We start from the raw sequence: 222,485 nt of genomic DNA, 5'->3' as shown, positions 1-222,485 counted from the left end.
TTGGTGGCCAATCTGCTTAGGACAATCTTACGAAGGCAACTGATTGTACAGGATTCCTTTGTGTGTTGGTTAGTACCCTGAAAACATATTACATTTTAGCTCCACTTGCTTCATTACTGGGTTACCCCTTAGGTAAAATTAACGTTTGGGAGTTTGTTTACACTTGCTTCTAACGTGCCCAAAAAGGAAACAAATTACACTCTCCAAATATTTATTCACAACAGAAATCAAAATACAAAGTGGTCACTCACAAACAAAACACACAGTGATAATCAGAAATACACCACATACCAAAAACAGGAAAAAAACACACAACAAATCAAGAACTGGTTGACGAAGGTCCATGCCCACATGATTTCAAAAATATGGCGTTGCAATATGGGTGTCATAATATATTCCAGAAGTTTCCACATAAAGGTTTTTGAAGGGTAGCAGGAAGTAGTCATCGTGGGAGTGGCAAAGATTATGCAAACAAACAGAAGATGGTGCAAGAATTAATATCAAAAAAGATGAACAGCAAAAAACCGTAAAACATTGGGTATACACACTGTTGTTTGGTCAATAATTACCTAAAATATCGGGCCACCACATCATCGCGTATGGCCCCCCCACATACTGACCTCCGACCAACCTCGGGGGGGCCATCCTCAGGTAAGGCATCCTCTGGCTGCATTGGAACACCACTCCTTATGGCGATGTTGTGAAAGATCCCACACAGGACCACAATTTTCGAAACCATATCCGGCAAATACATGAGCTCACCACCAGAGCGGTGGAGGCATCTGAATCGGCCTTTTAAAAGGCCGATACAGCACTCCACCACTTGCCTGGTGGCTGTAAGTGCGGTATTAAACTCACTTTGTGGGCCTGGTGTGGGAGCCAAATAAGGAGTGAGCAGCCAGGGCATGCAAGGGTATCCACTGGCTCCTGTGAAAAAGAATAGACAACATCAGGATCACTGTGTATCAAGCTTAACATTGTTATGTACTAAAGGTCTCCACTTACCCAGAAGCCATGCATCACCAGCTTGTAGGTTGTTTAATTTGTGCCATATCCCTGATTGCCGGATGACGAAGGAGTCATGTGCACTTCCTGGTAATTTTGCATTCAGGGACAGGATCTGGAGGGAGGCATCACATACCACCATTACATTCAGGGAGTGATAGTGTTTATGGTTGCGAAATATTGCCTCCAGCCGTGCTGGAGGCTGAAGTGGTATGTGAGTACCATCCACAACCCCTATGATGTGTGGGAAGCCAGCTATTTGGTAAAAATTGGCCTTGGCCACACTAAGGGCACCCATATCCAAAGGCATTTTAATAAAATGATGGAGGTGCTTGAAAAGTGCCTCCATCACTGCCCTCAGGATCCTTGAAAAGGAGGATTGTGAGATGCCCGCCACTATTCCCACCGTTGTTTGAAACGATCCTGAGGCACAGAAATGTAACACCGCCATAAATTGCGTAAGTGGTGGTATTGCTGTTGGACTGCCAATTTGCCGCTCAAGATCACTCTCTATTAATGAGAGAGTGTCTATGATGATTTTGGGAGGCAGACGGTAGCGTCTTAAAACCTCATCATCGGGCATTCCAAAAAGGGTGACACGTGTTCGAAATATCTGGGGCCTTGCACGCCTACGATGCCTACGCCTGGGACGAGATTGAGGTTGGTCGGCTTCCGGGAGCATGGCCAGAACAATCCGCCCAAGATCAACCTGAAATGGCAAGATTTGAATGTAAGGCTTTGGACCCACCCCAAAAGAAAATTAAGAACAACTTAGCTTGATGATACCATCCATTGCTGCTTACATGCCGGGGTATTGTCATGATACGTCCAAACTGTAAATAATCCCAATATTAATTTGTAAAAGTTTAGTCTGTGCATTTATGTTTCTAAATTTCGTGCTAGACAAAACATAAAATAGGCGAAACACACATTTGGGCAAAGAGCAAAACGACATTGCACACAGTACATCAAAATGGGTTGAAATGTAAGGCAAAAATGCTAAAGGGCAACCACAAACAATTTGACAGGATTAATAAGCATTTAAAAATGCGCTAATTAGTTCGCCAATACAAGTTAAAAAACAAACAGAGAAAAAGGCGCTAATTAGTTCGCAAATACAAGTTAATAAACAAACAGAGAAAAATGCGCTAATTAGTTCGCAAATACAAGTTAATAAACAAACAGAGAAAAATGCGCTAATTAGTTTGCAAATACAAGTTAATAAACCAACAGAGAAAAATGCGCTAATTAGTTTGCAAATACAAGTTAATAAACAAACAGAGAAAAATGCGCTAATTAGTTCGCAAATACAAGTTAAAAAATGGACTTACCAAGAGCAAATATATAAGATTCCCAATCAAAAGGTCTTTGGGTCCGAAAGAAAAAAAAACCTAAAAGAGATGAAATTATGGATCAAAAAATTAAAAACAAGATGAAACACAATGAGACACCAATTGAACCAAAGTTAGACTTCACAAAACTTACCAAATCAAGAAACGAGGGAAAAAAAAAATTAACAAAAAAAGCGAACGGAAAATAATAACCAAATCTAGCAAACAAAATAAACTCCAAACGCCAACTCCTTAATCCGCAAACAAGAAACTCCAACCAAGGTAACCTCCAACAATCCAAAAACACCACCTCGACTCGAGACACACCAAGCCATAAATAGTGTTTCGTTTCCCGCACAAATTAAGGAGGGATCCTAGGAACGCACAATCAATGATGCGGCCGCAAAATAAGGACGCATGTATAAATACGTCACGAAAACACATTTAAATTCTGGTGTATTTCTTATTTGGACCTCAGACATGGCTACAGACCAGGGAAACAATGGCCAAGAGTCAGGCGGTAAGTCTTTCATGCATTTTGTCTCAATGATTATTTTGAAACATAAGATTGGGCAAGTTGTGAATTTGAGAAATCTGCATATTTACACAAATAGGTGAGGAGGATGACATGGAAGAGGCTGCTGGGCCCAGTATTCCGGCCAAAGCTGCAAAAAAAAAAAGGCAGCCACATTTCACAAGAAAGGAGATGGAGGTTTTGATTCAGAAGTGTGTGGACATCCTGCCACAGGCAGACAGGAATATGAGTACAAGCCAGAAGTGGAGAATGTGGGAAGAGGTAGCCGTTGCTGTCAATAGGGTGGGTGATTATGTCCGTCTAGCCCGGGATGTCAAACGGCGGTAAGTAAACACTTGCCCCCCCTAAAAACAAACCCCATTTTAAACAAAAGGATAATGGTTTCCATTTTATCCCACAGATGGAGCGACTTCAAATATCGCCTAAAGCAAAAACTCGCGGACAGGGCTAGGCATGCAAGGGGGACAGGTGGGGGTCCCACCCCTGTGTCATTGGAGTTGACGGATTTAGAAGAGCTGGCACAGGGGTGTGTGCAGCCTGTGGAGGTGTTTGGCGTGTCCAACATGGATACGGACATGCCAGACTTTGCGGCTCCTCATGTTGTCCCAGGTAAATCTTGTGATGTCACCAACTCTGAAATGTTAGTGGGCCAATATGTAGATTCTAATGTGAGTCTTTTCTCATTTTTCCTAACAGAGACACAGGCGGATGAGTCTGCTCCAGAGGGGAGCCTTGGCCGCCAAATTTCTGCTGGCTCTGCAGGGGAGGAACCAGTACATCCGGCTGAGGACCCTGCAGAAGCCAGTCCAGGGCAATCCCCCTCGCAGGCAGTGGCCCTCCTCACAGAACTCAATTTCAAATCGGATTTCCATACGGAGATTCTGCAGAGGATGGACGCCAGTCTGCTACGGGTGGCTGAGGCCCTGGAGCAAAATGCTGCAGCCAACGTGACCATTGGTCAGGCCCTGGCGGAAAATACCAGGGCCAACATCCGCATCGCCAATGCCCTGGAGCAGGTCGTTCGCCAGCACATGGTGGAGCCGACCTCCCTTCCTGCCGGAACATCAGGATCCTCGACCTCTGGCACAACATCAGACAAGCCTCCAAATGTGCCTAGCCCTGTGCCTAGTCCAGAGGCCACAACATCTGCCTCTGGACAGGCAAGCCCGATGACATCCCGGACCCGGTCTGGCGCCCTCCCTGCCCCAGCCAAACGGGTGAAAAAACGGTGAAAGCAATGGCGACTTTTCCCACACTCCTTCTGTGCTTGGCTCATATTCCTTTCTGGTCAAAACTTCCCTCTCCTTTCTTGTGAATTATTTTTAATTTTGTGTTCTACATTTCATAAATCTTTTATGTTGGCCCAATTATTGTAACTTTGGGAATGAACCCTGCGAAAAAACTTTGCCACAAATTTTTTTTAATTTAGTTTTTTTGTTTGAGCAATAAAAAAAAAAAAAAAAAACTGACATTGTATTCTCACATTATTGTCAAAATGGATTACATTTAATCCTGGGCCAAAAGGCACAAACTGGCAAAAACCACATTTTACATGCCCAAAAAAAAAAGGGCTCTTTAAGGAACGTTTCAAATTTAACATAACGATGCAAATTCAACAGGCCAAAAGAAAAAGGTAAAAACCAAAAAAACATGATGACATTATTGTTACAATAGGCCCTAACCAACAAATTGAGCCCAAAAGAAATTACCACAAATGTACGTAAATTGATTGTGTAATCATCACATTAGCAGCTATGATTTCCACCTGCGTACGCTTTTGTGCAAACACAAAAAACTACTTTCAAAACACATACCAAGCCGGTTTTCAATCCACCACTAATTGCTGTTCAGACCACCCGCGATTAATCGCAGCAACATCGAGGAGTGCCGGGATGGAGGAGAAGGCCATCGCCAATGTGGTCGAGAAATCCAGACCCTAAGCTGTGCGAGCATTTTGAAGGGAAAGAGGATCATCCAGTGACGTATGAGTCGGTCCGTACACATTTTACGCTCGCATCTGCTAATGTATGTACGCCCCAAAAACGCCTCGCCACGCCTGCGTTTTTCCATCTCCACCCCCGTCAACACCCAAAAATGCCCTGTTCTGTCAATCACATTTGACATGTCACTTCCTGTACGCTATTTGACGAACGAGACCAAAAAAACTTGCAATCTGCCGTACGCACATGCGCAGTGTTACACCGACGCAGGCGCGGTTAATCAACATCGGAACGCAACGAGCGTACTGCTGTTTGCGTACGGCTGTGAATGAGGGCCTATATTTGTAAAAAACTAAAGCCTAATTCTGCCAAAAGAGAGACTAACACAACGGCTAAACATAAGAGTCACCTTCTGGATGTGAATTGTCTCATTTGCATGGGGAAAACCCAACCCTCAGATGAGATGGATCTCAGCCAGTGGACAATATTGAAATCACCATTAAAAAATCACAATGGAAGACTACAGTGTGGAGAATCTTTCTTCACAGTCGGGAGAGGCCTCAGAGAACATGAAAAAAGATGCTCTAGGTGCTGAACTTCAAGGGATTTCTCCATCATGTTCTGCAGTGTGGAAAGGTTTCATTCACATGTTTTCTATAAAGCAGTTCAAAGTTACAGCCTTCAAAGTGTCTGGTAATTCCTGGCAAAGGTGGGTGTTATAGCCAAAGATTATTACAAGCAAAGGATTCATCTGTCTGGAATCTGTGGGAATTCATGGATTGTATTTGGCCTGAATGCACTAAGACATCCAGTGATTCTGTCACTGTGTTCCTTCTGTAGCCGACTTTATTCCTACCTGAATCACAAACTGAAGTAAGCACAGACGGAGGTATTTGTTATTCCGCTGCCTGCATGCCAACCGATACCTCCCAGACTACACCCACTGGGGGGACCAGGTCTTGATAATGACCATCCCCATCTGTTGCTAGGCCTTCTTCTTCCAAACCATACATCCTGGACTTCCTATCCAAAAAGGATAAGCAGGGTACAGAAAGAGGAGCTAGATGTCCCCAATGACATTTTTTTTCTTCTATCATAGATAATGTGGAGAGATAAGAGCTTCAGATGTTGGACTTGGAACAGGGATTCCCACCTATTTGGCTTCCATCCAGAGAACAGAGCTTTGTTCCTCAGGAACTGTCTATGCCTGAACTGATAGGTAGGTAGTCTCTGTCTGTTGGTAAACACCCTTCAGGAGATGGCAACCCAGAATAACAACAACTATAATAAATTAATAATGTGTCCACTGATAATATAACCAGCCTGATCCCTTAACAGCAATATACCCCATATGGCCAACTCAGTCATAACATGACACCCAGTTTGCAGCCTCCTCTTCCTTATAACACTAATCCAGTCTCCATGGTTGATCAATCAGCCATGTGTGGTCTACCCAATTTTTGGCCTTCTACATTCTATTCTCATTCACATACACATTCAAGAGAAGTGGACAGTGGGAACATTGGCAATTTGAAGGCCACTAACTAACTCTGTTTTTTTAATTGTCCCTGTACAGGTTGGGAAATTCAGTTACAGAACAGAAGGTTTGCAAAGGATTATTTAAGTCAATTGTCTATTTATTTTTGGAAAGCACGCTTCCTGGTCCCCTTCCGGGATGAAAAAAATCAACTCCCAGCAAGCAGGCATGGCACAGACAAAACGTAATACTTAAACCTTAGGTCTGAAATGTTGCATTTGCTTCTCAGTTCCGCTTGTTCACAATATATCTGATATGGTTAAGTGGACAGTGGGAACAATGGCAGTTTGAAGGCCACTAGCTATGTTTTTTTTTGTCCCTGTACAGGTTGGGAAATGCCAGTTTATAGAAGATTTGCAAAGCATTATTTAAGTAATTTGTTTATTTTTGGAAATCACGCTTCCTGGTCCCCTTGTGAGGTGGTCAAATTGACTGGAAACGAGTGGAAATAAATGCTATTGAAGTTATTTATACTGTAGGAACAAAAAATGCCAATTTTATGTGATTTTAGCTGTGTTTTTTATTTTTTAAGAAAAAATCCAGATCCAAAAGCAAAACACGAAAACAAAACACGGAGGTGAGGTTTTGGAAAAACCAGTCCAGATCCAAAACCAGGGGAGATCCAGATCCAAACCAAAACATGAGGGTCGGCACACATCTTTAGCTGCTAGTACATATATACTGAGCTGCTTGCTACCTGTTCCCCCCCTTACTGTGAACACTAGGGGTAACACAGTGCACCAGTACATGCTACAGTTGTGACCTGAGATCAGTGTGTTCGCATACAGTGTATATAGGCCTGCCACCTATTCTTGCTCTCCTGTGCTAAATCTTTGTTTATGTCCTGATAATATGGGGAAGTCAGGGCAGGCGGCTGCTGCTAAGCTGGAAAAATATGCCCGATCCCCACAGCCGCCCCCTGGATTTGCTGCCCAAGGCCCCTCTTCACCCCCTGCTTCTACATCTTCTAGCTCTGGGCAGATTTCTACACCTGAAGTTACCCTGAAGCAGATTCTAGAAGCGGTCACCTCCGACGAAAAGCGTTTGTCTGATAACATGGAGAACTGGTTCTTTTGTTATTACGCCAAGATCTTCAAAGAGTTCTTGAACGGGTTGGGGAAGCTGAGACACTCATCTCCACACTGGAGGACTCTCACTCTCCTTTAAAAGAACAGGTCACCACCTTGGCGACTCAGATGACTGCCATGCACAGTAACATTTTGGATATGGAAGGCCGTCTGAGGCGGAACAACGTGCGCTTTATTGGTCTTCCCGAAAAAGAAGAAGGTTCTGCCCCAGAGGATTTTCTGGTGAAATTGCTGGTTGATACATTTGGCCGTGAATCTTTTACTCCTCAACTTGCTGTGGAAAGAGCACATGCCTCCCTCCGGTTGCTCCACTACGTACTTTCATCGCAAAGTTTCTACATTACCAAGATCAGGACACAGTGCTTCGTCTGGCTCGCACTAAGGGTCCACTAGAGCGTAATGGAGTCCGTATCTCTGTCTTCCCTGATTTTGCGATGGAGGTCTAGAAAGACAGGGCCCAGTTTCTTCCTATAAAACGATGTCTTCATGAATTGAAATTGCCATATGCTATGTTGTTCACATCCAAACTCCGTGTGGCAGTTAATGGTGAAACCAAGTTTTTTGCGACCTCAAGAGAAGCATCGGCATAGTTAGATCGATACACACCAGGAAGAAGGCAACTCGCTGAGTACTGATCCTCTGACTCTCCTTTGTTGTTAAATCTTTTATTGAAATTTTGTAATAATTACATACAAAGATTGGACATTTTGTAATAATTACATATAGAAATTGAAATTAAATAGCATAGGTGGATTACATAGAAAATGTACAAATATAGCAGATCAACCAACTCTCTTCATAACAATAGAGATACTTAAAGCAATAGTATACAGTGGGATTTAGTAGTAATTTGGAGACTCATGAAAATCGGTGCTCAAAGACCAGCTCTGAGTTATTTCCATTTGTGTAGTAATAGAGGAGATCCATTGCTCAAAACCGATAGTCTCCACCGAGTTACATTTTTATAATTATACAATAATTACAAAGACAAATAAAGGGGGAAACACCATACATACAAAATAGGATAACACAAGAGGAAGGTTGGGAGGAGCATAGGGGAAATACAAAAAAATATATATTATTTGAACCCTATGACATCTTCATCACGAATGCAGCCAGGATCCTGATTCTCTGCATCCATCTGCCACATCCTTAAATCACTACAGATACAACAATAGTGTGTGTATTTTTAGCTCATAGATTTAGTTATAAAATTGCACCCTTAAATATCTAAATCAGTTGCTTCATTAAATACCAGTTCGTATTCTCAAACACCTGTAATATTTGGATCTGGGATTGCGGCTGTAGGTGGTCAATGTATGGCCCCAATCTCTTATAAAATTGCATTACTCCCTTCTCGACATCTGGAAATGATGCTCTCCTGTCAAAATATAAATTTTTAAGTAATAAATGGTGAACCGCAGAAAGAAAGGGCAGGGTTTTACTGGTCCATTGTGTTAAAATGACTTTTTTGGCCATGGTTAAGATAATAGAAATTAATGGGATAATGGATCTGCGGTTCGGGACCAATTCCCAATTAGTGTAATTAAGGCATAAGATCGCTAGAGGATCTGGACGTAAATGTAAAGAGAAGATTTTATTGATAAAGACCATTATCTTATTCCAGAATCTGCAAATCTTCCCACACTCCCAAAAATTATGGTAAAAACAGGCTGAGACATGGTGACATTTAAGGCATTGACCTGTCTCATTAGGGACCATATATATCCTCTGATGTTGTGAGATATATGCTCTATTCAGGACTTTATGATGTATTTCCTGGAGCATTGCTATATGTAGGTGTTTCATTGTAGAATCAAAATCTAAGAGAAACTCGCCATGTTCCGGAAAAGATGGTATGTCCCTAGACCAACTAGTATGTAGAGAATTCCAAACCTCATGAGTATCATTCTTGTGAAACACATCATTTAGCAATCTGGTATGGTAATGACAAGATTTTATCAGTGACAAAAGTGAAACCAGTGGGTCAGATCTATCTGAGGTTAAATAGGCTTTAGGTAAGCTAGAAATATAATGTCGTAATTGGAGATACATATAAAAACATTTATTAGAGACATCAAAGGTATTTCTAATATCTGTAAATGATAGTATGTTACCCCCAGGGTCAAAAACGTAATTGATTATTAGAATTCCCTTCTTCTTCCACTCCGCGAAGCCCTTATCAGTCATAGCAGGGGGGAATAGAGGGTTGCTGCATATAGAGATAAATGGGGTGTAATGCCAATCCCTTTTCAGCTTGTGGTTAATTGCTATCCAGGCTAAATAAGTGTCATTAAATAAGGGGTTTAGTAAAATTTGTTGGGGAATTAATCTGGGGGTGTGGAGAAGAGCACTCAAGGAATATGGTTTAAATAATTATTTTTCCACACTAAGGGAAGTATACACAGAGCGATTTAACAACCAATCTGAGATGTATCTAAAGGAGACCGATAAAGAGAAATTTTTTAGGTCAGGGACATTCAGTCCTCCTTCCCTACGAGGCAAACGGAGCCTAGCCAAAGTAATTCTTGGTTTTCCACGGTTCCAAATAAATTTAGTAAATATCTTTTGAAGCGCATATAGATCTGTTTTGGTAAGGGAGATCAGCAACATCTGCATGGGGTATGAAATTTTAGGGAATATAACACTTCAAAACGGCAATACGACCCAGTAGAGACAAAGGTAAACATAACCAGTCTGTCAATAATTTTTATATAGATCTGAGTAATGGGGAGAAATTTACTGAGTATAGCTTTCCAGGATCAAAGGGAATATATATCCCCAAATACTTCAAGGTTGGGCAAGCTAAGCGAAGATTTGAAAAGATGGGGATTGAAAGAAAATCATCTGGTGCACCAGAAAGAGGTAAGTATTCCGACTTGGTCACATTCACCCTATAACACGCAAAGGATCCGAATAGGTCCATGAGACGCATTACTTCCGGCATCGAGGAAGCCGGGTCGACATAAATAAAAGCATGTCATCAGCAAATAATGCCACGTTAAGTTCAACTGCAACAACCCGGATTCCTCGAAATACCGTGGAATCATGCGCTATGGCAAGCGGCTACAAAGCGAGGGCAAATAGGAGGGGTGACAGGGGACATCCCTGTCTCGTACCCTTATGTATAGGGAAGGGTTCACAAGCATAGCCGTTACAAGCAATTTGTGAGGATGAATAGCATATAATGAGAATAGAAGCTTAATAAAGTCTGATTGGAACCCAAATTTATGTAATGTAAAAAAACAAATGATCCCAGGACACCAGGTCAAAGGCCTTTTCGGCATCAAATGATAAGATGGTATGTAAATCCGTGGTTTTTAATGACTGTACCCAGTTGGACGCTGCCAACACTCTAGGTATATTGGCCGTCGTGTGACGGCCCCACACAAACCCAGTTTGTTCCTCATGGACCAGCCTGGGAAGTAGTACTTTCATTCGCTCTGCTTTTAATAATATCTTGTAGTAATTATTAAGAAGGGATATGGGTCTATATGAGCTAGAGCATTCCAAGTCTTTACCTGGTTTAGGCAGGACTTTAAGGATTGCTGAGTTAAAGTAAGATGGTAGAGATTTAGTAGTCAAAATACGATTGTATACAGATGTTAATGTATCTATAATTTTGGGGGAGAGAAATTTATAAAATTCCCCACTAAACCCATCAGGGCCTGGGGCTTTACCCGAAGTCATACCCTGTATAGTTTTTTGTACCTCTGATGCATGTATCGTGACGGTCAGGGAAGCAGCCAAGTCGGAAGGTAACTGAGGAGGAGATTGTGGACCAGAATGAGTCTCTGTTTGTTTCGTCAGGGGGAGACGCAGCATATAATTTAGCATAAAAAGAGCGAAATTCTTCAACTATTTGTTTGCTAGAGGAAGTATAAGGGCCAGAAGATGTGCAGAGTTTTTTAATTAAAGTTGACGGTCGTGGGCCTTTTAAAAGGTTGGATAAAAGGCGTCCAGTTCTGTTGCCGTGTTTGTAAAACTGAAACTCTTTTTGTAAAGTGTGCCGATCTCCCATATCTGTCAAAATTGCGTCATAATGCGTTTTACATTCTAAATACGGTATGTTTTTTTATGGGCAGGAGTGGGAGAAATTTTAAATCTAGAGAAAGATTCTGTAAGTGACTGTTGAGCTGACTTAAAAATGTTCAAAAATCTCTTTCTATTGTAGTTAACATATGAAATTATATCCCCCCTAATTACGGCCTTTGAGGCCTGCCAGAACAATACAGGGTCATTTTGTTCATATGAAAGATTTTCCTGCTTGTAGGTCTGCCACGAGGACTCAAGTTTATTGCGAAATTTCAATGAGGACATCAGGCTGGACGGGAATCGCCACTGACGAAATGGGCCTTTGTCTACATTAACTGCAAGATCAACCCAGATTAATGCATGATCTGACAAACCTATTGGCTCAATGCGACTATCAATTGATTTAAAAAAGATGGAGTCAGACATCAAAATATAGTCCAGACGAGATAATGAGCCATGGGCAGCCGACAAGCATGAATAATCCTTTTCAGTGGAATGTTTGGCTCTCCAAACATCAGTGAGCTTTAGTTGTTGCATAACGTACGGAATACCATATCTGGGGTTGTGTGCAGATCTGCGAGATGGATATTGACAATCCATCTCCCTTGAGGCTATCAAATTAAAGTCTCCACATAAAATAAAATTTTCATTGTATATAGGGTAAAGTTTTGACAGAATAGATCGTAAAACTAACCTATCATATCTGGTAGGGGCGTACCTGGTACAAATTACATAAGGTATATCGTATATAGAAGTGTCTAAAATTACATAACGACCCTCAGGGTCCACTGTAGTCGTAAGAACTGTGATAGGTAGAGAATGTCTGGCCATCACCACCACTCCTCTGGACTTGGAGTTGTATGGGAACGACGCCAACACCCTCCATCCCAACATATTAAGTTTAACCACCTCCGCCGCAACCAAATGTGTTTCCTGTAGGCACACCAAATCTAAATGGAACTTATTTAAATATATTAGAATCTTTTTGCGTTTGATCGGGGAGTGAAATCCCCCCACATTCCAAATTCCAAATCTTATCTGTGACATAACAATAATTTAAGATGATATTAAAAGGACATAGGTCATACCGCATATGAGCCAGGCTCAAATATTTTTTCCCAGATATATCAAGGACATGACAAATAGAAAAAATAAAACATACATGGACAAGGGGAGAAGGAGTGAATACAATGGGGAGAAGACATACCATGGGGTAAGAGATATACCGCCATTATGAAAATCAATGGTAAATGCTTGTCATGGCAAATAGGCTGTTTCATTATCAAAACAGGCGCTTCCGGTAGGCACAGGTGTTAGGCGCCAAGAAATCCTGGCCAGTAGACTCCTAAACAGACCCAACAAAATATATTCAATACATAACTTTCAGCAGACAACATCCTTAAATTTGTGGAACAAGGTGCAGTATAATAGAATATTTCAGCTATTATGCAGACATTAACGAGAAAAAAAATAAAACAGGTTATAAACAGGGTAAATGACAATATCAGTACGACATGTTTTGTTCAAACCCTCGTGGGAGAAGCAGAAAGGAGATAGTGCAGCATCTTTTTCGGATTCAAGTAACTCCCGAATATATGCCTTGTCATCTGCTGCAGTGGTGAAATCTTTATATGTATCACCATCATATAATCTCAGACGTGCCGGAAATAATAAAGCAAAGCGACGACCATGCTGAATTAAATTTTGGCAGATAGGGGAAAACTCCTTCCTAGCCTTGGTAACTTTTGTAGAAAAGTCCTGGAATATAAATAGGCGATGACCTTCCCATGTTAGATTACGGCATTTGCGGGATGCTGACCATATAATATCTTTATGGACATAGTTCAGGCATCGAAATATTACAACTCGAGGTCGCCTGTCAGGGGTGTTTATTTGTGGGCCCAGACGATGAGCTCTCTCCACAATAATATCCTGACAATTCTCTGCAACATCCAAAAGGGCTGGGAGAGTTTTGGATAAAAATTTAACAAGGTCTGTCCCTTTAATAGTCTCCGGGAGACCTACTACTCTTAAATTATTTTGACGTGACCGGTTTTCAAGGTCATCAACTTTAGAGAGTAATTGCTGATGAGATTTATGCAGTGAGGTAAGTTCAGCTTTTATAGTGTTAAGCTCATGAAAGTTAGACCCAGATACATTTTCAGTATCAGAGACCCTTTGGGATAATTGCTGCATCTGGCCTTTTAAGGCAGACATTGTCTGCTGAAAAAGATCTGCCTGTTCCTGAAGCATAGGTGTCATAGTCTCTTTAATGGCTTGGACCACGTCCCCATAGGTTATGTAAGAGTCAGAGGTACCTGTAGCAGGTTCAGAGGAGTTGTGAGCAGCATGCTGTGCAGCATTGGGTATAGGCTCTTCTTGCTGTGGAGTCACGGCCGCCATCTTGGATTCGGAGGGGCGGCAGTCAGCGCGATTCCTCTGTGACTTCCCCAGCATTGAGGAGGGGAAGTACCTTTCCATGCAGGTAAGTGAGGTCCTGAATGCCAGAGGGAGCTTCAGGGGGCAGATTTTAGGCTGTCAAACAGCCGTGTAGTGTGGTGTTTGCCGGGTCCGGAGCAGAGCCCTAGCCACGGACAGCTCACTGCATGGTGGGCGGAGCCGGAAGTCTGACTCTCCTTTGGAATACATTTGTATCTTTGAATGGTTGAGCTGGATTACAAGTCTCATTGCAATGGTGACTATCAGTGGCGTAACTTCATCCCAGGTGCCCGGAGGCAAAATAAATGTTGGTGCCCCCCCCCAGCACCTATGCCAGCCCCAGCTGCTGCCCCCTTCTATGCAATTCCTTTTATACAATGCCCCCAGTAGTGGTCCCCCTATGCAGTGCCTGCCTATGTAGTGCCCCCCAGTAATGGTCCCCCTATGCAGTACCTCCAGTAGTGGCCCCCCTATGCAGTGCCCCAGTAGTAAGGCCCCTGTAGTGCCCCCAATAGTAAGGCCCCTGTAGTGCCCCCAATAGTAAGGCTCCTGTAGTACCCCCATATGATGCCCCCAGTAGTAAGGCCCCTGTAATGCCCCTATATGATGCCCCCAGTAGTAAGGCCCCTGTAATGCCCCCATATGATGCCCCCAGTTGTAAGTCCCCTGTAGTGCCCCCTGTAGTGAGCCCCCTGTAATGCCCCCAGTAGTGAGCCCCCCCCCCGCGCGCACACACACACACACACATACAAAAAAAAACCACTTACCTTAAACCCCGCTCCAGTGCTGCTGCCATCCATCCCCGGCGCCCGCTCTTCGGAACTATGGGAGTGACGTCATGACGTCACTCCCATAATGCACTGCGGGATCCGGAAGACGGAGTGAGCTCCGTCCTCTGGCTGCTGCTGGGGAGAGGATAGGAGCCGGGCGCCCATAACACACTCAGTCTGTTCTCATAGGACTTCTAATTAGGTACATGAAAATGAGGACAATGATATGGTTCCTTCCAGGTACTTTAGTATCTCCAAAAAAAGAAAAATAAAGACTGATAGTGCAATATTGTCATAAAACATCAAGCCTTTAATCAAACATATTGCACTCACATTTGAATGTAAACAAATTAGCATATATCACCAAATGGTGAACAGTTGAGCATCCACAGGATACAAGGTGCATTCAGATGAAGTGGGAAAGATGGTATAATTCCTTCCAGGTGCTTTAATATCTCCAAGAAAAGGAATAAAAACTGATAGTGCAATATTGTCATAAAACATAAAAACATTTATTTAAACATTGCACTAATAATATATAATAATTAATATAAAAGAAAACAGCATATATCACCAAATGGTGAATATTAGGTATCCACAGAATACAAGGTGCAATCAGGATACCCCTTAGATGTAACAATAGTTCCTTTGGATCATCCACAGCGTGTCCCGGAAACATGCATAGGAGGTCCAAAAAAATGGGTATCCAGCGTTCCACCTCTGCTTGTGAAGTCATTGTCACAGCTTAACGCATTTCAAACCGTTCTGGCTCTTCATCAGAAGCTTTTTAGACTGATGCTGCCAAGATCCACTCTTTATACCCCCTGCAATTACCTCCAAACTGCCGCAAGACGCGTGCATCTGAATCTCCGTTAATTCCCGAAACCGGAAGTCCGTCGCCGGATATGACGTCATGCGTTCCACATACTGTAGTGGAACGCAAACCGGAAGTTCACCGCCGAGTGTGTTATTCTTGCGTTCCACATACCAGGAAGTAATATTCTTATAATAAAACGGAGGTGTATATAGTGTTCAGAAAACGTCCTTTCTTCCTCATTTCAGTTAAAACATATATCAGAGTCCATCGAACCGTAAAACAAAAAATATAGAAAAAATATATACGAGAGCTCATAAATATAAATAGAATAAATATCATATATGAATATTAGAACATTCTTTTAAAAGAGAGATATCACAATTACCTTATCATAAATATAATAATAGATTCTTAAAATATTTTAAAAAAGTAAAAAAGTGAAAATATTAAAAAAATAGGAGAGTATTCCTTAAACTACGTGTTTTTATTATAAAAACCATTTAATTTCGAAGTCACTATTAAGACCTTGGAGGACTAGAGTTTTCAATTTATAATACCAGCGCATTTCAGATTTTGCTAATCTTGTCTCTGTATTCTTTTCTTTCCAGAGACAAGATTAGCAAAATCTGAAATGCGCTGGATTTATAAATTGAAAACTCTAGTCCCCCAAGGTCTTAATAGTGACTTTGAAAAAAACATGTCTTTTAAGGAATACTCTCCTATTTTTTAATATTTTTACTATTTTACTTTTTTTTAAATATTTTAAGAATCTATTATTATATTAATGATAAGGTAATTGTGATATCTCTCTTTTAAAGAATGTTCTAATATTCATATATGATATTTATTCTATTTATATTTATGAGCTCTCATATATATTTTTTCTATATTTTTTGTGTTTTATGGTTCGATGGACTCTGATATATGTTTTAATTGAAATGAGGAAGAAAGGACATTTTCTGAACACTATATATACACCTCCGTTTTATTATAAGAATATTACTTCCTGGTCTGTGGAATGCAAGAAGAACATACTTAGCATTGAACTTCCTGGTTGTGGAACGCAAGAATAACACACTCGGCGGTGAACTTCCGGTTTGCGTTCCACTACAGTATGTGGAACGCATGACATCATATCCGGTGACGGACTTCCGGTTTCGGGAATTAACGGAGATTCAGATGCACGCGTCTTGCGGCAGTTTGGAGGTAATTGCAGGGGGTATAAAGAGTGAAAGAAAGTATTGTTTTATGATCTTATTTGACTCAAGCGCCACTGTGTGACACAACTTGTGTGTTTATGTATTATTGTAAAGTTTGGTGAAGGCTTTGGTGGTGTTACATGGGCAGCTTTTGATTAATTTCTTTGCGCACTTGGGATCAATTTTTATAAAGTTTGTCTTTATACCCATATTCAGGCCTCCCATGGAGCAGAGTCCTCCTCAGCTATTGTGTCTTTAGATGCAGCTAGAGCTTTTGACTCTGCGGAGTGGCCTTTTTTGTGGGAGGTCATGAAAAGTTTTGTAATAGGTCCGATGTTCATAAAATGGGTGAAATTACTGTATTATGCTCCTCAGGCCAGAATATCAATTAATGGATATATCTCTCTTTTTGCCCTGGCCAGAGGCACGATACAAGGATGCCCTTTGTCTCCAGCCTTATTCGCACTTGCTATAGAACCTCTGACATGTCTGTTATGCGCCTATCCAGGCATTAGTGGACTTTGGCTTGGGGGTAGAGAAGATTAGGTGGCTTTATATGCTGATGACCTGTTGCTTTTTTGTCTAATTATTCTACATCTATGCCGGTTGTCCTTCAGCTGATGTCCACATTTGCTATGTTTTCTGGCCTGACCACAAACTGGGAGAAATCACATATCCCTCCACTTTGAGGGTCCTGCACAGATAGCCCTTTAATAACTCTGCCACTTTGTTGGATGGATAAATTTAAGTATTTCGGAGTTTGGATTGGCAACTCCTCATCGGATTATATTGCCCTAACTGTCCAACCACAGTTGACATACCTTAAGGCTAAAGCCCGATCTTGGAGTAAATTACCACTTACATTAACTGGTAGAGTCAACCTGGTTAAGATGGTGATCCAGCCTAAGCTTCTATATATTTTCCTACAGTCCCCTATTTATCTTCCAATATCATGTTTTCACAAGGTGGAGGGTTTGGTTTCTTCTCTGGTCTGGGTGGATAAACGAGCTCGAATTAGTTACAATACCCTTACTAGAGCCAAATCTGATGGAGGTCTGGCATTGCCGCATTTTCAGTTTTACTACTATGCAGCTCAACTATCATACTTGAGGCTTTGGCTGCAAGATACCTCAGTAAATGCCCTTCACACTTTGCTGGTAGCTCAGACAACACCGAGACATACACCCTTGCAGGCACTATTGGCCAATAAGGAATATAGACTGGGCCCCCAGCTACTTTTACAAGCTGTTAAAATATGGGTGCTGGTTAATAAACTCCTGGGTTTCACAGATATTGACCCTGATACTCCCTTATGGAATGCTAAAGCATTGGCAGAACTATCATCCTTAGAGGCAGAAGCAGTATGGGGTACCAGAGGAATAACTGTGTTGAGACAGATCTATTGCGATAATATTCTAAAATCATTTACCCAATTACATAGTGAATTCAATCTTCCCCATACACTATTCTTCAGATATTTACAGTTCAGACACGCTTTAAATGCACAATTTGCAGGTGCACCTCTGATGTTACAGGATTCTGTGCTCAAGTTTTTCCTATTGTCCTTAATTGCTCGTAGAGCTCTCTCATGCCTTTACACCTTTATTATGAATGCTCACCATTCATCTAACCTTCCAAGTCTTAAACAAAAGTGGGAAGTGGAAGTAGGCCCAATGTGTGATGAATACTGGTCTCTGGGCCTAATTCAGACTCGCGAGCGAGCGCTGAGCCGTCGCTATGGGTCTCGCACCAAAGGGGGCGTGCTGTCAATGGTGAGTGACAGCACGCCCCCTTTGGTGGGCGTGCCAGGGGCGTTGCTGCCCAGACAGAGGCGTTCCCATGGGAACGCCTACCATCTGGGGCCGGCCCCACTGACATCACAAGTGATGTCAGTGGGAGTGCTTTTGGCTCTGATAGAGCCTAAAGCACTCCAGGGCTTGCGGCCACGAGACCCTACCGCAAGGGTCTCATCGCAAGCCTGATGGTTGCGATGGTCTTGACCATCGCAACCATCTTTTTGACCACTCGCATAAGCTGTGGGTGGCCAGGAGGCCGCTCCAATATTAGGAAGGACGGCCCTGATTCAGAGCGAGCACTCTGTCAGAGCGTCCGGCTCTGAATCAGGGCCCCTGGCCCTTGGTAGTCATCGAGAATCCACGGCAGCTATTAAATTCCATCAAATTCAATTATTTATACTACACAGGACTTACCTCACCCCTGTACGTCTCCTTCAATTTGGGGGGCATGCTGATGATATGTGTCCTAAATGTGGGTATTCCCAAGGGACCTTTTGGCATCCAACATACATCTCTTCACTCATCTCAAAATATCTCCCAACCCGACCTCTCCGCTCAGCACAAGATCTGCGACTCTCATCCCCATGTATTACTTTCTCCCATTCACGGTTACAGGACTTTCTTCGGGCTACACCCACTCTATGGAATGCCTTACCATGCACAATAAGACTTTACCTCTAGTCTTCAATCCTTCAAGCGTTCCCTGAAAACTCACCTCTTCAGACAAGCTTGTCAGATTCCAGAACCGACCACATAACCTTCATAGCTTCCATGTCTTATTAAATCTCCTCTCACATTCCACACATAACCTCACACATTGTCTTTCTTTCACATACTCCTGACATTTGGCCGACATTCCTGTGTGACTGGATCATGCAGCCCACCAAGAAACTCTGCAATCTGGCTGGACCAAATTGCAATATATAGCATCTATCCTTGTGTATCAATGCCTATTTCCCTTTAGATTGTAAGCTTGCGAGCAGGGCCTTCCTACCTATATATCTGTCTGTTATTAACCTGTATTGTTCTATAAATGTTTTCAATTGTAAAGCGCAACGCAATATGCTGCGCTATATAAGAAACTGTTAATAAATAAATCTCCTTTGGTCCTGTCCAAAGGTGCACAGTTTCTAGGGCCTAGTAATTGGAGTGATTGCATCATCAAATATACCCCAATCAGCTGTGACTCCGGCAGTTTGTACTCTTGGTACTTTGGCCGAATATGTTTTTGATAGGTACACTAGACAATACATTCTTAATTTATGTACCATGGCCAAAGTTTGTATAGCGAGAGCGTGGATGGCTACTACGGGTACTGAGTTTCAAATGTGGGTTGCTCTAGTTAATACCACAATATTTCATGAGCAGTATTTATATTCTACTCGTAAAGCTGAATCCAAGTTTGACCAAATTTGGCAGAGATGGTTACAATCTACATATGAAAAATACAGGGAAGAGGGGAAAGTGGAAAAGGATTCTGCACCAGAGAAAAATAAGTGAATTGAAAATATATAAATGTAACAGTGAGAAAGCCAACCATAGTATATGTAATTAGGAGTATTTATTTATTACCAGTTATTTATATAGTGCACACATATTCCGCAGCGCTGTACAGAGAATATTTGTCCATTCACATCAGTCCCTGCCCCAGTGGAGCTTACAATCTATGTACCCTATCACATGCACACACACATACGCCCTAGGGTTAATTTTGTAGGGAGCCAATTAACCTACCAGTATATTTTTGGAATGTGGGAGGAAACCGGAGCACCCGGAGGAAACCCACGCAAGCACAGGGAGAATATACAAACTCCACACAGTTAGAGCCGTGGTGGGAACCAAACCCACGACCTCAGTGCTGTGAGGCAGTAATGCTAAACATTACACCATCTGTGCTGCCCCGGTAATTCCTCCCTTCTTAATAAGATATTGTTGGCGGTGTACCCTATAGTCATAAAGTTTCAGATAGAAACAAAAAATCATGCACAGGCAGACCAAGTAGACTATGTTGTGGGGCACTACAACATAGTCTACTTGGCCTGCCTGTGCAGGATTTTTTGGTTACAATCTACATATGCTAAGTTGCCACCGGATCAGCATACTTTACCTAGACTCTAAATTGTATGTTATGTTTATTGATTGGGAGCCAGATTATGGTTGGATCTTGCTTGATGCTGCGTATATATGATTATCTATTGCATATTGGGAATGGAGGTTTCTATATTATGTGCCCTAGCATTTAAGTGCTAATGTTCTAGAGTAATATATATTGTATATTCTATGATGATTTTATGATGATTTTGATACTATTCTGCACTGAGCCTATTATTCTTTTTTTCATATGTTTATATTATATTAGGGGTGAGCGGGTTCGGATTTCTGAAATCCGAACCCCCACGAGCCCCCCCGATCCGAGGCGGGTCCGAGTCAGGCTCAAGTTTTCCCGCCTGACTCGGATCCGAAATCGAGGCAACATGTCATCATACCGCTTCCGGATCTCGCGGGTTTTGTACACTATAAAAGGTCCCTGCGTCGGCGCCATTTCTCACTCTGGCTGCGGACAGTGAAGAGGGAGGGTGGGAGTTAGGGCTGGCTGGGCTGTGTTGTGTTGTGTTGTGCTGTGCTGCTGTTGTCCATAGGGGCTGTGTCCACTCCTCCAAAGTCAATAGGGGCTGGCTGGGCTGTGTTGTGCTGCTGTTGTCCATAGGGGCTGGCTGGGCTGTGTTGTGCTGCTGTTGTCCATAGGGGCTGGCTGGGCTGTGTTGTGCAGTCAGTTGTCCATAGGTGCTGTGTCCACTCCAAAGTCTATAGGGGCTGGGCTGTGTTGTGCAGTGTCCCATAAAGGCTGTAGTCCTAAAAGGGTGCTGTAGTGTTGTCCAGGGGGTGATCTGCCCATCAGGGGTACTAACCCCAAGTGCAAAAATAACAATTATTATTATTGTTTGTGAATTGTGTGCACTGTAGCCGCACGTGCATCAACAAAGTAGCAGTGCCAAGCATGCGTCTGTGTCATAAATCTGTTAAAGGGTAGTGTAACCCCCATAGTGCACTCCAAAAAAAAAAAATATTATTTTCTGTGTTTGTGAAATGTGTGCGCAGTAGCCACACGTGCATCAACAAAGTAGCAGCGCCAAGTGTGCGTCTGTGTCATAAATCAAGGGCCGGCTGGCTTGTCTGTTAAAGGGTGGTGTAACCCCCATAGTACACTCCAACAAAAATAAATTCTTCTTTTCTGTGTTTTTTTGAATTGTGTGCACAGTAGCCACACGTGCATAAACAAAGTAACAGCGCCAAGCGTGCGTCTGTGTGTCATGAATCTGTTAAAGGGTGGTGTAACCCCCAATGTGCACTCCAAAAAAAAAAAAAAATTATTTTCTGTGTTTTTTTTAATTGTGTGTGCAGTAGCCACAGGTGCATCAACAAAGTAGCAGCACCAAGCATGCGTCTGGGTCATAAATCTGTTAAAGGGTGGTGTAACCCCCATAGTACACTCCAACAAAAATAAATTCTTCTTTTCTGTGTTTTTTTTAATTATGTGCGCAGTAGCCACACGTGCATCCACAAAGTAGCAGCGCCAAGCGTGCATCTGTGTGTCATAAATCTGTTAAAGAGTGGTGTAACCCCCAAAGTGCACTCCAAAAAAAAATAAAAAATCTTCTATTCTGTGTTTTTTTGAATTGTGTGCGCAGTAGCCACACATGCTTCAACAAAGTAGCAGCACCTAGCATGCAACTGTGTTAAAGGGTGATGTAACCCCCACAGTGCACTTCAAAAAAAATAAAAAATAAATAAAATTTCTGTGTTTGTGTGCGCCTTAGCCGCACGTATTATCAATATAACATATATGGAGGACAAAAATTTGTCCGATAAAAATAAAATAGGGAAAGGTCAAGAACCACTTCCTCCTAGTGCTGAAGCTGCTGCCACTAGTCATGAAATAGATGATAAAATGCCATCAACGTCGTCTGCCAAGGCCGATGCCCAATGTCATAGTAGAGGGCATATAAAATCCCAAATAACAAAGTTCAGGAAAATGACCTTAAAAAAATCATTAAAATCATCTGAGGAGAAACGTAAACTTGCCAAGATGCCATTTACGACACGGAGTGGCAAGGAACGGCTGAGGTCTTTCCCTATGTTCATGACTAGTGGTTCAGCTTCACATGATGATGGAAGCCCTCCTCCAGCTACAAAAATCGAACAAGTTAAGCTGGCAAAAGCACAGCAAAGAACTGTGCGTTCTAAGAAGATATCACAAATCCCCAAGGAGAGTCCAAGTGTGGTGGCGGTTGCGATGCCTGACCTTCCCAACACTGGACGGGAAGAGGTGGCTCTTTCCACCATTTGCATGCCCTCTGCAAGTGCTGGAAGGAGTACCCACAGTCCAGTTGCTGATATTTAAATTGAAGATGTCACTGTTGAAGTACAACAGGATGAGGATATTGGTGTAGCTGGCGCTGAGGAGGAAGTTGACGAGGAGGATTCTGATGGTGATGTGGTTTGTTTAAATCAGGCACCAGGGGAGACAGTTGTCCGTGGGATGAAAAAGCCCATCACGGTCATGCCTGGGCAGAATACCAAACATTCCACCTCTTTGGTATGGCAATATTTCTATCCAAATCCGGACAACAACTGTCTTGCCATATGTACCATTTGTAAAGGTGAAATAAGTAGGGATAGGGACATTAACCACCTGGGAACATCCTCCCTTACACGTCACCTGCAGCGCGTTCATAAAAAGTTACTGTCAAGTTCAGAAACTTTGACTAAGACCATAAGCAGTCCAGGGACACCTAAATCCCTTTGTCCTGTTGTATCATAGCGCCTGCAAACCACACCGTCAACTCCCTCCTCGTCAATTTCCTCCTTAGTCAGGATCGGAAGTAGTCCTGCAGGCCATGTCACTGGCATGACTGACTCTCCTATCCGGGATTCCTCCAGAGGATCCTGCATTGCTACGCCTACTGCTGCCACTGCTGCTGTTGCTGCTAGGAGTCGTTCATCATCCCAGAGAGGAAGTAGGAACACCACTACTTTTACTAAACAATTGACCCTCAAACAGTCCTTAGTGAGGAGGATGAAGTACGACAGCAATCATCCTGAAGCAAAGCGGATAACTGAGGCCTTGACTGCTATGTTGGTGTTAGACGTGTGTCCGGTATCCGCCATTAGTGCAGTGGGATTTATACAATTGATGGAGGTAGTGTGTCCCCGGTACCAAATCCCACCTAGATTCCACTTCATTAGGCAGGTGATACCGAGAATGTACAGAGACGTCAGAAAAAGTGTCCTCAGTGTCCTAAAAAATGCGGTTGTACCCAATGTCCACTTAACCACGGACATGTGGACAAGTGGAACAGGGCAGACTAAGGACTATATGACTGTGACAGCCCTCTGGGTAGATGTATGGCCTTATGCAGCAACAACAGCAGTGTCACCAGTAGCAGCATCTCAGAAATGCCAACTCGTTCCAAGGCAGGCTACGCGGTGTATCACCGGTTTCAGTAAGAGGCACACCGCCGACAACCTCTTAGATAAACTGGGGAAAATCATCGCCCAGTGGCTTACCCCACTTAGACTCTCCTGGGGATTTGTGATATCTGACAACACCACCAATATTGTGCGGGCATTACATCTGGGCAAATTCCAGCATGTCCCATGTTTTGCTCACACAATAAACTTGGTGGTGCAGAATTTTCTGAAACACAACAAGGACGTGCAGGAGACGTTTTGGGTGGCCCAAAAAATGTCTGCCCACTTTCGCCATTCAGCGACTGCGTGCTGAACACTGGAGCATGAGCAAACACACTTGAACCTGCCCCGCCATCACCTGAAGCAAGAGGTTGTGACGCGGTGGAACTCAACCCTCTATATGCTTCAGAGGATGGGGGAGCAGCAAAAGGCCATTCAAGCCTATACATCCACCTATGACATAGGCAAAGGAGGGGGTATGCACCTGACTCAAGTGCAGTGGAGAATTATTTCTGTGTTGTGCAAGGTTCTCCAGCCCTTCGAACTTGCCACACGTAAAGTCAGTTCAGACACTGCCAGCTTGAGTCAGGTCATTCCCCTCATCAGGCTTTTGCAGAAGCAGCTGGAGAAAGTGAAGGAGGAGCTAAGAGGGAGCGATTCCGCTCGGCATGTGGGACTTGTGGATGAAGCCCATCATTCGCTTTGCCAGGATTCGAGGGTGGTCAGTCTGTTGAAATCAGACCACTACATTTTGGCCACCGTGCTCGATCCTAGGTTTAAAGCCTATGTGGTGTCTCTCTTTCCGGCCGACACAAGCCTGCAGAGGTGCAAAGACCTGCTGGTGAAAACACTGTCAGCTGACGCGTAACGTGACACGTCAACAGCTCCTTCTTCATTTTCTCCAGCAACTGGGGCTGCCAGGAAACAACTTAGGTATCCTAAGCAACCCGTTGGCAGTGATGCAGGGCAGGCAGGGCCAAGTTTGGACATCTCGTCTGGACTGAAGGACCTGGCAACAATTTCTGACAAGTCTACTGTCACTGCATATGATACTGTCACCATTGACAGAATGGTGGAGGATTACATCGGTGACAGCATCCAAGTAGGCATGTCAGACAGTCCGTACCTGTACTGGCAGGAAAAAGAGGCAATTTGGAGGCCCCTGTACAAACTACCTAAGTTGCCTCCCCTCCAGTATGTACTCCGAATGAGTGTTTAGTGCAGCCGGGAACCTTGTCAGCGAAAGGTGTAGGAGGTTGCTTCCACAAAATGTGGAGAAGATGATGTTCATCAAAATGAATTATCAATTCTTCCAGGGAGACCAGCCTCCAGAACGTACAGAGTGACCTGTGGTGGTGGATTCCAGCGGGGACGAATTAATACTCTGTGAGGATGAGGATGTACACAACACTGAAGAGGGTGAGGAATCGGTGGATGAGGAGGATGAGGACGACATCTTGCCTCCGTAGAGCCAGTTTGTGCAGGGACAGATTAATTGGCAACTTGTTTTGTGTGGGCCCAAACGAACCAATCATTTCAGCCACAGTCGTGCGGCAGACTCTGGCGCTGAAATGATTGGTTTGTAAAAGTGTGCATGTCCTGTTTATACAACATAAGGGTGGGTCGAAGGGCCCAAGGACAATTCCATCTTGCACCTCTTTTTTTCTTTGCATTATGTACTGTTTGGGGCCTAGTTTTTCAAACTGCTTTCCTGTCTGCCACTGCAGTGTCACTCCTAGATGGACCACGTGTTTGTGCCGCCCATTTGTGTCGCTTAGCATAGTTATCCAGCTACCTCGGTGCAACCTTTTGGACTAAAAACAATATTGTGAAGTGTGAGGTGTTCAGAATAGACTGGAATTGAGTGGCAACTAATGCTATTGAGGTTAATAATAGCATAGGAGCAGAAAACCCACAAATTCTGTGATTTTAGCTGTTTTTATGATTTTTTTCAAAAAAATACAGATCCAAAACACAAAAAAACCCAGAACCCAAAACACGGAAGGGTGGTTTTGGCAAAACCAATCCAGATCCAAAACACAAAGAAAGATCCAGATCCAAAACCAAAACACAAAACACGAAAAGTGGCCGGTGCACACCCCTAATTTATATAATATCTTTATATATGCTGTAGGTTTTTTTTTCTCTTTATGCTCTGCAGATTGCGAATGTGATATTTATAAATTCGTGATGGATATGTTTTACGCTTTTGATGTGTGATAATTATTGTTTTTTTGTTTGTTTAATTGGAAAATATTTTCAATAATGAATACTCAATTTAAAAGAATTTATAAGTCTCCGAGTGCCGCCTTCATTCATGCAAGTATATATATATATATATATATATATATATATATATATTGTGACACAGTTAGGTTAGGGGGTCCCTCTCCTGGGTAGAGGACTCCTTCCTTAGACACACACACAGCAGCAGGGAAGCAGCACACCAGTCTGGATGCAAGTACAAGCTGGTCGGCGCCAGTCTTTATTGTACAATGACAGAAATATAAAGAAAACATAAATATAAATCCTAGCCCTGTCGGAGCACTAACTTCACGGGTAGTTCCCTCACTACCAGAACCTGGCAGGGCCTAATGCCCTCGCCAGCAACAAAAGCACAGCACAACACTTACAGTTCGGTTTTCAAGTGTCTCTGAGCAAACTCCCTGTCTGCTCTCCCAGGTGAGACCATCAGCCCTAAACACACTAGGCTTATATTGGCCACTCTCAGGTGGAAAACTAACAAGCCTGTTACCAGGCTGCGAGAACCAAAACCTGGAGTGGCCGTGGGTGGAGCCCTCCCTCTCCTCTCACCCACAACCCCCAGGTCCCAAACCGGCTTTTCAAAAAGCCGAAACTCAAGCCTGCTGCACTGCAGACTTTCTCCTGGGGGTTTAAAACACAAAAGACAGGAATCTGGGACAAATGTACCTGCCACAGACCACTTTACCAGTGATCCTATCACATATCCCCCCCCTTTGTTTCGACCTGTGGGGCGGAACAACTGAAGCCCCCAAACAATGAACGCGTGACAACGCGTCAGCATTGGCCAACTGGCTTCCTGGCCTGTGTTCCACTGAAAATGTAAAAGTTTGTAACGCCAAGAACTATCTTGTAATTCTCGCATTACTGTCCTTATTTTCAGACATCCACTTCAGAGGGGCATGGTCAGTGATCAATTTGAACTTTCTTCTGACCAAATAGTACCTGAGAGCCTCTAACGCCCACTTTATGGCCAATGCCTCCTTCTCCACTGTGGCATAGTTTCTCTCATGTACATTCAACTTTCTGCTAAGATAGAAAATAGGGTGTTCCTCACCCTCCTTGTTCTGGGACAGGACCGCTCCTATACCTACTTCTGATGCATCGGTTTGTACTATGAATTCCCTTTCAAAATTAGGAGTCATCAGGACTGGTTTCAACTCCTGAAAAGCTTTCTCTGCCTCAGGACTCCATTCTACCATGACTTTTTGTTTGCCTTTGGTCAGGTCAGTCAGTGGGACTGCCATGGTGGCAAAGTTGGGTATAAACCTCCTGTAGTACCCCGTAATTCCCAAGAAGGCTCTCACCTGCTTCTTATTCAAAGGCTGTGGCCAGTTTTGTATGGCATCAACTTTATTGAGCTGAGGCTTTATCAGGCCTCTGCCAATGGTGTATCCCAGATATTTTACTTCCTCCATGCCTAGACAACACTTTTTTGGGTTGGCTGTCAAACCTGCCTTATAGATGGAGTCCAACACTGCTTGTACCCTGGGTAAGTGAGACTGCCAATCAGGACTATGAACGACCACGTCATCCAGATAAGCAGCCGCATACTGTCTATGGGGCCTTAGAATCCTGTCCATCATTCTTTGGAAGGTAGCAGGTGCCCCATGTAGCCCGAAGGGCAACATCTTGTACTGAAACAAGCCCTCTGGCGCTGAAAAAGCTGTCTTTTGTATGGGCTCTCGGTTAACGGTACTTGCCAATACCCTTTGGTTAGGTCAAGAGTGGTTAAATACCTTGCCGTCCCTAGTCTCTCAATCAGTTCATCCACTCTTGGCATCGGGTAGGCATCGAATTTTGAAACACTGTTCAACTTTCGGAAGTCATTGCAGAAACGCACACTCCCGTAGGGTTTTGGAATCAACACAATGGGACTTGACCATTCACTATGTGATTCTTCAATAACCCCTAACTCTAGCATATTTTTAATTTCTTTCGACACCGATTCTCTTTGTGCTTCTGGTAACCTATAGGGCTTTAGATTAACTTTAACCCCTGGGTCAGTGATGATGTCATGTTTAATGACCAAGGTTTTCCCAGGTACGTCAGAGAACAGCACCCTATTTCTAATCAGAAACTCCTTGACCTCTTGTTGTTGAATTGCCGACAGGGTTTTTGCCACTGTCACTTCGGGAACTAAGGGCCCTGGACTTACTGGAGGGTCTCGGACGGCCGACAGTACCGTTCTATCTTTCCAGGGCTTTAACAGATTTATATGGTATATCTGTTCCGGCTTTCTTTTCCCCGGCTGGTAAACTTTGTAATTGACCTGCCCCACTCTTTCTAAGATTTCAAAGGGACCTTGCCATTTAGCCAAAAGTTTATTTTCCACAGTGGGAACCAATACTAACACTCTGTCCCCAGGAGCAAAGCTGCGTAACCGAGCATTGCGGTTGTATACCCTCTGCTGTGCCTGTTGAGCCTGTTCCAGGTGCTCTCTCACTATCGGCACTACCGCAGCAATTCTCTCCTGCATTTGAGAAACATACTCAATCACCGTTTTGTAAGGACTAGACTGCCCCTCCCATGTCTCTTTAGCAATGTCTAGTAACCCCCTTGGGTGTCTCCCATACAACAAGTCGAAGGGTGAAAACCCGGTGGAGGACTGGGGAACTTCTCTTATGGCCAACAATAAATACGGCAATAAGTAGTCCCAATCCCTACCATCCTTGTCAACCACTTTCCTAAGCATGTGTTTTAACGTCTTGTTAAACCTCTCGACCAGCCCATCGGTTTGGGGGCGATAAACCGAAGTTCTTAACTGTTCGATTTTGAACAGGCAGCATAACTCTTTCATGACTTTGGACATAAACGGTGTACCCTGGTCAGTTAGTATCTCCTTAGGTATACCCAGCCTGCTAAAGACATGAACTAGCTCTTTGGCAATGGTCTTGGTTGACGTATTGCGCAACGGGATCGCTTCCGGGTACCTGGTAGCGTAATCCATTATGACCAGAATATACTGGTGTCCCCTGGCAGACTTCATTAAGGGTCAAACCAAATCCATCGCTATTCTTTCAAACGGCACCTCTATGATAGGCAATGGAACTAGTGGACCCTTAAAATGTGGCCTGGGAGCATGATACTGACACTCAGGGCAGGATGCGCAAAAGTCAGATACCTCTTTATGAAGCCCGGGCCAGAAAAACCTCTGCATTATTCGCTCAGTGGTTTTCTCTACCCCTAGATGGCCTGCCGTTATATGACCATGGGCCAGATCCAACACTGTTCTTCTGTAGGCTTTGGGAACTATTAGTTGTTCCACAACATCTTCCCCCTTCTTAGTCACCTGATATAACAAATCCTGACACATTGCCATGTGGGGATAGGACAAAGGACTATCAGGGTCTACGGGTTTACCATCAACTACTTTTACATTCTCCCTGGCTTTTACCAAAGTAGGGTCATTCAACTGCTCCACGGCAAAGACCTCTCTTCTGACCTCTAAATCAGGCAGACGATCACCTGGCCCAACAACACTTCCCACCTCAATGGGAGGCACATCAGTTGGCGGGCCACCGTCACGTTACGCATTCTCTAGTTCGCCAACCATAGTAGAAAAAGGGAATAACTCTGACTCAGAAGAAACTCCCTCCTCCACTACATCGACAACCTTCTCAAATGGATCGGGGTTGTTCACCTCTGGAACAAAACGGCTTTCCCACAACTTACAGAAGTGAGCAAAGTCTCTCCCCAATATTGCATCGTACACCAGACCAGCCACCAAACCCACAGAAACTATAGCAGAGCCACATGGTGTCTCGATGTTCACCTCGGCCGTAACATAATATCGAGTATCCCCATGTATGCAGGTCACACCAACAGTTTTCCCTGTATGCCTCAAGGGGTTCACCAGCTCAGCTTTTATAAGTGTCACCAAGCTACCAGAGTCTAACAGTGCCTCTACTCGGTTGCCATCTACAGTGAGTACACACATGTGCTTATCAGTCTCAGCCTGCCGGTCAGCCGTACAGGCTATCTGTGCAAAGAAAAAACCCCTGCGGTAGACATGAGCAGTATCACATTGCGTAGGTTCAGTTGTAAGTGCACAATTAGCAGAAATATGGCCGAAGCCACCACATCGGAAACACTGAGTCATATTAATGTCTAGTCGTTTACGGGGCAAGAACCTTCCAGGCCTGTCTCCAGGTTCTACACCCTCAGTCTTAGGTACATTCCACCGCCCAGCACCCTTCTCCCCTGGAACAATCTTACCAGTGTCTCTGGGAGTTCGCCGGTGCGCCATCGGGGCTCGGTGGGGCATACTCATCAGCTCCTCAGCCGCCACGTACCTCTCCACCAGCTCGACCAACTGGTCCGCGGACTTAGGGTCTGCATGGCTCACCCACTTGCGCAGAGTCACAGGTAATGATCGCAGGTACCGGTCCATCACGACCCTTTCCACGATCTGTGGTCCCATCAGCGTCTCGGGCTGTAGCCATTTTGAGGACAGATGGACGAGGTCATGCATCTGTGAACGTGGAGGCTTGTCCTTATGGAACTCCCAGCGGTGGACCCGTTGGGCACGAACAAAGGTGGTGACTCCCAAGCGAGTTAGGATCTCCTGTTTTAGTTTTTTATAGTCCTTGGCATCAGCCAGGCATAAGTCGAAATAGGCCTTTTGTGGCTCCCCAGACAAAAAAGGTGCCACCAGACTTGCCCACTGCTCCTTGGGCCAACTCTCCCTTTCGGCCGTTCTTTCAAATGCGGTGAGATAGGCCTCCACATCATCGCCCGAAGTCATCTTTTGGAGGAAGTGACTGGCTCGTACGGAGTGAGTGGTGGTGGGAGGACCCGTATTAACATCTCTGGGCCGGGCGACCAGGTGCTGTACCACCTCTTTTATGGCCTGACTGTTTTCTGCTAAGGCCTGGCTGTTTTCCGCTAAGGCCTGGCGGGTTTCCTCAATGGCGACCTGTTGTTGCCTCTGGGCTGTCTCCAAGGCCAACAGTTGCACCCTGGTGGATTCCTGCTGAGCCCAGGTAGATTCCTGCTGAAGTTTGTTCGTCTCCTGCTGAGCTCTGGTAGATTCCTGCTGAGCTGCTGTAGCTTGGAGCAAGGCCTTAATAATGTCCTCCATTTTGTCCTGGGGTGTAGGTTGGAAGCTGAACCTTGCCTCTCTGAGAATTGCCTGACGCCTCCTTTATGGGACTCCAAGGACACAGCGTTATTTCCACACTCACAAATTGGGTGTCTGTCCCTTTAATTTTTAAACGGAAAGTTTTCCTCTTGCTGCAACTTCAGTGTGTGTGGGTGCCCGCATTCTCCACCATATTGTGACACAGTTAGGTTAGGGGGTCCCTCTCCTGGGTAGAGGACTCCTTCCTTACACACACACACAGCAGCAGGGAAGCAGCACACCAGTCTGGATGCAAGTACAAGCTGGTCGGCGCCAGTCTTTATTGTACAATGACAGAAATATAAAGAAAACATAAATATAAATCCTAGCCCTGTCGGGGCACTAACTTCACGGGTAGTTCCCTCACTACCAGAACCTGGCAGGGCCTAATGCCCTCACCAGCAACAAAAGCACAGCACAACACTTACAGTTCGGTTTTCAAGTGTCTCTGAGCAAACTCCCTGTCTGCTCTCCCAGGTGAGACCATCAGCCCTAAACACACTAGGCTTATATTGGCCACTCTCAGGTGGAAAACTAACAAGCCTGTTACAACGCTGCGAGAACCAAAACCTGGAGTGGCCGTGGGTGGAGCCCTCCCTCTCCTCTCACCCACAACCCCCAGGTCCCAAACCGGCTTTTCAAAAAGCCGAAACTCAAGCCTGCTGCACTGCAGACTTTCTCCTGGGGGTTTAAAACACAAAAGACAGGAATCTGGGACAACTGTACCTGCCACAGACCACTTTACTAGTGATCCTATCACAATATATATAGTGATCTAGTAACACTGTAATAGCTGTGCATATATTACAGTAGGGGGTCAATTTACTAAGATGGGAGTTCTATTTAAGAAGTGATGTTGCCCTTAGCAACCAATCAGATTCTACTTCTAATTTATCTAGCACCTTCTAGAAGATAAAACCTGGAATCTGATTGGTTGCTATGGGCAATATCACTTCTTAAATAGAACTCCCATGTTAGTAAATTTACCCCTTGGTGTCACTGGAGCAAGATACCCACATCATATTATGGGCCTGATTCAGAGCCGCTCGTAAGCGGCCGCTCGTTCGTTCCGAGCGATGTTAGCCCAACTGCGCATGCATACGGATCGTTATACGCATGCGCTAACCAGTCAGTGCGGCCGAAATTCATGTGCTCGCAAAATAGTGAATGCCTGCTATTTTGAGTGACAGAAAGAGGCGTATGTGGGTGGTAACAGGGGAAGGTGCTTGAAAACGGGGAGTGGAAATCAGAACGCAGGCGTGCTTAAAGGTCAAAACGGGCGTTTTATGGGTGTGCATATTTAAAACAGCAGCGTCATTGACGACGTCACTGGGTTATTTTATAGTCAGAACTGCTCGCAAAATTGTGGTAGCAAACACCAACCCCAAGAATAGCGAGCGGTTCATACCCTTGTCGATGTACTCGATTAATCTAATAAATAGCGGACATGACGTAGGATGCGAGCGGCCAGGGGGCGTATTTCTCCAAAAAACGAACGCAAGTTTTGTTCGCTCGTTCAGACCTAGAGGCGTGAACAGACCGCAAACAGCGAACGGTTCATTTGAATAGCCACCCCTAGTTTTAGAACGAACGACCGCAAATAGCGAGTGGCTCTGAATGAGGGCCTATATACATGAGTCATAATATATATATTATAAGACGCATGTATATAATATGATGTGTGTATCTTGCTCCAGCAACATCTACTGTAATAAATGCACAGGATTGTTTGAGAAAGGGGGGCCCCAAACGTGGATCTTGCTTATGACCCCATGAGGTCTAAATCCAGCTCTGCCTGGAGGTATGTATGGCCGCCGGTCTCAATACCAACAGTGTAATCCCGGCAAGGGATTTAACATAGGTGTCAAAATACCGGCGCCTATGTTAATCCCCCCCACCACCATCCAGATCGTCGCTGATGGGATAAGTATAACACTTAGCCCGGAGATGGGGGGGGTTAGGTTTAGGGACCCTCAGGGGTACTTAGGGTTAGGCACCCACCAGGGAAAGGTTAGGTTTAGGGTGCGGGGAGGGGGGTTAGCTTTAGGCACCCCTGGGGGGAGGTTAGGGTTAGGCACTAGGGGGGAGGTTAGGGTTAGGCACCCCTAAGGAAGGGTTATGGGGGGGAGAGGGTTAGGGATAGAGATACCTCCTCCATCAACCATCTGCTGTCGGGATTTAAATCGGTGGCTGAACAGCCGCCAGCATTACAATCCCATTCCTCTCCTGGATGTGCTGGGAAAGGGAGATGATGTTTGTGGGCTGCCCGATGCTTGATAAGTGAGGGGATGTGACGGAGGAGGAATTGGCAAAGGGGGATACGCTGGTCTGAGGTGGGATGGGGAGATTGCCAGAGGACATTGGGGTGGGTTGCACAATAGTATATGACCCTACATTACTATCATAGGCGAAACTAGAGATCTGGTAATGGGTGGTCCCAGTTTTTTCACCATGTCAGATATTGGAAAAAAAACACCAGTGGCGTCCTTCCCCATAGTGTCACCCAGTGCAGGGAGGTATGTTGTGCGCGCGGCGTAGCCAAAAAGGGGGTGCGGCCTCTTGAACAGGGGGCATGGTCACTTGAGAAGGGGGAATGGCCTTGCAGCCCAAACCCCAGTGTTCTGGTATGTGGAAGTACGGGTGAGCACTGTTCAGTGCCGGCTCCCTCACACTGTCAGGAGCCGAGTGCTGCATTTAATGCTACAGTGCAGCATTGAGCTCCTGTCACCCCTAGGTGGGTTTTTGGGACCCCAGTCAGTTTGAAAGTTTTTTCTCACGTATATGGTGGTTACTCTGTTATGGGGAACCTCTGAGGAATTTGAACCTCACTGGGCAGTGTCTTCAGCTGGTATTCACTATTCATGTAGGAGATCACATTGTCTGGAAGATGCCTGTTTACGTAGAAATATAACCCATGTCCTCATCATAACCAAATATATACTGTAGTAACAGAAGCTTTTGTGCAGGAAAAATGTGAATTTCCCTGAGCAAACTTCTGTGTCTCTCCAGGCTCCCCTGTTACCCCAGACCCCCAATGTCTCCATCCCCAGGACCCTCTGTGGTTCTCCAGGCTCTCTGTGTCTTTATCTCCAGGCCCCCTTGTCTCTCTCCATCCCCAGGACCCACTGCATCTCTCCATCCTCAGGCCCACCTGTGGCTCTCAGCCTTATTCCACCAGCCCCAGTGTGCGTCTCTCTGCCCCATTCCCCCGACCCCAGTGTGGTGCTTCTTTCTGCCCCAGAGTATCTTTCATCCCCATTCCCCCGGCCCCAATGTGCTTCTTTCTGCCCCAGTGTATCTCTCATCCCCATTCCCCCGGCCCAAGTGTGTATCTCTCAGTCCCATTCCCCCTGCCCCAGTGTGCATCTCTCAGCCCCATTCCCCTGGCCCCAGTGTGCATCTCTCAGCCCCATTCCCCCGACCCCAGTTAGTGAATAGACCCCTGTGACCGGACGCCTTTCGCCTAGGCCGTCCCTGGTCACGGGTTAGCGCTTTTGGACTCCCACTCACCGTCAGTGACTGCCTGTCACTGACTCCGCCCACTGCGCCGTGGGCGTGTAACGATGCTGCCACCACCAAACTCTACCATCGGCGTTTGGAACCGCTTATTAGGTACACTCAGGCTCCTGCCTTGGAACCTGGAACCGCTTCTGCTGCGTATGCGTTTGATTAACTGCAGACACACCTCCTGTTTGGTGTCGGCTGTTCCCACCTGATCCCTCGCAATGGACCAGGTCTGCACGGTAGCTGGCAGAGTGCTTGAACTTGGAGACACGGAGCTCTTACCCAGAACAGCAGGAGAACGGAATAGCGTTTTGCGCAATTCTGTTAGTCGCAGGATTGAGGCACAATTGAAGTCAGGCAAGGTGTATATTACTCAAAGTCTTAAAAAAGACCCTCCCTTCAGATTGAAGGGGAATATCAGCATACAAGATGTTACAGGAATCATACAGCAGGTCTCCTCCACATAGGAGTTACAGGGTTGTACACATACAGGGCTCACAGTCCCTCTTTTTATGTCATTCTTACACACAACATCACAGGGGGGCAAATCCACCCTGTGCTCCTTCTAGCCAATCATTCTAGCTCAGAAAACATAAATTAACAACATATTACATTTCAAAGGAGTCTCTCAATATCCTCCTTCCTAATCCACCACACAAACTGATTTATCATACATTATACTGTCTCCTAAAATGTTGCTATAACATGGCACAGGAAATGGTAAATGACATTCATCCTTATCAGTTTGGCATTTCCAACCTTAACACATTCAGCTTTTAGAAGTGGCATCCAAAAGGATCTCCTTAAAAACAAATTGTCTTTTCAAAAAGAAGTTCTGTATGTGAAGTGTTTGGCTATATGACACCATTCACACCTTCACACAGTAACCTTCCAGCCAGAGGTCACTTGGAATGCACTTCAAAGAAAGCTACACAATGGCTCTGGCCACTATCATAGGTCAGGATGATTAACATATCACTTCCTATGTCAGGAGGTGAGAAGGTCTCATAACCATTTCACTTATAGCTACAGCCTTCTAACACAACTTATACATTCCTTATAAGTGCATTTTCTCTACAAAATATACATGTAAACCATATAGTGCATAGCCTATTAAATATACGTTGCTTCATGCACTAATGCATTGCAGCAATACATATATACTTTAATACAGTTTATTATAAACCATGTGCAGTGTGCTTTTACACTGTCCTTTTAAAAATGACTGCACAGCACGGGGGTTAACCCTTTCAGTGCTGTGGCAGCCATTAACCCCGTGTGGCCTGCCTCCGGCCACAACCCCCATAGTCTGTTACATTCTTAAAGTTCACACTTACCTGCTACTATCACAGGGGTCACAAAAGTGAAATTCTGCTAACTAAAAGAAGCCGTTCGAATCCAGACAACTATAAGAAAAGAAACAATGATGTGACAGATTGAAGAAACGAGGATATAGTAATAGAATTATTAAACATGCAAAGACACTAATATATATTCTTGTGATGCCTTACTTGTACCAAAATGTAAACACAATACAGAAGACCTAGATAGATTTATTGGAAATTTTAATAAGAACTGTAGGGAGACTGACAACATCCTGCAAAAACACTGGACTGTTCTTCAGGCAGACACGCATCTAGAATCCATTTTACCGTCAAACTCCAAAATATCTCATAATATTAAAGATTATTTGGTTCCTAGTCACTTACCATCAATTAAGACTCCTAGATATAAAAATAATGGTTCAAATGGCTGCGGCCGCTGTAAGGCATGACTATTTATGGTCCCAATGCAATGGTACTATGACAAATTTGGTCCAAGTGGACTATTACGAACATCACATTAATTGCACTACAGTAGATGTTGTGTACCACCTTAAATGGGCAGCACAGATGGTGTAATGGTTAGCATCACTGCCTCACAGCACTCAGGTCATGGGTTTAATCCCCTCTACGCCCTAACGGTTTGTGTTTGCGTTGGTTTCTTTCCTGTGCTCCGGTTTCCTCTCACACTCCAAAAATATACTGGTAGATTAATTGGCTCCCAACACAAATTAACCCTAGTGTGTATGTGTGTGCATGTGGTAGGGATATAGGGCCTGATTCAGACCCGCTTGCGAGCGCCTAGCACTCGAAGGCAGGTCGATTGTCGGGCAGTGCGCATGCACGGCATGCGCACTGTGCATGCGCGAGCCCCAGAGCGAGTGAGAACTTCACTCACTCGGGGCTCGCAGAAAAACGGGGACGCTGTCGATGTTGATCGACAGCTCGACCCGTTTTGTCGGCGGGTTGGGGGGGTGGCTGCACAAATGGAGGCGGTCCTGAAGGCATGGGCATTTAGTGAACTTCCTGCTCTATTAGATCAGGAAGTTCACTGGGGCTTGCAATGGACAAAACCTTACCACAAGGGTCTCGTCGCAAGCACGATGGTCGCGATAATCGACCCACAGCTTAGCGAGCAGCCTGGAGGCCGGTTAAAAAAAACCCAGCCCATCCTCATTCAGAGTATGCGCTCACAATTAGTGAGCGCCTCTGAATCAGGCCCATAGATTGTAAGCTCAACTGGGGCAGGGACGAATGTTAGTGGCCAAATATTCTCTGTAAGGCGCTGCGGAATATGTGAGCTATATAAATAACTGGTAATAAATTAATAATAAAATAAATAATATATAAAATAAATGCCCATGTGTGAAAAGTGTATGCGGGCAAGACCATGAGACCGTTAAAAATCTGAATACTGGAACATGTTGGCAGTAATATAAATGCCAAACACAAGAACTTTTTTATTGGATAGTCTCCAACCCAAAGGATTAATTTAGGGAAATAGCTGTTCCTCATTATTAGAAATTCACATGGGTTTTTAGTTTAAGTTCTCTAATAATCTGTTGATGTGACATATCTGTATAAACAATATGTTATTTTTTATAAACCCCACTTTAAAATGTAATGATCTTTCATATTATAATATATCATATAATCTAATCCTGATATGTGGTATTACACTATACAGGTTGAGTCTCCCATATCCAAATATTCCGAAATACGGAATATTTTTGACATGACTCAGATAATGAAACCTTTGATTTTTGATGGTTCAATGTACGCAAACTTTGTCTAAGGCACACAGTTATTAAAAATATTGTATAAATTTACCTTCAGGCTGTGTGTATAAGGTGTATATGACACATAAATGAATTTCATTTCTGTACACAAACTTTGTTTGAGCCACAAATCTATTGAAAATAATGTATAATGTTACCTGCAGGCTGTGTGGATAAGGTGTATATAACACATAAATGCATTCTGTGTGTATATTTGGCTCCTATTCCCAAGATACTTCATTATGGTATGCAATTATTCCAAATTACGGAATATTCCGTTATCCAAAATACCCCTGGTCCCAAGCATTTTGGATATGGGAAACTCAACCTGTAGTAATAGTTTGGAATTGTACTATTCACTATATGGATGGATTTTTTGCACTTTATACACACATTATTTTTCACATTATTCCTTTTATCACTACATTTAGTTCATATACAGGTTGAGTCTCCCATATCCAAATATTCCAAGACATGGATTTTTTTGGCATGACCGAGATAATGAAACCTTTGATTTTGATGGTTCAATGTACACAAACTTTGTCTAAGGCACAAATTCTTAAAAATAATGTACAGTATAAAATGACCTACAGGCTGTGTGTATAAGGTGTACTGAGGTCGTGGGTTCGATTCCCACCACGGCCCTAACCTCTGTGGAGTTTGTATATTCTCCCTGTGCTTGCGTGGGTTTCCTCCAGGTACTCCGGTTTCCTCCCACACTCCAAAAATATACTGCTAGGTTAATTGGCTCCCAACAAAAATTAACCCTAATGTGTATGTGTGTGCGGATGTGATAGGAAATATAGATTGTAAGCTCCACTGGGGCAGGGACGGATGTGAATGGCCAACTATTCTCTGTAAAGCGCTGCGGAATATGTGTGCGCTATATAAATAACTGGTAATAAATAAAATACATTTCTGTACACAAACTTTGTTTGAGCCACAAAATTATTGAATATATTGTATAAAATAACCTGCAGGCTGAGTGTATAAGGTATATATAACACATAAATGCATTCTGTGTGTATATTTGGGTTCCATTCCCAAGATATTTCATTATTAAATGCAAATATTCCAAAATATGGAATATTCCGTTATCCAAAATACCCCTGGTCACAAGCATTTTGGATATGGGAGACTCAACCTGTATTTGCAGTCTCCGGATGGCTTCTAATATCGTTGTAATTATGTTTCATTTATTATTTGCACATTCTATTTTTCCCTTATTATCTTGGCACATTTTTGGATCAAATTGTGAATTTCATACTATTGCATATTTTGCAATCACTTTATAATATCAAATTATTAGTTTTCACACTGTTTGGTTGTCATATCACCTTTTTGTATTTTATTTTTTATGTTGTCAATTGGGCATATATGACACAGTTTGTCCATCATTGTTATAACATCATTAAATACTTATCCATTAATATTTTATTTTGCCTTATTTTTAATGTTTTTGACTACAGATTAGTAGTCTAGATTTAACACAAAATTATTTAATTTAGTAGGGATGAATTTAGATATATAAACATTATATGCACATGAATGTTAAAGTGATATTAGGCCATTATGATATGCACCCATATTGAAGAAATATATTTTGTGTCTCTGATAAAGCTGTATAGGTATATGGGATACATTTAATTAATATGCATGACTATGTTAATGAAATATTTTTTGGATCCGTTACTATAACATATAATAAGTATACGTCCACACTGGTATCTGCAGTACGACAGTGTTATCATAATAAATGTATTCTGTATGTTTGATAGCTTTCAATTGCACATGGGATATAATTAATATGTATCAATATTCACCCATATTAGCTACTAAAGAATGTGCTGATTATTTTAATATATTTTGGTTACATTTACAAGGAGATCTCTTTCCCGGTTACCTCATGCAAATATTGCTGCAAACATAAGATGTCCTTAGTACCTGGATCCAGCTTACTGTGCATGTGATAGAGATAGATATGGTATGTTAAGTTGTACCAACCAAGTGACTAGTGTGTGTATCACTAATATGGAGACAACATCCGGCAACCAACGTCCACACTGCACCTTAAATAGAGGGTCCCTGTATTATTGTCTCAACTTCATCACAAGGTTCAATAACTGAAGTAGAATGTACGTATATTCCTCGATTGTCCAGGTGCAGGAATGCGAACATACTGTAGCTCCCTGGAAACCATTCCTTATGCTGAGACGAAACTCAACTATCTGCATTATCTAAATACCTAGACAATAGTTGAGTATTACTTGGGTTGTTTGTTACTTGTAATACAGTGTGTTGATTTGCATTGCACTTTCATCTGAAAGCACCCACAGTATACATTTACTGATTTACATCTGGCAATATGAGGGTGATGATTGGCCACTTTAATACATTCCCACAGTGACACATTGATGAGAGCAGCACAGATGAAGGAACACTCTGTGGCTGTCTGATATGGAGAGATAACCAATATTATGTGGGGGAGTTGACTATTCTGATATTAGCTAGCCCTTCTGTGTAACCCGTTTGTCTACCCCTCCCCTTTAAAATGTAAGCTCTCACGAGCAGGGCCCTCTTCCCTCACGTGCTTCACCTTCCCTTACTTATACTATCATTTACTGCCCCCCCAACGGCACCTAACACTTGGTTGCTGACACCCTGCTGCTTATTTAAGTGTTATGCAGCAATGTTAATAAACCATGTATTTGTCCTGTGTTGTTTGTACTGTTAATAAGTGCTTTCTTGTGTGCTCATTTGTTTATGTACGAGGGTTGTTCAAAAAGTAATGCCTAAATGCTCATAACTCAAAAATAATATGCAATATTTATTTGAAACTTTGTCAGTTTGTAGTTTAATATGTCTACTAGCTATATATGTATTTTTGTTTAGGTAGTGTTATATCATAATTAAACCTTGGTACAATCCTGCCTATACCTTCTAAACCTCTATACGATCCTGCCTATACCTTCTAGATCCTGCCTATACCTTCTAGAATTAACGCTATTTGCGTACGCAGTCATACAGTAAATAAATGCCTTCAGACTTTGAAATGTGTTTCCAACGCACAAAGGTTATTATTCAACATAAAAACAGTAGGTTACACACTGTGATCTAAAGACAATTTAGCGCAAAGAAATCATACAGACCCAAGGTACAGTTATTACATACGCACGCGCTCTTGGACCAGTTACCGGCATCAACAAGAAACCTCCGTCATCAGCATCAGCAAGAAGACTCCAGATTGCGGTCTTAACGCACATATATACCCTTACAGGGATAAGCAATACAATAGGCAAGTTTGGCATGATCCCATTGGTTCTCCATCACGGTGCTTCTGTTACAGGACATTTAACAGGTCGATTCACATGGACACAGGTCAGCCTCCGACAGCCTTTTGTCTCCTTTTTCCTGCTGCATGCAAATCTAAGCTGATAACATTACAAAGTACATTTTAGTGTTTAAACTCTCTACAGTCCATAAGTTGAGAACGCATGTTGCGATATTCTTACCGATGACACCGGAAAGCTGTTGCGACAGAGTAGATCAGTACAACACCAAACACGGTTTGCTTATCATGTACTAAACCTTAGATATCAAATAGTCTTTATTTCACAACATTAGTAATAAATGAATAAACCTTGAATATTACACTTTGAAGCTATGGAACCTTTTATGTGAGTGTGCAGTGTGTATTAGGGGTTTGGGAAAAGACGCTAGTTAGATTTATGTAGTGAGGGCTTTTAACTTAGGGAAGATGCGTACGCATGAAGCTAATAAACAGCGTCCGTACGTGGGGTATTATGCATTCGCTAATGTGCGTATTTTTAAAGAGTGTATGGGGTATGGTGAAATCTGCGATCGCATGATGCTAATAATAGCATCGCCGTATGTACTTAAGTGTGAGTTTCTCTAAAATGGCACTGGACGGCCATTCGCAAAATGGCGTCGTGCAGATCTAATTTTTAAGATGGTGTCTTGTGGCCATTCGCAAGATGGCGTCATTCCAATCCAATCCAATTTTTAAACTGATTCTGTCTCAGCCAATTATCCAGCTTCGACAGTAGTCCAAGAAATACCATGGAATCCAAGATGAAACAAAGAGCTGTCATTGAATTTCTGGAAAAACAAGGCTGCAGTGCTACAGAAATCCACAGAAGTCTGAAAAAAAGTGTATGGTGAACGTACAATTGACTATAGCAATGTCAGAAGGTGGATGAAGCGTTTTCAATCGGGAGAATCGTCCGTGTGCGACAAAGCTCGTGGTGGCAGACCATCAACTGCAGTGACAGCAGAGAACCAACAGAAGTCGATGCCATGATTCAGAAAGACCGTCGTGTGACCATGAGATGTCAGTGATGAACTTGAATGTAGCCATGGCTCTGTAAAAACATTAATCAATGATTTGGGATATTGTAAAGTGTGTGCTAAATGGGTTCCAAAGCAATTAACCAGGAATCATAAGGCCCAGAGGGTGGAAGTGTGCAATGACCTTTTGACCAACTTTGAAGCCAACCCTGAGACGTTTTTGGAAAATGTCATTACAGGAGATGAGACCTGGGTATTCCTTTATGACCCAGACACAAAGGCCCAATCAAAGCAATGGAAACACCAAAGTTCACCTAGGCCAAAAAAGTTTAAATCACAGCGATACATAAACAAAGTCATGGCCACATTCTTCTGGGATTGCCGAGGTGTTATTCTCATCGATTACTTGGAACCAAACCAATCAATCAACAGTGATTGATACATTATTACACTTAACAAGCTGAAAGAAGCCATCCGCAAAAAAGGTCAACAATTCCACTGTCAAATATCATCTTACACCAAAACAATGCCAGACCTCACACTTCGATGCCAACATCTGCGGTCATTGCCAAAATGGGGTGGGCAATAATGCCACATCCACCATACAGTCCTGATTTGGCCCCTCCTGATTTGGCCCCTTCATCTGTTTGGCCCTCTCAAATACTGTCTCCGGGGTCAACATTTAGAAGACATAGAGGTTGTTAAAAACGCCATATGTTCCTGTGTCAAACACCAACCACTGGAATTTTTCCAAAGTGGATTCACAGCTTGGGTTGAGAGGTGGAGAAAATGTTTGAGGGCAGATGGTGAATTTTTTGAGTAGAGTAATTCTGTTACTAACAGGGGTATTCAATATAGGTGCGATAACATAGTTTTTGCGTTAATATCGCAATTATGACATCATTATCGCAGGTTTGACTTTTACACCCTATTCAATTTCAAAGACTTATCGCAGTTTTGACAAGTCTTTGATAAAAAACAGTAATAAGTTTTCACCATTGAATAGGTGTCGAAAAAAAGTGCAGAATTGGGGTTTAGGGGTACAGGTTAAAAAAAAATAGCCTGCACACCTGAGAATAACATTTTAAAAAGAACTGTGTCAATAAAAAAAAAAAATAGGGACACCCCAAAAAATTAACTTAAAAATTGGGGTGCAAAAAAAAAATGGGGAAAAATTGTTAAACAATAGGGAAATAGGTTCAGGGCTATTCTGCAAGTATGCGGCAGGTGTTTTCTAGAATAGAATTATAGCGGCAGGTGCACAAATGCAGAATTTTTTAAAATCTACTTTAGGGACATCAAAATATGCTAGTACCCATTTTCATGTACCCCAAATTTGATGGGACCACTTAAAAAAACGAAAAAAATAACCTAAGTGCTCTTCTGCAACACTTCTTCAATGTCGGGAAAAAAACACCTGCTGCGGCTATTTAAATCCCCGACTTTCAATTAAAGGCTAAAACGGGGGTACCCATAGTGGTCCCCCATGTTTTTACAACTTTAGGGGGGTCTTACAATTATTTTAAGGAAAAATTCGTAACTTTATGCAAATCCAACTTCGGAGTTTCCCGTTTTCGTTAATTTTATATTGAATACGGGGATAAGCGGGAGCGCGCACCAGACTTAATGCAGAAAAAAACTCAGATATGAAACGTTAACTTCGACAGTGAAGTTAACGTTTCATATTGAATACCCCTCTAAGACTTCAAAGTATTTACTACTATATAGTAAGCAGTGATAAGTGACAGAGTGAAAAGTGATAAGAAAGTGATAAGGTACCAGCCAATCAGCTCCCAACTGCCATCTCACAGGCTGTGTTTGAAAAATTACAGTTGGGAGCTGATTGGCTGACACCTTATCACAGACTTATCACTTTTCACTCTGTCACTTATCACTGCTTAGTACATAGACCCCATAATAACATATAAATATAACATATACAAACATATGCTTAAAAAAGGATCAATACAGTTGCAGTTTCATTGAGTCTTCCAGCGTCGAGCCGTTGGTTTTTTGCCAAATTCGAGAGTATCATCCCACCTTTGCTAGGGTATGAGGGGCTGTTGCTGTCGTGGTTGTGTGGGTGGCTACGTTTAAGGCCTGACCAAGTGGGCCGTGGCTGGTGGGCTGCTCATGTCCCTGTGTTGACTCCTCGTCTTGCCCAGTGGCGTGGTTTTGGGCTGTGTGTGCGTTGGCTGGATTTCCAGTTGAACACACATGGTTGATGGTTCCCTGGTCATGGTTTTTGATCGGTTGGGTCTTTCAACTTTGCCTTTGGCTCTGGCATGGTCTGCTCATGGTCTTCCCTAAAAATTATGTATTTGTTTTCCTGGGTTGGTAACTACGTTTACTCTTGCCTCGCTGCTGGTTTACGCTATCTTAGTCGCTGTCTGGGTTTCTTTGTTGTTTTAAATTGCCAATTTTTCAAAATTTATTAACTGGGGAGCGTCCCGCCACTCGTCACCATAACTGATGGGGCCTTCGAGGGATTTTGCCCTGTTTTGGGTCTGGATAATGGGGCCTGATTGGCTGTAGTACTCCTGGCAAGTTTTTGCAGGTTTTTACATCGGGCCAAGTTATCCCCACCCTACCCTACCCCTTTTTCCTCCCTCCCTATCTCCTTCCTTTCCCTCCCTGTGTAGAGATTTTTGGAGCATGTTTAGGGATATAGATGGTTTAGTTTGAGTTTATGGTGGCGGGCTTGGCTCCTAGTCGGTGACTGGCGTGGCGGGATAGAACTGCAGCCGGGAGGTCAGTGAGCTGATTAATAGGTCACTCCCCTTTGATAAACCTTTTGGCTGATTGTCCCTGCTGAGGCCAGCAACCTTGGGGCCGTATTCAATTAGTTTTGAATCCGCGATACCTTTTCACGTTCCGTACTTTTCACCGACTTCACGTGTTTTAGATGTGAAAAGTTATCAAGTGCACTCCCGCTATTCGCCGTATTCAATTCCAAAGCATGCGAAAACGGCACCCGGTGAATGCAAAAGACGCCGAAAGTTATGTCAGAATTGGGGAAAACAGATTGTACCCCCCTTGAGATGCACTAACATTGGGGATCAATATAGTTCAGCCCTAATAGCCCTAATATAGCGTTTTAGGGTACTTAACTTGTGGAAATTGTCTGAAAATAGCGTCTTTGTGTAAGTGGTGAAGAATAGCATTTATTGTATTGTTTGGTGAAAAGTACTCCAGTCAAATTTGGGGTACATGAAAATGGGTGCTAGCATATTAGTTTTTCTCTAAAGTGAAGTTTTAAAAAAACGGGAAAAAAAAACGCACCTTCAGCATACACCTGCAATCCTCCAAACACCTGGCCAATTGTTGCAGACCCCCCAGAAGTCTATTTCGCTACTTTTTACACTTGTCCCCCCACTTTGCACTTTTTTGCCCCCAAATTCTAAAAAAAGTACTTTTTTGGGGTGTTTTTTTTGACGCAGTTTACCTTTGGGGGACTGTCCAAATGGTGCAAAGTGGTTTCCGCACCTTTGCACCCCAAATCCGCAATTCTGCACTTTTTTCCACCGGCTATTCAGTGGCAAATCTTTTTCACATATTACATGGTAATGACTTTTTCCGCCTGGCAAATCTCGGCTTTTCGCACCTAATTGAATAGTTGGCTAACCGGGCTTTGGAAGGTATGGGGGAGTCTCATGCGACCTATGGACTTGCTGAGTGGGCACTTGGCCCTGCTAGTTTTTGTAGTCATCTGATTGGTAATCACTGATCGCTGCGGGCTGCTGATTCTTTCGGTCGCCACCATCGTAAAAGTTATTATTTAATGAAATTTAAATAAAAAGGCCGACCAGTTTAAACACCACATCTGTCTCTGTGTCTTTATTATAAGTTTAAGTTTATTGTTTAAAACGCATAAGATTAAGGCCCTGATTCAGAGCCGCTCGCTATTTGCGGTCGTTCGTTTTATAAAAAGGGGATGAACCGTTCGCACTTTGCGGTCTGTTCACGCCTCTAAGTCTAAACGAGCGAGCAAAACTTGCGGTTGTAATTTTGAAAAATACGCCCCCTGGCCGCTCGCACCATACGTCATGTCCGCTATTTATTAGATTAATCGAGTACATCGACCAGCGTATGAACTGCTCGCTATTCTTGTGGTTGTTTTTTTCAACCGCTATTTTGCGAGCAGTTCTGAGTTAAAAAAAAACAAGTGACGTGGTCAATGACGCTGCTGGATTAATTATGCACTCCCTTAAAACGCCCGTTTTGACCTTTAAGCACGCCTGCGTTCTAAAATCCACTCCCCGTTTTCAAGCACCTTCCCCTGTTACCACCCACATACGCCTCCTCCTGTCACTCAAAGTAGCAGGCATTCGCTATTTAGCGAACAAATGATTTTCGGCCGCACTGACTGGTTCGTGCATGCGTATTACGATCCGTATGCATGCACAGTTGTGCAAACATCGCTCGGAACGAACGAGCGGCCGCTTACGAGCGGCTCTGAATGAGGGCCTAAGTTCAAGTGTTAAATGCCGCTAGGGCGTTTACACGTCAACCACTCGGCATTACTTATACGCTGTATATCAGCCAGAGATCTACCTAGAAATGACGTACAGATTGCAATGCCATACATAATAAATAAGTACCAGAAACTCTCCACTTTCTCTGTTATTATCATACATCTATAATAATTGGCACCAGCATATTATACAACGAGGGGCCTGATTCAGATTTGGGAATAGAGTAAGAAAGAGCCAGTAATGGTGCATCTTGGTAACACCATGCTGCACTACAGGTGGGACAGGTGTAACGTGTACAGATTGATTTAAATTTGCAGTATAAATATAAAGCTGTCTAGCATTTGTGGGCTACTGTAAATGCAAAAGCGGCCCGCAAATAAAAGTATGTATTTGCACCCCTTGCGTTGCAGCATGGTTTGTACAGGTACAGAGTTACTTGCTCTATTTTACTCTATTCCCAAATCTAAATCAGGCCTATTGTACAGAGGATATAATATCAATCATTTTCCTGCCCCAATGAATCTTAAGGTGCGTATCCACTACGCGACCTTACTAGCGATTGCACGATTACGACATGGTAATCGTGCAATCGCTCAGTAACCGTGCACAAATCATGCAGTTTTATGTTGGAAACGACCAGCGATGCGCGATCCCGCTGGTCATTTCCGACATCAATCAACTTTAGAACATGCCGGTCAATCTGCCGATAAAGACAGATTGCCCATGTTCAAAGATGAATGGAGGGTGCCTATACAGAATGATTAATCGTAGGCACTGCAGGGATGGGGAACGATGGTATGATTATGATGTCGTAATCGTACCGTCTTCCCTGGGCTGCGTAGTGGATATGCGGCATTACAGTCTAAACAGAGTATTTGGAAGAACAAACATGGGAATACCATATAAACTCCACATAGACAGTGCTGTGGTCAGAATCAAAGGCGAAGTCCCAGGTCTATGAGACAGCAATGCCAGTAGTGTATCTATAATGGGTGGATTGGGTACGGCATCCCGACGGGCAAAATCCTGATGGTGCAAATACTAGCATAACCCTAAGCCCCTCCCACAGCCTAACTCTACCCCTCCCCTCCCGCAGCCTAACCCTAACCCTCCCCTCCCGCAGCCTAACCCTCCCCTCCTCTCCCACAGCCTAACCCTAACCCTCCTCTCCCACAGCCTAACCCTACCCTCCCCTCCCACAGCCTAACCCTACCCTCCTCTCCCACAGCCTAACCCTAACCCTCCCCTCCCACAGCCTAACCCTACCCTCCCATCCCACAGCCTAACCCTAACCCTCCTTTCCCACAGACTAACCCTAAACCCCTCCCACAGCCTAGCCCTACACTCCCCTCCCACAGCCTAACCCTACCCTCCCCTCCCACAGCCTAACCCTACCCTATACTCCCACAGCCTAACCCTAACCCTCCCATCCCACAGCCTAACCCTACCCTCCCCACCCACAGCCTAACCCTACCCTCCTGTCCCACAGCCTAACCCTACCCTCCCCTCCCACAGCCTAACACTACCCTCCCGTCCCATAGCCTAACCCTAAACCCCTCCCACAGCCTAACCCTCCCCTCCCACAGACTAACCCTACCCTCCCCTCCCACAGCCTAACCCTATCCTCCCATCCCACAGCCTAACCCTACCCTCCCTTCCGTAGCCTAACCCTACCCTCCCGTCCCACAACCTAACCCTAACCCTCCCATCCCACAGCCTAACCCTGACCCTCCCCTTCCGTAGCCTAACCCTACCCTTCTGCCCACAGCCTAACCCTCCCGTCCAACAGCCTAACTCTACCCTCCAGTCCCACAACCAAACTCTAACCCTCCCGTCCCACAGCCTAACCCTAACCCTCCCCTCCCATAACCTAACCATAACCCTCCCATCCCACAGCCTAACCCTAATACTTACTGTGACCAGACGCCTTTCGCCTAGGCCGTCAATGGTCACGGGTTAGCGCTTTCGGAATCCCAATCACCGTCAGTGACTGCCTGTCACTGGCTCCGCCCACTGCGCCGTGGGCGTGTAACGATGCTGCCACCACCAAACTCTACCATCAGCGTTTGGAACCACTTTTTACGTACAATCAGGCTCCTGCCTAGGCACCTGGAACCACTTCTGCTGCGTACACGTTTGACTAACTGCGGACACACCTCTTGTTTGGTGTCGGCTGTTCCCACCTGATCCCTCGCAATGGACCAGGTCTGCATGGTAGCTGGCAGAGGGCTTGAACATGGAGACACGGAGCTCTTACCCAGAACAGCAGGAGAACGGAATAGCGTTTTGGCACAATTCTGTTAGTCGCAGGATTGAGTTAATTGAAGTAAAGGCAAACGGTGTTTATTTGCTCAATATCTTAAAGAAGACCCTCCCTTCCGTCTGAAGGGGAATATCACACAGAAATCAAACAGCAATTCTCCACAAAGGATTTTCAAAGATGTACCACATACAGGAATCTTATCAGCAGCTCTTCTCCTCAAAGAAGTTACAGGGTTGTACACATACAGGGCTCACAGGGCCTCTTTTTATGTCATTCTTACACACAACATCACAGGGGGCAAATCCACCCTGTGTTCCTTCCAGCCAATCAGGCTATCTCAGAAAACATAAATTAACAACATATTACATTTCAAAGGAGTCACTCAATATCCTCCTTCCTAATCCACCAACACAAACTGATTTATCATACATTATATTGTCTCCTAAAATGTTGATATAACATTTCACAGGAAATGGTAAATTACATTCATCCTTATCAATCAGTTTCGCATTTCCAACCTTAACACATTCAGTGACATCCAAAAGGTTCTTAATAACAGATTGTCTTTTCAAAGGAAGTTCTGTACATGAAGGGTTTGGCTATATGACACCATTCACACCTTTACACAGAGAACTTCCAGTCACCCTATTCATCAGACCTCCTGCTAAGGGAATGACAATTAGCATCTTATTTCTGCAACAATCATGAAACAACAAACTTTTCCCCCAGAAATGCACACACAGGAGATAGTCTCAGGCCTTTTGACTTAAATGTTACAGCCTTCTAAAACAAAACAACTTATACATTCCTTATAAGTGCATTTTCTCTACAAAATATACATTTAAACCATATAGTGCATAGCCTATTAAATATACGTTGCTTCATGCACTAATGCATTGCAGAGCAGCTGCAGTGCATTACAGCAATACATATATACTTTAATACAGTTTACTATGAACCATGTGCAGTGTGCTTTTAAACTGTCCACTTTAACTGTTTCAGTGCTGGTCGCAGTGGGAGCTGGCTCTCCCTGTCCCGCAGCGGCCATGACACACTCTACCTACACTCCCCCAGTGCAGCAAGTCCAGGCCGCGGCATATAGAACATTAAAAACACACTTATCAACACTCAGCACATAGCGCAGAGTATACATTTACAATGGGCGCCTGGCGCCTTTTTGTCCTTTTAAAAATGGCTTCACAGCACGGGGGTTAACCCCTTCAGTGCTGTGGCAGCCATTAACCCCGTGTGGCCTGCCTCTGGCCACACTTACCATTTGAAGTTCTCTGCATTTTGACCGGTCTGGATCCTGTAGCCGGTATATTGCAGGATGCCGACTACTTCCCATAATGGGTGTAGGGTGCAGGGTGCACATGGGTCCCTAGATCAATGGTCTACAATGATGCAATCATGTTACCACATCCCTGATCCTGAACATGGCTGCACCTCGCCCCCAACACCTCCCACCTGGCTTCACCCTTCCCTAGGTGACAGACGGAAAGAAGGAAACTATGGATGGTGGCTATATAATGTCCCCTTATAAAAAAGTGAGAGCAGGTTTTCTACAATACAGAGCTGTGGCAGACAGTGGGCACACATTAAGTGGCTTCCAAGACAAAAAAATTGTATGTGGGAAAAAATCTTGTCAGTGTGGTTAGTAAAAAGCTGAATGTCATCAAATAGTCTTTTATGCTGACATAATGATGACTACATGTCAGGAAGTACATTAGGACACATGTTTTACACAGTACATATAAAGCTTCAGAATGTGCTGCAGGGAAATAGTCATCAGCAGCTCCAGGTAACAGCCATGAGGGGACGCACTCGCAGCTCCATCTATTATCTGCTCTGGCTGAGCGTCATCCTTTGCTCTGCGGAGGACAAATGCCCAGGTAGGTGATTGATGGGACTGCTGCAGTGGCGTAACTAGGGGAGGTCAAGCTGGGTACGTGCCCTAGGTGCTGTGTTGGACCTGGCTGCGGGAGATGCCGCTGACCGCCATCCAGGAGCAGCCAGCAGCAGCCAATAAGAGTCTGGCGGATTCTTATTGGCTGCTGCAGCCAGAGTGGGCACCTCCGCTACCTACTGCATTTGCCAGGCGCCCGCTGAGGTTTTGTTACCAGCAGGCGCCCAGCAGAGGCAGCCGAAGGCTGGAGCTCACTCCTGAGCGCTGCCTTCCGGCTCCCACATTGAGTGAAGGGACGGAGCTTCAGTTAAGTATAGTATTGTGTATTGTGTGTCTTTATGTGCAAGGGGCACTACTACTGGGGGCACTGAATAAGCGGACACTGTATGAGGGGCACTACTACTGTGGGCACTGTATAAGGGACACTACTACTGGGGACACTGTATGAGGGGCACTACTGTGGGCACTGTATAAGGGACACTACTACTGGGGACACTGTATAAGGGGCACTACTACTGGGAGCACTGTATAAGGGGCCCTACTGCTTGTGCACTGTATAAGGGGCCCTACTGCTTGTGCACTGTATAAGGGGCACTGCATAAGGGGCACTTCTACTGGGGGCACTGTATAAGTGGCACTACTACTGGGGCACTACTACTGGGGGCACTGTATAAGGGGCACTGTGTAAGGGACACTACTACTGGGGGTATTAAGGTGCATATAGAATGGAAAGGAATGTTCCCAGAGTGACGATAAACGGTTTCGTGTCATGTCACGTCCCCGTTTTTCTGTCGCCATGCCCCTAACAGCATGTGGCCAAGCCCATTTTTGGTGCATGCACACAGTTGGGGAGGGGGGCGCCATTTCATCTTGCCCTTGGCGCCAAAAATCATAGTTACGCCACTGGACTGCTGCTGTAATATCTGCAAACTGCACACATTAATGGTTTTATTATAACGTGCAATACTGTATTTCAGCAATTACTGATTTAGGGGTCTATTCATAGAGCAGTAAATGGTCCTGTTTAGCTGAAAACAGGGATTTTCAAAGCCTTTGTCAATTCATAAAGTGGGCTACTGTGGAGAATGTTATTCCTTCTCCAGCGGCACCCGCTTTGTGTATGAATCGTATCACCACACGTTTGTATGGTGAGTGCGATTCTGCGGTACAGATTAGCCCAGCTGAGGATGGCGTATTATGTACTGCGAACCGTACAGAGCAGGGTAATTGCATACTTCCCTGCTCTCTGCCCGGCACTCGGCGTTGGCTCCGCACCCTTTTGCCCAGCGCCCTTTCTCTCAGATGCCGACGCATGCACAGTGAGAATACAGACATATCGGGCACCTGATACAGTATGTTTGTATTCTCACTATGTCCAGAGATCGCGTTGGGGCCGGACACTGCAAGAAGACACCGGACAGGTATGTGCTCATGAATGGCTACTAAACATCACTATATATCGCATCAATGTGATGCGATATATAGTGATATTTATCATGAGCCACTTCATGTTCTGCATGAATAGACGCATGCACAAGTCCCCGAAGGCAAAGTGATACGTTATACTCCAGACAGGAATCGTGAAGGCAGCAAAATTTCACTGATAAATCACGGTAATAGCAGATTCTTTTTATGCCTTAATAAGTGGTGATTTTGGTAAATAGGCCCCCTAGTGTCTCTCCTTGCAGCTTTCTAGGTAAAGTAACAGATCACACTTCCTTTCATAAATGTATTATGACATTTTATAATATACAATTGATTATTAGATGGGCAGTGATATATTTGTGTGACAGCTGTCATATTATTTAACCTCAAACAACACTCCATAAATCACTGAGCTACAGGGGTAAATTTACTAAGATTCGTGTTGGTCCCGATTTTTCCAGTTTTTCAACTCGGACTGGATCAAATCAAAACACCCGTTTTTTTTTCACTTTAAAAATCGGGAATTTACCAAGGCCCCGGTTTTGACAGGATCCTCTTGATTGATGGTGTATTTGGTCGATTCTGGCCGCTTTGAAGCCCCGATTTCATTTATCTCCCGAACAAGCAGCCTGCACATATCAGTGAAATATGTGGACTGCTTTTTTTTTTTTTTGGTTTTAAGGGTAAATTTATAGTAAAAAATTGACGTGAGGTTCCCCCCCCCCCCCCCCAAAAGGCTAACCAGCCCCGGACTTGCCAGCCAGTCCTGGTTCTTACCTGCTGCCCGATGTTCACGTCCCCTTGTCAACGTAAAGTATCCATGGGTGTACCTGTACAAAAACTCCAATACTCACCTTTTATCCCACGATGTTCTCCGCAGAAATCCATTAAGGACCACGGACACACTGTAACTACATGCTTCAGCATTCAGCGAATGACAGCTCATGGGAATGAACTGTCATTAGTACCGGGCCGCGAGCCAATCAGCGGCGGCTTTACATTAGCGGCCGTTCATTGGGTGGGACTCACGTGGACCCAGCCAATGAGCGTCCGCTAATGTAAATCCGCGACAGCGGGTTAATGGCACCCTGCTGCCAGAATATATGAATCGTTAGGACGCTTCAGGTGTGCCCAACACTGCCCTTACAGCACCCCGGAGCATCCTCAGGATTGGGCATTGCTGTGTATATTAGCGGTCGTAGTCCCACCCCCTCTGTGTGACGTCATTTAGATGGGGCGAGGCCTGCACCGGGCATCGGTAACTGTAGTCACAGCGATGGGCGGGGGATCCGGCATCAGCAAGTGCATACACACTTGCAGATGCCAGCAGCAAGGGAATGACGATGAGGGCCAAGCTGCATTGCAGCATGGCCCCCCAGGGGCGTTTTACGAGAGGAGGGGGCTTGTGTGCAGACTCAGTGCAGGCCCCTTCCTCTCTCCATCTGTCCAGCGGTGCAGTAGATTCTGGCTTTGTGCCAGATTCAACTGCGCATGCGCTAGTCTCTGGGAAAATGGCGCCCACACCATTTCACCGAGGACAGCAGTACCACGCATGTGCACGTCACTGGGAAAGTGTCCGCCGACCAGGGGCGCCTTAAGAGAGGAGGGGGCCCGTGTGCACTCCCCGTGCGGGGCCCCCTCCTCTCTCTCCTTAGTAGACTCCGGGCACTAGAGTGTGCCTGGAGTCTACTGCGCATGCGCAGAACACCGGAAAATGGCCGCGGCAGCCATTTTCCGGTGTTCTGAGCAGCGCAGACACCCGACTTGGGACCACAGACAGGTAAGTCTAAAATAATATGGATGCAGTGTGTGAGGTGCGGGGCACCCCTGGACCCGGGGGCCCGTGTGCCCCGCACACACTGCACCCATTATAGATACGCCACTGCCGCCGACATTTTCCCAGGTTTGTTTCTAGATCCAAGTTGGAGAAAGTACCTCTGACATCACAACCACGTGACCACTACAGCAGGGCCGGTCCACTACCAGTATCACTATCCACGTGGGAATAGAGGGGGAATATAAAACGTGCATGAAGCGTGGCGAGCAAAGCGAGCCCGCAAGGAGACACTTTTGGCCCCCCTTCTGAACCTTGTCCCTCCCCTTTTGTCTCAGGTCATGTGGTTGTGACGTCAGAGGTCATGTGACGCACCTCGTTCTAGACCTAACCATTTTCCCAGTGATTTCTGCTGCTCTGCTGCACCGGTTTGGCACTGCAGAGCAGCACTATGGACAGGTAAGTATAAAGACTATGGGGCATACTCAATTAGCCGCAGGGTTTTCCCCGTGGCTAATTGCCGCACCGGACCAATTAAATTACCGGAGATTCGTCACGTGTGAGTCCCAGAGTCCCGGCGCGCGAGTCCTCGTAGTCGGACTTTACCTCGCTGCTCATGGAGGTAAAATCTACGTAAAAACAACCAAATCGGCCTCGCACTCGGGGAAAAAAACCCATTGATTCTGCAGTTTACACGGAATCAGTGTGTTTCCGCGTGCGAGTCCCGATTTTATGGCGCGGGAAAAAGGCTATTTCATTAAATAGCTTTTCCCCACGCCGCAGGGATTTTGGACTGCTATTGGTCGTGGGGAAAACACTGCGGCTAATTGAATATACCCCTATGGGTGCAAGGTCTGCACCCATTATAGATATGCCCCTGTGGCCCCCACTAACGATATCGCCTTTCTGACCTGTATGCAGGGTCAACGGTGGATGTCGCTGACCCCGGGGCAGCCCGCACCTCCCGGACCCCCGGAGAGACAAAAACCAGGGTTCGAGTGCGTGGCCATGCCCCCACACCCGAGGCCATGCCCCTTGACACAAGGCCACTTCCCCTTTTCCCGGCGCATGGCTATGCCGCATGCACAGCTCCGCTGCCCACATTGGGTACTTCTAAAGGTAGGGACGCCACTGCACATAGTATGTCAGTATGGACTCTAAAGGTGTCTAAGCACGGCCACGCTCCTTTTTAAATAGCTGTAGTGGAGTTCACAATTGTAGTAACACAGCAGGAGGGCTACTATCTGTAGAGGTGGCAGGTAATCAGCTGGCAGGCTCTCAACCACGCTCTACGCACGTGGGGCTGCGGGCTTGAGGGGGGAAAGTCTACTCTGCAGAAGGTAGTCAGCTTGCAGGCTGTCAGTCACATTTCCCCCACGTGAGGGGTTAAAGACTGTGCTGTAAAGGGTAATCAGCTTGTGGAGCTGCGGGCGTAATGATGAAAGCCTGCACTGCCTAGGGAGCAATTGTGGCCGTAAAAAGGTACCAGTGGTGTTCTCTTTGGCAATAGAGATGCGGCAGGCCAATGCCTGGGTATCGGGAAGTAACCTAGTCAACGCGTTTCATCTTCTAACAACTAGAGACTTTCCCATCTTAAGAAAGTATCCCGTTGCTAGGAGACGAAACACGTTGACTATGTCTCTTCCCGCTACCCAAGTATTGGTCTAGGGATTCCAACATCAAATCCAGCAATGTGATGCATCTAGCCATCGCATTGCAACCATTAGAATGTATAACCATCAGGATGGTTATACTTGCAGCCAAAAAGGAGGTGGGGTCTCCGTGAAAGGGGACGGGGCTTAGTGGCACCCCCATTCACATCACTGTGGGTGCGCACCTAGCACTTTCACCAATTCCATGCCCATTCCTGGCAAATGCATACCCCAATTATAGCAGGACATGCTCATTCTGGTTGCTTGAAATCAGGACTGTGAAGGACACTAGGTTCTTTGCTGAACCCTGAGTGCGCCTGAACAGATAGCGGGTAACAGATTGCAGCCCATGATAGTAAATATCCTCTTTTCTCATCACAGATGTGAAGCTGATTGGGGTCGGGGGATCAGAAAATATGACTATATTAAAGGGTTGTGCTGGGACCCCAGGTGCACCAGGAGATCCCGGAATGACAGGATCCACTGGATCAAAAGGTAAGAATTCTACCCGCACACAATGCCATGTCAGTGTAACTGTTCCTGGGCCACAGCAGATTGCTACACAAGGAACAGACCGGCACCTTTCTAAATGTTTATATCTCATGTTTCCAGGAGTCCGAGGAGATAAGGGCTTACCTGGAATTCCTGGGTACATCGGTCCTATGGAATTGAAAGGTAAATAGATTTCAGTATCCAGAACATATACAACATAATGCATTATATACGTTTCAGGAGTTATTGTAAAAGAAAAAATTCAGAACTTCTAACCAGTAGTGAAATGGGGAACCTTCTAGACTTCCCTAATGGTAAGGGTTGTTCTGGGAGGGACAATTCCCATATGTTTAGTAAGATTTATGGAAGTGCTTATAATATTGTTGCATGGTAATAGCCATCTCAATTGGTTTTGGGTATAAAGCCTACTACAGCAGGGCTCCTCCACCATTAATAAACCACAAAATATAGCAAGAAAAATGGCTGCACTCACACGGGCTCTAAGCATTGGCAGTAAAGTTTATTCAGGCAAGTTGATGACTTCTAAAATGAATTGTGACTCCAAGCCCGGTGCTGGGTGTCCGGGATAGTCCCGGGCTATCAGCCCAGGCCTTGGGTGCCCTGGAGAGGGGGACCCCTTTTTTTTGGGGGGGGGGTTCCCACCACCCCAGGGATCCCCAGCTTGGGCTGACTAGTGGTCAGGTGTAATGCTTTGGATGGTGGACCCGGTGAAAGGGTTGTCCTGGCTGTGGCATTACACCCCCGCTCGAAAGAGTCCAGTGCTGGTTATGGAAAATACAGGGGACAGGGCACCCCTACTCATTTTGTCCCCTGTATTTCCCAAACCAGGACCAGCTCACTGAGCCTAGTGCTGGTTGTGCTAAATACAGGGGACCCTTGCATCTTTTGTCCGCCGTATTTACACAACCAGGACTGGCTCTGAAAGAGTCAGGCTGGTTGTGATTATTAGAGGGGACCCCATATCATTTTTTTTTTTTTTTTTTTTAATTTTAAAAAGTTTTACACACAGATGCATGCACGGATCTCACTGATCTGTGCATGCATCTGTGTCAATCAGACCTGCTCATGCTATAGTTGAAAGCATGAAGCAGGTTAATTCATTTGGGGATTTTAAGTACATTTTTTAGTGGGATTTGATGTTTGATTTGTACATGGGCCATACTTGCCTACTCTCCTGGTAGTGCCGAGAGCCTCCCGATAATCGGGTACCGCTCCCGGAATGGCCACCAGCACCTCGCGAAACCCCCACACCCGCTGCAAAAGAGAGCGGTCCGGGGGTGCGATGATGCAATTCGTGCTGAATCACGTCATCGTAGCCGCGCCTCCTGCCTTATAATGCCAGTAATATTGGCATTATAAAGCAAGGGGGGGCACTATGACGCCCCCGCTCCACCTACCTGAACCGCCCCCACCCTCCCTGCTGGACGGACCTGGCAGCCCCCTCCCAGAGCCTTTGCAGAAATATGGGTAAGTATGACACGGGCATGCAAAATCGAACATCATATCACTGTTCAAGGGGCGGAGATATCACTGAAAACTTTACAGTTTGTATATATATATGTGGCCATGTGTTTCACCCACCTGATTATAAACGGGCACACATTTCTCCAGGGACAGAGCATGCGCACTGATATAAGACAGCCGTGCGTACCTAAGTTACAAATATTGGCTGTCTTGGCACATGCTCAAAGGCTACAAACACTGGCGTAACTATAGAGGGTGCAAGGGGTTTGCTTGCTATGGGGCCCAGCGGGTTCCTGAGGCCCACTGGCCCAGCAAGCAACCCCCTGCACCTTACCAAGTAGAGCGTTGATGTATTTTTAATCAGGAGCCAGTTGTGAGCCAATAGGAGCTTGCGGACCAGCAGCCAATCAGCAGTGGCTGCTGGTCCGCGTGTTCTGTTTGGCTCGTGACAGGCGCTTGAGTGAAAATGACATCGGCTTTGCTGGGAGGAGGAGTGGCTATGATGACATCCCTGGGCCACGGCAACGCCTGCTCCCAGCTTCTGTAAGTTCAGTGAGGAGAGAAATTTTGCTATGGGGCCCCCAAACCTCTGGTTACATCTGGCAAAAAGATGGCTGTGCATTCCACCAGCCTTCAGGGGGGGTGTATCTGCACTTTGTGTAAGGATGGCCATGTGTTCCACCCTTTAAAAATTCAGGCGTCTGGATAAAACAAATATCTATTCGTTCAGCAATACAGCACAATACATTGAACATGCCTTATACATCCCTGGGTTGGGAATACTTTCCTATAATCCTCCTAAGGGACCTGGTATCACTATAGTGCCAAACATTTATATAAATAACACATTATATAATATCTAAAAAAATTTACAATATATAATAAACATATATTTCAATATATAAAACTTCATAAATAGGACAGAAAGACATATTACATGAGGAACCATTTCATTTAAAATTCTAAATTTAAGCCCTTAGGACTAGTGACCTAACTAAAAATAGTGTGCATCTCAATTCCTTTTTTCTCTAGTTATTTTTGGACTAGTTGAATGCCTCAAATATAAATTAAATTATTTGAATCACAATTATGTGTGTCTTTAAAATGTACACAGTAGTGTCCCTTACTCACATTACACCGAACAGTAGTGTCCCTTACTCACATTACAGCACACAGTAGTCTCCCTTATTCACATTATACAGCACAGTAGTGTCCCTTACTCACATTACAGCACACAGTAGTGTCCCTTATTCACATTACACAGCACAGTAGTGTCCCTTACTCACATTACACCACACAGTAGTGTCCCTTATTTACATTACACTGCACAGTAGTGTGCCTTACTCACATTACACCACACAGTAGTGTCCCTTATTTACATTACACCACACAGTAGTGTCCCTTACTCACATTACACCACACAGTAGTGACCCTTATTTACATTACACTGCACAGTAGTGTCCTTTACTCACATTACACCGCACACTAGTGTCCCTTACTCACATTACACCACACAGTAGTGTCCCTTATTTACATTACACCACACAGTAGTGTCCCTTACTCACATTACACCACACATTAGTGTCCCTTATTTACATTACACCACACAGCAGAGCCCCTTACTCACATTACACTACACAGTAGTGTCCCTTATTTACATTACACTGCACAGTAGTGTGCCTTACTCACATTACACCACACAGTAGTGTCCCTTATTTACATTACACCGCACACTAGTGTCCCTTACTCACATTACACCACACAGCAGAGCCCCTTACTCACATTACACCGCACAGTAGTGTCCCTTATTTACATTACACTGCACAGTAGTGCTCCTTATTCACATTACAGTGCACAGTAGAGCCCCTTACTCACATTACACTACACAGTAGTGTCCCTTACTCATATTACACCACACAGTAGTGTACCTTACTCACATTACACTACACAGTAGTGTCCCTTACTCACATTACACTACACAGTAGTGTCCCTTACTCACATTACACTACACAGTAGTGTACCTTACTCGCATTTCACTGCACAGCAGTGTCCCTTACCGCACAGTAGTGGCCCTTATTCACATTACACTACACAGTAGTGTCCCTTATTCACATTTCACCACACAGTAGTGTCCCTTACTCACATTACACCGCACAGTAGTATCCCTTATTCACATTACACTACACAGTAGTGACCCTTATTCACATTACACTGCACAGTAGTGCCCCTTATTCATGTTACACCGCACAGTAGTGTCCCTTACTCACATTACACCACACAGTAGTGTCCCTTATTCACATTACATCACACAGTAGTGTCCCTTATTCACAATACACCGCACAGCAGTGCTCCTTATTCACATTACACCACACAGTAGTGTTCCTTATTCACATTACACCACACAGTAGAGCCCCTTTTGCATAATCAGTGCTATACAGTGGTGCCCCTTACACATTACACTGTACAGTGTGGATGGGAGGGGGAGTTAGGAGCTGTGAGAGGAGAGAGAGAAGGAAAGGGAAACCTGTGTGAGGGAGGGGGGCTGCTGATGATGGGGGTAGTTTGGACCTATCATGGGAGAGATACTCGGAAAGGGTAACCTGTGTGGGGGAGGGGGGGGTGAGAATGGGGGGTTGGAGCTGTGTGAGGGGAGATAGAGCAGCAAAAGGTACCCTGTGTGGGGTGGGGTGCCATGAATGGGGGATGTACAAGTTTGAAGCTGTGTGAGAGGAGAGAGAGCAGCAAAGGATAACCTGTGTGTATGTAGAGGGGGGGGGGGGTGCTGTGTTTGAGGGGAGGAGTTTGGAGCTGTGTGAGGGGAGAGAGACCAGGAGAGGAAGGAACTGAGAGCACCACTATTAACAAAAGTGCAGCAAGTGGAGATTGCGGTGGCAGCTGGCTCCACCCCTATGGCATCCTGCGCACTGTGCGGTGACACCGACCACACCGCCATAGTTACGGTCTTGATTATTATTATAACATTCTATAAACAAATCACAGTGGAGTTTGCAGATCACAGATCTCCATCTGGACAGTAATATATATGATGGATTTAGATGCCCTCGAAAAGTGTCTTCAGAAATTATTTTGAAACATTGGATACTATGCATATACAGTATACAGTATGTACTTAGTTATACTACAGTGTCAAATAATGTGTTCAGTGTCCAGTTGGGTGTTGCTGACAGATAAGCTTTAATGTATGGTTCACGTATTCAATTCACTAAGAAAATTAAGTACCAATTACTTTATTTAGCCGCCCACAACTGCAAGCAAATTCTGGACCAGGGACTGAGTCTTACTGGCTGGTACACAATTTACCCACCAGGGGGCGATCCTCTCCTAGTGATGTGTGACATGGAAACTGATGGAGGAGGATGGCTGGTAGGTGCTGAGTGTTTGATTGGTTCATGTTTATAGGAAGCCGTCATTCATGTTGGTGATGTAACAGCTACTGGATCATTTAAAAATAAACAGACTTTAAATGGTAACCAGCTGCGCATTGCCCCACTGAAATCACCCAGCCCCCCATTCAAATACACATTTATATTAGAGATGAGCAAATTGGCTTTGCTGGAAACCGAACACACCCGAACTTTGGGATTCTGAGATGAACCGACTCCTGACTCGGATCACTTCGGGGTCGGATCTCGGATCTAAAACACAAATCTTGCATATTTTTTGATGGTATGTAAGTCCCTCCTTCATGATTTAAGGTGTTATTGATGTTAATAATACTGTTTGATGAAAAACAGGTCCATACATTACACGGCTTTAGCTGTTTTTATCAATTTTAAAGAAAACCAAAACCAAACCAAAACATTTGAGGGTTGTTTTACCACAACCAAACCAAAACCAAAACACAGGGGTCCACGCATATCTCTAATTTATATAAGGGAAAGACTCAATTTTGATGTTCAACTGTGTCGGGATGCCGCTGGTTAGAATACAGACAGCGGCATCTCGACAGCCAAAATCCTGATACCCATAGGAAACACAAGTAAGTGTTTTCCTAACCCCTACACTCCCTCCTCGGTGCCTAAACCTAACCTCCCCCTCCCCACACCCTAATACTAACCCTCCCTCCCCGGTGCCTAACCCTACATCTCCCCCTAATGCCTAACCCTAACCCCGCTAACTAACCCTAACCTCCCCCTAACACCACATCCCCGTCCGACACTGAAAGGGTTTGTTCTAGCTTAAGTCAATATTTCAGAGTGAAAACAAAGCTGCCCAGTATTTGTTTTCTACATGCAAAAGCAGACGGTATTTTCCCTGCATGTCAAAACATAAATGTATTTGCACCCCTGCATGGCAACATGACTTGTTCCGGGAGCAAATTGCACCTTGTTTGCTCCATTTTTAAATTTTGCTCCTAACTCTGAATGTGGCCCATAGTGTTTGCTGGAGAATGTAAGGTATGCACAATTACACAATATGGAATCTCCCCTGTGAGTATTGTAGGCTCGCCCAGCAGCTAGCACTTCAGTGGGTACAGTATTGTTACAATATGATATATGGACGTTATTCCTCCTTTCCCAGGTGTTCCAGAGGCGGGTGGATGGTTCTGTGGATTTCTATAGAGACTGGAATAACTACAAGAACGGATTTGGGAATCAAGACAGCGAATTCTGGCTGGGGAACGATAAAATTCACCGTCTCACGTCTTCAGGTTTGGTCGCACTTCGTAAAAATGTGACTATAGTTCAATGCATAGAGCTGTGTGCAGATCTGTCTCTATTAGACTTCTGTATGTACAATAATAATAATAATGATGATGATGTTATTTATATAGCACTTTTGTCTTAATAGGACTCAAAGGGCTCTATTTATTAACATTATTTTTACTAAAATAAAGTGAAAAGGGGTGTTTTCACATCCTTTTCACATTATTTTAGTATCACCTACAGTTACTAAAGGGCAATTGGAGAAGAATTCATAAAATGCTACTCCAAACCCTAATTATCACTTATTTTTAGTAAGCAGATCGCATTTCCCATAATTGTAATGGGAAATGAAATCTGGCCAAAGTTACTAAAAATAAATAGTGAAAAAATACCAGGGAAAGCCCTGTGAGAATAATTATCCAGGGTCTCCCCCGGTTACCGGACTCCTGCTCCGCTCTGACGGGCAGAGCAGAGCCCGGAGCCGGCCCCAGTAATCAGCTGTGTGGTCTAAACAGACCACACTCTGATTCACTGTAAAAAAAAGTAAAAAAAAAAAACTTACCTGAGTCCAGGGACCGGTGATCGGGGCTCCGGGTGATGTCCTCCCTCCAGTCAGCTGGTCTCCCATACTGCACTGGGACCCGGTCGTCACCTGACAGGGTCCCAGTGCAGGATGGGATGTCCGCTGACCGGAGCCACAGAGGACATCACCGGAGGCCCGATCACTGCAGGTAAGTGTAATTAAGGGAGGGGGGGTCACGGGGGGAGGGGGGTCCGTGATCATGGAGCGGGGCTTAGCGACGGTCGGTCACCGCAGGCGTTGGCACTTCTCACAGTATTTTTGTGTGCGAAAATACCATGATAAGTGTGCGGAGGGGATTCGCAGGGACAGAGCTTTATCGCAATGTATATACACCATGTCCATGTCCTGCAGTGTTCTATATTGTAAGTCATTTATTTCTCGTTTCGTTCATACTGTTTCTGTTTATGTACCTGGTGGCAACCTATGTACTGCGAGCTGTCAGAGTTTCAGCCTATTCTGAGCCGTGTGTTTGAAGCGTACAAACTATTTTCAGTCACATGTTCTGTAACAAGCACGGGTGAGATGTCAGTGTAGCTATTAGTGTAGTTATTAGGGATGATGGGGCCGGGGAACACGTGATTGTATCGATGCGTACGATTCGGAATAAGGGTTGATAGTCACATAGGACTTATGACTGCTGTAGGCGTCTGTAATTGCGACCGCATTGCTTGGGACTTAGAATCAGATCTCACGTGTGAAGTCATGTGACTTTAGACTCCACTTAATCTCAGTATCCAGGGTGGTGGTAACTGGTGGTAACTGGTATGTCACTATAAGCTTGTCGAGGTGCTTGGTTGGTTGTGAGAAGAAATAGTTATATAGTGTAGATAGAGATACTGATTGGGAGATCTATGCTATAGCAATCTCAGCTGCGATACCGCACTCAACTACAGTCCGAAAATACACTAATGCTGTAGCCGCAGGGATGTGTGTTGAGAAGCCCACCTGGGCCGTATCAAAACAAAGCACCTACGTACAAATACGCAGCCGCTATCATTGATCATTTGATAATCCGGCATCAGAATAACCCTGTGGTCACGCAGAATGGCCGCCTGAACTGAGATGTCGGAACCACTCTGTGTATGGATTCGCAGGCGCAGGCTACGTTACGCCCCAGAAACAGCCAGGATATGCCTGAATTTATTGCCACCACTCCCAAACGCTCCCTCCTGATTGTCAGTCACTGTGCAAAGAAATTCTCACTGCGAGCGGCAAAGGTACTTTGGCGCATGATAGATAGCTAGCTAATCATATAAAATATATATTTTATATACAGTATATAAAATAATATAAAACAGAATGCTGGAGAAACTGCGTCCTCTGGGGTATCCTGGCCAAAATAACTGATGGACATGCCCAGCGATTATCCCCTATCAGAGTAAAGTTTCTTGAAAAAGGTAATGTCCAGAGGGAACATACAAACTCCACACAGATATAGCCGTCGTCAGGAATTGAACTCATGATGTACATGCCATAAGCCAGTAATGTTAACCATCATACCACCATGCTCGTAGGCCCATGCAAGGTTTCCTGGCACCCTAGGCAGAACTCTTAAACCCCCCCACCCTCACCCCAATGTGTGTTGTGTGTCAGTAAGTGTAATGGCTCTGTAGACAGTATAAACTATACTATATACAGTGTCATTATACTTACTGACACACATACATTTGTTTTTAATATATATAATATTATATACTGTCTATTGCAGCGCTATTATACTTACTATGAAGCCTCAAGACTGACTGAGGGCCTGATTCAGAGCCAGACGCTCTGACCAGAGCGCTCGCTCTGAATCAGGGCCCTCCTACCTGTTTTTGGAGCGGCCTCCTGGCCGCTCGCATAGCTGTGGGTGACCACCCACAGCATATGAGAGCGGCCATGATGATGGTCGCGATGGTCTTGACCATCGCGACCATCGGGCTTGGGATGGAGACCCTGTGGTAGGGTCTCCCTGCCGCAAGCCCTGGAGTGATTTTGGCTCTATCACCATTACCCACCAAAGTGGGCGTGCTGTCAATCATCATCGACAGCACGCCCCCTTTGCTGCGAGACCCGGAGCGATGGTGAGCCCGTCGCTCGCCGGGTCTCGCGCATGCGCACGACGGAGCTCCCTCCGTTGTGCGCATGCGCAGTGGGGAACATCGACCCGCTTGCGAGCGTCCTGCCGCTTGCGAGCGGGTCTGAATGACCCCCTGAGTCTCTAAGTTTTCAGGCTCTCAGGCTGGGCGGCATCCCTGCTCCTCGTCTCTGAGGAGAAGCAAAGAGAAGTATAGAGGAGGCCGGGGGTGGGCGCCACAGGGGTGATTGATACATTCACTTGTAAACAACAAATGAAAACAAGCGCACATCAGTGGTAGCAGTGGGCACAGCGGGCAAACGTTACAGCTGTGGGGAGTGAGGAGACCAGTGTGGAGCACTGCCGGTGCACACTGACTGACCGAGGTGGCTGCTGCTAGAACATTATCATATACACAGCCATGAGCCATAGCACAAGCTGGCACAATTATTGGCGGCGTGTGGTGCCCTCCAGCGGCTGGCACCCCTAGGCAGCTGCCTAAAGCTGGGAAAGTGTCTTACTGTACCCCAGCACACTAGACATCTGGATCAAAGTAAACAGAAGCCATACAGGATGTTTCCTCCCAGTGTCCCACTAGGTGTATTATAATTTATTACTGTGCTTGCAGCAACACACACCGGCCGGCTTATCCTGGTTACTGCCTCCTAGGGACCCTTATTCAGCTTTGTACCATATCACCCTCCCATTGCGCTGTGGTCATCCATTGTTGCATGTATCACCGGGTTCCACCCATGTGAAATTAACACATACAAACGATTCAACCAAAATGAAGAAGATGGATAATGGGTTTTTTTACATTTTAAAAAGCAATCAGTATAAAAAGGAAGAAAAAAAGATACAAAGCAATGACACAGTGACACCCCGGCATCTCTGCAGTGCCCGGTCCTTACAAGGTTAATGTCCAATTTAGCCACACACATTATTGAACAAACTAGACAAGCCTTGATTGGGAACTTCATGGACAACTGGGGCCCATTAGCGCAACTGAAAGATGACCAACTACACCAGTTCTTAGTGGTCATCTTTTGGTCACATTTATAGCCAAGTCCAATAATGATCAACTCGATTGTATTACCCTAGGGAAATGCTGTCACTTTGATACTGGGAAATCCCCCGGTACTGGCTGTGATGTCATCATGTGTGTGGCTTAGCATAAATTGCTTCCCAATCTCATTTCTCATTGCTGATCCCTAAATCTTCTCTGTTGTCATTATCAGGAAAGTTCCAGTTACGCATCGATCTCACTGATTTTGCAGACAACCGCACTTACGCCTTATACAGCAATTTCCGCATTGCAGGGGAGAAACAGAACTACGCAATGACTGGTATCGACTATGTGAAAGGAAATGCAGGTATTACTGTGCAATCCTCCCAATAAGGCAAGACAAAAATGAGGGAAAGTTTGCAAATTCCTGATGTACCCAAATTTCCCCTTTACCTAAACCGTCACTTTTACCTGTAAGCCCAGCACATTTTGTCCAGCAAATTGGGCACTGATGCCCGTCATACATGTATCTTCTTTGTAAACACTCCACAGTTCAAATATTTGTTTGATGTGGTCCAGTACGGCCTTGGGGCCTGATTCAGAGCTGAACGCTCTGACCAGAGCGCTCGCTCTGAATCAGGGCCCTCCTACCTGTTTAAGGAGTGTCCTCATGGACGCTCGCATAGCTGTGGGTTACCACCCACAGCTTATGCGAGCGTCCATGATGATGGTCGCGATGGTCAAGACCATCGCGACCATCGGGCTTGCGACGGAGACCCTGCGGTAGGGTCTCGCTGCCACAAGCCCTGGAGTGATTTTGGCTCTATCAGAGCCAAAATCACTCCCACTGACATCACTAGTGATGTCAGTGGGGCCGGCTTCAGACGGTAGGCGTTCCCATGGGAACGCCTCCGTCTGGCAGGCACGCCCCCAGCACGCCCACCAAAGGGGGCATGCTGTCACTCACCATCGACATCACCCCCCCTTTGGTGCGAGACCCAGAGCGATGGAGAGCCCGTCGCTCGCCGGGTCTCGCGCATGCGCACGACGGGGCTCCCTCCGTCGTGCACATGCGCAGTGGGGGAACATCGACCTGCTTGCGAGCGTACTGCCGCTCACGAGCGGGTCTGAATGACCCCCTTGGTCCTTACATTATGTGGTCCCTGGTGACACAGGGCCTGATTCAGGTTGGATCACAATGCTGCGTTAGAATGCAGCTGTCCGCAGTCAAAGTATGCAAATCCCGCAATCGCTAGCAAGACATTAGCATGCCCAATATGTTTTGCCGTGCGATCACGGTATGAAATTAGACGCCCACCAGCCTGACACAAGACGCTCACTTTCCCTTAGGGGTCTATTTAATAAGCTGTGTTAGGAGATAAAGTGAATGGTGATAAGGTACCAGCCAATCAGCTCCTAACTGCCATCTCACAGGCTGTGTTTGAAAAATAGCAGTTAGGAGCTGATTGGCTGGTACCTTATCACCGTTCACTTTATCTCCTAACACAGCTTAGTAAATAGACCCCTAAGTAACATACGTCATCTCCAGGAAATGTATGAAACAATCGGTAACATCGGCTGACATCGGACCCATACGCAGCACTTGTGGCTGACCATACCCTACCGCAAGCACTGCGAGTGCTGCTGTGTGTAATTCAGCCATGTGACGTGTATGCTGACGATGCGTCTTCATTATGATGCATTATGATTCAGTAAGATAACTACAGACACTGGTTCATGGCTCATGTTTTATGTCTCAGCCTTCTGCCGTCTCTCCTCTTTAGAATCAATGGCTGCATCGTAATTGGGGGCTGGTGATGCTTCTGCCTTCCGTAGCTGCACACACTCTCCCCATTACCTGACATATTATATGTTCCCCGTACCTCTTAGAGTGCAAGCTCATTTAGGCAAGGCCATCTTTACCTTGTGTTTCATATAATTATATGTAATTGGTTTGTGTCCCCATTCCCTCATTGTACAGTGCTGCGTAATATGACAGCATTTTACAAATATAAGATAGTAATAGTAATGGAAGCTATGGAGGTTGTACTGGGTAAGCCACTAAATAGCCAGGGTGACCCACAAGTCGCCAGATGGACAGACTAGAAATGTTGCACAGGTACTAAGCTTTTGTGCTGGGGCTGCCAACCTGAAGTAACTAAAGAGGGGTAAATAAAATAATATGTTAAGATTAGAGATGAGCGGTTCGGATTCTGTGGAATCCGAACCGCTCCGAACATTGGGGATCCGAGTCCACCCGAACCCTGTTCGGGTGTTCACCGCCTGACTCGGATCCCCGTTCGGGGCCGAACGGCGGCCGCCTGATGTCGGATTCTCACTAGAGAATCCGACATCAGGTCTCCTCGCGTGTAGGGCAGAGCGCAGTGATAGCGCTCTGCCCTACACAGACACAGACACACAGCCGCCAGCGGCAGCTGTGTGTTTGTTACAGCAGCCAATGAGAGTCACACAGACTCTCATTGGCTGCTGCACGGAGGGAGCCGGCTGGAGCTCACACATGAGCTCCGTCTTCCGGCTCCCTCCTCAGCGTGTGACAGAGCGGACGGCGCGGGAGCGGGGATACAGGTAAGTTTTATTTTTTTTATTTTTTTACTTGTCAAAGGTCCGGGGGCGCTACTGGGGGGGGGTCTGCACTACTGGGGGGGTCTGCTACTGGGGGGGGGCTATACTACTGGGGGGGCCATACTACAGAGGGGCCTGCTACTGGGGGGGCTATACTACTGGGGGGGGGTCTGCACTACTGGGGGGGGGTCTGCTACTGGGGGAGGCAATACTACTGGGGGGGCCATACTACAGAGGGGCCTGCTACTGGGGGGGGCTATACTACTGGGGGGGGGTCTGCTACTGGGGGGGCCATACTACTGGGGGGGATCTGCACTATTGGGGGGCCATACTACAGAGGGGCCTGCTACTGGGGGGGGGGCTATACTACTGGGGGGGTCTGCACTACTGGGGGGGGTCTGCTACTGGGCAGGGCTATACTACTGGGGGCCATACTACAGAGGGGCCTGCTACTGGGGGGGCTATACTACTGGGGGGGGTCTGCTACTGGGGGGGCCATACTACTGAGGGGCCTGCTACTGGGGGGGGCCATACTACTGGGGGGGCCTACTACAGGGGGGGCCATACTACAGGGGGGGCCCATACTACAGGGGGGGCTACTACTGGAGCAGCCTACTACTGGGGGGGCCTGCTACTGGGGCAGCCTACTACTGGGGGAGCCATACTACTGGGGGGGCATACTACTGGGTGGCATGCTAATGGGGGGCATACTACTGGGGGGGCCTGCTAATGGGGGACATACTACTGGGGGGGCCTGCTAATGGGGGGCATACTACTGGGGAGCATTCAACTGGGGGCACTGCATAGTGGACCGTACTACTAAGGGGACTGCATAGGGGGCACCACTGCTGGGGGACATTGTGTAAGGGACACCGCTACTGTGGGCATTGTGTAAAAGGGTCACTACTGTGGGCATTGTGTAAAAGGGGCACTACTGTGTGTCGTAACATAAATAAGAGACACTACTTTATGGTGTAATGTGAATCAGGCCCTATGTGCGGTGTAATGCTAATAAGATTGTGCACTGTGACTCCTAGGGCCGTAGCCCACTTTGTAAACAAGTACTGTGACTCTGCTGGCCGTACCCCACTGGGTGGGTGCACTACTTTTCATTTCTGCCACTGCTGTGTGGCAATGTGTCATAGATGTGCTTTATACTGTGGTGTCTGTGTCGTTGTGCCGCTGCTTTGTCGCTTAGTAACCAGTCAGCTCACTGCAACCTTTGGCCAATAATGTTGAAAACAATATTATAAGCTGTGATATGGTCTAAATTGACTGGAAATTAATGTTATTGAGGTTAATAATACTCTAGGAAGAAAAAAAAGACCAATTTATGTGATTTTAGCTTTTTTTGTCAATTTTTGCAAAAAAATCCAAATCCAAATCCAAAGCCAGTCACCGCAGTTTGGCAAATCCAAATCCAAATCCAAAGCCGGACGACGAATTAGAACCAAATCCAAATCCAAATCCGGCAAAAATGGTCCGGCGCACATCCCTAGTTAAGATGGGAACAGGCTCTGTGATATCATTGTGTGCGTTGCCTAAAAGTACATTACTTACCATGGTAAATGTTATATTAGGATTACAATAAATCATCTTGATTAGACATACTTAGTGGCATCCCTCCTACGGTGACACCCGGTGCAGGGAGGGATGCCTTGTGCACACCTAAAAGGGGGCGTGGCCTCGGGAAAAGGGCGTACTCTTGGTAAGGGGCGTGGTTTTCAGCCCGAACCCGGTCCCTGGCCATGTTTATCTATGGGGTGGTGGGGGGTGCAGAAGATGCGGGCAATGCCGGCTCCCTCACTGTGACAGGAGCCGAGTGCTGCACTTGATGCTACAGTGCAGCACCCGCCTCCTGTCATTGAGGGGGAGCCTGCACCTTGGTGTCACCCCTCAGCCAGTGACACTCGGTGTGGCCGCACCCTGCTTGTGACGCCACTGGACATACTTCCAAATTCATCTTAAATGCTTTCAAAATCTATCGGTCTGTCTATCTATCTACCTGATATATATCTACCTATGGGGTCTATTTACTAAGACTTGGATGGAAGTAAAGTGAACGGAGATAAAGTACCAGCTAATCAGCTCCTAACTGCCATGTCACAGGCTGTGTTTGAAAAATGACAGTTAGGAGCTGGTTGTCCACTTTATCTCCATCCAAGGCTTAGTAAATAGACCCCTATCTATCTATCTATCTATCTATCTATCTCATATCTATATATCTATCTCATATCTATCTAATATCTATATATATATATATATATATATATATATCTCATATCTATCTATCTATCTATCTATCTATCTCTCATATCTATCTATCTAATATATATATATATATATATATATATATATATATCATATCTATCTATCTATCTATCTATCTCTCATATCTATCTCTCATATCTATCTATCTATCTATCTATCTATCTCTCATATCTATCTATCTATCTATCTGATATCTATCTATCTATCTATCTTAAATCTATTTCTCATATCTATCTATCTATCCATCCATCTATCTATCTCATATCTATCTATCTATCTATCTTATATCTATCTATATATCTATCTATCTATCCATCTAGCTATCTATCTCATATCTATCTATCTATCTATCTCATATCTATCTATCTATCCATCTAGCTATCTATCTCATATCTATCTATCTATACCTATCTATCTATTTATCTATCATCTACATATCTAATATCTATCTATCTATCTATCTAATATCTATATTTCTATCTATCTATCTATCTATCTATCTAATATCTATATTTCTATCTATCTCTCACATCTATCTTTCTATCTATCTATCTATCTTAAATCTATCTCTCATATCTATCTATCTATCGATCTCATATCTATCTATCTATATATCTATCTTATATCTATCTCTCATATCTATCTCTCATATCTATCTATCTATCTATCTATCTATCTATCTATCTTAAATCTATTTCTCATATCTATCTATCTATCTATCTATCCATCCATCTATCTATCTGATATCTATCTATCTATCTATCTATCTTATATCTATCTCTCATATCTATCTATATATCTATCTATCTATCCATCTAGCTATCTATCTCATATCTATCTATCTATCTCATATCTATCTATCTATCCCTCTAGCTATCTATCTCATATCTATCTATCTATCTATCTATCTATCTATCTATCTATCTATCTATCCATCTAGCTATCTATCTCATATCTATCTATCTATACCTATATATCTATTTATCTATCATCTACATATCTAATATCTATCTCATATCTATCTATCTATCTATCTAATAACTATCTCATATCTATCTATCTATCTATCTAATATCTATATATCTATCTCATATGTATCTATCTATCATCTATCTATCTATATCTATCTAATATATATATCATATCTATGTATCTATTTATCTCATATCTATCTATCTATCTATCTATCTCATACCTATCTATCTGTCTATCTATCTAATATCTATATATCTTTCTATCTAATATCTATATAACTATCTAATATCTATATATCTACCTAATATCTATGAGGCATATTTACTAAAGTGCCCAAAGCACCCAATTAGATTCTAGCTATTATATTCTAGAAGGTGCTGAAAAAATGTTTAGTAGAATCTGATTGGTCGCTATGGGCAACATCTCCACTTCTAAAAACCTGCACTCTAGTAAATATACCCCTATCTATCTATCTATCTATCTATCTATCTATCTATCTATCTATCTATCTATCTATCTCATATCTATCTATCTATCTCACATCTATCTATCTATCCATCTAGCTATCTATCTCATATCTATCTATCTATACCTATCTATCTATTTATCTATCATCTACATATCTAATATCTATCTATCTATCTATCTAATATCTATATTTCTATCTATCTATCTAATATCTATATTTCTATCTATCTCTCATATCTATCTTTCTATCTATCTATCTATCTATCTTAAATCTATCTCTCATATCTATCTATCTATCGATCTTATATCTATCTATCTTATATCTATCTCTCATATCTATCTATCTATCTAGCTATCTATCTCATATCTATCTATCTATCTATCTATCTATCTATCTATCTCATATCTACAGTCAGGTTCATAAATATTGGGACATTGACAGAATTTTCATATTTTGGCCTCTATTCACCACCACAATGGCTTTGAAATGAAACAAACAAGATGTGCTTTAACTGCAGACTTTCAGATTTAATTTGAGGGTAATTACATCCAAATCAGTTGAACGGTGTAGGAAATACAACAGTTTCTATATGTGCCTCCCACTTTTTAAGGGGCCAAAAGTAATGGGACAAACTAAACAATCCTAAATCTAACTTTCACTTTTTAATACTTTGTTGCAAATCCTTTGCAGGCAATTACAGCCTGAAGTCTGGAACGCATAGACATCACCAGACGCTGGGTTTCATCCCTGGTGATGCTCTGCCAGGCCTCTACTGCAAATGTCTTCAGTTCCTGCTTGTTCTTGGGGCATTTTCCCTTCAGTTTTGTCTTCATCAAGTGAAATGCATGCTCAATCGGATTCAGGTCAGGGGATTGACTTGGCCATTGCATAACATTCCACTTTTTAGCCTTAAAAAACTCTTTGGTTGCTTTTGCAGTATGCTTCGGTTCATTGTCCATCTGCACTGTAAAGCGCCGTCCAATGAGTTCTGAAGCATTTGACTGAATATGAGCATATAATATTGCCCGAAACACTTCAGAATTAATTCTGCTGCTTTTGTCAGCAGTCACATCATCAATAAATACAAGGGGACCAGTTCCATTGGCAGCCATACATGCCCACGCCATGACACTACCACCACCATGCTTCACTGATGAGGTGGTATGTTTTGGATCATGAGCAGTTCCTTTCCTTCTCCATACTCTTCTCTTCCCATCACTCTGGTACAAGTTGATCTTTGTCTCATCTGTCCATAGGATGTTGTTCCAGAACTGTAATGGCTTTTTTAGATGGTCTTCCTGTTTTTGAGGCTCACCAATGGTTTACATCTTGTGGTGAACCCTCTATATTCCCTATTGTGAAGTCTTCTCTTGATTGTTGACTTTGACACATATACAACTACCTCCTGGAGAGTGTTCTTGATTTGGCCAACTGTTGTGAAGGGGTTTTTCTTCACCAGGGAAATAATTCTTCTGTCATCCACCACAGTTGTTTTCCGTGGTCTTCCGGGTCTTTAGGTGTTGCTGAGCTCTCCGGTGCGTTCTTTCTTTTTAAGAATGTTCCAAACAGTTGATTTGGTCACACCTAATGTTTTTGCTATCTCTCTGATGGGTTTGTTATGATTTTTCAGCCTAATGATGGCTTGCTTCACTGATAGTGACAGCTCTTTGGATCTCATATTGAGAGTCGACAGCAACTGATTCCAAATGCAAATGTCACACCTAGAATCAACTCCAGACCTTTTACCTGCTTAATTGATAATGAAATAACGAGGGAATAGCCCACACCTGTCCATGAAATAGCTTTTGAGTTGATAGTCCCATTACTTTTGGCCCCTTAAAAAGTGGGAGGCACATATAGAAACCGTTGTAATTCCTACACCGTTCACCTGATTTGGATGTAATTACCCTCAAATTAAAAATAAAAGTCTGCAGTTAAAGCACATCTTGTTTGTTTCATTTCAAAGCCATTGTGGTGGTGAATAGAGGCCAAAATATGAAAATTCTGTCAATGTCCCAATATTTATGGACCTGACTGTATCTATCTATCTATCCATCTAGCTATCTATCTCATATCTATCTATCTATCTAACTATCTATCTAATATCTATCTATGGGGCCTATTCATTAAACCTAAAAATTCTCTAGAGATAATTAGGTTTAGAACTCGCATGGAGTTCTACCTAATTATAGGTGGAATTCATCATTCCACCTCTCTATAAGTATCTATTCCGAAAAGCTGTCATTTTTGCGATGACAGCTTTTCGGGAAATAGATACTTTTCCCTGCCTACACTACCTTATCGCATCTGGAAACAGTGCTGCGCATGCGCTGTTACATCTGTAAAACCAGCGCATGCACAGCACTGCCTACAGATGCGTTAAGTTTGTGTACCCCCCCGACCCCCCTCCGCTCACCTACCCCCAGCCCCCCGACTTACCTGTCCGCGCAGCAGCCTTCGGCTCCGTCCTGCTGGTCTGTCATGTGGTTTCCCAGCAGACCACATGACAGATTAGAAAAAAAAATGTATTTTTTTTTTCTAAACTTTCTTGTGCTCTGCTGGGGAGCACACATGTCCGACCAGCCTTCGGAGCCTGAGGACGGAGCAGAGCGCCGGAGGGACTAGTTCGGGGGACCTGCACACGCGGATACAGGTAAGTCGATTCTGCTATTCGCCACCTCACAGTGGCGAATAGTAACTGCATCAAATTCCAAAAATTCATAATTTTCGGAATTTGATGAATACCACAATTATACATCTATCTATCTATCTATCTATCTATCTATCTATCTATCTATCTATCTATCTATCTATCTATCTCTCATACCTATCTATCTATCTATCTATCTATCTGTCTATCTCATATCTATCTATCTATATATCTCATATCTATCTATCTATCTATCTATCTATCTATCTCATACCTATCTAGCTATCAATCTATCTATCTCATATCTATCTATCTATCTATCTATCTCAAACCTATCTATCTATCTATCTATCTCATATCTATCTATCTATCTATCTATCTATCTGTCTCATATCTATCTATCTATCTATCTATCTATCTATCTATCTATCTATCTATCTATCTATCGCTCATATTTATCTTTCTATCTATCTCATATCTATCTATCTATCTATCTATCTATCTATCTATCTATCTATCTCTCATGTTTATCTTTCTATCTATCTCATATCTATCTATCTATCTATCTATCTATCTCATATCTATCTCATATCTATCTGTCTATCTATTGGACAGACATATGATGATATTGTACCAATACACACATTACCATTGTAAAAGAAAATAGTCATCAATAAAAGATACCAGGGGTATTTTCAAGACTATTGATGTCGTGGGGCAATTTAACTTCTGTAAATAACCCTTCCATTCCGCCTCTGTGTTAGGCATTGGCCAGAGAGATGGTGTTTGTTTTTATGTTTAGTACATGTCTGACTGGGATACGTTCGGTATCCCGGTGCTGGCATCCTGACCGCTGGGATACCGAAGGTAAGTAGTGGGGATGGGGGGAGGGTTAGGAGTTATGGTTAGGCACTAGGGGGAGGGGTAAGGGTTAGGCACTAGGGGGAGGGGTAAGGGTTAGGCACTAAGGGGGGAGGGTTAGGCTTAGAGTGCGGGGAGAGGGTGGTTAGGTTTAGGCACTAGGGGTTAAGGTTAAACTTAGGGTCAGGGAGGAGGAGTTCGGCTTAGGGTGCAGGGAGGGAGGGTTAGGCATCAGGGAGGGAGGGTTAGGGTATGGAGAGGGAGGGTTGGGGTTAGGCATCAGGGAGGGTAAGGGTTAGGGGTAGAGAGAGGGAGGGTTGGGGTTAGGCACCAAGGAGGGAGGGTAAGGGATAGGGGTAGGGAGAGGGAGGGTTGGGGTTAGGCACCAAGGAGGGAGGGTAATGGTTAGGGGTAGGGAGAGGGGACATGTTAGCATAACGACCAACAAGTGTCGGCAGGCTAACCCTGTCGTGATGCCGGCGTTGGGATTCTGACCGCCGGGATCTCCAGCCAACCCGTCTGATTTATTATTGTTTTTCTTGTGTTCATTTTTTATGTTTGCATTCGATTGTATGTTTGTGCTACTATATATTATAAAGTATTTTTAAACATTGATGTATACATGATATATATTCTTATTAAATTGATGACATTATTTCTATGCGCTCCTTGTTATTCTATAAATAACATCTATTTGTAACTTTATATGTAAGTTGTCTGTTGCCGATTGCCGGTGATTCTCTTCAGCTCCTGTTGTATCTATTTGTTTGGAATCTAATCTAGTTTTATTATTACTTTCATATTAATGGCATCATTGATGTTGTACATCCCACCACTCATCAGGTACATAACGAGGTTAATAGCGGTGGTATGTACCTAGAATTAAGATCTCCCAATTAGAGCTATCCTTTGTGATAGAGAAACTTCTGGGTTTATGATCCCGAAGTGTCACTGCTCATGCGCAGAATTATGTGGCAACGTAGCTTTGGCCGCATTTCTACCTTTATTACATCCCGCCCTAAGTGTCTTATGATGTAATGGGCTCACCCAATAAGGATGTTACATTATCTAGAGTGATGTCAGATGTTTTTGTCACAGTCATTTAGTTATTAAAATGTTGCTACGTAACTACAGTATACTGATTGTTCATTACAGCTGTTCCTCATAAAAGGCTGTATATATAATATATCTGGTCGTGTCACATCTAATGCTGGGGTGTCCAACCTTTCACCTTCCCTGGGCCACATTAGAAGATGAAAACTTGGTTTGGGCCGCACATAAAATAAAATAACAGTAACGTAGTAGTAGTCCCCCCCTTGTAGTGCCCCCAGTAGTAGTAGTCCCCCCCTTGTAGTGCCCCCATAGTAATCCACCCCCCTGGTAGTGCCCCCAGTAGTAATCCCCCCCTGGTAGTGCCACCATAAAAATCCCCCCCCTGGTAGTGCCCCCATAGTAATCCCCCCCCTGGTAGTGCCCCCATAGTAATCCCCCCCTGGTAGTGCCCCCATAGTAATCCCCCCCTTGGTAGTGCCCCCATAGTAATCCCCCCCCTTGGTAGTGCCCCCATAGTAATCCCCCCCCTTGGTAGTGCCCCCATAGTAATCCCCCCCTTGGTAGTGCCCCCATAGTAAACCCCCCCTTGGTAGTGCCCCCATAGTAACCCCCCCCTTGGTAGTTCCCCCATAGTAATCCCCCCCTTGGTAGTGCCCCCATTGTAACCCCCCCTTGGTAGTGCCCCCATAGTAATCCCCCCCTTGGTAGTGCCCCCACAGTAATCCCCCCCTTGGTAGTGCCCCCATAGTAATCCCCCCCTTGGTAGTGCCCCCATAGTAATCCCCCCCTTGGTAGTGCCCCCACAGTAACCCCCCCCTTGGTAGTGCCCCCACAGTAATCCCCCCCTTGGTAGTGCCCCCATAGTAATCCCCCCCCTTGGTAGTGCCCCCATAGTAATCCCCCCCCTAGTAGAGAGAGACTTAATAAAAAACAAAAAACAAAAACACTTACCTGAAACTCCCGCTCCTGGTCCCGACGCTTCCACCGGCTCCTCTGGCCGCTTTGCATTATGGGAGAGATGTCGTCATGACGACGTCTCTCCCATTACCCACTGCGGGAGCCGGAAGATGGCTCCCGCAGTGGGAGCAGCGGCAGCCGCTGAGAGTCTGACAGACTCTCAGCGGCTGCTGATTACAGCAAACACAAAGCTGCCGGCTCCGGCGGCTGTGTGTTTGTGCTGTGTAGCGCTGACCGGACTCCGTCCGGTCAGCGCTACACACGCGGTGCAGTCTGTGTCACAGTGACACAGACTGCACCGGCCCGCGGCCCGCATGACGCTGCGGCCCGGGGGGCACATAGCACCCTGCCCCCCGGCCCAGCCCGCCACTGGTGATTACGCTGGCGGCACAGTGAATGGAGGAGAGCTTGGGGGCGTGGTCTGGGGCGCCGGGACTACAGTGAGCAATCCCGGAACAGCGGGACATATCGTGAATGTCCCGCTGAATCCGGGACACTTGAGAGGTATGCGGGCCGCATTACGAGCCGACCTGGGCCGCATGCGGCCCGCGGGCCGCGGGTTGGACAAGCCTGATCTAATGCATTGGAGTCTAATACATTTCTAAATGTATCTCTGTCCTGACTGCTGCTGGGTATTTGATATTTGGGAATTGTGTAGGGAAGATCTTGTATCAACTTATCAAAGCTCCTGTTATTTCTATGTTACTGAGACCAAGCACAATGTCGTTGTTCCTATACTTACAGTTATGTGCAACTCGTTTCTGTGCATCATTTATAATGTACCATGGAAAATATAAATGACACTGATTAATTACATCTAATTATGTTGCTATAATGAGAGGGGCACACACAGACGCAGGCCTCTGTGTATCAGTGAGACTGACGCTGTGAAGGCCGCACCTTATTGGCCAGGGATTAGTAGTACCTTAAACTTCTACAGTACTCAACAAAGGTTTCCAGTACCTAGATTATAGGACCCCTTACTGAGCTGTAACATTACTGTATGCTGGAGACTGCAGCAGCCAATAAATATATATATAATAATTAGCAATACAAAACTTATTTATCGTTCTTTATCTGGATGTCCAGGCAGTTGATTAGGGGGGTACTTTATACTCTGTTTGAGCAGTAATATTTGGAATGTCATTATGTCTCCTGTCTGTTCCAGGTGACTCACTTTCCCTGCACAAAAATTCCCAATTTTCCACCAAAGACCGAAACAATGATGAAACCAAAAAGCTCTGTGCCGAATTGTACAAAGGAGGGTGGTGGTATAAAGGCTGTTATTGGTCTCACCTAAATGGCCTCTACCTGAGGGGCAATCACAGCAGCAATAGCCAGGGAATTATCTGGTACACCGGCCGAGGGATAAATTATTCGTACAAAGTTTCAGAAATGAAAATGCGACCACAATCCTGAGAAAATTTTATAAAACTAAACTGTAGATAAGGGGTGAAACTTGTCCTGTGACTCAGATATAAGGACCCCACGCCATGATACACGGTATAAAATGTTTATGATTGTATTTGGCATTATTAAATTACATTTATACTTATTAATTGTCAGTATATTTTTGTGATCATTGTAAGATTTAACCAATGATTTAATTAAAGCTCTTAAAACCACAGCAATGTAACTTTGTCTGTTATGTACTTTCGTGGCCCCTTATCATGTAAAGTGTAACACAATGTATTAGTAATATGTGACCTCTGCATTAATAATTTTTATGAAAGGTTATTGGTGGTGGCTCCCTGCAGTATAAGAAGGGATAATTCCATTTGTACATTAAGCTGTAAATGCCGGTACTCCTAAACCATATTTAAGTAATGATAAAGTTATGCAGTTTACAACTAAAGAGTCTGCACTCTAAAGAGCCAATGGAAAAACAGAAAAACTTATAGTAATATGTATATACCAACATTTTTGTATAAATAAATACAAATTAAATATTGCACACTTAGGGGTAAATTTACTAAGAATCGTGTTGGTCCCGATTTGCATTTTCGGGTGAAAATATCACTTTTTTTCAAATTGGGAATTTACACTTACACGTCGCAAAACGACAGATGACCCAAGTCAGCTGTAATTTCACACGGCCCGCTAGCCAATCAGCAGCCGCTTAACATGTAGCGGCCGATCATTGACTGTGACCCACGTGGAAACAGCCAATGAGTGGCCGCTATATTGTAGTTCCACAAGTGCTAAAGGGCAGGCATGCTGGCACCTGTAGTCCCACTGTAAAATACAATAGTTTACATCAATTTATCACTTTATTACCCCCATACCAACAGCCCAGGGGTGCAGGGAAGAGCCCCGGACTTCAGACCAAGCCTGAGGTTTCAGGGGGGGACCCCTTTTTGGGTTAGTTCCCACCTCCCGTGAGATCCCCAGCTTGGCCTGACCGGCTTGGGCTGATAATGATTTGGCCATGGAGCCCCAGTGAAAGGGTCTCCAGGCTGTGGCATTACAGCCCGATTGGTTTGGGTCCGGTGCTGGTTTTAAATATAGAGAGAAACCCTACGCAATTTTTTTCCCCCTATATTTAAAACCAGGACTGGCCCTGCAGCCTGGTGTTGGTTCTTAAATTACAGTGGAACTCTACTCATTTTGTTACCTGTAATTTAAGGAACCAGGACTGGCTGGCAAGTCCGGGGCTGGTTATGCTTTTGGTGGGGACCCTATGTAATTTTTTTTTTAAATTAATCCTTAACATAGTAAAATTAAAACAAGCAGCCTGCACATATTTCACTGATATGTGCAGCCTGCTTGTTCGGGAGAGAAACTCGGGCAGGCAAATTGGGGATTCAACACGGACAGGATCGAGCAAATACACCATCAATCAGCTCGATCCTGTCAAAACCGGGAGCGTGGTAAATTCCCGATTTAAACAGTGAAAAAAACTGCAGTTTTTGATCGTTCCTATCTGAGTTGAAAATCGTGACAAACTCGAATCTTAGTAAATTTACCCCTTAGAGACCATTTCCCCTATTCAACATCACCAAGAAATGCTTCAGAAAAAAAGACATTTGAAAGTAATTGTATTTTGAAGTCTGACCACAAGATGGCAGTAAACAGCTACAATCTGTCCGTTTTTTGCGATCTGTACCGGCAACCTGCACTGTAACAGTATGTACACGGACACGTACTCCCACAGCGCTGCTCAGTGACAATGATAGCGGCTCCCTTACTCCCCATCTGCTCTGTGTGTATTGAGACACCTGGCGCTGGCTATTTACTGTAGTGTGCACTTTGAGGTTCATCTCTATAGATCACTGGGTGCAGGGTGCCAGCCGGCACTGGCTGATTACTGTTGCTTTGTAACACTACAGTAACCAGCCAGCGCTGGCTGGCCCACAGCCCCCAGTGATATATAGAGATGAATTTCAAGTGCACACTAACAGTATAACAGTAACCAGCCAGCGCCAGCCCCCAGTGTACAATCCCCCATGACCACGCCACCTGTGTGGCCACGCCCCCTGCACTAGTTTTTACTGTGAAATGTTGGAGGGTATGTGACATTTCTACTCGCAGCCCCCTGAGCTGGCAGACAGAAATGATAAAAAAGTGATATATGTGATACAACTTTTACACCGGAGCTAAAACCCGGGTTATTGCAGGGTTAACCCGGGCAACTCCTTGGTGTAAAAGGGCTGAAGGTTGGATCGCCGGGTTGAGTGAGCCAGCAATCCAACCCAGGTAAATAGCAGGGTTTAACACAGGCGTAGCCCGTGAAACCCTGCTGTGTGTACGGCGCACTCCGGGTCACGATGACCTGGAGCGCGCCGCAAGCCGGCCGATTGGTCCAGCTTCAGTGGCCCTTGGAGATGACGTCAACTCCAAGCGTCCACTTTCACGCCGGAAAAGCCGGGTCTATGCAGACCCGACTTTGGTGTGAGCGGCACCGACTCGGGAATATCTCGAGTCGGCGCCGGCTAAATTCCGGGTCTGACTCGGACAGGAACCCTGTTCCAACTCCGGGTCAGACCCGGAATTTTGGTGGAAAAGGGGTATAAGAGGTTAACGCTGCTACTTACTACTATGGGGTGAATTCAAGTGTTTTGCGCGTTGGCGGCACTAGATGGCGCTCGATTGAGTAATTGAATTGTTACTCTGTTCGGGCGCACACAGCCACCGGCACTGACATTTCTGATCACAGCCCCCAAGCTGACGTGCAGAAATGACCGAAGTGATCTATTTAAACACTCAAACTGGAGTTTTCATGGGCACGACAATGTCCCGTCATTTTGACGGGCTGCTGATCAATAGATGTAACTCAAAGGGGGAGATGTATCAAACCTTCTAAAGAGGATAGGTGGGGACATTGCTTATAGCAACCAATTATGAATGCTAACCAGATGCTAATTGCTGCTATGGGCAGCCTCTCCACTTGCTGCAATAGCATTTTCTTGGCTCACGTGTAGTCCTGAATCTGTCCTGAACACATGCACAAGTATATACCAATATTTTTGCATAATTAAATACAAATTAAATATTGCACATCTAGAGACCGTATCACTTATTCAACAGTGGCGTAACTTCATCCCAGGTGCCCGGAGGCAAGATAAATGTTGGTGCCCCCCCCCAAATTAAAATGTACCACCCCCTCAGCACCTATGCCAGCCCCAGCTGCCGCCCCTCTATGCAGTTCCCCCAGTAGTGGTCCCCCTGTGCAGTGCCCTCTGTTGAGGTCCCCCTATGCAGTGCCGCCTATGTAGTGCCCCCCAGTAATGGTCCCCCTATGCAGTACCTCCAGTAGTGGTCCCCCTTTGCAGTGCCCCAGTACTAAGGGCCCCTGTAGTGCTCCCAGTAGTAAGCCCCCTGTAGTAAACCCCCAGTAGTAAACTCCCTGTAGTGCCCCCAGTAGTAAGCCCCCTGTAGAAAGCCCCCAGTAGTAAGCCCCGGTAATGCCCCCTGTAGAAAGCCCCCTGTAGAAAGCCCCCAGTAATGCCCCCTGCAGTAAGCCCCCAGTAATGCCCCCTGTATCAAGCCCCCTGTAATGACCCCTGTAGAAAGCCCCCAGTAATGTCCCCTGTAGTAAGCCCCCATAATGCCCCCCGTAGTAAGCCCCCTGTAATGCCCCCTGTAGTAAGCCCCCAGTAATGCCCCCTGTAGTGAGCCCCAAGTAATGCCCCCTGTAGTGAGCCCCCAGTAATGCCCCCTGTAGTGAGCCCCCAACAATGCCCCCTGTAGTGAGCCACCAATAATGCCGCCTGTAGTGAGCCCCTCCCACGCGAGCGCACACACATACAAAATATAAAAACAATACTTACCTGAAACCCCGCTCCAGTCCTGCTGCCTTCCGTCCCCGGTGCCCGCTCCTCGGAACTATGGGATTGACATCATGACGTCACTCCCATAGCGCATTGCGAGACCCGGAAGCGGGGCTCACACTGAGCTCCGTTCCTCCGGCTACCGCAGGGGGGAACGAAGGAGCTGGGCGCCCGCTGGTAATACACTCAGCGGGCGCCCGGCAAATAGGGGATGCGACTGCACCCCCCGTATTGACACCGCTGGAGGTGGAGCCCCGATCAGCGGCGCTCCATCTCCATGGCAGTGACCGGAACGGCCCGGGGGACAATGGAGCCAGGTGCCCCCTTAAGGGCTGGAGCCCGGCGGCAAATGACTCCATTGTCTCCGGGAGTTCTGCCACTGCTATTCAACATCATCAAGACTTTAGAACAGTGGTTCTCAAACTCGGTCCTCAGGACCCCCCACAGGTCATGTTTTCCAGGTCACCTAGCAGGTGCTCAGGCATAGTCATTACTCACTGACACATTTTAAAAGATCCACAGGTGGAGCTAATTATTTCACTTATGATTCTGTGAGGAGACCTGCAAAACATGCACTGTTTGGGGTCCTGAGGACCGAGTTTGAGAACCTGTGCTTTAGAAGAAGAAAAAAGAAAGTAATTGTAATGGCAATTGCATCTTGAAGTCTGACCACAAGATGGCAGCAAATAGCTACCAAGTTCAAAAGGTACAATAAATAGATAGACATTAAGGGCAGAATTTACTAAGCGCCTGTGTTCTAAACCCCGGCGGTTTGACAGCGGGTTCTAAACCCTGAGGGTTTGGCGGCGGTTTGACGGCGGGTTATAAACCCTAGGGGTTTAGTGGCGGCTTCTAAATGACAGCCCCATTCTATTCTATTCTAAAGTTTGCTTTGACTGCAGTTTTGCAGTGGTTTTGGCCTTAGTACATCTGCGGATAGCAAAACCGCTGCCAAACCGCTGGGGTTTAGAACCCACCGAGGTTTAGAACCCGTCGCTTAGTAAATTTTGCCCTACGGCAGTGGTTCCCAAACTTTCTCAGTTCGAGGCACCCTTAAGGACTCAGGCCCTGATTCAGAGCCGGACGCTCTGACAGAGCGCTTGCTCTGAATCAGGGCCGTCCCTCTGAATTTAAGAGCGGCCTCTTGGCCGCTCGCATAGCTGTGGGTGACCACCCACAGCTATAGCGAGTGGCCAAAATGATGGTCGCAATGGTCAAGACCATCGCGACCATCAGGCTTGCGATGAGACCCTTGCGGTAGGGTCTCGTTTCCGCAAGCCCTGGAGTGCTTTTGGCTCTATCAGGCTAAAAAGTGGAATGTTATGCAATGGCCAAGTCAATCCCCTGACCTGAATCCGATTGAGCATGCATTTCACTTGATGAAGACAAAACTGAAGGCAAAATGCCCCAAGAACAAGCAGGAACCGAAGACATTTGCAGTAGAGGCCTGGCAGAGCATCACCAGGGATGAAACCCAGCGTCTGGTGATGTCTATGCGTTCCAGACTTCAGGCTGTAATTGCCTGCAAAGGATTTGCAACAAAGTATTAAAAAGTGAAAGTTTGATTTAGGATTGTTTAGTTTGTCCCATTACTTTTGGCTCCTTAAAAAGTGGGAGGCACATATAGAAACCGTTGTAATTCCTACACCGTTCACCTGATTTGGATGTAATTACCCTCAAATTAAATCTGAATGTCTGCAAAGCACATCTTGTTTGTTTCATTTCAAAGCCATTATGGTGGTGAATAGAGGCCAAAATATGAAAATTCTGTCAATGTCCCAATATTTATGCACCTGACTGTATATATATATATATATATATATATATATATATAATATATATGTAGCAAACGTATATAATATATATAAAATACACACTACACGCATATACCGTATGAAAACAAACACATACATACACACTAACACATATACACACACATATATAGTATACACACACATAAACACATCTCCGCTAACACAAATACACACACATATACAGTATACATATACAGTATACACACATACATACACACTAACACATACACACACTAACACATATACACACATTAACACATACATACACATATACACTAACACATACACAGTATGCATACACTAACACACACTGTATATACGATAACACGCACACATATACACATACATTACATATACATATATACACAATTAAACAGTACATATAGAAACTTACTGTTTATGTAGCTGCTGCTCACATCATTAGGCTCCGCCCCCTCATGCCGTAATGCCGCGATCCGCAGGTCATTTGGGGGCGGGGTGGGCTGTTTTGGCCCCGCCCCTTTTGGCCGCTGTATTAGCAGGGGGAATTGGTCCATGGGGGGGATTCTAGCTACTCATAGCCCCCCTTGGGTGCTCTAGAGGTGGGGGCCCCGGGACGACCACCCCTATCGGCCCTGCCGTCAGACCGTCCTCCTCTCTTCTCTATTCAGAATGCAGGGCATGACGTCATCACGCCCCCCATTGTGCCCGGCATTCTGGGAGGACCAGTGCAGTGTGAGTACTGGACTGCTGGACTGGTAAGGGGGGGAGAGAGCGTGCAGCTGTGCACCTTGGTCCTGATTTGTTTTGGTGGAGGTGGGAGTGTCACCATGATTTACAGCACCGGGTGAACCAACTTTAGTGACGCCTCTGTGAGGCCCCCTCCCTATAGAACATTGTGGCACTCAGCACTGTGTGCTCTCTCCCACCGGCTCTGCTCACCAACCTAACCCTCTCCACTATAGTTCCCCATGCGACCCCCACCCAGGGGCGTAGGGAGGGCGGTTCCAGTGGAGTGCAAGCTCCAGGCACCGAAGGTGTCCGGAGGCGCTGCGTGCTGTGTACCCGACAGCTGTCTAAGCTGACAGCCTGCCGGGTGCCAGCATTGAACTGTGAACGCTGGCCTCTGAAGTGATCGGAGGTTAAGGAAGCCTCCGATCACTTCAGAGGCCAGCATTCCCAGTGATGCAGCGCGCGGGTGATGTCATCCACGCACTGAGGAGTCTGCACTGCCGCACCTGCTGGATCTATTTAGATCCAGTCAGGGTGGCAACGACAGCCTGGACGACGGCCACGATGGATCAGGTAAGTACTGGGGGGGGGGGACAGAACTACAGGATCACTACTTTAAGGGGTAAAGGGGCACAACTACTGGGGGCATTGTTTTTGGGCACCACTACAGGGGGCACTGCATATGGGCACCACTACAGGGGACTGTCCCTAATCCTTGTTTTTACTTGGGGGGGGCGCCACAGCACGCACATGCTCTGGGCGCCCTGGCTACACGCCACTCCTCTGCCCCCACCCTATAGTATAGCAATTTCTGATGGCAGCCCCTCCTCCCCATTACTTATCTTTAGTAGCGACGTTCAGCTCTGAGTTCTCAGATCAGCCAGGACCCAATTCAGCAACAAGGAACCTCTCTGCCTGTTGCTTACTACTGACAGCTCCCGCACACTCCTGCGTTCTGCAATCCCCTCGCTCTGCTCACTTCACCTCCCCGGTCCTTTTCCGCAATGGACAAAAAAAAAACAGGCAGCCTTGTTAGGACACCAATCGTGGCACCCCAGTGACAGCGCTGCCACACCACAGGGAGCCGCGGCGCTTAGATTGGGAACCGCTGCATTAAGGGGTATATTTATCCCCCTTAGTTTTGTCAAATTTAGATTTACAGTAAAATATTGTCCTTTATGGGGGGACTATAAAGCAGGCCTCCCCCACATGCCGGTACTTGGAGAACCACAAGTTCCAACATGCTGGGCATTAAGGGGCTGCTGGTACCTATATTCCCCATGTAAAGAAAATATTAAAATAAAGATAGTACTCACAGACTGTTGAAAGTAAAAATGTATTACATACACTCACTCATACACAATACTCACTTTGTCCCCAGGGGCGTCTTTAGAGAGGAGGGGGCCATGTGCATCCCCCGTCACGGGCCCCCTTTTGTCTTCCCGACTGACGCGGCTGGCCGGCCATCACAGAATTAGTAGACTCTGGGCACTAGAGTGAGCTCAAAGTCTACTGCACATGCGCAGATTGCCAAGAAAATGGCGTGGCCGCCATTTCCCCTACGATTTCCTCACAGCGCAAAATGGCGTGGCAGCCATTTTCCGGCATTTTAAGCAGCACTGGGAGACCCGATGCGGGACCTCGGAGAGGTAAGTTTGATAATATGGGTGCAGGGTGTGTGGTAACGGCCCCACTGGACAATGTGCACCGCACACCCTGCATCCATTATAGATACGCCCCTGCTTGTCCCTGGTGTTCGGTCCTCTTCTCCAGTAGAATCCCGCTGTTTGTTAAAAAAAAAAACATAATCACCTAACCCTAGGCACAGATCGGTCCTCTTCTCCAGAAACATTCTCGGGCATTCAAAATAACAAACTACATTGTCCCAATCCATAACAGACACAGAGGAGCTGTATGTGTATTATACACATTAAGCTCTTCTCCGAAGTGACAGGACCCACGAGATTTCCTGCACTTGTAGGACCGCCAGCCAATCAGCGGCCACTACTATAGTAACCAGTCGCTGATTGGCTGTGAGTGGCCTGGTTGTCAATCAACATTTAAAAAAAAAAAAATCCTGCAGTCTTTTCTATTTCAATATAAATTGTATTTTTCAAGTGTGTGTTTTGAGACCTTTTCTGTTTCTGGTGTGTGAAAAAATAGCCAGTCTATTCTAATCTAATAAAAAAAATTGTGCATAGTGTGTTTTTGAGATGCAATGTACAAAAAATATTGCAAAAACTGTAAATACAGTATTACAATCGGTGGGCTCCAGGAAAGACTTTTTTTTTTCTGAAGTTCTACTGGACAAGAGGACTTACCGGCTGGTTGATGTTTGGGAGGAGGGACCTGCTTAACAGTGGGTTTCGTCCTGATCGAAATGAATAGTTATACCACATAACCAAATGAGGGAGTACAAATGAACACACTTTATTACAAGTAAACAAACAAACAATTAACATACAACATACAAAGTATACAGTATACTCAACTTTTGTCTATATATTCATAATACATAGCGACTGTACACATCTTACAATAGTCATTCTATTGGAATGTGGCTGTCTACAGCTAACACCATATCAGGGTTGAAAGGCTCATTATCCATCTCTAATGACAGGTACAAGTTGGCCCCTCAATATATGTCTTGTCTGAACTACACGAAAACAATCTATTTTCAAACGTCAATGAGGCCCAGCACAGGTATAGGTATTACAACTTACAGTATATACCTATGTAGAAATTAATTATTTAACCCACTGGTTACAGGACCCCAATGTTTATGGAGTTGCCACTTTCCGAGAATTGCCAGCCCTGAGCTGACCAGTTTGGGGCTGGAGAATGGTTTGACAGGGAGACGCCAAACTGTGTATCTCCCCGCTGTGCCATTACTACCCCAGCTGGTTAGAGGAAAATAGGGGGACCCCACACTATCACCTCACGCCATTAATTAACCCTTTTGTTACACTATAACACATTGAAGCATGCACAGATCACACTGATCTGTGCATGCTCCTGCTAAACACGCTGCTGCTGAGGCAGTCTATTATAAATGTCTATTTTGTGCATGTGCAGTACAGGGAAAATGGCCACCGCGGCCATTTTCCTGGTGACCAGCGCATACTTTATAGACTCTGGGTGCACTCTAGTGCCCAGAGTCTATAAGTCCGGCGCTGGCCGCACACAGCTCACTGCGCTGCCGGCCGCCAGCCAGAGAGGAGGGGGCTCATGCCAGAGACTGTACACGGGCCGCCTCCTCTCTAGAAACGCCCTTGTATAGACATCCTTGTTAATATCCACTGTGTTGGTCAGCTTTCAACGTCTTTGAAACATTCAAATACGAATTCTCATATTACCAATAGTTTCTTAAACTAAGACAAATAGGGGGCGTGGCCTGGCAGCCATTTGAGAAGGACATGTGGTATCCATCATGTGGTATCAGGGCTCCTGGCCTTTCTGACTTATATCCTCTATATTCCTCCCTTGCCTGGTCCCTGAGACCCTTCCAGTGCCCTACTGTGGGCCTGATTCAGAGCCGCTCGTAAGCGGCCGCTTGTTCGTTCCGAGCGATGTTCGCACATCTGCGCATGCTTATGGGTTTTAGTACGCATGCGCGAACCAGTCAGTGCAGTCAGAAATCGTGTGCTCGCAAAATAGCGAGTGCCTGCTAATTTGAGTGACAGGATAAGGCATTTGTGGGTGGTAACAGGGGAAGGTGCTTGAAAACGGGGAGTGGAGATCCGAACGCAGGCGTGCCAAACGGTCAAAACGGGCGTTTTAAGGGTGTGCATAATTAACAAAGCAGCGTCATTGACCACGTCACTTGGTTGTCTTTTAGCCTGAACTGCTCGCATGATTGCGGTAGGAAAATGCTACCACAAGAATAGCGAACAGTTCATACGCCGTTCGATGTACTCGATTAATCTAATAAATAGCGGAGATGACGTATGGTGCGACCGGCCAGGGGGTGTTTTTTTCAAAATAGCGAGCGCATGTTTTGTTCGCTCGTTCAGACATAGAGGCGTCAACAGACCGCAATGAGCGAGCACTTCATTTAAATATCCGGCCCCTTTTTCAGAACGACCGTCCGCAAATAGCGTTCGGCTCTGAATCAGGCCCTGTGTTTCTTATCAGGCACAGAGTAGAAAGTAGTGTTCACAGAGGTTGGTAAAGCATCCTGCAGACTGTGGCCTACTGTCTTCATTGGAGCCGGGGCCTGGATTTTTGCAGAGACCCTTGCACCCTTTACTGTGATCCCTAGCTCCCCAGCTGCCTGGAGTCACTCAGGAGTGAAGACCCTGCATTTATCTTGCAGCTACTGGCACTATCCTCCCTGCTCTGGATCCTGGGTCCTGGGTCTAGAGGTGGCGCTCTCTCCAGAGACAGTGGGCGTGGCCATCTTTAATTTATTCACTGCACTTCAAGCTACGCTGCAGGAAAGTCCTAACAGTACTTGTTTTTGTCACTTGAGCGCCCTCTTGTGGATTTGTGCTGTAATTGCGGGATATATTAAAAACCTCAAAGCCCTTTGCTGACCACTCCTAGGAGCTGAAGACAGTTACCTGGTACGAGAGCAATCAGGGTCCTCCAATTCACCCCAAGATGAGGCTTGCTCTTCTGCTCTAACACTAGCCAGGTACATGGCGGCCTAAGCCATTTTTCACTGGGGAATGTGACCAGCAGTCGCCTCACTGCTGTATAAGTCTCATAATTTTAAGAAGAGTGTATTTTTTATTTTTTTTGGTCCTAACATTTAATTTTATGTGCGCTATGGGGAAGAATAAAAAGCTCACTGCCGAAAAAGGTCAACTGTCCTCCTCCTACATCAGACCTGCGACAATTCCTTAAGCCGACAGTCCCTTCACCGCTTAGTGATGACTCCTGCTCCTTGTCTTCACCAATTCACGAACCTGCGGCTGAATCTGACCCTCATGCTGCTTCCTTCCAGACCGTCCGGACCCCTAATGGAAGTGATATTTCGCAAATACTCCGACTCTTGCACTCTACGCCTACCCGTCAAGACTTTACCTCTCTAGAGCATATCATGCCACTATCCGTTCAGAACTAGCGGAAATTAAATCGGACATTTCACACCTAGTTGAGAAGGTCTCTCAATGTGAGGATTTTTGGGGACACCTCAATAGATGCTTATAACGGTCTACGTGACATGGTGGTCCGCCAGGCATCTTTGATCACTGCTATGTCCCAGCGGTTGGAGGACTTGGGCAACAGAGGCAGACGCAACAATCTTATGGTGGGTACACACTGGCAGATATATTGACCGATCATTGGCCGAGCATTGGCTGTGCTGCACAGCCAATGGACAAATATGTCTGCCGACCACCCATACACACACACACAGGCAGCCGCAGGGAGGGGACTCACTGCAGCATCAGATGACGGTCGTTCAGTGTGTATGAACGACCATCATCCGCAGATACAGTATATCTGTCAGCTGTGTACCCACCTTTAGGATTCGGGGTGTATCAGAAGATATCTCTGTGAATAGTCTGACTGACTATCTCACCAGAATCTTTAACGATATCCTGGCTAGGGATCCAGAATCTTCCATTGCCTTTGATAGGGCTCACAGGGCACTGAGGCCTCGAAGTGCAGCGAGTGACCAGCCAGGAGACATTATATGTTGCCTACACTATTTTCAACAGAAGGAGGAGATTGTACGCAAGGTCCGTAATCAAGACTCCATTGAGATAGATGGCCACCAGATCCAGATTTTCCAAGATCTGTCGTAGTCTACTCTCCAGAACGGCAAAGCCCTTAGACCTCTTACAGTGGAACTATGTAATCTCAATTCGGTCTATAGATGGGGCTTCCCTTTCAGCCTACAGGTAACGCATCAGGGGAAACAGCTCGTCCTTTGAGATCCTTCGGATTTGTCTACCTTCTGTGCTGCTTTGGGGATTACTCCGACCCAGCTCCCTGATTGGCAAGATTGCATAATGGGCCCTTGTCCACCTGCGCTTCAGATGGACGACGATAGATGGCAAGTTGTTGAACACCCGGCAAAGAGTCCCAATCGTTATAGAAGACCATCCGATAGTCGGGTGACATGAACTTCTATTGGTCTGCTGTGCCTTGTTAATCCCATGGCCCTGGGTTTAGCCGGCCTACATATTACAGGGAGTTGTTTTTTTTTTGGATAGTCATTTATTTATCGGAATTATCACACTGTTTGCCATCTGCCTTCTTTCCGATTAGAGATTGTTATATGTCCCCTTTCAACTGTCAACTGCCTGGACTCGTGCTAACCCAGTGGTTTTGTGATTATGGCTCACTTTTGTGCCATACGTTTTATATGTTTTCCCCATGTTCTCTCGGTCTATATGTTTTGACGGATTCTCTGCACTCTTTTTTATTTTCTATGCTTTGATGTTTTATTGAAGTGTTTTTTGAAGTGCTACTGTATGTCTTAGATCTACCTTAGATTTTATGATACTGTATTTTGAGAATGTGAATGTTTAGGTAGATTTCTTCACTGTTAGGTTACTGTGTTTTTATTGTTTTGGCGGCTGCTGTCGCTGACCCCCGGTGTCCCCCCACATGGCATATGCTTGTCGCTATGCCAGGTTGTGTACGTCACACCCGTGCGACTAAAGGAGCAGTTTTTCAATGTTCTCCATTATTGTTTAAAGCTGGTGCGGCTCCTTCTTTGAAAGGATGCTATTTTCCTAATATTTTTTATAGTAACAATAAGGAAGGTAAAACCCTAGGAGTAGCAATTTTATTCTCTCGTCGTCTCCCTTTCTCAGCCCTGGAGCGCTATTCCATAGTTGATGGTCGGGCATTATTAGTTAAGGGCATTCTTCATGGTCAGATTTATACTTTTGTATCTCTCTATGCGCCTAATGCCAACCAACCCTCATCCCTAAAAAAAAATGTGTTAGACAGTATTGATGCCTTGACAGAGGGGATACTCATTCTAGGGAGCGATTTAAATTGGACACTTCATCCTGATGTAGATACTTCCATTTCGTCCCGTAGTCGCCCGTCTAAACCATACCGAAGTGTTACACACACACTACATGAGCACCAGCTGATCGATACGTGGCATTTACAACACCCTACTGACCGGGACTATACATTTTTCTATATTCTAGACTGGAGTATTTTTTATTGCCCCATAGGTTTTTACATCTCTTACAACATTCCTCTATTGAACCACACTCTCTACCAGTCTTCTCTCTTCTAAACCTTGCACTTGGTGCTTGAATGAAAGCCTTCTTACGGACGCCTATTTCAAACCTCAGTTGGACCAGACTCTGACAGTTAATTTGGAACTAAATGACTCTCCTGAGGTTTCCAGCCTTACGGTTTGGGAGGCTCACAAATGTGTATTGAGAAGGAAATTGATCCAACTGGGTTCTTATCTTAAAAAAAACAATGAGAGGGTTGTAAACTGCATTTGCTCCAATAAATTAGATTGTTTGAATTGAAACACAAAGCCTCTTAGTCAGCAGCAGACCGGAAAGTTTTATCCTTGGCCTGATCTGAACTCAATAAATTATTGAACGAAGGGGTGAAAAGAGATTTTCATTTATGTAAAAACGTTATTTTCAATGGGGCAATAAACCAGGTAAATTATTGGTATGAGCCTTGCGGGCTCACAGAGCGGTATCTTTTATAGAGGTGGTCAAGGGTGAGACTGGTAGAGATCGTAGATTGACCCCCGACATTGCCTCAGCATTTCATTCTTACTATTCAAAGCTGCATGGCCTTTCGTCCTTGGGCTCTCCCTCAGAGGTTGCTACTTTTCAGGAGACTGTATCTAATTATCTCCGGAAGGGTAGTTTCCCCTCTATCTCTGACAAGGACAGGGACTGGTTGGACAGCCCATTCACGTTGGATGAATTAGAAGAAGCTCTAAAAAACACCCATACTGGTAATAGCCTGGGCCCTGATGGCTATACAGTTTTGTATTATAAAATGTTTAAGACCACTCTTTTACCCAAGATGTTATTGGCTTTTAACCCTGTATCTGATAAGATAGGGTTTTCATCCCAGTCCCTTGAAGCCCATGTTGCTGTTATCCATAAGGATGTTAAGGACCAAGCCCGGTGCTTCAGCTATAGGCCTATCTCCCTACTGAACACAGATATTAAACTATTTGCCAAGCTTATTGCAAACAGACTTAAGATTCTTCTTCCGGCATCAGTTCATTCAGACCAGGTTTTGTCCTGGGCCAGGAGACACTAGACAACACCACCAAGGTAATTAACCTGATGCATCTCGCTGTATTGGGAAAGTCCCCATCTCTTCTGTTATCCACTGACACAGAGAAGGCCCTTGACAGAATAAATTGGCTGTTCATGAGGGGTTTGTTGGTGCACATGGGGTTGGGTCCTGCCTCCTTGCATAGGATCCTGGCTTTATATTTCACACCTATGGCACTTATTAAGATAAATGGTGCCCGTTCTGACCCAGTGAGGATTTTTAATGGCACTAGACAGGGATGTCCCCTATCCCCCATTATTTTTGTATTGTGTATGGAGGCATTGGCTAGGGGTATCAGGTTAAACCCTGACATATCTGGGTTATTTGTAGATGGGCATGAATATAAGCTGGCCTTGTTTGCCGACGACCTTCTGGCTGTCCTTACCAGGGCCGTAACTAGGGTGGTGTGAACTGTCATGGCACAGGGCAGGGGGCACTGTTTTGGGTCTGTCAGTGTTCTTGTTTATTATCATTCTCACTAGTAGCTTCCTCTTCTTTTATCCCCAGCATCTCCTGGCTACCTCTATAGCTTTCCTGGCCCTTCCATGAGGCCATGGTCTTTTTTCAGGTACAGTATCTTATGTCCCTATTTAAAAAATGGGGAGGGGGGCACCAATGCTCTCTCTGGCACAGGGCACCAAAAAGTCTAATTACAGCTCTGGTCCTTACCAATCCCTCTTTTTCAGTACCTATTTAATTTTTTGAGTTCCGTGACTTTGGTGCTCTCTCTAATTGAAAAATAAACTACTCTAAATCTATAGCAGTTAACCTTACACCCCCCCCTCTAAGTTTATGTTCCGTTACAGGCTTTGTATTTTTTATTTGTTTTATTTTTATCTGTGATTAATTTTATGTTGTATGATAATTTGATTTTGTTTAATATTGTGGATGTATTTATTCTTTTTTATTGATTTAAATAAAAACCTTTATATGCAAAGAAAAAATACCTAAGATAAATACCACAAAAAGGGCGGGGGAGACAGGAGTCAATGAAGGAGTTTTATATATCTATAGCTATTTATCACTCCTCTGTAAAATAAGGTATAGAAAGAATTTGTAACAGTATCCCAATTAAGCCACAATGTCATATATAAGTCCTTCAGTAGTGGGGATGTTATTGATTTAATATAATCCTTTCACTTTGTACCTAGGCTAGAGCTATGTCACCAATTATTGATGAGATCAATCAATACTTATACTGCAGATAATTTAAATGTTGCTGCTTGCCCAAAATCTCAGAATAAAGCAGTACTTCAGGTGCTCTTCTCTCCTCAGAATTATCTCCCTAACTCCAGGTGCTCTTCTCTCCTCAGGATTATCTCCCTAACTCCAGGTGCTCTTCTCTCCTCAATATTATCTCCCTAACTCCAGGTGCTCTTCTCTCTTTAGGATTATCTCCCTAACTCCAGGTGCTATTCTCTCTTTAGGATTATCTCCCTAACTCCAGGTGCTCTTCTCTCCTCAGGATTACCTTCCTAACTCCAGGTGCTCTTCTCTCCTCAGGATTATCTTCCTAACTCCAGGTGCTCTTCTCTCCTCAGGATTACCTCCCTAACTCCAGGTGCTCTTCTCTCCTCAGGATTATCTTCCTAACTCCAGGAGCTCTTTTCTCCTCAGGATTATCTCCCTAACTCCAAGTGCTCTTCTCTCCTCAGGATTATCTTCCTAACTCCAGGAGCTCTTCTCTCCTCAGGATTATCTCCCTAATTCCAGGTGCTCTTCTCTCCTCAGGATTATGGGCCTGATTCAGAGCCGCTCGTAAGCGGCAGCTCGCTCGCTCCGAGCGATGTTCGCACATCTGCGCATGCGTATGGGTCATACCGCGCATGCGCCAACCAGTCATTGCGGTCGGAAATCGTGCACTCGCAAAACAGCGAGGGCCTGCTAATTTGAGTCACAGAATGAGGCGTTTGTGGGTGGTAACAGGGGAAGGTGCTTGAACGCGGGGAGTGGAGATCCGAACGCAGGCGTGCCAAACGGTCAAACGGGCGTTTAATGGGAGTGCATAATTAGTAAGGGAGTGTCATCGACCACATCACTTGGTTGTCTTTTAGCCTGAACTGCTCGCAGTGATAGCGGGAAGTAAATCCTACCACAAGCACTGCGAGCAGTTCAGGCGCCTTTCGATGTACTCGATTAATCTAATAAATAGCGGAGATGACGTATGATGCGAACTGCCAGGGGGCGTCTTTACAAAATAGCGAGCGCATGTTTCGTTCGCTCGCTCAGACATAGACGCGTCAACAGACCGCAAAGAGCAAGCACTCAATTTAAATAGCCGGCACCTTTTTCTGAACGACCGTTCGCAAATAGCGTCCGGCTCTGAATCAGGCCCTATGTCCCTAGTATTTTTTCTCCTATTTTGCTATATGTTTGACTAGGATTCCCTATAATAGTGTTAGTATAAGTTCTCAAGGTGACTTCTGGGGTAGAATAACTCCTATCTGTGCTGTTTACATATAAGGTAAATTATTAATGCTTTATGATAGATCCAGCTGAGTGTATTACTGGTGTAATCATACTCACTGTAGGTACAGTGCTACTGCTGTTCCCACTACCACTAGTTAGCTTCAATCACTTCTGCTATGAAACTAGCTGTCAGCTGCCTGTATAATGCAGACTCTCCTTGCCTTGATATCGGTGGCTGGGACCAGTGGCATATCTAGGGTATTTGGAGCCCAGGGCAAATTTGAAAAGGGAGCCCCCCCACCCCCCCCGATATATGCGCGCGGCAAAGGCCCGAGCAGGAAAAATGGGCGTGGTCGCTTAAAAATGGGGCGTGTCAACAAGACACACCCCTTTATCTTCACGCTGAACATTTCGATCCATATGCACCTTAACCCCAGTAGTACCCCTTATACAGTACCCCCAGTATGCAGTTGTGGTCCATCTTATGCAGGCCCATAGTAGTGCCCCTTATACAGTATCCCCAGTAGTGGTCCCCCTTATACAGCCCCCAGTTAGTTCCCCTTACTCAGTGCCCCCAGTAGTGGTCCCCCCAAATGCAGTGCCCTATGTAGTGTTCCCCCTTATGCAGTGCCCCCAGTAGCAGTCCCCACAATGCAGTGCACCCAGTAGTTTTATCCCCTTATGCAGTGCCCTTTATATAGTGCCCCCAGTAGTAGTCCCCCCCTATGCAGTGCCCTTTATATAGTGCTCCCAGCAGTAGTCCCCCCCCATGCAGGTTTCCCAGTAGTGGTCCCCCTTATGCAGGCACCCAGTTGTGATCCCCCCCTATCTAGTGCAGCCTGTAGTGGTCCCCCCAGTGCAGTGCCCCTAGCAATAAGCCCCTTATATAGTGCCCCCAGCAGTAGTACCCCCCCTCCCATGCAGTGCCCCCAGTAGTGGTCCCCCTGATGCAGGCCCCCAGTAGTGACCCCCCCCTATCCAGTGCCCCCTGTAGTGGTCCTTCCTATTATTGCCCCCAGTTGTGGTCCCCCCAGTGCAGTGCCCGTAGTAGTAGGCCCCTTTTATAATGCCCCCAGTAGTAGTTCCCCCCCCAAATAGTGGTCCCCAGTTGAGGTTCCCCCTCCCGATTAAGTGCCCCCAGTAATAGCCCCCCCAGTAGAGGTCCTGCCAATAATGGTGCCCCCAGTAGTAGCCACTCCCCCCATTGTGCCCACACCCCCAGTAGAGGTCCCCCCAGTAGTAGCCACCCCCCTCCCCCGTTGTGCCCCCAGTAGTGCAGACAGGTTTAAAAAAATATATATAAAAATATACTTACCTGAATCCACGCTGCTGCTCCGGACAGCGACACCGCTCCCGCCGCCCGCCAGTTCTCCCGGGCTAGCGCGCTCAGCATTATGGGAGAGACGTCATGATGTCATGACGTCTGTCCCATCAGCCACTGCAGGAGCCGGACGGAAGTCCGGCTTTTGCAGTGGGTGCTGCAGCAGTCAATGAGAGTCTATCTGACTCTCATTGGCTGCTGTTTAACACACGCATCGCTGCCAGCGCTGGCGGCGATGCGTGTGTTATGCACAGCCTGAGCCCGCCTCCTGGCGCTATTGGGCAAGCGCTCAGGGGGAGGGAACGGGCTCAGGTGTGCAGCACAGGACCGGCGCTGGAAGCCTAGCGCCAGTCCTGTGTAAATGTGTAGCGCTGACCGCACTCACATCGGTCAGCGCTACACTGGTGGCTAACTAGGGCGGGCCGGACCGTGGCTGGTGGTGGGCCCCCCCACGCTGCCTGTCCCACAGCGCCCAGGGCACGCGCCCTGCCCGACCCCGCCTAGTTACGCCACTGGCTGGGACTCAGGCACAGCTGTCAGCTGTCACAATATGGGTGGTCTCTCTTACTGACTGACCCCGGATCTGACGTGGCTGTGCTCTTCACCTCCGGCCACCTTCTACTGGAACAGCCGCAGGGGACTGTGGTCACCTCTGACCAAGTCGCTTCCCATCCAGCCACGGCAATGTCAATTTGACCCTGCGCAAACTCACACTCCCGGACACCGCTAGGATCTCCCTTCACACAGCGCCGGTGAGTGATGAGTGGCAGCCTCTGGTGAGGGGAACTCCAGACTGACTGTCAGCTGCTGCTGACAGCTCTTCTCTACCACTCTCTAAACGGACCCTCTTTCCCTGACAGAAACCAAATCACTCCCACTTATATTACTCCACCCCTGCTCTGCATGCTTATGTTCCAACATTAACCCCTGCAGGTCCCGCCCTTTTACAATCAAAACAGAACATTTTACAAAGATTCATCTCTTTATTTAATCTTATATGCTAAAACAACTTTCCTTAATATATTGTGATATATTATACCTCAGAGATCTGTCATAATATCCCTATACTCACTGTATAACAAACTCTAGACATATATCAATATGGCTACAACTAGAAGAAGTAGGCTATGTATATTTATTCCTGAATGTAATATATCTTGTGTTTTACAAATAAAACCCTGCATCTATAGCTAGTGGTAAAAATCAGTAATATACAAAATATTCGCCTACTATCCTGGAATGTCCAGGAGGCTATCAAATTTTGAAGACCTTTCCTAGGCTGAAAGATTTAGGCCCCCATTTACTAACGAGTTTTATCACCAAAATGAGTGATAAATTTCACTGTGTATGATAAATGGTGCTCCAGCCAATCAGCTCTGTTAGAAAAATGACAGTTGGGAGGTGATTGGCTGGAGCACCAGTTATCATACACAGTGAAATTTATCACTCATTTTGGTGATAAAACTCGTTAATAAATGAGGCCATTAGTGATAGCCCAGCTGTGAGTGGATCAGGGTCATGTTACTCTAGGCATTATAAGGCTATAACATAGGCTTTGGGGTCTGCAGACCATGGCCTCATTCTTTGTGTGGCTTTGCCTCATGCCTCTGCCACTTATAAAGCATTTGGTCAAATTTACAGTGAAAACATTTACACCGGCCTGAACTTTATTTCAACCACTCTGTAGGAGTAATTGTATCCCCTGCCGGCCAACCAGTTGATGCCAGTAGCCCTGCTCTCGTGTTTTCCTCTCAGATACATGCCATTCAGGTTAGAGTCATGGCAGGCGCCATACCACCAGGCTCCCCGGTACTCTTCAGCACAGTTTGATGTATGCGCATCATTGTCTTGATCGAAGGTGGAGAAGGCTCGGTTGTTGTGGTAGCTGAGCGAGTCACCTGAGAATCAGAGTCTTCATATTACATGTCTCTGTACTGTTCCTCATCATTCTATCCATAATACATGTCTCTATACTGTACCTCATCTCTCTATCCATATTACATGTCTATGTACTGTACCTCATACCTCATATCTCTATCCATATTACATGTCTCTGTACTGTACCTCATCTCTCTATCCATATTACGTCTCTGTACTGTACCTTATCTCTCTATCCATATTACGTCTCTGTACTGTACCTCATACCTCATCTCTCTATCCATATTACATATCTCTGTACTGTACCTCATCTCTCTATCCATATTACGTCTCTGTACTGTACCTCATCTCTCTATCCATATTACGTCTCTGTACTGTACCTCATCTCTCTATCCATATTACATGTCTCTGTACTGTACCTCATCTCCCTATCCATATTACGTCTCTGTACTGTACCTCATCTCTCTATCCATATTACATGTCTTCATCTCTCTATCCATATTACATGTCTCTGTACTGTACCTCATCTCAATCCATATTACATGTCTTCATCTCTCTATCCATATTACATGTCTATGTACTGTACCTCATACCTAATCTCTCTATCCATATTACATGTCTCTGTACTGTACCTCATCTCTCTATCCATATTACATATCTCTGTACTGTACCTCATCTCTCTATCCATATTACATGTCTCTGTACTGTACCTCATCTCTCTATCCATATTACATGTCTCTGTACTGTACTTCATCTCTCTATCCATATTACATGTCTCTGTACTGTACCTCATGCCTCATCTCTCTATCCATATTACATGTCTCTGTACTGTACCTCATCTCTCTATCCATATTACATGTCTCTGTACTTTACCTCATCTCTCTATCCACATTACATCTTTGTACTGTACCTCATCTCTCTATCCACATTACATCTTTGTACTGTACCTCATCTCTCTATCCATATTACATGTCTCTGTACTGTACCTCATCTCTCTATCCATATTACATCTATGTACTGTACCTGATACATTTTCCTATTAATGTTGTCTGTCTTACTAATACATCTTTGTCCTATGACATCGTACTAAATGGTTCCACTTCTCTTTCTCTAATACAAATCTCTATTCTGTTTCTCTTTTTTCTACCTCTACTATATCTCCCTATACTGTACGTCATCCCTCTGTCCTTACTACACAGCGTTATACTTATCGTTGTCTTACTACTTCCTTCTGTATCGTTCTTTGGGGTCTATTCAGCAATGATTTTTTTTTTTTGCAAAAAAAATACAGAAACTATGATTTCCACTTCAGGATCCATAGGAGGTCCACAGGGTGACCTTGGAGCATAGGTGATGACGCAGACGGTATGCAGTCGGGAAGCCGGTGGACGTAATCTCGACGGCCGGCTTCCCCACTGCTTTATCCCGGCGAGGGTTAAATGACATTCGTCTAAATCTAGACGCCTGTCATTTTACCGACGCCAGGAGACCGCCGTCCGGCATCCCGGTCGAAGTGATGCCGGGCGCCTAGCGCGGACAGCCGCGCGGAGGGGGGAGGGTTAGGTTTACGGCTCCGGGAGGTTAGGCTAGGGGGAGGGAGGGTTAGGGTTAGGCACCCCCGGGGGGGACTTAGGGTTAGGCAACCCCCCCGGGGGACTTTGGTTTAGGTAGCAGGGAAGGGGGGATTAGGGTTAGGCCCTGGGGGGAAGGTTAGGGTTAGGCACCCCTAAGGAGGGTTAGGGGAGGAATTAGGTTAGTGAATACTTACCTTAGGGACGATCGGGATTTTCACCCATGTCGGGCAGCTGCTGTTGGGATTCTTCATACCAATCCCCATGCAGACATCGGGCACCTTACGCAGTAAATTCTTCGCAAGATACAACGGGGCTTCCCTCTATACCCCGCCCCCAGACCAGGGGCTCCTCAGTTTCGTTAGGTACCCGGCCAGAGTCAGTCACTATACATGCAGTGGGGCTGTTTGGAAACAGCCCTGAAGTTCAGTGCAGTAGTGCGGACAGTCCAGGGGAAGTTCGCACTACCGCGTCTTCACCCCGCCGGCGCTGGGACGCCGATACTGATCTGTGCCTCTCAGCGGGTTTCTGAGATCTTGGCTAGCAGGGGCCTCGGAAGATCCCTAGACTGGGGCTGGACGCTAAGGGGACACAGGTAAGCGGCACGTGCCGCTGTGGTGTGTGCTGAATCGCAGTCTTTTCCTCCAGGGTTGGGGATTCCCTGGAGTTGACAGCAAGTGTGGCCAGGCACTGAGTCCTGCATCCACACTAAGCCGCCTGGGACAGCGGGCTGGAGTGTTGCGGCTAGGCTCCAGCATCCTGGGGGTTAAACGCTGGCCAGGGGTGGCAGCCCTCCCTGTCTAACAGCCAGCTCCTCCCCGCTGTACAGCAAGCCTTTACATTGCGTTCTAGGCTAAAACTGTGACAGCTTCCACCTTCCGGCTCCACCCCCTATGAGTTTTCATCTGGCCGCGTGCTACAGAGCAAGGCGGGCAGCGTGGAGCACGGGTCCCCCTACATACCTCTCCTCCTGCGGGTGGTCAGTATATGCAGCACTATTGTTCTACTAGACACTAAGGACCTTATTCAGAGTCGGTTGCGAGCGCTGGGCACTCGCAACCGACTCGATGTTGGTCCACTGGGCATGCGCACGATGGAGACGGCTCCATCGTGCGCATGCACGAGCCCCTGCTAACGACAGGTGATCCGTCATTAGCGGGGTCGAAGCAGACGGAGCGAGATGTCAATCAACATCACTGGGCGGGCAGGGGGCGGGCCTGCCCAAACGGAGGCGTTCCCGCCGGAATGCTTGGGGGCATCCCCACTGACATCACCAGTGATGTCAGTGGGGAGCTTCCTGCTGAAACACAGCAGGAAGCTCCCTGGGGCTTAAGGTTGACGAGACCCTCTCGTCGTAAGCCCCGATGGTCGCGACCATCTCCCTTAGCGGTCGTTAGAGCTGTGGGAAAGCAGTCAGGCCAGGTAAACAGGCTTGGAGTACCAAACATCCGGTTTCCGGACCTGATGATAGATCCTCCGTTTGAGGAGGGTCTACCAGAACTTGAACCACTGAGTGAAGTGGATCTCAAGTGGTTTACTGCGAAAACTATTATTTTAGGTCTCCCCTAGAACAGGGCAGTGCTGCGAGCTCGCCCTGTGTGCCTTCCTAAGATGGTTTTTATTTTTGCACATTATTGAAGAAATTATTGTGAGGGCCTTTAAGTTCCCCAAACCTCTCGGCAGGGGAAGCCTCATTTTGATGAGATACGTGCCCTCAGAATATATGAGGATCGTACCAGTTTTCTCTTAATTTGAAGTATTATTCTTTAAATACCTTTGCCACTCAGGATGCATCTCTCGGGCGGAGGATTCTCCTTTCTGCACAGGAGCGTCCCCCAACCCTGAGGATACTGCTTTGGGAATCCCCAAGGCCACCCTGTGGACCTCCTATGGATCCTGAAGTGGAAAAGTAGAGATATGGTAAGAACTTACACTTGTTATCTCTTTTTCCACAAGGTCCATAGGGTCCACAGGGCACATGCCCTGACGCACCTGTGCTTCACATGGGCTCTGCTCTGGTTACCGGTTTTCCGTCTCCTTCTATGTGAGAATGTGATTCTTGAGTGTTCCAAACTGTCTTCTCTTTTTTATCCTCCTCCGGCCTATGGCTTGCTACGTAACTGAGGAGCCCCCCGGCCTGGGGGCGGGGTATAGAGGGAAGCTCCATTGCATACTGGGAAGAATTTACTGTGTAAGATGCCCGGATATCTGTGTCATCACCTATCACTCAAGGTCACCCTGTGGACCCTATGGACCTCATGGAAAAAGAGATAACAAGAGTAAGTTATTACCATATCTCTACTTTTCCATATTTTTTATGTAAACCCCCTATTCAGCAATGGGATAATGGAGAAGATAACGCAATTATCTTCTCCATTAATTCCCTGCTTGCAGAGTACCGCACTGTAGGGATCAGGCCATTGATCTTTGCAGTGCTTTAATGCTTTTTGCTATTCAGCAAAGCAAAGCAAAAGTAAATCACTCGAAAAATATTTACTTTATATATAACGCCATTCTGCGATGAAGAAAATACTTAAATATCCCGAAAACTGCAGGGACAGCGGGAAATTTTCCCATAAGTCCCTGCTGCATCTTGTAAGTCCGCCCAGTCTCCGTACCTGCTTCCCGGCGACCGCTGACAGGTAAGTCCAACTAGAGCATGTCATACCTGCCTATATAGATTGACATGTGTATATATATATATATATGTTAAATATAATAGCACATAAATATACATGTATACAGACTAATATAAAGCCTGTATACACATGTCAATCAATTTGGACAGGCTTGAGATGTACTTACTGTACCCTGTCAGCGGTCACCACAAGCAGGGACGGAGAGCACATGACTGAGCATGTGCAGAAGAACAAACAGAGGGTATTGTTTTCTGAATCACCAAAAACAATGCCTTCTGTGACATCGCAGGGACAGCGTGTTACCGTAACCGCCGTCCCTGCAGAAAATATTGCTGAATAGCAACAATAAATTATCATAATTGATAAAAAATCGTGACGATGTTGCCCGATAATATTCTGGGCAACATCGTCACCTTATCTCTTTTCATACCACATTTGTCTATAATGTTCTTCATATATCTGCCTTGTACTTCTCTCTATGAGGAAGAAAGGACATGTAGAGGTGCTACACAATAGCAACCAGTCAGATTCTAGTTATCATTTATCTATTATAATAATCATTCTATTTCTATAGCACTTTTCTCCATCAGTACAGTCACTTTAGAGCATCAGGAGAAAAGCACAGGGGTTTAGTATTACAGAAAGAAGTAAACAAACCAAAAACAGTCAACATAATGAGTACGATGGACATATTGTAGGGTTGAAGGAGCCATTTGGGGTAATAACTTTCACAGTTTATATATACCACTCACGAAGGGTATCATTTTGGGCGCGCTACAGAGGTTACCCAGGGTGGAATAGGTAACACTTAAGCAGGGGCGTTTCTAGAGAGGAAAGGGCCCGTGTGCAGTCGCCGACACGGGCCCCCTCCTCTCAGCCCGGCGGCCGGCAGTGCACTGAGCTGTGCACGCCCAGCGCCGGAGTTATAGACTCTGGGCACTAGAGTGTGCCCAGAGTCTATAGTGTATGCACAGGTAACCGGGAAAATGGCCGCGGCGGCCATTTTCACTGTACTGCGCATGCGCAAACAACGGGAAAATGGCCTCCACGGCCATTTTCCAGTCGTTTTACAGCGCCGGACGCCCGCCGACATGGGACTCCGGAAAGGTAAGTATTATTATGGGTGCAGGGTGTGCAGTGCGGGGCCCCCCTGAACCCAAGGGCCCGTGTTCCCCGCACACCCTGCACCCATTATAGATACGCCCCTGCGCTTAAGAGAGAAAACACAAAATGGGGAAGTTACAGTGTACTAAATCTAAGAGCGGAGACCATACATAGCCAGCAGATCCAAGTATTTTTCATCCCATGGGTGAAGCAGCCATCTTGGACACACTACAGAGGTTACAGTGTGTGAGATACCATACTAGGAACAAATGCGGGTCACTGAAACATGTGTGGTGTGTACATTATATACAGATAACTAGAATCTGGTTGGTTGCTAAGGGCCACACCTCTACTTGTCCTCTTTAGAAGGTTTAATAAATCTCCTAGATATGTTATTTTTCTCTCATCATACTGCATCTGTTTATATAGAATGGGTACGTTATGCTGGCGCTCGGGGTCCCGCTGGTTAAAATCCCGATGCCGACATCCCGACAGGTAGGTATCCTAACCCTCCCCCTCTCCCTACACTAACCCTCCCTTCCCGGTGCATGAACCTAACCTCCCCCCTAGTGCCTAAACCTAACCACCCCTCCCCGCACCCTAAACCTAACCCTCCTCCCCGCACCCTAAACCTAACCCTCCTCCCTTAGTGCCTAACCATAACCCCTAACCCTCCCCCCAACCCCTCTATTTACCTTTAGGATGCTGGCACCTGGATTCTGACAGGTGTCAGGATTCCGGCGCCGAGATTCTAAGTGCCGGCATCGGGATACTGAACGTATCCCATCTATACACCCATTTGCAGTTACTGTGCATATCTCTATATTCTTCTTCATCTCTCTTTCTACTGGATTTATCTATGCTGTTATTTAGGTCTTTTCCTTTCTTAGGTCTTTATGTAATGTCCTTCATTACTCTGCCTATACTTCATATCTTTGCACATCTATACTAGTTTTCCATCTCTCTACATCTCTCAATAAGTTTTCCCCCCTCTCTATCCCTACTTTATCACTTTACACCCCTCTTTATTCACCTATTTTGTTCATTTATAACCACACGATGATCCCAGCTACACTGTGTTATCTATGCTTTGACCTTTGACGTCAAGCACATCTCTTATTACTAATATGAGGGCTCATATGAAGCGTAACTATCAGTGCGGCGAAGCTTAAAGGTTCACAAAATCTAAACACCGGACATAAAGGTCCATTACCTGCATCTCCAGCCACAAATTTTCCCACCTTCAGTTTATATTTCTCTGACTCTGAACCAATCTGGAAGTCACTGTAGACTGCGTGCGTTTTCTGATCTTCAAAGTCTGTGAAGTCGACGCGCAGCTGGAATGTTCCTTTGCGGAGATAAATGATGGATTAAACAATCATTATTGAATGGAAGACTAGAGAGAACATTGGACTGATAGTGACCTCATAGATGGCTGCAAAGCTGTTATCACCCGACCACATTTTCCAACAGTTTCAATCAGCAGATAAACATTTCCCTTCAGATATTTATTGGGATCCCTCTTATTATGCCCACGCGCACTGTGATTTACAATGTAAGATTGCATAAGAACACAAGGGAACCATAAGACTGACAGGAAGCCTTTTGAAGGTGCTATGGAACCAAGACAAAAACAATGGCTCTCTAGGGAAGCCAAACTCTGCAAGCAAATGTGGTAAAACCTATAAAGTGTTCCAGAACATAGTTATTAGCTCAAGCACTAATAGACAAGGAAGAATGCAGGATAAACTTTGCTGTGATCAGTACATGTAAACTTCACAACATGGAGGATTAACAAGAAGATACAATAGAGTTGTGATGTGTGAAGGGCAGAGTGACCAGTGCCGTTGCACCATGGTGTCAGGTTAAAGGGGTTGCATGACTGTCCATCACTTACTGCACCCTAGTGGTTCTGGCTCCTTAAAACTGTCCCTTGGCTCTCTGCTTCAGTGAGGACAGCCTGTGGACTTATGGCAGTGCAAGAGAAAGCTGAGAAGAGAGTGGTAGCTAAGAACCAATAGGAAAGTGGTCGTACAAGAGGGGGGGGTGAGTGGGGGGGGAGATGGATAGCTGTTGTACAAATGACACTGAGAGTCCTGTTGAGTGTTGTACAAGAGTAGGACAGTAAAGGTGGTGGGTGTACCCCACTTCCCCAGGGGACTAAAGTGACCAGGTACCAGTACTGCACTGCCAAAGAGAGTACACTTTCACAATACAGAGAGACTGACATGGTGATCATTTATAATACAGCGCCATCTACAGGTACCATCTCTCCAGTATAGCTTCCTAAGTATACTTAGCCTATAGCTGTTGTTATACCCCAACATAAGGAATGTCAGAAGCTGAATGGGAAAACTGTTAATATATGCATTAGACAAATACAAACAGAACAGAAAAGGAGAGTTAATGTTGCCTTAAGCATTTATTTTTCAAATTGACTAAAATAAAATATTGACATATGTTTAAATTAAAATTATTACTGACATTTCTAAAAATATTATATATTTTTAGATTCATTTTAACAAGAAGTATTGGCCTTCAGTCATTATGCAGAAGGTAAACTTTATACATTTCGAGTGCTCCTTGATCAGTTAGAAATACTCACCTGTTCTTGTTAACATATGAAGATTGTCATTGCCGAGCCAAAACTCACTCTGCTGATTACCAAAGCCCTTCTTATAGGAATCCCAGTCGCGGTAAAAGTTTACAGAACCATCCTGACGTCTTTGAAATACCTGTATTTATAACATATGTATATATGTAATCAAAACAAACAAAAAACAGGCCATGTGCTTATTGCAAACTATCCACAACCTCGCCTTTATATGCTACCCACCCTGCACCCACAGCATGATCTCACTGGATGGCCAACACTTTCTTCTTAAATATGGTGCTAGCATCTGCACAGATAATAGCAAAGACTCTAACTAAATAATTTTTTATTGAGTGTTTTTATTAGTCAGTTCATCAAATACAAACACGACAGTTGATGGACTAATTAGTGTTGCATTAATAATGGGTGCAGGGCACATCCGAGCATCTACTGCAGCATAGAAGAACAGTATTTACTGTGGAGAAAGAGTAACATGGAGATTGAGCTACTCACTTCAAATAGCAAGCCTTAAGTCCTCCCTAAACCTACAATTAAGTCCCAGTTACAATTATCCAAATAATAACTTATTATACAAATATGTAGCATGGATTAGCCGAAACCACAGGCAAAATGTATCTGATAAGGATCACAGATGCCAATCTTATTAAATTAAGTTTAATAAGAGAATGATGTAATGCTTAAAGTATATACAAGAAAAAACAATAAGAATGACATACAAAGATTGTCTTAGGCAAATAGTTTTCTTATAAACAAAAGGAAATTTTAAGAGAACAGTCTCACTATATTATATATGTTTGCAGAGAAAAACAAGAAGATGGAGCAATCCCCAATGTCAGATTGGCTCACAAAAATTGTACAACGTTTCAGAGGTCTACATGGCATCTTATGCCTGCCTGGGCTATCAAACAGCCCCCTTCTGCTGGCTCACTGGCTTGTGCAGATGCTAATAAGGTTTTATGGCCCTTTGTCCAGAGCATGAGGTCACTCAGGTATGTAGAGGTGACACACCCCAGGCCAACCTCATGTTGGTGACAAGGGCAAGCCCAGAATGTATAAGACCCCATCATTTTACCATTATCTGTCTGTTGGATCATTTGCAGGCAGTCCTAATGGGCTATACATAAATCTGCCAGCCTCCCCCTCAAATGGCTTCCACTCAGACATATAGTTAACCCTGAATCTGGACAGTGCACATAAAGTTAATTTGCAGGTCAACAAGCTGGTAAATAAAAGAAATACACTTAATCAACATAAAGGGTTACATGTTGCCTAATATCTTGTTATCCATAACATAATTACAACAAACAAATTGTTTGTTACTATCCCTATTAGGGGTGGTGCACCAGTAAGCCCTGCACACTGGCCCACTAATGTCTTAACACATGTCTTCCTCCCCTTAAATGTGACACCTCTCCCTTTCCTAGGTCAAGTTGACCAGAACAGTTGCTATGTTTTGCCTGGCTACAATACCTCACACAGCTGCACACAGGGCTTACTGTTCCATACACACATGGTAAGTAGTGCACTTTGCCACAGCTTATAATACTGTATACCACTTCAAAACAACTTTATAAGAAACAAATGGTGTTAGCAGAGACAAAATAAGGGAAAGTGCACAGGAAACTATTACTGTGCACAGTGATAAAAATTACGATCACCATAAAACCTTATATTTGTATCACCATTGTTTACAGAATGCTATTTCTTCAGGATCTTTTCCAATTTCCTATTAGAATGAAACAACCGCTACTAAAAAAACAATTACTTTTATTTAATACAGGAACTTACAATCCAGCCTCCGCCATCTGTCTCCATGTCACACATCACCGGCAATGTACGCCCTTCTTCAGGGTGTATTGTGTACCAACCGCTCAACGAGAATCCTTGTTCCTGAACCTCTTTACAGTTTCTGGGTACTGAAAAGACACAATTCATCCAAACCCAATAATACAGTCACATGACCTCTGCTCTCTGCCTAACTCATATCATGGCTATAAATCACACAGTATTACCTCCTGCGATGTAAGGATCTCCTTTACTACCTGTGCAAAGAAAAATAGAAAAGAAAGAATAAAAAAAATAATTTAACATAGGTACGAATACAGTGGCAAACGCAGGATTTCTAGAAGGGGGGTTTCCAAATGCTTGATATTAGAGTGAGTGTGGCCAGTCCATGAAGAGGGTAGAATTAGCACTTAACCAGCTTTAATATGTGTCATACAAAGTGTATTGTGTGTTATAATTCCTGCATGTACAGGACTAGTGATCACAGTAAACCATTAGATGTGGCAGTAGGGCCATCCTGCCTAAGCCGAATGTTTTGGGCATGGGAGCAAGTCCGGGTGTCTGGTAGCAACCTAGCACTACCCTGGACATATATGTACATATTGGGCTCTATAGAACAACATCCCAACAGTGAATGTTTTCCAGATATTCTAGTTGATGCACAGGTCATTTATTACTGGCTGATACATGTTAAAAGATCCACAGGTGGTGCTAATTATTTCATTTGTGATAGTAAGAATAACATGCAGCACTTGTAAAATTATATTATATTACTATTTCTATTGTAGTCATAGTGTGGCGGGGGAGGGGGGTTTCCAGGCAGACAGAAACCCCCCCTGCGTTTGCCTATGGAATACAAGTTGTCTCAAATCCAACCAACATTATTAAAATCACAAAGAAAGTTAATTTACCAGCAATTCTGCAAATATACTGTACACACAACAACCAATTATACACTGGCTTTTATTAGTTAAGCTTGTTTTGGACTGACCAAAGCTTATGGGTGGGCAGTTGCTATAGGTACGATACATGGAGGAACCATTTGTGGTAAAACACCTTGCAGATGCAGTGGCACATGAGGAGGGAGTTTCTGAGTACCCAGAAACCCCACCTTCCCCCCTAATGTACCAAATTTTTTCAGAGCCCTGCCCCCTCACGGCATTATGCTACAATTCGCAAGCCTGCGGGGGAGGGGGTGGAGCCAATCTGGCACTGCCCCTCCAATAGATGCTCAATTGCAATAACTATGCTGTGGGTGAAGGGGACTTAAAGTGCCTGGCCCCACACTCTACAACAACCTCCTACTGCATCTTACCTCAGGCTCCCAAAGTAAGTGCAAGTGTTTAAGGTGTGGCCAGGCCCCTTTTTTAATGCGTGCTCAAAGAGGGATGCCAGGGCCGAATTACAGCCCCAGTGTGTCCCTGATAAGTACCATCTAGTTTTTGTCCATACCTTTATCTCCGGGAGGTCCTGTTTTTCCGTGGATTCCATGATCTCCTGAATGTATGAAATAAATATTAATCAGATATTATCATCATTATTGTTACTACCACAATTAATATTTATAATTTAAGTAAAATCACCCACCGCCCCCCACCACCCCCCAACCTAACAGTCCTAATGTAGGTGGGACGGTCAGTATTTGTGTGGAGTTCCCTACGATCCTACAGGTCATTGTTCTGATTCCAGAACTTTTGGACGATGTGCCCCACTTATGTGTGTGCCCCTTCAGTCTGCACATAGCAGGGACTAGTCTGTGCATGGAGCAGTAAAAGAATGATTTTCGGGAAGGGGTCTGGGGGTAAACGAGTGCCTTGGAAGGCTGGGCATGCCCATGTGGGTACAGTGTTCAGGTTAGGTAACCATTGACATTACAAGGTTTGGTAAAATATTGTTGCAGTTATTGTGGATGTCACTTTTTCTTTTCTTTTTAATTAACGCTTGCACTTTCGCAAGTCCCTTTCCCCAATTCCTTTTTTCTAATGTCTCATTCCTTCACTCACCGGCTGCCAGAGGAATAAGAGACAGAAACAGTCACAGTTTAATAATGTTGCAAAATAACAAACACGAGAGTTTAGCAGAAACTTCCATCAAAGCATTAAGGGCTCCTAAGAACAAAACCACAAATGATGGGAAATCCACTACAAGAACTCCTGGCGCCCCAATTGTATGACATACATGCAGCAAGTGAAAGTAGTTTGTGCTGAAATACTGTACACTGCACTTGGGGCCTCATTCAGACCCGCTCGCAAGCGCTATGCGCTCGCAAGTGGGTCGATGGTGGGGCACTGCGCAAGCGCGAGCCCCGGAGCGAGTGAGAAATTCACTCGCTCCCAGGTTCACTACAAACGGGCCAGCTGTCGATGTTGATCGACAGCTCGCCCCGTTTTGTAGGCGGGAAGGGGGAGTGGCTGGCCAAATGGAGGCGTTCCCGAAGGAACGCCTGCCGTTTGAGGGCGGCCCTACTGACATCACTCGTGATGTCAGTAGTGAGCTTCCTGCTCTATTAGCACAGGAAGCTCACTGGGGCTTGCGGCAGACGATCCCCTACCACAAGGGTCTCGTCCCATCACCTGGCCGCTCGCAAAAGCTGTGGGTGGTCACCGACACCTTAGCGAGCGGCCAGGAGGCCGGCTAAAGAAAAAAAAAGCCCGCCCTCATTCAGAGCGAGTACTCGCTTTTTGCGAACGGCTCTGAATGAGGTCCTTGGTGTGCTAGTAACAATACTACATTAAATACAAGTCTGCTCCCCATAAAACAACGAGGCTCAAGAATAGGTAATATACATATACTGTATTTTACTAATACATAATAGAACATGTGTTACAATATGATGATAAATTCAGTTAGTAATAGTCCTGCTCAGACTAGATACACCTGTATCAGATTCAAAATGTATAATTTGTTATTCAATACACAATGTTGTGGAAATACATGAATAATACATTTATAATAATACATGTAGCCGTAGCCCTATAAGTAATAGATAGAGGTTCTAATTTGATCGCAGATTCCCGATTATCAAGAATCTGCATGTGCGCAGGACCCGTTCGCACGCTGCTGGCCAATTTTCGAAATCTGCGCATGCTGAAAAAACGCAGTGCACGTGCACGAACCAGTTGTTGCGATCGGGAAGCAAGTTTGAGTGACAGAATGTGCCATTTGTGGGAGGTGACGGGGGAGGTCGATGGTAACTGGGGGGTGGTGGTGCGAACGTAGGCGTGCCTGGGCATCAAAACGCCGTATCTAGGGCGCATATAATTAAGACGCAGCGTCATAGTACACGTCACATGGCTGTTTAAAACACTGCAGCACTCGCAGTGCTGTAGGGTATGGTCAACTACAAGCGCTGCGTATGGGTCCAATGGTACTCGATGTTACCGATTGTTGCATACACCACCTCCTGGAGATGATGTGTGTTAGTTACTAAGGGAAAGTGGGCGTCTTAAGACTGGCTGGTGGGCGTGTAAATACACCGCGATCGCACACCAAAACATAGTGGGCGTACTATTATCTTGCCGTGCGATCGCGGGATTTGCATACTTTAGCAGCGACGGCTGTGTGCGAACGCATCTAGCGAATGGGTCTGCATCGGGCCCACAGGCCCCCATATGCCTCTGCCTGATTGACAGGCAGAGGCACTTACTGGGTGGTGCGGGAGCAGAGGCGGCCAGTGTTCTAGGAAACAGGTTTGTGTCGTCCCTGTTTTCTGGGAGTGCCAAGACCAGACTCCTGGCCTCGCATGTCGCACAGCCTGCGTAAGCTGAGGCTTATTCAGCTGACCGGCGCCATCCAACATTGTGACTATCGGTCGCAGTGCTGGGATGGCAGATGCAGCAGGGGGTGTCAGGCACCTCTTGCTTCATTTGCATTTTAGCAAGGACGGAATTGTGTGCGGCTTTGCACTTCCGTCCTCTGCTGAGTAAGGCCCAGATTTCCCATCCTTACTCTATAATTCTTTATATAAATATAAGTACTTAGTTACACCGCTTGTACCTGCTTGTTTGTGGTTACCATCCGCTTTATTCCATACCGATTCCGAATCCAGGCACTACCTTCTATGTGCACATATTGCTGCATAACTAACAAGTACAAATGAGTACAGAGGATTACTAGAGTTTACTACCTTACCTTGTCCTTGTCTGCTGGTACGGTAATGACTGCATGACACCTGCTTAGCGCCTCACTGCATTTATTACCATATTGTTGTAACACAATTTTCTTTTGCAAGTTCTAGTACGTATCCATAAAATATATCTATTTTTAACTATTTTTGAACCTCCTTGCTTCATGCGGAGCTGACTTGTTTACTGATTGTTTTATATTTAGCATTATTACTAGCACACCAAGCACAGTGCGAGCTGTTCATGTTGTGTTTCAATAAAGGGCTCCTTACTGTTAATCAGGGGGCAGACCAGGTGTGTTATGTACCCACTTGGATTCTCTCTATAGAGTCCCTGATGCATGGTCATTGGAACTAGCTCTTACTTCTTCCCATATAATTTTAGTTCCATGGCTCTGCTTCTTTTATTCTCTTTGAAAAAAATTCAGGAGCCAATAGAGAGGTAGGATGGGTTTATGGAGAGAGGGATAGCAAACTGGAGTGGAGGGAGGATGGGTTTATGGAGAGAGAGGAATAGCAAACTGGAGTGTAGGGAGGATGGGTTTATGGAGAGAGGGATAGCAAACTGGAGTGGAGGGAGGATGGGTTTATGGAGAGAGAGGAATAGCAAACTGGAGTGTAGGGAGGATGGGTTTATGGAGAGAGGGATAGCAAACTGGAGTGGAGGGAGGATGGGTTTATGGAGAGAGGGATAGCAAACTGGAGTGTAGGGAGGATGGGTTTATGGAGAGAGGGACAGCAAACTGGAGTGTAGGGAGGATGGGTTTATGGAGAGAGAGGAATAGCAAACTGGAGTGTAGGGAGGATGGATTTATGGAGAGAGGGATAGCAAACGAGTGGAGGGAGGATGGGTTTATGGAGAGAGAGGAATAGCAAACTGGAGTGTAGGGAGGATGGGTCTATGGAGAGAGAGGAATAGCAAACTGGAGTGTAGGGAGGATGGGTTTATGGAGAGAGGGATAGCAAACTGGAGTGTAGGGAGGATGGGTTTATGGAGAGAGAGGAATAGCAAACTGGAGTGGAGGGAGGATGGGTTTATGGAGAGAGGGATAGCAAACTGGAGTGTAGGGAGGATGGGTTTATGGAGAGAGGGACAGCAAACTGGAGTGTAGGGAGGATGGGTTTATGGAGAGAGGGATAGAAAGCTGGAGTGGAGGGAGGATGGGTTTATGGAGAGAGGGATAGCAAACTGGAGTGGAGGGAGGATGGGTTTATGGAGAGAGAGGAATAGCAAACTGGAGTGTAGGGAGGATGGGTTTATGGAGAGAGGGATAGCAAACTGGAGTGGAGAGAGGATGGGTTTATGGAGAGAGGGATAGAAAGCTGGAGTGGAGGGATTTTGGGTTTATGGAGAGAGGAATAGCAAACTGGAGTGTAGGGAGGATGGGTTTATGGAGAGAGGGATAGAAAGCTGGAGTGGAGGGAGGATGGGTTTATGGAGAGAGGGATAGCAAACTGGAGTGTAGGGAGGATGAGTTTATGGAGAGAGGGATAGCAAACTGGAGTGGAGGGAGGATGGGTTTATGGAGAGAGGGATAGAAAGCTGGAGTGGAGGGGGGATGGGTTTATGGAGAGAGGAATAGCAAACTGGAGTGGAGGGAGGATGGGTTTATGGAGAGAGGAATAGCAAACTGGAGTGGAGGGAGGATGGGTTTATGGAGAGAGGGATAGAAAGCTGGAGTGGACGGAGGATAGGTTTATGGAGAGAGGGATAGCAAACTGGAGTGGAGGGAGGATGGGTTTATGGAGAGAGGAATAGCAAACTGGAGTGGAGGGAGGATGTGTTTATGGAGAGAGGGATAGCAAGCTGGAGTGGAGGGAGGATGGGTTTATGGAGAGAGGGATAGAAAGCTGGAGTGGAGGGAGGATGGGTTTATGGAGAGAGGGATAGAAAGCTGGAGTGGAGGGAGGATGGTTTTATGGAGAGAGGGATAGCAAACTGGAGTGGAGGGAGGATGGGTTTATGGAGAGAGGGATAGCAAGCTGGAGTGGAGGGGGGATGGGTTTATGGAGAGAGGAATAGCAAAATGGAGTGTAGGGAGGATGGGTTTATGGAGAGAGGGATAGCAAGCTGGAGTGGAGGGAGGATGGGTTTATGGAGAGAGGGATAGCAAACTGGAGTGTAGGGAGGATGGGTTTATGGAGATAGAGGAATAGCAAACTGGAGTGTAGGGAGGATGGGTTTATGGAGAGAGGGATAGCAAGCTGGAGTGGAGCGAGGATGGGTTTATGGAAAGAGGGATAGAAAGCTGGAGTGGAGGAAGGATGGGTTTATGGAGAGAGGAATAGCAAACTGGAGTGGAGGGAGGATAGGTTTATGGAGAGAGGAATAGCAAACTGGAGTGGAGGGAGGATGGCTTTATGGAGAGAGGAATAGCAGACTGGAGTGGAAGGAGGATGGGTTTATGAAGAGAGGGATAGCAAGCTGGAGTGGAGGGAGGATGGGTTTATGGAGAGAGGGATAGAAAGCTGGAGTGGAGGGAGGGTGGGTTTATGCAGAGAGGGATAGAAAGCTGGAGTGGAGGGAGGATGGGTTTATGGAGAGAGGGATAGAAAGCTGGAGTGGAGGGAGGATGGATTTATGGAGAGAGGGATAGCAAACTGGAGTGAAGGGAGTATGGGTTTATGGAGAGAGGGATAGCAAACTGTATGGGTCCACAGATTGGGGAGCTCTGGGTCCTAGAAAATAAATAGCTACTTGTCAGTGTAAAATATACCTTTCTGCCCCTGATCTCCCTTCTCTCCTTTTGGTCCCGAGGCTCCCGGAATGCCGGGACATGGCTGGATAATTGCCAATTTATCCTTCTCGCTCAGTCCAACAAATTTCACCTCTAAAGGCAAAAAAGTTGAAGGTAAAACATTTATTGCAAACATTAAAATTTTGGTAAAATATGGCTTAAAATATAATGGAACTGATATGTTATTCATATACATAATAAATTATAAGATAAAGAGGAGACAGGACCAGACACAAGGAAGAAGAGAAGAAGAAATCAAGGACTAGAGACAAGGAAATAAATAAGAAGACATGGACATTTCTGCTCTGCCCACATACACTATGAGGTTTTTTACACTCACCTGGACAGGTGTTTGTAGCTAGGGAAAGTGTGGCCAGAGAGTAGCACACCGACAATATGACCAGCAACATGGTAGATCTATTTTACTTCTAACTAGAACTGTGCTTTATATTCTCATTGAGCCCCTGACATTCCAGACTTAAGCCAGCCCCCAGTATTCCCACCCAGGGAGAATTTTATTACATTTTTAATTGTGCTGAGTGTGTTTCTAGGCAGCCATGAGACTTATTAGTAAGAAGAATGTTAAACATTTTCAGAAACATTTGTTGAACTTACAAACAATAACACTTTCTACAATATCTTGTAGCTGTATTGTATATAGGATCATCTCTGTATTGTATATAGGCTATTAGAATCCTCTCTGTATTGTGCAGTGTATACCAGAGTTAATTTTATAATGCAGCAAGTCTAGTACAGAGGTCACAGAAGTGCTCCCAGCACTGTATACAAGTCATTGGGGGTGCTCTTTGGGGGCTGTGTTTTTTATTTGATTAGAGGTCTTTGAAATATAAAGCTTCATATATGTCATGGTCCATGTAAAACCGTATCCATGTTAGGCAAATCCCACACATATTGTATTGTACATGGATTATCCATATGCTCTTTGTATTGTATATGGGCCTCTAGAATGCCCTCTGTATTGTATATGGGTCACTACAAACCTCTATCTTTCTGTTATATATGGGTCACTAGAATGAACTCGGTATTGTATATGGGTCATTAGAATGATCTTTGTATTGTGTATGGGTCAGGCGTGCCAGGGCGTTTGAACGCTGTTGCATGGGCGTGCATAAATTATCCATTGCAATGCCAACATTACGGACGTGTATAAGGTACAGTGGGCGTCCTTATGTAGTGCTGCAGCGATATAGCGATCACAAAGGAATAGCATACTATCGCAGTTGAATTGTGTGCATAATCGCTATTGCATTCGCAGTTGTGATCCGTAATGAATCAGGTCCACTGATCCCATTCTGCAGCCAAACTTCTTATCACTGATCCCATTCTGCAGCCAAACTTCTTATCACTGATCCCATTCTGCAGCCAAACTTCTTATCACTGATCCCATTCTGCAGCCAAACTTCTTATCACTGATCCCATTCTGTAGTGACCACCATACTTTTTGTTTGCAGTTCTGTGAGGCATGAAGGGACCAGCATTGGGAGGATGTACTGGTCCTTATAGTGCCATTTGGAGGTTTCTGGGGTACCTCCTAGGTGTCAGCTCTCGGCTTATACATGTGCTGTTATCATGCAGTACATTAATTTGTAATTATATGACCCAGAGTGGGTGCTACTATTATGTAGCAACAATTATTTTGGGGTGAGCGTTTGGGCGTGGGGCACCCAGACTTGCTCTGGCTGGGCCTTTTTCAGGGCATCACCACTTAATTCACATAGATATTTTTTCATCACCTTTCTATTTGTTTGTCTATTATTTATGTAATTTTAACTATTTCTCATTATATTATCACTTATTGATTTATCTTTACACATCTATACTTTACTCTTCACTATCACCTTTTTTCCCTTATACATGTGATGCCCTGGGGATGTTCATTTGCTGGATTCTTTTGGGATTCCCTGCGCCTCAGATGTGAACCCCATAATGTTAGGGACACCGGTATAGAGGAGCCTTGACGTTGGCCCGGCGCTTATTCATATATTTGCAAATGTATGCAACTAATACCTCTGAATTTCTATTATCATGTAGGATTCAAGTATTTTTGTTGATATTGCTGCAGTGTGCTGGAGGGAATATCCCTTTATTTCTGTAGTCTACCTGGAGGGTAGGCAGAAGTGAGAATTGTGGGGGGCATGATGCCATGTATGGCATCATTGCGTCCTAGTCCCTGCTTTGCAATGCCACAATTTGCAGCATCGGGCAGCAGTAGCATGACACGATTCACAGTGAATCGAGCCATCAAGCCTCTGGACCTCTCGATTCTCTGGGGAAGTGGCTGGGATCTGAGAGGCTGGTGTGCACACTCTAGAGTGCGGGAGAACACACCAATATTAGAGTCTCCCGAACATTCCAAGAAGATATGTGAATATGTGGCCCCTGACTAAGGAAGTTACCAGGCTATAACTTTGGTAGAAAGCTGATATTAATAAAGTAATGTATGAGACAATGTAATACCCGGTTCTAAGTGGTATGACCACTCACAGGGTTTTTTCATTGGGAGTGATGAAGAGTGGAAGAACTCTGGGCCCGATTCAGCAAGGAACGCAACTCTGTGATCGCACGCACCCAGTGCGTGCTAAAGTATGCAGACGCTTGCGATCGCAATGCCATCACAGCACAAGAAGCAGACGCCCAGCAATACATACAGGCGCCCCCTTACCTTTACTCACATCCGTAAGACTGCGTAAACATCGGTAACATCTAGAACCATCGGACCCATACGCACAGTTGTGGTTGACCTAAGCTCACTCAGATATTGCTAAACTTCCTGCCTGTGTAGTTACAGACAACCTCACATTACGGGGTATTTATAACAGCACTTTTTTGTCTTTTTGGCAGTCACCCTGCGAGCCTGCGCCGCACAAAAGGGCCATGTCCGCGCTTCAAAATGGGGTCTTGCGGGCAGGGCCATTCTAGGGAGCGGCGACCATTGCAATCGCACGGGGCCCTCCGCCTCTGGCCCCTGCTGTGGAACGCTGGCCTCTGAAACGACCTGAGGCTAAAGAAGCCTCTGATCGCTTCAGAGACCAGTGTTCCCAGTAATGCAGTGCGCAGGTGACGTCATGACATCACCCGCGCCATGAGAAGCCTGCCCTGCGTTCCTGCTGGATTTAGATAGATCCAGTCAGAGCGAGGCAGCAGGAGTGTTATGATGTGTACCGTGCATACGATATTTCGGCCGCCATATCGTCCAGTGTGTACCCAGCATGACTTTAACAAGTAAAATGGCCCCCTTAGTTCTGAGCCCCATAGCAGCCACACCCCTTGCATCTATTGTAGTTCCCCCGTCCCAGTCCCATGTACATGCTTCCGGCGGCGGTCTTTTGAGGGATATATTCGGAAGAGGACCTTTTTTGTGCCATCTTTCTGAAGATATCAGCCGAAAAAACACCACTGGCAGCAGGTATAGGGGAAGCTTGCTCCCAGGGCCTTTAATGAATCGCGTAATCGCGACACCCCCTCCTGCTTTACAATGCTGAGAATCTCGGCTATGTACAGCGAGGGCGGGACTACAATGATGCAACCATGGAACCACACCCCTGAACCTCCCACATGGCTGTGCAGTCCCACCCCCTCCACATCTTCTGCCTGACTACTGCCTCCCCTAGGAGATAGCCAGCAAAACTGGAACTGTGAATTCTCTTTATTATATAATGTCCCCTTATAAAAAAAATGGGATCCAATGCTTTGGTAGACACTTGGGCACCCCTTAGCTAGTTTAAAAAAAAAAAAAAACAATAGTATGTGGAAAGAAATCTCTCCAGAGTCAGTGTAGTTGGGAAACAACAGAAATGTCATCAAAAGGTCTTTTATGCTGAAATACTGATTGCTACACGTCAGGAAGTGCGTTAGGACACTTTGCGCAGTAAATATAAAGCTTCAGAATGTACTGTAGGGAAATAGTCGTCAGCAGCTCCAGGTAACAGCCATGAGGGGACACACTCGCAGCTCCATCTGTTATCTGCTCTGGCTGAGCGTCATCCTTTGCTCTGCGGAGGACACGTGCCCAGGTAGGGGATAGCTAGGACTGCTGCTATAATATTATCTCCCAACTGCACACATTAATGGCTTAATTATAACGGTAGTGGATTTCAGCAATGGACGACTGAGGCCGTATTAAGAGTTGGACGCTAATTCCTGTCGACACTGCCTTGGATCACCATCGCGACCATCAGTTGCGATGGTTGCCGCTTTGGCCTGCCTGCGTACGCTGAGACTCACTCAGCCTGGCCAACTGAACTGTACAGCTGGGTCCAAGAAGTCTGCAGCCGACGCAGACCCTGGGCTTGGCATGTCTTCAAAACAGGGGCGTCATGCCCATTTTGGAGAACAGTTTTAGTTGCCGCCCCCCAAAAGGTCGACATGTACAAAAGGTTAACCCATAAAAGGTCTACTGAACAAAAGGTGGACATGGGAATTGTTGACACACACACAAAAAAATGGTTGACACGCAGGGTTTTTATTATTTTTTAGGGTTAGGGTTAGGCACTTACCGGAGGGTTAAGAAGGACAGTTAGGGTTATTCATTTACCCCGATGGTTAGGTTTAGGAACTAGGGACCTGATTCAGGCCCACTCGCGAGCGGCTGTCCGCTCGCAAGTGGGTCGATGGTCTGCACTGCGCATGCGCACGACAGAGGGAGCTCCGTCGTGCGCATGCGCGAGACGCAACGAGCGAAGGACTTTCCTTCGCTCGTAGTGTCTGATCAAAGGGGGCGTGCTGTCGATGTTGATTGACAGCACGACCCCTTTGGTGGGCGTGCCGGGGGAACGCCTACCGTCAGAAGCCGGCCCCACTGACAACACTAGTGATGTCAATGGGAGTGATTTTGGCTCTAATAGAGCCAAAATCACTCCTGGCCTTGCGGTTGAGAAACTCAACCGCAGGCTTCTGCTCGCAGTGGCGATGGTCGCGACCATCATCCTGCACGCTCGTATATGCTGTGGGTGGTGACCCACAGCTATACGAGCGTCCAGGTGGACGCTCCATATTTATGGAGGTGGGCCCTGATTCAGAGCGAGCGCTCTGGTCAGAGCGTCCGGCTCTGAATCAGGGCCTAGGTGAGAAAGTTAAAGTTAGGCACCAAAAGGAGGGTTAGGGTGAAGATTAGGGTTAAAAAACAAAAAAAGTGTAGACCATTTTTATGATGACCTTTTGTAAGTTGACTTACTGTACATCCATGTCGACATTTTGTGTGTCGTCCTTTTGTCCCTCTTGACCTATTGACTATCTACCATTTGGCGTCTATCTAGACATTGTCTAGATAGACGCCAAATCAAATGGTCATCGACCATTTTACTGTCGATCTAATGAACCACACCCAGTGGCAGGCAGGACCTGCTTCACCACAAGGCAGTAGCCTAGGAGGTCTATTTACTAAGCAGTGTTAGGAGACAGAGTGAAAAGTGATAAGAAAGTGATAAGGTGCCAGCCAATCCTCTCCCGACTGTCATTTTTCAAACACAGCCTGTGAGATGACATTTGGGAGCTGATTGGCTGGCACCTTATAACAGACTTTTCACTCTGTCTCCTTACACTGCTTAGTAAATAGACCCCTAGGTCACCAAAATGTAGGGGGCACATAAAACAAGGCATGAGTGACAGTGACATAACGCCACTCATTATCTCCACAATAGGCGACAAACATTCCACCCAAAGTGGCATGTGGGGCACGTACCGATGTCAGGGCATGTGGGGTGTATTGGCATGCGGATGGTGTGGAGGCATGTGTAGGCTTTTTTGAGGGTGAGTGATGGGCAGTTTATTTTTAATATCACTAAGAAAATAATATTCATTCATTATTCTCGTTGTTCCTACTTATATATTGTACATAGATTAGTAACTTTGCTACACAGTATATTAGACCCTGTTACACACAAACCAATGTTGTATCTATAATGGGTGCATTCGGGCCACTGGGTTCACGTCGGCCCACACCCTGCACCCACTTATTCAATACTTTCTATCCGGAGTCCAGCGCTGCACAAATCATTGTGAATATGGCGTGGCGGCCATTTTCCCAGCTTTTTGTGTATAGGCAGTAGGAAAATCACCAGGAAAATGGATGCCGCACCACCATTCCCCGGAGACCTGCTCATGCACAGTAGACTCTGGCAGAGCGCTAGAGTCGACTAGTGCTCAGTCTATGCTCAATGCGCTGCCGGGATGAGAGGAGCGGACCCAGGACAATGACTGCACACAAGCCCCCTTCTTTCTTAAAACGCCCCTGACAAAAGCCTACCAATTCCACACCTATTACTGGTGAGCCCATACCCCTTCTACAGCAGGCCACGCAAGCAGCCATTTTGGCTGCCAGAAAGGAGGCCACTAGGTTTCTTCCTGACCCCTGAGTGCGCTTGAAGGGAACGGGTAACAGATTGCAGCTCATGATAGTAACCTTCCTCTTATCTCACCACAGATGTGAAGCTCATTGGGGTCGGGGGATCAGAAAAGATGGCTATTTTAAGGGGTTGTCCTGGGACCCCAGGTGCACCAGGACATCCCGGAATGACAGGACCCACTGGACAAAAAGGTACTAATTCTACCCGCACACAATGCCATGTCAGTGTAACTGTTCCTGATCCACAGCAGATTGCTACACAAGGAACAGACCCGCACCTTTCTAATTGTTTATATCTCATGTATCCAGGAGACCGAGGCGATAAGGGCTCACCGGGAATTCCTGGGAAGCAAGGACCTGCAGGAGTGAAAGGTAAATAGCTTGAAATAGCCAGAAAATATACAACATAGGGCCTGTGTCTTTGGATGCAGCAGCGATGTGAAAATAGCAAAAGGGGTCTCAGGAGAAAAGACACCTCCTGACAGCCTGAGTGGTGCATCTGAAGACACTGCATCGGATCATCATCGTGACCATGGTTGCAGCATCGACCATCTGTGAAAGCCAAAGACTACTCAGAATGGCTGTCTTACCTGCGTAGCCAAGGCCAGGAAATCTGCATCTTCCTAATAAGACCCTGGTCTCAGCACTTCCAGAAAACGGAAGCAACATGCCCTCGTTTCCAGAAACCCAGGCGGCTCCTCCAATACCCCTCCCCCTAACGGCGAGTTACGGTTTTGGGGAACAGCAAGAGATCTCGCAGTAGAAGACTGGCGGGTGTGTAGTACAGATCCTGTGCATGCGGTGATTTTCCAACTTCGAAGATGTACACAAATGAGGCCCTAATGGTAATGGCGGTTCTTGGAGCGCCGATTCCTATATGTTTAGTGAGATTTATGAAAGTGCTTATAAATATTGATGTAGGATAAATCCTATAACGCAGCAAGAAAAAAGGCTGCACTCCCGTAGGTTCTGAGCAGCAGCGGGAAGGTGGTTTATTCAGGCACGTCGATTGGGACTGTGGGGGAGATGTATCAAGCATTGGGGAAAGATAAAGTGGAGACGTTGTGTCCCCAGTCCCCAGGACACACTAACAGGGCATGTTTTCCTGGTCTCCTCACAGAATCGCAAGTGAAATAATTAGAACCACCTATGGATATTTTAAAGTCTGTCATCCAGTAATGAATACATCTGTGCTCCAGCAAGGTCATATGGAAAACATGCACTGCTAGTGTGCCACGAAGACTGGATTTGAGAAGCAACGGCTCCGACGACAGGTTTAGTCTAGAGATGTCCGGGTTTTGTTTTTGGCAAAACCACCCTCAAGTGTTATGGTTGGGATTCAGTTTTAATTTTGGATTTCTTTAAAATTGATCAAAACAACTAAAATCATGTGATCTGGACCTGCTTACATGCAATCCAATACTCGAGATTCGGTTTTTATATCTGAGTTCCGAACCGCAGACCCGAGCCGGGACTCCGTTCTACTCAGAACCCCAAAGTTCCGGTGCGTTTGGTTTTCAGGAAAACTGAACCGCAGATCTCTAGTTTAGCCCATGTGTACATTACCAGCGTCTGTAATAATAATTATACTTTCTCTGCCTAGGTGATAAAGGAGACCAAGGAGTCCTCGTCCAGGGAAGTGAGTAGTATGCAAATGAGGAAAAATAATATATATAATAAATACTGATTTATGTTTTTTACTGTACTATGAGTGTCATAAATCACATTTCTTTTATTCATTTGAATTTATTCACTATGTGTGTGTTTTGACTTGAGTGTGTTGTCCTGAAATGGAAACAGGAAATTACAGGGTAATGTAATTATTTTAAATAACTATCTTCATAATTTGTGGACCATCCATATAAGAAATATGCTAAATACTTTCTTACCTTCAGATCTAGTGGCTGGTTCAGGGATTTAAAAAAAACCACATAAAGATATCCATGCTTGAGACAAGATGGTTAAATCTACTTGTATGAGGTACTAATTAAGTCACCTGTGATCAAGCATGGATATCCTTAAAACCTGGACTGTAATGGCAGAGTTTGGGAAAGTCTGATTTTAAAGAATTTCACTCACTTCCAAAAAGATGCCTGGCCTGAGTACTGGCGATCAAGCTATCCAGTGGGTTCCCCAACGTTTTGCAAGTATGTTCCGCTGCTCAGCTTTCTCCAGTGGACAATGTGCTGCCTATCTGGAAAAAAATCTGGGGTGGCAGGTGCGAGGAGAGGATGGGAGAGGAGGCGGGACTCTCCTGCAGGCTTACCTGGAGACAACTGCAGGACGAAGGGGGGCCAGTCGAATAGCAAGAACATTATGTAGTTACTGTTTTAGGTTTTACTTAAATATTGAACCCAACACTGGCTTTTCTGCTTTTAGTGGTATTATCCTCTAATACCTCTTCATGAGGAGCATGTAAAATGGCAATATAAAAAAAGTATTATTATATATTTCTTTAAACAAGTCACAGTCGGGGTTACAGGGCACAGAGTTCAATGTGTACAGTAATGCGTATGATGGATTTAGATGTAAAAAAGTTTAAAAAGTGTCTATGGAAATTATTTTAAAACATTGGCAACAATGTGCATATAGTGTACTTAGTTATACTGTAAAGTGTCAAATAATGTGTTTAGTGTCCAGTTGGGTGTAGGGGACACACGGTATGTGCTTTAATGTATAGTTCACATATTCAATTTACTTTGAATGTTAAGTATCAATAACTTTATTTAGCCGCACAGAACTGCAAGCAACTTCTGGACCAGGGACTGAGTCTAACTGGCTGGTACACAGTTTACCCACCAGGTGGTGCTCCTCTCCCAGTGATGTGTGACATGGAAACTGATGGGGGAGGATGGTTGGTAGGTACTGCGTGTCTGATTGGTTATTGGTTATAGGGTGGTCATTTCAGTTAGTGATGTATAAGCCAGAGCCGTAACTAGACTTTTTGGTGCCCTGTGCCAGAAAGAGCATTGGCGCCCCCCTCATTTTGCAAAGAGACATAATGCACCCAAAAAAGGTGAATGGCCTCATGGGGAAGGGCCAGGGAAGAATGATAATAAACAGAAATTTGACAAGCCCAAACAGCGCCCCCTGGCCTGTGGTGCCCTGTGCGATGGCACCGGCCGCACTACCCTAGCTACGGCCCTGGTAAAAGCTAATGGATCATTTAAAAAAAAAAAAAAAACAGACTTCAAATGGTATACAGTGGTGCATGGTCCCACTGAAATCACCCAGCCCCAGCATTTAAACACACATATTTAGATCAGGGTAACACAAAATGCGACCGTAGCAGAACTACAAGTCTCTACACAGTATACATCGCTGGGAGCAAATAAAATAAATAGCAATTGGCACCTTAGTGAAACCACATTGCACTGCAGGTGGAGCAGATATAAAATGAGCAGAGAGATGTATAGTTGGGAAAAGGTGGTGTCCTTGTTTAATTCAGTATTTCAGAGTAAAAACTAATTTGCCCAGTGTTTGTCCTCTACATGCAAAAGCAGCCGGTATTTTCCCTGCAGGCAATAACATAAATGCATTCGCACCCTTTGCATTACAGCATGGTCTGTTCCGGGAGCAAATTGCTCCTTGTTTGCTCCTTTTTTTAATTTTGCTCCTAACTCTGAATGTGGCCCATAGTGTTTACAGGAGACTGTAGTTATGCACAATTACACAATATGGAATCTCCCCTGTGAGTATTGTAGGCTCGCCCAGCAGCTAGCACTTCAGTGGGCACAATATTGTTACAATATGATATGTGGACGTCATTCCTCCTTTCCCAGGTGTTCCAGAGGCGGGTGGATGGTTCTGTGGATTTCTATAGGGATTGGAACAACTACAAGAGGGGATTTGGGAATCAAGGCGGCGAATTCTGGCTGGGGAACGATAACATTCACCGTCTCACGTCTTCAGGTTTGGTCGCACTTAGTTCAATGCATAGAGCTGTGGGGAAATATGGGCTTATGAATTAATACCCTTATATAATACTTGTTATGGGCCAGCTTTAGTTTTGGATGTAAGTAATCTCCAGTCCTCACAAATGTGTTTTGTTGTACTGCGCTCGTGCAATAAAATGAAGAGATGACGTGTAATTCTGAGCCTGGTTGGACTTACACTGGTGTGCCCTAAGCCAGGCGAGGGAATCAAGAGACACACAGGCTGCTTACAGTAAGGGATATACTACAAGCCACTAGGAGGTGCAGCCTATCCAGATCTTCTAGATGCTCCGTTTACGAAGCACTTGTCACACTTTGTAGGAAAAAAAATATTTGGGGTTCACTGTTTTGTGTGGCTGTTGTGAGTGATTGTGAGTGTGCATTGCTAACCTGGGTTTCCCTACCTACTGAAAATAATATTTATGTACCCTGAAGCTATGGAGCAATGATTGCAGGAGATTGTGGTGAAGGTGTACTGGAGCTGAGGAGCTATGATTGCAGGAGATTGTGGTGAAGATGTACTGGAGCTCAGGAGCAATGATTGCAGAAGATTGTGGTGAAGATGTACTGGAGCTGAGGAGCAATGATTGCAGCAGATTGTGGTGAAGGTGTACTGGAGCTATGGAACAATGATTGCAGGAGATTGTGGTGAAGGTGTACTGGAGCTATGGAGCAATGATTGCAGGAGATTGTGGTGAAGATGTACTAGAGCCGAGGCGCAATGATTGCAGGAGATTGTGGTGAAGGTGTACTGGAGCTATGGAGCAATGATTGCAGGAGATTGTGGTGAAGGTGTACTGGAGCTGAGGAGCAATGATTGCAGGAGATTGTGATGAAGGTGTACTGGAGCTATGGAGCAGTGATTGCAGGAGATTGTGGTGAAGGTGTACTGGAGCTATGGAGCACTGATTGCAGGAGATTGTGGTGAAGGTGTACTGGAGCTATGGAGCAATGATTGCAGGAGATTGTGGTGAAGGTAAACTGAAGCTGAGGAGCAATGATTGCAGGAGATTGTGGTGAAGGTGTACTGGAGCAATGATTGCAGGAGACTGTGGTGAAGGTGTACTGGAGCTGAGGAGCAATGATTGCAGGAGATTGTGGTGAAGGTGTACTGGAGCTATGGAGCAAAGATTGCAGGAGATTGTGGTGAAGGTGTACTGGAGCTATGGAGCAATGATTGCAGGAGATTGTGGTGAAGGTGTACAGGAGCTATGGAGCAATGATTGCAGGAGATTGTGGTGAAGGTGTACTGGAGCTGAGGAGCAATGATTGCAGGAGATTGTGGTGCAGTTGTACTGGAGCTGAGGAGCAATGATTGCAGGAGATTGTGGTGAAGGTGTACTGGAGCTGAGGAGCAATGATTGCAGGAGATTGTGGTGAAGGTGTACTGGAGCTATGGAGCAATGATTGCAGGAGATTGTGGTGAAGGTAAACTGGAGCTGAGGAGCAATGATTGCAGGAGATTGTGGTGAAGGTGTACTGGAGCTATGGAGCAATGATTGCAGGAGATTGTGGTGAAGGTAAACTGAAGCTGAGGAGCAATGATTGCAGGAGATTGTGGTGAAGATGTACTGGAGCAATGATTGCAGGAGACTGTGGTGAAGGTGTACTGGAGCTATGGAGCAATGATTGCAGGAGATTGTGGTGAAGGTGTACTGGAGCCGAGGAGCAATGATTGCAGGAGATTGTGGTGAAGGTGTACTAGAGCTATGGAGCAATGATTGCAGGAGATTGTGGTGAAGGTATACTGGAGCTATGGAGCAATGATTGCAGGAGATTGTGGTGAAGGTGTACTGGAGCCGAGGAGCAATGATTGCAGGAGATTGTGGTGAAGGTGTACTGGAGCTATGGAGCAATGATTGCAGGAGATTGTGGTGAAGGTGTACAAGAGCTGAGGAGCAATGATTGCAGGAGATTGTGGTGAAGGTGTACTAGAGCTATTGAGCAATGATTGCAGGAGATTGTGGTGAAGGTATACTGGAGCTATGGAGCAATGATTGCAGGAGATTGTGGTGAAGGTGTACTGGAGCCGAGGAGCAATGATTGCAGGAGATTGTGGTGAAGGTGTACTGGAGCTATGGAGCAATGATTGCTGGAGATTGTGGTGAAGGTGTACAGGAGCTGAGGAGCAATGATTGCAGGAGATTGTGGTGAAGGTGTACTGGAGCTATGGAGCGATGATTGCAGGAGATTGTGGTGAAGATGAGGTGGGTAGATCATAGATACGGAGACGTGATCATAGGATCTCATTCATAAATGTGCAGCATTGTATAGTCACAGGGAGGCGGCTATGCAGGTCCAGATTAAAGGGGGGGGTGACAGGGGTGGTTGCCTTGGGTCCCCCCCACACAGGGCCAGTGGCACCTGTTCCTGGATGGGGGATCAGCTGCCACGGCTCTGAATTCTAATGCATGCAGTGGCACAGCCAGTGCCGAATACAGCACAGAGCAGCTCCTGTCCAGAGTGAGTCCGAGTCCCCTCATCGGCTGATTACTCATCTGACCTGAGTACACCCGGTATAGATGCTCCCTCCCAAGCCCCCTCATCAGCGTCATAGACATCATGTGTCATGTGACGCTGATGAGGGGACCAGGGAGGGTGCAGCTTTACCAGGCACACTCAGGTCAGGTGAGTAATCAGCTACGGGGATGGAGCAGTACGCTCAGCGTGGTTTGGGGGAAGGGGGGGTAGGCTCCATATGGCTTGGGAGGGGGGGTATGCTACATGTGATTTGTAGGGCCCCCAAAACATAGTTGCTCTGGGGCCCCCACAAGCCTTAATCCAGCCGTGCAGCTATTCAATACCAACTCAAATGCAGCAGGAGGTGTCTGTAAGTAATATACACCTCCCTACATATTCTGCGATTCGAATGCCGCATCCATAGACACTGCCTCGGATCACATTCACTCTGGGGATCTGCAACAAAATTGCGGGATACGTTCTGTAGTTGCGCAGGCCCCAAAATATTGCAGATGTACGCAAACCAAATCTCTGAATCAGGCTCACATTCCATAAAAGGTATGATGTAAGGTTGTGCGTCTACGCTTTTTCCGTTTCCTCCCGTATCACCCTCCCACTAACGCTGTCCTCCATTGTGAACATGCCTCACAGCGTTCCATGTATATAAAATGAACACATCCAAAGATTCAACCAAAATGACAGATAATGTTTTTTAAAATATAAATGAAGAAAAAAAGATACAAAGCAGTGACATAGTGACACCCTGGCATCTCTGCAAAGCCCGGTCCTTACAGGGTTAATGTCCAATTTGGCCATGATTTGATTGATAACTTCATGGCCAACTGGGTCCCATTAGTGCAACTGAAAGATGACCACCCGCACAGGTCCTTAGTTATCATCTTCTGGACTGGTCACATTTATAGCCAAGTCCGATAACTCGATTGTATTACCATAGGACATTGCTGTCACTTTGGAGATACATGCTGTGATACTGGGAAATCCCCCGGTACTGGCTGTGATGTCATCATGTGTGTGGCTTAGTTGCTTCCAGGTCTCATTTCTCATTACTGATCCCTAACCCTTCTCTGTTGCCATTGTCAGGAACCTTCCAGTTACGCATCGATCTCACCGATTTTGCAGACAGCCGCACCTACGCCTTATACAGCAATTTCCGCATTGCAGGGGAGAGAGAGAATTACTTGATGAGTGACATCAGCTTTGTAGCAGGAAATGCAGGTATTACTGTGCAAACCTCCCAATAAGGCAAGAAGAAAATTGGGGAGGGGAGGCGGTTTGTAAATCCCTAATGTATGTACCCAAACTCCCATTACCCCTTATCTAAAGGGAACTATACATCAGGCGGCCGTTTCCCCAATCCAAACGGAACCGCCGATCCGCTGGCCGCAAATCAGATCGTCGGCCATTGATGATCGCAGATCCGTCGGGGAATCGGGGAAACTCTTCATCTTAAAAATCCCTGATTTGCTGATCACAGTCATATTTTGATCGCGATTGGCAAATCAATGAAATCCAACATGTTGGATTTCACGATGCCCCGACCCCGGTGTCTTGGAATCGGGAAATTGCGGCAATCTGTCCCCAATGTATGTGGGCCTTAAGTCAGTGGTTTTCAAACTGGGTCCTCAGGACCCCACACAGGTCACGTTTTCCAGGTCGCCCAGCAGGCGCACAGGTGTTTTCATTACTCACTGACACATTTTATAAGATCCACAGGTGGAGGCAATTATTGCACTTGCGATTCTGCGAGGAGACCTGGAAAACATGCACTGTTTAGGGTCCTGCGGACCGAGTTTGAAAACTGTGATTTAAGTCTGTAACTGTAAGCCCAGCACATTTTGTTCAGCAAATTGGGGACTGATGTCCGTCACACATGTTTCTTATTTGTGCACACGCCATAGTGGCAACATCTGTTTGGTGCAGTCTAGTATGGCCTTAAGCTGGCCACGCATCTAAAGATTATCTGTCCAACCAGTCAACTAGTTGATTGGTTGGAATGAAAATCTGGAAGGTATGAAAGCAAATACCAATCTGCAATTTGCTCCCAAACGCCAGAAAATGGACAAAAACTGTTGTTTGAACAAATAGTTTGGATCAAACATTTAAGGAACTTGTCTGACGACCATTTTCATCTGTTTTCTGGCATTTAGGAGCAAATTGCTGATCATCATTTAATCCCATACGTTACCACATTTTCATTCCAACCAATCAACTAGTTGGCTGGTTGGATGTAAGTTGGTCTAGTGTGTGGCCAGCTTTAGTCCTTATATGAAATGGTCCACAATGACACAGTACCTATGTGCTTGTGTTCGGCGCTTTTAAAGGACTTGTTCATTCATTCTAGAACCAGAAGAGGAAGGAGGTTCCGTTGGGCTACGTCGTGAACAGGGCCATAACTAGCTATGGGCGACCAACGTCCTTGTATTTGGTAGCCAGAATTGCAGACAAAGTGCCGCCCGGAGCATCCTCTGGATGCTCCAAACTGCTGACTGCAGCCAAAACAGTCCCCTAGAGCACTGCGCACACATTTGTCGAGGCCATGCCCTCTTTTCGCGTTTGCGCGAGCCTACGGCGTGCGCATCATGGACTTATGCCAGGCTCTTGTAAGTTGTCCGTTGTCGGATGCCGATGATTCTCTACAGCTCCTGTCGTATGTATTTGTTTAGAATCTAATCTAGCTTTATAATTACTTTCACTAGTAAGCATTTTAGGTATTATGATGTAAATAGGCTCAACCAATAGGGATGCTACTTTGTCTAGAGTGTTGGCAGATGTTTTGTCTCATTCATTTAATTATTCAAATGTGGATACGTAAATATAATGTTTGTTCATTACAGCTGTTCATCATAAAAGGCTATATACATAGTGTCCTGTAACATCTAATGCATTGGAGTCTAACACATTTCTAAATGTATCTCTGTCCTGACTGCTGATAAGTATTTGATATTTGGGAATTGCTTAGTGAAGATCTTGCATCAACTTGCAAAGCACCTGTTCAAGGGTATAGCAAGACGTATGGGGACCCCATAGGAAAATTCCCAGGGGGGGGCCCATGGTCCCATTCACCTTCCTGAGCCCTGTATTCTACAGCAGGGGAGCACATCTCTATATCCATACTGATGCAGGGAGGAGGGATGACAAGAGGTGCAGCCATGGCACCAACTATACATTAATATTATACATACCCATTAGAATTAGGGAGACTGTATAATATTTTTTTTATATTTTTTTTTCATTTACAATACTTATTATATGCTAATCAACATTCATTCATCCCATACTTGCCGACAATCAGCTCCAGCCTTCCGGGAGGGAGCTGATTGTCAGCTAGCAGCGGGGGGCGGGGCCGGCCATTGGGGGCAGAGCCGGGGACGGGGACGGTCAGGTTGTTTCTCATTGGGGGTGGAGCCGGGGGCGGGACTGCACCTTCGTGTCATCGTGGCTCCGCCCCCTCTTCACAATGCCGTTATTTTTGGTGTTGTGAAGCAGGGGGCGGGGCCACGATGACGCAATTCAGCGCGAATCGCGTCACTGGCCTCCCTGCTGCGGGGGTTTCTAGTTGTTTCAGGGGGGAGGTAGGGAGGGTCAGAGACTTCCGGGAGGCTTGCCTGCCTTTCCGGGGGGCCGGGAGCAGCACCCGAAAATCGGGAGGCTCGCGGCCAAATCGGGAGGGTAGGCAAGCCTGATTCATCTTGCATGTCAGCTAAGTAGGCAGATAGTGGAGATATTAGATCTTTTACAATCATAAGTCTTAGCTGTTATCTATTTTGTTTGTAAATGATCTAATATTTCCACTATCTGCCTCCTTAGCTGACATGTAGGATTAAATGAATGGTGATTAGCATATGGTAAATATTATAAATGGCAAAATATATATATGTTTTTTATTATAGTCTCCCTAATACTAGCAATTTATGATATAATGTGGTATATAGGAGGCAGCTACGATTGTTGCACATGGCCAGCAGCAGCACTCTGGTGAGAATAGGAGAGCCAAGTCTCAGGAGATGGTAGTGTAGCTCGGTGCAGGCAGGGAGGTGCCCGGACCCCACAGCAACAGCCAGACCCTCTGTAACTTACACCCCTGCACCTGTTATTTCTGTTTCTAAGAATAAGCCCAATATCATTGTTACTGTACTTACAATTATGTGCAAACCGTTTCTGCACATCAATTTTGATTTACCATGACAAATAAAAAATACACTGATTAATTACATCTAATTATGCTGCTACTGTATGTTGACAGGGGCACACACAGGCGCAGATCTCTGTGTATCAGTGAGACTGACGCTGTGAAGGCCGCACTTTATTGGCCAGGGACTAATAGTCCCTTAAACTTCTAAAGTACTCGACAAAGTTTTTAGCACCTAGATTAAGGAACCCCTTGCTGAGAGGTGTGGATTAACAGATAGATAGTAAAAAGGTCGACAGTGTCAAGATAGACACCAGATGTTAGTCAATAGGTCGGCAGGGACAAAATGTCGACACACTAAAGGTCGACATGTACAAATGGTCGGCAGGGTCAAAGGTCAACACAAAAATTGTTGACACAATATTATTTTTGTTTTCTAGCCCTAATCTTCAACCTAACCCTCCCCTTGGTGCTTAACCCTAACCATCTGAGTAGGTGTCTGACCCTAACCGTCCCTTCTAGTGCCTAACCCTAACCAACAAAAAAAATCATGTGTCAACCATTTTTGTATCGACCTTTTGTACCTGTCGACCTTCTTTTATGTTGATCCTTAGTGTGATGACTTTTTGTCCCAGTCGACCTATTGACTGTCTGACATCTGGTGTCTATCTAGACATTGTCGACCTTTTTACTGTCTATCTATAGTCCAGGAACCCCTTGCTGAGCTTCAACTTTAAGGGGCATATTCAATTTGGAGCGAAAAGTCCGGCAATGTCATTGCTGGTTTCAGGGTCGAAAAAGTATCGCGTTCGTCTCCGCGTATCCCTGTATTCAATTCCAAATCGGAGAAAACGGGGACCCGGCGAAAACGAAAACAGCGAAGAGTACTGTAATTCTTGGGGAAATCAGCCTGACGCGCCCCCAAAAGATGCTCTGACATGGGGGATCACTATGGGTACCCCCAAATAGCTCTGCTAAAGGTACGTGGGGTCTTTAAACGGTCTCAATAGCCTCTGTTTTGTGTTTTTAGGAAAGTGGTGAAGAATAGCATTTAGCAATTGTTTTTGGCAAAATTAGTAGTTCCATCAAATTTGGGGTACATGAAAAGGGGTGCAAGCATATTTTAAAATGGCTAATGTGAACTTTTAAAAAAACTTGAAAAATCCACCTGCTGCAATCACCTGCAATCCAAAAAACACCTGGGGCATACTTGGGGACCCCCCCTGAGTCTATTTCGCTAGTTTTAAATTTTGTCCCACAACTTTTTTTTTTTTTTTTTTTTGTGCCCCCAAAAAGAAAGTACTTGATTTTGGGGTGTCCTGTGGAATTTTTAAAAAATTTTAAATGGGGATAAGTGAAAACTTCGAAAATGACATCATCGGTGATAAAGTATCGTCGAAAACAGCTTTTCACAGCCTAATTGAATATGGCCCTTAGCTGGAACAAAGTAGACAAAATATATATAATTAGCAGTACAAAACGTAATTATCATTCTTTATCTGGACAGTTAAGGGTGTACTTTATACTCTGATTGAGCAGCAATATTTGGAATGTCATTATGTCTTCCTGTCTGTTCCAGGTGACTCACTTACCCTGCACAAAAATTACCAATTTTCCACCAAAGACAGAGACAACGATATAGACAAAAATAGCTGTGCCCAAACGTACAAAGGAGCGTGGTGGTATAAATACTGCCACGCGTCTAACCTGAATGGCCTCTACCTGAGGGGCAATCACAGCAGCTTTGCAGATGGAGTTAACTGGCTCACCGGTCGAGGGTATAATTACTCGTACAAAGTTTCAGAAATGAAAATTCGACCACAACCCTGAGAAAAGTTTCAAAAACTAAACTGTAGATAAGGGGTGAAATTGCCTGCGACTCGGATATAAGACCCTTACAACATAATTCAAGGTTTAACATGTTTATGATTGTATTTGGCATTATTAAAATACATTTATGCTTATTAATTATCATTTAAATTTTTGTCCTTATTGTAAGATTGAACCAGAGAATTCATTAAAACTAAAAAAAAACGCACCAATGTAACTCTTTGTCTTGGTCTGTTATGCACTTTGGTTGCCCTATATTACTTATTATGTAAAGTGTAACACAATGTATTAGTAATATTTGACCCCTTCATAAACAATTTTCATGAAAGGTTATTCATGGTGGCTCCTTGCACTATAAGAAGGGCTAATTCCACTTGTATATAAAATGCCATTACTCCTAAACCATATTCGAGTGAATACAGGATAATCCAGTTATGCAATGGGAGCACATTGGTACACTTATGGTAACAAATTATATATTTGATGTAATGTCCTGGGCCGGAATGTATTTTCCATAAGATGAGCTTTATTTGAAAGCTCCTTTTGAGTGCCTTCTAATACTATATAAAATGTATATACACAAATATACAGATATTATTTTCTGTAGCTCCACCCACAGTTCCTGAACCTATTTTTCTAGAAAAATAGCCGTTTATATATATAAATGTATATAATATAATATATGTCTAATTAAATACAAATAAAATATTGCACTCAACATCACCAATTGCATTTTGCAGTCTAACCACAAGGTGGCAGTAAACAGCAACTGTTATCAAAGGTAAATAGCTGTAAAGGTGCCCATCCACTAGTGACTAGGCGATTAAATTGAGCGATTTAACGATATCATTATCGTTCAATAATAGTTTCCAAATCGTTTAAAAAATGTCTAAAATGACCAGCGATGCGCGCTCCCGCTGGTCGATTTAGACATCTGTCATCGAGCAAACATGTTGGACAACCTGACGATAATGTCAGGATCAGCATGTTTGCAGAAGATTGATTGTGCCTACACTGAATGACTGCTCATTCAGTGCAGGCTCATCACAGACTGACATACGACTGCACGATAACAATGTCGTAATTGTGCAGTCTTTTGCCTGACTTCTGGTGTATAGACACCTTAACTCTAAAGGCTAATACACACTTGAAGATGCTGGCAACGATGAATGACTGCGGGAGGGGGGAGGCATGTACAGCCGGCTGGGAATATCGTTAACGACCCACAATGTAGGTCGTCCGGACCATACACAGTAATTGATATGAACGATATATCGTTGAACGATATCGTTCACTTTTATTGTCTAGTGTGTATGCGGCATAAGGGGAGATGTATGTACCAAATCTTCTAAAGAGGACAGGTAAAGAAGTCACTCATAGCAACCAATCAGCTTTTAGGTATCATTATACATCATGAAGCGGCGGTGCAGCCGATGCCTTGCACCGGGGCCCGCTGTGGTGCAGGGGCCCATAGCCGCCTGCATCCAACAGCACCGCTGCACCCACTGCCATTGTCCCCCGGGTCCCACAGTATTTAAGCTGATTACTGCAAAAAAAAAACGTACCTGTATCCAGGGTGATCAGTGCTCCGGTGATGTCCTCCAGAGCTCCGGTCAGCTGGTCTCCCGGCTCCTGCACTGTGACTCTGCAGTAATCAGCTTGTGGTCTGTTTATAGACCATACAGCTGATCACAGGGGCCGGCTCCCTGCTCTGCTCTGCCTGTTAGAGTAGAGCAGGAGTCGGGAAATCGGGGGAAACCATGGGAAACGCCATAACCAGGCGTTATTATCAAAGGGCTTCCCTCAGTATTTTTTCACAAATTGCTGCTTCACAATGCCAATATTTCCGGCATTGTGAAGAGGGGGCGGAGCCATGACGCAATCGTGCGGCCCAGCCCCCAGCTCCGCCCCCAATGCAGCGTCGCTTCCCGGCCACGCACCCCCGATGTGCGGAAGGAGGGAGCTGAATGTCGGCAAGTATGGGGTAAGGTTTAGTGATAGGATAATTACCTAATGGTGTCAGGAATCGGACTGTCGGGATGTCGCTGTCTGTATTGTGACTGGCAGCATCCCGTACCCAACCCGTCCTGAATACATTTACACAATCAATGCGCAGTAGATTTACAAACTCTGGGTGGAGCTTATGAGAAAAATGGCAAATCTGGCGCCGTTATGTGACTTGCCAAACATCAGGTGTGACGTTAGATTTACAGCAGAGAACGCACAGCCACAGACTTGGGTACATCCCTCTTTTGTTTCATCCTACTTGTTCAGGTGCCGATAGAAATCTTTATGTATATATTTTAATTTGACGAATATCACTAGTTATCAATAGCTGCCTGCAAACACCCAAGTATGACTGTGGCCAAACACCATGTGCGTATTTTCCTTTTGGCCAGGATGGCACCCGGCAATGCCACCCACGGCCAGCAGTGGCGGAACCCCCCCTGACGGAACAAATTGTTTTCTTAGAGACGGAGACAACTGTCTCCGTCTCTCCTCCGGCCACACACCACCCACCATGACTAAAGCTGCCCGGCCAATGCCTGTTTAGCTGTCAGCGCTTCCGCGTCATACCATCTGACGCGGAAGCACTGACAGCTGAACCGGCAGGGTCCGAGCAGCGTGCATGTGCTGCAGTAACGGAGGGAGCACGTCCTCGTGGGAGAAGGCGGATTGCGGCCGCCCAGCAGCCCGGCACCTAGTAGGAAGTCCAAGCAGCAGAGCCCACACACGTGTATGTAAGTATGCTCTGTGTGTGTGTTTGTTTGTAAGTATGCTTTGTGAATGTTGTGTGTGTATGATCAGTGTTTGTGTATGTGTATATATATATATATATATATATATACACTAGGGGTGTGCACCGGCCACTTTTCGTGTTTTGTGTTTTGGTTTTGGATCTGGATCTTTCTTCGTGTTTTGGATCTGGATTGGTTTTGCCAAAACCACCCTTCCGTGTTTTGGGTTCTGGGTTTTGTGTTTTGGATCTGTATTTTTTTGAAAAAAAGCATAAAAACAGCTAAAATCACAGAATTTGTAGGTTTTTCTGCTCCTATGCTATTATTAACCTCAATAACCTTAATTTCCACTCATTTCCAGTCTATTCTGAACACCTCACACCTCACAATAGTGTTTTTATGTCCAAAAGGTTGCACCGAGGTAGCTGGATGACTATGCTAAGCGACACGAGTGGGCGGCACAAACACGTGACCCATCTAGGAGTGACACTGCAGTGGCAGGCAGGATGGCAGTTAGAAAAACTAGGCCCCAAACTGTACATAATGCAAAGAAAAAAAGAGGTGCAAGATGGAATTGTCCTTGGGCCCTCCCACCCACCCTTATGTTGTATAAACAGGACATGCACACTTTAACAAATCAATCATTTCAGCGCCAGGGTCTGCCACACAACTGTGGCTGAAATGATTGGTTCGTTTGGGCCCCCACAAAACAAGCTGGCAATTAATGTGTCCCTGCACAAACTGGCTCTACGGAGGCAAGATGTCATCCTCATCCTCCTCATCCACCGATTCCTCACCCTCTTCAGTGTGTACATCCTCATCCTCACAAAGTATTAACTCGTCCCCACTTGAATCCACCACCACAGGTCCCTCTGTACCTTCTGGAGGCTGGTCTCCCTGGAAGAGCTGATAATTCATTTTGATGAACATCATCTTCTCCACATTCTGTGGAAGCAACCTCCTACGCCTTTCGCTGACAAGGTTCCCGGCTGCACTAAACACTCTTTCGGAGTACACACTGGAGGGGGGGCAACTCAGGTAAAATAGAGCCAGTTTGTACAGGGGCCTCCAAATTGCCTCTTTTTCCTGCCAGTACAGGTATGGACTGTCTGACATGCCTACTTGGATGCTGTCACCGATGTAATCCTCCACCATTCTGTCAATGGTGACAGTATCATATGCAGTGACAGTAGACATGTCAGAAATTGTTGCCAGGTCCTTCAGTCCGGACCAGATGTCCAAACTTGGTCCTGCCTGCCCTGCATCACCGCCAGCGGGTTGCTTAGGATACCTAAGTTTTTTCCTGGCAGCCCCAGTTGCGGGAGAAAATGAAGAAGGAGCCGTTGACGTGTCACGTTCCGCTTCAGCTGACAGTGTGTTCACCAGCAGGTCTTTGCACCTCTGCAGGCTTGTGTCGGCCGGAAAGAGAGACACCACATAGGCTTTAAACCTAGGATCGAGCACGGTGGCCAAAATGTAGTGGTCTGATTTCAACAGATTGACCACCCTGGAATCCTGGCAAAGCGAATGAAGGGCTTCATCCACAAGTCCCACATGCCGAGCGGAATCGCTCCGTCTTAGCTCCTCCTTCACTTTCTCCAGCTGCTTCTGCAAAAGCCTGATGAGGGGAATGACCTGACTCAAGCTGGCAGTGTCTGAACTGACTTCACGTGTGGCAAGTTCGAAGGGCTGAAGAACCTTGCACAACACGGAAATCATTCTCCACTGCGCTTGAGTCAGGTGCATACCCCCTCCTTTGCCTATGTCATAGGTGGATGTATAGGCTTGTATGGCCTTTTGCTGCTCCTCCATCCTCTGAAGCATATAGAGGGTTGAGTTCCACCGCGTCACAACCTCTTGCTTCAGGTGATGGCGGGGCAGGTTCAAGAGTGTTTGCTGGCGCTCCAGTCTTCGGCACGCAGTCGCTGAATGGCGAAAGTGGCCAGAAATTTTTCGGGCCACCCAAAGCGTCTCCTGCACGCCCCTGTCGCTTTTCAGAAAATTCTGCACCACCAAGTTTATTGTGTGAGCAAAACATGGGACGTGCTGGAATTTGCCCAGATGTAATGCCCGCACAATATTGGTGGCGTTGTCAGATATCACAAATCCCCAGGAGAGTCTAAGTGGGGTAAGCCACTGGGCGATGATTTCCCTCAGTTTCTCTAAGAGGTTGTCGGCGGTGTGCCTCTTACTGAAACCGGTGATACACAGCGTAGCCTGCCTTGTAACGAGCTGGCGTTTCTGAGATGCTGCTACTGGTGACGCTGCTGCTGTTGCTGCGTAAGGTGATACATCTACCCAGTGGGCTGTCACAGTCATATAGTCCTTAGTCTGCCCTGTTCCACTTGTCCACATGTCCGTGGTTAAGTGGACATTGTGTACAACGGCATTTTTCAGGACACTGAGGACACTTTTTCTGACGTTTCTGTACAGTCTCGGTATCGCCTGCCTAGTGAAGTGGAATCTAGACGGGATTTGGAACCGGGGACACACTACCTCCATCAATTGTCTAAATCCCACTGCACTAATGGCGGATACCGGACGCACGTCTAACACCAACATAGCAGTCAAGGCCTCAGTTATACGTTTTGCTTCAGGATGACTGCTGTCGTACTTCATCCTCCTCGCTAAGGACTGTTGGAGGGTCAATTGTTTAGTAAAAGTAGTGGTGTTCCTACTTCCTCTCTGGGATGATGAACGACTCCCAGCAGCAGCAGCAACAGCAGCAGCGGCAGCAGTAGGCGTAGCAATGCAGGATCCTCCGGAGGAATCCCGGATAGGAGAGTCAGTCATGCCAGTGATATGGCCTGCAGGACTACTTCCGATCCTGACTAAGGAGGAAATTGACGAGGAGGGAGTTGACGGTGTGGTTTGCAGGCGCTTGGATACAACAGGACAACGGGATTTAGGTGTCCCTGGACTGCTTACGGTCTGAGCCAAAGTTTCTGAACTTGACAGTAACTTTTTATGAACGCGCTGCAGGTGCCGTATAAGGGAGGATGTTCCTAGGTGGTTGACGTCCCTACCCCTACTTATTTCACCTTTACATATGGTACATATGGCAAGACAGTTGTTGTCCGGATTTGGATAGAAATATTGCCAGACCAAAGAGGTGGAATGTTTGGTCTTCTGCCCAGGCATGACCGTGATGGGCTTTTTCATCCCACGGACAACAACTGTCTCCCCCGGAGCCTGATTTAAACAAACCACATCACCATCAGAATCCTCCTCGCCAACTTCCTCCTCAGCGCCAGCTACACCAGTATCCTCATCCTGTTGTACTTCAACAGTGACATCTTCAATTTGCATATCAGCAAGTGGACTGTGGGTGCTCCTTTCAGCACTTGCAGGGGGCGTGCAAATGGTGGAAAGAGCCACCTCTTCCCGTCCAGTGCTGGGAAGGTCAGGCATCGCAACCACCACCACACTTGGACTCTCTTTGGGGATTTGTGATATCTTCTTAGAAAGCACAGTTCTTCGCTGTGCTTTTGCCAGCTTAACTCTTTTGATTTTTTTAGTGGGAGGAGTGCTTCCATCGTCATGTGAAGCTGAACCACTAGTCATGAACATACTAGGGATCGACCTTAGCCGTTCCTTGCCACTCCGTGTCGTAAATGGCATATTGGCAAGTTTACGTTTCTCTTCAGCTGATTTAAATGTCTTTTTCAAGGTCATTTTCCTGAACTTTGCCATTTGGGATTGTATGTGCCCTCTACTATGACATTGGGCATCGGCCTTGGCAGACGACGTTGATGGCATGTTATCGTCTATGTCATGACTAGTGGCAGCAGCTTCAGCACTAGGAGGAAGTGGTTCTTGATCTTTCTCTATTTTATTTTTATCGGAGAAAGTTTGGTCCTCCATTTATGTTATATCGATTTGATATATACGTGCGGCTAAACACAGAAAATAAATTTTTTTTTGGTTCGGACTGGAGTGTACTTTGTGGGTTACAGCACCCTTTAACGGTCAAGCCAGCCGGCCCTTTACTTATGACACAGGCGCACTCTTGGCACTACTTTGTTGATGCACGTGCGGCTACTGCGCACACAATTCACAAACACAGAAAATAATTTTTTTTTGGTTTGGACTGGAGTGTACTTTGGGGGTTACAGCACCCTTTAACGGTCAAGCCAGCCGGCCCTTTACTTATGACACAGGCGCACGCTTGGCACTACTTTGTTGATGCACGTGTGGCTACTGCGCACACAATTCACAAACACAGAAAATAATTTTTTTTTTGGTTTGGACTGGAGTGTACTTTCGGGGGTTACAGCACCCTTAACGGTCAAGCCAGCCGGCCCTTTACTTATGACACAGGCGCACGCTTGGCACTACTTTGTTGATGCACGTGCGGCTACTGCGCACACAATTCACAAACACAGAAAATAATTTTTTTTTGGTTTGGACTGGAGTGTACTTTGGGGGTTACAGCACCCTTAACGGTCAAGCCAGCCGGCCCTTTACTTATGACACAGGCGCACGCTTGGCACTACTTTGTTGATGCACGTGCGGCTACTGCGCACACAATTCACAAACACAGAAAATAATTTTTTTTTTGGTTTGGACTGGAGTGTACTTTCGGGGGTTACAGCACCCTTAACGGTCAAGCCAGCCGGCCCTTTACTTATGACACAGGCGCACGCTTGGCACTACTTTGTTGATGCACGTGTGGCTACTGCGCACACAATTCACAAACACAGAAAATAATTTTTTTTTTGGTTTGGACTGGAGTGTACTTTCGGGGGTTACAGCACCCTTAACGGTCAAGCCAGCCGGCCCTTTACTTATGACACAGGCGCACGCTTGGCACTACTTTGTTGATGCACGTGCGGCTACTGCGCACACAATTCACAAACACAGAAAATAATTTTTTTTTGGTTTGGACTGGAGTGTACTTTCGGGGGTTACAGCACCCTTAACGGTCAAGCCAGCCGGCCCTTTACTTATGACACAGGCGCACGCTTGGCACTACTTTGTTGATGCACGTGCGGCTACTGCGCACACAATTCACAAACACAGAAAATAATTTTTTTTTGGTTTGGACTGGAGTGTACTTTCGGGGGTTACAGCACCCTTAACGGTCAAGCCAGCCGGCCCTTTACTTATGACACAGGCGCACGCTTGGCACTACTTTGTTGATGCACGTGCGGCTACTGCGCACACAATTCACAAACACAGAAAATAATTTTTTTTTTGGTTTGGACTGGAGTGTACTTTCGGGGGTTACAGCACCCTTAACGGTCAAGCCAGCCGGCCCTTTACTTATGACACAGGCGCACTCTTGGCACTACTTTGTTGATGCACGTGCGGCTACTGCGCACACAATTCACAAACACAGAAAATAATTTTTTTTTGGTTTGGACTGGAGTGTACTTTCGGGGGTTACAGCACCCTTAACGGTCAAGCCAGCCGGCCCTTTACTTATGACACAGGCGCACGCTTGGCACTACTTTGTTGATGCACGTGCGGCTACTGCGCACACAATTCACAAACACAGAAAATAATTTTTTTTTTGGTTTGGACTGGAGTGTACTTGGGGGTTACAGCACCCTTTAACGGTCAAGCCAGCCGGCCCTTTACTTATGACACAGGCGCACGCTTGGCACTACTTTGTTGATGCACGTGCGACTACTGCGCACACAATTCACAAACACAGAAAATAATATTTTTTTTGGTTTGGACTGGAGTGTACTTTCGGGGGTTACAGCACCCTTAACGGTCAAGCCAGCCGGCCCTTTACTTATGACACAGGCGCACGCTTGGCACTACTTTGTTGATGCACGTGCGGCTACTGCGCACACAATTCACAAACACAGAAAATAATTTTTTTTTGGTTTGGACTGGAGTGTACTTTCGGGGGTTACAGCACCCTTAACGGTCAAGCCAGCCGGCCCTTTACTTATGACACAGGCGCACGCTTGGCACTACTTTGTTGATGCACGTGCGGCTACTGCGCACACAATTCACAAACACAGAAAATAATTTTTTTTTTGGTTTGGACTGGAGTGTACTTTCGGGGGTTACAGCACCCTTAACGGTCAAGCCAGCCGGCCCTTTACTTATGACACAGGCGCACTCTTGGCACTACTTTGTTGATGCACGTGCGGCTACTGCGCACACAATTCACAAACACAGAAAATAATTTTTTTTTGGTTAGGACTGGAGTGTACTTTCGGGGGTTACAGCACCCTTTAACGGTCAAGCCAGCCGGCCCTTTACTTATGACACAGGCGCACGCTTGGCACTACTTTGTTGATGCACGTGCGGCTACTGCGCACACAATTCACAAACACAGAAAATAATTTTTTTTTTGGTTTGGACTGGAGTGTACTTTCGGGGGTTACAGCACCCTTAACGGTCAAGCCAGCCGGCCCTTTACTTATGACACAGGCGCACGCTTGGCACTACTTTGTTGATGCACGTGCGGCTACTGCGCACACAATTCACAAACACAGAAAATAATTTTTTTTTTGGTTTGGACTGGAGTGTACTTGGGGGTTACAGCACCCTTTAACGGTCAAGCCAGCCGGCCCTTTACTTATGACACAGGCGCACGCTTGGCACTACTTTGTTGATGCACGTGCGACTACTGCGCACACAATTCACAAACACAGAAAATAATATTTTTTTTGGTTTGGACTGGAGTGTACTTTCGGGGGTTACAGCACCCTTAACGGTCAAGCCAGCCGGCCCTTTACTTATGACACAGGCGCACGCTTGGCACTACTTTGTTGATGCACGTGCGGCTACTGCGCACACAATTCACAAACACAGAAAATAATTTTTTTTTTGGTTTGGACTGGAGTGTACTTTCGGGGGTTACAGCACCCTTAACGGTCAAGCCAGCCGGCCCTTTACTTATGACACAGGCGCACGCTTGGCACTACTTTGTTGATGCACGTGCGACTACTGCGCACACAATTCACAAACACAGAAAATAATATTTTTTTTGGTTTGGACTGGAGTGTACTTTCGGGGGTTACAGCACCCTTAACGGTCAAGCCAGCCGGCCCTTTACTTATGACACAGGCGCACGCTTGGCACTACTTTGTTGATGCACGTGCGGCTACTGCGCACACAATTCACAAACACAGAAAATAATTTTTTTTTTGGTTTGGACTGGAGTGTACTTTCGGGGGTTACAGCACCCTTAACGGTCAAGCCAGCCGGCCCTTTACTTATGACACAGGCGCACGCTTGGCACTACTTTGTTGATGCACGTGCGGCTACTGCGCACACAATTCACAAACACAGAAAATAATTTTTTTTTTGGTTTGGACTGGAGTGTACTTTCGGGGGTTACAGCACCCTTAACGGTCAAGCCAGCCGGCCCTTTACTTATGACACAGGCGCACGCTTGGCACTACTTTGTTGATGCACGTGCGGCTACTGCGCACACAATTCACAAACACAGAAAATATATTATTTTTTTAGCACTTGGGGGGAGCACCCCTGATGGACAGAGCACCCCCTGGACAACACTACAGCACTCCTTTAGGACTGGGACACTGCACAGGACTTTGGAGTGGACACAGCCCCTATGGAGAACTGACTGCACAACACAGTCCAGCCAGCCCCTATGGACTTTGAAGTAGTGGACACAGCCCCTATTAACAACAGCAGCACAGCACAACACAGCCAGCCCCTATGGACTTTGAAGTAGTGGACAACAGCAGCACTACACTACACTACACTACACAGCCCTAACTCCCACCCTCCCTCTTCACTGTCCACAGCCGAGTGAGAAAATGGCGCCGACGTGTGTACCTTATATAGGATCCAAAACCCGCGAGACTCGGAAGGCGGGAAGATGACGTTTTGCCTCGATTTCAGATCCGAGTCAGGCGGGAAAAGTCGAGCCTGACTCGGATCGGACTCGGATCGGGGGGGCTCGGGGGGGTTCGGATTTCAGAAATCCGAACCCGCTCACCCCTAATATACACACACACACACACACACGTGCTTTTCCTTCTTATTAATAATACTTGCCTCTGCCACTATAAGGCGCTTGTCCTTGTCCCCCTCATATATATATATATATATATATATATACATATATATATATATATATATATATATTAGGGGTGTGCACCGGCCACTTTTCGTGTTTTGTGTTTTGGTTTTGGATCTGGATCTTTCTTCGTGTTTTGGATCTGGATTGGTTTTGCCAAAACCACCCTTCCGTGTTTTGGGTTCTGGGTTTTGTGTTTTGGATCTGTATTTTTTTGAAAAAAAGCATAAAAACAGCTAAAATCACAGAATTTGTAGGTTTTTCTGCTCCTATGCTATTATTAACCTCAATAACCTTAATTTCCACTCATTTCCAGACTATTCTGAACACCTCACACCTCACAATAGTGTTTTTATGTCCAAAAGGTTGCACCGAGGTAGCTGGATGACTATGCTAAGCGACACGAGTGGGCGGCACAAACACGTGACCCATCTAGGAGTGACACTGCAGTGGCAGACAGGATGGCAGTTAGAAAAACTAGGCCCCAAACTGTACATAATGCAAAGAAAAAAAAGAGGTGCAAGATGGAATTGTCCTTGGGCCCTCCCACCCACCCTTATGTTGTATAAACAGGACATGCACACTTTAACAAATCAATCATTTCAGCGCCAGGGTCTGCCACACAACTGTGGCTGAAATGATTGGTTCGTTTGGGCCCCCACAAAACAAGCTGGCAATTAATGTGTCCCTGCACAAACTGGCTCTACGGAGGCAAGATGTCATCCTCATCCTCCTCATCCACCGATTCCTCACCCTCTTCAGGGTGTACATCCTCATCCTCACAAAGTATTAACTCGTCCCCACTTGAATCCACCACCACAGGTCCCTCTGTACCTTCTGGAGGCTGGTCTCCCTGGAAGAGCTGATAATTCATTTTGATGAACATCATCTTCTCCACATTGTGTGGAAGCAACCTCCTACGCTTTCGCTGACAAGGTTCCCGGCTGCACTAAACACTCTTTCGGAGTACACACTGGAGGGGGGGCAACTCAGGTAAAATAGAGCCAGTTTGTACAGGGGCCTCCAAATTGCCTCTTTTTCCTGCCAGTACAGGTATGGACTGTCTGACATGCCTACTTGGATGCTGTCACCGATGTAATCCTCCACCATTCTGTCAATGGTGACAGTATCATATGCAGTGACAGTAGACATGTCAGAAATTGTTGCCAGGTCCTTCAGTCCGGACCAGATGTCCAAACTTGGTCCTGCCTGCCCTGCATCACCGCCAGCGGGTTGCTTAGGATACCTAAGTTTTTTCCTGGCAGCCCCAGTTGCGGGAGAAAATGAAGAAGCCGTTGACGTGTCACGTTCCGCTTCAGCTGACAGTGTGTTCACCAGCAGGTCTTTGCACCTCTGCAGGCTTGTGTCGGCCGGAAAGAGAGACACCACATAGGCTTTAAACCTAGGATCGAGCACGGTGGCGAAAATGTAGTGGTCTGATTTCAACAGATTGACCACCCTGGAATCCTGGCAAAGCGAATGAAGGGCTTCATCCACAAGTCCCACATGCCGAGCGGAATCGCTCCGTCTTAGCTCCTCCTTCACTTTCTCCAGCTGCTTCTGCAAAAGCCTGATGAGGGGAATGACCTGACTCAAGCTGGCAGTGTCTGAACTGACTTCACGTGTGGCAAGTTCGAAGGGCTGGAGAACCTTGCACAACACGGAAATCATTCTCCACTGCGCTTGAGTCAGGTGCATACCCCCTCCTTTGCCTATGTCATAGGTGGATGTATAGGCTTGTATGGCCTTTTGCTGCTCCTCCATCCTCTGAAGCATATAGAGGGTTGAGTTCCACCGCGTCACAACCTCTTGCTTCAGGTGATGGCGGGGCAGGTTCAAGAGTGTTTGCTGGCGCTCCAGTCTTCGGCACGCAGTCGCTGAATGGCGAAAGTGGCCAGAAATTTTTCGGGACACCCAAAGCGTCTCCTGCACGCCCCTGTCGCTTTTCAGAAAATTCTGCACCACCAAGTTTATTGTGTGAGCAAAACATGGGACGTGCTGGAATTTGCCCAGATGTAATGCCCGCACAATATTGGTGGCGTTGTCAGATATCACAAATCCCCAGGAGAGTCTAAGTGGGGTAAGCCACTGGGCGATGATTTCCCTCAGTTTCTCTAAGAGGTTGTCGGCGGTGTGCCTCTTACTGAAACCGGTGATACACAGCGTAGCCTGCCTTGTAACGAGCTGGCGTTTCTGAGATGCTGCTACTGGTGACGCTGCTACTGTTGCTGCGTAAGGTGATACATCTACCCAGTGGGCTGTCACAGTCATATAGTCCTTAGTCTGCCCTGTTCCACTTGTCCACATGTCCGTGGTTAAGTGGACATTGTGTACAACGGCATTTTTCAGGACACTGAGGACACTTTTTCTGACGTTTCTGTACAGTCTCGGTATCACCTGCCTAGTGAAGTGGAATCTAGACGGGATTTGGAACCGGGGACACACTACCTCCATCAATTGTCTAAATCCCACTGCACTAATGGCGGATACCGGACGCACGTCTAACACCAACATAGCAGTCAAGGCCTCAGTTATACGTTTTGCTTCAGGATGACTGCTGTCGTACTTCATCCTCCTCGCTAAGGACTGTTGGAGGGTCAATTGTTTAGTAAAAGTAGTGGTGTTCCTACTTCCTCTCTGGGATGATGAACGACTCCCAGCAGCAGCAACAGCAGCAGCGGCAGCAGTAGGCGTAGCAATGCAGGATCCTCCGGAGGAATCCCGGATAGGAGAGTCAGTCATGCCAGTGACATGGCCTGCAGGACTACTTCCGATCCTGACTAAGGAGGAAATTGACGAGGAGGGAGTTGACGGTGTGGTTTGCAGGCGCTTGGATACAACAGGACAACGGGATTTAGGTGTCCCTGGACTGCTTACGGTCTTAGCCAAAGTTTCTGAACTTGACAGTAACTTTTTATGAACGCGCTGCAGGTGCCGTATAAGGGAGGATGTTCCTAGGTGGTTGACGTCCCTACCCCTACTTATTTCACCTTTACATATGGTACATATGGCAAGACAGTTGTTGTCCGGATTTGGATAGAAATATTGCCAGACCAAAGAGGTGGAATGTTTGGTCTTCTGCCCAGGCATGACCGTGATGGGCTTTTTCATCCCACGGACAACAACTGTCTCCCCCGGAGCCTGATTTAAACAAACCACATCACCATCAGAATCCTCCTCGCCAACTTCCTCCTCAGCGCCAGCTACACCAGTATCCTCATCCTGTTGTACTTCAACAGTGACATCTTCAATTTGCATATCAGCAAGTGGACTGTGGGTGCTCCTTTCAGCACTTGCAGGGGGCGTGCAAATGGTGGAAAGAGCCACCTCTTCCCGTCCAGTGCTGGGAAGGTCAGGCATCGCAACCACCACCACACTTGGACTCTCCTTGGGGATTTGTGATATCTTCTTAGAAAGCACAGTTCTTCGCTGTGCTTTTGCCAGCTTAACTCTTTTGATTTTTTTAGTGGGAGGAGGGCTTCCATCGTCATGTGAAGCTGAACCACTAGTCATGAACATACTAGGGATCGACCTTAGCCGTTCCTTGCCACTCCGTGTCGTAAATGGCATATTGGCAAGTTTACGTTTCTCTTCAGCTGATTTAAATGTCTTTTTCAAGGTCATTTTCCTGAACTTTGCCATTTGGGATTGTATGTGCCCTCTACTATGACATTGGGCATTGGCCTTGGCAGACGACGTTGATGGCATGTTATCGTCTATGTCATGACTAGTGGCAGCAGCTTCAGCACTAGGAGGAAGTGGTTCTTGATCTTTCTCTATTTTATTTTTATCGGAGAAAGTTTGGTCCTCCATTTATGTTATATCAATTTGATATATACGTGCTGCTAAACACAGAAAATAATTTTTTTTTTGGTTTGGACTGGAGTGTACTTTCGGGGGTTACAGCACCCTTAACGGTCAAGCCAGCCGGCCCTTTACTTATGACACAGGCGCACGCTTGGCACTACTTTGTTGATGCACGTGCGGCTACTGCGCACACAATTCACAAACACAGAAAATAATTTTTTTTTTGGTTTGGACTGGAGTGTACTTTGGGGGTTACAGCACCCTTTAACGGTCAAGCCAGCCGGCCCTTTACTTATGACACAGGCGCACGCTTGGCACTACTTTGTTGATGCACGTGCGGCTACTGCGCACACAATTCACAAACACAGAAAATAATTTTTTTTTTGGTTTGGACTGGAGTGTACTTTGGGGGTTACAGCACCCTTTAACGTTCAAGCCAGCCGGCCCTTTACTTATGACACAGGCGCACGCTTGGCACTACTTTGTTGATGCACGTGCGGCTACTGCGCACACAATTCACAAACACAGAAAATATATTATTTTTTTAGCACTTGGGGGGAGCACCCCTGATGGACAGAGCACCCCCTGGACAACACTACAGCACCCCTTTAGGACTGGGACACTGCACAGGACTTTGGAGTGGACACAGCCCCTATGGAGAACTGACTGCACAACACAGTCCAGCCAGCCCCTATGGACTTTGAAGTAGTGGACACAGCCCCTCTTAACAACAGCAGCACAGCACAACACAGCCAGCCCCTATGGACTACACTACACAGCCCTAACTCCCACCCTCCCTCTTCACTGTCCACAGCCGAGTGAGAAAATGGCGCCGACGCGGGTACCTTATATAGGATCCAAAACCCGCGAGACTCGGAAGGCGGGATGATGACGTTTTGCCTCGATTTCAGATCCGAGTCAGGCGGGAAAAGTCGAGCCTGACTCGGATCGGACTCGGATCGGGGGGGCTCGGATTTCAGAAATCCGAACCCGCTCACCCCTAATATATATATGTATATATACACCCCACTAAATATCCTGCGTTGCTAACTGCCAATGGGGTGGGGGGGGGGCGCCAGGCCCCTATTTTGCCAGGGGCGATACGACCTCTAGATACACCCCTGCCAAACACCTTAGTAATTATAGGGTCTATTTACTAAGCAGTGTTAGGAGACAGAGTGAAAAGTGATAAGGTGCCAGCCAATCAGCGTCCAACAACGCAAACATCGGTAACATCGAAACAGATCGGGCAACCGCGCAGCTTCTGAAGTGAAGTCTGACCTGTCTCAGCTCTCCTGAGACACTGAGCTCCCTAAAGCTGAGTAGGAGATTGCAATGGCTAATTTATGCACACCCATGAAACGGCGCTTAAACGGTCCAGACATGCCTGCGTTTGCCTAGCCCCCCCCACCGTTACCTCCACCAAACACTGACTACCTGTCACTCACTTTGCGAGAAAATCCTCTGTGCGTGCCTAACCGTGTTGCAAACGCTGCACTTGCGCAGTACGGGTTTCACGCATGCGTAATGGCTGAAAATAGCTCAATCTGCGTAAATATAAGCATTGGGTAAATCTTTATGGGGTCTATTTACTAAGCAGTGTTAGGAGACAGAGTGAAAAGTGATAAGGTGCCAGCCAATCAGCTCCCAACTGTCATCTCACAGGCTGTGTTTGAATAATGACAGTTGGGAGCTGATTGGCTGGCACCTTATCACTTTTCACACTGTCTCCTAACACTGCTTAGTAGATAGACCCCTATATATTTTAATTTGACTAATGTCACTAGTTATCAACATCTGCGGACACCCAAGTATGCCTGTGGACGCTCACCTTAGCAAGAACTGTTATCCAATGAAGGATCGCAAACCATCGGAAAATAAGATCTTAGTAATCTACAGTTTGGATGATTTAGAATCCACATTCATACAGTGCACACCGAGAGCTGCCTTCCGTGGCTGCGATACCACCCCTTTGTGCTGTCTGGGGAGGGAGCCACCTGCAGTTACAATCAGCGCACTGCACCTTACTATGGTGATTATATACCCAGAACGGAAATACAGTCAATTCACGTATCTTTTGAGCTTGTAAAACAGCAAGAGTCTTTCCTCTAACATGTGTCGCTCTACAAGGGTTTTTTGTTTTTGTTTTTTTTTAAGTATTTTTGAAAAACACCCCCTGCGGAGCAAAATATGTTGGAGGAAAGACTCTTTTTCCGTTTTAAAAGCCTAAAGCAGGGGTTCCCAACTACGGTCCTCAAGGCACACTAACAGTCCAGGTTTTAAGGGATAGCTATAATTGACCACAGGTGACTTAATTAGTACCTCAGTTATTTTGATTTAACCATCTGTGCTTAAGCATGGATATCACTAAAACCAGTACTGTTTAGTGTGCCTTGAGGACCAAGGTTGGGAATCACTGGCCTAAAGGGTGCGCGAGTTGACCGGTAATCCTGTTATAGCTGCAAGCAGTATCCCACGGAGGTTGAGCTATATCGCATGAGGCAGCTTTCATTGTGTGCTATATGGCTAATTAAGCCATTTCAAATATCCCACGGTGTGAATCTTACATATATGTGTCTACATAGGACACTGATTTTTTTTTTTTTGTGAACTTATACCATAAAGAGATATATTGTTATTCAAGTCACCTATGGAACAAGAAAGATTACAGTACCTGATATATTTATTTGAGAAGTGAATAAAGCATATGCCGTGAAAATACTCCATGTCAGGTTACATTCACAGACGTCTCTTTGTGTCCACAAGCTGATCACATAGTGGAAGTGTAAACTCACCTTTTCTTGGGTTTAGAATTTAATCTAATGCACTAAGGGCTTGATTCAGAGACGGACGCTAATGCAATTTTCCAGCAGATCGAGTGATAGTTTGCCATTGCGCGTTCGCATTGCGATCACGCACTCACAGAGTAATCCATCGCCAAGTGAGTGACAGACCGCCAGCGTTTGGGAGGTGGTAATGAGTGGTCAGAAAAACGCAGATGCGCCTGTCCATTTAAACGCCGTTACGTGGGCGGCATAAATTAGCCACTGTGATTACCTACGCAGCTCTGCATGTCAGAAAAGCACCCATGACTGCGGCAGGTCAGATCTTCCACAAGGGTAAGATGGCCGCTGATGTACTTTGATGTTTACGTAGGTAAGCGTCGTCACTCGCAGGTGAGAAGGCAAAGTGGGCGTCGTAATGCTCAGGTGGTCTTTGCATATTATGTAGACAACTGCGTTGCGTACGAATAAGCACTTGCGATCGTATTAGCGTCTGTCTCTGAACCAGGCCCTAAGTCAGTGAATTTGATCCATACTGACCATTCCTCCACAACTGTATACAATTTTTATAGCTATTTTATGTAGACCTTTTATTATATTTGAATGAAATTGATTGCTTACTATGTGCTAAATGTTATTTAGAGTATTATGGAATACAATTTACTTTCTTTACTATATATTTAAGTATGCTGATATTATTTCAGACAAAACAAACTGGGTTTTGTATTGATAAGCACTGTACCATTAATATCTTATATCCCTGTTTTGATAAGAGCAAATTGGAATATGCATTTGATGGAATACGGAGTTTTAATCAAATATGCAAAACGCAGTTCTGTATCGCCAGCTGTGGATGGATTTTCTTCTCGGTGTATTTGTAGGGGTGTCTTATGTATAACACATAAGCAGCTTGCATTAATTATCATGCTGACTATATGAAGGGCAATTAAAAGTGGAAAAAAATTAAACATTTGTATATGAAGAATAAAATAAACATAAAGCCATCCTGATGGGAAGGGACTGTCCCTTTCATCCGGATTTGCAGTAAGTTGGGAGGCAGTTCCGCTGCCCCAGGTCCCTCCTATGCACGCCGTAATTAAATGGTTTTTCCTGTAGGAGGGCAGGTCAGACTGGCACTTCAGAATCTGCTAAGCACGCACCCTGGAAGGTCTGGTCACGCCCATTATGAGGTGACCACACCTCCTGCATGCTCCAGCCACGCCCCCATTCATAATTTACTCATGTTGGGAGAGAGTAATTAACACAGACAACAATTCTCTAAAAAAAAAAAAAAAGTACAGCCCAATGACATCTACTACCTATTTAAAATAAAATTAAAATGTAAAACGTGAGCCAGTGTCCATTGTGAGCGTTTACAACGCAACAATATTTAATGCTAAACTGCATCAACTCTTCACCGGCTATATTGTACAAACACAACTCAGTCTTGCTGAATTTATAAACTTTTGGTTACAAAGTAATGGAAATATAAAAATCTTCAAATGTACCGTGGAGGCAGCCATATTGTGGACGAGGCCAATATTTATAAGCCTCACTTCTCAGCGATGTCTCTGGTTCTTACTCAATGGATAGACTACAGGGATGTCTTATGAGGGGGGACGACGGCCCCATGTGCAGCGTCCTTGCGGAACCCCCCTCGTTCTGGCGTCTGGTAGACTCCATCATCATGTTCTCACATTTCTTTGCATCAGTAACTCTTTAATGACCATTTTGTTACTGAAGGGATGCAGTGGTATTGGTTCAATAGCCAGGGCACCGGTTTACATGGAGTTTGTATGTTCCAATTTCAAGGATAATAATAATAATAATGCTGTATATGTTAATTGCTGTTGGACCAGGAAACATGAACTAAATATAATTTCTATGGACCATGAAACATGAATTGAGTGTAAATACTATGGAGCAGCAGTGCCACCTAGTGACAGATAAACTTTTTACAGCTTCTGCAGCTTTAAGGTAAAAACGTATGGAAAACGGATGATAAACCTTCTGTAAAGTTTTTTGCTTTTTTATTTCTGGTCTTGCCATCAAAAGGAAAAAAATCAGTCTAATATATTACGTTATTAAAAGAGAACCAATATGTGGCCACTCAAATGAAACACGCACATAGAATAAAAAAAAAGAAAATATTGAATTTATTTTACACAGAGGAACGGACGTACAAAGACTCCAAACAGAGGAGCGTCCCTATCTGCATGGAGAAATTAAATAATCACAGCAACACGTTATCCCAGGAGTGTTCCCTCCGGCTCCAGTCATTGTGAGGAGGGGCCGAAGGCATAACACGGTCACTGCTCCTCGCAGTGTATACGATTTATCTGTATCCATAAAGGGAAGTTACTTGGCAGTAAAGAGCATTCACAGCTTTGTATACTTGTAAAGTGTAAAAGAAAAATCAGCCCTCCTGGGCTTCAGGTAATGGTGTACAGTAAGTGCGGTGGTGTTTCCCATAGCAACCAAACATCTTTATTTTCTAATCTAGGATATGCAGCTGGAGGCTCCCACAATTCCTGACAATCTCAAGCGATACTGTACTCTATGGGGGCAATTCAACTAAGTGCCATGTTAGGTCGCAAGTTCTGATTCAAGGTACGGGCGATGTCCATTGTGCATATAACCTGTATATGCGATAACCTGTTATCTTATATTTTACTGCACACCCCCAAGGGTGTAAAGTAAAATGCATGATATAGGGAAGATGTAGGGTTCCGTGGCCAGCGTTCACTCACGATACCAATGCCACATTACTCATACTTTGCATTTAATTGGATCCTACCCCCTATGGGGTAAATGTAACAGCCTGTGCGATGCAGGTATCTCTGAGTTCCCGGCGAGATTGACCGATGTTTAAAAGGGGCTACCACTTCGAAGCCAAAACCAGGTTGGTTTCGCCTTTTAAAATTATCGGGCAGTCTCGCCGGGAACTCGCCAATGCCTCCAGCGCACAGGCTCTTACATGAACCCCAATGACTTTTCAAATAGACAGATGCCAAGGTATATTCCAGCTGCGGAATAACAGGAATAAGGCACTGATTTAACAGATGAGGACAATATTACAGATGGGTACGAGCACTATAGAACCCATGACATGAAACGTCTAAGAGATTTCAAAATTGCTCAGTTGCGACTGTTGAAAAAAAGACAAATAAAGTTGTATAGCGGATCTTAAAATTAAATCCTTCTTCCCCCCCGTAAATTGAGATGAATAGAGCATTCCGAGATGCAGACGGGTAACCGGTACCATCATCCATGGGCAAAATCAGGGAGGAGTCTTCTGAAAACGTCAAATGTACAAAAACAAAACAAAACCGTTCAATAAATACAAATAGCTATTATTTATATTTTTCCGGATCTCTCCATGGAATCTGTAGTCCGTCTGTACAGTTATTTACAGGTGACAGTACACGTTGGGTCCTCAGCAGGAGTTCTGGAGGTCTGTAGGGGACTCTAACGTCTCTGCGGTGTCCTCCAATTCATCCAGGACCTCGCTGAACGACGGCCTCTTAAATGCCTCAAGCTGTGGTATAAGAAGGGAGAAGGTGTTATGAAGTGGCCCTTGCACACAGCGGGGGCCACTGTGCCCTCCAGGCTAGCTATGGAACACAATAGGAGATACTCTTAAAATTTGATGCACAGGTGACCAACCAGAGGTCTTTGTAAGTTATACCAAAATTAATGTCAGGTTCCGATCGGTTTTTATGGTTGGTTGCTATGGGTGACAGCACGTAACCAGTGCAATTATTTAAGTTTATATTTTGATTACAATCATTATCACAGAATGTTGCCCATGATATTCTCTCAGGTTACGGCAGGGGTTCCCAACCACGGTCCTCAAGGCACACTAACAGTCCAGGTTTTAAGGATAGCCATACTTAAGCACAGGCAACTTAATTAGTACCTCAGTTATTTTGATTAAACCATCTGTGCTTTAGCATGGATATCACCAAAACCAGGACTGTTAGTGTGCCTTGAGGACCGAGGTTGGGAATCACTGGGTTACGGCAAGCTCTGGAAACAACGGACTGACCTATAAGGACTATATGCCATTATAAGCAATAGACTTTGTGGGGGATACTCACCCGACAACAACTAGCTGCCAACTCCAGGACCCGTTTGGGGCAATCTCTGACCAGTGCTTGAAAAGCGACAGCATCTAGGCCGTAGTCCTAATAAAGGTAGAAGAAAGGTCAGAGCATCACATTCGGCACGTTCTTTTAGCTCACAAAAAATAAAATTAGAAATACAAAACTACTTCATGTTTTCACACGGTGAAGGCAGCCATTTTGTGGGCTGAATCAATAATTAGATCAGCATTCTCATGACAATGCACAGAAAATGGCTGCCTACTGTGTGCAGCCAATGACTAAACCTTAATCTGCAAAGTACTACAGACAACCAGGGCTGCTGAGAGATGGGTAATGGGAAGGGGGTGGGGGGGAAATCAGAGATGTGGCTACACCTTCTAAAAAAAAAAAAACCCTGAAAAATGCAATCGTTGGGCCTCTCCAGCAGATCCGGGTAATCAGTACCCGCTCCACCCCCACTCGGCTCCCCTGCAGACACATCTCTGTGTGCTGATCTTACCTGCGTTCTGGGCAGAATCTCTGGATCAGCGGGAATTCGAGCAAGAATTTCACACAGGACAATCCCAAAAGAGAAAACGTCAACCTAAAAGAAATTAGCAGCTATATTAGATCTGAACATTTCCCCCTTGATGGCGAGGACGGTGACTCTCTGGTGCTGTATATAGTGAAAATTAGGGAAACACAGGGCAGTTTGGGCCAAAATCATTTCTTATGAGAAATCAAAAATATTGGGTTTGCCAAATCGACTTGCAATGGCCAGAACGTGAACGCATCTCTACAATCTACTAACGAGATCATTGAGACCTGCGTCTTCTGTAATAACAAACCTTGCGGTCGTACGGTTCTCCGCGGAGCATTTCAGGGGCCATCCAGAAGGCAGACCCCACAAGGGACAGTTTCCTTTCGCCGTTCTTCAGAGGCAGCTCGACTTCACGGGCCAGGCCAAAATCAGTTACCACGCCCTCTCTGCCCCGCGGAGTCACCCGAATTAGACAGTTCTGTGAAATAAACATTAAACTCTCAATAAAAATATGCAAATTATTCCCATGATACTACAGGGCGAGTGCAAGCACTGAAAGCATGGACAGGGTAACTACATCTCCTCCATTGACCACATATCTTAAAGGGCCGGGAGGGCGTGCGTCAGGCATGCCAAGGGCCGGGAGGGCGAAGAACAGACGTGCCAAGGGTCAGGAGGGCGAAGGACAGTCGTGAGGGTGGAGGACAGACTTTCTAAATAGTGGAGGGCAGAGATAAGACGTGCCAAGGGCCGGGAGCGTAGAGGACAGATGTGCCATGAGGGTTTAGCTGAGCGGTGCCAAGGTCTGAGAAATATTAGATGAAATGTGCCAAAGTCTTGGTGAGTTGAGTTGAAATGTGCTCAAGGCTAGGAAGGTGGAGATGAGATGTGCCAAGGACCGGAAGGTGGAGATGAGATGTGCCAAGGACTGGAAGGGTGAAGATGAGAGGGTGGAGATGAGAGGTTGGAGATGTGATGTGTCAAGGAATGGAAGGGTGGTGAGATGTGCCAAGGACTGGAAGGGTGAAGATGAGAGGGTTTAGATGAGATGTGTCAAGGACTGGAGGGTGAAGATGAGATGTGCCAAGGACTGGAGGTTGGAGATGAGAGGGTGGTAAGGAGTGGAAGGGTGAAGACGAGAGGGTGGAAATGAGACTTGCGAAAGAACTGGGAGGGTGGAAATGAGAAGTGCCAAAGGACTGGGAGGGTGGAGATGAGAAGTGCCAAAGGACTGGGAGGGTGGAGATGAAACGTGCCAAAGGACTGGGAGGGTGGAGATGGGGCGTGCCAAAGGACTGGGAGGGTGGAGATGGGGCGTGCCAAAGGACGGGGAGGGTGGAGATGGGGCGTGCCAAAGGACGGGGAGGGTGGAGATGGGGCGTGCCAAAGGACGGGGAGGGTGGAGATGGGGTGTGCCAAAGGACTGGGAGGGTGGAGATGAGACGTGCCAAAGGACTGGGAGGGTGGAGATGAGACGTGCCAAAGGACTGGGAGGGTGGAGATGAGACGTGCCAAAGGACTGGGAGGGTGGAGATGAGACGTGCCAAAGGACTGGGAGGGTGGAGATGAGACGTGCCAAAGGACTGGGAGGGTGGAGATGGGGCGTGCCAAAGGACTGGGAGGGTGGAGATGAGACAGGCCAAGGACTGGGAGGGTGACGGCCAGGTGGGAGGGTAAGTTAGAGGTCACTAGGTAATAGATGTGACAAGGATACAGTGTGAACGGATACGGTGACTGGAAGAAGACAGAGCCCTGCAGATAGCCATTATTATACACATGAATGTATTCATCATATTAGCCTGGGATCACTGGATGAAAAGCTATATTCTGACACCATATAACAGGGACGTTTCCTATGAACAAAACGTGGTCCCTTTACACTACTTTTTATAAATTTCTAATTTCTTTCTAGGGAAGAAAATAACAAACGCTCAAGTGACCAACTCAATAAAATTCAAAACTGCGACAACTGATTTTGAGGGAGATGTATCAACCCTTCGAGAGATAAAGTACCAACCAATCAGCTTCTGTCATTTTTCAAACGCAGCCTGTAAAACGACGACAACTAGACACTGATTTGGTGTGATACATCTCCCCCTTTATACGCTGAGAGAAATTATTTATCTCCTTATAGGGGAAAAAAAAAATCCAAATAATTTACTATATTTCCAGTTACTGTGCAAATGTCTCACAATAAAATATGTATCAAAGAACATAAATCATTAATAATGTACAGCATGCAGCAAGCTCTGAGACTCCCTACCGGGACTGAACCAGGACTGATCTATATCCGCTATGGGAAGTAACAGCCGAGTCATTCCAATACAGGGACAAAAACACAGCTCAGCCCGAGCATCGCTCACAGACCTCTAATGCGGAATCCCAGTCGTTTCCAGTTCTATGCATTGTGCGGCCAAACTGTATAACGTATAATGTTACATCCGGCATTATAATTCCTTACAGGCTGTGGCCTCCGGGGTCAGCGGTAGCGGGAACATCAAAGTTACCTTAGAGTTCAGGTCTCGGTGGTAAATATTTTTGGAGTGCAGATAGACCATCCCCCTGCTGATGTCACATGACAGGTCCACTTTCTCCTTCCAACTCAGGAATATCTCTTTGCAGGCCAGTAACTCCTCCAGGCAGCCCCCGTTCACGTACTGAGTGCACAAACAAAGAACTGGACGTTAGACAACTATAGAAAAATAATTTAGATGCAGGAGATTTACTTAAACAAACAGCACTTATAACAGAGAAAAAAAAGAACATTCACAAGTTTTAGGGAGGAGTTGAATGGATTCTAAAAAAGGAGGAGCCCAAGATATGGAAGATCTACTGTGATTGGCTGGTTGTTAGCATTCTTGCAAAACTTTTTAAGTCTCTGATTCATTTTAGACCTAAAAACTGAAATAAAATCTATTCAATTAAAACATAAATGCCCAAAAGACACCTTAATGGAAGAGCTCAGGTATGGCAAGCTGTCAGTCACACTGTGCCTGCTCTGTTAAAGAAGCTCCTCCCACCTAACATGGCGGCCTGCCTCACAGATAACGTACTTCCCCTTTTAGTAACTGATGGGCAACGGTGCTACAGTGCAAACAAGTCGGTTTAGAAATGAGACAGTATTTATCATAGACTTCGCCTGCTTCAGTCCCTAGGTATTAATGCAATGTACACGTACAGATAGATTTGTGTGGGAATCAGGTGTTCAATTCCATGTGCCATAAAATAACGGTCCTTAATAATCTTACCTCCAGGATCGGATACAGTTTCTCATCCTTCACACATATACCAAGATACCTAAGGTAAATGAAACAATGTAAAAAAAGAAAAAAAAAATTGTTAAATATTGTTATTTTTGTTTTAAAGATCTAGAAATAGGAGGTAGATTTTCTCACCACAAACCAACAATAATAACATAAAACAAAAAATTATTTCCACTTTATGTTATTTTACCATCATTATTTTACAAATCTTGAAGATTTTTCCATTCATTTAAATGGGGTTACCAGAGTGTGTGCTGGACGTGGAGACCCCGTTGTTTTACAATTCACAATTTGGTGATGCATGAGGTTTTGATCAAAGCCAAAGGCGTGGCCACTGCCGCCCTGAATATAAAAATTAAAAATACTAGCCGCGTCACCACAAAGCGGGCATTTATGCTCCTCTACAGCTGGCCCGGGATCCGCCGAGCCCCTCAGACAAGCCCCTGTCCAAGTAATTAGTTGTCCCACCCTCCCAAATGTAATAGCAAATTACGGGCTATTACATTTGGGCCCATAGATGCTTATGTGGGCTGAAGACATTGCCCTTTACCTTCTGTTTGTTTACACCCCCTATTGTCCTTGCTATCATTCCCTGTCTCTCCTCTCCATATACAGATGAGTCCTTATACATCATTGCTGCGGTCGTGCTAAACAGCCCCTATCGGGCTGTTTGGCACGACTGCACCAGGTCACTCTCTCACTCCAGGTCCGGTGCTACTCCACTAGTGCCGGGCCTTTTTTTTCTTTTTAAAAATACATAGTCGCAAAGTGATGTGACTAGGATGCACCAGGACACAGTGCTCATTAATCTGATATACGACAATTATGTGTCTGTGTGCGACTGAGTCTGAAGCTATATACAAAGTGCTACGATGGAGCGGCCGCTGCTTTTTTTCCACGCCAAGTTACATTGTGCTTCATATACAGACTTGGGGGGTCTATTTACTAAGCAGTGTTAGTAGACAGAGTGAAAAGTGATAAGAAAGTGATAAGGTGCCAGCCAATCAGCTCCCGACTGTCATCTCACAGGCTGTTTTTGAAAAATGACAGTTGGGAGCTGATTGGCTGGCACCTTATCACTTTTCACTCTGTCTCCTTACACTGCTTAGTAAATAAACCCCTAAGTCGCACAAAGGTAACACAAGTGTCGCATATCAATCAGCACAGTCTCATGGTGCCTCCTAGTACATAAGTTTGCAACGAAGACGCATTTTCTGCAAAATCGATGCCCCTGTGCTAGTAGAGTAGCACGGGACTTGGCGCCAGGCATCTCGCACCGCATGGCGTGTTGAGGCTAGATGTATGAGGACACGCCTGTAGCACTACCATGTAACCATCTTCTACCAGAGCTTTTTGTGGAACGCTGAGATTCTGTACGTTTCGTTAGTTCAGCTTTTGAATCAACATTTTTTCCTTTGCTAGTCTGTTCTTTTGTGTGTGTGTTTGTTGCAGCTTGTACTCTTAATCCTTATCCCCTACTTTATGTTGTATCCCATTCCCAACAAAATGTCTGTTTAGCAATACCCTAATAAAGTTTGAAGTAAATAAAAAAAAACCTTTTCTAGACTTGGCGTGCTTAAGCAAGAAACAATTTGAGGTTAGGGTGACCTTAATATTTACATACAATAAACACGTCACCTGCCTAAACTGCAATGAGTAATATCTTCCCCCTTGTAACGTAGGCAACAAACTACAAATGAAAAAAAAAAAAGACGACGACTCTTACCTCACAATGTTGGGATGAGACAATTTCTGCAGCAGAGATATTTCTCGGACAATTCCCTCCTCATCCACATCTTTTTTATAAATCTTGACCACCATGCTCTTGGAGCCCGCGCCATGAGACACCTGCAACAGTGGGAGCCAAAGTCAGAAAGGTGTAATGCCTACCCTGCACTATTCAGAGGCAAATTGAGGGACACTGTGTGAACATGGTGGAGACCATAACAACGTTCAATTTCACGGGCTAAAAAAAAAAATCAGCTTCTGTAATTTCATATGTGGGGTACACACCTGGCCGACCAGTCGGCCAATTTGATATGCATACACACTTACCAATAGTCCGTTTGATAGGTCTGGCCAGATATCACAACTGGGTGGACATTTAAATTTGCCCACCCAGTTGTGATGTCATTGTCGGCACAATATTTGCAAGATATAATGCATATGCGTGCTTCACGGCGGACACAATATATCTGTGAACGGATATATCGCGTGTACACATGAATCGATGGATTGTATGATATATCATTTGTCGGCTGTATGAATGATATATCGCATAATGTGCACCCAGCAATAGACTGCGCTAGTTAAAGAAGCTGATTGGATGCTTGGACAACTCTCTCTCCAAAGCTTGATCCACGGGGGGGGAGGGGTTAGGTTTAGGTACTACCGGGAGGGGGTTAGGGTTAGGCTGCGGGAAGGGGGGGGGATGTTAGGGTTTAGGCACTAAGGGGGGGTTAGGTTTAGGCACCAAGAGGGGAAGGTTAGGTTTAGGCACTAAACGGGGAGGGTTATGGTGCAGGAAGGGAGGTTTAAGGAGGTGAAGGTTAGGATACTTACCGAGCGCCCCTGTCGGGATTCAGATGCCGCCATCGGTCTCCCGTATGAATTCCTAAAATGCCCAGGGTTCAATTTTTAATTTTTTTTAAACTTTGGGGCGAGTTACCCATTAATAATATCACATATGGAAATGTAGAAACCGATCTGATTAGCTCCGTGTTACAGCTCTTGGCTATATTCCAACAAGACAAAAAACCTGTTATACCGTCTATGGCGCAGCAATTGCCTAACAATTAGTGCTGGGAAGTTCTAGGAGATAAAAATATCCGTGGTACATGTCATTTCCCTGTATCAGATACCAGAGGAGATCATCAGATTTTGGCAAATAAAAAAGCCAAAAAGCATGTGTGTCTTGTCTACACGTCCGCGACACCCCCATGAGTTAGGCCTTTTTGTGTGTGTCCGCACTGTATTCGCCCCGCTGCTTCCTATTTCACAGACAGCGGGATACAGCCCCACACAGAGAGAACGGTTCCGCTCCCATATCCTCCATTAAGGCGCTACGCACCTCATTTATCAACGAGTGATATTCTGGTTATCACTCGTTACTAATCTTAAACGGTGCTCCAACCAATCAGCTCCTCACTGTCATTTTTCAAACACATGACAGTTAGGAGCTGATTGGTTGGAGCACCATTTAAGATTAGTAACGTGTTAACAAGAATATCACTTGTTGATAAAGGAGGTGGTCTGCCATGATTTTACGCTGCTAGAAAGCACCACTGTGCATGCTTCCAGCAATGTGGAGGATTAACACGCAGGATAGTGACATGGATACACAAGTCACTGCTTAACAATAGCGTGTAGGCCTCACGTGCCTAGCAGTTATCAGGTACCCCAGATTTCAGCGGCGATGCAGTCTATCTGCAACTGTAGGGGGAGAGGCATCAAGACATGAAGTAGAGAAGTCGCCCAAATCAACCAATCAGCTTTTAAATGTCATTTATCTGGCACAGTCTTTGAATTAAGGTAGAAGCTGATTGGTCGCTTTGGGCGACTTCTCCATGGCTTGATACAGCTCCTTATCATGTCAAAATCACGTATCAAAAAGTTACCTGGCGCACAAAGCTCTTAAGCGACGATTTGTACCTCAGATTCTCTGTTTTTAGAGTAAGGATTATAAGGACTGGTAGAAACACCCCCCCCACCCCCCCCCCCAAATAAAAACAACAATCGCTCAGGAATTGCTCATAGATATATAAAACAGTTTTCTGCTGTGGAGTACCATAGCTGAACAAAGCGTTGCGTCACCAGACGCAGAGCAACCAAAATAAACAGGGTTGCCAGGCAGCGCTGCGTCTTCTAAACTAAGGGCGCCATTTAACAAGACATAACCCCGATACAGAGGCAATGTACTCCTTTCAGCATTTAATAAACAGCAGGAAGCTAAAGGGCTGGTACGCACTAGACTATGTCTAGTGTGTACCGACCTTGTAAGCAACGGGACCGGGCGGGATGCCGGTATCGGCAAGTGCGTAAACGCTTGCTGGTGCCAGCAGCGACGAAGCGACGGCGGGGGGCCATGCTAATGATGACGCCTGTCGGACGACGATATCGCTGAGCGCGCATCGCCCGAGACATAGCAGGTACACACTAGATTGTGCTCGAAATGTCGTCCGATCCGGCCGACATATCGTCTACTGTGTACCCGGCATTAATTATCACTGTTTGTCACTGTATTGCTTACGCCATCTACAGATAGCGAGAGCGTTACGGTCCCCATAGCTGGCTTCAGCAAAGCCTTCCAGACACTGCCGGGACCACTCCAGGTGAAAGCGTCTTGCGCATGTGCAGACTGCCCGCCGCGCATGACAAAACAGTGGCAGGCTGCCAGCAACAGCGAGGAGGTTGCCGCCGAGGAGGGGAAATCGAAAGAGTAATGTTACATACTAACAACATATTTGTCAGTATCACTGTGATGCTAAACAAAATATGCCGCTGGTAATGAAGAGTGTTGGTAAAATGGGGCCCTATGGTTAGGTGCCAGCCAACCAGCTCCTAACTGTCATTATTCAAACACAGCCTGTGACATGGCAGTTAGGAGCTGATTGGCTGGTACTTTATATCCGTTCACTTTATCTCCATCCAAGGCTTAGTAAATAGACCTCTAAATCTTCCTGGTCACCACTACGTACTGACATATATGTATGCCTAGACTAATATACAGAACAGGAGCTGCTTTATGTTACATAACTGAATGATATTTGCATATATAGGAGCTGTGCATGGTATGGAATAATACTCGGACAGAACACGCACATTGTGTATTGTACAGGAACACAAGAGAGACTTTGTTCTATAGCAGAATACAGAGAAGGTGGCAGGACATCCAGGAACAGAGAACGCTGGACCCAATTCATACCCAGGCAGCGATATGACAATAAGTAATTCTTTAATATTATATTACACAACATACAGAAAAGCTTCCGCCAGCAGCCTCGGTTCCCAGAACTTGGAAGGGAATTTCAGTTGTTCATTAACTTGAGTAATGTTGGAGTATGGCTTGTTATGAAGATCTATACACTGACAGCATGCCGGGCAGTCCTGTGCCATCTCCATTGTACGCTCCTACTGTCAAAGTCCTTCCTCATCGCTATTGTTCCCCATGGCTTGTAGTTGTGTAATGATGGCGCTGCACACAGCCTCGCTACCACGATACTAACGTGTAATAATAAGAGTCTGTTAGGTTTCTTCTTTGTCACTTTGAAACCCATTAAAAGGTTATTAATGTTTATTTTAAAATGATTACACCCCGATTAGCATATTAAAGTAACTCAGGAAGAAGCGTAACTTTGGCGCTGTTCCGTGGTGAATCTGACGGCTGGATCGCTCTGTGTGCTGATAATCTGTGCAACCGAATAAGACGGTGAGAGTGCCGTATGGCAAAATGCACAGGCCGAGTTTCTAACCCTAAAGCTGCATACACACACAACGATTTTGTTTCTAACGATTTTATGAACGATTTTCTGTTAGATTTTTTTAAAGTGTAATGAACGATTTTTTTGAACTACAAACGATTTTTGTAACTTCCCTTAATGGAAATCGTTCAGTTGGTCAGTCAGAATGAACTACAAACGGGAACGCGCATGAACGATAATCGTTCATCGTTATAACTGAACTATTTTTTTCAACGATTGGATGATAACGACGTCGTTATAGTTAAATCGTTCAAAAATTCGTTACGTGTGTATGCACCTTAAGCGTTATATTGATCAATTCGATGGGAGCTCTACACAATAAATCCGTGTAAACGGTCATTTCCAATAATTAACGATAAGCCGCTTGTTTTAATATACTGAACTAGATAAAGGAGAGCATTAATCAGACACACTGGGCCTAAATTTAGAGTTCAACAGATTTTGCTCCACAAGTGTAAATCATATCTGGTACTTTCCAAGAATGTCCGGGAGACTCGTGCATTACGGGGAGCTCTCACTGACTGCAAAGGAATTTAGATCACGCTCCCTGACCTCAAACACTTTTCCAATGAAGTGACCCACCCACCAGATCACATTATTGCCATCATCATGACACGGGCCACCGCTGCCCAATAACGGGAAATCACCGCTCTGCGCAGTGAGGGTCCGAGTGCTTTCATGTCCCCTGCAGTTTTCATTTGGACCTTCCCTCCAGGTATAAAACGCAGTAGGGTATGGCGTAAATGTTCATCCTCATGTGTTTCTACGCCACTATACTCCTAAAGGGGGACCCTTAGTGTCCGCACATTCTCCTGATTCATTTAAGACACAAATCATAGTAAACCATGCAGTATTTTAGGGGATAAACTGACAAATGAACTATTAACGGATATGGTTGTCCCAATTCGGCAGCAAGATGGACTCCGACGTGCCGTCTTTATTGTTCACAGGAGGTTAATTTCCAGGGTATTTCCCAATCCGCAAATGTTGGGTCAGGTTGGATGCGCATCTAAAATGCGACAGCCGTACAAGTAGACGCATTTGACAAATAAGGCAGCAGTGATTACGCGCATTTCTGTGGTTTGTAAGTGGGCCGTACCGTGGAGAACAACAAATGTTAGACAACTATGGGTCTGCATCCCACAGAGGGTGATTTTGGTAAGTTAAGGCACACATCCACTAGGCGATATTAATGAGCGATGTCGTTATCGTTCAATCGCTCATTAATCATGCACAAATCGGGCACTATAATGCCGGAAACAACCAGCGATTCGCGCTCCCGCTGGTCGTTTCCGACAACAATCATCGCCTGAACATGCCGGTCAATCTGCCGGTAATGACAGATTGGCCATGTTCAGGGATGAGGGAGGGTGCCTGCACTACAAGGGATGGGGAACGACTGTACGATTACAAAGTTCCACTATCTGCTAGTGGATGTGCCCCTTAGAGGTTAAATAATCAGGGGGTATTAATTACCTGGGCCCGGGATTATTGGAGGGATTTTTATCTATTAGCAGTTATTTACACAGCGCACACATATTCCGCAGCGCTTTACATAGAGTATTTGGCCATTCACATCAGTCCCTGCCCCAGTGGAACTTACAATCTATATTCCCTATCACATGCTCACACACACACACACACATTTTATATATATATATATATATATATATATATATATATATACATATATATATATATATACATATACACACACACACACACACATACACACTGGGGTTCATTTTTTGTTGGGTGCCAATTGACCTACCTATATATTTTTGGAGTGTGAGAGGAAACCGGAGCACCCGGAGAAAACCCACACAAGCACAGGGAGAACATACAAACTCCACACAGTTAGGGCGTGATGTACTAAGCATGGCTTCCGCGATGCGGTGCATCCCCCCTGACTTCGCGTACATAACGTGGTTCATTACCGCGGTATGTACCAAGGATTTCGCAAAGGATGCTGCCGGGCAGAGAGACTTCCGGGTTGAACACCCAGAAGTCCTTTTGCGCATGTGCAGAAGGACGCGGGCCACGGGGGCTTATGGGAGGGATCCGATCGGATCCCTCCCTGCCAGGAGCGTTGTATTAAGAAGCCCATAGGCCTCTATTAGGTAACGTCACCTGAAGGTGGCGTTACCTAGGGACGCGAAGCAGCAGAATGCTTAGTACATTCGGGGAATGCGATAAAACCCCCGAAAACTTAATTTTCGGGGGTTTTACCGCGTTTTCCCCTTTAGTACATCCCGCCCTTAGAGCCTTAGTGAGAATCAAACCACCAAGCTCAGTGCTGTGAGGTAGTAATACTAATCATTACACCATCTGTGCTGCCCAATTTTTAACATGCAATATTTACGATACCCCCACGAATCAGCGTTGGGGCAGGGAATTGCGGTGCTGATGTATGGTCCGCAAAAGACTCAAATCTGTGTAAAGAGGATTCCGATACAAGCGGCCATGGCTATTCCTCCCGCCACACTCCATTGTGCTTAATCTGCGTCTTTGTATGTGTGATGTACCAATTCCTGTGCGACAAAAAGCCGCAACCTAGCAATCTCTCTAGTACACGGTGAGCGACTTTGTCTGCAATGCAATCAAGACGCAATATCTAGGAAAATTTCCGATTTTGTACCCGTGTCAATGAGTCTAAAGCTGGGTACACAGTAGACAATATTTTGGCCGATCCGATAGATAAGTCCGATATATTGTCAAAGTCGCCTAATGTGTACGCTCTATGTCGGGCCATGTGCGCTCCCGTTTGCGCGTCAGTCGCATCGTCAAGTCAGTTCAATCTGAGAACGTGACAGACGACCCCATGCAGCGGGATGCGGCTGGTGCTGACACATTGGGCGGTCAGGCGCCAGACCGTCTAATATGTACTGGCCGCCCGATATGTCGGCACATCGCCCTTTGCATCGCTGGGTACACATATCGTCTAATGTGTACCCAGCTTAAGACACACCAAGCATCTTGCGCCATACAGCGCAAAGACGCTAGGCATAAGACAACGGTATTGTCTAATCCCGGCAAGGGTCTAATGACAGACGTCAAAGTCCCGACGCCTGTCAATTTACCTACGCCGGAAGCGCGACACCCGGCATCCCGATCGAAGGTAAGCCAGGCGCGGACAGCCGCGCGGGGGGGCTTTGGTTAAGCGAAGGGAAGGGGGGGTTAGGGTTAGGCCCCCCCCCCGGGAGACTTAGGCTGCGGGGAAGGGGGGGGTAGGTTTAGGCACTTAGAGGGGGGTTAGGATTAAGCACTTGGGGGGGGAGGTTAGGGTTAGGCACCCCCAAAGGAGAGTTAGGGTAGGGAATTAGGTTAGTGGTACTTACCTGAATTAGCAGTGGGGATATTCACCCCTACCGGGCTTCCGCTGTCGGGATTTGAGCCGCTGGCCATGAGGCCGGTGGTAAATCATACTGATTCCAAAACAACATATTTGTACTAAACACATGGCCTGGACACCCTGTGGCTCTTCACACGTTAGGAAACTACAGATCTCAGCATACCCTGTCAGCTATCTGGAAGAGCATGCTAGAGCTTGTAGGTTTACAACGCCTAGAGGTGTGCTAGAAGTCTGGTTTCTTTCATGTTAGGACAGATATCGACGTACATTTTGTCTCGATCCTTAAAAAAGCCTGAAATAGAGGTTTGATCCCGTTTGTCACTCCAGAGAGATATATTTCTGTTTTATTATACTGAGTTTCTGCAAAGCATTTTGCTTTCTGCGTACAGAGAAGTGCGAGCGATGGGTGTTGCCTGTATCAGTACGTGAACACTTCTGAGGCAAAATCTGACACAATACTTGTTGACGATAAAACCGCCAGCAGCCATGGAACATGGTCATTAATTTATCCATCGTACACGCGACTGACAGAACAGACTAGAGGTGTGTCGGTCCTGCCCAAATCATCAGACATGTTTATTAAGTGAGTAAGTGACAGCATGTAACCTTATTTTATGGGTTTGTACATATACAGACCTGTCTTTGGTGGTAATGATGGTAAAAATGTAACACTAGAGTCTGAAGTAAAAGCCTATCGACCGACAAGGAATCCACTGTGTTAGAAGATATCCTGACCTATGGTTCAAAGCTCCTTAAAGTAAAAGCCATGCTGAATAGATTACTCTGCAATATATTTTGAAGCAAGGAATAGCGGATACGAGATTACTGTCTGAAGTACAGAATTATCGCATTTGCAGAGTGATAACAGCCAGGGAGCCATGCAAAACAAAGGGGTCTATTTACTTAGCAGTGTTAGGAGACAGAGTGGAAAGTGATAAGAAAGTGATAAGGTGCCAGCCAATCAGCTCCTGTCATTTTTCAAACACAGCCTGTGAGATGACAGTTGGGAGCTGATTGGCTGGCACCTTATCACTTTCCACTCTGTTCTCCTAACACTGCTTAGTAAATAGACCCCAAAAAGTTAAGAAGTATAAATATTTCAAATCGACTACAACATTTAAATGTGCATTTCACATGCCGCTGACAATAGTTTCTTAAATCATTAAATTGCAAGACTGGGCAGTATTCATACCATATCCTGTCAGAAAATTTGCAAACCGTGGAGGCGGCCATTTTGTGCTCTGAACCAACATTTATGGAGACGGCAGCCTATCAATTTCCTTGGATCCAGTGACACCACTGACTCACGAATACTGGTTCTGACTATAACACGGCATTGCGTCCAAACAATGGATAAACTTTAATTGTCCATTTGAAATGTGGGGCCAAATAAGACATGCCATGGATGTGCCCTAATCATTCCCAGCTCTGATCTACTACTCCCAAGATTGGATAAACTGTGTCAGATTTGAGTCCTGGGAGAGTATGGTCTGTTGGTAAAAATCACATCACATGGACATTTTTTAGTATCCTATTCAGCACATTTGTAGAATAAAATTAGATACTTAATTTTAACCATATATTTGCCAGAGGCATAAACCATAAAACAAACCCCCAAAAGATCTAAGCTGATCCAAGGCACAGCGACTAGTAACACGACTGTTGGTAGAGAGCAGAGGAACAAGAATGGGATGAAAAACGAGATGTAAACCGTAATCTACCGAAGCGCTCCATCCACTGACTTAACACGCCACCATTCCGGTGACCCATTGTTTCACTGTAACGACTACACTCGGCTTACGTTACATCCCCTCCGCAGAGCACAATGTCACTGCCTGCTTGGTCTCGCATCACCAAGAAGACAATAAATATTTAAATAGCGGCAGTGTGTGCTTATTAACCCTAAGTCAACCAGCGCAGACAACATAACCCATTGTGTTCGAGAAAGAAAATATAAAGACTGGCAATCTGTAACCACCACAGTGCCTGACTAGCGGGTCCGATCGTGCGTCGGACGCTTTAGTGCAGCAGACTAGGCTTGCTGGCATTCAATAAAAATGGGCGTTAATTAGTAAGTGAAAATCCTGCTAAGGAAAACAAAGGAACTCCTATAAAGAAGGTACTAGACGGAACAAGACTGTATATTGTAAACTTTCCTCTGTCTAACAGGGCTGCAGCTTAACAGAGCGTTGTTTAATTCACTACTTAATTTTAAAAATAAATATATTGAGAGTTCATTGTCCCTGAACACTATTATGACTGAGAGAATTTATTCAAGTCTTTTTTTTTTTTTTAAAGTCAAACAAGTATCCTGCCATTCATTAAAGGAGAATATCCTCGGCGTAACTTATAGGCACATACAGATGTGCGCTCATACATCTAGCCTCATTACACCATACTGCGCAAGACACTTGGCATAAGTAAGAAGCCAGTTCCCGTGCATCTCTGCTAGCGCCGAACGTACTTGGCGTGGAAAAAAAGCGGCTGCTTATTGTAGCACTATGTAAATGTATTCAGACTCACTCGCACACAGATATAGTGTTCCCGCTAGGCTGTTTTAGCAGAATGCACCCTGCCCCTTTTCGCGGTGCCCCAGTAAAAAAAAAAAAAAAAACAGCCTGCGGGTGCCGTCCCCAACCACGGGCCACAGTGTCCCGCGGGCGGGGAAAACTGCGGTGTAGCGATCACTGCCAGTGGATAGATGCCGTGCGCACGCGCCCAGCATCTACTTGCAGTGAAGGCAGAGCTTGGGGGCAGTACGGCATTTCCGTAAGTGCCGGGCACACCCCCAAGAGTGATGAAAAGGGGCGCGTCTTAAAGACGTGCGTCCTTTTCTTGTGGCCACGTCCCTTATTCGACACACGCACGCGAGCGCCTGAAGTGCCTTTTCTCAAGGTCTGGCGCTGGACCTAGAGTGAACACTGCAGATATACAAATGTTGCATATGAAATTAATCAGTGCATCTTAGTCACATCGCAATAAGATACATTTTCGTGCGAACAAAACACAAAGACGACACAAGAGGGGCTGTTTGGCGCGACTACAACAACGTATCTGTTATTATTTTATTTTTTATAACTGACCATGCATAGCATGGAAAAGAGCGCAAATGTACGCGAATACGTCTGATTTGGCTACACAGATATGGGGCACAGCTAGGTGATGGTAACTTACATGGATAGATGTAGGGGCTTTATGTAATAGCCTGCGAGACACAGACACGAGGGCGGTTCCAGGGAGTCTGCGCGTATGTTTAAAGCAGCAATCATTTAAATAGGAGCCTTTTAAATGATTGCCACTTTAAAAACACAGGTAGACTGGCCAGTATCGCGCTCTGCCTGCGTCTCGCATGCTATTACATAAGCCTTACATTTTTTATTCAAATCGCTTTTCCTATTTCAGTCAACATCTGGAAAATGATAACAGGAGGTATTTTCTGTACAATTAGGTAAAAAACAGGCCTTACTGAGTGTGAAGTCTGTGGGCACTGAGAGGATTTTAAAGCCGTTCTGCACTTTATAGACAACAGTTATCATTAATTAGCCAATTACATTGGGCAAGGTTCAGAGATTTACGCTAATGCAATTGCAACGGAGATCTCTTACGGTTCGCAATTGCGAAAATTTGCTCATGTCTTCTAAAGCTCACCTGAGCATAGGCACCCACTGCTGCCTTCTCATATCCGTCCAACATCGCACAACAGCGCAAACATCGGTAACATCGACGCAGATCGGGCAGCCACGCAGCTTCTGAAGTGAAGTCTGACCTGTCTCAGCTCTCCTGAGACACTGAGCTCTCTAATGTATAGTATGAGACTGCAATGGCTAATTTATGCACACCCATGAAATGGTGTTTAAACAGTCCCGACATGCCAGCGTTTGCCTAGCCGCCCCCCCCTCCGTTACCTCCACCAAACGCTGACTACTTGTCGCTCACTTTGCGAGTTAATCCTCTGTGTGAGCCAAACCGCGTTCCAATCGCTGTACGGGTTTCATGCATGCGAATGGCTAAAAAGTTCAATCTGCGTAAATATAAGCATTGCGTAAATCTCTATGGGGTCTAGTTACTAAGCAGTGTTAGGAAACAGAGTGAAAAGTGATAAGGTGCCAGCCAATCAGCTCCCAACTGTCATTTTTCAAACTCAGCCTGTGAGATGACAGTTGGGAGCTGATTGGCTGGCACCTTATCACTCTGTCTCCTAACACTGCTTAGTAAATAGACCCCTAAATCAGGCCCATTGCCTATAGCTTAGAGCGTTTGCAGTAGATGTCTTCAGTGAATAGGGCAGTGATCTCACCAGTTTACCCTCATGGGGAAAACCCTTCCAAACCATAAAATGCCAACCGGAGAAGCTCCCCAATCTATTAGTTGAGCTTACAAATTCAGGCCCTCATTCAGAGCTGCTCTTAAGTGGCCGCTCGTTCGCACTGAGCGATGTTCGCCCAACTGCGCATGCGTACGGATTGTAATACGCATGCGCGAACTAGTCAGTGCGGCCGAAAATCGTGTGTTCGCTAAATAGCGAATGCCTGCTATTTTGAGTGACAGAAGGAGGCGTATGTGGGTGGTAACAGGGGAAGGTGCTTGAAAACGGGGGAGTGGAATTAGAACGCAGGCGTGCTTAAAGGTCAAAACGGGCGTTTTAAAGGGAGTGCATAATTAATAAAGCAGCGTCATTGACCACGTCACTTGGTTTTTTTAACTCTGAACTGCTCGCAAAATAGCGGTTGAAAAAACCAACCACAAGAATAGCGAGCAGTTCATACGCTGTTCGATGTACTCGATCTAATAAATAGCGGACATGACGTATGGTGCGAGCGGCAAGGGGGCGTATTTTTCAAAATAACAACCGCAAGTTTTGCTCGCTCGTTCAGACTTAGAGGCGTGAACAGACCGCAATGAGCGAACGGCTCATTTGAATAGCCACCCCTTGTTTTAGAACGAACGACCGCAAATAGCGAGCGGCTCTGAATGAGGGCCTCAATTTCTTCTAAGTTAGCCATAAAATCCATTTTATGAATAGTGTTCGCGAATTTGGTATCACCTCCTCCTGTGTGATGGAATTCTAGAGATTGGCCGCCCTTACCGTAAAGAACCTTTTCTATGCCAATGATGAAAACTCCTTACCGATGACCCCTAGTCCTCTGTATTGGTCTTTGGTACGAAAAGCTAATTCGACCATTAAAGAGACCTCAAATAAAGTAATTACATATTAATTAGGTCATCCCTAAGGACCCTTCCATTCTCTATATTAAAGGTGGGTACACAGTGCCATGCACAACATTTTACCCAAGATTTAAAAAGAGGCCTAACCCATGATTCATACATTGGTACAGGTCCAACTAGAAACTAATGGTATTTCTCTTACTTTATAAACTTTGGAGAAGAATCCACTTCCTATCGGCTCGGCAGTGAAGCTCTCCCAGAATTCCAGCTTCCTGACGGCCGTCCGAAGCTTCTGCCAACGGTCCACTTGGTAGTAGGCATCAGAGCACTCTCCGTAATAGGGGCCGGGGCTCGGTGGCTCGGGAGGGAAGATTCCAGACTCACACATGGTTGGAACGGCCACTAGAAGAGAAAGAGAAGACCGTGGTCATAGAGTCATTTTTGTGGAGAATGGGAGGAGGTGGGGGTGCTAACAGTGCCACCCCCTCTAATCCATAAACTCGTTTAAAACTTATTTTTGAATACGGAATAAGAAAACCTCAATTCTTTTAAACCACTTTTACTGTATGTCCAACTAGATTGCTTATTTTTCGAGTGTATCTAACACTTTTTCCGGTATGCTTTAAAACTCCATTCACTGGAAACACACAAACACACCCACTTTTTGGAACACACTACGCACAGTCATAAAAATAGGGATCATGCATTAACTTCCACACTACTGGATGCAGCCAAATGGGAAAAGACAACAAAATAAAAGACTCACAAAAGTGAGGTTGGAAATACATTGACTGCTCATTCAATATAAGAACGGTATTTTTCTAATATAAAATAATATTTTGCTACCTATTAGGAGTTGACCACAGATTCGAAACGCAACCAATTCTGCATAGGTAGAAAATGAGCCCCTCCCCAGCAAATGACAAGGACAGATGCGCCATAAACACGATAGGAGGTGTGGCTTCACTGGGAGTACGAAAGATGCTTAAAATCAAACGGCCGGAGAAAGCAGATAATAAGTACCCAATGTGAATGGTGCATGTGCGTGCTAATATAACAAGATACAAATATAAAAAATATTTTATTTATAGTCGACAGTCCTCGGCCTCCAAAACCAAGGTGGAGGTTGTCACAGAGAAGGAACGGTTAGAGAGATAGGAGGAAAACCAAGAGAAGACTTTGTCACAGAGACTCCGTGATTGAAGAGAGCGGAGAGAAGTAGATGGTCGACTGCGTCAAAGGTGGCGGAGAAGTCTAGAAAAATGAGAACAAGGTAGTGACCCTTGGATTTAGCTGAGAGGAGGTCATTGGCGACTAGCGTCAGGGCGCTTCCAGTGGAACGAAAGCCGGATTGGAGGGGTCAAGAAGGGAGTTATCTGAGAGCAAAGTGGGGACGTGGGTGTAGACAAGCCTCTCAAGTGTTTTAGAGGCGATGGGGAGGAGAGAGATTGAATGGTTATAAAATAGGGGTGTTTTTTGAGGATGGGGGACACAAGGGGAGGTTTGAAAAAGGATGGGAAAAAGCCAGTGGAAAGGGAAAGATTGACGAGGTGGGCAAGTTGTAAGTAGTATATACGGGCGCCTCACACACCCTCTTTGCTGCAAAAAACTCGTCACAAACAGCACCACCCTTCGGTACTAGAACATCTGTGAAATAACAAGTAGTGACTGGTCAAGTGCGCACGGTGCTTTGAAAGAGAAAACAATATATATGGTACTTCCCAAATAGTTTCTTGTCAAGGTCCTGTGGCGAATCCCACCAATGTAAGATCCAGGGGAAGAGCACTTCCCCTGGATCTTTGAAGTCTCCTTATTGGAAGGTAAAACCAGTGTGGATCCAGCATCGATAGGTGAGGGGACAGATTGCCTCCACCAAAGAGGAGAGAGAATATATTAATTGCATGTCAATTACATCATTGGGATTCGCCACAGGACCTTGACAGGAAACTATTTGGGAAGTACCATATATATTGTTTTCTCTTTCAAAGTTGTAAGTAGACCTTTGGGGAGAGAGAGCGTAGGAGGTGGGAGAGATTGGGATCAAGGAGACATGTAGAGGGGGGGGGGACTGAATTTCCTCCCCAGGGGTGGAGGTGAAAAGAGCCCAAAGAGAGGGAGCTGCAGAGAGAGGACGGGGGAAAGGACCTGGCAAGAGGTACATGGGGGGCAGTAGATGACCGCAACACAAAGGCGGAGTGAGGAGAAGAGGTGAATAGAAGTGACCTTAAAGGAGTAGAATAAGAGGGAGGGTTTGGTGACAATACTAGGGAAATGCAGCTGGAGGGAAGAAGGGAACCCATACCACCACCTGGTCAGTCACCAGGGCTGGTACAGTGGATGAAAGTCCCCCATAGGAGAGGGCAGGGGGAGGAGGGGAAAGCAAGCTGAAGTTAAAGGAGTTGGATATAAAAAAGCTGTGGCTGGGCACGAATTTATTACAAACGTATCTGGCGTTCTAGGGGGCACAGTAGTAATGGGAGGGAGATGAGGGCAGCGGGGAGATATGGATGAGGATGGCGGGGTTCGTGGTACGTGAAGAAGTGAGAACCGGGGAGGGTTAGAGGGTGAGGAAGGAGAATGGGGATGGGGTAATGAGGCATAGTGAGCTAGATGAGAGGTGAGGGGAGACCGTGAAGAGGGTAGAATACAGGCAAGTGATCACAGAACAGGCAGTCATGCTACAATACATTCCAGTGATTCCACTATATCACAGAACAGGCAGTCATGCTACAATACAGGCAAGTGATACCACTATATCACAGAACAGGCAGTCATGCTATAATACAGGCAAGTAATACCACTATATCACAGAACAGGCAGTCATGCCACAATACAGGCAAGTGATACCACTATATCACAGAACAGGCAGTCATGCTACAATACAGGAAAGTAATACCACTATATCACAGAACAGGCAGTCATGCTATAATACAGGCCAGTGATACCACTATATCACAGAACAGGCAGTCATGCTATAATACAGGCCAGTCATACCACTATATCACAGAACAGGCAGTCATGCTATAATACAGGCAAGTGATACCACTATATCACAGAACAGGCAGTCATGCTACAATATAGGCAAGTAATACCACTATATCACAGAACAGGCAGTCATGCTATAATACAGGCAAGTGATACCACTATATCACAGAACAGGCAGTCATGCTACAATATAGGCAAGTAATACCACTATATCACAGAACAGGCAGTCATGCTATAATACAGGCCAGTCATACCACTATATCACAGAACAGGCAGTCATGCTATAATACAGGCCAGTCATACCACTATATCACAGAACAGGCAGTCATGCTATAATACAGGCCAGTCATACCACTATATCACAGAACAGGCAGTCATGCTACAATACAAGCAAGTAATACCACTATATCACAGAACAGGCAGTCATGCTATAATACAGGCCAGTCATACCACTATATCACAGAACAGGCAGTCATGCTACAATACAGGCAAGTGATACCACTATATCACAGAACAGGCAGTCATGCTATAATACAGGCCAGTCATACCACTATATCACAGAACAGGCGGTCATGCTATAATACAGGCCAGTCATACCACTATATCACAGAACAGGCAGTCATGCTATAATACAGGCAAGTGATACCACTATATCACAGAACAGGCAGTCATGCTATAATACAGGCCAGTCATACCCCTTTCACATCGCTAATGCAGGGTCGCACCCGGGACAAATACATAAGTCCATCCAGGGTGCCACCCGGCTGAGACCCCTTTCAGACCGGCGGTCCGACCAAACAATAATGCCGGGTCGATGACGTCACCGCCATCACTGCTGAGCCAGCGCCTGGAGATGAGATCATCGCCAAGCACCGTCTTTTCCCATGCAGTGACCAGGACCCGGGTTGCCCCAACCCAGGTTACCCGTTCACACCGCACCGCGAGCCGGGTTGAACTCATATACAACTCTGCTTGTTACCAGAGTTGGAATGCCGAGCCATTTCAATGGGGCCCTTTCACACTGCACACGAACCCGTGTTGCTGCGCGTTCACGTGAAATAACTCGGGTTATTGCTGGCAGTGTATAACTGAATTATAGAACAAAAATGCAGGGAAGTAAAACTATAAAACATGTTAGATCAATCGATAGTACAGGATAGTGAGTAACCCTTAAAGACAGATGAATAAACATTCTAGCTCCCGTCAGAGCAGGAATACGTGTGCAAATTCCAAAATTAAATCATTTAAAAAGGACAATAAGTGATAAGAAACCTATTTACTATCGTTACTCTACCACTCCGTACGCGGATTGACTCTGCTTATTAATTAAGAAGCACAAGGTGTCAGCTTATAATTAAACAAACAATATAACATTGATACTTTTTATATTGTTTGTCTGGCTTTAGAAATATCTATTGCTGTATTATGCCTATATGTCTTTGTTTTTAAATCTTCTAAAGTTATGTATATGAAGATACATTTTATTGTTAATAAATAATTTTTTATTCACGCACTGTCTTGGACTAGCGCTCATCTTCTTCTGTATACGTCTGACTGCTTTCTTATAAGAATCATCATTATTATTTCTGCAAATCTTGCTCTCTTTTTAACCCTGTACTTGCTAGATTAGACCACAAAGCTTGCACACAGTGGGCCTGATTCAGAGCCGCTCGTAAGCGGCCGCTCGCTCGCTCTGAGCGATGTTCGCACAACTGCGCATGCGTATGGGTCGTAATGCGCAAACCAGTCATTGCGGTCGGAAATCGTGCGCTCGCTAAACAGCGAAGGGCTGCTAATGTGAGTGACAGAATGTACCGTTTGTGGTTGGTAACAGGGGAAGGTGCTTGAAAACGGGGGAGTGGAGATACGAACGCAGGCGTGCCTAACGCCCAAAAGGGCGTCTAATGGGAGTGTATAATTAGTAAAGGAGCGTCATCGACCACGTCACTTGGTTGTGTTTTAGCCTGAACTGCTCGCAGTATTAGGGGAAAGAAAATCCTACCAAAAGCACTGCGAGCAGTTCAGATGCCTTTCGATGTACCCGATTAATCTAATAAATACCGGAGATGACGTGTGATGCGAACGGCAAAGGGGCGTCTTTACAAAATAGCGAGCGCATTTTTCGTGCACTCGCTCAGACATAGAGGCGTCAACACACCGCAAAGAGCGAGCACTCTATTTAAATATCCGGCCCCTCTTTTAGAACGAGCGTCCGCTAATAGCGTCCGGCTCTGAATCAGGCCCAGTATTTTTTGGAATATAAAAAACTTACGTCATAAAAACACAGGCAGAGAAATCCCTAAAACAAAACTGCTTGTAGTGTAAATGAATTGTCCTGAATTGCGTACTGGCATTTAGATCCCAAGCACATTGTCTGGTTGCCAAGGCGGCCGTTTCATAATACCCCATGTCATTTGTGTCCAGGCTCTCACGGCTCGTGCACTGCCCCCTCCTCCTACTCACCCCCAGGCCAAAGAGACGATCCCCACTAAAGTTTAGCGACATCTGTACAGCGTCACTTGTTCCCGTTACACAATCAGCTGACGCGTATCTCCTTTGTGTATGACTATGCTGGCAACAAGCGTCCCTGGCACAGCTAGATCAAAACACAGGTCCTTGCTGATGCCAAGGGCCGAACCCAGCAACGGGCACGGTTCAATGGGAGAAGTGAGACTCGTCCCTATGAACAAAAGGTGTATAAATAACCCTAACACACCGAGCAGAATGTGTGCAATATTTCCTTATTATAAAGGTCTTCTTACACTTCTTTAGCGCATAGTAATGATTGGTATTGGGACTAGAACTATACAGCTGTCACAGAACTAAGGGGGAGATATATCATCGGCGACATCGCCGATGCGGTACATCCCCCCCGACTTCGCGTACATACCGCGGGATGTACAAGAATATCGCAAAGAACAGCACTCTCGATGAGAGCTGTCCTTTGCGATGCTGCCGGGTAGAGGGACTTCCGGGTCCAACACCCAGGAAATCCTTCTGCGCATGCGCAGAAGGCCGCGGGCCGCGGGGGCTCATGGGAGGGATCCGTTCGGATCCCTCCCAGCCCTGAGCGTCGCGCCAAGAAGCCCATAGGCTTCTATTGGGTAACGCCACCTGAAGGTGGCGTTACCTAGCAACGCAAAGCAGCGCTTAATACATACGGGGAATGTGGTAAAACCCCCGAAAACTGCATTTTCGGGGGTTTTACCGCATTTTTGCCGATGATACATCTCCCCCTAATTATATATCTCCTCCTAAGGAATTCATTGGCCTGCTGGGGTTCCAATCCAAAGATCTACAGTAAAAAGGTTGACAGAGGCTAGGTAGACACCAACTGGTAGACAGGCAATAGGTCGACAGGTACAAAAGATTTAAATGGATCGGCAGGTACAAAACGTTGACACAAACATGGAGGAACTTTACATTTTTTTGTCTTTTTAGGGTTAGGCACTTACTGAAGGGTTACGGTTAGTCTCCAGAAGGGACGGTTAGGGTTAGGCACTTACTGAAGGGTTACGGTTAGGCTCCAGAAGGGACGGTTAGCCATACTTGCCAACTCTCCCCGATTGTCAGGGAGACTCCCTGAAATAACAGCAATCTCCCCGACTCCCTGATGGGTCTAGCAATCTCCCTGATTGCACTATACCCCAATCATGAAGCAGTCATACATAAAAACAGAGATATACTGTATACATTCAAATGGGATCATTATTTTTATTACCAGTTATTTATATAGCGCACACATATTCCGCAGCGCTTTACAGAGAGTACTTGGCCATTCGCATATTTGGCCAGGAGATGCTGGGGATAACATAAAAGGAAACTGTAAGGGAGAATGATTACAAACAGAAAATTAGCAGGCCCGAACTGCACCTCCTCAGGGGTACCCTGTGCTGTGGCACATGTCGCACCACCCTAGTTACGGCCCTGCCCATGCAAGCACAAGGAGACACAAGGAGAATATACAAACTCCACACAGTTAGGGCTATTAGTATAATTTCCCTGCATAGGTTATAAGGCACAATGATCCAGATGGCTATATGTATTTTCCAAAAAGTATCAGCAACAAGTAGATCTTACTAACTGCTTTGGGGTTCATTTACATTTGGATGTAAGGGGGAGATGTATCATCGGCGAAAATGCGGTAAAACCCCCGAAAATACATTTTTCGGGTGTTTTACCGCATTCCCCGTATGTATTAAGCTGCATTCTGCTGCTTCGCGTTGTCACCTGAAGGTGGCGTTACCCAATAGAAGCCTATCGGCTTCTTAGCGCGACGCTTGGGGCTGGGAGGGATCAGAACGGATCCCTCCCATGACCGCCCGCGGCCGGGGTCCTTCTGCGCATGCGCAGAAGGACTTCTGGGTGTTAAACCCGGAAGTCCCTCTGCCCGGCAGCATCGCAAAGGACAGTTCTCATCGAGAGAGCTGTTCTTTGCGATATTCTTGGTACATACCGCTGTATGTACGCGAAGTCGGGGGGGGGGGATGTACCGCATCGGCGATGTCGCCGATGATACATCTCCCCCTAAGTCAATTTAATAACACGCCTCTCAGATGTAGCAGTACACGCCAAGTGTAACATGCGCTCATAGGTGTTGCTTTTTTTTTCAATCTCCCTGAAATGCTTTTTCAAAAGTAGGCAAGTATGCGGTTAGGGTTAGACACTTACTGAAGGGACGGTTAGGCTCCAGAAGGGACGGTTAGGGTTAGGCACTTACTGAAGGGTAAGAGTTAGGCTCTAGAAAGAACGGTTAGGGACTTACCAGAGGGTTAGGCACTTACTGGAGGGTTAGGCACAGGGGAGAGGATAAGGGTTATAAAAAAAAATAAAAAAAAATTGTTGATCATTTGTGTGCCGACCATTTTTTTGTGTCGACCTTTTGGCCAACCAGTAGGCAAGTATGCATTGATCTCTATGGAATAATAGTAACTATGGTAGAGGCAGTCACAACTGTACTGTCATGACAAGATAGTCTCCAATACCTACTGAACAGGGTAAAATGGCACCACGGAATATTACTGTGGCTCCTGGGCCCCTAGCTACGCCACTGACAGTCTGACTTTGCCCATTGGTACTTTACCTAGATAAAGTAAATTTAAGTGGAAGGAAGATGGAAAATCAGAACCAGCTGCACTCACTGTACCCGGCCCCTGCACTGGTGTTTGTGTCCCACTAAACAGGCCATAGGCACCGTCAGTCTATACTGCACAGAGGACTCGATTCAGACCCGCTCGCTAGATGCGTTCGCATGCAGCGGAGGTGTGCACATCCGCGATCGCACAGCAAAGCATTAGCACGCCCACTATGTCTTGGCGAGCGATCGCGGTGTGTATGCAGACGCCCACCAGCCTGTCTTAAGACGCCCGCTTATGCACGTCATCTCCAGGATGTGTATGCAACCATCGGTAATATCGAGTACCATCGGAAGCGATCACAGCACTTGTGGTTGCCTATACCACACTGCAAGCACTACGAGTACTTCAGTGTGTAATTCAGCCATGTGATGTGTAGTATGACGCTGCGTCTTAATTATGCACGCCCCTGAAACGGCGTTAAGATGCTCAGGCACGCCTGCGTTTCCACCACCACACCCGTTTCCATCGACCATCCCCTTTCACCACCCACAAAAGGCTTCTCCTGTCACTCATTCTAGCGAGCTGTCTATGCGCAGCGAGCGAACGCTTTCCGATCGCATGGACTAGTTCGCGCACGCACACTGAGATGCATACGCATATTGCAAACATCGGCTAGCTGCGTGCGAACAAAGCCTAGCGAGCAGGTCTGAAGCAGGCCCAGAGATCAATGATCCCTACGAGGGTCTATCCATCTCTCCTCTGTTCTCATGTTAAAGAATAGAAACAGAGGAAGAGCCACAAATGAGAATGGCTGTCTGCACATGGGCTCAATACAGAGAATTGTCCCTTTGTGACGTGCGGCATTCCAGACGCTGTTAGGTCATAGAATTCCACTCATCTCACCCCGGATCTTTCTCCTTCCTTTATCCAGACACATAGGGACCCGTTTCATAAAAAGTCTCCTTTATAAATATCTTGTGGTCAGATACAAAGAGGAGGACTAGTGGACGGCCTTTGTATGCTGCTGGAAAAACCCTTCCCTATTTGTCTGTGACACAAATTACTCGGATACGAGACATGAAAGAGCGGTTACTGGCCTTGAAAGCGATTGTTTTATTTCCTCATCGTCCATATGACGCAGGGACAGCAACCGATGGTGGCTCGTTCCATGCCATGTGGACACATTTTGAAGATTGTTCTCCGGCTGCGGACTGTGCCCTGCGGAGTCGGTGACAGCTGCACCCACCCGCACTTTGAGGACCGTAGTTTTGCTACTATTACATATTGTGAAGTAAAATGTTCCCAAAGTTGGTCTGACATAAAAGGATAGGCGTTCATGTAAAATGTTATCAAAATTGGAGATGGTCAGATGGATTCCCCTGGTCCACTTGATATGGAATGACCCCGATGTCATATCACTGTGACCACGCTGCTGAGGAAATTAGAATGCCACCCATATACCACTAGTCCTTAGGGCATAATTCAGGGGATACATTTAATATCCCGTCGTGCAGGTTGCCGGCACTTAAAATACCAGCGTCGGAGACAAGACACCTGTCAGAATCTCGGCGTCGCCATTGTGACCGCCGGCATCCAAAAGGTAAGTAACAGGGTTGGGCGGAGGGATAGGCTTAGGCTCTAAGCGGGGAGGGGAAGGTTAGCTTTAGGCACTAGGGGGCAGGCTAGGTTCAGGCAGGCAGGGAGGGTTAGGGTTTGGGTAGGGAGAGGGGGAGGGTTAGGATACCTACCGACAGATGTCGGTATCCTAACCCTGTCGAGATGTCCGCGTCGGAATTTTGACCACTGGGATCTCGACGCCAGCATCCCGTACCCTTCCTCTGATTCAGGGATGAACACAATGCTGCCGCTTATGCAGTTGACTGATCATCGGTAATCTGCACATGCTTACTAGTCTCACTGCGCATGTGTCAAGTTAGTTCCATTACCGTTGACGCTCACAGTGACAATTTATTCTCAGAATGATTGACATTCAGGGACCGTTTAAGAAGTGGTAATGGGGGGGGTGGCAACTCAAATTTAGACATGTCGTGAACTTTTTCAGGGTGTGTCTCAGCCTGCGACTGACAGTAAAAATGGCTCCAGCGTCTCAGTTCCGGCTGCCATTCTGCGCGACGTTAGGGTTACTCAGAAGTCCGATAATCGTCCAAGCTGCGTCTTCGTATGCAAATGCTGCTATTTGCCGAGCCGCAGGAGGGGGTCTCAATACATTCCTCAGGGTGAACACTTACATTGCATTTCAGTCTCTCATATTGACACAGTTGCAAACTTTCCTTCCTCTCAATGGGCGCACATCGTGGACGCAATGGATGTCATCATAGACACGTCGCAAAATGCAGATTTAATGCATTTATAAAATACATGCAAAACGCCTAAGTATGATGAGGGTCTACAGACATAATTACTGGTGTTTAACATACAATATAAAAACGTATTGCCAGCGCCGGAGTGTATGTACCACTTCCGTTCTTTCTGCACATTTTTATTACTACTTATTAAAAATATTTTAAAGAATTCGGTTTAATCTCAGGAAGAGTACATCGATTTTCTAGACAGGTAGAAGGAAATCGCGTAGAACGGCTCTGACACACTTCTATTGTCGTTACAGATTTAGAAGCTATTACATTGGTAAGAGGATTAAAGGGAAAACTCTGCTTTAAATTAGCCTTTTGTCTCGCTAAGTAAAGAAATTCCTGAGGAATCTCCTTATATACATTATTAGTACGCGGGGTATGTAATGTCATTTTTGCTCCTGTATTATCATTACATGACAAAGCCGCTGACCTGCTGCTGAAGTTATGAATGAAGCCATGCTAATTAGTCTGGATAATGACATAGGAGACACTCTCGGGCCAGTAATGACTTGAGTGGATTCCGAGATCGGATTAGGGAGCTGGGAGACAGCACAGGAAAAAGGATTTTCTTCCAAGCTCCTTTCTGTTCATCCATAAATAAAGTATAGGCCCCGAAGCCTGGCATTATGGGAAATAATAGATCGCTACGGTGAACGCAGCCTCTACGCTCGTTAAAAAACAGGAAGGATGTGAATTAGTCCATGCAGCATTTTATGTAGTATCGAGGTAACGTTTCCCTTAGGGACAAAGATATTGGAGAGGTATGTACTAAGCCTTTGAGAATTATAAAGTGGAGAGTGAAAGTACAGACCAATCAGCTCCTGACATTTTTCAAAAACAACTTGTAATATGAAAGTTAGGAGCCGATTGGTTGGCACTTTCTCTCTCTCCACTTTATCGTCTTGCGAGGCTTGGTGCATCTCCCCCAATGTCAGAAGCAATGAGCACTAGGCAACACACCAGCGGAATCGGTATGATATGCCGCCGGCTGAAATCCCGACAGTGGAAGGCCGCAAGGTACAGAATGCCGACAGCAGTAGGTAAGTACTCTAACCTACCCCTTCCCCACCCTAACCCTCCCTTAGGAGTGCCTAACCCTAACCTTCCCCCTGGGGTGCCTCATCCTAACCCCCCCCCCCCCTCCCCGCAGCATCCTAAACCTAACCCCCCCGGGTGCCTAACCCTAATCCCCCCTTCCTCTAGCCTAACCCTAACCCCCCCCCTTCCCCTAGCCTAACCCTCACCCCCAGGGGGAGGGGGGCTGTCTAACCCTAAACTTCCCCCGGGGTTTTTAAACCTAACCACGCCTTCCCCGGGGACACAGTCGTTATTTACCCGTCCGGACAATCGGGATTGCAGCGCTTCGAGATGCCGACGTCTGTATCCTGTTCCCCTTCGGGATATCAGCGTCGGCATATAGCCGGGCGGCGGAATTCGGGCGGCGGTATATCGACGCCCAGCATTCTGGGCCTGATTCAGAGCCGCTCGTTCGCTCCAAGCGATGTTCGCACATCTGCGCATGCGTCGTAATGCGCATGCGCCAACCAGTCAGTGCGGTCGGAAATCGTGTGTTCGCAAAACAGCGAGTGCCTGCTAATTTGAGTGACAGAATGAGGCGTTTGTGGGTGGTAACAGGGGAAGGTGCTTGACAACGGGGAGTGGAGATCCGAACGCAGGCGTGCCAAACGGTCAAAACGGATGTTTTAAGGGTGTGCATAATTAACAAAGCAGCGTCATCAGCCACGTCACTTGGTTGTTTCTTAGCCTGAACTGTTCGCATGATTGCGGTAGGAAAATCCAACCACAAGCACTGCGAGCAGTTCAGACGCCTTTTCGATGTACTCAATTAATCTAATAAATAGCGGAGATGACGTAGGATGCGAGCGGCCAGGGGTCTTTACAAAATAGCGAGTGCATGTTTCGTTCGCTCACTCAGACATAGCGAGCGCTCAATTTAAGTAGCCGGCCCCTTTTTCTGAACAAGCGAGCGCAAATAGCGTCCGGCTCTGAATCAGGCCCTCTGTCCGCTGGCAATATGACTGCATCCCACACCAGCCTGGGCCTCCATTTCTATAAAAGAAACAAAATGCATACATTGACCCTGCCTGCAGGACACAAGAGGGTGCACTGTACTGCAAATTCGGCAAATATGGATAGCACACTACGGTTTTACCCAGTACGTGCACTAACACCAAACTCCGTTGTAGGAGGTACACGCACATCAATTCTACAATCCCAGTTGTGCAGCCGACATAACAGCACAATTTACTAATTTAAATACAAAAATACCCGTAAAGTGGACCTGACTCCAATACTCAGTGGAGGCAGCCATATTGGAAATCTTAACCCATTTTCAGGCTGTCCCTTCAAAAAGGAATTGGTGACATCACTGAGGTATGGTGCACAAAATGCCTCCTGGCTCAGTAGTGTCACTAGACCTAGTGAAATTATAAACTGTATAATGAGGAATTGGTTAGCAATGGCCATTGGGACCTGGGGTTGTGACTTACTTAGGGTTGGGGTATCACTAGAGGCTGGGGACTGAGGTCTCACTTCCCAGTTAGACTCCATCTTGCTCTATTTAGTAAAGCAAAAAAAAAACTGCTTCTCTCCAGCATACTAGCAGGAGAAAGCCCAAAATATCAGAGATTTCTCAGACTTATTGTTTCTCCGCCATTTTGTTTTTCCTTCAACAGTTCATAAATCCTCATTGGTTTCAGAGGGGGCTGTGTGGAAAAAAAGATTTATAAGGCAGAGAGAGGTGAAGCGTTTTGAATACACTACACCAGCTACTACAAGAACAGAAGAGACCGCTCTCTTCCTGCTTTCTCCCATAATTCAGCGCTCCCTCAGTCCTGACGCCACCATTGGGGAATCCCTGACAAACGTTCTGCGCATGTGCGACCCAGCCCATGCGCAGTTGATTCTACCTGAAAGCACTGGGTCATTGAATCAGAATGTTTTATTATTTAATTGTTTCCCATAGAGTCGTCTTATATCACGATTTAGTCTAGCGCCCCTTATGTGCTGTTGTTTTATGTACTTTCTGTATGGAAGTGGTTGTGTGACCTCGACAATGCTTCCATGCTCACTGGGTCCCTCTCCACTAGCCCTGTGAGCTGACATTCTATTTATTTTCCTGTTCATGAAATAATGAATCTCCGACTTTTAAATCTCATTTACTAATTAAAACACACACGTTTGAACAGAAGCGTGATAAAAATGGAATTTATTAGCGTGTTGTGAGATAAGCGCGCTGTTGCTCACTTCACCGTGAAATGTAAGCTCAGCGCTTACTGCACGCGTCACTGGTTCTGTGTCAACAGACGGAGCACGGAGCAGAGATAAGTTGCTGATAGAGAGAACAAGCACAGGGCGGTTGTACAATGACTACGACTGTGCCAAGGGCACAAGGTAGTATATTATGTATTAAATAATCTGCATTAATGAACGTTAGGAGACCTAAATTAGGTCCATGTTGTACGATAGAAGTGTTACGGGTTTTGTTTTGACGTAATAATTCCCTTAAATAACAATAAATCACTTTATGACCTAGGAGGGGCATTTCCAGCCCTTTGGGTCTGTCAAAGAGGTATCTGGCTAGATAGAAAGCTGGCGCAAATCAGTGGCGAGATCAGCACATTGGCCCAACACGACAGTGATACCCAGCGAGGATTTGATAACGGTCATTTGGATCATTATAACGAAAGTCCCTACATGAGTCGGGTGTTGATCAATATCCACATGTTAATGTAAAATACTGTGTATCGGTATTTGCCAACAGGGTTGTAACTAGGGCCCTGTTGTCCCTAGTTACGCACAAGTTGCAGGGCCATGGGGGAGGCATTGTCACTGACCCACGGCACCTACATGTGGCATACAGGGTGCTGCCAGGAACGTCCCACCCTGCAACCTGTAGAGTTGATTAGAGCATCTAAACATACCTCCCAACATTTATGTGGAGGAGGTCAGGGCGATGCATGTTGCGAAGTCCCAAAATGAACAAGGTCCCTTCTTATGAACAAGAAGGCGTGGTTTCACGGGAAATGCCATACCAGCGAGCCACGTCCACGTTTTAGTCAGCTGAGCAATGGTGCCAGAGTGTCTCCCCATTATCCCCCCCCTCCCCCTTCCCCCCACGTGGGACAGTGCCCAAGAAGAGGGACTGTCCCGCTGAAATAGGGCCAGTTGGGAGGCATGTCCTATGGACGCTCTGTGCAATGCTCTATTTCCCAGAGCCAGCGACCCCTCCCCCTAGCCTGTTAGGGCACCGTTTACCAAATCCACTTCAATAAATAATTCTGCCTAATGAAAGTCTTTATGTATGTCCACTATAAAAGTGCATCTATGAGTTACCAACGGGTGATTTCAGGTAGAAGTCCTATTTCTGGTGTTACAGTAGGTTGTAGAATTGAGCAGAGAGACTTTAAATTAAGCAAAATCTTTATGTGACTGTCGTTAGTGACTGAGCTACCACCGCAGCAGGGCTTGAACCTACACAGGGAGCCTTGTAGCAACAGCAAGGTGAGCCAGGGGTTGCTGTTCCCAGCTGTGTTCTATTGGTCATGAGCTGGGGGCCAGCATGAGCCCAGCAAAGCCCTCATTTGGGCTTTCAATTCTAGAAAGGATATCCCAAACGGAGCTTTAGTACACATCCGCCAGGCCCTGCAGGGCATGCCTATATGGGCAGAGGTCCCCGCTGGGAAGTAGCAACATCATCGTCCGCCCCAATTAGCATTGGGACCCAGCAATTGAGTGTTACACCCTTAGATGGAGTTATCCTTTAAGGTTACACATATTACTTTTAATTATAGTTATATAATAAGTATTTTATTAGTACAGTAAGTTCTTCTATAATATTTTACTTTACCACTAATTCTGTTATATAGTCAAGTTTTATGGCCTTGGTAAAGCAATTCTCTTGCAAATCTGTTTTACTGACAATTTTATAGAAATTAACTAACTGGCAGCACTTTTTACTGACACGTCACTGTATTAAACCAAAGGTAACAGCGTATACAGTAGATGGGAAGGTAGAACAAAGAAGGTTTACAAGCCGGCAAGGTCTATGAATCACAGGCTGAGACATCTTTATGTGCAGTACAGGAGTTCCAGGAAACCGTCAGAATATTACTATTATTTCTTAGTGCCGGATGAAAACTGTGCTTCCTTTTTACCATCAGTAAATTTACAGAGATATTTTTAATTTATTTTTTAATAAAGTAAAGAAGATATATGAATGATTTATATCAGGGGTAGCCAACCCTGGTCCTCGAGAGCTACCAGCAGTGCATGTTTTCCAGGTCTCCTCACAGAATCACAAGTGAAATAATTTTCTCCCCCTGTGGATCTTTTCAAATGTATCAGTGAGTAATGACTACACCTGTGCGACTGCTGGGTGACCTGGAAAACATGAACTGTTTGTAGCTCTCTCGGGGACCGAGGTTGGCTAACCCTGATTTATATCATTTAATATTATTGCTCATCAATATTTATGTCAGGTCAGCTTCTCTTATATGTGCATGGATTAGGCCAGAGCCTTTGTGGGTGAACAAGAGACCCCTTTTACAGGAGTCACGGCGCGGGCCGGACGGTCATTGCACCGATCCCGTGACATGATCCTAAAAACATGGCATGCTTTATACTGACAGGTTACCCTGTGAATGCAACAATCTCCAGCAGTGAACGGGTTAAAAGAATAAAATGATCACAGAGACAATTCCCACAAAATAAATGAATCATCCCCAGCAGTGAAAAATCAATGCAGCCAGCCCGCCTACCTAAACTACAATGTGAGTTATCAAACACTTTGTACTGTAACAAGGCATAAATGTCAAGTTCGTTTTCTGCGTTAGCAGACAGACACCCCAACTGCGGAAATCTTTCACAGCACTGCCCCACGGGAACGGCGGCCTATCTGCCCCAATTCCAGTGCCGGATTAACAACAGGTCAGCCAGAACGGTCACCCAAGGGCCCCCACACATTTGGTGGCTCTCCCATATAGCTACATCACCTGCGTTTGAGCACTGTGGCATAATGTGAACAGGTGGATCAGTATGGCCTAATGTGAACTGGGGGGCACTACAGTATTTGTGGTGCGGGCAATATTTACACATTATATGGGGAGATGTATCAAGTCTTGAAGAGAGATAAAGTTTGGTTGGCTGCTATTGACATCATCTAATCAGCTTCTGTCATTTCACAGACTGTAGTAGTTAAAGGACACTTAGAAGCTGATTGGTTGCTTTTGACAACTTCTTTCATTTCTCTCTCTCCAAGTATTGATACATCTTCTCCCCCATATGTTTTAACATAGCTTGTATATAATTCTGACAATTTTTTTTAGTAGGGACCCCATAAATTAATTGCCCGGGTCCCCACAAATCTTAATCCAGCCCTGCCCATTTCTAAAGGGCATATGGCCAGGTGATTTCTAATTTACGGCATCCTTTACTGTATTTCATCAACAGGGTACTTCCTGGCATTATATATACGCCGCGGATAGATTATTTAGCGTGCACTTGATAAATTTGCCACTATTTTAATCAGCCAAAAGTTTTTCATTTTACTACTTGTTGTCCCATTAGACCAGGGTTTCTCAACCACGGTCCTCAAGGCATACTAACAGTCCATGTTTTAAGGATAGCAATACTTGAGCACAGGTGACTTAATTAGTACCTCAATTATTTTGATTTAACCATCTGTGTTTAATTTATATCACTAAAACCAGGACTGTAAAGCTGGCCACACGTCTAAAGATTATCTGTCCAACCAGCCAACTAGTTGATTGGTTGGAATGAAAATCTGGTGATGTATGGGAGTAACTGATGATCAGCACTTTGCTCCTAAATGCCGGAAAATGGACAAAAAATGTTGTTTGAACAAATTGTTTAGATCAAACATTTAACAAACTTGTCTGACGACCATTTTCATCTGTTTTCTGGCATTTAGGAGCAAATTGCTGATCATCATTTACTCCCATACGTTACCAGATTTTCATTCCAACCAATCAACTAGTTGGATGGTTGGACAAAAAATCTTTACGTGTGTGCCCAGCTTTAGTGTGCCTTGAGGACAGAGGTTGGGAATAACTACATTAGACATTGGCTATTGACCTCAATCAACGGATGTGTGAAGTTACGTTTGCCCAGAAACGGAAGGGGGCCGAGAACTAATTGAACAGCAGTCAGATCTGCTTGTAGAGTTTAGCAAGACGCTGTCATTCTTTCTTAAATAAGATCTACGGTACCGTCTTAGTCCCCGACGGCTGTAACCGTTCCCCGCTGCACTGCTCTCTGCGCTTAATGCTTGGTCTATTGCAAAACAGAATGATAGGGTGTCGATGCCCCTCCCCTTTATAATCCACATAGGAATTGGACACAGGCAGGCGGCGGGACATCGACACAGATCAAATGTACATTTAGTGTGCTAGTACACAGGGAAGGGACTGTCTAACTAAGTATATGACACATTTATACAGAATAAGACCGGATGCCAGGTAGTCACTGCCAGTAAGTTACAGCTTTTGATGACAGATACATGTGGAAGCTGTCCTTGGTGGGCCTGACCTCTTGCAAGACATCAGAGCTCATCAGTGCAGGCTCTAACTGGTCCAGGAAACCAGCAGTCGCCACCACCACATCCGACAGCGTGCTCTCAGCAACAACACGTACTCCTCAGTGTCTAGGCTCCGTGCCATATCACCTTGTACTAATCTACCCGGCTGCCAGCTTTTTTTTTTTTTTCCAGTTTCGTTAGGGTTAGTCACACTGAACAGCAGAAACAAGGGAGGTTTAACACTGAGTTAACGTACAGGAGATAAAAGTCCACAGGTCACATCCATCTACGTCGTAGTCCTAACCAGGGGCAGGACAGGGAGGTGGCATTTATGCAATCAGCACATACAAGAATGGCGTTGGAATCCCAGCCCTAACTCCCTTTGTAGCACAGTTTAGAAAATAAAAGTATTGTATCGTCAGCCTGGAGCTTGGAACGCCGTCCGACGGGAACGGTTTCCACAAATAATAAAGCGTGTGTGATGGGTTGAACACTTTGGGTCCCCGGGGCGAGACTCGCATGTGAGAATATATCAGGAACGCTGTATCAAAATCATCAGCCAAAAACTAATTACGGAGGTGTGGCGAGATGCTCCTAGAAAAAAAAAAAAGCTTCTTCGCCTCAGATTTCAGAGGATCTGTCTCCTATGCACAGAGGAGGCAGATAGTCTGTGAGCCGCAGGAACATCAGTGAGGCATGGGGCCCCAAGTGCCTCAGTCATGTTCCTCAGTAAATGAACAGGATGTCACATTGACTTTCACACGTGTCACGCTGACTTTAGGAACAGAAACGAGATGTCACTCACAACACTTCACGTCGTCTTTAAATAACTCCTTGTCTCCTAGCATCCTTGTATTCCAATGACAATTTAGATTTAGGCATCATTTCTCCATAGACACGGTACAATTAGGGGGGTTCTGCGGAGCAGTGCGGATGAGGTGATGGACAGGAACGCAGGACTTATGAAGTAACTGGTTATTAGTTAAGTAACTACAACGTGGTAACAGCCAGTTACTGTACAGCGTGAACAATAAGGTACAAATGCTGAATAAGTCATCATGTCCTCAGCAGCCTGTTTATTAGCTCCGCAATCCGGACCACACACTAGACTAGAATGTACTAGAATAGGCACACAAATTAACCCTGACTGTGTCTAAAAAATTTAATTATATATTTATTTATTTTTAAATTATTTTTTTTTTTTATGAAATGTGATAAAATCGGCAAGATCCCATTAGATACATGATACACTGTCCTACCAGTATTTGGAGCAGTAATATAGAATATAATATTATAATAGCCTTCTCAGCATGCACGTTATAAATAATTTAAACTTAGAATGTTAACCCTAAAACTGCCCTCAAACTTATACAGGAAATTGTGCATACCCCCCTCCCCCCAAAACTGCACCCCTAAAACCCTGCTCCAAGTACTAACATCATGCACCCAGTCTGCTGGCCATCCCAACTCAGGCTGCATTTAAAGGGCATGAGACCTGCTGGGAGTGTGGTTACCCTACTCACAAAGTGCACTCCCCCCACCAGACGCAGCAGGGAAATAAACGCACCCAGTAGAGGCTGGCACTGTATCCCTGGCATACTTACTGGAGCCCGACGCAGGGTATCAGATGGCTGCTAGTCCAGGACAAGCAAAAGCTCCCATTCCTCTGCCTGCTGCCTCCTCCACTAGACAGTGCACTGTGTAGTGTCAGTGTGGTCTGTATGTGTCCGCTGTTTGTTTGTGAGGGAGCCACAGCGCCCCTGCTGGCTGAACTGCATTACTGCGCTCCCAGTACTCCCTGATCTCTGCATTCTGGGAACTGTAGTTCTGGGGTGACAGGTGCATCGGTCTCTGAACTGTGTATCGTCATTATATAATAATAATATTCAGTATTTCACCCTAAAATTACATTACTATTATTAATTTTGTATGTATATTTATTTAAAGAGAGTTAAGATTACAATGCTATAATCGTTTCAGCACACTGGAGTAATGCTGATATTTTAATTATCTATATTACTCCATAATGGAGGTGGGCCCTTATCCATAGTGGGGATTGTTCTGACAATGAGAAAAAAAAAATTCTGTCCAGTCCTCTTTGTCAACCAAATTCTGATTCGGCGATTGTACGCATGCGGCTGCATTTAGCGAGTTTTAGTATACCGCACCGTAGCGAGCGTAAGCATTTGGTGTATCTCCAAGTGATTCTGAATCTACCTTGCCTGTTTGTTTCTTTCCATCCATGAAATAGATGTTACTGGGTGTCAACTGGGCGTCAGCTCAACGTAAGCACGGACGAGAACCATCTCATGGGCATGTCGCGGGCGTGTATCCATATTTTGAGTCATACGTATGCCAATGGGGCATCTATTTCAGACTACCTCTGTAAGAAGTACCCCCTTATGCCTATTATTAAAGCCGCTTCTCAGAACAGTGTCAGATTGCAACCAGTCTTAAGCTGGGTACACACTAACACTAACATATCGGGTGGCCGGTACACATTACACGATCCGATGCCCGACCATCCGATATGTGGGGCACCGGCTCAAATCACCTGCCTTGCGTTGGCAGCTGGGTCGTTCTGTCTGCACTACATGCAGGCCGACGGAATGACCCCGATGGATGACCTGCGGGAGCGCGGGTGGTCATCCATAGTGGGTACACATTTGCCGATGTGGATGATATGTCGGCCCAATCCGCCGGATCGGACGATGTATCGTCTAATGTACCCAACTTTACTTCCAGCTGAGTACAAGTGATTCTGAAAGTAGCCCTATGCATATGGCGTCACAGAGCAGTACAGTTGTTAATAAACGTAAATACACACAAATACCTTTCAGGCAATAGACCATAAATAATAAGCATACATATTGCTGTCAGTGTTTATTCGTGTTCCTGGGATACATTTCCGGTCTCTGCAGACCTACGCTGTGTGTAAATACAGTAATAATCGCTCCTCTGTAACAGTGCAGATGGTGGTAGTTGCTTGATCAATAGTAATAATTCATTTTCTCCCCCTCATAGCAAACACAGGATTCCAGTAAATCCATACAAATAATATTAAACTTTAATCAAAACAGAACAGCCTACACTGGGGACATCATTACTCCATTAGTTTGCAGTACACAAATACTTACCTCACATGTCTGCAGGAAATCAGTATGATTTACCGCCGGCCGCATGGCACAGCGGAAGCCCGTATAGATAAACTGGATGTTGGTAAAGGACGGGATGTACTAAGTATCACTTCCGCAATGCGGCACATCACCCCTATCTTCAGGTACATACCGCGGTTCATTACAGGGACCCAGGACTTCCATAGAAGCACAGTTACACCACCAACGGGTGTAGTAGGTATTACCGCCGGCGTATGGTTAATGACAGGCGCCGAGTTTTCGACCCCTGTCATTAGTACCACGCCGGGATTAGAAAGTCTGGAAGCCGGAGGTCGGCATTTAGACCCTCGTCGGCTTCGAGACTACACCCCCCCCCAACATGGCGTGACCATGCACCATTCTTCGTGGAGCGTCTACGGATGGGGCTCTAAATTCACAATGTGGAGTCACGGCCCCATCGTAACATTTCTCACGGCAGCCCCAGTGTATAATGTTAGACACGTCAGATGTGTATCACCACTTTAGCGATTAAACACCAGGCTTAAAAACTGGCATTTTAAATGGTCGCCTGACACTACCCTGAGTTCTGACATACCTAAAAGAAACCCACTCGGGGTCCCCGCAAATGATTTTGAAAGATTATTACAGGGGCATTGATGTCACTATTTGTGTAGGTGAGGGAGTCACTTTAAAAGATAGAACACTCTCCAGCAAGCACTGAGCTACTGTATCTGATTATAGAATACACTACTTACTTACAATGCACTGAAGAATATATATGTACATATGTGACACAGCACTGTCTACACTGTCTGTTGTGTTTTTTACCTTGGATCAGTTATTGTCCAGTCTACACAATATTAACACAGTTTTGGAAACAACCATTCAATCCTCTCCCAGACATCAGTCACATCCCTATTAGCAAATGGATTAAAGGGAATTTCAGCCTCCAGTTAATCCTGGGACTCGTTTCCCTGAAGATTAGACTAATATCATACAGACAGAGTCATGCCGGTCATCTGCACAGAATTCACTAAACCAGTGTGCTTTGTTTCACATACAGTATGACAAGACCAGGTCACCTTTCACACTGCAGGGTTACACAGGACATTCCCATGTTCGACCCTGCTTGCTACCCAGGTTGGATTGTCGGGTCACTCAACCCGGGAATCCAATCCTGGCCCCTTTAACACTGAGCCGCGACCTGGGTTGACATGGCAATAACCCGGTGTTAGTTGGCCAGTGTAAAAGGGGTGTAAGTGTGTCTGAGTGGGAGACTAGAATATTATATTATGTTATGTTATTGGGGGGGGGGGAGATCAGGAGCGTTTCTAGAGAGGAGGGGGACCGTGTGCAGACTCCAACACGGGCCCCCTCCTCTCTGTCCTGCGGATGGCAGCGCACTGAGCTGTGCGCGGCCAGCTCCGGAGTTATAGACTCTGGGCACTAGAGTGCGCCCAGACTCTATAGAGTATGCGCAGGCCACCGGGAAAATGTCCGCGGCGGCCATTTTCCAGTCCTTTTTACAGCGCCGGACCCCACCCCGACGTTGGACTCCGGAGAGGTAAGTAATACTGTGGGTGCAGGGTGTGTGGTGCGGGGCCCCCCGGCCCGTGTGCCCCGCACACCCTGCACCCATTATAGATACGCCCCTGGGGGAGATGTATCAAACCTTCAGCTTCCACCCATCATTTATCTGACAAATGACTGAAGTTGATTGATAATGCCAACTTCACTTTGTCTTTCTCGAAGGTTTGATACATCCCCCCTTCTTCTATATTCAACTTTTTGCATAATAATATACGGTGGACATAAATATTCATAAGCATTAATGAGCGAGTGAACAGCCCATGTACTGGAAGGAGCATGCTCAGTAGGCTCCTGAGAAACATCCTGTGATGTCATCAAACTGCCAGCTTTCTCAGCATTGGTTGTGAATGGTCACATGAGCTAATTGTCACAGCTTTAAAATAAAAATTCTATGATATAACAAAATACTGGTCCGGCACTCCAATTACAGGAGTACCAAAAATTACCAAAACCTAAAATTACAAGTGGATACAAGATTTATTAGAGTTATATTATTTCTAAAACTATTGTGAGAGGGGTTTTTCAAAAACACAATGATTATGTGACAAAGAAACCGCATTCTGACAACGTAACATGAAAATAAAAGGGACAACAATCCCAAAATAGGGAGAACATACAAAGTCACATAGAAACCTGGTCAAAATTGAAACATGAACTCAGAACTGCAGGAGACACATGTTAACCTCTGAAATGCTGTAGTCAAGCAAACTTTGATACACTCACCAGCTCATTTCTTCAGGGTCCTTGTGGAATCCTTGGGCCCCTCTTGCTGCAGAATCTCTTAGACGTGGGAACTGAGTGTTGGTCTAATTCTAGTATCAGCCAACTACAGAGCCATGTACAGTGCTAGTGCTGAGACTGGGTTTCGTACTGCTGTCACCATATGGAGAGAGTATGACTACACATGAGAGCTGCACTATGGATTTTCCAGCTAGGTAAGGAACTCAGAAGCCTGCCCGCATTCCTTACATATCTCTGTGTTGCTCACAGAGCTATTAGGTAAACACTGTGTACAATGTACAGTACATATGAAGGAAAACACGTGAAGCAGTGCACCTTGGACAGGCAGTATGTGTGTTTTACTGGGGAGGAACAAGCATACAACGTCAGATATAAGAGGGGGAAATTTATCCAATTTTCTAAAGAGGACAAATGATGTTGCCTATAGCAACCAATCAGATACTAGTGTGTAAATTTACTAAGAATCATGTTTGATCTGTGCAGTCTTTGGTGTGTAAACTTGTAATGAAAGGGTCAATGAGCCCGGTCTGGTACTGAGAAATCAGGGGACAAACCGGCGTGGGGTCCCCTCATTTTTACAGTGACCAGCACCGAGCTGAACTAGCCGGGGGGCTCACCCAGGGAGACACACAGCGCAGGGTCCATCTGCTATAATGTTAAACCAGCCCCAAACTGGTCAGCACAGGGCTGGAAATCCTTGAAAAGTCGGGACCCCAAAATTAACATGGGGTCCCCCCCCATCCAGAGAATCAGCCCAGAGCTCTTCCACACATCCCTGTTGGAGTTGGATGTGGGGATAATTGCATAAAATTAATAATTACAGTGGCAACGCCGGGTATCCCAGCTAGTTATAAAAATTACAGGACACGCACACTGAATGTGTTAACCCTTTATTAAACACACTAACACTCACTCTTCATACTTACCTACTTCTCGGTTTGGGCTTGGTCCCCTTGTCCATGTAGTCGTCCACTCCTCTTGGTAAAATAACAAAACGTTGTGACCCGATCACATGTATACGCTGTACTGTGCTAACCTCGATATGACCATTTTTTTTACGTGGGCCATTGTCATAAGAGTCTAGGGGCAAGTACTGATTGAGGAAGAGCCGGACGATCTCAGCCAATCAACGGTCGCTGCTATAGAAAAAATGTCAACATGATTAGAATGTCAACAAAACAATGTGTCCCGGTCGGGGGTGATGTCAGAGATGAGGTGACCCATCTGTAGACTCTTTGCAGAACCCCTCCTCTCTGTGGTGAAGTAGACCCTGGAATTGTGCCAGAATCTACTGCGCTAATGAAGTAGATTCTCCGCCATGGTCCCAGAGACTTGTCTACTGCGCATGTCCAAATCTCTTGGAAAATGGCCGCCACACCATTTTCCCGGTGATTTGTCCTGCTGCAGCACCAACACAGGACTCAAGAGAGGTAGGTATTAAACATGGGTGCAAGGTGTATGGTGTGGGCCGCACACCCTGCACCGATTATATATAGTAGATAATGGTCCTGGTGCAGCGCTCACTTTAATACTAGCAGATCTCTGGAGGCTCTGGCAGTGCCTTCTGGGTCCGGTGATAGGTGTGTTCCAGCTGTCATCCAGCGGTGAGAAATGCTAACACCTGTCCCTAATCCTAACCTAGTGCCTAACCTTCCGCTCCCACAGCTTAACCCTAATCATCCACCTAGTGCTCATCCCTAACCGTCCCCTCCCACAACCTAACCCTAATGTCGGCAATCTGCAGTATTTCACCTATTGCAGATGTTCCATGTCAAGATATCAACGATGTCGACGTCATTACTGTCAACATTGTGTTGTTGACAATATGACTGTAGCCATTGTCGACCTGGTGACTTCATCCCCTTCTAATATCCTTTTACACTGTGGAGAGTTATCGCATTTCCTAAACAGGACAAGTGGATGTTTTCTCCATAGCAACCAATCAGATGCTAGCTAGCATTTATCTAGTACATTCTGTGAAATGATAGGTAGAAGCTGATTGGTTGCTGTGGCCAACACCTCCACTTGTCCACGTTAGGAATGTTTGACAAACCTGTGGTTATGGTGGCAAAGAGAAGCCTATTCATTTATCCAATGTTTTCTTCTCCAAGGCATCTAATTGTTTCCTCAGCAATTAGGTAGTCGCGCCATTAATCTCGCCAGCTTGTCACCCCACGGGAGCAGCTAACGGTTAGTTCTTTCTCCTGTCCATTTGATAATAATATTGATTGATAAAGGACCTAACTCCCACTGACCTCTCCCCCTCGTTTGTCATTTTTCTCATTAAAAACAAGACAAAGACCAGTGAAGTGTAACTCATTTACATTGTGTCAGTGTTGTACTAAGGACATCAATTCCATTCAAGTGTAACACACAGCAAATCCCATAAAGACTGGCCAGGGACAGCAATAAACCTTTCATCCACATTCCCTCCGTCCTGTTCCTGTCAGTGAAGAACATTTTCATTATGTGTGATTTAATGGCAGATATTAAAGGACCGTGCAAAACATTCAGTAAACAAGCACTATTTTCTTTATCTTCAGCCTTTCATATAGCGCACAGATATTCCACAGCGCTTCACATAGAATATTATATCCAGTCCCTGGCCCAGTGGAGCTTACAATCTATGGGCCTGATTCAACACAGGAGCTCATTCAGACCCGTTTGCTAGATGCGTACGCTCGCTCCCAGCCTTTGCAAATTCGGCTGAGTGACGGCATGGCAGGCGATAGCACGCCCACTATGTCTTGGCGTGCGATTGTTTTGTGTATGTAGACGCCCATCAGCGTGTCTTAAGACGCCCACTAGCGTACGTCATCTCCAGGAAGTGTATGCAACCATCGGTACATTGAGAACCATCGGAAGCGAATGCAGCGCTTGTGGTTGACTCTACCCTACCGCAAGCACTTCAGTGTAAAATACAACCACGTGACGTGTACAATGAGGCATCTTTGTAATTATACACACCCATAAAACTCCGTTTTGACAGCCAGACACGCCTGCGTTCACAACACCACTCCCCCGTTCACAAGCACCTTCCCGTTACCACCCACAAACGGCGCTGTCACTCAAAGTAGCATCCAGTCTGTGTACTACGAGCGCACAATTCATGATCGCAGTGACTGGTTCGCGCATGCGTATTTTGCTGCATACGCATGCACAGACGGGCGACTATCGGCCATAGCATGCGTCCGCAGCTTAGCGAACGGGTCTGAATCAGACACACACTTGCTTATAAGCACGCAATCGTTGCGTTCTGAGCATGCGTATGCATCGCAGTGCGCAAACTAGCCACTACAATGGGGAAAGCGATTGCAGAAGATACGCCGACCCATGGCAGAGTGAATGACAGGTAGTGCCGTACATGGGTGGTGATTGGGGGGGGGGAGTCGCCCGACGCAGGCGTGCCAGTGCATTTCAACGGCGTTGCAGGGGCGTGCATAAATTAGCCACTGCGATACCATACGCAGCCTGAGACCTCATAGCGTGCGCTGAAGTAAGCAATTCCTGAGTGAGGTCTGACCCTGCCTTACCTGTGCGTATGGGTCCGATGTTACTTGATGTTACCGATTGTTTCGCTAAGATGACAAAGTATACGGATGTGAGTAAGGGGAAGTAAGCGTCCTTATGTTAGGCTGCAATCGCTTTGCGAATGCAAACATTTACATATCTCCGCTGATATTAGCAACTGTGCTGCGTGCGAATAAGCAGAATAGCGATCCTTGCTGAATCAGGCCCTATATTCCCTACCACATGGTCACACATACACTAAGGATCATTTTTGTCAGAAGCCAATTACCTATCCTTGCTGACTTCTCCGGGAGAAGCCTGGAGAAGAGACGCAGCTGACCACTGTGTGTGGCGGGGCCGGGCTCCTATGTTTTGCACCATTTAGCCCTGCCGTCTCCATACGGAGCCACGAGGTGGGATTTGGTAGATCCGGGCAATCTTCCGGTGGGAGGGTAGGTAAGTATGCAATTACAATTCCGGTATGTTTTTTTTTTTGAATTGTGGAACAAACTGGGGCACCTGGAGGAATCCCATGTAAATGTGGAGAGAACATACAAACTCCACACAATATAGGGCCATGGTTGGAATCAAACCCATGACACCAGTGCTGTGGAGAAGCATTACTAACCACTGAGTCATTGTGCTGTCTCCTAAATACACTTCGGTGCATTTTATAAATACTCTTGAGATGCATATATAAAAGATAGTAATATAATGCTATACATTGTCTCATAATTAAACATATTACCAACAAACTGTGAGATAAGGCCCTCATTCAGAGCAGCTCGCTATTTGCGGTCGTTCGTTCTAAAACAAGGGGTGGCTATTCAAATGAACCGTTCGCTAATTGCGGTCTGTTCACGCCTCTAAGTCTGAACGAGCGAGCAAAACTTGCGGTTGTAATTTTGAAAAATACGCCCCCTTGCCGCTCGCACCATACGTCATGTCCGCTATTTATTAGATTAATCGAGTACATCGAACAGCGTATGAACTGCTCGCTATTCTTGTGGCTGGTTTTTTCAACCGCTATTTTGCGAGCAGTTCTAAGTAAAAAAAAAACAAGTGACGTGGTCAATGACGCTGCTGTATTAATTATGCACTCCCTTAAAATGCCCGTTTTGACCTTTAAGCACGCCTGCGTTCGAATTCCACACCCCCGTTTTCAAGCACCTTCCCCTGTTACCACCCACATACGCCTCCTTCTGTCACTCAAAGTAACAGGCATTCGCTATATAGCGAACAAACGATTTTCGGCCGCACTGACTGGTTCGCGCATGCGTATTAAAATCCGTACGCATGCGCAGATGTGCGAACATCGGTCAGAACGAACGAGCGGCCGCTTACGAGCGGCTCTGAATCAGGGCCTAAGTCTGTAATAAGTGTAGGTACCTGTGGACCAGGTAGAGCAGGTGTCCCGGGTGATAGTTTCGACTTGGGGCCGCATATAGGGGTCTATTAAAATATGTGTATGCGGATAAGCAAGAGAAAATCCTCATAGTTATTAGGCATCACATACTCTGCAGTGAGTGTAAATCACGTACCGCCACAATTTGCCAATAAGGGGCATATTATTTATTTATTAACAGTTTCTTATATAGCGCAGCAAATTCCGTTGCGCTTTACAATTTGAATCAAGATTAACATTATACTGGGTTGTAAAAGACATACATACATGACATACATAAGGGTAAGAGGGCATATCCAATTAGACACAAGTTTTACCACACGGGGAAAGCTCTGGGTTTAATACCATACTTACCTACTCTCCTAGAAGTTGCAGTAGGCTCCCGAATTTTTGTGTTGCCCCTCCCACTGGAAGAATGTCCTGATTTTCCGCATTCCCACACTCTGCCTAGTGAAGTGGTCAGGATGGGGAGATAATTGGCAGGAATCGCGGCTCCGTATGGGGGGGGGCAGGGCTAAATGGCCTAAAACCGCATAATTTAGCCCCGCCCCCTCCTCGCAGTCCTGTGATTTGCCAACCAGTTTCCGCTTGTTTATGTAACAGGTGTTCCCCAAACCATACTTCCCAATAGTCTCCATTTCAGCAGGACAGTCCCAATGTGTTGGCTCCGTTCTGTCATCACGATCGGGGCTGCATTGTAGTTGGGGAGGTATTCTCATGGCAGGTGCCCGCTATAGGGTTATAGGTGGGGGAGCAGCAGCATCCCCGAGTATTGTCATGCACCCTCAATGACAGAGACCCACCAACTCATATCTTTATCATCCCCCTCTGTACTTAGGGCCTGACTCAGAGGCGCTCGCTATTTGTGAGCGCTCGCTCTGAATCAGGGCAAATCAAAAAAAAATTAAAAATCCGCCTCCAGGCCGCTCGCATAGCTGTGGTTTACCACCCACAGCTTTTGCGAGCAGCCTGGCGATGGTTGCGATTATCACGACCATCGGGCTTGCAACGAGACCCTTGTGGTCTCGGTTCCCGCAAGCCCGAGTGAACTTCCTGCTCTGATAGAGCAGGAAGTTCACTAATGACATCACGAATGATGTCAGTAGGGCCGCCCACAAATGGCAGGCGTTCCTTCGGGAACGCCTCCGTTTGTCCAGCCACCCCCTCTCCCCGCCTACAAAACGGGGCGAGCTGTCGATCAACATCGACAGCCGCCCCATTTTGTAGCGAGCCCCGGAGCAAGTGAAGTTCTCACTCGCTGCGGGGCTCGTGCATGCGCATTGCGCACACCGCGCCTGCGCACTGGCTGACAATCGACCTGCTTGCGAGCACTATGCGCTCGCGAGCGGGTCTGAATCAGGCTCTTAGATTGTAAGATCATCTGAGAGGAGGAAGCTGAAGGTTTAATGTAGGTGGAGCTAAATGTCTTTTATAAGGTGACTGATTTAGCCCCGTATGTCACAAACATGATATTACATGACAGCCAGCCTGTCTACTCGCCCAAAACATCCGGGAGGCTCACAAATCTCGGATGTGTCTCCCGGATGAGCAGTCAAGTCTCCCGGAATCTGAGGCAACCTCCCGCTGATCGTCCAGTGAAGTGGGTGGTCCGGCCAGCTTGACGACATAATTTGCACACCATCGTGTCAGGGTGGCTCTGTCTCTTGCTATGCCCAAGCCAGGAATCACATCCCTCTCCGGGACCCCTGCCAAGAAGTCAACAAGTGTACATAACAGGCGGTGGCATGGGGCGCACAGGTGCGGGGATCCAGTAGTAATAGTCCATCGTCCCTGTTCTGCTCGTATAAGTGGGTCGTCTAGAACCCTGTTTGGGATTACAGTGCCAGACCTGTAAACTCAAATGGGACTGCATATGTGCAGAAGTAGCAGGGGTCTCTGTGATGGGCCAGCATGGCAGTGCCCCTCTCCTCTAGATCGCTATGGCACCCGAGATACAGCATTACGGCTCCGATTATACATTCCTATAATATCCAGCAGTTCGCTTTCACAAAAACACAATAGCTACAATGCTGTATATAAGATAATACCGTACCTGTAAATAAATACATAAATAAATAAATACAACAAATAATAAAATAGAATACATTGTTATAAATCTTGCTTACTATATAAGTTGTTTTTTACCAAACAGTTGCAAATTAGTGTATTTTTTGCATATCATGTTCTGTTGATCAGTTTTTACAGTGTTTCATCTTTAACGTGTGATAAACCAATTTATAAATATATTTAGTTCTCCAAAAAACGACAGTATATCATCAATGCGTCCAACATGTGCCATTGCTCACTTACATAATTGTCAAGTTGTAGCGAATGAGTCTGCACAATATTCTATTTGCGCTTCAACATGTTCGAAAGAATAGATAGAGGTACGGTAGGTGAGAATTGCTGTTATTGTGCAGAAATTGTTTTACATTTTATTGTCAGTTAGTCAGTATTAAAAAATAGGGACATTTTCAGTGACAAAAGTTTTCAGTGAGCAATTTTTAGATCCTGGGACTGTAGAAACTAGGGACAGGTGGTAACTGGTTGCTATGTAATAACCTCTACAAATAGACAATTCCTCACTGGGGACAGAGGGCCTGATTCAGAGCCGCTCGTAAGCGGCCGCTCGTTCGCTCCGAGCGATGTTCGCACATCTGCGCATGCGTATGGGTCGTAATGCACATGCGCCAACCAGTCATTGCGGTCGGAAATCGAGCGCTCGCAAAACAGCGAGTGCCTGCAAATTTGAGTGACAGGATGAGGCGTTTGTGGGTGGTAACAGGGGAAGGTGCTTGAAAACGGGGGAGTGGTGATCCGAACGTAGGCGTGCCAAACGGTCAAAACGGGCGTTTTAAGGGTGTGCATAATTAACAAAGCAGCGTCATCGACCACGTCACTTGGTTGTTTCTTAGCCTGAACTGTTCGCATGATTGCGGTAGGAAAATCCTACCACAAGCACTGCGAGCAGTTCAGACGCCTTTCGATGTACTCGATTAATCTAATAAATAGCGGAGATGACGTAGGATGCGAGCGGCCAGGGGGCGTCTTTAGAAAATAGTGAGCGCATGTTTCGTTCACTTGCTCACACATAGAGGCGTCATCAGACCGCAAAGAGCGACCGCACAATTTAAATAGCCAGCCCCTTTTTCTGAACGAGCGAGCGCAAATAGCGTCCGGCTCTGAATCAGGCCCTGACCCCGTTTTCAGTATCTATGTTTCATGTCCTGGTACAACCAGAATTTCCTGCCTGACAAACTCTGTAAATTTTCTGTGCTGATTAAAGCACAGGGAGTATAGTAAATTCCCCTCCAATGTAGAGGCATATCAGTAATTCAGACTGGGAGTCCTGGCTGGATAGTGCTGCACAATTTCACTGACAAAGCTGCTGAGTTTCTGGTCAGCGCCAATCAGTCCTGTGTATAGGAAACAGAGGAACAGCTGCTCAAATATAAATGAAGAAACAATATTAGATTGTAAGATAGTGAGAGCGCATTCTGACCTCTTTGTCTGTTATTGTCCAGTCTCAGCTGATTCACTAGATAGAAACTGAATATACTAATATATATATATATATATATTAGTCTGTATTATTAGTATGTTCACCCTTTCACCCAGCCTCTCCATACCTCCCAATACCAGAGGTCTCTATAATGGGATGGAGGGCGTGGCTGCGGTGGTAGGTGTGGCATGCACCTGGTGGGAGCTTTCCTTATGCGGCATACCGTGGAGACACCCACCTTCACAGTGTGCACCAGTGCAACACCTCTCAAACCCTCCTTGCAAAATGGGGCAAAAACCCAGAGCTCAGGACAATCCTCCAAAATCTACCTGCCTCCTTCCCCCCCCAGCCATTGGCCTCACCGCACGTCACTGGCATCTACTCCATACAGGCCTACTCTCTCAGATTGTCCAGGAAATTCCCGAATCTCGAGCGGCTCTCCCAGGTGCTCTGAAAACACAGGCAAGTCTCCTGGAGGTCCACTGCTGTCGCCCTATGCTGCCCACTTCTGGAGTGAAATGGGCAGCCCTTGCGGCTTGATGACGCATTTCTCCCTTAATTGCAGCTTTGTATATTGGGGGTGAGGCCATGATGGGTGTCATTGCAGCATCATGCTCCCCCCCACTCCCGCACCGCTCACTTGGCCACAACACCCCCACAAAGGTCACACCTATAATATATTCTAAGACCCACATGAATTCATATATGTGACAAACACACACAAGTACGTATTCCACCGCCCCAATACATCATGGAGCTTTCTGTCGTCCCCCCCTCCCACACCCAGCACGCACGTCTATTTCCCCAGATGCACTATTGCTAAATTCACATACATTTTTTACCATTATACTGTACCAATCACACTTATACTGTACCAATACACACATGCATCATCACACTTATACTGTACCAATATACATTAATCATCACACTTATACTGTACCAATATACATTAATCATCACACTTATACTGTACCAGTACACACATGCATCATCACACCAGTGGCGTAAGTTCATTCCAGACGCCCGGAAGCAAATTATTATTTGGTGCCCCCCCTGTCACAGCCGCTGACACTGTAATGTAGTAATTCGCATGCAGGCAGGCTATAGATAGAAGAAGGCAGCAGCTGGTGGTCTGACATGGAGCTCTCCACTAGTGTATGGTGGCTTCTCAGGTGCCGGGAAGGGGTGCCATGTATTGGGCGGCCATGACGGTACACTCCAGGTACATAGTTACAGCCCTAAGTGGGGTGAATATGTTGTGGACAATGGAGGAGGTGCCCCTTCAGTGCTGGAGCCCGGAGGCAGATGCCTCCATTGTCTCCCATAGTTCTGCCCCTGCATCACACTTATAATGTACCAGTACATGCATGTATCATCACACTTATACTGTACCAATACACACATGCATCATCACACTTATACTGTACCAACACACACATGCATCATCACACTTATACTGTACCAGTACATGCATGCATCATCACACTTATACTGTACCAATACACACATGCATCATCACACTTATACTGTACCAGTACATGCATGCATCATCACACTTATACTGTACCAATTAGGGGTGAGCGGGTTCGGATTTCTGAAATCCGAACCCCCCCGAGCCCCCCCGATCTGAGGCAGATCCGAGTCAGGCTCGACTTTTCCCGCCTGACTCGGATCTGAAATCGAGGCAAAACTTCATCATCCCGCCTTCCGGGTCTCGCGGGCTTTGGATCCTATATAAGGTACCCGCGTCGGCGCCATTTTCTCACTCGGCTGTGGACAGTGAAGAGGGAGGGTGGGAGTTAGGGCTGGCTGGGCTGTGTAGTGTAGTGTAGTGCAGAGTAGTGTTGTGCTGTGCTGTGCTGTGCTGCGCTGTGCTGCTGTTGTCCACTACTTCAAAGTCCATAGGGGCTGGCTGTGTTGTGTTGTGCTGCTGTTGTTAATAGGGGCTGTGTCCACTACTTCAAAGTCCATAGGGGCTGTGTCCACTACTTCAAAGTCCATAGGGGCTGGCTGGACTGTGTTGTGCAGTCAGTTCTCCATAGGGGCTGTGTCCACTCCAAAGTCCTGTGCAGTGTCCCAGTCCTAAAGGGGTGCTGTAGTGTTGTCCAGGGGGTGCTCTGTCCATCAGGGGTGCTCCCCCCAAGTGCTAAAAAAATAATATTTTTTCTGTGTTTGTGAATTGTGTGCGCAGTAGCCGCACGTGCATCAACAAAGTAGTGCCAAGAGTGCGCCTGTGTCATAAGTAAAGGGCCGGCTGGCTTGACCGTTAAAGGGTGCTGTAACCCCCAAAGTACACTCCAAACCAAATAACAAAATAATTTTTCTGTGTTTGTGAATTGTGTGCGCAGTAGCCGCACGTGCATCAACAAAGTAGTGCCAAGCGTGCGCCTGTGTCATAAGTAAAGGGCCAGCTGGCTTGACTGTTAAAGGGTGCTGTAACCCCCAAAGTACACTCCAGCCCAAACAAAAAAATATATATTTTCTGTGTTTGTGAATTGTGTGCGCAGTAGCCGCACGTGCATCAACAAAGTAGTGCCAAGCGTGCGCCTGTGTCATAAGTAAAGGGCCGGCTGGCTTGACCGTTAAAGGGTGCTGTAACCCCCAAAGTACACTTCAGTCCAAACCAAAAAAATATATATTTTCTGTGTTTGTGAATTGTGTGCGCAATAGCCGCACGTGCATCAACAAAGTAGTGCCAAGCGTGCGCCTGTGTCATAAGTAAAGGGCCGGCTGGCTTGACCGTTAAAGGGTGCTGTAACCCCCAAAGTACACTCCAGTCCAAACCAAAAAAAAAAATATTTTCTGTGTTTGTGAATTGTGTGCGCAGTAGCTGCACGTGCATCAACAAAGTAGTGCCATGCGTGCGCCTGTGTCATAAGTAAAGGGCCGGCTGGCTTGACCGTTAAAGGGTGCTGTAACCCCCAAAGTACACTCCAAACCAAATAACAAAATATTTTTTCTGTGTTTGTGAATTGTGTGCACAGTAGCCGCACGTGCATCAACAAAGTAGTGCCAAGCGTGCGCCTGTGTCATAAGTAAAGAGCCGGCTGGCTCATTTCTTAAAGGGTGGTGTAACCCACAAAGTGCACTACTCTCCAGCAAAAATAAAAAAATATTTTCTGTGTTTAGCCGCACTTATATATCAAATCGATATAACATAAATGGAGGACCAAACTTTCTCCGATAAAAATAAAATAGAGAAAGATCAAGAACCACTTCCTCTTAGTGCTGAAGCTGCTGCCACTAGTCATGACATAGACGATAACATGCCATCAACGTCGTCTGCCAAGGCCGATGCCCAATGTCATAGTAGAGGGCACATACAATCCCAAATGACAAAGTTCAGGAAAATGACCTTGAAAAAAACATTTAAATCATCTGAAGAGAAATGTAAACTTGCCAATATGCCATTTACGACACGGAGTGGCAAGGAACGGCTAAGGTCGATCACTAGTATGTTCATGACTAGTGGTTCATCTTCACATGACGATGGAAGCCCTCCTCCCACTAAAAAAATCAAAAGAGTTAAGCTGGCAAAAGCACAGCGAAGAACTGTGCTTTCTAAGAAGATATCACAAATCCCCAAGGAGAGTCCAAGTGTGGTGGTGGTTGCGATGCCTGACCTTCCCAGCACTGGACGGGAAGAGGTGGCTCTTTCCACCATTTGCACGCCCCCTGCAAGTGCTGAAAGGAGCACCTACAGTCCACTTGCTGATATGCAAATTGAAGATGTCACTGTTGAAGTACAACAGGATGAGGATACTGGTGTAGCTGGCGCTGAGGAGGAAGTTGGCGAGGAGGATTCTGATGGTGATGTGGTTTGTTTAAACCAGGCTCCGGGGGAGACAGTTGTTGTCCGTGGGATGAAAAAGCCCATCAGGGTCATGCCTGGGCAGAAGACCAAACATTCCACCTCTTTGGTCTGGCAATATTTCTATCCAAATCCGGACAACAACTGTCTTGCCATATGTACCATATGTAAAGGTGGAATAAGTAGGGGTAGGGACGTTAACCACCTAGGAACATCATCCCTTATACGGCACCTGCAGCGTGTTCATAATAAGTTACTGTCAAGTTCAGAAACTTTGGCTAAGACTGTAATCAGTCCAGGGACACCTAAATCCCGTTGTCCTGTTGTATCCAAGCGCCTGCAAACCACACCGTCAACTCCCTCCTCGTCAATTTCCTCCTTAGTCAGGATCGGAAGTAGTCCTGCAGGCCATGTCACTGGCATGACTGACTCTCCTATCCGGGATTCCTCCGGAGGATCCTGCATTGCTACGCCTCCTGCTGCCGCTGCTGCTGTTGCTGCTGCTGGGAGTCGTTCATCATCCCAGAGAGGAAGTAGGAGCACCACTACTTTTACTAAACAATTGACCCTCCAACAGTCCTTAGCGAGTAGGATGAAGTACGACAGCAGTCATCCTGAAGCAAAACGTATAACTGAGGCCTTGACTGCTATGTTGGTGTTAGACGTGCGTCCGGATCCACCATTAATGCAGTGGGATTTAGACAATTGATGGAGGTAGTGTGTCCCCGGTTCCAAATCCCGTCTAGATTCCACTTCACTAGGCAGGCGATACCGAGACTGTACAGAAACGTCAGAAAAAGTGTCCTCAGTGTCCTGAAAAATGCCGTTGTACCCAATGTCCACTTAACCACGGACATGTGGACAAGTGGAACAGGGCAGACTAAGGACTATATGACTGTGACAGCCCACTGGGTAGATGTATCACCTTACGCAGCAACAGCAGCAGCGTCACCAGTAGCAGCACCTCAGAAACGCCAGCTCGTTCCAAGGCAGGCTACGCTGTGTATCACCGGTTTCAGTAAGAGGCACACCGCCGACAACCTCTTAGAGAAACTGAGGGAAATCATCGCCCAGTGGCTTACCCCACTTAGACTCTCCTGGGGATTTGTGATATCTGACAACGCCACCAATATTGTGTGGGCATTACATCTGGGCAAATTCCAGCACGTCCCATGTTTTGCTCACACAATAAACTTGGTGGTGCAGAATTTTCTGAAAAGCGACAGGGGCGTGCAGGAGACGCTTTGGGTGGCCCGAAAAATTTCTGCCCACTTTCGCCATTCAGCGACTGCGTGCCGAAGACTGGAGTGCCAGCAAACACTCTTGAACCTGCCCCGCCATCACCTGAAGCAAGAGGTTGTGACGCGGTGGAACTCAACCCTCTATATGCTTCAGAGGATGGAGGAGCAGCAAAAGGCCATACAAGCCTATACATCCACCTATGACATAGGCAAAGGAGGGGGTATGCACCTGACTCAAGCGCAGTGGAGAATGATTTCCGTGTTGTGCAAGGTTCTCCAGCCCTTCGAACTTGCCACACGTGAAGTCAGTTCAGACACTGCCAGCTTGAGTCAGGTCATTCCCCTCATCAGGCTTTTGCAGAAGCAGCTGGAGAAAGTGAAGGAGGAGCTAAGACGGAGCGATTCCGCTCAGCATGTGGGACTTGTGGATGAAGCCCTTCATTCACTTTGCCAGGATTCCAGGGTGGTCAATCTGTTGAAATCAGACCACTACACTTTGGCCACCGAGCTCGATCCTAGGTTTAAAGCCTATGTGGTGTCTCTCTTTCCGGCCAACACAAGCCTGCAGAGGTGCAAAGATCTGCTGGTGAAAACACTGTCAGCTGAAGTGACACGTCAACAGCTCCTTCTTCATTTTCTCCCGCAACTGGGGCTGCCAGGAAAAAACTTAGCTATCCTAAGCAACCCGCTGGCGGTGATGCAGGGCAGGCAGGACCAAGTTTGGACATCTGGTCCGGACTGAAGGACCTGGCAACAATTTCTGACATGTCTACTGTCACTGCATATGATACTGTCACCATTGACAGAATGATGGAGGATTACATCGGTGACAGCATCCAAGTAGGCATGTCAGACAGTCCGTACCTGTACTGGCAGGAAAAAGAGGCAATTTGGAGGCCCCTGTACAACTGGCTCTATTTTACCTGAGTTGCCCCCCCTCCAGTGTGTACTCCGAAAGAGTGTTTAGTGCAGCCGGGAACCTTGTCAGCGAAAGGCGTAGGAGGTTGCTTCCACAGAATGTGGAGAAGATGATGTTCATCAAAATGAATTATCAGCTCTTCCAGGGAGACCAGCCTCCAGAACGCACAGAGGGACTTGTGGTGGTGGATTCCAGTGGGGACGAGTTAATATTCTGTGAGGATGAGGATGTACACAACACTGAACAGGGTGAGGAATCGGTGGATGAGGAGGATGAGGACGACATCTTGCCTCCGTAGAGCCAGTTTGTGCAGGGCCAGATTAATTGCCAGCTTGTTTTGTGGGGGCCCAAACGAACCAATCATTTCAGCCACAGTCGTGTGGCAGACCCTGGCGCTGAAATGATTGCTTTGTTAAAGTGTGCATGTCCTGTTTATACAACATAAGGGTGGGTGGGAGGGCCCAAGGACAATTCCATCTTGCACCTCTTTTTATTCTTTGCATTATGTACAGTTTGGGGCCTAGTTTTTCAAACTGCCATCCTGTCTGCCACTGCAGTGTCACTCCTAGATGGGTCACGTGTTTGTGCCGCCCACTCGTGTCGCTTAGCATAGTAATCCAGCTACCTCGGTGCAACCTTTTGGACATAAAAACACTATTGTGAGGTGTGAGGTGTTCAGAATAGACTGAAAATTAGTGGAAATTAAGGTTATTGAGGTTAATAATAGCATAGGAGCAGAAAAACCAACACATTCTGTGATTTTAGCTGTTTTTATGCTTTTTTTTAAAAAAAATACAGATCCAAAACACAAAACCCAGAACCCAAAACACGGAAGGGTGGTTTTGGCAAAACCAATCCAGACCCAAAACACGAAGAAAGATCCAGATCCAAAACCAAAACACGAAAAGCGGCCGGTGCACACCCCTAGTACCAATACACACATGCATCATCACACTTATACTGAACCAGTACACACATGCATCATCACACTCATAATGTACCAGTACATGCATGTATCATCACACTTATACTGTACCAATACACACATGCATCATCACACTTATACTGTACCAGTACATGCATGTATCATCACACTTATACTGTACCAATACACACATGCATCATCACACTTATACTGTACCAGTACATGCATGCATCATCACACTTATACTGTGCCAATACACACATGCATCATCACACTTATACTGTACCAATATACATTAATCATCACACTTATACTGTACCAGTACATGCATCACACTTATACTGTACCAATACACACATGCATCATTACACTTATACTGTACCAATATACATTAATCATCACACTTATACTGAACCAGTACACACATGCATCATCATATACTGTACCAATACACATTAATCATCACACTTATATTGTACCAGTACACACATGCATCATCACACTTATACTGTATCAGTACATGCATGCATCATCACACTTATACTGTACCAATACACACATGCATCATCACACTTATACTGTACCAGTACATGCATCATCACACTTATACTGTACCAATACACACATGCATCATCACACTTATACTGTACCAATATACATTAATCATCACACTTATACTGTACCAGTACACACATGCATCATCACACTTATACTGTACCAATACGAATTATATCATCACACTTATACTGTACCAATACACACATGCATCATCACACTTATACTGTACCAATATACATTAATCATCACACTTATACTGTACCAGTATACACATGCATCATCACACTTATACTGTACCAATACACATTAATCATCACACTTATACTGTACCAATATACATTAATCATCACACTTATACTGAACCAGTACATACATGCATCATCATATACTGTACCAATACACACATGCATCATCACACTTATACTGTACCAATATACATTAATCATCACACTTATACTGTACCAGTACACACATGCATCATCACACTTATACTGTACCAATATGAATTATATCATCACACTTATACTGTACCAATACACACATGCATCATCACACTTATACTGTACCAATATACATTAATCATCACACTTATACTGTACCAGTATACACATGCATCATCACACTTATACTGTACCAATACACATTAATCATCACACTTATATTGTACCAGTACACACATGCATCATCACACTTATACTGTATCAGTACATGCATGCATCATCACACTTATACTGTACCAATACACACATGCATCATCACACTTATACTGTACCAGTACATGCATCATCACACTTATACTGTACCAGTACACACATGCATCATCACACTTATACTGTACCAATACGAATTATATCATCACACTTATACTGTACCAATACACACATGCATCATCACACTTATACTGTACCAATATACATTAATCATCACACTTATACTGTACCAGTATACACATGCATCATCACACTTATACTGTACCAATACACATTAATCATCACACTTATACTGTACCAGTACACACATGCATCATCACACTTATACTGTATCAGTACATGCATGCATCATCACACTTATACTGTACCAATACACACATGCATTATCACACTTATACTGTACCAGTACATGCATCATCACACTTATACTGTACCAATACACACATGCATCATCACACTTATACTGTACCAACATACATTAATCATCACACTTATACTGTACCAATACACACATGCATCATCATATACTGTACCAATACACACATGCATCATCACACTTATACTATACCAATATACATTAATCATCACACTTATACTGTACCAGTATACACATGCATCATCACACTTATACTTTACCAATACACATTAATCATCACACTTATACTGTACCAGTATACACATGCATCATCACACTTATACTGTACCAATACACACATGCATCATCACACTTATACTGCACCAATATACATTCATCATCACACTTATACTGTACCAGTACATGCATGCATCATCACACTTATACTGTACCAAAACACGCATGCATCATCACACTTATACTGTACCACTATACATTAATCATCACACTTATACTGTACCAGTACACGCATGCATCTTCACACTTATATTGTAGAAATACACACATGCATCATCACACTTATACTGTACCAGTATACACATGCATCATCATATACTGTACCAATACACACATGCATCATCACACTTATACTGTACCAAAACACATTAATCGTCACACTTATACCATACCAAATCACACATGAATCATAACACTTATACTGTACCAATACACCCATGCATCATCACACTTATACTGTACCAATACACACATGCATCACCACACTTATACTGTACCAATATACATTAATCATCACACTTATACTGTACCAATACACACATGCATCATCACACTTATACTGTACCAATACACACATGCATCATCACACTTATACTGGTACAGTATAATATACATTATACCAATATACATTAACCATCACACTTATACTGTACCAGTACACACATGCATCATCACACTTATACTGTACCAATACACATTAATCATCACACTTATACTGTACCAATACACACATGCATCATCACACTTATACTGTACCAATATACATTAATCATCAAACGTATACAGTACCAATACACACATGCATCATCACACTTATACTGTACCAATACACACATGCATCATCACACTTATACTGTACCAATATACATTAATCATCACACTTATACTGTACCAATACACACATGCATCATCACACTTATACTGGTACAGTACAATATACATTATACCAATATACATTAACCATCACAATTATACTGTACCAGTACACACATGCATCATCACACTTATACTGTACCAATACACATTAATCATCACACTTATACTGTACCAATAGTCCAATACACACATGCATCATCACACTTATACTGTACCAATATACATTAATCATCACACTTATACTGTACCAATACACACATGCATCATCACACTTATACTGTACCAATACACACATGCATCATCACACTTATACTGTACCAATACACATTAATCATCACACTTATACTGTACCAATACACACATGCATCATCACACTTATACTGTACCAATACACACATGCATCATCACACTTATACTGCACCAATATACATTAATCATCACACTTATACTGTACCAATATACACATGCATCATCACACTTATACTGTACCAACACACACATGCATCATCACACTTATACTGTACCAATATACATTAATCATCACACTTATACTGTACCAATACACACATGCATCATCACACTTATACTGTACCAATATACATTAATCATCACACTTATACTGTACCAATACACACATGCATCATCACACTTATACTGTACCAGTACATGCATGCATCATCACACTTATACCATACCAAATCACACATGCATCATCACACTTATACTGTACCAATACACACATGCATCATCACACTTATACTGTACCAATATACACACATGCATCATCACACTTATACTGTACCAACACACACATGCATCATCACACTTATACTGTACCAATATACATTAATCATCACACTTATACTGTACCAATATACACATGCATCATCACACTTATACTGTACCAATATACATTAATCATCACACTTATACTGTACCAGTACACACATGCATCATCACACTTCTTATACTGTAGAAATACACACATGCATCATCACACTTATACTGTACCAGTATACACACACATGCATCATCATATACTGTACCAATACACACATGCATCATCACACTTATACTGTACCAAAACACATTAATCATCACACTTATACCATACCAAGTCACACATGCATCATAACACTGATACTGTACCAATACACACATGCATCATCACACTTATACTGTACCAATACACACATGCATCATCACACTTATACTGTACCAACACACACATGCATCATCACACTTATACTGTACCAATACACACATGCATCATCACACTTATACTGTACCTCCAATATACATTAATCATCACACTTTTACTGTACCAATACACACATGCATCATCACACTTATACTGGTACAGTATAATATACATTATGATTATACCAATATACATTAACCATCACAATTATACTGTACCAGTACACACATGCATCAAACTTATACTGTACCAATACACATTAATCATCACACTTATACTGTACCAATAGTCCAATACACACATGCATCATCACACTTATACTGTACCAATATACATTAATCATCACACTTATACTGTACCAATACACACATGCATTATCACACTTATACTGTACCAATACACACATGCATCATCACACTTATACTGCACCAATATACATTAATCATCACACTTATACTGTACCAATATACACATGCATCATCACACTTATACTGTACCAATATACATTAATCATCACACTTATACTGTACCAGTACACACATGCATCATCACACTTATACTGTACCAATACACACATGCATCATCACACTTATACTGTACCAGTCCACATGCATCATCACACTTATACTGTACCAGTACATGCATGCATCATCACACTTATACTGTACCAATACACGCATACATCATCACACTTATACTGTACCAATATACATTAATCATCACACTTATACTGTACCAGTACACACATGCATCATCACACTTATACTGTAGAAATACACACATGCATCATCACACTTATACTGTACCAGTATACACATGCATCATCATATACTGTACCAATACACACATGCATCATCACACTTATACTGTACCAAAACACATTAATCATCACACTTATACCATACCAAATCACACATGCATCATAACACTTATACTGTACCAATACACACATGCATCATCACACTTATACTGTACCAACACACACATGCATCATCACACTTATACTGTACCAATACACACATGCATCATCACACTTATACTGGTACAGTATAATATACATTATACCAATATACATTAACCATCACAATTATACTGTACCAGTAAACACATGCATCATCACACTTATACTGTACCAATACACATTAATCATCACACTTATACTGTACCAATATACACATGCATCATCACACTTATACTGTACCAATATACATTAATCATCACACTTATACTGTACCAATACACACATGCATCATCACACTTATACTGTACCAGTACATGCATGCATCATCACACTTATACCATACCAAATCACACATGCATCATCACACTTATACTGTACCAATACACACATGCATCATCACACTTATACTGTACCAATACACATACTGTACCAACACACACATGCATCATCACACTTATACTGTACCAATATACATTAATCATCACACTTATACTGTACCAATATACACATGCATCATCACACTTATACTGTACCAATATACATTAATCATCACACTTATACTGTACCAGTACACACATGCATCATCACACTTATACTGTAGAAATACACACATGCATCATCACACTTATACTGTACCAGTATACACATGCATCATCATATACTGTACCAATACACACATGCATCATCACACTTATACTGTACCAAAACACATTAATCATCACACTTATACCATACCAAGTCACACATGCATCATAACACTGATACTGTACCAATACACACATACATCATCACACTTATACTGTACCAATACACACATGCATCATCACACTTATACTGTACCAACACACACATGCATCATCACACTTATACTGTACCAATACACACATGCATCATCACACTTATACTGTACCTCCAATATACATTAATCATCACACTTTTACTGTACCAATACACACATGCATCATCACACTTATACTGGTACAGTATAATATACATTATACCAATATACATTAACCATCACAATTATACTGTACCAGTACACACATGCATCAAACTTATACTGTACCAATACACATTAATCATCACACTTATACTGTACCAATAGTCCAATACACACATGCATCATCACACTTATACTGTACCAATATACATTAATCATCACACTTATACTGTACCAATACACACATGCATTATCACACTTATACTGTACCAATACACACATGCATCATCACACTTATACTGCACCAATATACATTAATCATCACACTTATACTGTACCAATATACACATGCATCATCACACTTATACTGTACCAATATACATTAATCATCACACTTATACTGTACCAGTACACACATGCATCATCACACTTATACTGTACCAATACACACATGCATCATCACACTTATACTGTACCAGTCCACATGCATCATCACACTTATACTGTACCAGTACATGCATGCATCATCACACTTATACTGTACCAATACACGCATGCATCATCACACTTATACTGTACCAATATACATTAATCATCACACTTATACTGTACCAGTACACACATGCATCATCACACTTATACTGTAGAAATACACACATGCATCATCACACTTATACTGTACCAGTATACACATGCATCATCATATACTGTACCAATACACACATGCATCATCACACTTATACTGTACAAAAACACATTAATCATCACACTTATACCATACCAAATCACACATGCATCATAACACTTATACTGTACCAATACACACATGCATCATCACACTTATACTGTACCAATACACACATGCATCATCACACTTATACTGTACCAACACACACATGCATCATCACACTTATACTGTACCAATACACACATGCATCATCACACTTATACTGGTACAGTATAATATACATTATACCAATATACATTAACCATCACAATTATACTGTACCAGTAAACACATGCATCATCACACTTATACTGTACCAATACACATTAATCATCACACTTATACTGTACCAATAGTCCAATACACACATGCATCATCACACTTATACTGTACCAATATACATTAATCATCACACTTATACTGTACCAATACACACATGCATCATCACACTTATACTGTACCAATACACACATGCATCATCACACTTATACTGCACCAATATACATTAATCATCACACTTATACTGTACCAATATACACATGCATCATCACACTTATACTGTACCAATATACATTAATCATCACACTTATACTGTACCAGTACACACATGCATCATCATACTTATACTGTACCAATACACACATGCATCATCACACTTATACTGTACCAGTCCACATGCATCATCACACTTATACTGTACCAGTACATGCATGCATCATCACACTTATACTGTACCAATACACGCATGCATCATCACTCTTATACTGTACCAATATACATCAATCATCACACTTATACTGAACCAGTACACACATGCATCATCACACATACTGTAGAAATACAAACATGCATCATCACACTTATACTGTACCAGTACACACATGCATCATCATATTTATGCTGTACCAATACACACATGCATCATCACACTTATACTGTACCAATACATACATGCATCATCACACTTATACTGTACCAATACACACATGCATCATCACACTTATACTGTACCAATACACACATGCATCATCACACTTATACTGTACCAATACACGCATGCATCATCACACTTATACTGTACCTCCAATGTACATTAATCAACACACTTATACTGAACCAGTACACACATGCATCATCATATACTGTACCAATACACACATGCATCATCACACTTGTACTGTACCAATACACACATGCATCATCACACATACTGTAGAAATACAAACATGCATCATCACACTTATACTGTACCAGTACACACATGCATCATCATATTTATGCTGTACCAATACACACATGCATCATCACACTTATACTGTACCAATAACAACACACACACATGCATCATCACACTTATACTATACCAATAACAACACACACACATGCATCATCACACTTGTACTGTACCAATACACACATGCATCATCATATTTTGTTGAGACCAACGTGGAAAATAAGGTTTAAATCAGGTGAACAATGCATGTTTTTTTTCCAGCATTTAAGTCTACCTTAGTCTGATGTTAAGCAAAATAAAATATTATTACTGGATCGAACATGCATAAATTGTAATATGTCAGTGCTATACTTGAAAAAGCATATTTTGATTTTAGTACAAAGGACACAAATCGTATAAATATAAATAGTGCAATTAATTCCTGCCTTCCTACATCAATAGCCCCCTTCCCCCTTCATTACATCAGCCTGTAAATGTACTGTAGTTCTGCCAGATCGCTGCAGTAAAATGTGTTTATGGATAGAAGCTGCTGCAGTTATTATGGTACGCTGGAACCTGACGGAGCCACAACCCAATCATAAAGAAATAATTGATGACAGTACAGGGGGTAGCGGGGACGTGCTGGTGTAATATATATCTTTAATTATCCATCTTTATGTCCTTCACATTTAATTGGATTCATTTTAAACTAGGCTGGGATTCATTGCAAAAGCACAGCTCATTAATATGACATCTGCAGGGCAACACTAAATAATTCTTACACGAATGCTGCTATTTTATCCTTAGAGTGTGTGCCTGGTCTTTTAAGTGACTTCGAACTCTGATGATCCCTTTGTAAATGACTGAATCAAGAAATCTATGTACACTTCTTAAGACTGATTAACCTGCGGGGCCGGCGTTGGTGGATCATTTACTCAGTGGATACAAAAACTTGTTAAACGTTTTTAATCAGCATTTTACTGATTACCTACTGCTAACTGGCTGGTATAATAGTTGAAATACAGCATGAAACATTCTGGCAGTTCTGAGGTTACAGGGGCCTTAATCCGAGAAGGGTACAAACATGTCTATGCGCGGGATGTACTAAGCATCGCATCCATGATATGCTATATCCCGCCTCTTATTGAGTTCATACCGCGGTTGATTACCGCGGTATGTACTTAGAAATGCGATTTAAATTGCAAAGGGCAGCTCTGCTATACCTGATGACATCTGGGCTGTTCAGGACTGACACTTGCCGTGCTGTGTGCCATTGAGGGGTTCTAAGGAGCTCATTCAGACCAGCCCGCTAGATGCTCTCGCTCGCTCCCAGCGTAAGCAAATCTAATGCACACAAAGCAAGGCAGGCGATCGTACGGCAAGGCATAAGCATGCCCACTATGTCTTGGCGTGCAATCACTTTGTATATGCAGACACCCACCAGCCATTCATAAGACGCCCACATGCGCACGTCATCTCCTGGAAGTGCATGAAAACATTGGTATATCGAGCACCATCGGATGTGCTTGCAGTGCTTGAGGTTCACTATACCCTTCCGCAAGCACTGCGATCTCTTCAGTGTGAAATACAACCAGGTGACGTACGTGTACTATGACGCTGCCTGTTAACTATGCACGCCTCTGAAACGACGTTGAAACACTCAGGCACGCCTGCGTTCGTACCTCCACTCCCCCGTTTCTAGTGGGCCTGCCCCTGTACCACCCACAAACGGCCTCTCCTGTCACTCATTCAACTGGGCTGTCTATGCTGGGAGAGCGAGCGCTTCCCGATCTATCGCATTGGTTCGCGTACGCACATTGTGATACATGCCCATGTGCAGATTGCAAATAT

General features: G+C 45.3%; 4 protein-coding genes across 5 annotated transcripts; 2 read left to right on the top strand and 2 right to left on the bottom strand.

Moving 5' to 3' along the window:
- The first annotated feature begins 16,647 nt into the window (after window positions 1-16,647).
- Window positions 16,648-79,388, top strand: LOC148474075 (ficolin-1-A-like). Its single transcript, XM_088459192.1, has 7 exons — window positions 16,648-16,703; window positions 56,137-56,250; window positions 56,368-56,430; window positions 60,989-61,116; window positions 62,275-62,404; window positions 66,277-66,411; window positions 79,032-79,388. The coding sequence occupies exons 2-7, from the start codon at window positions 56,172-56,174 to the stop codon at window positions 79,280-79,282; spliced, it is 786 nt and encodes a 261-aa protein (XP_088315318.1). The 5' UTR covers window positions 16,648-16,703; window positions 56,137-56,171; the 3' UTR covers window positions 79,283-79,388.
- Window positions 79,389-99,070: 19,682 nt separating this feature from the next.
- LOC148474074 (ficolin-1-B-like) lies at window positions 99,071-116,492 on the bottom strand. Its single transcript, XM_088459154.1, has 8 exons — window positions 116,413-116,492; window positions 116,052-116,165; window positions 110,664-110,708; window positions 109,439-109,468; window positions 109,215-109,342; window positions 107,418-107,547; window positions 106,026-106,160; window positions 99,071-99,518 (listed from the first exon to the last, which is right to left on the bottom strand). The coding sequence occupies exons 1-8, from the start codon at window positions 116,480-116,482 to the stop codon at window positions 99,271-99,273; spliced, it is 900 nt and encodes a 299-aa protein (XP_088315280.1). The 5' UTR covers window positions 116,483-116,492; the 3' UTR covers window positions 99,071-99,270.
- Window positions 116,493-120,011: 3,519 nt separating this feature from the next.
- On the top strand, window positions 120,012-135,010 carry LOC148474073 (ficolin-1-A-like). The gene is made up of 8 exons (XM_088459153.1): window positions 120,012-120,106; window positions 122,515-122,628; window positions 122,746-122,808; window positions 124,040-124,075; window positions 125,167-125,294; window positions 126,219-126,348; window positions 129,933-130,067; window positions 134,561-135,010. Exons 1-8 carry the CDS (start codon window positions 120,025-120,027, stop codon window positions 134,809-134,811), a joined length of 939 nt encoding a protein of 312 aa, XP_088315279.1. The 5' UTR covers window positions 120,012-120,024; the 3' UTR covers window positions 134,812-135,010.
- Window positions 135,011-154,292: 19,282 nt separating this feature from the next.
- On the bottom strand, window positions 154,293-197,617 carry LOC148474072 (dual specificity testis-specific protein kinase 1-like). Of its 2 annotated transcripts, none has more exons than XM_088459106.1 (9): window positions 197,463-197,617; window positions 174,243-174,442; window positions 161,769-161,890; window positions 160,028-160,076; window positions 159,287-159,436; window positions 157,087-157,257; window positions 156,759-156,842; window positions 156,254-156,340; window positions 154,293-155,691 (listed from the first exon to the last, which is right to left on the bottom strand). In XM_088459106.1, exons 2-9 carry the CDS (start codon window positions 174,426-174,428, stop codon window positions 155,590-155,592), a joined length of 951 nt encoding a protein of 316 aa, XP_088315232.1. In that variant the 5' UTR covers window positions 174,429-174,442; window positions 197,463-197,617; the 3' UTR covers window positions 154,293-155,589. The 2 variants fall into 2 exon arrangements, with proteins under 2 accessions (XP_088315232.1, XP_088315230.1); XM_088459104.1 differs by lacking the exon at window positions 197,463-197,617 and adding an exon at window positions 193,638-193,782.
- Window positions 197,618-222,485: the final 24,868 nt, after the last annotated feature.

The sequence above is a fragment of the Taudactylus pleione genome, unplaced genomic scaffold (assembly GCF_031769625.1).
Source record: "Taudactylus pleione unplaced genomic scaffold, aTauple2 ptg000897l, whole genome shotgun sequence".
Taxonomy (NCBI): domain Eukaryota; kingdom Metazoa; phylum Chordata; class Amphibia; order Anura; family Myobatrachidae; genus Taudactylus; species Taudactylus pleione.
Note: the sequence above shows the minus strand (reverse complement) of the source record. Positions and strands in the feature narration are given on the sequence as shown.

Coding starts and splice junctions, on each gene's coding strand:
- LOC148474075 (XM_088459192.1), top strand. CDS start 56,172: ATGACTATATTAAAGGGTTGTGCTGGGACCCCAGGTGCACCAGGAGAT. Junction 62,405..66,276: donor TCACCGTCTCACGTCTTCAG/GTTTGGTCGCAC, acceptor TGTCATTATCAG/GAAAGTTCCAGTTACGCATC. Junction 66,412..79,031: donor CTATGTGAAAGGAAATGCAG/GTATTACTGTGC, acceptor TGTCTGTTCCAG/GTGACTCACTTTCCCTGCAC.
- LOC148474074 (XM_088459154.1), bottom strand. CDS start 116,482: ATGTTGCTGGTCATATTGTCGGTGTGCTACTCTCTGGCCACACTTTCC. Junction 109,343..109,438: donor AGATCCTTACATCGCAGGAG/GTAATACTGTGT, acceptor GTGTCTTTTCAG/TACCCAGAAACTGTAAAGAG. Junction 107,548..109,214: donor CAGATGGCGGAGGCTGGATT/GTAAGTTCCTGT, acceptor TTATAAATACAG/GTATTTCAAAGACGTCAGGA.
- LOC148474073 (XM_088459153.1), top strand. CDS start 120,025: ATGAGGGGACACACTCGCAGCTCCATCTGTTATCTGCTCTGGCTGAGC. Junction 125,295..126,218: donor CTGATGGGGGAGGATGGTTG/GTAGGTACTGCG, acceptor CTCCTTTCCCAG/GTGTTCCAGAGGCGGGTGGA. Junction 126,349..129,932: donor TCACCGTCTCACGTCTTCAG/GTTTGGTCGCAC, acceptor TGCCATTGTCAG/GAACCTTCCAGTTACGCATC.
- LOC148474072 (XM_088459104.1), bottom strand. Junction 157,258..159,286: donor ACCGAGACCTGAACTCTAAG/GTAACTTTGATG, acceptor TTTATTTCACAG/AACTGTCTAATTCGGGTGAC. Junction 156,341..156,758: donor AGATTCTGCCCAGAACGCAG/GTAAGATCAGCA, acceptor TACCTTTATTAG/GACTACGGCCTAGATGCTGT.